At 41.1% G+C, this 221,691-nt stretch overlaps 3 protein-coding genes and 3 long non-coding RNA genes across 12 annotated transcripts; 4 read left to right on the top strand and 2 right to left on the bottom strand.

The window, feature by feature from the left end:
* The first annotated feature begins 7,618 nt into the window (after positions 1–7,618).
* Positions 7,619–31,429, top strand: LOC124140108 (NXPE family member 3-like). 2 transcript variants are annotated; one of them, XM_046507483.2, is made up of 5 exons: positions 7,619–8,041; positions 22,707–22,792; positions 23,498–24,184; positions 28,072–28,133; positions 28,971–31,429. In XM_046507483.2, exons 2-5 carry the CDS (start codon positions 22,713–22,715, stop codon positions 29,774–29,776), a joined length of 1,635 nt encoding a protein of 544 aa, XP_046363439.2. In that variant the 5' UTR covers positions 7,619–8,041; positions 22,707–22,712; the 3' UTR covers positions 29,777–31,429. The 2 variants fall into 2 exon arrangements, with proteins under 2 accessions (XP_046363439.2, XP_046363440.2); XM_046507484.2 differs by lacking the exon at positions 22,707–22,792.
* Positions 31,430–31,698: 269 nt separating this feature from the next.
* Positions 31,699–35,404, top strand: LOC125383236. Its single transcript, XR_007222730.1, has 2 exons — positions 31,699–31,771; positions 33,385–35,404. It is a non-coding gene; the product is annotated as an uncharacterized LOC125383236 (long non-coding RNA).
* A 7,948-nt stretch (positions 35,405–43,352) lies between these two features.
* LOC124140104 (FYVE, RhoGEF and PH domain-containing protein 2-like) lies at positions 43,353–171,492 on the top strand. Of its 6 annotated transcripts, XM_046507477.2 has the most exons (20): positions 43,353–43,444; positions 59,920–60,090; positions 76,692–76,856; positions 122,212–123,311; positions 142,659–142,772; positions 148,710–148,858; positions 152,676–152,832; positions 153,840–153,927; positions 154,180–154,230; positions 155,043–155,101; positions 155,305–155,454; positions 155,697–155,780; positions 156,305–156,387; positions 158,210–158,240; positions 158,576–158,668; positions 159,395–159,523; positions 160,098–160,262; positions 165,805–165,933; positions 166,232–166,386; positions 167,144–171,492. In XM_046507477.2, exons 1-20 carry the CDS (start codon positions 43,372–43,374, stop codon positions 167,454–167,456), a joined length of 3,459 nt encoding a protein of 1,152 aa, XP_046363433.1. In that variant the 5' UTR covers positions 43,353–43,371; the 3' UTR covers positions 167,457–171,492. The 6 variants fall into 6 exon arrangements, with proteins under 6 accessions (XP_046363433.1, XP_046363434.1, XP_046363436.1 ...); XM_046507478.2 differs by lacking the exons at positions 43,353–43,444; positions 59,920–60,090 and adding an exon at positions 71,870–72,719; XM_046507480.2 differs by lacking the exons at positions 43,353–43,444; positions 59,920–60,090; positions 76,692–76,856 and adding an exon at positions 97,434–97,560.
* LOC124140106 lies at positions 99,218–125,902 on the bottom strand. The gene is made up of 3 exons (XR_006861874.2): positions 125,720–125,902; positions 112,887–112,973; positions 99,218–99,990 (listed from the first exon to the last, which is right to left on the bottom strand). It is a non-coding gene; the product is annotated as an uncharacterized LOC124140106 (long non-coding RNA).
* Positions 171,493–187,375: 15,883 nt separating the features above from the next.
* Positions 187,376–190,907, bottom strand: LOC125383254 (adhesive plaque matrix protein-like). The gene is made up of 2 exons (XM_048401577.1): positions 190,890–190,907; positions 187,376–188,095 (listed from the first exon to the last, which is right to left on the bottom strand). The coding sequence occupies exons 1-2, from the start codon at positions 190,905–190,907 to the stop codon at positions 187,376–187,378; spliced, it is 738 nt and encodes a 245-aa protein (XP_048257534.1).
* A 1,807-nt stretch (positions 190,908–192,714) lies between these two features.
* On the top strand, positions 192,715–196,985 carry LOC124140103. Its single transcript, XR_006861872.2, has 2 exons — positions 192,715–192,844; positions 192,992–196,985. It is a non-coding gene; the product is annotated as an uncharacterized LOC124140103 (long non-coding RNA).
* The last annotated feature ends 24,706 nt before the right edge of the window (positions 196,986–221,691 follow it).

The raw sequence follows: 221,691 nt of genomic DNA, 5'->3' as shown, positions 1-221,691 counted from the left end.
TCTTTCATTCTTCATACGACTTGTCAATGACATTTTTAGAATCGGATACACAAATGATTTATTTATATTACAATTTCGATTTTAAGATATCATAAAACTATTCATTGGTGTCACAAATTCGAATTTTAAAAATAAAATTTGTAGACATCTTAATCTTTCTTCTCTACCTCGTAGACAAGCGCACCTGGGTGAATACACTTGCGATTGGTCAGATCTCAACATTAGAATAGGTGGTATATGTATGTTACGTGCAACGAAAGAGGTCACTTTGTGTGCGGCAATCATCACTTCAATATGCCGGTTGCCAGGCAGCGCTAGAAAGTACAGCGACACGTGAGTCAGGAACATGTGTGTAACCACCTTTATTGGACCATCTTGAACATATTAACGTAAATTAACATATTAATCTAAAATGGAATTCACATCATGAAATGTCCACCACTGAAGTCAATGAAAAGTCAATTTCTAACATGAAACTGTCTTTAGTATCGTGCGTGACACCTTCAGCATGATCACATGCCTTTGCATTGATGGCGTCATTTGGGATGTGTTGTCATTCCTGTATCAGATTAGGTTGTTTGTTTAACACCGCACTCAGCACTGTTCCATCTCTAACGACAGGCATGGGTTGTAGAAGACCAGTTCTAACCGGGAATCTTCACGGGGCTTGCTGTCGTTGTGTGGCGGCTGCTGTCTCAATTTGTTTGTTTTTAACGCCGCACTCAGCAATATTCCAGCTATATGACGACAGTCTGTAAATAATCGAGTCTGGGCCAGACAATCCAGTGATTGACATCATGAGAATCGATCCACGCAATTGGGATACGATGACATGCACCAACCTAAACAGTCTGACCACCCGATCCCGTCAGTCGCCTCTTACGACAAGCACATTCGCTTTTTACGCAAACATAGGTTGCTGAAGACCTATTCTACCCCGGATCTGGTCAGTAGAGAAGGGACATAAAAGGGACATAACCCATAATAGACTATAATAGCAACTAGTGGAGCTACGATAAAGCCACGAAATTCTAGCCTAGTTCGGCAGATGGAAACTGGACTTCTCCTTGCCCCGGGAAGATAGCGAAAAGCGGCTTCTATTGCCTGGCGCAAACGGCACCTTATTTCTTTTACCTCGGTACTGGTAAATAAAAAATTAAGCTCACATAGACACTTGCAAACACAAATTATTGTGAAAAGTTAAAATAAGTTTATATTAGAAATTAGGCTCTACTCCAATTTACTCGCCGACTCTGTACATATAAAATTTATTATTTTATTATGAAACTGTGAATAACTGTGGAAGACAAGACAATGGAAAGAAATCAACACAACATAACGTAATAAAGGATTAAATAAAGCAATCGTTATTAAAAATTGAGGTGCCGTTTTCGCCCGACAAATAATAGCCGTTTACGCTCGAGAAATCGGTGACGTTTTGCTGAGGTGCCGTTTTCGCCTGCACCCGAACAACCAAAAAAAAGGTCGCCCGCCCGCACTATATTTTCAAAAGCTATTGCCTGAGAACTAATTCTTTTTTTAAGCTTTAGCTATCATAAAATGATTTATTGATATTACAAATACGATTTTAAAAGATAAAAGTACCTTTTATGTAATAAATTCGTAGGTATTCACTGAAATCTTTGCAGAGCTCAATTGTTTGCAATTTGTCATGATTACCTTGTGGATTTTCCCGTACTGCTGTGAATCCTCCCTCCTGAGGTGTTTGGGCTTCGTTCTGTATCCTGATTTCAGTCTGCACTTTTAATGCTTCCAAGGTTGAATCAATGTCATTGAAATTTTGAAGCGTGAGCGGGTTTGTCCTTAATGATAATGATACTGATGGTTGCAGTCTACGCCTTATAAAAAACACCGGCTACCTTCAATGATGCTTCTGTCTGAGTGACTTAATTTGGACTTTTTCCTATATGGAGGAAGAATCTATAGCGTGTTTACCGCCATGATGGAACTTCTGCTTGCTGTCGGTGCTATGACAGGGCTGGTGGGGAGATATATTAAGCTTAATTAAACATCATAAACTATTTAAACTTATTTTTATCAATTCAGTCCCACCCAAAATAAAATACATACATAATAGTTTGTTCGCATAGATAAGCGTGACAGACATGATTATTGATAAGTAACTTACTTATTTACTGCGGCAGGACCATAAATGAGAACACCTTTTTCAATCAACCCGGAGGGGGCACGGGTGGCCCAGTCGTCTAAGGCGCTGCGATTCGCTGTGCAGAGATGCGTCCCTTGGGCACGCCAGAAACCTATGATTGTGGGTTCGAATCCCAGGTTCGCCCCGATTATGTTTCTAGGTTTGTCAGCACCATACCCGTGCTCGTGGGTTTCACCGAAGTGGTAAACGTCTGAGACCTGCATCACTTCGGGCTTTCCTCCCACATTAAGCTGACACGCCGCGATGTAACTAGAATACTGTTAAAAGCGGCGTTAAACCCAACTCACTCACACTCGCTCACTCATTAACCTGGAAGTGAATTATTGATATCACAAAATAGATTTATATACATAGCGACATGCATGCACGTGCACGTGTTTGTACTAGTCCGGACTGTTGCCGATTTATAGTGCTAGCTCACTGAGATACCATGCCGCAGTTTAACATGAATACTCCACTCAGACACAGTATACTGACCCCGAGCCGACCAGTCCTTGTTTTAGCCCCATTAATGCCTAGCGCCAGACAGGGTAACAACAAGTACCATCTTATAACGGCTTTTGGTATGAAGCGGCCGGGGATCGAACCCCGGACCTTCCGCTCTCCTTGCGGACGCTTTACCATAAGACCACGGAGGCGGTCAACAAGTATTAAGACAAACAGTGAGCAGAACTCACTAATAATCCCGACTTCGACTCCAACATATTTCTAAGTTCAAAACATGAAAACTCACTTATCGAAATCAAACTTTACACTGCACCTCTGCTGTTGGTATAGAAACTGTCCCGCCAGTTGGAAACGAATCCATGAAGTAGTTTCAAGTCACAAGTCGCACAAATGTTGACGTAAAAACTATTATACTATGTTGACAACATCAAAAACATATTTTTTCAGACAATACAAATATAAAAATCAAACTTTGCACTGCACCTCTTCTATTAGTATGGAAGATGTTCCATGAAGTAGTTTTCTAGTCGCACAAATGTTTCAGTAAAAAAAAATCTCTTTTACGAAAAAAATAATTTCTCAGCCCCTAAATATGAAGGGAAAAAATGGTTCTTCCCCCAAAAGCCCTCACCCCTTATATTCTCACTATACCATTACATGATAGTTGAAATGTCAATCAGTCAGAGCCGTGAAGAACCGGTCTTCAGCAACCAATGCTTGACGTAAAACTACGCTTGTCGTAAAAGGCGACTAACGGCATCGGATGGTCGGGCTTGCTGACTTGGTTGATGCAATTGCGTGGATCGGTGATCATGATGTCAATCACTGCATCGTCTGGTCCAGACTCGATTATTTACACACCGCCGTCATATAGCTGGAATATTGCTGAGTGCGGCGTAAAACAAGAAACAAACAAAACACAATGGTCGCCTTCCAGGGGATTGTGGCATAAACAGTTACATGAAAGATTGCAGTTGCTCTTACATGGATATAAATGATGCGCTGAAGCATATCAAGAAAGACAGTTTCATGGCTAAAAGAAGACTTTAAAAAAGCGCTCACTGGTCCGTACAGATTCACCACAGCAGCTACAATTTAACAGGATTGTCATCACTGTTTAAAGGTAACAGCCACAATACTTCCATGTACGATGCCAAGCTACCCTTCGGAGCATCAAAGAGTCTACAAAAAGTCTGTCCCAGTGATGTGTGTCGTATTATGAAGCGACGTTTCGGTATAGTCGTCACAGCTTATTTGGATGATTATTTCTGACGATTGAGGTCAGTCCTGCTCGCAAGCACTAGCAACATTGTGTCCTCCGATGTCTGGGCTTCACTGGTAATTGGAAGAAGGCGGGAGGTCCCAGTCAGCAACGTACTTTCCTTTGTTTTGTGATTGATACTTCACTACGTGTTTTATCTCTTCCCATGGCCAAGCAATCACATCAATTACTCTTAGAGTTTAAAACCAAGAAGCAGGACACTATTTACAGTGAGTGAGTATGGTTTTACGCCGCTTTTAGCAATATTCCAGCAATATGACGGCGGGGGACACCAGAAATGGGCTTCACACATTGTACCCATGTCGGGTCTTCGGCTTGACGAGCGAACGCTTTAACCACTTGGCTACCCGACCGCCCCGGACACTGTTTACAAATGAAAAGGGGGAAGAGCGTATTATCAAGGCGAGTATGTGTACGTGAACTGGCGACTTGATGCCCCTGAGATCGCTGACCATCGCAGACTGCAGAGAAGCAATTGGCATTATTTTTGTGGTGTTATTTTTTGGCCGATAAAGTGATAATTGTCAAGACTGACAATGCCCCTGCAAAGTCTTTAATCAAAAAGCAAATCTACCAAATCTCCCCTCATGAAATATTTTTTCTGGCTACAAGCAACTTACAATTTCGTACTTCGGGCAGAGTATGTTCCAGGACACGCGGACGTGGTAGTTAATGCAATATCCAGATTGCATGAAGAGGGACAGTTACAAAAGTTAAATGGCCTCTTTCCCAGTTTAGATTTGAGAGAATTCTCACGTAAATTACTGTTGTGGCATGTGACATCATCTTTCTTGGAATTCCGATGGGGAGAGAGCTAACAGAAGAAGCTAGGGACAACGGTGCTGAGATTGAAGATGCAAGGTTGGGCGAAGTCAACAAAGTCAACTTATTGCAGTTAATTAATATGTCTCACTAATGTCTGTGACGTAGTGGGCATGTCATTATCTATACACCAAGTCCTGCTGTACATTGCATGGATGAAGGACGTCAAAAACTTGAAGTATTCTACGATGCGCCAGTACATAAGCGATATCTCCAATATCCATAAGGCAGGCGGCTATTCAGGCCCGGCTATTCAGGCCCGGCTATTCATAACTGGTCGGTACAGAATGTGCTTCAGAGTGTGACGAGAGGAGGTCAGGGTTGCACAAACAGCAGCAGCTACATCTATAAACCCTTAATGCTTCATATCATTAAAAGCCAGCTCAGTATGCAGTGTGTGTTTGGGGCATCTGTCCCCTGTGCGTGTTTAATAGGTTTCTATAGGATGCTTCGAGCGGGACATTTTCTGTGCAAAAACACATATCAGAGTAAATGATGTGAGGAATGATGGGGGTTGCTGTTTGGATCTGAGATACACGAACACAGTACAATTAAGAGGAATCATTCAAGAGTTAGTTTGCCGGATTTTCAAGGTCACACACTTACCCAGTGGACACTATAAGCGCTGTTTTGCCTTTACACATAATAGCAGGTAATATTGGCAATGTGTCGCAATAACTTTAAGCCCCTGGTATATATGCTGCCTCTGTGTCGGTGGTGAACTGTCAATCAGGACGGTGTAGAGGGGTGGTGCAAGTTGGGCTTTCAAGCTTGGCTTACCAGGGAAAGTCATACAGGAAAAGTGACGCATATCTGCGTTACCCGAACATTAAACAATCAAAGTGACTTCAACGGCAATGTTTGGACATGCTTTGCCTGTTACTGAAGTAGTTCGCACCCCGCCTTCATAATTTACATAACGAGACAGGTTACTTTCCCCTTCATGTTGTTATTCTAATTGTCTTTCTCTCCGTTTTGGTTGGGACTGGAAGACATTTATTGTTATGTTTAACTGTGAGATTACCGCATGTTAACCAGTTTGCAGTACATAATTCTAATGTATACACTTGTCAAGCTTATGCTTTATGCACATTAAAGTTCACAGACGTTATATTGCTCTTGTTATATGTACGTGTTAGATTAAAGTGTTATTTTGTATGGTACAAAACATATTTTGATATTAATAGTTAATGTACTCATAATAGGCATGAAGGGTTGTGCACCACGAGTTGCCTCCCTTGTTATAAGGTGAAAGGGGCGAGTGGTGACGAATTGTAGCTCTTAACACGAGCTCGCCATCTCTATCCCCTAATATATGCAACCGCACCAAGCCTGCCAGTAGGCCTATTGGCTTGCGGTGGGCTCATATTCCTTTCAGCTTTCGCCTATTTATAGCGTGGTATCAGATATGCATAATTGATTTTCAAAAGGAATTGATCCAACTAAAGAAGCTCGGCGTATTTGTATTCTTTTCAGCTTTCACCTATTCCGCTCTATAGTCCGAGGCCAAATGCAAGTATGCAATGAAAATCTCTTATATGAAATAGAATGAATAGATATGCAACTTATATGAAACATATATTCAAAACACTTAGCGCAGGATAGAACATATAACTAATATGAGTGTACTGTTCATAGACATTTTAAACTTTTTACATGTCATTCAATTTGTGAATATATCCTATACTACCCTTCTTTTGTCTCACTTCGTTTTAAAAGATGTGTTTGTCTTTCTTGATATGCTTCAGCGCATCATTTATATCCATGTAAGAGCAACTGCAATCTTTCATGTAACTGTTTATGCCACAATCCCCTATAAGGCTACCATTGTGTTTTGTTTGTTTGTTGTTTAACGCTGCACTCAGCAATATTCCGGCTATATGACGGCGGTGTGTAAATAATCGAGTCTGGACCAGACGATGCAGTGATTGAGATCATGATGACCGATCCACGCAATTGCCTCAACCAAGTCAGCAAGTTTGACCATCCGATCCCGTGAGTCGCCTCTTACGACAAGCATGTTTGCCTTTTACGTCAAGCATGGGTTGTTGAAGATCTTCACGGGTCCATTGGATGCAGGGATTGGGGTAAAGTCATTCAGACAGCATACAATGCCAACTCAAAAATTATACTCAGTGTCTCCGCAAAGTAATATAGTACGGTACTTAGAGTACAAGAAGAAGAAGAAGAAATGTTTATTTAAGTGTCACATATTGTACATAAAACCCATTTTAGACAAAAGCAAGTTGCCATTAAAAGTACAATATCCAGCCTCTAGGGCTTATGAGACACTCTAAAAGCATTTAAAACATATAACATTATTAAATATAAAACACAAAATAAAAATATTATATACAATGTTAAGACTAGAAGAGATGCACTCTCCTTCTATACATTTTTCTGCACAAAATTTACATATTCTATCATTTAAAGGAATAGGTGGCTTGGAATAGCGGCCTGTTTCGACTAATAGAGGGAGGTTACCACACCTAAACTTAGATAAAACTCTTCGATAATCCCTTCGCTTCACACATCTCACATAGTGGCTCACATTCACATCAAATTTTGAAAAGTCTGAAAGTCCTTAGCTTGTTACCATTTGGTTTGTTCTCATCATCCCACACTTGTTTACACCATGATTCACTATCTTTCTCTTTCAAGATATCCTTCAGTAAGTTCACTTTTTTCTTGTTATTGTCACTGCCTCAATTGCCTCAACCAAGTCAGCAAGCCTGACCATCCGATCCCGTTAGTCGCCTCTTACGACAAGCATGTTTGCCTTTTACGTCAAGCATGGGTTGCTGAAGACCTATTCTACCCCGGATCTTCACGGGTCCGTTTTAAAAGATCAAACAACACGCACTGAGCCACTGTGCTGATCAACTGCATCAATATAAACTTCACGGCCTTATGGCGAGTGGCAGGCACTGGTGCTGACATTGTCCAGCTTTGTAGTGTGGGTGACAAGGCAGGGGCTTTCATATTAGGCATACTTGATTGTGATCACCACATGTTGTCAAGAGGAGCTGCATGGGTATAGAATAGCGTGGTAGCAGGCACTGAATTTCAAAAGGAATTTACCGGGTGCCGTCACAATTGTGAATTGCTGTGCTGTGTTTAGCTGGGCACACTCGTTAAACAGAGACCAGAGTCGTATCATTCACCTCCAGCAGAGGTCGCAAATCAAGGCGACATTACACCTTTCCGAGAATAGACGATCTCAGTGACTTAGAAATATACTGAGGGAGAATTTGACTACATCTAAACATACAAGAATATATGTTCGGATCACATCGTTTCAGGTAGGATATGTTTACTCGTTTTTATGATTAGACATTCCTTGAGTCAGTGGCGTGGTTACTAGGTAGCACAACAAACAAGGACACAAAAATAAAATAAAATATAGTTTAAAACTATTGTTATAGTTACATGTTCCTTGGTTAATTTTACAGGCTGATCCAGCTACTAGTGGGAAAATTGACCTGGTTTAGGTGGTTCGATATTGCTGTGTTTGCTTGTTGTGTTATTGAGCATACCTGGGTTTGATCACAATGATGAAACTGTTCTACACTAATGTGTTATGTCCAGAACGTGGTAGGGACATCCTTGTGATATCTGTTTATTTAAGATATAGTGTACATCAAGTTTTAACGTGTCCACCGACTTGGGCGATACAGGAAACCTCAACACCAAGCTAGACCACGCCCTATGATAGCCAAGTTTATCTATACCGTGGAAAGAGATGTTGTTGGGAGGGAACTATGGCATATGGCATATTCGAGCAGTTCCCAGAGGAGGTGAGCAGCTATAGGAAGGATGTTCTTGTGCCTGTGGCTAGGAGAGAGAACCACAACAGAAGATAAACTGTACATTGAGAACAAATTCCAGAATGTTCCCGTGCCACCCCCATACAGAGTCCCCAGCACCAGGTCTAACACTACATCTAACTCTAGACCATAGGGACACGACGGTAGTCTTGAGGACTTGTGCACTGTAGATGTACATAATGTTGTACATGTAGATGAGGAAGAGAACTCTGAGCTGCCGTTACCAGAGCAGCCCTACTGCTGCTAAGGTAGCTAATGTAAATATTGTAAATAGCATCGATATTAGTAACACTGTCCATGATTCAACCTCGAATATTGTATATAAAAATAGGATTTGTGATGGAAATGCAAATACAGAGACTTTACAATCTCCATAAACAAATCCTACTCATATCAATGATTTGCAAAGTTTAACTACACATGTTGTTAACGATTGTACCTGTTGCTCTGGGACACATAATCAGAACTATAATCTTGATAATACATCTACTGTCATTAACCAATATACTCTACCACGGCATGGCTCTAGCATGACACATGAGGTAATAAACAACACGGAAAAGTCTTATGATCTTTATTCTCCCAATACTGCAAATACACTTAAGGTTATTAGTCCCAATGTGTGTGGACTTAGAAGGAAATTAGAATATCCTGAATTTACCTCTTTAATTGATAAAGCTGATATAATCGGTTTGCAAGAAACAAAAACAGATTCACTTGATGAGCTTGACATTGAAGGTTATCAGCCGTACTTACATCATAGAACCTGTTTCCAAAGGAAGTCTGGTGGCCTCGGTCTAGCAGTAAGAAATATATACTCTGACTATATCTCTCTTGTTGATTACCCTTGTGAATATGTTAAATAGTTCTATATATCCAAGTCATTATTTAATTTTGACAATGACCTGTATCTAGGAATACTGTATCTACCCCCAGAAGGTTCTAAATATTCCAAAGATGACATGTATTTCCCTGTAGAACAATCTATTTTGCACATGCAAACGGAGAGTGATTATATTTTACTTATTGGCGATTTTAATGCAAGGACTAGAACACTGAAAGATGACTGCACTGTAGATAAACCCACCATTGAAAAACTTGATATAGACATTGAAGATATGTATGATATATATGAACCTGATAATGTACTGCACTCCTTATCTTTACCAACTACAAGAAGTAATCAAGATCAGGGAAGAGTCAATATCTCAGGATTTAAGTTAGTAGAATTATATAAGAATACCAATATGTTTATATGTAAGGGCAGGCTAGATAAAGACAAAGGAGTTGGTAAAGTAACTTGGTAAGAGTGCAGTTTAGTTGAGTATGTCCTATCTTCATGTATGTGTTCCATCTTCCAGCTTTTAGTGAATTTGATATTTCTGAATTTTCCCATCTGTACTCATATATACTCATATTCATTGCCTAATTATCTTTTCACTAACTTTAAATAGTAGTAATACAACCATAGTGAGTACTGCAAGTAAGCAAAATATAATTTCAAACATCCCCCTAAAAGATCACGATGCAAAACCAAAACATTATGAAAAGGATAAAGCAAATGCCTTTGTAAATAATACCAACACAGAAGCTATCCTAAAATTGACCCAGTTATTGAAATCAACAAAAGGTCATGGCGAGCCAGCACGTACTATTGATGAATTTGCTGAAGCGATTGCTCACTGATGCAGCACGTGCGACGTTTGGGTAAAGGCGACCAGCCCGCCCAAACCCGAGAAAATTTAAAAATAATAAACCCTGGTTTGGGAGAGAAAGTCGCAATAAACGCATTACGCCGATGCTTTAAAGATAAGTCAGAAAATAATAAACTTTATTATCGACAATGTTCAAAAGAATATAAGAAGTGCCTTAATAAACATAATAAAAAGTACAGAGCTGAATTTAGTACAGTGATAAGAGAAAAAGCTAAATATTCACCAAAAGAGTTCTGGAAAATCCTCAATAAGAGTAATAGAAACCAAAATTCGGAAACACCCGATATCACTGAATTTTTTAAACATTTTAAATACATTAATGGTGAACACCATATTGGTGATTCAGAAATAAATGACGAAAATGAAGTTTTACATTATGTTTTGAACAATACCTTTAATGAAATATCTCAGTCCATTAAGAGTCTTAAACGTAACAAAGCCCCAGGGACAAACCAAATTGAGAATGACTACCTTATTGACTCGTTTGAACTTTTTGGTAATATATTCGTCGATTATTTTAATTTGATATTATCTTCAGGAATATTACCTGAGCCATGGCTCTCTGGCCCTATACGTCCCATCTACAAGGGGAAATGTACCAAATCTGTCTTTAACGCTTACAGACCTACTACAGTACTTGTTTTGGAAATCTTTTCACCACTGTTGTCAATAATAGATTACATAGTTTCCTGGAGATATATAATGTCTTATCCCCAGCACAGGCCGGATTTAGAAAGGACTACTCGACAAATGATAACATCTTTGTACTGGATATGCTCATTCTTATTCTTAAACAAAATATAAAAAAAATGATTCTGCGCTTTTATTGATTTTTCAAAAGCGTCCGATAATGTATGGAGAGTTGGACTATGGTATAAAGTACTAAAATATGGTATTAAGAGTAAATTCTTCCAGTTAGACCAAAATATGTATGCAAATATAAGATCATGTGTGTCTGTAAATGGTGTTGTATCAGATTATTTCCCATGTTATTCGGGCGTGCGGCAAGGAGAAAATTTGTCACCTCTTCTATTTTGTCTCCTTATCAATGATCTTGAAACATTTCTTATGAAAGACGGATGCACGAGTGTGATACTTGGCGATGTGAACGACTTACATGTACATGTATGTATCTGTTTCCTAACCCTTCTGTATGCTGATGACACTGTCCTCTTTGCTGATTCCACAACTGAACTCCAGAATACATTAGACTTAAAATTTATTGCAATATCTAGAAATTAGACGTAAACCTGAAAAAACCTAAAGTTTTGATCTTTGGAAGCGGGCCGTACAAAAAGTAGTAGGTTATCTTTTTATTTGGAGAATACGGAAATTGATGTCGTAGACAATTGTACGTACTTAGGTGTTATGTTAAGTAGAAACAGAAATTTCAAGCCAGCAATAAAATGTTTAGAGGAGAGTGCATCTAAAGCCATGTTCTGTCTTCTAAAAAAGTCAAGAAATTATAACATTCCTCTGGATTGTCTACTTAAGGCTGTTGGTGTAATGATACTACCAATGTTATCATATGGCTGTGGAATCTGGGCACACGAAAATATGAACATAATTGAAAGGACCCATCTAAAATTCCTTAAACTAGTCTGTAGTCTTAGAACTCCAGATTTCATGGTCTATGGAGAACGAGGTAGAATACCTTTATCGATTTATGCAGCTAAACGGGTAGTTAATTTTCGGCATAAACTGTGTAAACCCGGACCTGCACCGAAACTATCGCAAATTATCTATAGGTTTGCACATTTACATTATTTATCTAATAATGAACAAAATGCCTGGATAAGAAATGTGAGGCAAATAAGTGTGGTCTGTCCTATGTATTTTATGACCCACAAAGCGTTTCCAGCCAGTGGCTAACTGCGCAGATAGAATTCTTTTTAAAAGATCAGTTTTGTCAAAATAGGAGATCTGACGTCGAGAGAATTTCAAAAGGGTATTATTATAAATAATTAAAAGATATCTCGTCATTTGAAAACTTTCTTCTCCTATCTAAACAAATTTATTATCCTATTCTAAAACATAGAACCTGTAACCATAATCTACCTGTCGAAGCATAGCTTGATATAGATAGAGAATTTAGGACATGTGAACTGTGTATGTCGCCAGCTGTAGCCGATGAATTCCACAACCTGTTTAAATGTGAAGCGTTCCGTGAATCTAGATCTAAACTTATCTAAAAAAATATACGCAATTCACGAATATAATAAAATACAAAAAATTGTTAAGTACCAGAAATGTAAAAGAAATCAAGAACCTTGCCAAATTCATATGTATAATAGATACGTACCTTTGTGTGTAACTGTGTGTATGTGTGTTTCTGTTTAAATGTTCGTACAAATGTTCAAACAAAATGTTTATCTCAGAATATTTGTACAGTATAACCGACATCTTGTTTAATATGAATTATTATCATGTTAAGAAACCTTTTTCTCCTGTACTACCGTTGGTGTGTATAGATAAATTTGGCGGGTATGTCCGCCACGGCCCTTGTTCTCTTGATTAATATTTTGTTACCAGCTGGCGCAGGTTTTTGACCATCATCTAAAACTGTAATTAAAATAACCTCTTGTTAGGCAATACTGATACTGTTCTATTACCACCAGCATTTGTGAAGTCAACTTTGACAGCCTAGGGCAGATAACATAGACCGAAATTTCAATATCAAAGTAATCGTTTATGTGATACGAGTAGAGCTGTCGGGGTATATAACACCTTGGGTGTTGGGCCACGGCACACTTGCTTGAATAAACCCCAAGGACCTCACAGCTCTCTTCTCTCATTTAAATATTCCTATTTCATGACTAAACTTCTTATTTCATTGTTATTATTATCAAGAAAATGTGAGGGGGCACGGGTGGCCCATCGTTTGAGACGCCGCGATTAGCTGTGCAGAGTTGCGTCCCTTGGGCATCCCGGTTCACCCCGATTACGTTTCTAGGTTTGTCAGCACCATACCCGTGGTCGTGGGTTTCACCGAAGTGGTAAACGTCTGAGACCTGCATCACTTCGGGTTTTCCTCCCACATTAAGCTGTCACGCCGTGATATAACTGGAATACTGTTAAAAGCGGCGTTAAACCCAACTCACCCACTCACTAGAAAATGTGAGAGTTAAGTTGAATCAGTACTGCCGTATTGTAACGCTCAATCTACTGTGTACAAGTTCTAAATGACTGCTCATTATATATTATTTACCGTTTAATACTCAGGCACTATCCAGTAATGTTTTAAGTGTAATGCGCCGTGGGCTCCTCCAGTTTATGTATCATTAATATGCGAAGCCAATATTTCTCTCCTATATTTCGACATCCATGATTATATTCCCCTTCTGTGTCTATCATTATCTGCTCAACATGCCAGATCCATATACAGTATTTATTTCCGTGCAGTAGCGTAGCGTACATGTGGCTTAGTCTCAAAACAATTCCCAGAGTTAACACAACTGTTTCAAGCAAGATTTATTTTAAACGTAGGTCGTTTATTCCATACTTCCCAACCGTCCACCGATCAAAGGTTATATGAGCAGCTTTACCTTCCATGCGCGCTTACAGAATAGGCTATAACAACGCATTCCATATTTCTTAGGTTTTATCCCCATGAAGTAATTATTTGAATATATTGTAAATAGTCCCCTCCCTGGTACAGTTGTATATGGTACAACAAAGCCTATACAGTTATAGCCACCCTTTACACTACATAACAACGTGCGTTCAAACGCGCACCGATTTAGTACTATACAATTACCATATTCACTCCAGTAGCTCTTATCTAGCTCCGTTATATATTTAGGAAATGCGCGTAGTCAATAGCAACATATCCGCCGTGATTCATTACCGTAGTCACCAAAATAATCACTATAAAAACTAATAATTACACTAACTAAAACAGAGCTATATCTTCTACCGCGTACATTCGTATCTTTATTTGGATCAAGTATTTACTTTCCGAATTTACCGAAATTATTATGTTGTGATAATTATTACTGAACCTACACATATTAATGTTTCGCGTCTTTTCATAAGTAAATGTCTTGTTCCTCATCTAAACAGTTTGCGCAATCTACCGAATATGCTCTACAAAAATATTGATACTAATTGTGAAAGAATTCATTTAGAATACAGTAACGGGAATAAATCGTTTAGTTTATTATCAAACTCCATTTACTTCTATACACTGATGATACAGTACGTTTGAGAGAAAGCAGACACTAGCTTCTGAAAACGCTCAATACATTTAATATGTACTGTAATGACTGGAAACAAGATGTTAATATAGACAAAAAAGAAACTAGTCATCTTTGGGTCAGGTCCATCTGACAGGTGTAAAGACAAATTTAATGTCTGTCAGTATTCGATAGATGTTTTTGACAGCTGTAATTATTTAGGTATCTCTTTACACCGAAATAGAAAAATAAATAAATCGGTTAAATATATTGCTGAAATCGGCCTGAAAGCTACATAGAGTCTATTTCCATTACCACTAGATTGCCCTATCAAAACGTTTGATACAAGTGTTGTCGCTATTTTACTTTATGGTTCTGACATATGGGGCTTTCATAACACCGAAATAACCGAAACATTACATCTAACATTCTAAAAACTAGCTGCAGGAAAAAGACGGTCCACGCCAAACTTCATGGCATGTGGCGAACTCGGGCGAGAACCGCTGAGTATAAATATGTTACAAGAATGGAAAGTTCTTGGTGAAAGCTGAGTCAGCCTTCACAACAGAAATAACATCGCGTCTTTTATGTTTATTATATGATAAATCACAATTAAATAAAGTATACCCTCTTTCTATGGTTTAATCATATCAAAAGTATAATTGATAATTGTGGTCTTATCTATATGTTAGATTCCCCCGATGATTATAACAAAGCGTACATTCTATTTCAACTTGACAATACCCTCCGTCTTCAGTTTATCCAGTCCTGGAGAAGTGGTGTCGTCAACTCTTCAAAGGGGAATTACTTCAAGTATCTTAAAGACTACCCATCATTTGAAAATTACTTACTACTGCCTCGAAATATTTCTCAACCTTTACTTCTCCTTCCGTACATGTAACCATAAATTGCTTGTCCGCCAAAATAAATAATACGTTGGCCTTAATTAATTAATTTTTAAAAATGTAAAATGATGATCCACAAGGTTCTTTACTGTTACTGCTTAACATATTTTCTGAAACAATATAACACTATTTGTATCATCTGTAGAGATTAATGTTTATTCGAAAGATTTTCTCCACAATGTTACAGTTTATTAAAAACCGAATGAACTCCATGATTGCGTGTCTGTACTTGTCATCTTGCCGTGTCACGTTATATGTACACTTTAATGAACTGTATTGCGCATGTACCACCGCGGGTGCTCACCCGTGTGGCACTGTATTTATTCAAATAGTTAGTAATGGGATAGCATACATTAAAGTTTTTTTCAATTAGTAAATGTAAGTGAACAGTTTGACAATATAAAGATTAATAGCGGATTGTAGATTCACACTTGGTAATGGGGTAAGATTAATGACATTTTGTCCAATCAAGAACTGTAAGTGAACTAAGTAACTATTAAAATGCGCGAAGTATAGTTGGAATGTGGAGTTTTGCAAGTATAGAGCACTTGTTTGGAATATAGGAAAAGTTTACACAATTCCCCATCAAGTGGACAGCAAGCGAATCGAGATTTTCGTCACCTGGACCACCGCTGTGATGCAGACATTATATATGTGGATGGAACATGTCACACATCGCCACGTTTGCCTGGACAGATACACATTCACGCAAAGAACCAGGGGCACATGTATCCTGTCACAATAAACTGTATATGTCTTTTTGTTTTAATTCTCTTATAACCGTAAAATTGGTTGATGAACATGCGAACTTGTCTAACCAGCAAAGCTACTGTTCCTTGACTATACCTCGGTTCACCAATTGCTACTGTGAACCTGTTTTTAGAAATCAGACGAAGCAGATTGGTTATATACCACTTACACGATGGAGTGTTCTACCTTTTTTAGTTGTGAATACGCATTGAGGTTTATAAAAAATAGGATTTATACAACATTATTCTGGTAATATCCTACACTCCTTTCCTACACTCGAATACATATATCGATATTCATCTCCCTCTGCACCTGTGTCACAAATCGGGCAGAGTCTGTCATTGAAAGGAACATTCTGCCAACGACCCGTTTATAAGGGCAAAATAGTATTTCTTGTACGAAATTGTAATATAAGTTGGGATATTTTACGTGGTAACTATATATAATTTACAAACGAAAAACCATTATTACAAGTATATACCTTTCCTTTTGAAGATAAAGGGTAAAATTGTGATGTCAACTTTGTAAAAAGTGATCTTATAATGTCTGTTCTACGACAGGGAGCAACCATTTTTATTAGGTACAACTTGATTAGTCCAAATATATGCCACATTCATTACGATTATATTTAACAAATGCAATCCAGTGTTGTGTATAATTGTTTGGAATAAAGATTGATATACAATAACCGAAAACATATTTTGGTTTATATTTAAGTTAATATTTTACAACATGATAAAAATCGTTTCTTTATTCCCATACCCAAACTGTAGTGCTAATCTTATAAACTTTTTATGAACCATTTCTAAAGGAGTGATATTGACATTTCCCCACGCTTCGCAACTATATTGCATTATTGGAAGAACGATGTGGTCAAATGCCTTAAAAAAACAATCAAGAGGTGAATATAAATTTCTTGTTTTAGCTAATAACCAATACATAGCTTTTGTTATCCCTCAGTTAACTGCCTGATTATATTTTCTATTTTTGTGAATTTATTTACCTAAGTATTCACATGTATCAACAATTTCTATTGGTGTATCACCATACCTAAAATATAATATCTATTTTTCTGGCTAGGGCAGAGCCAAATATAACTACCTTTCTTATACTAACGTTGAGTTTATATTTCCACAATAATCTTTAAAAACATTCAAAGTGTGCTGCAACTGTTACGGCTGAGTATAAATATTTTTACAAATCGTAAAATAACCTGAACTCTAATCTCTTGACAGGCTAAACTACCAAGATATGACTCAACGTCATTGTCATTGATATATAAAGAGAAAAGAAGAGAGCGATTAATTTTCTCCTTGGCGAACTCCTTTTTCACAATAGAAGAAAGATGATTACTATCCCTGGATCACACACATGACTTAATATTGTCATACATATTATATTTTATTACCTTTAGAAATCTTCTAGACATACCATATGACAATAATGTACGTCATAAACCTACCCACCAAACATTGGCAAATGCCTGTTTGAAGTCAACAAATACACAATATATTTTTTTGTCTTCTGACATAAGAATGACAAACCCCTAAGACAAACATATGATCTGTCGTTGTGTAGCCCTTACGGAAGCCTGCCTGAGCCGACCTAAAAAAGTATTACTTTCTACAAAGATCACATTAAATAATTCATAATATGGATCTAACAACAAATGCTTAGTAGCAATTATATACTCATTTTCTATCTCAGCTATACCAACTTCTTTTTTAGTTTCCAACTTGTCAATACACTGAACGATTTCACAAACGCTCATATCCATATCAAGGGCTTCATGCTTCTTAAATTTCTGCCAAAAAAACAAACTCAAAATTATTATCAGAGTCTTAACTGTCACTAATCATTAAAATACTCATAAAAAACCTTCCAAAGAAACCTTATTTTCCACATTGTGTTTATCCTTAAAAAAATCCATAAAGCACTCGGATCATCAACAATTTTTGAAAATTTTCTTTATGTTTCACTAAATAACTTACCATACTGCTTTTTGACAGTGTTCTTTTTATAAACGTTTAGTATAGTTACATTTTCATATCAGACATTGTGTTTGAATTTCTGTACTTTTAACTTGCTTTTCTATATTTTCTTTTCATTAATAAAAGCTCTTATTATACCATGGACAATGTTTTTTTCTTTTAGTAAGGCCTGTGTTTAACTGTAATTTGTTGTCTGACACCAAATGGTTGTTCAGCTGAATCAAAGTCTATGTTCGGTACTTGGTCTCTTGCTGAATACAAGCAGGCCTGGCTCAAGGGCTTTCGCTCAACTCTCGACTGCCGAGGCTGGGTCAACATGACCCGCTCGGGCTGTATCAACCATGTTAGTAACGGTGGCATCCCGTGATTTATCTGGGTCAAACCTCTTCGGTCTGTTCACAAAGGGATATCGAGATATCAAGCCCATGCACCGTTTCCCAGTCCGCCGCCACCCCCGACAACGTAATACACACTGGACTGTGGACATTACTGTAAACTTCACAATATGGTATAACCTCAAAGTTACAATTAGACACCGAAGCGTTGAAAGACGCCAATACATACACTGCTGTTTCTCCAAGTTAATTCCCCATAAACACGGTCTCTGCCAATTGATGTCGATTTACACAAATCTAATAATAGCTTTCCTATATCATTTGGAGCTAAAATATCTTTCGAAGTCCGGATTTCTGGAAAATCCATATTTATAAAATATTGTTTACTTATTCAAGTCCTCCGTGCCAGAGTCACTCACGCCAACTTGTCTGGTCATAGCAGTGTTGATTTCCACTAAGTGCTTAAAATCAAATATTTCACTTTCTAGTTTGTAAGTATAGTATCTTGATAGTATTTCGATTACTGTGGAGATATGTATACAACTCCGATGTAGACATCCTCATCCGTATGAAATATACATTTGTCTAACTTTATCCACAATCAGTCTGGATCACATTCACAAAATTAGATCAATCTTTTCTGATTAATACACCATTACAACCTGATTTCCTTCAGCTGATTTTCTATTTTTCAGATGAATTGTATACATTTCTATTTCTACACTATCTAGATCGTCTGTTTTAGTTTCTTGTACTCCAACAATACAAACAGGAATTTACTAGTTCAAAATCATATTCATACTGCAGTTTGTTGCACGGACCACACGCACAGATTGAAATAATATTAAGTTCAGATAGGTTGGCACTGTTGACAGAAGTACAGGATAATGACATGGAAAGCATTATCATGATAACACACGGTCATATGCACTTAGGTGTAAACATGTTTAGATTATCAGGATAACACACAGTCATATGCACTTAGGTGTAAACATGTTTAGATTATCAGGATAACACAGTCATATGCACTTAGGTGTAAACATGTTTAGATTATCAGGATAACACAGTCATATGCACTTAGGTGTAAACATGTTTAGATTATCAGGATAACACACAGTCATATGCACTTAGTTGTAAACATGTTTAGATTATCTGGATAACACACAGTCATATGCAGATAACACACAGTCACATGCACTTAGTTGTAAACATCATCCAGAGCTTTCCAATTACATATTTTTGAAGTTTGTTCGAGTAGCTCGAACCCCTCCGTATGGCCAAGTTCGGGCTGCTGGCGGAAGTTGTCACGCCCTACATGAAGTTGTCACGCCCTACATTAAGGTGTCACGCCCTACATTATGGTGTCACGTCCTACATTAAGGTGTCACGTCCTACATTAAGGTGTCACGCCCTACATTAAGGTGTCACGTCCTGCTTTACGGTGTCACGCCCTACATTAAGGTGTCACGTCCTACATTAAGGTGTCACGCCCTACATGAAGTTGCCACGCCCTACATTAAGGTGTCACGCCCTACATTAAGGTGTCACGTCCTACATTAAGTTGTCACGCCCTACGTGAAGTTGTCACGCCCTACATTAAGGTGTCACGCCCAACATGGAATTGTCACGCCCTACATTAAGGTGTCACGTCCTACATTAAGGTGTCACGCCCAACATGAAATTGTCACGCCCTACATTAAGGTGTCACGTCCTACATTAAGGTGTCACGCCCTACATTGATGTGTCACGCCCTACATTAAGGTGTCACGTCCTACATGAAGCTGTCACGCCCTACATTAAGGTGTCACGCGTTATATTAGGGTGTCACGTCCTACATTAAGGTGTCACGCCCTACATTAAGGTGTCTCGTCCTACATGAAGTTGTCATGCCCTACATTAAGGTGTCACGACCTACATTAAGGTGTCACGTCCTACATGAAGCTGTCAAGCCCTACATTAAGGTGTCACGTCCTATATTAAGGTGTCACGTCGAACATTACGGTGTCACGCCCTACATTAGGGTGTCATGCCCTACATTAAGGTGTCACGTCCTACATTAAGGTGTCACGTCGAACATTACGGTGTCACGCCCTACATTAGGGTGTCACGCCCTACATTAGGGTGTCACGCCCTACATTAAGGTGTCACGCCCTACATGAAGTTGTCACGCCCTACTTTAAGGTGTCACACCCTACATGAAATTGTCACGCCCTACATTAAGGTGTCAGATCCTACATGAAGTTGTCACGCCCTACATTAAGGTGTCACGTCCTACATTAAGGTGTCACGCCCTACCTTAAGGTATCACGTCCTACATGAAGCTGTCACGCCCTACATTAAGGTGTCACGTCCTACATTAAAGTGTCACGCCCTACATTAAGGTGTCACGCCCTACATTAAGGTGTCACGTCCTACATTAAGGTGTCACGCCCTACATGAAGTTGTCACGTCCTACATGAAGCTGTCACGACCTACACGAAGGTGTCACGACCTACATTAAGGTGTCGAGCCCTACATGAAGCTGTCACGTCGTACATGAAGCTGTCACGCCCAACATGAAGGTGTCACGTCCTACATGAAGCTGTCACGCCCTACATGAAGGTTTCACCTCCTACATTAAGGTGTCACGTCCTACATTAAGGTGCCACGCCCTACTTTAAGGTGTTACGTCCTACATTAAGGCGTCACGCCCTAAATGAAGCTGTCACGTCCTACATGAAGCTGTCACGCCCTACATGAAGATGTCAAGTCCTACATTAAGGTGTCACGCCCTACATTAAGGTGTCACGCCCTACATTAAGGTGTCACGCCCTACATTAAGGTGTCACGCCCTACATTAAGGTGTCACGTCCTACATTAAGGTGTCACGCCCTACATGAAGGTATCACGTCCTACATGAAGCTGTCAAGCCCTACATGAAGGTGTCACGACCTACATTAAGGTGTCACGTCCTACATTAAGGTGTCACGCCCTACATTAAGGTGTCACGCCCTACATGAAGTTGTCACGCCCTACATTAAGGTGTCACATCCTACATTAAGGTGTCACGCCCTACATTAAGGTGTCACGCCCTACATGAAGGTGTCACGTCCTACATTAAGGTGTCACGTCCTACATTAAGCTGTCACGCCCTACATGAAGGTGTCACGACCTACATTAAGGTGTCACGCCCTACATTAAGGTGTCACGTCCTACATTAAGGTGTCACGCCCTACATGAAGGTATCACGTCCTACATGAAGCTGTCACGCCCTACATTAAGGTGTCACGTCCTACATTAAAGTGTCACGCCCTACATTAAGGTGTCACGCCCTACATTAAGGTGTCACGTCCTACATTAAGGTGTCACGCCCTACATTAAGGTGTCACGTCCTACATTAAGGTATCACGCCCTACATGAAGTTGTCACGTCCTACATGAAGCTGTCACGCCCTACATGAAGGTGTCACGACCTACATTAAGGTGTCACGCCCTACATTAAGGTGTCACGCCCTACATTAAGGTGTCACGCCCTACATGAAGTTGTCACGCCCTACATTAAGGTGTCACATCCTACATTAAGGTGTCACGCCCTACATTAAGGTGTCACACCCTACATGAAGGTGTCACGTCCTACATTAAGGTGTCACGTCCTACATTAAGCTGTCACGCCCTACATGAAGGTGTCACGACCTACATTAAGGTGTCACGCCCTACATTAAGGTGTCACGTCCTACATTAAGGTGTCACGCCCTACATGAAGGTATCACGTCCTACATGAAGCTGTCACGCCCTACATTAAGGTGTCACGTCCTACATTAAAGTGTCACGCCCTACATTAAGGTGTCACGCCCTACATTAAGGTGTCACGTCCTACATTAAGGTGTCACGCCCTACATGAAGTTGTCACGTCCTACACGAAGCTGTCACGACCTACATGAAGGTGTCACGACCTACATTAAGGTGTCACGCCCTACATGAAGGTGTCACGCCCTACATGAAGTTTTCACGCCCTACATTAAGGTGTCACGTCCTACATTAAGGTGTCACGCGTTACATTAAGGTGTCACGCCCTACATGAAGGTGTCACGCCCTACATGAAGGTGTCACGTCCTACATGAAGCTGTCACGCCCTACATGAAGGTGTCACGACCTACATTAAGGTGTCACGCCCTACATTAAGGTGTCACGCCCTACATGGAGGTTACACGCCATGATGTCTTAAATACTTTTTAAAATGACATTAACCCATCTTCATACAATGTTCTGAGCACTTCGGTTCATTCCACAGATTGCTATGGGATCTCGACTAAAGACCTTTTCCCTGCTTCTGGTTCTTCTCATGGTTGCGACTGTTTTCCTTTCGTGGCCAAACAGGTGTGTAGCGTTTAGATATTGAATTGTTTATGTTGCAATTCTATTTCTAAAGAAGTGAAAATTTCAATCTACATACAAATTGCGGGGGTTACTCAGTCAGAATACAATTAACCTAAACATTTCATTGATTGTTTTAATTGTTTAATTGATTGATTTCATTGTTTCATTGATTGCATACGCTCACTTTTTTGCGAACACCTGGTGTCAATATTTGACAGAGCTGCATAAACACAATGCTCATGACAAAGTCAGAATCTAACATTGGACTCGGCCTTTAGTGGAGATATCTTATGAATATGGAAAGAGTTTTGTCGCTTTTTTTTATTTGAAAGAACGACATATTCCTCTAATAGTAAAAAGCAATAACAATTGGGGTTATTTATCGTAGTTTGACTTGCTGTGATCTTTGATCTTCATGGAACCTCGTTTTTCTAGATGTTCTGTATTTTGGACCCGTCATCTGAGTTTATGAAGTTTGTGTGTGTGTGTGTGTGTGTGTGTGTGTGTGTGTGTGTGTGTGTGTGTGTGTGTGTGTGTGTGGACGCAGCAGTGGTGTCTAACATGTGCTCCATGACAGCAACATGAAAAGGTCCTATTTGCCTACTGCCCCTAAAAACAGAATAACTAAACAAAAATATGGCTCTATTTAAATATATTTAAATATATTATTGCCCTACAGATAAATTAAAATGATCTGTGTTTCAGGTTTCAAATCATAGATTCCCTGGGACACCAATTCCAGGCCACAACAAAACATACATCAGAACCTGCGTTAAAGTCTCACATAGAAGAAGAGGACATGGTTAACGACAGCAATGTTAATGACGTGACTACCCACGCTTCTGGGTCTCTCTCGCGCATGTCATTAAGTGATATAAAACATACATATCAGAATAATGAAATGGTCAAAATCAAAATTCTTCTTTTTGATCGTGGGAATAGATCGAAAACACGTGGTGGCGATATGTTAGTGGTGTGGATGAAAGATCCCCAACGTGGCGCTGCCTCAGCCGGAACTGTGACCGACCATGGGAATGGAACATATACTGGAGTTCTGCGCGCCTTATGGACAGGAAGAGCCATAATTCGGGCAGCTATGATTTCGTCCAGAGAGAGAATGACGCACATATATCGTTCATTCCGAAATGGATATTTTGGTAAAAACATTGTCTGTACATTCAGGTCAAATATTACAAAGGAGACCACAAGTGGATATATGGATATGAGATATATGAAAAAACACCCCTTTTGTAATCTGACAGCCGACTATTTTGGAGTCACATTCTACTCTGGGAAACCCCAAACTAAAGGGTTGGGATGTCATGACTGGACTGAAACCTCTTTACCTCACAACTACATGACCTTTGGGGCTGACACGAGATGGTTTGCAGAGTAAGTATTCCCTCTTCTCACTCCTTCACTCACGCACGCACTCACGCACACACGCACACACGCACTATTTCTTAAAGACTGCACCTGATAAGAGCAAGACAATTCGAGGTATTGTACGACTTGAGTTGGGCCTTATGTACTTGCCTGTACGAATACACAGACTTTTCAACCAGCTTCGAACACCATTTCCTGGATTGTAAGAATTAACTTGCCTTTGCATGTGTTTGTGACGGGTGCCACTGGCAGGGCAGGATCCACACCCATTTTGGCGAAAACCTGGTATCGTCATTATTTGGGCGTAAACCATGTGCTCGGGGGTAATAGACCCTAGGGGTTCTCGTGGGTTGCATACAAACGGTGACTTTGACTCCCAAGAATGTTTTGAAAATATTGCCCAATGTCATTTAAGAATCGGATGCAAAATATCTTGTACTTTGTGGTGACTGGAACATGGTTCTAGATCCGGTTATTGATCAATTTAGTTTTAGAAATATGAACAATAAAGGAAAAAAATAAAGTACTGGAAATGAAACAGCATATGATCTTCAGGGTGTATGGCGTGTAAATATCCTGATGAAAGAAGATACACGTGGCTTCGGCCAAGTCCATCTTCCCGAGGCAAGGGGGCTAATTTGATTTTCCACTGGACTTATAGTCAGTTAACCCCCTTACCTCGGGAAGATGGGCAACCACTTTAAAACAATCTTGACTTGATTTCGTCCTTATTTCACATATTCAACTTTTATCTGTAAAAATGAAGTGAAAATAAAGAAGGAAATGTTTTTGGAAATGCAATAATTCTCTGTTACACCACAAGGATTATGTAACCCGTGAAGATCCGTGTTAGAATAGTTTTTCCAGCCACCCGTGTTTGTCTTACGACGCGACTGTGCTTATCGTATGAGGCAACTAACGGGATCGGGTGGTCAAGCTTCCTGAATTGGTTGATGCATGTTATCGTATCCTAGTTGCACAGATCGATGCTCATGATGTCAATCCCTGGAATGTCTGGTCCAGATTCAATTATTTACGCCGGCTGTCATATAGCTGGAATGTTATTGAGTGCGGCGTTAAACAACAAACAAACAAATAAAACATAAAGATTATGTAAATTTCTTCCTGAAATAGGAAGCTGGACGTTTTTAAATTTATCATTTACCGAATTGGAAAGTGGAAATGGGAAGATAATATGTGATATAACTGGAATATTGAATGTGTCCATGTCATCCTACTCAGGTCCAGGGTTCAGTGTATAATTAAATGCATTTCAAAGGACAATAAGCCCCCAAAAGCTTTGAAAATTGGAGACCAATTTCTCTGGTCAATGTTTCGCATAAACTTGCATCAGCGGCTACCGCTCACCGTGTTCAAGCGGTGCTATCTTGTATTGCAAGTGAACAACAGAAAAGGTTATTTACCTGGTAGATTTATTGGAGAGGTTACGAGAAAGTTTTGTGATTTAATGGATTACCCCAAAGGCAACATATCTCAGGTTTTTTTATGTTAATAGACTTTGAAAAGGCTTTGGATTCTATAGATTAGAAATTCATTCAGAATATACTGAAATATTTTAATTTGGGACCGTCACTTCGAAATTGGATACAAATTCTTAATTATAATTCAGAGTCGTGTGTATTAGTTAATGTTTTCTCAACCTCTTTCTTTAAATTAGAAAGGGTTGTCGTCAAGGGGAACCAATATCGCCATATCTGTTCATCATTTGCACTGACATTTGTACAAGATTGTCAAAGAGTAACTATTGGAGAAAGGGTATAAAGATAGGTAGCATTGAACATATGTTAGGCCACATTGCTGATTACACTACACTGACTGTAGAAGGATCAGAATGATTCCTCTGTGAAGTTCTTAATACCCTAACCTTTTTGTGCACGTTTTCAGGACTTGAGGTCAATATAGAAAAGACAAAATTGATATGGATTGGTTTAAGAAACGACGCAGGTTAAAACTGTCTAAGGAATGGAATGTAGAAAGGGTAGAATCATTTAAGTTATTAGGAATTGGTTTGGTGTTAACTTTGAAATTATTATGATGTTCATCATATTGACATGTTTAGAAATATAAAACCAAATGAAACTATGGTATTGTAGAATACTGACTCCACTTGGCCACAATACCATAACTCCGACCAAAATTAGCCCACCTATTCGCTAACACCCGTATATAACAGAACTTTCAGAAAAAAATGTTTTCATTTTATTTGGCATGGAAAACCAGATAAAGTTAAAAGAGACAAAATATATATGGGTCAACGACAATATAAAGAATAACCAAACGTGTATTTATTGTAGACATTGGTATGAAGCGGGAATAAAATGCCTTAGTCATTTACTGGATGAAAGTGAAAGTGTTAAAAAAAAGAATGAAGTTGATTCAGATTTTTTTACTTTCTACAGGTTGAGAAATGCTATTATGGAAAACTGCCCAGACACTGACGGTCTGCCAGAAAAACAAAACAAACTATTTTACTTTTCTTTAATATTTCTCAGTTCCATATCTGTTTATATGGATCAAAGCACATTTACACTATTCTGTTAGATTCTCAGTTCGACAATCAGATGGATGGTTGGCTGTTTAACGCCGCACACAGCAATATTCCAGCTACATGACGACGGTCTGTAAATAATAGGGTGTGGACCAGATATTCCAGTGATTGATATCCTAAGCATCGACCAACGCAATTTTGACGCGATGACATGCATCAACCAGGTCTGCGAGCCTGACCACTCGACCCTGTTAGTCACCTCTTACGACAAGCATGGGTTGCTGAAGACCTATTCTAACCGGGATATTTAATAATTGTCCATGTTTGCGAATCAAGGAATTCAACATATATCATTGCATATTTATTGTAATAGTCGTGTATAAATATGTTATATGTGCATTTTGTAGCGATCTGGTGTTCACCTTCGCGTGGACATCAACTCATAATGCAGTCAACATACAGAAAGTCCTGCCTTGATTGTCTGAGTGATTCTAGTTCATCTTTGAAAAGGGGATTAAAGTGATACATTTTCAGATTTTTATGGAGCTTTGGAATCCCGAACAACAAAGAAATGAATGTATCTTCAGGTTGGAGAATCAAAAAGTCAAAAGTTGTTAGTACTGGTGCGTGTTTCCTCAGTTAACATACTAGCGTCATGGCATTTTATATATGTCCTTTATTCCACGTTCTTTTATCAAATAATTAATGTAGTGGTGCTAACATATAATGGTTATGTTATGTAAAGCCTTTTCAGTGGGAACAACTGCAAACTTTTCATGTATGACAACCAGACTTTGGATGATAGGACAGAATGGGTTTCTGGGATTCTGGGATTCCAATTCAACATTTTCAGTTCGTGCACCATGGACAACATCACGCACGGACTTAACCCACTCATCTTCTCTCTGGGGCCATTTTTAGACATATGACGACAGCATCCATAATGATTTTAATGATGTTATCCTGAATGTTAGGAGGCTGTTCACGATAGTTGGGGTCTTATTTGAATAACTGACGAAGGTTGTTATTATCTACAACAGAGAAGTCACCTGTGATTACCTGACCAACAGGTTGGTAGCAGTATGTTGAGTCTCGGCAGCCACAAGAAGCAGAAGTTACAGCATGAGCTCCCAAGTCCACGTTCTGCAACAATGATTGAACAACTTGATGAAAAGATGTTCGTATAGGAAAATGGAGGTGTTGGCGGTTCCTGAAATTTGAAATGTTGTGGGACATTTAGGTAAACCTATGCTAGTCTGAAAATGTTACTTAAGTTATACACATCAAATCCTTTCTTTGAGCACTTTATACTCAGGAACATAGGGTCTAATTTACTGAAGTCCAGTCTAGATTATTTTGAATTTAACATATGAATATGTTTCAGACGGACGTCTACAGAGTACCTAACGGACTTTATCACTATAAATATATCGTCCAACATACACGGTATGTGTACATTTATCATGTCACAGAAGTGGTACATGGAGATATTATTATTAAACGAGCATGTGTCACACTGATTTTACGAAGCGCGTGTTAGAACTTTTGTATTTCCTGAGCTAGAGGGAGGTTAATACATGGATTCTTACACGGGTTTCGTTAAATCAGTATGGCACACGTGTTGGTGTAATAATGTCTTTATTACCCATTATTTCATAATCCTTTGGAACTCTCACTTTACAAAAATGCACTGATCACGACCACAATTGTCGAATGACATCAACAATCTCCAGCCATGACGCCTTATATAGTGTGACCTCGTTCCGGCCTTAGGTCACAATAAGATTCCAATGAGGTCAACAATGAAGTCCGGATGATGTAAATAATACACTGGTATGGTGTGCGTGAAGTGATATCTGCACAAGTGCACATACGAGTTTTATGAACTCGGTTATTAGTTATCCTATGGGCAATAAAGATATATATCACCTTTTAGGGTCCATTGCGACAGACATTCGATTAGTCCGTCCAGTGTTGTCCCTCGCTAGGGTGGTGTCACCAGTGCCATGATGGCCACTTTGGAAAATAGAATAATTATCCGAAAATTCTACAATGATAGTCTTAAGACGTTTCGATCACAAGATTGTAGTTAACTATGTTATGGGGGCTTTCAGAAACAGTTTAATTAATGAAGATTTTGTATGTTTCTATTTTGTTTTTGTTAAATGGCAAGCTAATAATATCCCATTCAAATACAAATTTTTGTAATTAAAAAATGTTTTTCTACAGACACTCAATTTAGACATGGGTCTTTTGTGCTATGCGTTTTCGTTTTCTTTACAGAGAAAGATCGCACGGTGATTCCCACTACTCCTTGTTCTCAAAGGAACTTCCGGGATACATGGTTGGCAACGCCACCTGTTGGCTTCTCCTACAACAACACGTGGCGTCCTCTATCGTGTTGGAACAGTGTCCCTGTTGACACGTTTAATCAATGTCTGGCTAACAGAACTCTGAGGTTGTTTGGCGACTCTACCGCCAGACAAATGTTTGGGGCGCTTTATTCGATGCTAGGTTTCACTATTACAAAAGGTCCACCGGAAGTTAAAAAAAGCAAGAAAAGAAACTTTTACCAAGGACCAACAGTGTGTGAGGCATACCACACCAAATATAACTATACAGTATACCTGCTTCCCCATGGGTTCCCAATGTGGTTTGCCGAAGCTAACAAAACAATCACCCAGCCAGTGTTTGCACGCTTAGACGACATACCTCCTGGATCTACAGATATCATACTTATTAATCTGTATGCTCATTTCCATTTCACTCCAATCCACATCTACAGAGCTCGTGTCCACAGAACAAAACTTGCCATAGAAAACCTACTAAAACGTTCTCCTGGTATCAAAATTGCCATCAAAAGTCCACATAAATTTTCGGTACCGAAACCGGTAACGCCACTTGGAGGTATGTGGGGACCTGCGTATGAAAACATCCTTAAAAAGGAGTTTGTAAATCTTTATGACCGGGTGTTGTATCTCGACATCTGGGACATGACAGTTGCGTTTGAAAATGAAGAGATTCACCCTAATGGCGCACTGGTGAACATGATGCTCCAAGTGTTCTTAGGCTTTATCTGCGGGAAATAAAAAAAATCTTACCCCAGTGTCTTTTGATATCAATCATATCAACGCGATACTGGTTTAAACCCATGGGGCTGGCCGAGTTATTTATCTTTAATCGACGAGCGTTGTTTATATTTAAGGTTAAGGGTGAGATTATATTTATTATCCCAAATCATTCTTCCACCGTTTTCAGAATGTAAACTGTAATAACCAGTGTCTTGATATTGTAACCGGGTTCAGTACCTCCAAGTTAATAAGACACGCTCATAAAGCAGACTATTAAACACTGGTGCTCCACAGGGTTGCGTGCTATCTCAAGTGCTTTTCACATTGTATAGCAATGACAGCAGGAGTGATGAAGATGGAACGTTTACTATACAATTTTCAGATGACGCAGCCCTTGTTGGACTTATAAGTGACAACGATGATGCCCCGTAATGTACACTGTAGAGCTATTGGCACATTTAGCAATTTGTGTAAAAACTTTTTAATTCTCAATACAAAGAAAACCAAAGAGATGATTATAGACTTTGGAGTAAAATATGGATTTTACAGAAAATATCAATAGAATTTACAAAAATATGTCAACAACGTCTCTACTTTTTATGCAACCTTAGGTCTTTTATAGTCAGCAATTTTAGTCTTTTCTGTTTTACAAATCTTTTATTCTAAGCATTTCTGCGTTTCTGTATGCCTAGTTGGTTAGGATCTCTTTCTCTAAACACCAAAAACAGATTATGATTTTATATTTTTCACAATTTATGCTCAACAAAGGAAATTCTTATATTTGCAAGTCGCTAGACTAGTATATATCTCGTTTATATCGCCACTAGTCAACCGCTGCAGCCGTCCCTTAGCATGTCATTAAATTGCGCAATCCTAGATAAAGACGGCGGGCACGGCCTGCATAGGCAAAGGCATTTCTTCTCTTCTCTCGGTCAAGCACTGATAAATGTTTTTGCTATCAGCTGGCGTATGTTTGACCATCGGCTAAAACTGGAATTAAAATCAACTCTTGTTAGGAAATATTGAGACTATTTTCTTAGCACCTTCTATGTGTAGGAAACTTTGACAGTTCAGGGCGGATAACATAGAAATTGTTGATGTTATACAAGAAGAGCTGTGGGGTATATAGGCCCTTGGGTGTTCGGTCCTCAGCACACTGGCTTGAATAAACCCGGAGGAACTTACAGCTCTTCCCTCTCTTGTTTCAAGGCTAACCCCCAAAAGCTAATTCTCCATATCGAAGGGTTGCTGACAGTAACTTGATCACTTGATCAAAGCTGTCTTATCACCAACAGAGCATAAAATTCATTCTATGCAGCGTTGCTATTTTAAACAAATATTTGCCTACAACATATAATTCATTCTTCCATTATTTTTGATGACAGTCCTAATTTTATTTGTATGCTTGTTCAGTGTTTCATTGTTAGTGTTTCTTTTAATGTCAAATCTTATGTTCTTAATTCTCTTTGTGTATATTTCATGGATATGTATATATATATAGCTTATGCCATCACGGCAATTGATGTATAACAAATTCCCATTCGGGCATATAAAGTTTTATTATTATATAAAAATGCAACAAATAGGGTTTGGGTGATCCTTGCACAGTCAGGCTGGTTAGGCTGATCATCAACTCAGGGCCCTTGCCCCCTCTATAAGCAGCCCAGACAGCGAATCCGACTTCTCCCAGGAAGCGCTGCCTAGTCAAACCCACCCAGACTTTTTCGGAGAATGTGAAGACTCCCGACACTGAAGCCTTCTGCATTACCCAGATTCTCAGAAGGGCCGTAGCAAACCCGGGTACTCTCCCAATGTCAGTCAACAGATTGGGAGGTACCAAACCTAAGGCACCGAGAACAATGGGGAGTCGCACAACTTGGTACTTGGGACGCAAGCGTGACATTTCGAAAGCGAGGTCCGCATATTTGCCATGTTTTTCCTCAATCTTCAATGATATAAATGAAATCATTGGTTTTTTTGCAAAAGGACAAGATCAGGTTTTATATAACAAAGGTACCAACATGTTTTATTTGAATCTCCTCTCCAGTACAAAAGGATCTCGGATTTTTGTTTGATAAATTCATCAGTTCAGCAAATTTGATAAAATTCTTGAGAAGTGGGAAAATATATCATCTAAATACAATGAAATTTAGTATTTACCCAATTTAGAAAATCAATTAAAGATGTGAAATTGTTAGAGTTTCAGTATAAATTGATATACAAAGTTATTTACACCAAAAAAAGAAGTACTTAAGATGAAATTGATGATAAAGATGTATGCTCCTTTTGCAACTGTAATAGCAAAGATCTTTTACATGTATATTGTGATTTTGAATGTGGTCGTGCCTCTTGGGTGCAAGTTCAGTCATTTATAAAGAGAAGCCTTAAACTTGACATCACTTTCGAAAGATATAGTATTGTCTTTTTTACTGATAACAGTGTTGTGAACTCTATTCTCCTAGCAGGTAAATATTTATTTATGTCTCAAGCACCAAGCAGCAGAAGTTATCCTTTGAGAACTTTTTAAAGATTGACACGGACATTTGGTAAACAGAAAACTATATTGCTTATAACAATAACACTCAATATATATTTCACAAAAAATGGAATTATTTAGTGAACATACTCTCTTGTTTGATCAAGAATCATTTAATTTCGGTTTGAAAGAATTAATTCTTTTATCTTTCTCAGTGCATCATTTTCACATTTGTAAAACGGGAATATGACAAAATTTGGTGCTTTATTCCCGGCACATTGATCAGTGTGTTGACTGAGTGGGACACACCGGCTATAGAGGGGTTCCTTGTTTGTTGTCGGTGGACTCTCACCCTCTGTCCAATGTATTCGGCTTTGCATCCAGCACACTGTATGACATAAATCAAGTTTTTGGAAGTACAATTCATATTTTCACGGACATAGAAAGTGTTTCTTTGAAAGTACAAGAACAACATTGTAAAACATGAGGGCAAGTACCGCAATTGGGTCTGTTACACTTTTGTACTGTTTTACCTTCTCGTTTTCCTTTTGAGAAAGAATCCCTAGCAAGAATCTGTTTGACATTAAGGATTGTATTAAATTTTAATTAGTTTATAAGTGACATTTTTTGTGTAGTTCTTAACAAAAGGGAGAAGACTCCCACTAGGTTTATCTTTTGGTGTGTGTGTGTGTGTGTGTGTGTGTACATTTCATGAAGATTATATTAAACATACTGCGTTTCATCCTTTTTATATGTATAACGTTGCTTGTGTAGAGATTGCCACTGATTAACACTGACCAATTACACACCTTCACATTTTCTGTATTTAATCCCTGGTACGCCAAGTAAAGGCTGATATTATGTAATTGTAGCTTGTCTATTTGTCTCTTCGAGCTAGATCAAGACAAAGTGGCCATCTGCCAGCTCGGGATTGGTAGTGAAATGCATGGGGCTTGCATAAAAGTCAATTTTTGCATGGAATGCATGCTTTTCTGTAGCAGTTGCGTTTTTGTGACTTGATTCCAATCATGTACTTCGATATTGAAAACCAGACTTTACTTGTTTGAAAAAAACACTAAAATATTGGTGTCACAGGAACTTTTGTTGTTGAGTATAATTAAAGATCAAGTTTATATTTGATATAACAAAGGTACCAACATGTTTTATTTGAATCTCCTCTCCAGTACAAAAGGATCTCGGATTTTTGTTTGATAAATTCATCAGTTCAGCAAATTTGATAAAATTCTTGAGAAGTGGGAAAATATATCATCTAAATACAATGAAATTTAGTATTTACCCAATTTAGAAAATCAATTAAAGATGTGAAATTGTTAGAGTTTCAGTATAAATTGATATACAAAGTTATTTACACCAAAAAAAGAAGTACTTAAGATGAAATTGATGATAAAGATGTATGCTCCTTTTGCAACTGTAATAGCAAAGATCTTTTACTTGTATATTGTGATTTTGAATGTGGTCGTGCCTCTTGGGTGCAAGTTCAGTCATTTATAAAGAGAAGCCTTAAACTTGACATCACTTTCGAAAGATATAGTGTTGTCTTTTTTACTGATAACAGTGTTGTGAACTCTATTCTCCTAGCAGGTAAATATTTATTTATGTCTCAAGCACCAAGCAGCAGAAGTTATCCTTTGAGAACTTTTTAAAGATTGACACGGACATTTGGTAAACAGAAAACTATATTGCTTATAACAATAACACTCAATATATATATCACAAAAAATGGAATTATTTAGTGAACATACTCTCTTGTTTGATCAAGAATCATTTAATTTCGGTTTGAAAGAATTAATTCTTTTATCTTTCTCAGTGCATCATTTTCACATTTGTAAAACGGGAATATGACAAAATTTGGTGCTTTATTCCCGGCACATTGATCAGTGTGTTGACTGAGTGGGACACACCGGCTATAGAGGGGTTCCTTGTTTGTTGTCGGTGGACTCTCACCCTCTGTCCAATGTATTCGGCTTTGCATCCAGCACACTGTATGACATAAATCAAGTTTTTGGAAGTACAATTCATATTTTCACGGACATAGAAAGTGTTTCTTTGAAAGTACAAGAACAACATTGTAAAACATGAGGGCAAGTACCGCAATTGGGTCTGTTACACTTTTGTACTGTTTTACCTTCTCGTTTTCCTTTTGAGAAAGAATCCCTAGCAAGAATCTGTTTGACATTAAGGATTGTATTAAATTTTAATTAGTTTATAAGTGACATTTTTTGTGTAGTTCTTAACAAAAGGGAGAAGACTCCCACTAGGTTTATCTTTTGGTGTGTGTGTGTGTGTGTGTGTGTGTGTGTGTGTGTGTACATTTCATGAAGATTATATTAAACATACTGCGTTTCATCCTTTTTATATGTATAACGTTGCTTGTGTAGAGATTGCCACTGATTAACACTGACCAATTACACACCTTCACATTTTCTGTATTTAATCCCTGGTACGCCAAGTAAAGGCTGATATTATGTAATTGTAGCTTGTCTATTTGTCTCTTCGAGCTAGATCAAGACAAAGTGGCCATCTGCCAGCTCGGGATTGGTAGTGAAATGCATGGGGCTTGCATAAAAGTCAATTTTTGCATGGAATGCATGCTTTTCTGTAGCAGTTGCGTTTTTGTGACTTGATTCCAATCATGTACTTCGATATTGAAAACCAGACTTTACTTGTTTGAAAAAAACACTAAAATATTGGTGTCACAGGAACTTTTGTTGTTGAGTATAATTAAAGATCAAGTTTATATTTTATATAACAAAGGTACCAACATGTTTTATTTGAATCTCCTCTCCAGTACAAAAGGATCTCGGATTTTTGTTTGATAAATTCATCAGTTCAGCAAATTTGATAAAATTCTTGAGAAGTGGGAAAATATATCATCTAAATACAATGAAATTTAGTATTTACCCAATTTAGAAAATCAATTAAAGATGTGAAATTGTTAGAGTTTCAGTATAAATTGATATACAAAGTTATTTACACCAAAAAAAGAAGTACTTAAGATGAAATTGATGATAAAGATGTATGCTCCTTTTGCAACTGTAATAGCAAAGATCTTTTACATGTATATTGTGATTTTGAATGTGGTCGTGCCTCTTGGGTGCAAGTTCAGTCATTTATAAAGAGAAGCCTTAAACTTGACATCACTTTCGAAAGATATAGTATTGTCTTTTTTACTGATAACAGTGTTGTGAACTCTATTCTCCTAGCAGGTAAATATTTATTTATGTCTCAAGCACCAAGCAGCAGAAGTTATCCTTTGAGAACTTTTTAAAGATTGACACGGACATTTGGTAAACAGAAAACTATATTGCTTATAACAATAACACTCAATATATATTTCACAAAAAATGGAATTATTTAGTGAACATACTCTCTTGTTTGATCAAGAATCACTTCATATTTGATTTTTTAAAGATTTAAATCCTACCCATTGTTTATTAATGTAACAACTAATTTCGTAACCATAGCAAACAATTTAAACTATTTTGATTATGTTTTTATGTCTTCAAGTCAAGTTCCTGACACCACTGATCGACTGAATCACTCATAAAATATAATGTTATTACAATTCTGAACACATTATACACTTGTTTATACACAGATATCGACTGTTTGAGAGTAATGCCTCCCACAATGTACAATTTAATTAATATCACATGCTGTTATGCCATACTTTCCTTAACATATTTTCTGTATACTATTGAAATGGAATAAAAATTGTTTGAAAAAAATCAATAAAAAATAACAGTAATCAAACTGATGGAGCCTAATTATGCAAACGGGTTTATGCGAGCAAGACAGTTACGAAAACGACGTAAATATGGTTGCTGCATCCCTGGGATAGAGTAACAATAACAACGTAATCTGAAATTTAAATCCTTTGAATACTCTTGAATACTCTGCAAATACAACTCCTCAAATCAAGTTGTAGTTTATCGACTTCTGTCACTGTATTTCTTCACCAGAAAAAATAAGATAGACATTGAATTGTTCACACTACTAATTGACTGAATATTGAATTACGCTGCTGTACTGTAGCGGCCTGAACATAATTGCATCAGGATGATACTGCTGGTTGACCAAAGCCGTTGAATAACTATTCGCGCCGTCGGGGTACAAGTACACACAATCAACCATGTCACACAATGTGGCCACACGACGCTCATTTAGACCACCGTGGGTCAATCTCATTCAAATCAGGTCTTAGTTCTTGCTACAGCTAAACAAAGGTCTGTGCACATCCCATAACAGGTCACGTCAGAATGACCTTTCTCGAACTTTGACCGACATATGACTAAGAAGAAATCGACAGTAGACAATCGAAAAACAGCTTTCTGTCACGTATGTCTGACTGATTGTGGTAAGCGAGGCTCTGAATTGTCGGGTGAAAGTTCGTTCTGACGTGACCCGTAATGGGATGTCCTCAGATCTTTGTTTAGCGGAAGCGAGAACTAAGATCTGTTTTGACCGTACCTGATGCTTATTGTAAGAGCTCGTCGTCGGTGCGGGTGGCCAGGCTGCGTGCCTAAGAATCCCGATGCTGTGGATGGTGGTTCATGCACATGAGTGTTGCAGCTACCGGACACCGTTATGTCGCTCGAACATAGCTGACCGCACTCCCTCGATTTGTTCAGCTCTTGGGGCAGAGATGGCTTACGTGGGCCTATTCCGGAATCCGCACAGGTGCTACAAAGTAATGTGTCTCTGCTATACATGCTATCCGTGTATTGTGAAATGATTTTATTCATAGACTTAAGCCCACCATCCCATAGAACAAAACATAACAAGTACAAATGTATATGTACAATATGTATGTATAGAAATTTCAAATATTATAATAGATGGCATGACATGGCACATACATTTAGAGAGCTGGCTAATGATACGTTTAGGGATTGAAGTCATTAGATTCACATCCGTGTTATCCATGTCAGATGTCCTTGTACAGGGTGTTAATATTATTAATTCTAGCCTTGTTTTGTTTTAAGAATTGACGAGGGTATGAGAAAACATGAGTTAATTGGCGTGTTTGGAGAGCATAATGATAACATAGTTACACAAGCATTTAAAGAGGAATGATATATTGCCCAATATTAATGTTTTAACTGTCCATATCTGTGCCATGCATGGTAACAGTCAGAAAACTTCATCATGAAACAGTTTAGATTCCTACAAGGCCACCAGTATTGTATCTATGTCAATGTTTCCCACCTCCGATCGGTTATAAATTACCGTCTTGCTCGCAAAAAGAATAGGATTTATTGTGCTATGACAAGACTTACATGCTCAAACTTATAATGCGACTATTAGGCCAGCAGAACTACTATTATTCACCTGATGATCAGCAAACGAGATACGTCGTGGAGACCACATCATTGATCAACAAATGAGATACGTCGTGGAGGCCACATCATTGATCAGCAAACGAGATACGTCGTGGAGACCACATCATTGATCAGCAAACGAGATACGTCGTGGAGGCCACATAATTGATCAGCAAACGAGATTCGTCGTGGAGGCCACATCATTGATCAGATAAAGAGATACGTCGTGGAGACCACATAATTGATCAGCAAACGAGAAACGTCGTGGAGACCACATCATTGATCAGCAAACGAGATACATCGTGGAGGCCACATCATTGATCAGCAAACGAGAAACGTCGTGGAGACCACATCATTGATCAGCAAACGAGAAACGTCGTGGAGACCACATCAGTTGATCAGCAAACGAGATTCGTCGTGGAGACCACGTTTGTAATTACCCGAAAGTGTCCTCATGCAAGAAGCTTAAGGCAATCGGCTTTCTCGTGTATCCTGTACTACAGGCTGTGATTTTGGTTACACTTTCAAACAGCTACTTATGTATATGTTTACAAAATGTGAAAAAGGATTTATATAAGTTATAAGCGTAAAGAAATATAAGTTAACAGTACAATCATCAAAGAAAAACCTTATTGTCTACCACAACTGGCGCACTGACGTCATACAATAGATATAAAATTGTTATAGGGTCACAGGTTTTCCTGTCCGTCCTTTGTGACGGTGTCCATCATTTATCATGAAGGATTGCTGATTGACGCCCTAAGCGACATGCCACTTGTGATGCATGGCCAATCTTAGCTTCATTATAGATTATAAAGGCATAACTTTAAAAGTTAAATTCAATGAATTCATGTTCATGGCATGAAATTGTATTATTTAAGAATTGACTTTCACGTTGTGTGAGTTCATTGGAGTATGGACCTTCATAGAGTGAGGGCCAAACTGTATGAACGTCGGAGCTTGCGACGTTCTTCGGTTACTTCGCTTAATTACCATATATAAAACTGTATGCTTCTACTTGTACAATGTATTGAACTTGGCAGTCACTTCATGGACTGGGCCATGGTCCTGGGACCCCCAGTCACACTCTTGATCGATGTCTACAAGTGTCCACTAAATAAAGGCTCTACTTACAGTAGGAAGTGTGGCATAGTTGTGATCCCCAATGGTCAATTTGTTACGCTACTACAGCCATAACTAAACTTTGGGTAAGTACTTGGCGAAGTCACAACTGGTGGAGAATCCGGGCAACACCAGTGGGCAGCCAGAGAGTCTCCTCCTCACCTTGGCATTAATGTCGCTTTCGCTCATTAGATACGTGTTAATTAGATGAAGGTATTTCATTAGATACATTTTAATTAGATGAAGGTATTTCATCAGATGCATTTTAATTAGATGAAGGTATTTCATTAGATGCATTTTAATTAGATGAAGGTATTTCATTAGAAACGTTTTGATCAGGTGTCTCATCAGATATATTTTAATTAGAACGAGTGAGTGAGTTGGGTTTAACGCCGCTTTTAACAGTATTCCAGTTATATCACGGGATGTCAGCTTAATGTGGGAGGAAAGCCCGAAGAGATGCAGGTCTCAGACGTTTACTATTTTAATTAGATGAAGGTATTTCATCAGATACGCTTTGATCAGTTGTCTCATTAGATACATTTGATCAGGATCAAGGTATTTCATCAGGTGAGCTTTGATCAAGTGCCCCATTAGTTATATTTTAATTAGATGAAAGTATTTAATTAGATACGTTTTGATCAGGTGCCTCATTAGATATATTTTTATTAGAGTGAGTGAGTGAGTTGGGTTTAACGCCGCTTTTAACAGTATTCCAGTTATATCAAGGGAGGTCAGCTTAATGTGGGAGGAAAGCCCATAGAGATGCAGGTCTCAGACGTTTACTATTTTAATTAGATGAAGATATTTCATCAGATACATTTTGATCAGTTGTCTCATTAGATACATTTGATCAGGATCAAGGTATTTCATAAGATGAGCTTTGATCAAGTGTCTCATTAGATATATTTTAATGAGATAAAGATATTTCATTAGATACGTTTTGATCAGTTGTCTCATTAGATACATTTGATCAGGATCAAGGTATTTCATCTGATGAGCTTTGATCAAGTGTCTCATTAGATGTATTTTAAATTAGATGAAGGTATTTTATTAGATACGTTTTGATTAGATGTCTCATTAGATATATTTTAATTAGATGTAGGTATTTCATCAGATGAGCTTTGATCAAGTGTCTCATTAGATGTATTTTCATGAGATAAAGGCATTTCATTAGATACGTTTTGATTAGATGTCTCATTAGATACATTTTAATCAGATGAAGGTATTTAATAAGATACGCTTTGACTAGGTATATCATAGATACATTTTAATTGGCTGAAGTTATTTAATTAGATACGCTTTGGCTAGGTATATCATAGATATATTTAAATTAGATGAAGGTATTTAATTAGATACGCTTTAACTAGGTATATCATAGATATATTTTAACTAGCTGAAGGTATTTCATTAGATACGCTTTGGCTAGGTATATCATAGATAAATTTTAATAAGATGAAGGTATTTCATTGGATACGCTTTGACTAGGTATATCATAGATACATTTTATTAGATGAAGTTATTTAATTAGATACGCTTTGGTTAGATGACGTAATTTAATTAGATACGCTTTGACTAGGGATATCATAGATATATTTCAATTAGATGAAGGTATTTCATTAGATACGCTTTGGCTAAGTATATCATAGATTTATTTTAATTAGATGAAGTTATTTCATTAGATACGCTTTGGCTAGGTATATCATAGATATATTTTAATAAGATGAAGGTATTTAATTAGATACGCTTTGACTAGGTATATCATAGATATATTTTAACTAGCTGAAGGTATTTCATTAGATACGCTTTGGCTAGGTATATCATAGATATATTTTAATTAGATGAAGGTATTTAATTAGATACGCTTTGGCTAGGTATATCATAGACATATTTTAATAAGATGACGGTATTCAATTAGATACGCTTTAACTAGGTATATCATAGATATATTTTAATTAGATGAAGTTATTTCATTAGATACGCTTTGGCTAGGTATATCATAGATTTATTTTAATTAGATGAAGTTATTTCATTAGATACGCTTTGGCTAGGTATATCATAGATATATTTTAATAAGATGAAGGTATTTAATTAGATACGCTTTGACTAGGTATATCAAAGATATATTTTAATTAGATGAAGGTATTTCATTAGATTCGCTTTGGCTAGGTATATCATAGATATATTTTAATTAGATGAAGGTATTTCATTAGATTCGCTTTGGCTAGGTATATCATAGATATATTTTAATTAGATGAAGTTATTTAATTAGATACGCTTTAACTAGGTATATCATAGATATGTTTTAATAAGATGAAGGTATTTTATTTGATACGCTTTAACTAGCTATATCATAGATATATTTTAATTAGATGAAGGTATTTAATTAGATACGCTTTGACTAGGTATATCATAGATACATTTTAATTAGATGAAGATATTTAATTAGATACGCTTTGGCTAGGTATATCATAGATATATTTTAATAAGATGTAGTTATTTAATTAGATACGCTTTAACTAGCTATATCATAGATATCTTTTAATAAGATGACGGTATTTAATTAGATACACTTTGCCTAGGGATATCATAGATATATTTTAATTAGATGAAGGTATTTCATTAGATTCGCTTTGGCTAGGTATATCATAGATATATTTTAATTAGATGAAGGTATTTCATTAGATTCGCTTTGGCTAGGTATATCATAGATATATTTTAATTAGATGAAGTTATTTAATTAGATACGCTTTGGCTAGGTATATCATAGATATGTTTTAATAAGATGAAGGTATTTTATTTGATACGCTTTAACTAGCTATATAATAGATATATTTTAATTAGATGAAGGTATTTAATTAGATACGCTTTGACTAGGTATATCATAGATACATTTTAATTAGATGAAGATATTTATTTAGATACGCTTTAACTAGGTATATCATAGATATGTTTTAATAAGATTACGGTATTTAATTAGATACACTTTGCCTAGGGATATCATAGATATATTTTAATTAGATGAATGTATTTCATTAGATACGCTTTGGCTAGGTATATCATAGATATATATTAATTTGATGAAGGAATTTAATTAGATACGCTTTGACTACGTATCGGATTCGTTAAGTAATATATCAAAAAGATCTTCTTTTTGAGTTGTCTTAAAATTATTTTTGAGACTTAGTCCTTTGGAATGACATTGATCCATGTCTTGAGTAAGAAGATAGAAATACCGGTACATGAATATAATGTTCCCATGGTTATTGCCGCTGCCTGATGTATTTCATCACAACCAGCGTCTTGCAAATAACCTGACAATAATTTAAACCATAATAAACTTGTCTTATATAAGTATATATAATATCCAATTAGTTAGACCATACAGGCACTAAAGGTCTAAATTACTGAAAACACAACAACCTTGAATCCACCTTGACCCATGCCGTATTATACCCGTGAAGATCCCGGGTAGAATAGGTCTTCAGCAACCCATGCTTGCCGTAAAAGGCGACTAACGGGATCGGGTGGTCAGGCTCGCTGACTTGGGTGATGCATGTCATCGATCCCAATTGCGTAGATCGATGCTCATGATAGTAATCACTGGATTGTCTGGTCCAGACTCTATTATTTACAGACCGCCGTCATATAGCTGGAATATTGCTGAGTGCGGCATTAAACAACAAACAAACAACCAATTATGGCGTATAAATAATAAACAATCCCTTGGCCTGCTTTAAAAGATGATAGTGGATACATGTGTTTAAATTGATCCAAACCAATCTAGATAATGAAGTTGCAAACTCTGTGTTACACGGGAAATCAGCATCAGAAAATATCAGAGGAAAGAAATGTTTTGTGAACTGATAGTCAAGCGGCGGGCGTGTGTGATAAAGACCCGAGAAGGGACTGCTAAGACTTCCATTTGGCCCGAACTCAGTCTGTGTTTGAAGCACGTGTTTCTCCACGGACTGCTGAATAACCGCGGAAACGTATCTCGAAAAACACCGAGCAAGCTCGGACAAATGAGGAGAAACCCACTAGTTTCGTATTCAGTTTTTCTCTCGGGAAGGCGGTAATACACGCCACACGCCATCCCACTTTTTTAACTTCCTAATTTTGTAATTTTCAAAGAAATATTGACAACAAATAACACCACGCTACAAATACTCTGAGGGTTTCTATGAAGCGATCTCTCCTTGTTTACAGTCCTGTGTCAGATAAACAATAACAACCACAATATGACTGTTGTTTGACGAATGAAGAATTAACTAATCTCAATTGAATGATATTACATTAACCTAGAAAATACTGCATTTGCGGGACTCAAAATGGGTTATTTCAATCAATTCTCTTCTATGCTATTTTCACATAATATGAATAATTAATATTAATCAAATGAAAAAATTGCCTGGTGATATTTTAGCGATTTTACGGTATGTTCTGATAAGAAAACAAACGTAAATTATGCTATCAAGAAGTAAATATTTCCTTAAGTTGAACACGACTTCTTTCATTAGGTGAATGTTAGTTTTGAGCGACACACTGAGAAAGCTCCGTGTGTCTTAGCTTCACCGAATAGTGGATATTACGGATGTGAATCGCGTAGTGGCGACCATTTGTGAAGTGTGGGTGAGGATACGGGTGTGACGGGATTCTGTCCCCGGATCAACATGCAGGTGATACCCCGGAACAGGTGTGTACAGAGGCCCGTCCCCCCACCACGGCGACGCAAGCCGGCGCCTTGTGAGTAACAACAAGTTTATATCACCTAGATTTTCATAGAAATTGTCGCAAAGGTAATTGTCAGTCCAGAGTATTCACGAAACGAACTGATGATATATAAATCACACATAGACAACACATTACTTCATCGTTGAATTTCTGGATAAGAGGGAATACGAACGTACGTCTGTCTTTGTCAATACGCTTACGCCGCCTATATACATGGTATCATTCAATGTATTTTTGTACGGGTTAACTTGTCATGGTCCTCATGTTGATTTGATTGTGAAGCCAACACACACAGACTCATCTTTGTTTACATCAGTATGTACACTCGCTCTTCCCCGTCTTTCTATTGACGGACACACTCAGTGGTAACTGACCACAGCTGAACAAGGGCGGTCCAGGTGTATATGCAACTTCTCATATGTGCACAATTGAAACTTCCTTTGATGTCGCCCATGTATCTATGCATTCAGTTTCAACACTGAATGTATCAAGCAAGATCAGTTTCCGTCTATGTATGAGGATATTGAAAATAACATCGAAACACGGTCGATTGCAGTCTACATGTGCAGTTAACATAGCTGGTGGGTTTCACACTGACGCTTGAACAAAGACCGCCTTCACTTGACTCAAGCCCTAAATTTTCACGAGTGTTCTACCACACTTAATAATCTGATCTAGAGAAATCTCCGCCATACACATGCTCAGCTGTTGGATAATGTTACAAATAGGAGATACTATATAGGTGTGCTATATGAAGTTCAGCTTTACCTTACCTTCGTACTCACAGTAAGTGAGACCCAGACCCAAGAGAAAAAAATAAAAAGGAGTCCAACTCAAGTCTAGAATGATTTGGCAAGTCTAGATTGTCTCAGTTCCTGATATTAAGGATTGTTCTGGGCTCAATTTGGATTTTATTGTCTATCTTTGTAGACATATATTTTGAAATAAGCTACCTTTGTTCTGGGACTAAATGTCAGTCTAACTCATAGTAGGTTGTGTATAACTAATTGTGCATAACCTGCTGTCTGTTAATTTGACAAATTTAGTCTCACGCTTATATAAGTTTGAACCAATCAGTATGTTTTGAATATCGAACAAATAACTATATAGGTATTTTGGGGCAACTCTGAAAAGATGAAACTCGAAATTTACAATGTGAATCCCCCGTGACAGACTTGACGTCGTGACGACAGTGCGACGACATCGTGGAACTGTTTCATGTATTACAAACAAAGAAACTGTCACACTGTTACGTTGATATTAGAAATAACAGGGCGGCCACTGACACGCAGTTGATGCAACAACCATGGTTGAATAAGTACACGGCTAACTGAATATCGTTTTAGCAACGTTGTCATCGTAAATATCAGGACAAGCTAGGGGTTGATAGCATGAACATCGATCAACGCCATCGAGGATCGGGTTGGTGGGGCTGGGATTTCATATATTTTTTACTTGAAAGCATCAATGTAATTTTGAGGTAGACATTTTTTTCAATAGTCTGGGTAATAATAATTTTTTCAAGAATGTTCGATACAATTATGTCACAAAATAGCACAGCCGGTCATGATGGGTTTTTTTCTTCTTAAGATTGTTGCTGATGTTTGTGTTTTATTTTAGATTTTTCTGGTTGCTGTGTTCAACCGATTATTACATAACCGTCTCACGTCCGTTCTGGTTAAAGTTGCCCTTCCTGTTTCTGTCAGCCAGGAAGCAGGAAAAATTCGGTTCCAATCAAAACAGTTCAAGCAGTTTTATAATTTCTTCTACCCTTAAGTTTCTGTTTCTTCTCGAATTTCAAAACTTTTTGTCTGTGTTAATAAAAGAAGAACGCGCGTGAGAATTAGGGGAGTCATGCTTGCATGCAGGGTAATCATTTTCGCGTGCGCGGTGAGTAGGCGGGAGACCTGGGGCCGGAGTGGGGGTGGGGGTGGAGTTCATACTAGAGTTTATTCCAGACCATAACGCAAGATGGTATGGTAGTATAAATTAGCATACTGTGTGTCTGTGTCTCTGTTCCTGTGCGGGTCGGGGGTGCTTTGATCATTGCTCCACGCCAGTAGCGTTACCTGGCTCAACGGGTCGCACACATGGAAATACTTAATGTTTATCCCATTTCAGAACTCTTGGTAGTCATGGAAACCGTTTCTTAAACATTGATTGACAGTTGAAGTAGCGTCCCATCTGAACCGCAGCAACCCCCTAGAACTTACCCATCTGGCAGATTGAGTCCCCCCTCCCCATCCAGTTCCCCTCCCCTTCATAAATCTGACCCTAACAACTGGTTGCGCGTTTCGTTCAGCGGGTCCCTCCCTGGGGTATCGGGTTCCCGTAGCTTCAGCGAGTGCAGAGTTGTGTGGGCTGGCATTGTCACCGAGTCACTGGAATACCTTGAGGTTCTTCTCACATTGAGTGTACAGTGTCAATGAAAGTGCAGGTGGATACACACACGTTACATAAGAAGATAACTGGGCCTCCGTATTCACGAGAATGTGTTTTAGTGTTGGAGTTGAAAGGTAGAGGCTATCTGGCTGTTGTGTTTCTGTGACTGTTACGATGGGACAGGAGTTTTCCGCGGAGGATCTGCGAAACTTTCAAGGGCTTGATTTCAATCAGCTGAAGAACGGCATTGACAAATGTAAGTGGTAGTGGGAAGATGGTGGGCACGCACACCCTGGTGTTATCCTGAGCTTACATTTATGGAAAGCTTAAGTACCAGTCTTTTCCGTTTTTGCTGTATTTTTTATGAATTCAACTCGCCGTGGAAATGTTGGTAGACGTCATAGATATCTATTAGAAAATAAAGTCTAACGAGATCAAATGTTTTTTTCGCAATTCATATATATTTCCTCGAAATCACTTGCACATCTTGTTAGATGCCCGAACATATTTCTGTTAACAACACCACTTTTCTTTTAAAATCTTTGATCTGTAATTATGTTTTCTTTCTAAACAGCCCTGAGGTTTGAAAACAGACGGGTCGTTGTTGCATCTATCATCTGCTCTGGTCTCCTACCCTGTGTTTACTTGTTGAGAGTTGTTTATGTTTGTAAGAAGTTTTGCCACATGTATTTGATTGGCACGCTCTGTACAGGTGTTATAGAAAAATATATTTTGGCAATGACTTCAGAAGTAAGAATAATTTAAGCGAGATATAAAAGAAAGAAAATGTCTTCATTTTTCAACGAACTCAATTGAACTTAGACTTGTCAAACTATTATGGACCTACATTTGATTTGATATTTTTTTCAAAATATCTGTTTCTGTATGACAGACTACCATGCAACGTCTAGCCGCTTTAGATATGAAGATAGGGATGTTTACGTCAATTACTATTTATCAACGAAAGCTTGTCGACATTTCGAAGTATATGCACACGTGCAGCTGTGAGTGCACGCCGGGTCTCTGACTGTCTAATTCTGCATAAACCCATCTGCCTGCCTCTAATGAAATCCATTGAAATCCACATAAAGACAGATGTGTGGATTCTACACGTGTTTTAAAGCATGTATGACATCTTAATGGGTATGTGGTCTTTCATGTACAATGTGGACGAGACCGCGGTCTCACCGATGTGTTTAATGTAGTCCAGACAGTTGACCACAGGCGCCCGTGCTGACCATGGTCACCTGGCGTTCACATCACTTTGGACATGTCCAGACCTTCGTTATGGACAGGGGTCAGTTTCACCCTTGACCTTTGGCCATGGGATGCCGGAACGCTGGCATGAGAAGTCAGATATGTGTTTATAAACCTACACCCGATGGCGCACAGGTGAAAGGTGTTCGTCAAAATACGGAATGCACTTCCATGGCAAACGTCAAAAGATTGTTTTACTTGTTTGGTATCCACTGGCGGCCTTGACACCTGAAAGAATATATTTATATTTTAGGTTTCTTTAAATGTCCGTCTCACCTGTTCAAATGTTATGTCATTAGTAGGATACTCAGACTGGTATTCCAGGCTCACAGCGTACGCTGTCTCATATTCATACATAGGCGTATGTCACATTTTATGTAAAAAATAAACTTTTAACAATAAATTTACAATAACGGTATTTTGTCAAGTGGTATGTTTGAATTTAATCGAAAAAAATAAATGGTCCCCGAATATTCTTTCGTTTTTTTAATGCTTCAGACTGTTAAAGAAAAAAAGCTGCCTGCCTCAATAAATAAATTCTTGCAAGGTGTTTTTTTTTTCTTTTTGTAAATTTAAAATACTTTAACACTATAACTGGTTTTGTATCTGTAGATAAAAACAAAATCTAATCTTGAAATAAAATCCCTACATGGATGCAATGTGTGAAGCCCATTCCTGGTGCTCCCTTCCTTCATATTGCTGGAATATTGCTAAAAACGGCGTAAAACGGTCCATATTTTCAAAAATGTCGTTCATTCTGTTATTAGATGTATTTGGATGAAAAAGGAAGGAACAGTTCACACTATTTTTATTTATTTCTCCGCTTTTCATGTAAATACAACGTCATTGGCTTGAAAATATGCAGTTTTTTGCAATATCTATTATTTTCGAGGGCCCTATGCGTGTGTATGAAGGCATGTGTGACTTGCCTGTTGGAACGTTTATGTGTAGCATCTGATAAGCTGGCAATCTGTTTCCGTGATCACGTGACGAGCTGTTCAGCCATCTGTACTGTGCAAGGGAGGCTAACACATGCTTTTTCTTTAAACTTTTCCTTCAGAAGTTCCCATCTGTTCTGTTGATAGGAAAATGTGAATGTTTGTTTCCCGTACCAAAACAAACAACACTGTGCATTATGATCCTGATTTAATGTTAAACCTGGGTACTACGAACTTCCGCACAACGGACACCTCTTACCTCGGACAGTAATACACGTGCTGGCATCATGTACTACTGTATAAATCTGCCATGTCGTGTTTGGAATAACCGTTAAAAATGATACATTTCCACACACAAAAACTTTATCCGGTTTCAAAAGGATTCTTTTAGGGTATATAGAGAGGCCAGTTTGACACCAATGGGATACGTCTTGGGGTACTCCCGGGCGAATGGACCAGCGCCAGTGTGTGGACGCCATCACGGATGCCATGAGGCACGAAGTTTGCCAGACAAGGAATTGTGACCCCGATGGTCACCCATCTTTAGGTCTTGTACCATCTTTTAAAGTATGTAATAGCTACGTTTACAAAAATGCAACTCTAATTTACATACGTTTACGACAAAACTTATAAGACGACTGACCCGTGAAGATCTGGGCAGAGAATAGGTCTTCCCAACCCATGCTTGTCATAAGAGGCGACTATACTTGACGTGAGAGGTGACTAATGGGATTGGGTGATCAGATGGACGACTAGCATCTGTACACTAAAGCCCTGTGTGTTGGGGTTGAAGTGTAGATATATGTATCGCCAGTGAATGGTTGAAGCTGCCACTGTACAACTGGATCGCTCGTTGTAAGAGGAAGTGACATGATGAATGTCATCCACATTTTCGTTGTTATTCAATAAGAGGAACAGAGACTGCAGCTGCGAATTATTCCAAGACGTAAATAAGATCATGACACCATCAATTTGCTTCTAACACATGTTTGAGTTATATTGTCGGCCTCAGAAATTAATTTTTACAAAGCAGTAAAGGAAAAGAACGAACCTGCATATCAAAACAATCTAACCGTGATGATGCTGAGCTGAAAATAATATATAGATTTTAATATGTGATTGAAAGGAGCTTAGAGAATCTCTTCATTTTTAGACTGAAACTATCTAGACTTACTAAAGAATTGTAGACTTACTAGGACGATTTCTGTTATTTTGTTTCTAGGATATGTTTGAGAGACAAGTCGCTCCGTAGCTGAAGCACATACTAATGCGACGTATACTATCTTACCTCAGTCACTCGAACGAATCACCATATTTTAAATTTTATAAAATATTATGATGAAACAACACTTTTCAATCCTTGTTAAAAGTGCAGAAAAAATGTTATACATAGACAGACAGTGAAACAAGTTAGAGATGGTGAACTTTCTCTCAAGTAGCTGATATTTCCACTGACAGCTGTTTCACCGATTACCCTGTGCAAACACGTCGAATTCGGACCGTGTCGTGTGTCGTGTGCCTATTAGCTCCCGACGCTGGAGTAACTTTCCTCTGCGACAAAAATAAACAAGACAAAGCGTATTAAAGCTGACTTAAACTGTCAAAGACTCCCGAAGAACCGAGTCAGCTGTTGTGAACGTTTTAGAAAAAGACAACAACATCTGAACATTCTCTGACAAAACCGGCATTGCTCAATAGAAAGCTTTAACTCCCTTTTTAGACGCCACTCATGCCAGTATGTCATACATATACCCAACCCCAGTACAGGCAAATACATCGTTAACGTCATGATTGTATGTTATGCTTAACGACGATATGAACTGGAGGATTAACAATGTCGACGGCTTTTGATAGGACGAACTAGTCATGTGTTATGTCACTTCCGCTGTAGCCGCATTCGTGACCAACGATTAGCGACTCGTGTCCCTCTCTCGTGGCCATTTTTGCGACTTGGTTCCGTCTAAGTGCAAACGGGCACAGCTAAAAGAAATGTTAACTCGTTACGTAATGATTCACGTATATTTCCCCTATATATCATCTAATCTTCAAAAATGAAACGCACAGGTAGTATGTAGTTCACAAAAAATCCGGTATATAAATTGAATATGTTATTGGAAAATATTGGTGGCCTGATATTCGACAAACGGTGCGTCAAAACGCAGCCATTTTCGATTTGTAATGTATAAAAGGCATTGTTTTCACATTTGTTAAAAAATTTCATGGAGGGAAACAGTAAAGCAAAATACACGTGCAAGTTATTGCATTCGTAACTCGTGGTATAAAAAGGCAAGCATAAGCCAATAATTTGTCATTCAATTGTCAACATTTTTCAAGTTCGAAAATGCCGAGACTCAGCGCTGCCGATCGGAACATCGCCATAGGACGTATCCAAAGAAAGGAATCGCAGTCCTTTGTTGCACGCCACTTCAACGTCCACCACAGCACCATTTGTGACCGATACACACAGTTCAATTCCACCGCAGACCGTCCGAGAACCGGCCGACCAAGAGTTATCACCCCTGCACAGGATCGCTCCGTCGACTGTTCCACCTACGTCATCGCAATGCCACAGCTACGGAGACTGCAGGGCGCATCCCTGGTTTGAGGAGGATATGGGACCAGACTGTCAGGAACCATCTTCGCGAGGCTGGAATCCGACCCAGAAGACCAGTTATCGACCCAGTTTTGCAAAAGATCCATCGACAGCGACGCTTACGTTGGTGCCATATCTTACAGCCTTGGAATTTGAGAAACTGGAGACGAGTGTGGTTTTACGATGAATCACGATTTCTTCTTCACCGGCGAAGACGTTTTGCCCCACATTGTGTACGTGAATTCGATAATTTCTGTGGCGGTAGTGTCATGGTGTGGAGGGCAATATCCTACACCACGAGATCTGACTTGGTTGTGGTTCATGGAAATTTGACAGCAAATCGCCACATGAATCAAATTGTTCAACCTCACCTTCTTCCAATCATTGGCCGCCAGAAGGAGCTGTTTCAACAGGACAACGCTCCACCGCACACAGCTCGTGTCACGGTAGACTACCTTCATAATGCCAACATCAACGGCGTGCCCTGACCGTCGAGATCTCCAGAACTCAAGCCAATCGAACACCTCTGGGAAGGGCTCGATCGACGTGTACGTCAACGCCAGAACACGCCGCAGACATTCCCACAACTAGCCAACGCGTTACAAGCAGAATGCCGCAGAATTCCGCAGGACAGAATTCGTACACTTATCCAGTCAGTGCCGAGGAGATACAGAGACGTGATTGGGGCCCGGGGCGGTCACACGAGATACTGAGTTCAGCGGCACCTTATGGCCTTATGTGACATGACAATGAACTGTTTTCAATGCCTTTGTACAACGACAACGTGTGACTATCGAGCTCCAAAATTTCATATTTGTATCCATGGTATTAAATTAAATATATCGACTTTTTAAGGTACAATAAATTTACTAAAAATCTACCTGTGCGTTTCTTTTTTTGAAGAGTGTATATATTCTGGATGATATTAAAAATACATCGGGACTTACGGTATTATATAGTATTATCGAACGGAAAGGGGCGAGTGGTGACAAATGCCGCAGCCGGCGATATGCCAGTCTGGTTTTCTGGGTAGGCTGCGCATGCGTTTGCGCAGCGCAACCACGGAACACGTCTGGCGATATTCCATCTATATGACGGCGGCCGGTACTTAATCCTGGGTCAAACCCAGTTTATAGTGTTAGGAACGACCGACGGGGCCCGGTGTCCCATGTTGTTCCCAGCTGACTCTGTCACTGGGCGGCTGTTAGTCGACAGGCAGAAGGCACTGGGCACCCCGGAATCGCCCCGTCATTTCATTTGACATTTCGCCATGACAGATCTTGGATATTTCCTTTGAATCTCATCAATGTTAATCCAATAATTCCCGATCACTGTACGTTTCATCGTGGTTACAGGGCGTAGGGCGCTTTGATGTAAACAATAAATAATATTCTTAAGTAGCTCTACATATACGTGTCAAAAATGAACACCTTTTTTTCGGTTTCATATTCATACGCACGAACAACTGATACTCTTCAAAAAATAAAACGCAGTACGGATACTTTTTGGCCATAAAAGCAAAATTAGCGGACAAAGAGGTGCAACATGAAGCGGTTTAATGTGTTATAGTGTCAGCGACATATTTCCCGGATCAAAATGATCACAACAAGGACATGCAAACCATAAGTCGGGAAACACGTACGATTCGGAAAAACGCACCCAATGCATCAACAAAAGGGCCATGAAGCTGCACGCACTACACATGCAGCAGCACCATGAACGGTATCAAAAAGCAGGGTTATTTGATTGCCTGGTACCTACGTCAATCGAACAGTGACAGTTCAACATAGCCAAGATTAACAGAAGTGCAAAGAAACAACGTCATTGGCCGCTTGCAGGCAGGGGAATCCCGATCAGCTGTAGCCAAGGTTTTCAAGCGCCCAGCAAGGATATGGGATCGGTTTCAACAGCATGGGTCAATACGTGATCGGCCAAGGTCGGGACGACGACTAAGAGTAAATACCCCCGCCCAAGATCGCTACAAGAACTGCACCACCTACGTGAAAGGACGACCACAGCCACCTCAACCGCATCCGAAATACCCGGACTACGCAGAATCACCGACCAGACCGTACGAAACCGTTTAAGAGCAGCAGGTCTACGAGCAAGACGCCCTGTTCGACGCGTCATATTGAGTCGACAACATCGTCAACAACGACTGCAATGGTGTCGTCGACACAGGGTATACCCTCAACTGCGATCGAGAGATGTCTGGTTCAGCGACTAATCAAGATTTCTCCTCCGTCGAGCACGGGTCTACAGACGTCGGGGAGAACGTTACGCCGGAAACTGCGTACAGGAAGTTGACAGGTTTGGTTTGGGGTAGCGTTATGATATGGGCGGTTGCATCATGGTGGGTAAGGTTTGGTCCATATCCAGGACAATCTTACGGCTCAACCATACATCAACGAAATTCTCCTACCACACGTCCCCCCAATTGCAGCTAACTGCAACGGTGTATTCCAGCAGGACAACGCTCGACCGCATACAGCACGGATCACAAGAGCCTGTCTACACAACAACAACGTTGATGTTCTCAACCCGATAGAGCATCTGTGGGATGAATTGGATAGACAGTTACGTCGACGTTACCCACAACTCCAGACGTTGCAGGGGTTGGCGTTTGCGTTGCAGGCCAAGTGGGCTACCTTTCCCCAGGATGTGCTTCGCATACTCGTCTCTTCCATGGGCAGGAGATGTCAGGCCGCTATCGATTCCAACGGGGGACATACGCGTTATTGGTGGTAGCTGACCTTCATCTTGGACTTTTTCCTATGTACCGATACCTGAGATGACTACAATCACCAAGTGTTATCTCCACAACATTTTGGCTCAATACCTTGTACGGTTCCTCGTATAAATGTATTTTCCTACCTCACACAAATCTGGCTTTGCGTTTCTTTTTTTTTAAGAGTATATTTTCCTTCTTCTCGACGTAGTGGAGTACCTTCATTGCTTCCCCCTGACCGCTCCATCACTCCTTCCTCCCCGCTTCCTCTTCAAATCGAGGACGATCAGAACATGATGCTCCATTACCTGATTTCAACGTAGATAGCAGATTGCCTCCACGTGGCTGGATGTGGTGCGTGACCAATGTTATCGTGGGTGGTGAGTGGCCACAGAAAGTCCCGTGGCCGTAGACAACTAGACTAACGCTTAGTCTCTGAACGTATGCAATTTTGTTGGAAGCAAATAACTCCATTTAAATTGAAAATGGGCCCCAGTGAGATGGGAGATTGGAACCTGAGGATAATCTAGATTTGCTTTATTTAGTGTTTTACATTACAGAAAAGGCTTGGACTATAGACAACATATGTTCCCTTGTTAAGTAAAGTTATCTGTAAGGTCAGATTTATAGAATTCCACAAGGGAACCATCATGTCTTTTCATATCAAAGCTGCTGGAGCAGGGGATGGAATGGAACGGGTCCAGTGATTGACATCATGAGTATCGATCCACGCCACTGGGATACGATGACATGCATTAACCAAGTCAGCGAACCTTACCACCCGATCCCGTTAGTCGCCTTTTACGGCCTATTCTACCCCGGATCTTCACGGGTAACTTATCCAATTGATCTATCGTGTTGTCATCGTTAAGTTGATTTTAATGTCTTTCCTTAATCGTTAATACATATAAGCATATTATCCCCAATAAAAGCAACTTAACCTTTTGTTTTAACAGACGGTGCAATCACTAGGACAAATTATTAAGTAATAACTCGCATTTTCTTATTCAAGATTTAAATTGTCCATGAACAGGTACTCTTAATCCTGGCATTTAAGCTATACGTGTAGACCCCAACCTTATTTATGTATGGATCTTTAGATGATTGTTTAATATTATGAATATTTGGTAAATAAAACTATTGAGAGCATATTACTACCCAACACTTGGTGCATCGATTGTTTTCCTTGTCTGACACCCTGACCCAAGAGAATATATAGAAGTGAATCCAGCTTACGTCTAGAGTGATTTGGCAATCATTGTTCAGGGCTCCTCGTGAATTTTATTTTGTATTTTGTTGATATATATGCTTGGACAAGATAAAAACTCTTGAACTAAATCTTAGTCTATTGATTTCCGTGAAGGCACCAGTGACGTATTTGAATTACAAGAACGAAAGTTTCCTGAAAATGGCTCATGTATATCCTTAGGTTACCAGACACGAACCAATACAGACTTGCGTGTCTGTCACGTGTGTCGTACCTGAGGAATCCGTGCGCGTGTCAATTTCCCTTTCTGATTGACAGCTGAGGCTGCCAGTGTGTCAGCCGATAACATGTGGTCCTTCGGTGTTTTTCTTTTCCACACATTTGTTTCGTTTCTTTGTTGTTTAACGCCGCAGTCAGATGTATTCCAGCGATATGACGGCGGTCTGTAAATATTCGAGTTTGGATCAGATAATCCAATGATTGACATCATTGGGAAACGATGACGTGCATCAACCAAGTCAAAGAGCCTGACCACCCGATCCCGTCACAAGCATAGTCGCCTGTTACGGCAAGCATGGGTTGCTGACGACCTATTCTACCCCGGATCTTCACGCGGCGGGGTTTAGTAAGGCTAGGTATGAAGAGGGGCTATTACGTTACGCATGTAGATAAGATATAGCCATATTACACCACACTCGTCACACACGTAGCCACAATGTCCAATGGAAGCATTCACGACTTAGCATCGTCATGAAGTCGTCATGGGACGAGGTTTTCGGTCTCTTGACCGACAGTACTTGGAGACTGATACCAATATGTACCCGGTAGCTTAATGCGGGATGTGCCACTTGATATAGTGTGTATGTTGATATCAATGCTACGTTTCAAGAACTTGTTCACACGTGGTGTTGTGTGTTTTAATGGCATGTTGAAGTTAACGTTGATCTAATCAGAATCTAGACCTGGCCATGTAGTATTATATCTGCCTGTCTCATATCAATACCAGTGAAACCTACACGAGTGAACGTTCACACTTTAAAATGTCGTCATGGATCAGGCCATATCTTATTGTATCTGCCAATCTCATGATATCAGTGATACCAGCACTGCTGTCTGTAGTTAACGTTCACCTTTTATAATGTCGTCATGGACCTGGCCATATCTTATTGTATCGATACCGTGTCAGCTTCAGAAGTGACTAAATCAGAGGTTCAGCTTCCTGACTGATCGCCACCACGTCTATATATCTGTGTAGTGTGTGGGTGGTTTTGGTATGGATGTGTTTTGGTGACTGTCGGTGTCGGCACACTATTGAGCTGCTGGTAGGGAGCGTCGGTGTCGGCACACTATTGAGCTGCTGGTAGGGAGCGTCGGTGTCGGCACACTATTGAGCTGCTGGTAGGGAGCGTCGGTGTCGGCACACTGTTGAGCTGCTGGTAGGGAGCGTCGGTGTCGGCACACTATTGAGCTGCTGGTAAGGAGCGTCGGTGTCGGCACACTGTTGAGCTGCTGGTAGGGAGCGTCGGTGTCGGCACACTATTGAGCTGCTGGTAAGGAGCGTCGGTGTCGGCACACTATTGAGTTGCTGGTAGGTGCTGTCGGTGTCGGATTAAGGCATTGTCGACAACTGCTTGTTGAACTTTCCAGAATAGTTTGCACCAGAATTATTAGAGTTATCTGCCCTTGTTGTGTACATGGATATGGCAGACTTGATAGTTCTAGAAGTTTCTGGATCAAACAGTTGCAAGAAGGCTGGCTGTACCCATATACGAGCGACAGGGCGATCCGATGCCTTGTTGACCCGACTTGTTTCTAGTCTACTTGCTAAGTGCGGTTCGGATACCAATTCTGAACAAAATTCCAGGAGTACTCTACTTTCAAGACATTAAAACAGCGACAATATTCTGGATATTCTCACATTACTTGCAGGGCCTGTTTCTTATTGCTGCTGCCACTATACTCATTGTTTTGCGCTATAAACCTAAAGCTGTCTGTTTAAATATAATTGATTATTCATTGATCTTGTGTGGTCATTCACTGACTTCACAATTTAAGTCCGCGCGAATTGATTTCAGGGTGAACCTCAAATACTATTTGGAAATCACCTTGCAGCATCTTTCAGTGATGGCTGAAACAAAACCCTATATATTTCAGCCTGCACTGGAATCACGAGGACCACTGGTCCCTGTTGGCATTGCGCAATACGTCTGTGGCAGCGAGTTCCTATGCAGGTGACGCTTTGATCGCCTGAGTGCCGCTCTCCCCAGTCGCATGTTCAGAAACACCGCCGTAAAGGTCGCTGGTACAAAGGTCACCAGCGAGCGACACTTGCTTTGATTGAACCAAGCTTGTACAGGTCAAACGAGAATTTACTGCCAGCAGATCTACAAGGTTGACATTTAATCTGAGCAGTGTAACTGTGACTGCACGACGGCGGGGTGCGGACGATGTGTACAACCACCACCGTTATGTGATGGCAACCGTTTTTCATTGTTTTCAAGTTGCGATATTTCACAGCTTATTTTGGGTTGCGTCCTATTCCTCATAAAATCAAAGCAGATTCTGGTAAAATCTTATGAAAATATCTTGACGTGTTTGGCTTGAAAATAAACATGTCAAGTTATTTGCGTATGAATTTACTCCCTAAAACAACTTAACACATAAATAGGTAAAATGTTTAATATATTATAAGGAGGCTTAAGATTTTTTTAACAGAAGCTGATTTGGTTTCATAACGAAACGAACGCGACCAAAGATCAGCACCCTATCCGTTCTCGTTGGTTTCACCAAACTGGTAAACGTCTTTGACAGGCCTAAGTTTTCTCCCACGTAAGGCTGACACACCTGGATTATAACGGCGTCCTATGCATAGTCGAACCTCGGTCAGGTAAAAATGAGGATGATTAGCATTCAACATAGTTAACCCGGCGTGTCCGTGTCCGGGGGTATATTTGAGTGTCTAAAGCAATCCATATCTACTGAGTGAGTACATCATTTATTTTACTGAAGTGGTAACACAGAAGATATTACTAATAAAAAATGTAAATAAAAAAGGCGACTAACGTGATCGGGTGGTCGGGTTCGCTGACTTGGTTGATGCAAGCCATGTCATCGATCCCAATTGCGTGGATCGATGCTCGTGATATTAATCACTGGATTGTCTGGTCCAGACTCGATTATTTACAGACCGACGTCATATTGCCGAGTGCGGCGTTAAACAACCAACCAACCAACCAAATGTAAATTAAAAAAAAAACTTCCTTAAAAAATATACATTAAGCGTTTCCAAATATGAAACCGACATAGCTAAAAATAGTACACATTAAACAAACAAAACGCCCCTTAGCTGAGACATTCCGCTCATGGTCAGTTTTCATTTCCACTTCTTAGGGAACAGGTGTCTATATCATCCGGGTATTGGTCATAAACGGACGATCCAGGATACCCGGATGATGACTGTACGAAACGAGACCAGTGACGTGAGGCGCTCACCATTAGCTTGGTGACGATGCTCAAAGCCAATGGTGTCGTGGCGCGGTCTGCGAATCAGATTTTACGTCGCTTTCAGCAATGAATATTGTTTTCTCATGGACTTGGGGAACCTTACGCTTACATTCGATGACAAGGATTAGGACATACATATTTGGGTCGTGGACCTTTACTTTCAACGGGTGAAATATATAACGGATATATTATGTCTCACACGCAGAACTGCATGCCATCGCGTTCATTGCGGTAGGGTTTTGGGCAACTATACGGGGATAAACTAGGAAATGCGCCTTGGCAATTATTTAGCACACCTGACTGGGAGCCATATTGAACATGTCGGAGAATGTTTGACCTTGTCCCTCATGTACCTTCATGCATCCAAATACAGCTGCATATTCTTCTCTGAAGCAAGTGTGTGTTCGAAGCTGAACTTGTGTCCATGATACAACAAGTGACATTCTACCTATCACACAAACGTACTTCTGTGATACGCGACGCCACCATGGCGTCAAAATTCACAACGATATGTTTGCATTATGCTTGGCTATCTGTTATTTTTGGTTGTCTGATTTGGTGAGACTGATATCTATCCTCTGAAATGAACATATATTTTACAGAAAAAAACAGTTGTTAAATCAATTTTAAAAATTAATAAAACGGAGCCTAGAGACTGTCTTCGTTTTCAGAAACTGTCGTAATCTGGACTTGACAAATATTATATATGACTGACTATGACTTGGTAAACAATCTATGTACATGTCAGCATTAATATGGCTATAGTTTACATCTTGTTTGCACCGAACCAATCCGTCTATTGATAAATCATAATATTTTATGACGTTTTTTCATAGCACCTGAAAAGATAAGGAAAACAGATATGTGGTCGGAGATGTGGTCGTGTATCGGAGGTGTGGTCATGTATCGGAGGTGTGGTCATGTATCGTAGGTGTGGTCGTGTATCGGAGGTGTGGTCATGTATCGTAGGTGTGGTCGTGTATCGGAGATGTGGTCGTGTATCGGAGATGTGGTCGTGTATCGGAGATGTGGTCGTGTATCGGGGGTGTGGTCATGTATCGGGGGTGTGGTTTGTATCGGGGGTGTGGTCATGTATCGGAGGTGTGGTCATGTATCGGAGGTGTGGTCGTGTATCGGAGGTGTGGTCGTGTATCGGAGGTGTGGTCGTGTATCGGGGGTGTGGTCGTGTATCGGAGGCGTTGTCGTGTATCGGGGGTGTGGTCGTGTATCGGAGGTGTGGTCGTGTATCGGGGGTGTGGTCGTGTATCGGGGGTGTGTTCGTGTATCAGGGGTGTGGTTGTGTATCGGGGGTGTGGTCGTGTATCGGGGATGTATTTGTGTATCGGAGATGTGGTCATGTATCGGGTGTGTGGTCGTGTATCTACGGTGTGGGTGAGCGTCGGAAGTGTGGTCTTGTGGAGAGGTGGATGGGTGACCGAGTGTTATATGGCGAGTTGGACAGAGGAGGTCGTATGTATGAGTACAGCAGATGAAATCAGTGAAGGTGCGCATTCTGTGTCAGCAGGGGACCAGGAAACACACAACTGGCCATCAGGTCACACTGATTGGCATTGAAGTAGCTCATGTGGAGCTATATAAACATTTGAAAGTTCATCTAGCGGATGCAGCCATAATTAGCTTAGTGCACCAAACAATGACATCGGAGGGGCCGTTGTGCAAGCGTTGACTTCCAGCTGATATATGGATTACGTAAAGGACATCTCTGACAGAGGTATTGATCCTAACCTTGGTGTCCCTGATGTCTTGGCATCAGTGGTTTACTGCCAGTTCGTATGCGTAACCCACTTTACCAGACACATCGGGGTGGTGGGTGCGCTGATTATATGTAATCATCAACTCGATTTGCTTGTGTTACAGTTGATGCCCAGCTTGAACAGTTGCTTGGCAACGTGACCCGGAAATTATCCCGGAGTCAGAGCGTGCGTGAACATGATCCGCCAGACGTACGCAGAGCCAACCGCAGGCGAAGGTCAAGGACGACTGACGGTGCACCGTTCTATACCACCGAAGACGTCAGCAGCTATGACAGTAAGTCATTGGAAAGTTGCACAGCATGACATATGATGTTCGTGTTTACATGTTTACATTTCAGAAAGGATGTCATCATCTCGTTCAAGGCTATGTGGATGAACGTCACAAGATCAGTAAAAATATTCACTATTCTAAGCTTACTAATGGTAATTAACTCTCGCGTCTTCAGTTATGACATTTGTTTTTGCAATTTCTACGTTTATTTCTAAATGTCTACCACGTTGTTTTCATTAATACAATCACTCCAGACATCAGACACATGTACAAGGCATACATCTACAAAGAGACAGTCTATTCAGCATAGAGCCCATATGCCCATAATATATCCAGAAGAGGAGGACAAGCTTTGTCTTCAGAGCAGTGTTCGAAATAAGCGCCGGCTCGTAGGACCGTGACAGGTAGAGCTCAAGTCGGGCCTGAAGTTGCAAATGTGTATGGGTCTTCATGACGTGCAGTAATTTTATCACAATAAGCTGCAGTTGTTTTTAATGAGGGCCTGCAGTCAGGGCAAGCAACTTCTAAACGTTTGGGGGTCCTGCTTGAAGTCAATTTCAAATTTCAAACACTACTTAAGGGGTGAAAATGTCTGGAAAAGATATGGTAGAATTTGACTTCAGAACTTCCTAAGTTTATTTATTATTTTGTTCACATCCAAATAGGACATTTACGCCACCATTAAAACGTATTTCCTCCTGGGATACAATATAATATCAGCTCAAAGTACAGTATCTTCCAACATCTACAACTACTCTGAATTAACTGTATTCTAACCTGCCTCATACCACTCCTAAAAATACTGCAATTGATGAAAGATGAAATGTTTGGAGTAAAAAGAGTCTGATGAAGCATTAAACTATAGCTAACCGCATCACATTGGCTGGAAATTATATATTAATTCTTGTTTAAATGTATCGATAAATAAAGGACAACAACATCATGATATCTGATATCAGTAAACACATGTAAAAAATGATCATTCTAATCTTAACACTCGTATGTCTGTCGTTGTAGGAAAGCATTCAGATGCTGTGATCATGTAACCAGGGAGTCTATATATACTCAGCAACAAAAGTTCCTGTGACACCAATATTTTAGTGTATTTTTCAAACAAGTAAAGTTTTGTTTTCAATATTGTAGTACATGTATGGAATCAAGTCACAAAAACGCAATTGCTACAGAAAAGCATGCATTCCATGCAAAAGTTGACTTTTATGCAAACCCCATGCATTTCACTACCCAAGAATGGGTATAAAAACATGTGAGTTAACGGGATTCCATATGCATTGTTTAGCATCGTGCTGACAACAACCGCTCAGAAAAAACGCCTGTCCGAAAATGAGCGTCTGCGAGCCACTGGTATGCTTGAAGCAGGGTCGAGTCAACGTGATGTTGCAAGACAATTTAACTTCCACAGAAACACCATTTGGTGTTTATGGCAACGTTGGCAACAGACGAATGCAGTCAGAGACCATCCTCGGAGTGACAGGCCATGCGTAACCAAGCATCCCTGGCCTTCGACGAATATCTTCGCAAAACGTACGTCGTCGCCTCAGATGTGCAGGGATTGTCGCCAGAAGACCCACCAGACGTCCCATTTTGACAGGTAACCACCGTCAAGCACGTCTACAGTGGTGCAGACAGCGTCTACGCTGGACGGCCATGCAGTGGGGACAAGTTGTAGTCACTGACGAGTCTCGTTTTCACCTCAGCCACAGCGATGGACGGATTCGAGTGAACCGACGTCGAGGCGAACGTTACGTCAATCATTGTGTCATGGAAGAAGATCGGTTCTGGGGCGGCAGCGTTATGGTATGGGGTAGGATTACAGCAAGACAGAGGACCCGTTTGGTAGTGGTAGAGGGAAATCGCAATGGACAGCGCTACCGCGACGAGATCATCGGCCCTGTTGTTCTACCATTTTTGCGTCGTCATGGCCCAGGCATTACCTTTCAACATGACAACGCCCGGCCTCATATTGCTCGACTTGTTCAGGTTTCTCTTCAACAAAACAACGTGAATGTCATCCCCTGGCCAGCTCGCTCCCCTGATCTCTCACCAATCGAGCACATGTGGGATGAGATGGATCGGCGACTTCGACGTCAACCACGTGTTCCACAGACACTCTAGGAACTTCGAAACATGCTCCAGCAGATATAGACAGATATCCAACAGGACTTTGTGCGACGCCTGGTCCATTCCATGAGACGAAGATGTGTTGCTTGCATCGCAACCAGAGGTGGACACACACGCTATTGATTTGTAAATTGACATTTTGGCATGTTCATGTTTTTTTTTTATGAAATCACACATTTTCTGAAGTCAGTATGGCAAATTAAACCATTTGAACACTTACAGGAGTCTTTTATCTGTTGCAAACCGAAATTGTTTCAGATCTGGTAAAAAACATAACTTTGCATTAAATCTTATTCAATGTCACATGAACTTTTGTTGTTCAGTATAGATCTTTGTATTGTCTCCATGATTTAACAGATACGCGATGTTGCACTACAGAGTGGACGCGTCCTTACTGAGCAAACATCAATCAATAAAAAAAACCCCTTTTAAAGACCAGCGCGATTAAGACTACGCAATGTTCAGGCTAAATGTTTCCATCTATACATAATATGGGTTAATGGCAATAAAAAAAACCGTTAACGTTACTCGCAGTAATGTAAACCTCGTGCTTAATGGAATTACGTCATGGCTATAGATTTGTGTTTACACGGAACTGTCCAGACTCGACAGCCAGTGTGAGTAGTCAACAAGGAGCAGGGTTGTTTGATAAACTCGGGTAATTTACACCAGGAATACTCTGGTAAAACGATCGAAAGAGTGTGGAGTTTTTAATCACAGCAGCCGCCGTCGTGTATTTATGTAGCGGCCATAACATTTCCGAGTCCCGTGATGGGATTCGAACCACGGCCCTTCTGATCAGAGGTCGGACGCCTTGTCCACATGACCAAAGAAGTTAACCCCGACAGCAAGCTGACAAAGTAAGGATGTCATTTGTGGGATGACTTCACGACCTACATTTATACGTGAGACCTGCATCACTTCGGGCTTTCCTCCCATATTGGAGGACACGGCGCGATGTAACTGGAATACAGTTAAAAGCGGCGTTGAACCCAACTCACTCACTCACTCACTTATACATGTGTATACTACATGAAACCGTGTTTTCTTAATGATATATTGAAATAACGACAAATAGGAACTTATTTTGTAAAAAGTGAGTTGTGGCTATTCAAGAATGTGGAATTATAGAACTTATGTAACGTCATGATGTCGATAATCCAATACAGGTTAACATAAAACTGAATACAGGTTAAGATATCAACAGAAATTCCTGAATATTTAAATAGTAGGCCAAAGACAAAGTATATTTATATTTATATTAGCGGTTCCCTGCATCTCAAATATATGTCGAGTGATGAGTCGCGTCCCGCGGCCTTGAAGTAATTGCCATGCAGTATGTTTCCGCCTTGGTCTAAGCCCCAACTCAGTAAATGCCCGACGTTACGTTGTCCCAGGCCAGGCGGCCGGCGCGGGTTGGTTGCCTACTTACTGTTACTTACGGCACTTATTTTGACAAATTGGCCGTAAACCTTCCAAGGACAAGAACCGAAATGAAGAAAACCATAAACATCTACAACATGTACAAGCAAATGTCATCTTCGTGACCAAAAGCTATACGTTTGGGGAAGTGTGTCTTCAAAGATAACTTATATTCTTGCGTTTATGTACAGTAACGCATCAAATAGAAGTTAAAATGTGGAAACATACAGTTTGATTGTCTATGCCGAACTGTGAATATTTTTAGAAACATGGTCTTCGTGCTGCAGGGCGCGTCAATATTTACCGAAGTGAAGAAACAATTAATGTTGCTTCAAAGCGGAAAATGTATTTCCTGTTAGTAATTTTAGACAAAAATACTTTATTTAACTTAAATCAGGTGAGGTCAAGTGTGCTTTGAAAGTGGAAGTTAAAAATACGAAGTTCGCAGGGTCGAATGTTGAATTGGTACTTGCATAAATTAGAAGCAAAAAAAGTTCCTTTGGCGTCAAATATAATTACTGGTTCTCCCTTCTGTCACCCCAAGCACCCAAGCACTCCCCCCACCCTATCTATCTCTGTCTAATCCTGTTACCGCCGTGGCAGTCGACCACTATCACTTTGAGCGAGAATCACGCATTTTCCTGTAAACTGTTGTATGAGGCGGTGCAGGAACTGGGTCTACATTCAGGCCGTGATAGTAGGTTACTGGCCACTCAGGTCTTAAATGTTGGTTGAAGACAAGCCATACAATACCAGAGAGAGTAAGAAGAATATAGTCAATGAGCGCACATTAATCAAGTTTGTTTCTTCTCGATATTTTTGGGCTGATTTTATACGCAGTTACGTAAAATCGTACAGAAAGTGGAAATTATGTTGATAGGACGTGTTCGGAGAACATTACTGAACCCCTATGTAACCATATCCCGAAGCAAGCGTATCTACTAGCCTATACCAAAGTGCTTGGATCGATGCTCATGATATCAATCACTGGATTGTCTAGATCTGGTCCAGACTCTATTATTTACGGACCGCCGTCATATCGCTGGAATATTGCTGAGTACTGCGTTGAACGACAAACAAACAAAGCCTAATCCATTCGTTTGATTAAACAAATTTAAATATTTGGAATAATATGCACCGTTTAACAAGACAACCTGAGACATGTTATGTTAGTTATCGTTGAGTTAACATATTTATACACATCGTTGTCAAACCGCGGCCGTCCTGCAGACTGATTTGAGATGCCTAATACTGTGTATATTAAAACGCACTTAGTATTAAAAGCAAATTGCTTGAGACATATTTACTCCTGGTAACATACTTCAACAATAATCACTTCTGAACACACAAGACCCTGAAATGGGGAATCCGTCGACCACACAGGAAGTCTCTCTAATATTGGTGCTATCTCCCCAAATTGTATGAGCAGCCCACACGCTAGTCTATTATATGTTAGTTTAGTCTTTGACACGCCCCCATTTCCCCATCTAATCTACCAGCACGTGACAAAATAAGTCACATGCACATGTACCTGGCCATTAGGTGTGTTTTTCCACCTGCCTTTCATTACCTGTCTAATGGAACAGCCATAAATCGCTCCCGCGTCTATCGTCGAAATAACACATGGTCAGTCTCTTGTAGCTACCGGTAGATCATATTTCGTTTTAACAAACAATCTAAATAAGCAAACGGTCTTCGACCTTTTCATTTTCAACTTTAAGGATGTGTCTCCACTGTATGTAGGTCGATTTAACCAGATAACGATGATATAAATAATCAACGCCATCACGAGAGCATGTCGGCAGCAAATGGCATTCGGATGTTGAACAAAAGTCTTCATCGGAATAACCAAAAGTGCTATCCAGAAAGTCTAACATCTGATGGAAAACGCACCAGGAACAACGTGTCTCTTGAAGATCTAGCTCTGTTTGAAGTTGATTCAGAAAGGTTCTTACAACGATTTTTTTAATCCTGAAAGTGGTAGAGCGTCCACCCGGGGAGCGGAAGGTCGGGGGTTCGATCTCCAGCCGGGTCATACTAAAAGACGTTAAAAGATGGTACTTGTTGTTACCCTGCCTGGTGCTCTGCATTAAAGGACTTAAACCAGGACTGGTCGGCTCGGAGTCAGTATACTGTGTCTAAGTGGGGTATTCGTGTTAAACTGCAGCATAGTATCTCAGTGGGCTAGCACTATAAAGTCCAGACTAGTACAACCACACACACACACACACACACACACACACACACACACACACACGTGCATGCACGTCGCTATGTAAGTGCAATAATCATGGACGAGACGTTACACGCAATTTCACCACATCTTCATGGAACGATTTGTGTCAATATTGATGAAAGCTGGGTTCAACAATTCCAAACAACTAAAAAAACAAAACAGTGGAAACATTTGACATCATCACCACTAAGGATGACAGGGAATGTCCCATCAGCTGCAATGGTGACGCTCGTGTCCTGGGGTGTCCAAAGGCCAGACAGACAATAAACGAAGCATGTCTTTCAGCACCCACCTTATTCTCCTGATCTGACTTTGTCAGACTTCCATCTGTCCCCAAACATAATGAAAGATCTAGCCGATTGAATGATGTCGTAGTACCTGTAGAGAACGTTTTCAACAGCCAAGAGAAGGACTTAGGATACTGGGATAAACTTCCTCAAATAACGTTGGCTAACGTGTATCAATATGGTTATGTTGAAAAATAGATAATTATGATGCATTGAGGTCACGTCTTTCTAGGTGAGAATCAGCACAGATCAATCCCCCTCGTTGAAATCTAGGGATGTATAGACATATATGTCCGACTTCACGAGTGGGTGTCCAATTACAACACCAGTCGGTGGCAGTCGTGACTTGTAACAAGACGACTCAGAATCAGCCGTGGTCGAGTGTCTGCTCGTTATTCCGTGGCCGGTGATCTGTCGGTCTCGATGTCTCACATCCCGCATGTGGTAGTATAGAACAGTTTTACATTAGTGTAGTACCATATTTGGGAACACCTCTGAAATGAAATTTAAACTTCCACAATTGTTATTTGAATAAGAGGAAGTGGAACCTGCGGGGAGCTGTAATATGATAGAAGCAAATAAGAAAGAGCATGTGTGTTATTCTTGTACTTCCAAAGAATTATCCCTACTGTCTCCGTCAGGAATTACAGTAAAACAAATTTGAAATTATCCTGCAAGGTGTAGGCTGGGGACGCTTACTGGGTCCTTCATTTAAAACTTAAACTGACATATATAGAGCATCAGAGTAATACAGCTAGAACACTCTGGCAGGTACATGTGATATATGGCGTGGACGCATCTGTCAAGATTGCCAGAGCCGCCATAAAATCATAATTTGCTTCGACACTAAATGAAATATTTCACTCTGAATCCATTCAATGAGGAATATTTACTTTTTGCTTCCTGTTATCACAACCTCTGAAGTGGATCTAACACTTCGACTCCCGCCAGTGCTTGTCGTAAGACCCGACTAATGTGGATTGGTTGCTTACAATGTGAGATCTAACTGCTAGACGGTGATCATACTGTCACCCACTGGTCTGTGTATATAAAAGCCTTCAATAATAATAATAATAATCATCATCATCATCATCATAATCATAATAGTAATGCTTTATTTATATTGTTGTTATTATTTTTACCGTATTCGACGAAACAAGCGCCCAGGGCCCTCTAGAAATTAGAAATAGGGGGCTCTTATTAGAATAGTATTTAGGTGGGGGAAAAAAGAGTTGAAAGATAAATTTCGTGGTTTATGCTGACAGCCTGAAATGTTTATATACGACGAGTGCGTATTATAAAAGGAAAAAATGCTTGTCTTGTGTACATTGATCAATCGGAAGGGGTGCTAATTGGGATTGTTCACTAGCCAATATACAAACAATATACAAATGTATTGCCAAATACCGCCGTGGGCGCTTATTAGAGCGGGGCGCTTATTACCTTGTTTTTTTTTTATAAATGCTGTAGTCAAACGGCACATGAAGATAACTAGTGTAGTAAAGTAGCATTGCATAAAGTGGGACCCGTGAAGGTCCGGGTTAGTATAAGTCTACAGCAACCCATGTTTGCCGTGAAAGGCGACTAAGCCTGCGTAAGAGGCGACCAACGGGATCGGGTGATCCTGCACGCTGACTTGGTTGATGCATGTCACCGATGCCAATTGCGTGGATCGATACACATGATATTAATCACTGGATTGTCTGGTCCAGACTTGATTATTTACAGACAACCGTCATATAGCTGGAATATTGCTAAGTGCGGCGTTAAACAACAAACCAAACCAAAAGCATAAAGTGGGGAAATACATCCCCTGTATTGTCGTACTTCCAACCGTACGATATTAGCTTGATGTGGAAGGAAAGCCCCACGTGATGCAGGTTTTAGACGTTTTCCACATTGTGGAAACTCATCAGCTTGATTTTTGGTGTTGACAAACCTAGAAACATAATCAGGACGAACTTGAAACTTGAAATTGGCTTGATGTTAGTTAACGGTGCGTGTCACAGATTACAGATCTCCAATACATCATACGGGCGGAGGAACAGCGTTCCTCACACAGGGCTGCACATGGCTACCACTTCATTCTACGTCTCTATAATCTAGCCTCTTGTTACCCACTCTCAACTGTAACAGACTAACAAGCCTATAGTTCACAATTTCTTGTTACCGATACATTCTTGAGCGCAAGCGGAGATTGGCGAACGTAAGTACAGGGTTAAAGGTGAACCACGGGGAGTGTTAGTGCTGTATGGATTAGCCACGGGCAGACAACCGTGTAATACACAGCCGGGCTTTCACTCTAAAGTTTAACTGAAGTGCGTTTCTACTTACCTGATTGTCGAATTACCTGTTTGTAAAGAGAAGATGATTGATTTACAACTCCTGGTGCGTTAACTACCCTTTAGCATCCCGGCGATAAGAAGTGTAAGTGTAATTATTTCGCTAAAGGTTGTGTATGTTTGTATTAAGTCAGAATATACGTAGAAATGAAAAGTAAACATTTCTTGACTTCTTCACAGTAATTCGAGTTTAACAGTCGAATGATTCCATCCAGCTGTGTTGTAACGGGCTATCATGGGGAGATGCATTAACAAAGTTTAGCAGCATTATAGTAATCGTAAACATAATTGAAATAAAAGATCAGATACAATGCCAGTTAGCTATGGATTGGTCTCTACCATAGTCCTAGCATAACTGAAGTCCAAAGAGGAAGTTTTTACAGTTTTCGCCACGTTAACAATAATCCGCTCGTTGTATAGAGCAAACACTAAAAACAGCAGCAACTATGTCAAGTGTATAGAGAGTCGAACATACGTGTTTGACGTAACGCGTGATCGAATTAAACCAATGCCCACCAACTGGACACACCAAATCCATAAAGTATTTACAAAAGCATCCAACGACCTGAAAATTATTTTTTTTAAATTTCATCTTCATGACCGACGTACACTGTGTCAAAAGTTCTCATTTGGATTATTCAATTTGAATTCAAACATTCAAATCCACGAAGATGAGAGAAAGTCTACCTTTCACCCCACAGTTTAATGACAGGCGTACAGCGGGGTGTCACGCAGACGACACCTCTCATTAATTACGACCCTGAACTGTCCCGAGATGAGGTAGACATATTTGTGGTCCGGAGACGATGAGCACTGCGCCATCCATCTGAACCGTGCGTCAAGCAGCCAGACCGGATCGGGGGAGCTGGTGGATGGAGGAGGTGTCGGTAGACTTTCCGAGTCCTTCATCTTCAGGATTACTGATTCCATTGGGTAATGACCAAGCGTGATAGCGTGGAGACAGTGGTCGGTGCTGCTGTCGGAACTGTAGGAACGTTGTGCAACAGGAGTAATTTGGTCCTATTTTCTGATATTCCGATGTTTCTGTGCTGACAGGTATAAACCCAGAGGTTTGATGACCATACGGAATTCAGACATACACGGATAAAGCTGGACTGATGAAACGGGTTTCTTTGATATAGTTCTAATACTGTACAATACAACGCATGTGTGCTATTTAAATAATTGCGATGTAGGTATCCCAGTTTGCAGTGACCTTGGCGTGAGCTAGTACTGCTGACCAGTCAACACAGATGTCTCCTAAATCAACAGGGAGGAAACAGTACACCTGTGTCTGACGGCTCTCAACACGGGTATGTGGAGGAGGTGAGGGATCCCGGACAGGGGCAGGCCGGAAGGTAGCAACATCTACAGATGAGAATGTCAGACATGTTCAGATAAAGTGATTTGGTGTCAGAGAAATATATTGTCATGACGCCAGTGCAGACATTTACAGTACCGGCCACTGGTCAGACAAATGCTGATGGACAGGCGCGACAGAGTGACCATGCAGCGATGATACAAAAGTTAAAGTGTGACTATTTTTGCCATCCGGCATCGAGTAAGTATACCGCCATTCTAATAATTCCGGCCTTTTTTTCAAGAAGGCAGACGTCATGAACAACATTCCACATGATAGATCAGGAACTAGCTTACATTTGCTTATTCAGGCCACGGCTGGCACAGTGGTATAAGACGTCGTCATAGCAGAGTTGTCTCGCTTAGTCGTACCTGGATCCCCTTGTTGTTGGTTGGAATCTCCGATTCGCCCTGATTATGAACCTTGGTTTGTGATAAGTGGTGCGTCACGTGATATCACTGAAATGCGGTTCAAAGCAGGTAAAACCTCACTCACCCACTCGCTTCATTTACTACTGGACGTTAGTAGCTTCTTGTGTGAGGCTATATCTCTCATCACTATGCAGACATCTTCACTACCTTTCTGAAAACAATGCGCAATTATGTATTAATGTTTTTGGCAAACCATAGACAACTCATTAGTAGGCATTTCCGAAAGTCTTTGCGAAAAGACTGTCTTGAAACTGACCTTAATAGAAGACAAACTTAAAATGATATTGAAATATAAATCCGTACCTCGAGAGAATCATCAAATTAACTGAAAAATATAATATATAAACTCGTTGAGGCTACAATCTCTAAACTCATTGATATAACTATCTCTAAACTCACTGATATTACTATCTCTAAACTCAGTGATATTACTATCTCTAAACTCATTGATATAACAATCTCTAAACTCATTGATTCTACTATCTCTAAACTCATTGATATTACAATCTCTAAACTCATTGATATTACTATCTCTAAACTCATTAATACCACAACATCAAAACTAATTATTACTACAATCTTTAAAACTGAACACATTTAAAAATTAAATATCGTATTTGAGTTATGTGGCTTTTATATTTAGTGGACATTAAATTTATACACACAAATAAACAAACAAACACGCACAACCAACTCAACCCAAACTACATCCTCTCAATCAAACTTCGTTATATTAAGCCCTTCAACTACAACTGCAACTTTAAAGACACACCTGGGACACAGTTCGTAATTTCGTTAGGTCTCAGAAGCCAGCCAGACAAAAACTTAAAAACAAAACAAAACAGTTAAGCAAACGTGCCATTAACATATGATGTGTTACAGTAACCTTGCTTATAGGGCAATAAAGCAAGTTGAGACGGGGGTACGGGCGCTGGTACCACCATCCTGCCAGCCCTGGGCATACATGTAGACTTGACTGTTACAACGAATATAGGTGTTTTGGACGTAAACCGTCTATTAATGTTTAGGGTCGTGGTTAAGGAATGGGTTAATCATTAGTTAGGCTCAATGACAACCTTTATGGCAATGGCATGAAATTAAATACTAGCGAGTGGTGAAAAGTTAGTTACAAGGTTACTTGTGCTTTTCATGGAATTAAACACTTCTGTGTCGGTTAAACCGTGAGATCTATACCATGAGGGTATGGTTGTATGGGTGTTATCCACACCAGCTGTATAATTTTCATTAACCGTGTTGTGATATCCACACTATCATGTCATGGAGTAATTTGGGCGGGGTCATGCGTGTGGTGAAAACGACATCTCACATGATACTGCTGAAGGATTTATATTAACAAAACAGGCCAATAGCTTGTCGGGAATACCCATGTTTGTAAACTCTAGAAAACTCGTCAAGGAACAATTGGGCAACGACCAATATAAGGGAAGTTTGCTCCTGGAGTCAAAACGAGTCTTTTAGGAGATAAGACTGAAGCAGGATGGGAAATATATGGGTGTTATTCTGACAATCGGTGATCGATGAATCAACGACGAGCAGGACATGTTACGAGTGCACTGTGTGTTTAACTCGGGATTGCACAACCTCGGAAAACCTTTCTCAGGAAGTAGGAAGATTGTATATTAATTCAATCAAACGCTATTATACACCCGAAAACGTTTGTTTTCTAACGTAGACCCGGACTGATAAAACTCACACGTAAGACCCAGCGCCAAACTCAGAGACGATTTATATGTCGGTGTCAGAAGCATAAACATGGCGGGTATTTTGTAAATCGGGACACCATACGCAATGTGGCCAATCTGTTCTTCTGGATACTTAACTTACGAATTAGAGGATGAAGAATGTTTATGTCTGCTTCTTCCTCGGAAATGGTGGTTGAAGTCAGTTTATTATGTATGAGTCTGAAGCCAGAGACTGTTGACTAGGCAAACATATTCTTCCTAGTGGACTGGGGTGATCTGCACTGCTGAAAGTCCTGCCACCTGTAGCCACACGGACGGGATCACATTGGAGAATGGCTACCAGAGCTCATATAAACTGCCAATCCTAAACTTTGGAGTAGAATTTGTATATATCGACCTTCACAACTGGTTGAAGGTGTTACCTGTGCTTGTGTAGGCGTTGCTTGGAAATCTTTGCGGAAACGAAAGCAAATATGACAGAACACGTTTGGATATTTAATTGATAATAATACAATAGTTTATATCAGTTGTATGTGATCGTATCTACTACCTGTTGAAGTCTATGTAGAAAGCCTGCTCGTATGCTGACACTGGAAGTGTGGGTTCGTCAACCCAAATAATTGAGACGTCTGGTTGTCACCATACACTATGTGTTTCCGACTGAGGCGAGCGAAATCTCAAGGGAAGTTTGCACCAAACGCCACTGAGGATGGTTTGTAGACCTTTTTAATATTTATTAAATAAATGCTAAAATAACTATTTTAACATATTTAACATCCTATTTTCTTGACTGAAATTATGTTTTGTAAATGTTCACATTCCGTGTTTACTGCTAATTGTCAGCTGGTTTACAGGGGCTGGGAGCGCATATTACTTTAACTTCAGTCAGTATTTAAGATTGTCGTAAAATTCCAAAATTTGGGAAAAGGGCGGACAATTTACAGATGAACGAATAACATATTACAGTCGGATGGGAGCAAAGTGTCCTCAAGAGGTACAGCAGTATAATATACAATAGATGCTCTTTTCGATGTTTTTCGCATTCCAGTTTTTCAAATTACTGTAACTTGAGATAACGAGGCGAACAGTGTCGTGTTTCGTTATTAATACAACAGAGTATCCTTTCAAAATGTCTTCCTGTTGCTGCTTCTTCCTCGACAGTCAGGTGTTATTTTCAAGGGACATAACTCCGTCTATCCACATTTCCCGACGTTCATATGACTTGTGGTGTAACGGCTTGCTGAGGTAGTCAGATGATTCAGTACATGTTTATAACAACATTAGCTAGAAGGCGTTGCGTATCTGTATCGTACTATGATTTTGTCTCTCCATTTGTGGGTTGTTTTCCTAAACAATGAGTTATTTGTCATTGAGGAGGGAAAGACAGCCTTGTGGATAAGGCTTTAAATCGTCAAGCCGAAGATCCGTTTTTGATTTCCGAAAAGATTGTGTGGAGCCCATTTCTGGTATACCTCGCCGTGATAAAGCTGGAATATTGCGTAATAAAGGCGTAAAACCATACTTTATCATTGATAAGACAATTTGTTACAAAAACGTCTTACTCCTGGTTTTCTCCTGTGTGGAGATGTATCATGATAACCATAATATTAAACACTGTTACTTAAGTAGGCATAACTCTCACTTTGTCACATCTGAAACATTTACCGTAAATCCTTCAGTTGTCGTCATATCATTTACCATGTAGCTATTCAAGTCCTCCTTATATAGGGAAGTTGTTGTTTTAAGCCATTATTAAACTGACCGGCAATTGACCAAAGTTAATCGTTTTCTATTAACTTACAAGCTACAGGCGATCTTTGTAGAAGCCCATTTCACGCGACTTGTTGTCAATGCAGGCGCTATTGTATTCGCGCGGCTCTCGGAACCGGCCTTTACTCAAGACAGAGATCATATATCGGTATACGGTCTTGGCACTAGACAAGTGTTTGTTGAATTGGTGCATGTAAGTGTACGCCATACCGGTAATAAAGATTTCGCTTGGTGACCTCATCTTAACAGCCAATATTTTCAAATCCACGAGGTTAGTTAGACAGGACTATTCTGACAAGACGAATTTCCTAATGTACAAATGATGAAATGTGGTGCACCATCCGAACTGCCAGAAGAGTTTTACACAATCCCGTCTCCCCCATCAGCGCCGAGTGACCACAGGTCTGGGTCGAGATGAGCTGTAACAGATGCAGGTACTGCTGTCATTCTGGCCGTCTGAGCAGTCGGCAATCTCCACGTGGAGGTTGTGCCGAGCAGACGACCGCTGTAATCAATAAACTCCATAAACTGCCCAGCACCAACAACAGGGCGGTAGGAGCAAAGATCGTCTGGCTATTGTGATAAAATAACGCTTGTTAGATTTGTCAGCAAATGTTTGAAGTCTCTAATTACAAGTAGTATCATAACGAGAGCTCCTGTTTTACATATAGGACCAGAGGTCCGTTTGTTTGAGGGAAATACTATCGACATCTTCATCTGTGAAATCTAAAAAAACCCGGTTGTAGTATTTATAGAACACATATTGATTAGGTTGTCTGTTCGCTCATTCATTCAACTAAGATCCGCTGTCCTTATTGGTTCAAAACGTTAAGTATAATATTATGAATATTTCGTTCCCTTCTTTCATTCCTTTGCCAAATTGTTACACGTCGGGGCCCGCGGGACTGAGTAATCCCTGTATTTACTGGATCGGGTCTTCTGCCCGAGGCCTGCACATTGTGAGGGAATTACCTGGAACTAATACCTACGTCAAACCTTGACATTGCGTGAAAGAACAAAAGAGACTGTCGGGTATTATACTTAAGAAGAAGTCTGATTCGTAATTATCTTTTTGTGGTTCAAAGGTTATTACAAAACGTAAACTTTGTTACCCACACTGGAGTCCACAGTTCCAATCTGTGTGTACGTGCGTCTCATGTATGTGACGTTTTATGACCAGACTGTGACGTGCTTACATCGATGTCTATAGAGGGACATATACGGCCTGCTATGTTTACTAATGACAATATGAAATGGATGATCACTTTATTCTGACAATTGTAGAGAAGTTTCGGTGTATCCAAAAAGTTAAGTGCAAGGTCTTGTATGAGGTTGTCGGTGGCAGTAGTCTGCATCTTGCATCCATATATATTACTGTAGCTTTTGTTATTCGTCCTTCACTGATAACACACAAGCACCGCGGCCTACTACAGTGCGAAATATCGCTTCTTTAATCAACATTATAACTGGCTTAAACACGCCATGAAACCATTATATATAGACATAAGCCACTTTTAGTATGTTCTTTTAATTGCAGACATCATAGACACGACTTCCGTTTTCAAAGGTATAAAATTAGGAGATAAACCTACTGTGTTTTGAAATTTGATGTAGTCCCACTGTAGAGTAGATGCCTCTTATTTTAATTTGGAATAAAGCATTCATCAATATCATTTGTTAAAGGCTTGTTACCAAGTTTTAGTACTGGTTTCAGAGACTCCTTTCCTCATTTCGTGGCTTCGCAACAACACCTACAAAGAGGGAAGAGCTTTCTTGTTCCATTTTTCTGATAACTAAATACAAATTGTAGTTTTACGCCCGCCCACTTCCTTTAGCTCTCAAATAAACATTGTCCGTAATTTACCCAATCCTGTTCGGCATGCTTCAGCTGCAAATGTTAACTGTGCAACCCCGTTACGCCATGCTGTAGAGGTTGTGAAATACCAAAGCGTATTAGTGGGTAATCCGAGGTCGCGTCTGGCCATGTCACAAAGTCTCACGTTTGTGCCCCCAGGACCAGGTCTGGCATCTTACGCGGCCATTCATTCAATAGTGGCGAGAGCAGGTACTCCACGGCGGGGCGGACGACCGTATGTTGTGAATGTGGGGGTGTCACATTTTAATGTTCATTGATGAACTTTGTGGATACACACGGTGTACTTTTGGAAACAGTTGGCCCTTTTTAGAACAGACAGTGTCCAGGTGAAGTCTCTGATCGCCACGCTTGCAGGCTGCGTGTTGCCATGGCGTGTACAACGCTGCCGTGTCCGAGGTGTTGGTAGGTGATTTGGATGAGTTGTCTTGTGAGAAGTATGACATTGCCAGGTTCAAGATAACGTAATAGGAGCTATCACGAATACGAAAATGCAAAGTCTTCGCAACATTCTATTGTTGTACTCAATGGTTACGTTACTTCGCTGATCGATATGTGTTCTTTGATCAATGTATAAATTGCAGTAAAGAGCTATATAGTGCTATACGTATAGTTGAACGTATAGTTGTACGTTCAGATTCATATAAATAGCTTATACATATAGCTTTAAACTTAGTCAGTCGTCAGTGTTGAGTGGAGTTCGTTTGGTTTCACATCCACATGCTGAAGCGTTAACAGCTGAAATATTGCAGACGTAAATTTGAACTCACTCACTCAAGAGTAGAGCGTGTGGGGAATTCCCAGACTAAGACAAACCCAAACGTTGAATGCAGTCCGTCAACATAAACAATGTCATACAGATATGATCAGACATAAATCGTGTCAAGTTATGATGCCTCGTATGGTGGTATCAGATTCACGGGCGTTCGGTGGTCACCCTTGGGATTGTTCTGAAAAGAGTGCAATATTCGAGCTACATCACCGGCTCCGAGGAGTTCAACTGTAAACATGACATAGTCAAAGAATACCCGTGTATTTCAGGGGACACTGATGGGTTTCCACTACCGGCGTCTCCTAAGGACCTGCAGAAGTTTGATGAAGCTTACTTCGGAAAGTCTTTATCCTCAAGTTCAAAGGACAAGCGCAACCACGGTCAGAGGTCAAGGTCAATTCCCGAACTGTTATCGCTGAGCTCGAAATTACGATGTAAGTACATGTGTAAACATATTCTCTTTAGATTCTAATGTAATATTGTAGTCTTGGAAAAGCAGATGACAACTACCCATGCGTCAACACACAACACATAAATGCATTTAGAGACCCATTTAATAATTCGTTGAGGTTTGGCTGTGTGGGGTGGGGAGTGATGGGTGTGTGAGTTGCGTTTGCTGGGTTGGGATGGCACAGGAGGGTGACCAAATGACAGGTTCGTTGTACGTGGGGAGGATTAGTATACACTAATTTGGGCGGGGGGGGGGGGGGGGGGGGGTATAATGAAATGGGTCGTCATTTTGCTGTTAAAATGTTACTAATTTGTGATTTTCGTGATTCAAGTTATCGTGTCTTGGCATCTGGACAAATGGTGGTCATAGCAAGTTTAGTTTAAGTCTTTGAATCCCCACAGTATGTGGCTGCTGGCTCCCATGTTACCATGTATACCGGGCTATCTGTCAATGACGACCCTCACAACAGAGAGACGATGTCTCTGTTGTACACGGGGCACTATAAATACTGAGGCATATTCTTTCCAAGACTCGCGGAAACAATGGAAAAGAATTTGAAGAGGCCAGCAAATAATCACATGTATCCATATAACTCTGCCCCTCAGATCTTAAAACATCACTCTGTAGTCATTGTAGTTTCTCTATGTTCCTTCAATGTTTGACTGATCCCTGTGTGGATTCCTTCAATGCTTGACTGATCCCTGTGGAGATGTCTTCAATGTTTGACTGATCCCTGTGGAGACTCTTCAATGTTTGACTGTTCCCCGTGTGGGAATTCCTTCAATGTTTGACTGATCCCCATGTGGATTCCTTTAATGTTTGACTGACCCCTGTGGAGATGCCTTCAATGTTTGACTGATGCCTGTGGAGACTCTTCAATGTTTGACTGAGCACCATGTGGATTCCTTCAATGTTTGACTGATCCCTGTGGAGATTCCTTCAATGTTTGACTGATCCCTGCAGAAATTCCTTCAATGTTTGACTGATCCCTGGGGGATTCCATCAATGTTTGATTTATTTCTGTGCAGGTTCCATCAATGTTTGACTGATCCCTGGGGGGATTCCATCAATGTTTGATTTATTTCGGTGCAGGTTCCTTCAATGTTTGACCAACCCCATGTGTATTCCTTCAATGTTTGACTGATCCCTGTGGAAATTCCTTCAATGTTTGACTGATCCCTGTGGTGATGCCTTCAATGATTCACTGATCGCCATGTGAATTCCTTCAATGTTTGACTGATCCCTGCAGAGATTCCTTTAATGTTTCATTGATCTCTGTGCGGACTCCATCAATGTTTGATTTATTCTGTGCTGGTTCCTTCAATGTTTGACTGATCCCTGTGGAGATTCCTTCAATGTTTGACTGATCCCTGTGGAGATTCTTTCAATTTTTGTCTAATCCCTGTGGAGATTCCTTCAATGTTTGACTGATCCCTGTGGGGATTCCTTTAATGTTTGACTGATCCCTGTGGAGATTCCTTCAATGTTTGACTGATCCCTGTGGAAATTCCTTCAACGTTTGACTGATCCCTGTTGAGATTCTTTCAATGTTTGACTGATCACCATTTGGAAATTCCTTCATTGTTTGACTGATCCCTGTGGTGATTCCTTCAATGTTTGACTGATCACCATGTGGATTCCTTCAATGTTTGACTGATCCCTGCAGAAATTCCTTCAATGTTTGACTGGTCCCTGGGGGGATTCCATCAATGTTTGATTTATTTCTGTGCAGATTCCTTCAATGTTTGACAAACCCCATGTGTATTCCTTCAATGTTTGACTGATCCCTGTAGAAATTCCTTCAATGTTTGACTGATCCCTGTGGTGATGCCTTCAATGATTCACTGATCACCATGTGGATTCCTTCAATGTTTGACTGATCCCTGCAGAGATTCCTTTAATGTTTCACTGATCTCTGTGGGGATTCCACCAATGTTTGATTTATTCTGTGCTGGTTCCTTCAATGTTTGACTGATCCCTGTGGAGATTCCTTCAATGTTTGACTGATCCCTCGGAGATTCTTTCAATTTTTGTCTATTCCCTGTGGAGATTCCTTCAATGTTTGACTGATCCCTGTGGGGATTCCTTTAATGTTTGACTGATCCCTGTGGAGATTCCTTCAATGTTTGACTGATCCCTGTGGAAATTCCTTCAATGTTTGACTGATCCCTGTTGAGATTCTTTCAATGTTTGACTGATCACCATTTGGAAATTCCTTCATTGTTTGACTGATCCCTGTGGAGATTCCTTCAATGTTTGACTGATCACCATGTGGATTCCTTCAATGTTTGACTGATCCCTGCAGAAATTCCTTCAATGTTTGACTGATCCCTGGGGGGATTCCATCAATGTTTGATTTATTTCTGTGCAGGTTCCTTCAATGTTTGACAAACCCCATGTGTATTCCTTCAATGTTTGACTGATCCCTGTGGAAATTCCTTCAATGTTTGACTGATCCCTGTGGAGATTCCTTCAATGTTTGACTGATCCCTGTGGGGATTCCTTTAATGTTTGACTGATCCCTGTGGAGATTCCTTCAATGTTTGACTGATCCCTGTGGGGATTCCTTTAATGTTTGACTGATCCCTGTGGGGGTCCCTTCAATGTTGGACTAAATGGTTTGGGTGGTCATGCTCAGCGTCATCTTATCCTGGTGGTGTGGTCGTTGTTCTCAATATCAATCACTGGATTGTCTGCTTCAGACTGGATTATTTACAGACAGCCATCATATAGCTTGAATATAGTGCAGCATTAAACAGCAAAAGACCTAAAAAACCATTTACCTCACACACTGTCTAAACTACAATGTGATCAGTGGAAATATTTTTATTCTTTTATCATATAATGGGTATTTTTCTCGGCAGGATAAAGCCAACGGATAAAAACGATATCCGTTGGGGTCATATGCGGATAGAGATGCAAATATCAAAGGGACTACTTTCACTGTTTATAAACAAACATGGCGTCGCCCTCGTCATTGGGCGATCGAGTCAGAATTAACCATCGGGAATCTGGATAAACTACTGGGATAATTGCTATTGTTATCAAAAGAACAGTCTAATATACTGAAAATCAGTGTCTAACTGTGATGAAGATAAGGCATTTTATAAGTTTTAGCAATTTTGGAGATAGAAATTTCGAAACAATTTTGCGAGGGCACTAGGCCTAGCCAAGCGGGATCAGTAGCCATATCTGTGCTTGTATATTTATGCTTGTAATATGTTTAAATTGTTACCTTGTTTGGTTTTGTCGCTGTGTGTACATCTGACTGCACTTCTTAACGTTATGACAGAACAGGCCGACTGTTAACATCTGAACGTGGCCGTGACGACTAGGGTTAGAGTAGCTTCCCTTTGACAAAGGGCAGCTACTCTAGTGGACAGACCGATGGATTGCCGCGAAAAGCAAGTAAAAGGAAATGTTGCTTTGCGTATATGTTGCTTCGCCACTGTATAAGAAACAGATTTCAATTGGAACTATATTGGCTACTGTGACTGTCCGACTGACACATCACTTGCCCTGTGACGTCATAAATATTAAGGCGCGTATTCCAGGAAAACTCGCAATGTTTCAGTAATGTTTGTGAGAGAGGGAAAGCGATTTTCAAGCACAGAATTAAAGAATGACATTATATGATAAAGAGGTTATCATGCTTGTGTTTTGGGGGGATGGTAAATATTCTGAATTAGGAATAAACACTATGAATTTAGCTCACCAAGGCTCGCTAAATACAATGTTTATTCCTAATGCAGGATATTTACAATCCCCAAACACACTCCCGTGATAACTTCTATTTATCATGCATTGCAGGTCAAATAGTGTCATCAGCTGTTTCATGTTCCCCTCTCACAGCTATGTAGTTCTCGTGCTAGGAAGGAAGTACCACTTATCAGTTATGTTCATATCACCATTGTTATACAGGGATCTGCTCTGACACGGGACAATGTGTTATCTGGACATGCTGTTGACAAGCTCTATTGCATACAAGATTTATCTGATGGCGTAAGCTTGCCTAACATTCAGCAATCAATCCTCTGTTGGGGTAAAAATCCTAGTTTGACGCTCAGCTAAATTTATTCCTATGAAATAGTTATCTGTATTACAGAGTTTGCGATTTAAATGCCAGTTACTGTGTACCGTACATTGCAGAAACCAGGCATAAGTAGGTAGGAAACCTTATCATTGCTTCACACTCATTCATGAAGAGGTCCTGATGGCTGTCTGAGCATCAATATTTAACTAAGGCCTATTTTCTGTACACACATGATTATGAGCTCATGTAGGTTACATAAGGTCACAATGTGAGATCTTTGACCAGAGTGGGTGAGTGGGTGTGTGGGTGAGTGGGTGACGGGTGTGTGGGTGTGTTGGTGTGTGTGTGTGGGTGAGTGTGTGTGTGGGTGAGTGGGTGTGTGGGTGAGTGGGTGTGTGGGTGAGTGGGTGTGTGGGTGAGTGGTGGGTGGGTGAGTGATGGGTGTGTGGGTGTTCAGATGTGTGGGTGAGTGGGTGAGTGGGTGTGTGGGTGAGTGGGTGTGTGGGTGTTCAGATGTGTGGGTGAGTGGGTGTGTGGGTGAGTGGGTGTGTGGGTGAGTGGTGGGTGGGTGAGTGATGGGTGTGTGGGTGTTCAGATGTGTGGGTGAGTGGGTGTGTGGGTGTTCAGATGTGTGGGTGTGTGGGTGTGTGGTGGGTGGGTGTGTGGGTGAGTGGGTGAGTGGGTGTGTGGGTGAGTGGTGGGTGGGTGAGTGATGGGTGTGTGGGTGTTCAGATGTGTGGGTGAGTGGGTGAGTGGGTGTGTGGGTGAGTGGGTGAGTGGGTGTGTGGGTGTTCAGATGTGTGGGTGAGTGGGTGTGTGGGTGTTCAGATGTGTGGGTGTGTGGGTGTGTGGGTGAGTGGGTGTGTGGGTGAGTGTGGGTGTGTGGGTGTGTGGGTGAGTGGGTGTGTGGGTGAGTGGGTGTGTGGGTGTGTGGGTGAGTGGGTGTGTGGGTGAGTGGTGGGTGGGTGAGTGATGGGTGTGTGGGTGTGTGGGTGAGTGGGTGTGTGGGTGAGTGGTGGGTGGGTGAGTGATGGGTGTGTGGGTGTGTGGGTGTGTTGGTGAGTGGGTGTGTGGGTGTTCAGATGTGTGGGTGTGTGGGTGTGTGGGTGTGTAGGTTAGTGGGTGTGTGGGTGTGTGGGTGAGAGGGTGAGTGGGTGAGTGGGTGTGTATGTGTGTGTGTGTGTGTGGGTGTGTGGGTGTGTGGGTGAGTGGGTGTGTGGGTGTGTGGGTGAGTGGGTGTGTGGGTGAGTGGGTGAGTGGGTGTGTGGGTGAGTGGGTGTGTGGGTGAGTGGGTGTGTGGGTGAGTGGGTGTGTGGGTGTGTGGGTGAGTGGTGGGTGGGTGAGTGATGGGTGTGTGGGTGAGTGGTGGGTGGGTGAGTGATGGGTGTGTGGGTGTGTGGGTGAGTGGGTGTGTGGGTGTGTGGGTGTGTCGGTGTGTGGGTGAGTGGGTGTGTGGGTGAGTGGGTGTGTGGGTGTGTGGGTGAGTGGGTGTGTGGGTGTGTGGGTGAGTGGTGGGTGGGTGAGTGATTGGTGTGTGGGTGTTCAGATGTGTGGGTGAGTGGGTGTGTGGGTGTTCAGATGTGTGGGTGTGTGGGTGTGTGGGTGAGTGGGTGTTCAGATGTGTGGGTGTGTGGGTGTGTGGGTGAGTGGGTGTGTGGGTGAGTGGTGTGGGTGAGTGGGTGTGTGGGTGTTCAGATGTGTGGGTGAGTGGGTGTGTGGGTGAGTGATGGGTGTGTGGGTGTTCAGATGTGTGGGTGAGTGGGTGTGTGGGTGAGTGGGTGTGTGGGTGAGTGGTGGGTGGGTGAGTGATGGGTGTGTGGGTGTTCAGATGTGTGGGTGAGTGGGTGTGTGGGTGAGTGGGTGTGTGGGTGTTCAGATGTGTGGGTGAGTGGGTGTGTGGGTGAGTGATGGGTGTGTGGGTGTTCAGATGTGTGGGTGAGTGGGTGTGTGGGTGAGTGGGTGTGTGGATGAGTGTGTGTGTGGGTGTTCAGATGGGTGGGTGAGTGGGTGTGTGGGTGAGTGGGTGTGTGGGTGTTCAGATGTGTGGGTGAGTGGGTGTGTGGGTGAGTGGCTGTTATTTCAATCAAACTTTGAGAGGCTCAATGATTATTTGTTTGGTGAGCATAAGAGTTCGTGTAATGTATTTCAAAGATGAATTAAACACAATATCATGTATAAAAATACCCTGATTGAATACCTGATATATTACCGCTCATGTCCAAATATCAAGGTATTCAAAACTTTTTCTTTTTATTAGGTTATACTGTTGATGAAAATGTTTAGGGTCTTTTTCATTACCTTTCATGTGTGACGGAACTGGCAGCTGTATGGACACAGGCCCAACATCTATGGTCACGATATGGCTCAAATACTGCCGATGTGACGTTAAATCTTAACTCACTCACTCACTCACTCACTCACTCACCCAACATCTATGTAGCAGAGCTCATGAAATGCTCCTCATGAATACAAACTCCAGCCTTGTTGAGATGGCCCCTGCTGTAGGTGCAGGCAGACATTGAGGGACCAAGTAAATTGCTGTCACCAGAACTAGGCTCAACAAGTCAAGGTCATCAATCTCTCACCATCTCTCTCCACTTCACATGGGACATCCCCCATGTTTGTCCATCTGCCCACTGACCTGAGTTGTTTGATGGAGGCACAGCACAGTGTTCACTACTGTCTCTGATCGTCCTGCAGTTGGTGTCAGCAACACTGGATATGTGGTCCTGGGTCCTGCACTTGAAGGTTGGACAGTTGTAGTCAATATAGTCATCTGTTATTATTCAATTCATTCCTGTGGGCACAGTTTGGCTGACATTTTGTGATTCGTCAGTATCGGTGGTGGACATTACTTTTCATTTCCTCATTCACAAGTGGCCAGGATGATGTTCCAGTGAAGCAGACCCTGTACACTGATCACATCATTTCATATCACTCACATTTCCCACTGAAGAGTTGCATACAGGTACGTGAACATAGGCGGTTTCATCTCTGCAATATGTTTTTGTAAAAATCTAGATGGAATTGAAGAGGTGCCAATTTTATAAATGTTAAGAAATTCTAAGAATCCCCTCAGTCAGGTGCTATAATTTCCATGCACGATCTTGCTGTTTCCTTGGAGATAATACTTGCATGCTAAGAGTTAACCTATCAATATATTCCCAAGTGTGCAGCAACTGACATACTGATGTTGTTTTCGGGAGGTAGATACATCCTCCTGGCTCTTCATGATTGGAGAGAGCCTTCGGGGCAATCAACTTACAGTGTATTTCAGTTGAGTTTAGTCTGCAGACTTTGCACCTCATTAATACAGCTGTTAAATCTATGTAAAAGGTAGGTATGTAATCAAGAAGTGTTTTTACAGACTTTTTGTGGAGATGAAAACAGTTTGTCCCTCTTGTGAGAGAAGTGTGTTGTCAGTCACTACTTTGTTTCCAGTTACTCCATGGGTTATATTCAAGACTCTCACTGGCTTACCAGTATTGAAATATTTCCCTCAAGCCACTTTTGTTCACATCTGTCACATGTCCACATGTGTATCAACATTAGTTTACTCTTTTTGTACAACCACTTGTTCTTTTAATTCAAATTACACAAAAATAACATATATGAGAAGACATGAGAAAGATTGGATTGCAAAATACTTCAATATCACTGAACTTTTTTAGCTCTATTGTTATGGCTATGCATCAGACATCTGTAAATACTACAGACACACATACTCAAAGTGGGTTGCTGTGTGTATTTGAGCATCTTTTCCACATCCACTGCAGGGATTAACTAGAGCTGCTTGAATAGTCAGAGTCGCATCCCCTCTGTGTTCATATAGTTAAACTTATAGAAATCAGAGTTGTTACGTCTTGAATTGCATGCCAGCATTTAGGAAACTTAGCCAGTTCAGTTAATTTTGTTCCAAAGTTGCACTGCAATGTCATGTCAACTTACACAGAAATAAGATCCCTGACTTCGCACTCATGATGACTAATAATGTAGATTAGTGTATTTCCTTGGCACTGGTATCCTTAACCATGTAGTGTTGTCATATCAGTGTTTCACTATCGAGGAAGGTTAGCTGTTCTGCGTAGACCAAGATAAAACATGGGCCGTCGGATTATCTCCCCATTCGTATTGCTCCCTCAGGAGATCAAATATTCCACAGTACAATTCCCCTGAGATTTGGTTCCGAAGTGGACAAACAACTTCTGTGGAAGCATATCATGTCTGTGTGTGGAACCCTCTAGGAACCCTGAGACTGCCTAAGGTTATCATTATCAATTGAATATGAAAAGTATCTTTATTCTGATATTGCACGGACTTGGTGACAGTTTTACAAGATTTATCTCTTTTCCTTAAATCCATTCATCTATCATTTGATAAAGTCCTTTTTATTTTAGGAAGTGATGAAATTGGGATATCTGTTAAATCTCCTGTTACTTACACTATCACAAATCTCTGTTGCTTTGTAGTCGAAAACTGAATTAAGGATGCTGAAATTGATATAATTGATAAATCATCTAACCTGGTATCAAAGCACCATTGTACAGTATGCTGTAGAAAGATACATGAGAACATCACTGAAGTTTGTGTTTAACATGAACGTGAAGATAATGTGGAATTCCAACTTAGTGGGAAGTTGAAAGTGCTATTAAATTGTAAAATGATGTATTAACTTGAACTATAGTTTCCTGTACCGTGTTGATCTTTGTCTCCTCTACAATTAGATATTCAAAACCATCTCCTGGGTTTTGTAGAGCATAATGACTGTCCCCTTCTCTTCTGGAGCAAGGCATTTACCGCCACCAACCCACATACATGAAACATTTCCACTTGCCAGGCAGGAGACAGGTGTTGAGGTCACCGAGGCATGAGGCATGAGGTTGTGTTGGACTAGCAGGGTCACTATTTGAAGCAGAAATACTATAGCATCAAGTTTTAGGATTATGGAGATTTCTTCATATTTGGTCTTAAAATTGGCTCACATTGGCATTATATTGCTTCAAAGATTAATGGGACCACCTCCGTGGTCTCTTGGTAGAGGGTGTGCCCAGAGAGGGGAAGGCAAGGGTTCAATCCTCGACTGCGTCATACCAAAAGACAGTTAAAGATGGTACTTGTTGTTACCCCTTGGCATTAAGGGGCTAAAACAAGGACTGGTCGGCTCGGAGTCAGTATCCTGTGTCTGAGTGGGGGTGTTTATATTAAAACTGTAGCAAGGCATCTGCGTGAGCTAACACTATGAACTTGGCATAAGCCTGGACTGATACAAGCAGCAGTTACATCCATACACCCATGCAGGCACGCACGCATTGCTCGATAAGTGCAGTAACCTTGAACACAATGTTAAATGCCATTTCACCTCAAAGATTAATGACCCAACTGAAGTTACGTGACATATCACCTGCAGCAGATCATCAATAATCCTATATTAATTCTATATTAATCCTTTATTAATCCTTCAATCCACTCTTGTCCGTGTACTAGGGACCTATTCTTCCCTGGAATACACTCTGAGTTCGTTACTAAGAAGTGAGGCTGCCAAGCCACTATGGTATGCAGGATTTGGGGGCTCTTTTTAGAAGATATTCAGAACTCAGCAGTTTGGTACGTGGGACATAAATAAAATTGTAGTTTGGTACGCAGATTCAACAATTAAAACTAGTAATGGTGCATTTGAAAAAGTAGGAACCTGTTCTGTCGGTTTAGGTTTGTGCTATTGAGATATATTTGTGTTAAGTATTAGTTTGGATACAGGGGTGAAATCAGATGGTATCCAGGATTCAGGGGAGGGGAGGGTTGGCACCCTCACCCTGTTTGGTGTTGAAACAGTGAAATATCAGCTAACATGTTAACAATAAAGTTGATTGGCTTTTGGACAAAGTTCTTTCTGAAACACATGAAACACATAAAGCTGTTTATGTACGCTGTGAGAGATTGTCAATATGGGGTGGTCTAAGGTGTGAGAAGTACAATTTGTGATTTGACAGGGGGATAGTTTTTCAGGGTCTAGTCAAATGAAGGACATCTTTTGAGGTCAGTTCCTCAAAATAAATCTCAAGGTCTTTGCTTAATGTTTGTTAATTTTATACCGGTAATGTAATGCATTTTATATGACAGTGTTCAGACTCGGAGTCCAGACACTCTTGATTGAATTACCGGTAGTGCTGGCTGTAACCCGTTGCTGTCTCTTTTTAATTGGGTTAAACCAGTTGTTACTAGATTGGACATGATTTTCAATCTAGGATTGTCCTACACTGATATCAGACAGAGATTGATATGCTTTGGATTGTGTTGTATTTGAGGGAACAGTTTTACTGATTCGAACTCGGATATTAATCAGCACATCACAAACATATCAATGCAAAAGATGAATATCCAAAGTCGGTCAGATAGCCATGTTCCCGAGGCAAAGGAGTTAACTGACTAAAAGTCCAGTTTCCATGCTTGCTGAACTGGGCTGGAATTATGGAGTTACATTTTAGCTGGAATAACAAGTCTATGCGTAGCCCAATCATAATCGTGTAACGAAATTGACATCCGGTTTGTAAACTGCTGTGCAGATTTCAGTTGATTGCAGGATTTGCAAAGCATGTGTACCGACAACATGCCGTCAACAGAAATGGTTCAAATCTTTTCATGTTTTAATCAAGGTGCTCACGTGATTTGATGCATTTCACAAAGTAAGACCCGTTTTATTACAATATAGATCTTGATTATCGATCAGCTAGTCTTCACTGGGCACCACCATCTTGTTTGAAGCAAATGTAGTTGATATGAGATGTGGAATCTGATTGGTCAATAGGAGGGACATAGAGGGGACATAACTCATACAGCCACTGGTGGTGCTACGATTGAGCCCAGAAATTCCAACCTAGTTCGGCAAGGGTGGAAAGTGGACTTTTACAGTCAGTTAACTCCCTTGCCTCGGGCAGTTGACAGATAATATTAAGGAGTATTTTGATCGTAATATTTGAAGTCAGATACAGATAATTGAAATGAATCTTGAAAAAAGAACTTGATGAATGGTTAACGGCATTGAACAGACTCAAACTGAGGTGGAGTAAAGTAGCTGATGCTGCTTGATGGAGGTGACTGAAGGGTGGCTCACATGATCTGCCTCATATTTACCTGGGCCAAGGTTGGGCACTGGAGATGTAGACCAATAGCTGACAACTGCAGGTGTGTTGCATGGTACAATCAGAGAGAGGCCAATCAGGACTGATATTTTATCAGCGAGATATTTCTCTTCTCTTGTTGCAAACAAGGAAGTCATTTACCGATACTATATCTACCGTATTTATCATTGTTGAAGGGTGCCATTGATGCATGTTTACACTGTGTACCTGTGATCCATAAGTTAGAACTTGTCAGCTGATGCATTGAAGAGTTCTACTACTAAAGTGCTTGTCAGGGGCTAGTAGCTTCACTGTGAGCCTCACTTGAAATATGGGCACTTAATACCACCAGTGTTATATTCTGAACACCTGGAAAAAGTGAGTTGTAATTTTATTTTGTTTCATAATATTGTTTCAATTGTTTTGTTATTTTCCATCGTTTTACTTCTTTCCAATTCTATATTTCAGAGTAAATCAACTAGAGTTGTGGATTTAGCACCAACATTAATCAGTTGGCTTGTTTTTCAGTCTCCTTTACATGGGAGCAGTGGTCCTTCAATTGATAACAGCCATTAACATAAAGCCTCTTGATAACACAGTCTTCTTCTCGTTCAGAAATGTTATGCAAGTTATCCTGACAGCTTCCGGCACGTAACTCATGGCAGGATTACTTTCAATATTATGGTGATACAAGACCCTGGTTAGTCTGGACCTTGATAATTCTGGACACACAACCTATTGCAGAAAGTAGGCAATTAGCAGGGCTGGTGACCACATGATTCCCACTATATCACCCCAAACTGGCTTCCACAGGAGATCTGTGAGGTCTTAGTTTTACTTTTAGTGGGGTAACCTTACCATTTCAGCATATCTTTGATGGTATCTTTCAGTATGTTATTCCTTGCATTCTTAGATTGGAATCTGAGGCTATTGACCGTTTTCATGGAAACCAAAGCATTATCAGATCCATTTTCAAAACAAAACTAAGGTGGAAAAAGGTGTTTTCACTGGTCATCGTTCATGCTTTTGACCTGTGAATATCTGTTGTGTTTTCTTACTCTTACAATTCAACATACCAAACATTAAAAAAGATCCACAGCAAATATTCTTTTTTATAAACACACAGGGTCATTTTCTGACACAACGAAAGATAAATATGTGCAGAAAAGTTTAAAGAGTCACAGGTTAAACAAAAACCAACACAGATGATCACTAATGCACACAAGCCGCGTGTAACAGCCTGGGGCCGTGAGGTGTCAGAGTGGCCCCTACTGTCCCTTGCACTGTCATCTATATAGAGAGGGGACCCGTTGTAGTTTATTTGGAGGTGAGACATTTAACATCCTTCATGTCTCAGTGTGGAGACAACTGTCTCGGGTCTCCTGCTGCTGTAGCCCCAGTCCACTCACTTGAGTTGGAGGAGTGCATTTCACACACATGCACAGTGACACTGGAGAGATAATTGATGCTGTAAGTCTGGACTACACGTGTCAACCAAGCCCTGTTTGCAGGGCTGCTATAATTATCTTATTTAATAGTAGAACTTTTCCTCCTCCCACTAACGCAGTGTTCATGAGTTGAGGGGAATGTTACAACTCAAAGCTTCATCGTTAGATTTTATCTCATCGGGAGGACTAATGTGTGAAACAGGGATATCATTGAAGAGCGCAGTGCATGGACAGTTCCTTTGAATGTGATCTCTAAAGGTAGGCCTTTTAATCTTTTAAAAGTTGTGGTAGAAACAGAATCATTTGTGTAAATGAGCTGATAATCTGGGCTCTTTCTGCACGACAAAGGGTGCTTGAAACTTTTATATTTTAAGACATGACTGTGTACTTTTTAAAACATAAATAGTTATATATGAGGTGCAAAACTGTATAATTTGGGTGTAACATTTGTTGCAACAAAATCTAACAGACTTAAAGTGAAATGTCTTGTAATAGAACCTACTTTATTGGATTTGTATCATTAGAACATCTAGTTCCTTGGTGGACTTGAATAAGGCAGTGACTATACAGGGTGTGAACCTCACATTATAACAATACACCAAATGAACTGTACTTTCTTCAGCGAGCCAACTATAGTTAGGATACATTTTGTACAAGTTTGTCAAAACAAGTTTCTCATTCATGTTTCTGTTTCATGTTTTTGTGAGTCACTACCAACTGGTAATTTATAAATATTTATAAACATATTTCCACAAATTTGCTATATTTTACCTTCTAAAAAGTATAGTGTGTCATCTGTAACATAGCATGTCATCTATATGCAAACTATATATATTGTTTGTACACTCCAGACGAGTTTGTTTAGCCTTAAAAAGGTGTGTCTATTTTCTCTTAAGTTTGTCCGAACTATTTCTTGGTGTGCTGCTTTGATGTGCTCAGTGTTATACAGAGTCAGCATGTAGACATGGATGTGTACTGATTGACACATTTCAAAAGTTACCCCCAAGAATATGGGGTTCACAAATGACTTACTCTTTGATGACTTGTCATTCTGAATAATGCATAAACTGGAGGTCAGCCACAGGTCAAACCTGCAAGTTCTCCATCCTTGATAATTCAGTGTATTACATAGAGGATATTATATGAGTATCTAAATACTGTAATTTAGGCACAAGTGTCATAAACATAGCATGACAGGAACACGAATATAATGTTCTATTTATTACTGAAGAATATGTCTACATACAGAGACAAATTTTAGTGTTTACCTATAAGGACAGTAAGTCGCAACAGCAGCGGATCCACAATTTGTCGAATGACATCAACAATCTTCAGCTATGACATCGTTTCTAGTGTGACGTCATTCCGACCTCACATCACAGTAAGATTCAAATGATGTCAACAATGCCGTCCGGATGACGGAAACAATACACTATTGTCTCTTGATGTGATATAACCCTTATAAGGGCACATACGATTTTTATGAACCCCGATGGGTTCGTGCTCATTGGAAATAAATATCAATTCTGTCATTATAAATAACTTTTTGCCAGTTTGCCACCAGAGTTTTGTTTTGAGTCCTAGTTTTGGAATTAGATCCATGTTGAATTACCTGGTTCAAAACGTCATTGATTGTTGATTTATGTGACAAAAAGTCTGCTTTGTTGGCAATAAAGAGTGTGGAGGTGATGACTGCACTTCTGAAATAAAGCCATGGTGGCACTAAGCCAATTGTAAGGTTCAGGGTATTAATCAGAATACAACTGAGATATAATAGACCATATATATATGTGGTCATTGATGGTATTGTAAATCTGTGAAACAAGAAAACACCTGGTTATCACACAGAAGTCAGAAAAGGTTTCATGTCATGATTTTAAGGAAAAGCATTGAACTCAAGGTTATAAATATATTTTCATTAACCATGTGTATTCAAAGAATTAGGCTTCTAGGTTAATTTCTTTCAAGACATTTTGTTCTACTGTTGGGCAACATCCAATATTGTAGTCAATGTTTATTTCAGCAAACTTAAAATGGGTAGTTTGGAAATTGTGTGCTTGAATCAATGTGTGAAGCTTAGATCATGAAATACCAGCCACATTTTCTGTGATTTATGACAAATATATCTCACTGATAAATTACAGTTCTTGGATTATGTCATTCAAGGTTGCAAATACCATCATGTTTGAGTTATACATCTCAGTCCACAGAATAAACAGTATATAAGAATAGCCAGCGATATAAACCCAACACAGTTTCAGACTGACATAATGATCTGACTGGGATAATTACCATATTTCACGTGTTAAGTGCCCCAAGCACTTATAAAGTTTGAAAGGGAGGTGGTATTAGAGATTTGAAATGTTGCTATAATGCAGGACCAATTCCTTGTTTTATATATACCCCGAGAGGACGCAAAGTAAAAATAAACAAAATAGAGATGATTGAAGGCTAATTTCCGTAAAGTATTAATTCATGAAAATGTTTAAAAAACAATAAAAACAAAAATGTGTTTAAAAACAAACATGGTGTTCTTTCCTCAACCCATGTTCCCAGGCAAGGGAGTTAACTGACTATATTACTCCAGTTTCCACCCTGGCCTGGCCTAACTTATAAGGTTGGAATTCCGGAGTTCCTTTTTGTCTGGACTAATGAGTTTATGTACAGTCCAATCAAAATAGTGTAACAAAGAGACATCTGGTTCATAAACAACGTGGATTTCAACGTGCAGGATTTGCAAAGCGTGTGTGGAAGCAAAGTGATATGAGATGTGGAATCTGATTGGTCAATAGAAGGGACAATAATCGCAATAGCCACCAGTGGCGCTACGATTGATCCAGAAAATTCAAGCCTAGTTCGGCAAGTGTGGAAACAGGACTTTTATTGTCAGTTAACACCCTTGCCACGGGAAGATGTCCTCTGCCCAAATTTTGGGTTGATACATTGTTAGATTTTCGCCCCCAGTCTCATATGTTTGTTGTAAGCGACAGTGACTTGACTATGTGTCTCTGTGCCACTTTGGCATGGATCCGTGCACATGCTTCAGTCATTGGTTTGTCTGGTCTCAAATATGTACAGACCGCTGTGATAGGGCGAGGATATATAGCTGACTGTGGCCCTTGTGGTGTTCTATGTGTTCAGCTTATACAGCCAGTCGTGTGATGGTCACGTGAAACCTGGTTTCTCCAACACATAGGGATCTGATTTGAGTGGGGTGCTTAACTTGTGGCATTATACGTGGAATGACCGGCCCATTCAGTGGGCAGATGGTAATGTGTGCAGTGTGTTATTCTGTTGATAACCAGCAGTAAATTGTTATTCAGATAAATTGCCTGTAATTAAATTGTAACGCTGTATGTGAAATCAATACTGTGTGATGAAGTGACCCTAGAATGAGTAATATGATACAAATGACCCTGATAATTCTGATACGATCATTGTCCCAGTTAAGTTGTGTTCATAATCCTGTTTGCCTGTCGGTGTAGGAGGCAGTGATTCTGTGACACCAGACTGATTGAAGGTGCAGTTAGTGTGTAGGTAGATACTGTGTGGACTACACCAGCAAACTGAGAGTCCCAGGGCACAAAAAAAATTCATTTGTTTTATATAGGCTGTGGTTTTGAATTTCAATGTCCTGAAAAATATGGAAATATTCCTATTCCATAAAACCATGTTTTCCCTTGAATTTACAAATTGTGCATGTCACTTCTTGCTGTGAGGGTTGATAAATGCAAGAAATTCTCATTTAACAGGGAGTAATGTCAAAGAAAGAAATTTACATATGTATATTGTTTCAGGAATCTTAGATCTCTTTCCAAAAATGTTAGTGTATCAACAAGATTGATGTGTTCTGTCCTGTACTGCTGTCTCACACAGCCATCATGAAGTGTTCCAGCGATGAAGATGGGATATTTACTGATGGGGACGAATAAGGGAACAATGAGAAATAAAGGGAAATAGGCTCTACTGTCAGTACGTTTGAAATAGCGTACATACAAATTCAACACATGTCAGAATCCAATGTTGAGATATATTTGTGTGCATTGTTTCCACCGTGTATTTGGTATTTTGGCGTAACATTGTGCTGTGTCTGAAACTAAGCGTTCCCTTATTTATTTCCAGCAGTATATGTTGGCTATCACATGTGGTAGGGAGGGTTGCCATGGGTGTCTTTTAGAACATGAGAAACAGTTGAGCACACTCACTCTGACATCGACTTATGTTTAATTGAATACATAAAACTCACCACTCTATGTATCAGTTATAACATCACAGCTACATCTTCTTCACATCAAACATGTCACCTTACAACACAGCAATAGGTAGAGACGAATTCTGCTTCAAAGTTTTCATATACCCCAGTAATTCTAATGTTAGCTGAGGCGGTCGGGTAGCCTAGTGGTTAAACCATTCGCTCGTCACGCCCAAGACCCAGGTTCAATTCCCGACATGGGTACAATGCGTGAAGCCCATTTGTGGTGTCCCCTGCCGTGATATTGCTGGAATATTGCTAAGAGCGGCGTAAATCCTCACTCACTAATGTTAGCTGATACCTGTTTAAGGAGAACCATTTTGTTTTTGATATATCCAAACAGTCTATTGTCAAACTGAATGAGTAAACATCTTTCATTTTGATTTTACCTAATATGTAAACAGACAGTCTGTGACTGGTCAACTCTGGATTATGCCTACTGTCATGTGTAATCAATCCTTGCCTGCTGCAGCATAACACGTCCATCAGCTAGGGTATTAATTACATGTGATTTAACACTGACAGCCTTATATTGATACTGGTATTTGCAATTCATCAAATCTCGGTCAGAGAGTGACTTACATGGACACTTGTAGACTGAGATGCCACTTGCGGCATGAATAAGGCATGCGACAGTGTTCTACACACAAGTGGAAGGTTAATCTCCCGTGCAAGTATGCTGTTTCACATTGACTGATAATCACTTGTGTGATCAGGGACCAGAGTCGTTTGTTTCGGTTCACTGCTGAATAACATCAGAGAAACTGTGAGCAATTCCTTGGAATTTACCAGATGGTGTGATTGTGGACAGAAAGAGTTTATCAGGTAAAGAATTATCCAGCTCCAGCAAAATGGACGTCTACTTTCTTACGTTTTACAGATTCTGTTAAACAGTTCAATTTATTAAGCCTGTTTTAACTATATGCTCTTTGGATTAGTAATTTGTTGGTTGCAATTTTCTGATCAGGAACAAATTTCATTAATAAATTCATCTAATAAATGAAATACTTTGCCTCAAGAAGGTTTGCAAACATCGCAAGAACATTTGCTATAAGAAAGCATTACATAAAAACATGGACATTCCGTCAGAGGATGAGATAATAAAATCTGCCAGAGTAAATATCCAAATCTTTTACAATAGTTTTAGGGCATATGACCACAGGGGTCTAAGACACTGTGCAGAGTAGTTACCCTTTGCTACCAGGATCTGCTAATTATTGATTGAATCCAAGAGTCAAACTGATTATGATCCCTGGACTGTCCATACGATACCCATGCTTGCACAGGTTTCATCAATGTGGCAAACCTCAGCACTTACTGAGCTAAAATGAGTGTGTGATTGAGTACGGTCGACGTCTCAAACTTGACCGTAAGAATCGCACTGGTCCCTTTTGTGTTATACCTAATATTGAATCAGAACTACATTTTTGTCTCGAATGTCCATTTTATCAGGACTTAAGAGAAAGTTTTATTCTAGAATTTTATTATAAATTCCCATCGAACAATAAGCTTATTTTATTATTCACATCACGGAAAATCATGGTCATAAATAATTTGGCTAAATTTATGTTTTTAGCTTTAAAGAAACGTAGTAAATATTTTGCATAATATAGATGTCCATCATTTAATATTTGCATAAACAGAAACTGTAATAATATTATATGGCACTTCAGCGCTTATTATGTCAAGTTTCATGTATAATGGGCCGGTGGCCCCTTTACCGTAATAAACACACTCTACTCTACTCTACTCTACTAGACTCATTGAAAAAAATGTAAATGCAGAATGAAAGTCTTCCTCCTTCTCGATTATCCAGTGCATTATATCGCGATAATGATAAAAACTGGTCCCTTTACAATTATAGCTTCATTTCACACGGGATGTCACAGCTCAATCTCTCCAACCAACTTTGCAAATGTCTTTTCCTTATGAGCTTGAAATCAGTAACCAATCAAAATGTTCCTTCCTAAAGCGAGTTCAGCATAGATTTACATAAAAAAATTGTGGTGTCATATGAGCAAGCCATCGAGTTAGTTAAGGAATCACAACATACTTATAAATGATATGTGAGATGGAAAAGATGTTTTCCTGAGTACTAAGACAGTGGGAGGGAAGTCGTAAGGCAACAAGAACGTCCAGTTGTATTTGTGACAGCATGCCGAGACTATTCCTGCGCTATGACTTTGGAATTTATATATATATATACATATTTTTTACTAAAAGCCTAGGCAAGTCTAGATCAAACTAAACCAAGTCTAGTTTCCTTGATTATGAAAACAGCAGAAGAGGAAAGGTTCTTTTGAAGAAAAAAAAATTATTATAAGAAATGTTTTCATTGACTAAGTGTTAGTCTAGCAGAGATGAGTTCTGTGACATCACTGCTTGTTTATATCATTACAGAACAGGGTATTATGATTAAATGGCTGTTCTTATCGCCATGTCAGTCAAACCAGCCTCCAAACAAAGTGGTCCCAATAGAGATTTGATGCACTTGATAATCAAGATGTCTCCTTCACGATATGTAGAAGAAGACCGCCTCTGTGGTCTAGTGGTAGAGCGTCTGCTTTGCGAGCTTAAGGTCCAGGGTTCAATCCCCGGCAAGCATCATACCAAAAGACTTTTAAAGAAGGTACTTGTTGTTGCCCTGTCTGCTGCTCGGCATTAAGGAATGAAACAAGTATTGGGGTATTCATGTTAAACTGCCGCATGGTATCTCAGTGGCCTTGCACCATAAAATGGGCATTTGTTCAGACTAGTACAAGCAGCCACACACACGCACACGCACACGCACACACGTCGCTATGTAAGTGCATTAATGTTGAAGTACGTAACATGACATTAAACCCCATTTCACTTACCTGAAGTTGAAGAACAAGGAAGGATGCATAATTAATCCTGACTGGCCTGAATGTTTTTTTATTTCATATACTTTGCATTATTTTGCATGTTATTCATGGACTGTTTGTTTACTTAACATTATGAGGACAAAACAAACTTAACAACCCTTGCATCCCTGCATCCAATCATTTAAGCTAGTATAGCCATATTTCACTGAAATTCATATTCAACAATTTAAAGTCATATACATTAATTTCTGTTGATTGGACAATTAAAACTTGAAGTGTTTTGTGATTACACTTTACCATAAAAAATGTGTTCCATTCTCAATCGATTCACACAATGTTAGTATTACAATGTTAAGTCATATACTCTCCAGCCATGCGTGAACATACCCTTGAAGTTATTATTTTAACAACTACGATTGTAACAATGGACCACTCCACACTCTTTGAAGAGGGGAATTTTATGCATGAAACTCTACAGGAGATTTGACCCCTGTCTTTTGATCCAGTGACCCTAATATTGAACCAATGTGACCTTTTGAATGAGATGCTGGAATAGACTATAATGGAACAGCCTGTCTCAAGTTTGAATAGATTATGCTGCAGCGCCTAGGCATCATTATCGCTATGGAAACCACCCACTGACTGGATGCCGGGGATCAATAATTCTGCTGAGGCTCCAAGCAAATGAGTAATCAATAATTTCAAATCCCTACACCCAGCTGCCAAAATATTCAATATTATTGGTGAAATTTATCATTGATAAAATGACCGATTCTTGAATTAAGCAAGGCACATGTTTATGTTTTTTCTATCCTTCCATGGAATATTTTATGTGAATTTGGAGCTTAGTCATCGAGCGTCCTTCACCTTGATGTGACAAAGACCCGCACTGCCGTGTGTGTGAGGGGACGATGTCGTGTGTACTGTTTTGCACGTGCGGCGGTGGCACATCTCGTCGTCCGGGTTCAGCGTCTGCAGCAATGTGCTTGTGGGGTAAGGCACTCGCTTGCACGCACATGCTCAATCAATAGGGATAATAGTAACACTGTAAGGACGTCACATTCCAGCCATGTGGGATGGAGGTAGCCCTATGCTAGGATGGTACTAGGGGTATTTTCACATCAGCACATTTAGGATGAAAATAATCATGAGTGGTTGGTATTCCCATTTTGTATTCTTTTGTTGTGTGATTATTGTGGTCTTGCAGTGTTTTTTGTATGTTATTTTGCTGATAGCGATGTGCATCTTTCCACGGCAGCAGTTGGCACCGGGTCTCCGCGCTCTGGCAGAAGACATGTGGGAGTCGGTGCCTTGGGCACCTCAGCACTTACAGCTTCACTTTGTCAAATGAAACATTTGCAACTGTATTACATAAGATACTATTAACATAGTTACCTAAGTCCTACATTCTATGAAATGTGGATGTATTTTCATGTATGAGTATTTTTGTTTCCTTGGTTGTGTTTATATTGTGCATGGTACTCTGCTGTGTAGACAGAGAGGTATTGATTTTGTGCTGGAAAGTTTAACACATTTAGGTATTTAGAAAGTGACTGTTTATTCAAAGTTAACATATTTGAAGAGAACTTTTCTCCTTACATGTAGAAGGACGTTGTAGTTTTGGGGTTGAGCATCCTGGATGAAGACTGCAGGGTTTCACCTTGTCTTACAAAAGTAATTTTAAGGGTCCTTGCAGGCAATATGAGGGTCCTGTAAAGTGATGAAATGTGTACTGCATGTCTTGATAATTGCTATAGAGCCTGAAAGGAATCAATGATCATGTGGACAGTGGTCATGATTGATGGATGAAATGACAGACACCCATACCTGCTCTTGACGCACTGTAGGTAAAATGAGTATTCTTGTGCATTCCCACGGGATGCAGTATATGTGCAGTATTTTCTGCATTTCTCTGCATTTCTCTGCATTCTCTACATTCTCTACATTTGTGCATCACATAAAGCCCTGAGACAGTGTTGTAACTCTGTGTTGTTATCATCAAGTCATGACTCTGTGTTCAACGCACTCTCATGCTAAACCTGGTACAATGTAGGACATGAAACATTGAAATATTTGACATGTCAGATATTGATGAGTCACTATTGGCAGCTGGTAATGAGCCATTGTATATATAATAAATTTATGGAGAGTTTCATTAGCATACCAATAAAAGTGAAATATCTAAAATACAAGGACAAGCTTTTGTGTGGTGTGATAAACAGTCGAAAAGCCATGTTTAAGTGCTATGAAAGTATTGAGTCAGTATAGAAATGGCACCATGTATAATTCTACTACCGGTATATATACATTGGTATGTTTCCTTGAGCTCAAAGGTCCTTAAAGAAAACTTAGAAAATCAATTTGTATTATTAGATTTGCTTGTGGTAAGAGGTGGCTTACGGGATTGGGTGGTCAGGCTCGCTGACTTGGTTGATGCATGTCATCGTATCCCAATTCCGTAGATCAATGCTCATGATGTCAATCACTGGACAGTCTGGTCCATACTCGATAATTTACAGACAACCATTATATGGCTGGCACATTAAACAACAAACAAACTTATCTACCAAATTGTGCTTATATTAGTAAAATGATATCTACTATCCAGAAATAATGTCTTTACACTTTTTTATTATAATAAAACAGGGAAGTGAGGTGCTGAACATTGGTCAAACTTTGATGGAAGCCAGGCTGCAATAAGTCATCATAAACAAGATCCTGCTGTTGAATATTTTGTAAACGTTTTCCTCTCTTTTGTTTATCCTCGTCAAGCTCTCATAGGCAACATCCTGCGTAATCATAAACACGTTCTTCCTCCTTCCATCAAACGTCACTAATTAAGAAGTTTTATGCATGATGTCAGATTTTCGCAGGGCCTCCCGTGTAATATTAATCACCTATTATCATGGTGGCATGGGCTAGAAGAAAAGGCTTTCCTCAGTGGCTATGATGTAATGGACTGGTGCTTGATCTTGTGGAGTCCTTTTGGAAATGTTTGCACCACCTTGGTGGGACTTTAGATTGGGCAGTCAATGTGGCTAGAATTGGTAATGAGTTGCCATGGAAATGAGGGGTTTATAATTGATTAACAAGGCTTGTTAAAGTTGTCATATCAGCTTATTCATTACAAATCCATATTGTTGAAGACAGATGAAGTTAATGGAACGTTGAGAGGAAATGAAGTTTGTTATAATACACAATGATGTAAACACAACATTGTCTGTTTATTGGCCTTGTTTAATCTAGCATATTGTTTGGAGCATAAGGATATACAATATTTTCTAAGAAAGGAGTACATTTTTTCAAGCACCATGGTAAAACAACTCCTCCTTTAACTGATAACCCAGTCTTCCAAATGCAGTGTGCATATCAGGCCGTAGCTTATCCATGGCTTTCACACACCAATAGGCTGTTATACAGACCCTGAAACAAATATATCAAATACAGCCCATGCAAGTCTATAATAGAAAGTATAGATTACTGCAATCTTAGAAAGAGAGTCTCTGGGATCCTTTTTATTATATTTTAGTTACGTGATTTAACAAAAAGAATTTTCTTAAAATATGTTGATTTCAGAACATAGTCTATCAAACCAGTGATGTAATCTTGAACCTTGTTACCACTAACATGTGAATAGATGTTTCAAGTCAAGTCCAGAGGTCACTAGATGCCTCCTGAGATTGGTAAGATCCATTCATCTTCATTTATACAAGTAACATTCAAAACACATGAGTATGTTTACAAACTACTTGCTTCACTGCCAAGTCGGACCAGGGAGTAATCTCGGCTGACACCATTCAACTGGATAAGACATTGTTGTGCATGGTTACTGGGACAATGTGAACTAAATTAAAGTATTTTTGTAAAAGTAAATTTGATACACATCCCCTCAAGATTTGAGATGATCCTGAATGTTGAGAATATGTTTATGGTAGCAGTGGGTTGTGAAGGGTGTGGGGTGTCCTACTCCCTTGTTACAGAACTGCCTGTCAACAGTATGTTTGTTTCAAGAACACAACTGTCATCACGCAAATCAGGGAGAGAGTGCATTGTTATTTTCTTGAACATGATGAAGCTGTACAGAAACTAATTGTAAACTGAACATCATGTGAATCATTAAGAAATTGTGTGTACAAATGGCAGATAGGCTGGGTAAGCCTCTAACAGAAATCTCAAAATAGATCTTAGCGCTAAGTAAAGTGTAACTCCCATACTTTAACAGACACTGATGATAGTGGAATAGGACCCTGTAGGGTTGCAATGATGATGATGATTTACATCGTTCTTCTCCACTTTACATTTATGGAATGGTGTGTGTTTAATGACAGATAAGGGCAAATACTGAGTGGCCTCCAGAGATTGTATGAGGATATTTCAGAATTCTGGTAATCCTCTTTCAGATAAAGTCCCACCCATTGTTCCAGCATGCAGTACAGACTGTGTAACTACACAAGGTATTAGTGTCAGCCTGCTCATACACTCATCAGGAAGTAGGACTTTTCCAAAGGGTGGATTACGTATAATCTCCCTGATGAATGGATCAGGTTCTCAGGCTGTATGTCCTGGTCATGATTGTAAACCTGCAATTATCTGAACATTTATCACACACCTTGACCCATAAGTAAGCAAATTATGAAGGCTTATGAAGATAATCAGACTGACTCACAAGATATCCCGAAGAGATTAGATATTAAAATCAATAAAATCTGCCAGAACTGGACACCAAGGAAACCTGTCACTCATAGGAAATACAGTATTTGAGGCGTCCAGATAAATAAGAAAATACATTATCAGCTATCTTTGATAACTATGTTTCATATAAACAGCGTAATGAAGGATGTGCACTACACATTGTAATGAATAGTCAGTTATAGTACAAATCTCTCCAAGATCCTAGAGAATGAATTAAAAAAAGGAATCCAACTCAAGTCTGGAATGATTTGGTAAGTCTATATAAAGAAATTAAGGATTGTTCTGTTATTGTTTTTATTTTGTAGATATATATATTTTTAAATAAGAAAACTTTATATTCTGTTACTAAATGTCAGTCTTGTACAAATCCAGTGCTGAATTGCATAGGGAAGTTGTGTATGTTAGGTATAGTACAAAACAACACAGTTTGGTTGAATAGCTATGATTCCATGTCAGGTTGATAAGAAACATTTCTGAGACCAAAAATTCTGCCTTGATAATGCCAGCTTTTAGCCAAGCATGAAAACCATTTGAGACAGATCCTCTCAGTGCTGTACAGAAACAGCAACCCTGAGTCTCCCACAGTGATGGGTATGATCAGTGCTACTTTAGCCAGTGAAACCCTGACTCTGATGTGTGGACCTGTCTGTGTGGTGTGTGGACCTGACTGTGTGATGTGTGGACCTGTCTGTGTGATGTGTGGACCTGTCTGTGTGATGTGTGGACCTGTCTGTGTTATGTGTGGACCTGGCTGTGTGATGTGTGGACCTGGCTGTGTGATGTGTGGACCTGGCTGTGTGATGTGTGGACCTGGCTGTGGGATGTGTGGACCTGGCTGTGTTATGTGTGGACCTGTCTGTGTGGTGTGTGGACCTGTCTGTGTGATGTGTGGACCTGGCTGTGTGATGTGTGGACCTGTCTGTGTGGTGTGTGGATCTGGCTGTGTGATGTGTGGACCTGGCTGTGTGATGTGTGGACCTGGCTGTGTGATGTCTGGACCTGGCTGTGTGATGTGTGGACCTGGCTGTGTTATGTGTGGACCTGTCTGTGTGGTGTGTGGACCTGTCTGTGTTATGTGTGGACCTGGCTGTGTGATGTGTGGACCTGGCTGTGTGATGTGTGGACCTGTCTGTGTGATGTGTGGACCTGGCTGTGTGATGTGTGGACCTGGCTGTGTTATGTGTGGACCTGTCTGTGTGGTGTGTGGACCTGTCTGTGTGATGTGTGGATCTGTCTGTGTGATGTGTGGACCTGGCTGTGTTATGTGTGGATCTGGCTGTGTGATGTGTGGACCTGGCTGTGTAATGTGTGGACCTGGCTGTGTGGTGTGTGGACCTGTCTGTGTGATGTGTGGACCTGGCTGTGTTATGTGTGGACCTGTCTGTGTGGTGTGTGGACCTGTCTGTGTGATGTGTGGACCTGGCTGTCTGATGTGTGGACCTGGCTGTGTGATGTGTGGACCTGTCTGTGTGATGTGTGGACCTGTCTGTGTGATGTGTGGACCTGTCTGTGTGATGTGTGGACCTGGCTGTGTGATGTGTGGACCTGGCTGTGTTATGTGTGGATCTGTCTGTGTTATGTGTGGACCTGTCTGTGTTATATGTGGATCTGGCTGTGTGATGTGTGGACCTGGCTGTGTAATGTGTGGACCTGGCTGTGTGATGTGTGGACCTGGCTGTGTGATGTGTGGACCTGGCTGTGTGATGTGTGGACCTGGCTGTGTGATGTGTGGACCTGGCTGTGTGATGTGTGGACCTGGCTGTGTGATGTGTGGACCTGGCTGTGTGATGTGTGGATCTGGCTGTGTTATGTGTGGACCTGTCTGTGTGATGTGTGGACCTGGCTGTGTGATGTGTGGACCTGTCTGTGTGATGTGTGGACCTGTCTGTGTGATGTGTGGACCTGGCTGTGGGATGTGTGGACCTGGCTGTGTGATGTGTGGACCTGGCTGTGTGATGTGTGGACCTGGCTGTGTGATGTGTGGACCTGGCTGTGTGATGTGTGGACCTGGCTGTGGGATGTGTGGACAGTCAGTGAAACCCCGACACTGGACCTGGCTGTGTGATGTGTGGATCTGTCTGTGTGATGTGTGGACCTGGCTGTGTGATGTGTGGACCTGGCTGTGTTATGTGTGGACCTGTCTGTGTGATGTGTGGACCTGGCTGTGTTATGTGTGGATCTGTCTGTGTGATGTGTGGACCTGTCTGTGTGATGTGTGGACCTGGCTGTGTGATGTGTGGACCTGGCTGTGTGATGTGTGGACCTGGCTGTGTGATGTGTGGATCTGTCTGTGTTATGTGTGGACCTGGCTGTGTGATGTGTGGACCTGTCTGTGTGATGTGTGGACCTGGCTGTGTGATTTGTGGACCTGGCTGTGTGATGTGTGGACCTGGCTGTGTTATGTGTGGATCTGTCTGTGTGATGTGTGGACCTGGCTGTGTGATGTGTGGACCTGGCTGTGTGATGTGTGGATCTGTCTGTGTGATGTGTGGACCTGGCTGTGTTATGTGTGGACCTGTCTGTGTGATGTGTGGATCTGTCTGTGTTTTGTGTGGATCTGTCTGTGTGATGTGTGGACCTGTCTGTGTGATGTGTGGACCTGGCTGTGTGATGTGTGGACCTGGCTGTGTGATGTGTGGACAGTCAGTGAATTGTGACCCTTGCAGGATCCAGGTCCCACTGACGAGGTACCAGTTGATACCAGTCAGAGAATCCAAGGAGAAATTGTTTATGCTAGTATTCAGCACAGTAACAAACAACTTTCACCATGTTTTTGAGTACCTTCCCCAGATTAGCTGATACTTATTATTGCACTATTTACCCATGATTCAGAAAATGAGAAGACTTAAGATGATCTTAACCTATAATTGTGCATCACCTGTGTTACAGTGAAGGGGCACCAGGCATAACTGTACCATAATAAGGCCACTGAATTAGCTGCCATGAAGTCACCGAGTACAAGAAAGTAACAAAGAAACTTAAAAAAGACAACCTAATATTATCTGCTACAATTCCTCCAGGGCAACACATGTTATATAAAATAATAACTCAAACAAGACCATGTTATCACACATGACATAGCCTTTGTCTGTGAATCCCTAAACCAACTGACATCACACTGATGTTGATGTTGATGCTGATGCTGTGTATGGGAACACAGTACCTGCTGGGCTAACCCCCTGCCTCAGTTATTTTGATAGAGAATACTTGTGTTGACACAATGTGATATATGTTGTAGGAGACTGTGCAAGGCTACAACAACGCGGTAACTTGATCATCTTCCCGAGGCAAGGGAGTTAACTGACTGTAAAAGTCCAGTTTCCACCCTTGCCAAACTAGGCCTGAATCATGGAGTTATATTTTGGCTGCATTAACGAGCCTATGCAAAATCCAATCAAAATTGCGTAATGACATCAACATTTGGTTCATAAACAACAAGGCAGATTTCGGTCGATTGCAGGATTTGCAAAGCATGTGTACTGTCAACTGCGCATTGACAGATGTTTTCCAAATCTTTTCATGTTTTTAATCAAATTGCTCAAGTGATTTGATGTAAGACTTATTTTATTACAATAAAAATCTTGATTAATCGATCAGATCAACTTGAATGGCCGCCACCATTTTGTTTAAAGCAAAATGCATGTGATATAAGAGGTGGAATCTGATTGGTCAATAGGAGGGACATAGAAAGGAGATAACTCATAATCTCCACTGGTGGTGCTATGATCGATCCACGAAATTTCAACCTAGTTCAGCGAGAAGGAAACTGGACTATAACAGTCAGTTAACTCCTTTACCTCAGGAAGATGGCTTACTTCATACATATGTTTTGATAAGCTTGACCCAAGTGTGCACTTAAATCACCCGATAGCTTTTTATGATTCAATATTAAAATAGTTTTACATCCAGACATGACACTCTCCTTGTTGAAAAGTTGTAAACACAGTGTTTGATATGAAGCACCACAATGAAGGTTTCCAGGGAGAGAGACCTGGCTCCAGTAGCCCTTGGTTACTGGGAGTAAACTGGGGATTGGTTGGTCTCAATGGAGGTTGAATATAACGAGAAGGCCATGGATAGTTGATAGTGTGTCACCACACATCCTGGATAGTTGATAGTGTATGTGTCACCACAACGACATGGATAGTTGATAGTGTACGTGTCATCACAACATCATGGATAGTTGATAGTGTGTCACCACAACATCATGGATAGTTGATAGTGTGTCACCACAACATCATGGATAGTTGATAGTGTGTCACCACAATGTCATGGATAGTTGATAGTGTACGTGTACGCTCCTGCATAATGGACAGGTCACAGGTATTCACATGAAACCATTGTGACCTACTATCCAATTTCTCAGGAAAGTAAGAGGATGTGAAACTGACCTGTGTCGTCCAACCTCATCAGTATCAGCCGAGTATGCTGATTTATCCTGATGATCCATCAATACAGACATTACTACAAATATAACATATGTAAACATGATTTACAGTTGGGTACATAATCAGGGTCCAAAGTCTCTGGTTATAGGTAGAACTACCACCCACCACCTCGGAACCCCAACCCCTGGGAGGGGGTAATTATCCTTCCTTTTCAGTTGGTGTGAGACCTCCTGATTGTGGAGAGACAATGTCCTGACATCTTCAGGGTGACTCACCTGATGGTAGCAAAAATAAATAGTTGTCCAAAATCATAAAGAAAATGTTTCATGAATTAGTCGTACATCTGTTGGAAACAAATTATGAGATGGTTATATAATGTTTGTGTGAGTCAGGGCTGTATTGTCAAGAATTTTAAAACGTTTGTGTTAGATATTGATTTGTTTTGAGTGAGTCTCTATTTATTCTAACACTTCTTTGAAAGTATTATTTTTCATTATTTCATCATCAGTCAAATAATGTTGGAAATGAAGTAAAAAAAGTATTTTGTGAAAGAATCCTTAGTTTACTTGTCCATCCCAAGTTTGATTAAAGGATTTTTTTTTTTATCAAAAGCCATTTACAAAGAAGCCCTTTAGATTTTTGTCTGAAATATAAAGTGAAAGTGGCAAGTTTTTCTCCAGTAACTGTTCTGAGATCACGTTTGTTGGTTTGCCCTACGATCCATTTGGGCTGACCACAATACAGCAGATGTTGACATTCACTGTCTGCGTTTTCTGCAAAAACACCTTTGTTTTCATAGAGGACACTTTAACATTTGTCTGGTTTGACCTCTGTGTAACCGAGAAGTCTCCATTGAGATCTGTAGTTTCAATCAGAATAGCTGTTGCTGAAAATTCAATTAGAAGTCTTGTGATTGGCCTCGATCCATTTGCCTGTGGCAACAGTCTCAGACTGTGCTGTAGATAATTTCTACACGATTCATAATTTAGTACACTTGTTTCATGAAATCATGATTATATGTTTTTCCAAAAATATACATTGTCTCAGGATTTCAGCCCCCAGCCTTCATCAGACACAGTTGTCTAGTTTACCACAGCATTATTCAAGATGTTTTTTCAGCAGTTGTCATGCGTATTGTGTTGTGCCAAAGGATTGTGTCTGAGTATTGTTTCATCCATAGAGAGAATTTCAGCTCAGCAGATATAAACATTGATAACTCATCAGAAAATACAGTCGGATCAAACTTGTATTGTTCATTGAACTGTTTTCAGATGGTATTGCTTTAAAACCTTTAATTACCAAAGACAGGGTTTCTCTGTTTCAATAGTTCTGCTATTCACAGTTGCTGACCTTTTGAAGTAAGAAGTGATGTTAATTTGGGTAAGAAAAAATCAAATGGCCAAAGTTGTGCTGGTATTGACACTTTATCAGAGACATAAAATTCAGGTGATCTTGTGGGCAATATGTGGACTCTTGCTTAATGAAAACCATGTCTGGCTCTGACGTCAAGTGTCTCCACGGTAATTGAAAAGTCCCTCAATACTGTCATCTCAAACCACTGTGGAACCAGAGATTTTTGCTGAAAATAGCAGCCCCAATTCTTTATTCACAAGATCATGGAGGATTTTCTGATTGTGTCTAACAATTAAACCAAATAGTCCCTAGTTAAGGCTCAAATTTGATTTTCAGCAGCTGGCTATTCTGGAGGTGTTTCATGTGAAATATCAAAGTTCTTTTCCACCACAGTTTTGTGTCCGTCTTTGAATTTATTGACGTTACTGTGATGTATCCTTTTAGGTTGGACCGATTAGAAGTTTTCAGAGATGGCAGACAGTTCCCCAGAACCTCAATCACACTCAAAGCACAAAACAATAGTATCAGTATTGAATTTCACTTCACATGTAACTCTCTCGGTGTTTGTTCCCAAGTGTAAGAACATACTTATTGATTTTGTTCTGAAGATTTTGAGAAATTCAACTCAACAGTTTGGAATTCACCAAAACTCTAACTCTGGCACTTAACCACAGACTTTGTGCCAATTCTTGAGTTCAGATAATATATTTTGTTGATGATAGTTCCATCTTTGTCATATGTGGGTCATAATTAATATAATCTTTCACCTCAAACAGTGAAAACAAAGAGCTTTAATTTGCTTATTGAAAACGTGTGCACAGTTCTCAATCAATGAACAAAATGGCTTCTTTAAATCTTTTAACTGAAGCAACTATTTGAGCATTTGAAACTTTTCTCTTATTTGAAGCAAAATATTATCCCGAGTTTTGGGGTGGTAGGTGGTGTGATCGGCATGAGGAAGTTGTTTTATGCCAATATGTTAACACTGAAAGTCTAAGTTCATGTAGTATATGTGACCATCAGTGGTGTGATTGTGTTATAAGGAATATGAAATGTAGAGAATTGAGATACACTTCAACACGGAAATTATTTAATTGTCAGTGGTGACATCCAGTTCTGCCCTATATATAGCTTGCAGTTTCCTGATGCTGGACTGTGAGCTGAAACAATACACTGTCCAATGTTTTGTGATGGTATCTTCATCTCTGCGAAAAAAAATATTTTGGAACCAGCTTGAAGGAATTTATTATTATTTTCATTAAGGCACGCTTTAACAGAATGACATCTTATCGTCCTCCGGGTAAGTCCATATGATCAAAGTAGTTTTACAAAAATCCATTGATATTGAAATTTTAAAGAACAAGTATACTGGGGACCACAGAGTCTGCATGATATTAGAAATGTGTCAAATGTAACTTGTAGAAATTCTTATGAAAGGTATCAGATGTGTTCATATGAGGGAGAAGTCTAGACTTGATGTAACATTTAGGACAACACAAAGTATATGCGTGCACCTAAAACGTGTCAAAGAGGATATTGGAGGTTTTCAGGAAACATTTTTCCCATATCTGATCACGGACAAGTATTGTACCTAAAGGAAATATTGATAAAATCCAAACATACATTGAAGAATTTATCTTGGGTCACAGACATGCGACTCATACAGTTTTTACTGAACTGGCCTTTCTTAGTCTCCCAGTCACTCAGCTTTCCTAAGTATGCAAGTGCAGGACAGAAGAATGGCTAGCTGTCAGCCACTTGAACATGTCAGAGGAGTTTCAGGCCAATAAGTCCATGTTCTCTGTCTCTCAAATCTTCTTTTGGAGTCACAAAAATGGCCCTTACCCCTCCTTCGCCATCTTTTGAATAAAGATCAAGAATGAATTCAAGTTTTTTAATAACAGAAATAATGTTCTCTTTGCCTATTATTTGTTCATTGGCCTATCTCAACATGATGAAATCTTAATCCAGTGAACAAAATAATTCAAATGTTCTACATTACTATATTTACGATAAAACGAAGCATGAGAATGTCAGTGTGAGAGAGCTTATAATGTACCCCCATGACAGTTCCTAGTGGTCGCTGTAATGCTCCCTCTCCAGTAAGTTATGAAGTAAGTCTGCTAAACTTACCAAGGTGAAGAAGTAATACTATGTGACGTTCATGAGGTACTGACATCACATTGGCTTAATGTCAAGTATGTGTGATGGTGTGACACACTTAGGGCTTGATGGAAGACCAACCTGTCACTCCTGCAGCAGTTTACATTATCTGCTAAGTGGATATATTTCAAGTGAAGCTGGTTGCCAGTCTGTGTGTAATCGCTGATGTAATTCCCAGGTGAAGATGGTTATCTTGTAACATGGTGTATGAGAGAGGTGGTGGCATTTTGTGGGACGGCACTATATTATTAAAGGAGATTTACAGTAAGCTATAAATAAGGCATATTAAAACAAGTGTCTTGGAGGAAAAGATTCTAAAGACAAAATTTTGAAAAATCCCCGTTAAAATGTATTCTGGAAACTACCGAGAGTTGACGAGCAGAGTTGTCATCACGTGACCTGACGTCAAAGTGGACAGTTGACTTGGAGACGATCACTGTTTCTGTATAGTGTTTGGTGAATTACTAGCATTCGCCATAGCATCACCTGACCGAAAACATGTTTATCCATATTGATATGAGCCAGTTTTTAGTAAAAATAGAATTGACAGCAGCAAGGAAGATCTACCCAGTGAAGTCTGATGTCAACACGAAAGACTAGGGAACACAATCTGGTGTTTAAAAGCTATCCTGATATTTCTAAACAAAATGGATGTTTATTAAATACAAAATAATTTGTGAGACAGTTAATCTTGTGTAAAATGTGCCAGGTTTAGATTGACGCTATAATTGTCAAAACATTGTTTATTGTGTTATCTTATACCAAACAATTGGCATAGGGCTATTTAAGCTAAGTTTGTTTTCTATACAAATGAATGTTATGTGTTACAATTGTATAGTCTAGTGATGGTTGGTTCAGTTAATACTGCTGTGTAAAGTTATAATAATATGTACTTCACTGATCAATAGAGGGATATTTAGCTTACTACATGCACAGTGACTCTCCTCGTCTTGTGAAAAACATATCTATCATTATAACTTATGGACTACCATATATAAGAGAGAGACACAAACAAAGAATAAAATTATTTATTTAACAACAAATAAATGAACTAAAACTGACAATATCACACTAAATATACCTGTTACATTATAATTTCTGTACAAATTTTCACCAAATTTACACTCATCTGACCTAAAACTGTTTTTTGTCAAACAATCACTTATCCTAGATTTAGACAGAAAATGACTGATATAAATCATCCATGGTGGATCCAGAGGTGGGATTTAGGGGGTTAAACCACCCAACCACCCCCTCCCTTCCAAATCCACAACCAGTAAAACTTCCCTCCCCACCGAGGGTGAAAACAAAAAATCTGGATCCGCCTCTGAGTATTAATAGTCGATATAAACATACATGTATTTCCAATAAAAAATGACACACAAATACTTTTTTCACATTGACATTTATAGTTAAGTTATTCCTGAAATAAATACATGTACTTGATATTTTTTATTTTTCATTTGTCATGACCAAGACATCTTCATTTATGCCATCTATCCTGTTTTCATATTTAAAAAGGGGTGTTTATAAAGGCCGTGGTGGTAAGCATAATGTGTTTGTATTCTTTTTTAAAATGAGGACTCAATTTCAGGACTTGCAGATACTGTGCATAAATTTATTTTTGTAAGAAATGGAAGAAACACAAAACAGCATGTCCAGTTGGTTTCCATTTCCCTCCACGCTGACATTGCTTTATCCAAACTTTCCTCCTTGATAAATCTGCCTTTTCAATGTTTTTTTCAATAGATATCCTATAATGTACTGTTCTTTAGGGTTTGGGTAAAATTGAGATAAGCCTATCCATAACCCAACCCTATTCCTGAACACAACCCTAAGCCTAACCCTATTAACCCTAATCCCCACCCTGTCCCTAACCCAGAGCCTAACTCTATTCCTGATACCCAGGCTTAAACCCTAACCTTAATCCTGAATCCAACCCAACCATTTACCCTAGCCCTAGCCCTAGCCCTAGCCCTAGCTCTAACCCTAGTCCTAGCCCTAGCCCTAACCTAGCCCTAACGTAGCCCTAGCCCTAGCCCTAACCCTAACCCTAACCCTAGCCCTAACCCTAGCCCTAACCCTAACCCTAACCCTAACCCTAGCCCTAGCCCAAACCAAGCCCTAGCCCTAGCCCTAACCCTAACCCTAACCCTAACCCTAACCTAGCCCTAACCTAGCCCTAACCCTAACCCTAACCTAGCCCTAACCCTAACCTAGCCCTAACCTAGCCCTAACCCTAACCTAGCCCTAACCCAAACCTAGCCCTAACCTAACCTAACCTAACCTAACCTAACCTAACCTAACCTAACCTAACCTAACCTAACCTAACCTAACCCAACCCTAACCTAGCCCTAACCTAGCCCTAGCCCTAACAAAAACCTAGCCCTAGTCCTAACCCTAACCTAACCTAACCTAACCTAACCCTAACCCTAACCCTAACCCAAACCTAGCCCTAACCCTAACCCTAACCCTAGTCCTAGACCTAGCCCTAGCCCTAGCCCTAGCCCTAACCCAAACCTTGCCCTAGCCCTAACCCTAACCTAACCCTAACCCTAACCCTAACCCTAACCCTAACCTAGCCCTAACCCTTACCCAAACCTAGCCCTAGCCCTAACCCTAACCTAACCCTAACCCTAACCCTAACCCTAACCCTAACCCTAACCTAGCCCTAACCTAGCCCTAACCCTAACCCAAACCTAGCCCTAGCCCGAACCATAACCTAGCCCTAACCTAGCTTATTTTATAGCTGTAAGTTTACTGCATCATGCGCCAGCATGGGGTATTTGACAGCAGTCAGTATAACTTGGCATACAACCTTATTGAAAACAGGTGGATGATTTGAGAAACTTTGGAATTGTATTAGATGAAGCCAATAAAGATAATGTGTTTTTAGTGCACCGACCAATAATTTCACTTATGGCACATGTGTAAATCACTTAGTAGATGTCAGGATATCTACTGGCAGTCTCACCTGTAAATTTCCATTTGACTGCAAAATGTTACTTCCCAACCCACATCTCCATCTTTGTCAGGGGATTTGATGTAATTTTTGTTTTATATATTTTGAGTGTTAATCTTATATTGCTTTCTACAAAGTAAACATCACATTCTCAAGGGGTCATCGGTGGCCCTGTTGTCTAAGGCCCTGCAATTCACTGGGCAGAGTTGCAGCCCTTGGGCCTGCCAGAAACCTATGATTTTGGGTTCAAAACCTGGTTTGCCCTGATCATGTTTCTTTGTTTGTAAGCACCATAACCGTGCTCATGGGTTTCACTAAAGTGGTAAACGTCTGGGACCTGCATCACTTCGGGCTTTCCTCCCACATGAAGCTGACTTGCTGTGATATAACTGGAATCCTGTCAAACTCGGTGTTAAACTCAACTGCTCATATTCTTCAACCCTAGTCGTAAATTGTGTTTGAGTAAAAACATACATAATTTCTTACATTCTGGGCATCATGGAGTTCCCACCTGTGTGGAACAGACATCAGTATTAGGTAATGCTCCCAGCTCACATCAAGACGTTTCAACCTGATGCTAATGAAGCTTGATTGAAGAGGTAACACTAACGAACTCCTATACTATATGGTACGACACTAATGACTTCAATCCATACTCTGCACATGGTGTTCTGAAATGAGTGCTGCTGATTCTAGGGTATTAAACACAGTCTTCATCATGTTTATAATGACACGCTTCATCCTCATCAATGACGTCTTACCTCACAATCAGGAGATGCCGAGTTTATGGCAGCAGTGGACATACATCTTGTCTGGCTCAGCTTGGTGGGGATGTCATTTGTAGGAGGCTGGTTGTAACAGTATGTAGACAATATTAAGCATTTATGGCATTTTGAATCAAATTATTAGAAATTAGAAATCATGAAAATAACATGAAACAAGAAATCATCAATGGATACAGTGTTCTCAATGCTGGAGATCATTGGAGTAATCATTATTTGTAGTGCAACAAATGTGCTGCACATGGAGTGATCATTATTTGTACTGCAACAAATGTGCTGCACATGGAGTGATCATTATTTGTACTGCAACAAATGTGCTGCACATGGAATGATCATTATTTGTACTGCAACAAATGTGCTGCAAATGGAATAATCATTATTTGTACTGCAACAAATGTGCTGCACATGAAGGTGTTATATCGCAGTACAATATTGTGACAATAGATGATCACAAATCTTTTGATAGATTACCAGCTATAAGGAAAACTACCCAGAGTGATATGCATATATGCCCATGTCAGGACCTCATAAAGCATAACTACATTTAGATTACATCACAACAGCAAATCAGACTGTTGTCATGCCGGCCCTTGATAAGCCTTTATGTCCAACATTGTGATGAGAAGCAGGTAATGGCCCCAACTTATCTGTCAGTACATCAATCATTTTCATTTAGGGTACACAAAGATAGGGACTTGCAAAGTACTTTCCAAATTCCCTATGATGAAATATATATTTAATAAAGTTGATGAAATGTGCACGTCAGTGGATGATATTTACGACCTGGGGAACAGAGTGTGGAGCATGTTTTTTCTTGTGTTGTGTGGCTCTTCTTGAAGGTACTCGTATATATAACTCCATTATACATCTTTTTATGACACGCAGGTACAGATGGGGTGTACAGCATCTTGCCAAAGATGAATGCTGATGTGTTATGCAAAGTCAGCTGCAATAAAAACTCATACATTGCAATCATAGGTGAAGCATTTGACTGATCCGTCATACGGGTATCCTAGACGAGCAGTGGCATGACATACAGATATATTATGGACCAGGATCTTGGTAGCAGGATGTATTCATGAGAGATAATGTATTGTGACGTGTGACGTCCGTGGGGGATTTTCCCACATGCACAAAACATATTCATTTAACAAGGAGAAGGATGATGCATGTACATTCATGTACAACTGGTTAATGATGATATGATGTCACAACTTATTCATTATTTGTATGCCATGGAGAACAACTTTTTTAAAAGTCATTGCTTTAGTAATACCTATATTTTGATATTTTCACTTGTTAATTCGAAAAAACTACTAATATTCCAATGATTACATGTAACAGCCAATAAATATGGTAAGTTGGTCATGGTCATAGAGTCACAACCAGGGTAATTTCTTCTCTTTTTTGAGGAAAAAGGATAATTAGAGTTTGTTGTTGCCTTAGTAACTTGTCTGATCCGTTGACCAGCACCTCTGTGCAGCTTGATGCTGGGGCTCCGGAAGCTTCGTCCCCCTGGTCCATGTATTACAATGAAATCAGGCATGTATTATACACATGTACTCAAAACTGTGAAATATTCATGATGAATTTTTAAATTTTTCTCATGGCCTGGAAATAGTTTTGCATGAAGTCAGTATCCTGGTGCATTGATTCGAATTGAATACGATTTATTACTGCATTTCTGATGCATATCAAGCTGGTTTTACAGGGACCTGCCCACACCCACTGGGTACAATCTCACACCAGGCTAGCCAGGCCTGTTTCAAGGAAGCCTGGTATAGATCATGTGTCGTGAACTTGAGAGTTATACAACAGTTCACAGTGGGGTGCTTTTAGTTGGAAGAACAATGAGGTATCTCTGTCATAACTTACTCTGGTCGTAAACCTGTTAACTGACAGCATGTCATATATTAGAGACAGCAAGATTATAATTAAATACAGCCGGCCTCCAACCATCTCTTGTTGCAGCCCATACTGTCACAGGTCTCACAGGGAGAAAGATGTTTTCCGTTAACACTGGTCATTCTTGCTCATATATATTTATACACATTATACAAGGTTAGAGATCCTTCACAATGCATTGCTTGACAATGTAATTATCAGTCCTGAAGGTTTCGTTGTTCTATATTGATTTTGTATTAGTGATGGATAACGTTTCACAACTGCCAATCTGTACCATCCCTTCACAATACATCAGGCCATCTGGGTTTAGGTATATTGATGAAAGCCAGGTTGTTCAAAAAGACATGGCTGAGTTTTGTAACATGTCAGTCTGCTGATGTTTTAAATGCTTTTTATGTCTTAATGTCATCTGGTTACATTTCTAAATACAGTCGAACCTCATTGTGTCGAACTCGTGGGGACCTTGGAAAGTTCTGTTTATTTTTTTTTAATAGATAGACATGAGGGGAATTTAATGGGTTATTTTATATACTTGAGACTTTCAAATGAATTTGAGACAACCCACGAATTCGACACATCCAAGTTTGACACAACGAGGTTCCACTATATCCAACTATGCAAATTGGCAGTGTAGACGACTGACTGACTGACTGCAGACTGACTGACTACAGTGTCTGTCTGATTGACTGTCTGTCTGTCTCTATGTCTGACTGTCTGTCTGAAGTGTCTGTATGTCTGTCTGTCTGCAGTGTGTCTGTCTGTCTGTGTGGGATAACTGCATCATGTGGTGATGCAGGGAAAGCAGATCACGCCATTGATTAACTTGAACTGAAGCAAGCCACAATGACTAATCAAGCACTAGGGACATCAGAAGTGTGTGTGTTGGTTATAAAACTAGCATTGGTAGTCACAAAATAGTCATTGATACTACTTGGCTTCATTAGTCATCATTAGTGACTCAGGACTGTGTAGTCAGCTTGTAAAACCAAGTTTGTATCCTGTAGGTCTGAAGTAAATCTAGTTCCTCATCTCAAGTAAATCTAGTTCCTCATCTCAAGTAAATCTATTTCCTCATCTCAAGTAAATCTAGTTCCTCATCTCAAGTAAATCTAGTTCCTCATCTCAAGTAAGTCTAGTTCCTCATCTGGAGTAAATCTATTTCCTCATCTCAAGTAAATCTAGTTCCTCATCTCAAGTAAATCTATTTCCTCATCTCAAGTAAATCTAGTTCCTCATCTCAAGTAAGTCTAGTTCCTCATCTCAAGTAAATCTATTTCCTCATCTCAAGTAAATCTAGTTCCTCATCTGGAGTAAATCTATTTCCTCATCTCAAGTAAGTCTAGTTCCTCATCTGGAGTAAATCTATTTCCTCATCTCAAGTAAATCTAGTTCCTCATCTCAAGTAAATCTATTTCCTCATCTCAAGTAAGTCTAGTTCCTCATCTCAAGTAAATCTAGTTCCTCATCTCAAGTAAATCTATTTCCTCATCTCAAGTAAATCTATTTCCTCATCTCAAGTAAATCTAGTTCCTCATCTCAAGTAAGTCTATTTCCTTATCTCAAGTAAATCTAGTTCCTCATCTCAAGTAAATCTAGTTCCTCATCTCAAGTAAATCTAGTTCCTCATCTCAAGTAAATCTAGTTCCTCATCTCAAGTAAATCTAGTTCCTCATCTCAAGTAAATCTAGTTCCTCATCTCAAGTAAATCTAGTTCCTCATCTCAAGTAAATCTAGTTCCTCATCTCAAGTAAGTCTAGTTCCTCATCTGGAGTAAATCTATTTCCTCATCTCAAGTAAATCTAGTTCCTCATCTCAAGGAAATCTATTTCTTCATCTCAAGTAAATCTATTTCCTCATCTCAAGTAAATCTAGTTCCTCATCTCAAGTAAGTCTATTTCCTCATCTCAAGTAAATCTAGTTCCTCATCTCAAGTAAATCTAGTTCCTCATCTCAAGTAAATCTAGTTCCTCATCTCAAGTAAATCTAGTTCCTCATCTCAAGTAAATCTATTTCCTCATCTCAAGTAAATCTAGTTCCTCATCTCAAGTAAATCTATTTCCTCATCTCAAGTAAATCTAGTTCCTCATCTCAAGTAAATCTAGTTCCTCATCTCAAGTAAGTCTAGTTCCTCATCTCAAGTAAGTCTAGTTCCTCATCTGGAGTAAAAATCTATTTCCTCATCTCAAGTAAGTCTAGTTTCTCATCTCAAGTAAGTCTAGTTCCTCATCTCAAGTAAATCTAGTTCCTCATCTCAAGTAAATCTAGTTAGTCTGAACTAAATGTAACTAGTATGAAGTAAATCTATTAGTCTGAACTAAATTTAACTAACCTGAACTAAATCTAGTTCGTCATAATCTTGCACAGTTCTAGTGAAAATATTTCTACAGACAAGAACATAAAAATTAATGGTTGAGGCCAATCCTTCAAATTATTGTCTAGGATGAAGAATTAACTAGGTACATTTTTATCATGATTTTTGACCATGGTATACCCCGTCACATTAAATATTCTTGCCGAAATACTTCCTTGTTTGTTTAAAGTAAAGGATATGGATGTACATGCTATTTGATTGCATTGTTCCTACATTTAGTATGGTTAGTTATCAGCTAAACGTTTTTCCTTGTCGTGACAAATACTGATATATAACTTTCCCGAATCAGATAACGTCAAGATTGGCATGAGGGGCAGTGGGGTAGCCTAGTGGTTAAAGCTTTCACTCGTCACGACGAAGCCCCTGGGTTTGATTCCCCATGGGTACAATGTGTGAAGCCCATTTCTTGTGTCCCCTGCCTTGATATTGCTGAAATATTGCTAAAAACGGGGTAAAACCCAACTCACTCATTTTTTTCACTCATTTTTTTTGCGTGGAATAACAGTCTGGCTAAAGGTTCTGAAATGTCCCAAGCCCGACTGGCTACTGAAATTTTAATGATGACTTTTGTATGCACACCTCTTAGTTTATCAAAATATAATTTTTTTTTCTGTTACTGTGGATCAACACGACCATAAAAGTTATAAATCCATAACAAATCAAGATTCTGCAGTTACTCCACTTCATAATATTTGAATCATGTTTCGCAATGAGGTTTTACTTTATTGAAACCTTCACCGAATCAAATTTCTGGGAAAAATATACTGTCACATATTAATGCTAGTGAAATTTGAAATTGGCTAGTAACTATTTAGGCTAGGTAGCACACCTGTGCAGCAATATTATGAGACTTTTTCACATGATGCCTATAGCTTGAATATTAAGGAGTGTGACATTATTCAACAAACAAACAATACAAACATGGTTGGTATTTAATTTCTAGCTCCAATACCAGTAAATAACCTGATGAGATCAGTCACAAATAGTTTACAGTGAGTCACAGCACTTTGTTAGTGAGAGAAGTATTCAGGGAAACAGCACATATTTTAACAAAAGCATGTATGATTCATATGTGGAATTATTGATTCATAACGGCATTGTTGAATGACAATAAATGTTTAAGGAAAATAGTACATAAAAATACATTCCTGTTCTTTAAAACATTATTTTTGTTGAATATGGTCCAGTCAATCTCAATCTGATGTTTTGTATGTGCCGTAGAATGTAGCAGGCTGCTTCCACTGATGACCTTTTCCTGATTATCAATAACATTTTGTGGAAGACTTTAATACAAAGTTCTTTTTATTTGAATATCAATATTTATCAATATTACTTCATGATTATATAGCTGGTTAGAACATTATTCATAAAGCTACTTTCCTCAAATGTACTGAGAATTTTTCTACTTAGTAAGTAAGGACTCAGTAAGTGTATGTAACTGATAAAGTCCACTCTAACAAGAGATGACAGAAGGCCGGAATATAATTGAACAAACCTTTCATAAAACAATAGTGAAATCTTGGTACAAGTATCATACAAACATGTAATACCATTGACGCTGAACTTCAATGAGAGTACATCTCATTTTGACAGCTTTATGCATCCAAAGTAAAAACTCAGATATCACATTCAATTGAGGAAGTTTTCCTTGTTGAGGTACTCAGAATGTGTAACAATCTCTTCATTCTGCTGAGTATATTGAACACAGAACACACAACACGGCCAAATCCACATTTAAAGGCTGACTTTCAGATGCTGCAGTCAGTGGCATAAACCCAACATTTAAAAATCTATTCACCCCTGGCATACTGCCTTTTCTCGATTGATTCTCAAATGAAAATAGGGTTATTACAATCTTTCTGTTATTTGTCTGTATTGTGTGTAATGGCATACTTCCCTGGTGTGTTCCATGTGAAGGTGGCAAGCTTGTGGTAGGAGGTGATATGATTGTACCCCAGGAGCTTGTCAAAAATGTAGTGTATAGAACGTTTCTGTTTAATCCATAAATTTCATACCGACAGCAATCTCTGTTTTTCTAGAGCCCATTGCTTGAATCAGTGAAGTTGTCAGTTAAAGGTAGACATACTTGGCTGTTGATCACATGGAATTTCAATAGTGAAAGCTCTCCCCTCTATGTCATTGATCCTTATGTCAACTGCTCCACAGTATCAACGGGAAAGAGGTTAATTTTCAGGAACCATCAATGGGAATTAATTGCTTATTGTAATCACTGTGTTGTGATGTTGTGTGTGTCATGGTCAGCCGACTGGTCAGCGTGGCCGCTGGAGATCTGCCAGTGTACTCTGGGTCTGTGTGATATAGGTGAAATAGGGCACATTCCTAGGTAGACACCATATGGTATAGCAGTCAATACTGTGTAAACATATACACTGCAATATAGTGCTTGACTGGGCCTACGCAATCAGGTACACATGCAGTGGACATTGAACTTCCTGGATAGAGTATATATCTGTCGGACATCACCTGGCACTTCCCAGTAAGTAATCTTATCATTCAGTATCACATGTGGGTTTGTTGTTCTAATTTCACATCGTAAATAAACGTAGCATGTAGATGGATTGTCAAATCTGTGACCTATTTCTTATCACTAGTAAATCTTGCTATGGCAAATCCAAAAAGATGATGAATAATGAAGAAATTTGATTTCGTAATTCTGTGACTACCTGACAAGGATTGTTCAGGGGATAATGCAAACAGGAGATGGAAGCAGGCAGTATCCCTTGGTCACTGACTGTAGTGGGCTCACAGTGGGAGGGAGGGCATATACTGGACAGAATGAGGCAGTCAGCCACAGGCCTCACAGTGGGAGGGAGGGCATATACTGGACAGAATGAGGCAGTCGGCCACAGGTCTCACAGTGGGAGGGAGGGCATATACTGGACAGAATGAGGCAGTCGGCCACAGGCCTCACAGTGGGAGGGAGGGCATATACTGGACAGAATGAGGCAGTCGGCCACAGGCCTCACAGTGGGAGGGAGGGCATATACTGGACAGAATGAGGCAGTCGGCCACAGGCCTCACAGTGGGAGGGAGGGCATATACTGGACAGAATGAGGCAGTCGGCCACAGGTCTCACAGTGGGAGGGAGGGCATATACTGGACAGAATGAGGCAGTCGGCCACAGGCCTCACAGTGGGAGGGAGGGCATATACTGGACAGAATGAGGCAGTCGGCCACAGGTCTCACAGTGGGAGGGAGGGCATATACTGGACAGGGGTGCATAACAAGTAACATATTCCACAATGAAACATGTCAATTGTTGTAAAGGCATTATGAAAACAGTGCACAGCTTCATGTAGAATTGACCATGTGTATTCCTGCACCCTTTGCCCTTCATTTTATAAGGATAGCTCATGGAAAATTACATAAAAATCCGTTGTCAATCCTAAATATAGTTACAAGTAAGTGTTGGGCTGATCTCTAAGTTATCAGTAATGTCCATTGAGTGCTCATATCACATCCTTGCTCCTTCACATCAAGGATGTGCATGGAGAGTTTGAGGTTGTTGAAAAATGAATTCTCGGAAAGAGAAAATAGTTGATAATGTGTATTGAAGTGTAGACGCCATGAATTGAATGTCACGGATAGTGTTGGCAGGATGCAGGGAATTCATGTCATCCACTGAACCTGGCTGACACCAAACAGGAAGATAATAAAGTACAATGTTATGTCAGAGATGAGTGTGGCAAGCAGGTCCAGGGGCACAGAGCTAGTGTACTCAAGCATGTTCAGAGTTGACAGATACATGGGGGTGAAGGGGGAAACATGATAGACTTGTTCACTGTTTGTACGACATAGATAAGGTAAGTGTTTGTCGGCCACATTATGCTATGGGCATGTTATTATTTAGTGGAAGGAGGATCTCGATTGCCCAGATGTAGAAGCCAACGTGTCTATCAACAAGGATCTATATTCTGGAGTGAAAGGACTGTTTGTTACAGTGAGTAGTGGTGGATATTGACATGTAGCTCCTGCCACTTCAGGATCCTAAATAATACTTGTATAAATATACAATGGACAATATATTTTTTACATTATATGTTTGTTTTGAGTGAAGGAGGAACTATAGTTGTTCCTATTGTGTGTGCACTGTTTGTTTGTGAATACACATGTCGAGTTCTGAATTTGGCCAAATTAATTCTTTTTCCCCCCTTAAAGTGTAAGAAACAGTGTTGAGGAATTGTACAATGTTAAAAAAATATAATTGATTCATTATAGGAAGTTTGTATCTGCAGGGTGTAGAAAGGATGTTTCGTTGTCTCAGACTGGTACAGGACATGTTGTAGGTTCCTGGGATTGCTTAGTACGTAGTAACTATAAATCATTCATGTCTGTTTCATTGTCATGATAATAAGTAATTACTCATCAATATGTTATTAATCATGTCACTTTTGTTCACTCATGTCAGTGGTGACTATGTGTTGTTTTTATGAGAAAGACATCTGATGTAATTACAACTGAACAACATTGTAGAATATTTAAGTAGGTCTATGACCCAAAATTGAATATCCCATAGAACAACCACTGGTTTTCCTATGAATCACAGCCTATTTCCGACTGATGCCACTTGCCCCACAACTAACACAATACAGACGCTATTATCTCCGCCTCTCAGTGCCTCCTCTAAGAGAGGAGCTTCACAATCAGACGCTCACTTTGTGCATGTGCATGTCAGAGAAAGAAAAGGGTCACGCAAATGCATGTGCTGTGTGTTTTGAGTTAGCTGACACAGATTGGATGTGTTTCGATGGATACTATTTCCCTGTGAACTAAACAGGTATGTCCATTAGTCGAGGAAGAGAATTCAAGTAATCCTTTGATGTTGTGATTATCCGACCCGGCCCATCAGGTAAGCTGATCGTTTCAGTAAACGTGATAAGTGTGTCACAGACGTGTGCTGGGATGAGAGATACTTTACAATGTGTTCATCATGGATGCGAAGGAAATTTTTTGATAAATATTGTCATTTTAATAGTAATAATGATGAGGTCATACTTCTTTTTCCAGTTCCTTCAAAGCCGAAATTTTTGGAGCGGATAATTACCAGTGCGAAGAAGTCCGGGGTAAAGTCTGGAACTAACGGGTTGATACAGGGGGACTGTGCTGCAGGGGATACTGTCAATGAGGTTGCAGCAGACGACACATGTGCACGAGCCGTCTGCTCAGCTGAAGACCATACTGACTCAGATTTTCCCGAGTCGTTGGATGGAGAGACTGACTGCTCAGAGGGTTCCATTACCCCAACAAATTCATCAATAACTAGCTCCCCACCCTGTCACCCCCGAGGAACATGGTCCACGCCCAGCTCTCCTCTCCGGTCAGGAATTGTGCAAAAAAGGTGTGAAAATTTTCAGCGACTTTACAATGTAGTACATGATAGTCCCCCTCTGCAACGTAAGTCATCATTGTGTCATATTCAGAAGGGCCACCAGTCAACCCCGACATCACCAAGCATTGAATGTAAACCTATTTGTGGTCCTCATGATCAGGTAGATAAGTTTGACAGACTGATTAAAAGTTACTATAGTATTTCAAGGGATGAAAAGTTTGCCAAAACAGTGATGTCACGAGGATACGTACGTGCGTTAGTGGAGCGGATTAATAGTACCCACGGCACGTTAGAACATGAAGGGTCTGACGTCGAAGATGAGGACACATGTACCGATAAAGATAATGTTGATCTATCTGAACAGACCTGTGAAACCCCTCTGCCCAAAGAAAAACCACCAGTGAAGTCGCCCAAACCTCACTTAGAAAAGTCACCCTGTGAAAATGGAAAATCCAAACCAAAGTTAAAATTACCCAATTCAGAGAAGGGGGATAATGCCTGTCTGTGTAGAATTGGACCCCGATCCTCGAATAAATCACCAGTGTCGAAATCATCGAAAAAAATCTCTCCATGTGACAATGTGAAAAAGCCTGTTGTGAATGGCAGTTGTGAGTGTGGAGAGGAGGATTCAGGATTCAATGTGGAAGGAGGATGTGGGCAACCTATGAGTCCGGCGGAGTTGTTTGACTCAAGTTGGTCTGAGTCGGATATGAGTTTTGAAGATTTCAGTGAGGAAAGTGATACTGAGGACAAAATTTTTGAGACTTTTGAAAAGAAGGTAAGTACTTTGTCTAGATATATCAGAGAGAGAGAGAGAGAGAGAGAGAGACTGTCAATTCCGTCCCAAATGAAGGCTTCATAAGGTCAGTATGCCGGATTTGCAAGTATATACATAATATGTATATTTTATTGGACTTTGTTCAAATGTAGGAGATTCATGCTGTGTTAACTGTGGGACATTGAACCTGGTACAGTACATGTGGGTTGAGGTCAAACAGTCCAAGATGGCCGTGTCCAGTTCTAGTTGACAGACACTGATGAAGGCAGTCACAGAGAGGAATACAGAAACTATGTATAACTGGTTAAGCTAGATGAAAATAGGGAAGATGTTTTGTATTCCTTGAAGATTATGTTAGAATCAGCACCATGCCTATGACATTTCAGTATGATCATTAGAGATAAAGATAGATGGTGACATATCACGATCTGTCCATGTAATTACAGACTGCAGGTAAACACCCACAACTTGATGTTTGTGTCAGTTCAGGTTATAGTCCACATTTCTTTTGATGGAAGAAATAATGTTGTGTTTGCTTAAAAAATAAGTGGAAATAGTTGTAAAATGATAATTTGATGAGATGGTGATTGACACAAAGATTAGGAAAGCTGCATGTGTAACTCCCTGTACCTGTGATCCATGAGGTTCTCATGGTCGCGCTTTTCATTTCTTCTTGGCAAATAATTTCTTAAGACAGAGAATTTATGGATATCGACTTCTTTGTTATGAGGACCACAACATTTCGGAGAATATGCTTACTCCTGCATCTTATGTGTGTCACTTCTAACTGCCATTCAGAAACCTCAGTAACTTCTTGTATTTTCCTGGATACATGTGGGACTTCGATGATAAAACAGTGATATACACCAGATGTAATGATACATTTGAAATAGTTGCCCCTACCCTGTATCAATATACACGTAACACATGCTGTACCCAATAGACACAACAACACTAATACACCCTGTCCCTATCAGCTTCATCCCACTGCCTGGAATTTCAGTTAAAAGAATTTTTTAGAAACAAAACAAACTATTAATATACTTTAAAATTGATATTGTTCCCTCTCAGCGACACACTGAACTTGTCTCAAATCAGACCATAAGTAGTTTGGGTTCAGTATCAGAACATTTTCCCCCAATGTTCTTATTTCGCATGTAGGGCCCCGATTTGATGGTGTTTGTTTCTACACTCAGCCAGTATTATGTCAGTGGAAAACTCTGACCAAGTGTGCCACTCGGCATCTGGGGGAAGTAATTAGCACTACACCACCTGGTGGTGAGATGGGGAGTGTATGAGCAGGGGGATTACTCAGATTACAGGGAAGGGGCAGAGTCTGTCTGGAATGTACTTAATTACAAAATACTTTGTATGTAAATAGATATTGCTAGTGCACATAAGTCACATTTAATCTTGTCAAAAAAAGGGTTTATTATGTGAGAAGTTCATCAGTTGATTGGCAGCTTCTGAAATAAGATTGTAATTGCTCACTGGATATGATGTTGTAAAATAAATCTATAACTGTTTGTACTCCTTTTAGAGAACAGAATTGTATATCTTGAAGCATTGACAGAAATTAATGGATGCAGATCAGAACATGAAACTTTAATTTCTCATCAGAGAGGGTCCTTTAATTATAGAAGATCCATTAAGTATCTCATAAGAGATTTATTTAATTTTGCAAATAAAAACAATTCCCCCAAACCCTGTGTCAATACGGAAAAACAAACAAGGATTTGATTTATGATGGAAAAACCAAAATATAACTGGCTGTAAAATGTACTGGTATATCCAGAATCTCTATATAAATACATACAAACAAACAATAGATCCAAACATTGTCAGTTAAGCTGTATAATCATGGGCCAGGAGATAATCACTTTAACACGATATCTGATATTGTCCTCATGCAGAATCAGACGTCAATGCTCCAAGAACCTTTGACATTTAGCGAGCATCTGTATGACCCTTTATAGACACCTTAAACATGAAGCCTGTTATCAAATTTTCACCTACCATAAACCTGGGAAATATGGTAACAAAGTTATTAATAGATTTTTTTCTATTTTTAAGTTGCAGCCCTCGTTGAGCTGTCTGGGCTTACAACATGTGATATAACAGGCTTGAGTGGCTACATCTGTGAATGAATTATTTCTTGTTTGCCATCAACACGAGGGAATCAGTAGGGATATAGTCTGCCTTGTATTACTAACTTATATATTGATATATATCAAAGAGAAGTCCCACATCCCCTCAAACAACCAGTGTCTGCATGGGCAAGTTTTGAAATAGATTCCCTAAAATAAGCCAGCATATGCTAATGTGGTTATGAAGTAGGATAGGTTAGCGGAACATGTTCGTGTTTCACACTTGACCTGACAGTGCAAAGGAAACGGAAGATATCTTACACATGCCGTCAGCTTGTTCATCCAGTGTGAGGATTGTCTCCTGCTAAGATTGGGGATTACAAACCATCAGTTTCCATGTCTAATGTAGTGGATGGACACCTGGTGTGAGACTCATGTCCAGTTCAGTGACCAGCTGTGTGTCAGGACAATCCTGGACACGCTTGGGCTGCGAGTGAGGTGGACAGACACTATCTCCCAGCTGCCTGTGGATGCCGTGTTCCATGCATGGTGTGTATATAAGGAGGGGGGAAATGGGGGAAATGGCAGTCTTGATGTGTAGAAGAAATGACACAAACTTTTACATGTGTACAGTGTTCTTCATCAGTTTGCAAAGCTTCCATCTCCCTTTTAACTTTTGACTATTTTCTTTAACATTGTAGTTATTGGTAGAATTTAACAGAATCGACTCTCCTGCTCATTTATATATAGTGATGCAGTGATGTAACATACTGATACTCTACAATGGACTCATTAGTTAAGTAAACTCTTATTGACACTTAGTCACCATTTAGAGGCACAGGAATTCGTTTTTAATTTAGTCTACAAATACTAGCTGTGAGGTACTATGTATTATACAGCTTGAGGTAATATGTATCATACAGCTGTGAGGTAATATGTATCATACAGCTGTGAGGTAATATGTATTATACAGCTTGAGGTAATATGTATCATACAGCTGTGAGGTAATATGTATCATACAGCTTTGAGGTTATATGTATCATACAGCTGTGGGGTAATAAGTATCATACAGCTTTGAGGTTATATGTATCATACAGCTGTGGGGTAATATGTATCATACAGCCGTGAGGTAATATGTATCATACAGCTGTGAGGTAATATGTATCATACAGCTTTGAGGTTATATGTATCATACAGCTGTGGGGTAATATGTATCATACAGCTTTGAGGTAATATGTATCATACAGCTGTGAGGTAATATGTATCATACAGCCGTGAGGTTATATGTATCATACAGCTGTGGGGTAATATGTATCATACAGCCGTGAGGTAATATGTATCATACAGCTGTGAGGTAATATGTATCATACAGCTTTGAGGTTATATGTATCATACAGCTGTGGGGTAATATGTATCATACAGCTTTGAGGTAATATGTATCATACAGCTTTGAGGTTATATGTATCATACAGCTGTGGGGTAATATGTATCATACAGCTGTGAGGTAATATGTATCATACAGCTTTGAGGTTATATGTATCATACAGCTGTGGGGTAATATGTATCATACAGCCTTGAGGTAATATGTATCATACAGCTGTGAGGTAATATGTATCATACAGCTGTGAGGTAATATGTATCATACAGCTTTGAGGTTATATGTATCATACAGCTGTGGGGTAATATGTATCATACAGCTTTGAGGTAATATGTATCATACAGCTGTGAGGTAATATGTATCATACAGCTTTGAGGTTATATGTATCATACAGCTGTGGGGTAATATGTATCATACAGCCGTGAGGTAATATGTATCATACAGCTGTGAGGTAATATGAATCATATAGCTGTGAGGTAATATGTATCACTCACTCACTCACTCACTCACTCACTCACTCACTCACTCACTCACTCACTCACTCACAAAAGAGAATGAAGTAGTAGAGTTATTGCATGAGAAAGCTAACCCATCCCAAGCAATCAGACATGCAGTGGTAGCATGAAGTGTTGATTGAGATGCCGATGTGAAACAGTTGCAAAGCAAGCAGCTCTGTTGATTGTAGGGTGTGTTGGTCAACTGTCAGATGCTTTAGTCGTGTGATTTCTAAATAATACTGAATGTCAGATCGGTGAAAATTGGAATACTTTAATGAAAAAATTTCAAGCATTTCACACTGTGGCTTTTATTCTGCTTGAGTCCCCTAGGTGAATGGACAAGCATGTAAGACATGAAGAGATAGGTGGTATATATATATGTAGGAGGAGCTAGAGGGAGGGGTCACAACCTTCCTGCGACACCCAGCTGTAGGGCAACTGATACCTATCTCTAGATAGGTCTTAAATATGTAGTGGAGGACGTAGAGGGAGAGGCCATGACCACGAGCTTGTAGGTTCTATATGATTGAAGGGATAAAAATGTCTCTGTCTGTTGTTTGGTTTGAAGAAATGTGATTCTATGATATTTTTCATTTTCCTCTTTGCATAAATGCAAAGTTACATGCCCTTGGTGTGTGAAGATTTTAGGGAAAAATTAGTTGGAACAAAACAATAAAGTAAAATATCTTCTCCCCCATCTTCCCGAGGCAAGGGAGTTAACTGACTATAAAAGTCCAGTTTCCACCCTTGCCGAACTAGACTGGTATTATGGAGTTACAATTTGGCTGGACTAACGAGTCAATGCATAGTCCAATTTGATGCATTTCACGATGTAAGACCCGTTTTATCACAATATAGATCTTGATTATCGAGCAGATCGTCCTCACGTGGCACCGCCACTTTGTTTGAAGCAAATGCAAGTGATACGAGAGGTGGAATCTGATTGGTCCATAGGAGAGGCTTAGAAGGGACATAACTGGTAATAGCCACTGGTGGCGCTATGATCGAGCCCAGTAATTCCAGCCTAGTTCGGCAAGGGTGGAAACTGGACTTTTAAAGTCAGTTAACTCTCTTGCCTCGGGAAGATGCTTCTCCCCTACCACACCCTTACCGTAGGTTTTCACTGAATCTTCATGGAACAGATTCTCTTCATGGGATCTCTTTCCTTTACAATAATCGATTCTGATGGATACTTTGTGTATGATATTCAAGGAAATAGTTTGGTACAAATGCTTTCATCAATGCTTCTAACTAGTGGAAAATCCTTCAGCCCTCTAGGCATGTTACATTTCAGCAGTTCCATCTGAACCCCACGTTGAATGGGATCGTGTTTGTTATGATGTCTCACCCTTGTAACATACACCAGGTTAGGAGCTGGTAGGAGTGGGTCATCCACCACACGTGGACAACACACATGCACAACACACATGGACAACACACATGCACAACACACATGGACAACAAACATGCACAACACACGTGGATAACACACATGCACAACACACATGGACAACACATGTAGACAACACACATGGACAACACACATGGACAACACACATGCACAACACACATGGATAACACACATGGATAACACACATGCACAACACACATGGACAACACATGTAGACAACACACATGGACAACACATGTAGACAACACACATGCACAACACACATGGACAACACACATGCACAACACACATGGACAACAAACATGCACAACACACGTGGATAACACACATGGACAACACATGTGCACAACACACATGCACAACACACATGGACAACACACATGGACAATACACATGGACAACACACATGGACAACACACATGGACAATACACATGGACAACACACATGGACAACACACATGGACAACACACATGGACAATACACATGGACAACACACATGGACAATACACATGCACAACACACATGGACAACACACATGGACAATACACATGGACAACACACATGGACAACACACATGCACAATACACATGGACAACACACATGGACAACACACATGGACAACACACATGGACAATACACATGGACAACACACATGGACAATACACATGCACAACACACATGGACAACACACATGGACAATACACATGGACAACACACATGGACAACACACATGCACAATACACATGGACAACACACATGGACAACACACATGGACAACACACATGGACAATACACATGGACAACACACATGGACAACACACATGGACAACACACATGGACAACACACATGGACAATACACATGGACAACACACATGGACAATACACATGCACAACACACATGGACAACACACATGGACAATACACATGGACAACACACATGGACAACACACATGGACAACACACATGGACAATACACATGGACAACACACATGGACAACACACATGCTTAACACACATGCACAACACACATGCACAACACACATGGACAACACACATGGAGAACACAAGTGGACAACACACATGGACAACACACATGCTTAACACACATGGACAACACACATGCACAACACACATGGACAATACATGTGCACAACACACATGCACAACACACATGCTAAACACACATGGACAACACACATGCTAAACACACATGGACAACACACATGGACAACACACATGGACAACAAACATGCACAACACACATGCGAAACACACATGCACAGCACACATGGACAACACATGTGCACAACACACATGCACAGCACACATGTAGACAACACACATGGACAACACAAGTGGACAACACACATGGACAACACACATGCTTAACACACATGGACAACACACATGGACAACACACATGGACAACACACATGGACAACACATGTGCACAACACACATGCACAACACACATGGACAACACACATGGACAATACACGTGCTTAACACACATGCACAACACACATGCACAACACACATGGACAACACACATGGACAACACATGTGCACAACACACATGCACAACACACATGGACAACACACATGGACAACACACATGGACAACACACATGGACAACACACATGCTTAACACACATGGACAACACACATGCACAACACACATGGACAATACATGTGCACAACACACATGCACAACACACATGGACAACACACATGCTAAACACACATGGACAACACACATGCTAAACACACATGCACAACACACATGGACAACACACATGCACAACACACATGGACAACACACATGCTAAACACACATGGACAACACACATGGACAACACACATGGACAACACACATGGACAACACACATGCACAACACACATGCACAACACACATGCACAACACACATGGACAACACACATGGACAACACACATGGACAACACACATGAACAACACACATGAACAACACACATGGACAACACACATGCACAACACACATGGACAACACACATGCACAACACACATGGACAACACACATGCACAACACACATGCACAGCACACATGGACAACACACATGCACAGCACACATGGACAACACACATGGACAACACACATGCACAACACACATGGACAACACACATGCACAACACACATGGACAACACACATGCTTAACACACATGTAGACAACACACATGCACAACACACATGGACAACACACATGGACAACACACATGGACAACACACATGGACAACACACATGGACAATACACATGTAGACAACACACATGGACAACACACATGGACAACACACATGGACAACACACATGCACAACAAACGTGGACAACACACATGCTTAACACACATGTAGACAACACACATGGACAACACACATGGACAATACACATGGACAACACAAGTGGACAACACACATGCACAACACACATGGACAACACACATGCTTAACACACATGGACAACACACGTGCTTAACACACATGTAGACAACACACATGGACAACACACATGGACAACACACATGGACAACACACGTGCTTAACACACATGGACAACACACGTGCTTAACACACATGTAGACAACACACATGGACAACACACATGGACAACACACATGGACAACACACATGGACAACACACATGCTTAACACACATGGACAACACACGTGCTTAACACACATGTAGACAACACACATGGACAACACACGTGCACAACACACATGGACAACACACGTGCTTAACACACATGCACAACACACATGGACAACACACGTGCACAACACACATGGACAACACACGTGCTTAACACACATGCACAGCACACATGCTTAACACACATGTAGACAATACACATGGACAACACACATGGACAACACACATGGACAACACACGTGCACAACAAACGTGGACAACACACATGGACAACACACATGGACAACACATGTGCACAACACACATGGACAACACACATGCACAACACACATGCACAACACACATGGACAACACACATGCTTAACACACATGTAGACAACACACATGGACAACACACATGGACAACACACATGCACAACACACATGGACAACACACGTGCTTAACACACATGTAGACAACACACATGGACAACACACATGGACAACACACATGGACAACACACATGCACAACAAACGTGGACAACACACATGCTTAACACACATGTAGACAACACACATGGACAACACACATGGACAATACACATGGACAACACAAGTGGACAACACACATGGACAACACACATGGACAACACACATGGACAATACATGTGCACAACACACATGGACAACACACATGCACAACACACATGCACAACACACATGCACAACACACATGGACAACACACATGCTTAACACACATGTAGACAACACACATGGACAACACACATGCTTAACACACATGTAGACAACACACATGGACAACACACATGCACAACACACATGCACAACACACATGCACAACACACATGGACAACACACATGCACAACACACATGGACAACACACATGGACAACACACATGCACAACACACATGCACAACACACATGGACAACACACATGCTTAACACACATGCACAACACACATGGACAACACACATGGACAACACACATGGACAACACACATGGACAACACACATGGACAACACACGTGCACAACAAACGTGGACAACACACATGGACAACACACATGGACAACACACATGGACAACACAAGTGGACAACACACATGCACAACACACATGGACAACACACATGGACAATACATGTGCACAACACACATGGACAACACACATGCACAACACACATGCACAACACACATGCACAACACACATGGACAACACACATGCTTAACACACATGTAGACAACACACATGGACAACACACATGCTTAACACACATGTAGACAACACACATGGACAACACACATGCACAACACACATGCACAACACACATGCACAACACACATGGACAACACACATGCACAACACACATGGACAACACACATGGACAACACACATGCACAACACACATGCACAACACACATGGACAACACACATGCTTAACACACATGCACAACACACATGGACAACACACATGGACAACACACATGGACAACACACATGGACAACACACATGGACAACACACGTGCACAACAAACGTGGACAACACACATGGACAACACACATGGACAACACACATGGACAACACAAGTGGACAACACACATGCACAACACACATAGACAACACACATGGACAACACACATGCACAACACACATGCACAACACACATGGACAACACACATGCTTAACACACATGGACAACACACATGGACAACACACGTGCACAACAAACGTGGACAACACACATGGACAACACACATGGACAACACACATGGACAACACAAGTGGACAACACACATGCACAAAACACATGGACAACACACATGGACAATACATGTGCAGAACACACATGGACAACACACATGGACAACACACGTGCACAACAAACGTGGACAACACACATGGACAACACACATGGACAACACACATGGACAACACAAGTGGACAACACACATGCACAACACACATGGACAACACACATGGACAATACATGTGCAGAACACACATGGACAACACACATGTAGACAACACATGTGCACAACAAACGTGGACAACACACATGCACAACACACATGGACAACACACATGCACAACACACATGCACAACACACATGCATATGCAGCACTGTTCAATTGTCATCTTAGCTTGCAATTAAACTTCACAGTGACTGGGCTGCTTCTGTGTGTCATCCTGTTTTTTGCCCAGGAAGATGACCAGGGGTATTGTATCTGCTCATTGTTGTGGAAAGTGTTGATGTCCTGCAGTAGTTGAGAGTTCCACCGGCAGTCTATCACTGCTCATCGTTGTGGAAAGTGTTGATGTCCTGCAGTAGTTGAGAGTTCCACCGTCAGTCTATCACTGCTCATCATACTTCAGACAGTCATAGTTTTCCATGACCTCCAAGATAACATCTTTCTGATAAGATCTCCTCTCATTTTTTGTGTCCAGATATTGCTTAGGTGCTTACAGTCCCATCTTCTTTCTCTGCATCTTGTGTGTAGCTGTGCTTGAATCCATCATTACATGCCCCTCCTGACCCTGTGCTGGTGACACTGATCACTTCAACATGGTGTAACAAGGCGTGCATGCTGCTTGAAACGGGGGACAAGTTTTATCCGAAACTACTGAAGTGACATGAGTTTGCAAAGTTTGCAAAGTTTGCATGCTTATCTGAGAAACACTTGTCAAGACTGAGTTAAAAAATTGGAGCCTTTGATACATGAAACGTTACTTAGTTTATAGTGTCTGAAAAGTTTTATCAGAAACTACTTGTGTCACATGAATGAAACTTTGAAAGCTTATCTAAGTGATACTTATTCAGACCCTGTTCGAATATTGGTGCCATAAAAAGATTTTACCCTCCCTTTCTCAAGGCTGTAGATTTTGTGCATTGTTTTTGCAGTGCATACTTTTTGACAATCAGCATTGAGTGAGTGAGTGAGTGAGTGAGTGAGTGAGTGAGTTTGATTTTACGCCGCTTTTAGCAATATTCCAGCAATATCACGGCGGGGGACACCAGAAATGGGCTTCACACATTGTACCCATGTCGGGAATCGAACCCGGGTCTTCGGCGTGACGAGCGAACGCTTTAACCACTAGGCTACCCGACCGCCCCAATCAGCATTGAGGTAAACACCTCAAATTCTAATGTGCCCCATGGTGGGGAATATGATAATGCTGTTTCCTTGTTTGCCTTTATTTCAAACTATCACAAAGACCGGTCACATGGAATCAGTTTGTTCATATAGCCTAGCTAGCCTTTTAAAATTGTATTTTCCTATCACATATTTACCAATGAGTAATTTTTTTTAACCAAATGTTATTTATGTCACTGTCAAGAAATATGACACACACCAAATATATATATGCTGACCTCACATTGCCCAGGTATCACCTCCAACCTCTGAATCAGCATCAGTAGATGAGTCCTTGTTCATTTGAATGTATTAGTAACAACACTGCCCTATTTAGTACAACATGTGTTATCTAATCATGGTATGAAATGTATTTCATGATCTGCCAAGTGTGGCTTCTTACACCAAATGCTGATCGACTATTTACCTCCTCAATTTCAAACAGACAATTTTTTAGGGCAGGGATGATACTCATGACTTGCCCTCCTAATGACATACCATCCAGATCATGGTCAAACCCATCTGCAAGAATTAGGGCCCACCCACTATTTCAGCAAATTGAGGAAATTGGTCACCATGTTAATCCCAGCTCCCAAATGAGTAAGAGGGTGGTTTTATGCTGCTTTTAGCAATATTCCAGCAATATCACGGCGGGGGTCACCAGAAATAGGCTTCACACATTGTACCCATGTCGGAAATCGAACCCGGGTCTTCAGCGTGACGAGTGAACGCTTCAACCACTAGGCTACCCGACTGCCCTTCTGCTCCCAAGAGTGCCATGAGTGGGTACAATGACAAATGACATGACACTAATGCTAAGTGACATGTTATATATATCTCTACATGGATACCATTAGAGTGTCTCACAGTCCCTGCACATTTTAGTTTTCCTTCCGTCCAGCCCTTACTGTAATGCTACAGCCCTAAATGAAGCAAGTCTAGATTTTCCCCAGGTTCAGGAATCTCACTGGGGCTCCTTTAAATTTATGAGTAGTTGTATGCTTCTAACAAAATTATATATTTTCAGAAACTAAGTGTTAGTCTAGGCTATCATGTACTGAATCCCCTGGGTATGACCTGAAGGGAACGCCTCATTAACACCAATCTCTCCTTCTTTCATCACTGCATTAATTACTCCTAGGATCGTGAAGCACTTGTTGAAAAATGCCTCATCCAAAATTCATAATCTTCACAAGTTAACTTCCTCAACACAATAAGGGTAACTGATGTTTCTTTGTGAACATGCAGTACCACAGACCTAATTAATAATATTTAGGTCCATGGCGGTACAAATGGCTGATGAATCTGCTGCAGTCACACAGTGAGTGTCTGTTTCAGCACCCATGGATACAATGCAGTGACTTCATGACTGTGTCCACCTGTCATCTCATCACCGGTCACGTGACCTTCAGATCTCACTCACCATCACGCTACTGTGTGTGGGCTGAGATCACCAGCGACACATGTTGAGTGTAGAATGCTAAATCGGGCAGTTTATATTGAGTTAGGATGTACGTCATCTCACGGAATGTACTCTTTAATACTGCAGATGTCATAAGTGTGATTGTGTTGATTCATACTTATGAACATAAATGTTAATTTTTCAGCTATTTGTTAAAATTATTTCTCAGTCTAATAATGTTGATATATTCCAGTTTATGTTTTTGACAGTAATTAAACTCCAATTATTAACAAGCTTCAATACAATATGGGTGCAATGACTGAATCCCAGAAGCATATCTGGCAAATTACTGAAAAAGATGTCAAGATAAATTGTTGGTTATTCTTGTAATCTCAACTAAGCCTGCAGCACCATGAATCAGACCATTACAAACTATGTCTGTATACCCACCTCCATGTGATCCCCACTTACAACCAGTTTATTACTGTCTGGGGGCTGGGTTTCAGGGGGGCTTGGGTTGGGTGCCAGCTGGGGGGCTAGGGCCTGGGGGCTGGGGGCTGGGGGCTGGGGGCTGGGGGCTGGAGACTAGGGCCTGGGGGCTGGGGGCTGGAGACTGGAGACTGGAGACTAGGGCCTGGGGGCTGGGGGCTGGAGACTGGAGACTAGGGCCTGGGGGCTGGGGGCTGGGGGCTGGAGACTGGAGACTGGAGACTAGGGCCTTGGGGCTGGAGACTGGAGACTAGGGCCTGGGGGCTGGGGGCTGGGGGCTGGGGGCTGGAGACTGGAGACTAGGGCCTGGGGGCTGGGGGCTGGGGGCTGGAGACTGGAGACTAGGGCCTGGGGGCTGGGGGCTGGGGGCTGGAGACTGGAGACTGGAGACTAGGGCCTTGGGGCTGGGGGCTGGAGACTGGAGACTAGGGCCTGGGGGCTGGGGGCTGGAGACTGGAGACTGGAGACTAGGGCCTGGGGGCTGGGGGCTGGAGACTGGAGACTGGAGACTAGGGCCTTGGGGCTGGGGGCTGGGGGCTGGGGGCTGGAGACTGGAGACTAGGGCCTGGGGGCTGGGGGCTGGAGACTGGAGACTGGAGACTGGAGACTGGGGGCTGGGGGCTGGAGACTGGAGACTAGGGGCTGGGGGCTGGGGGCTGGAGACTGGAGACTAGGGCCTGGGGGCTGGGATGAGAGACGGTGTTTTAGTCATCTGGAAGCCAGATAATTGTTTAGGACTAACATGGTTTTTTTCCTCAAGACATCCAGCATGTCCAGTTAACAAGTATTTTTTATGTAAAACCTGACACCAAATTATTTTCTTCCAATATTCTTTTACGCAATTTATTTTCTTTAAATAAATCCCAGCCAAATGTTTCATCCCCATGCGGTGTCAGTTTCCAACAGTTAGGTGCCAGATATTCTATCTTCAACATAGTTCAGGAAGATCTGCACTCAGAGATTGAATGTATCTGCCATGACTCATGTAACAAGTGCTTGGTAAGATCTCCTAAGACTGAAACACAGAGTTTTACATTAAATACCTCGGAGCGTCCTGTTGTCTCAGCAAATCTGCCAAAAGTCTGAGACTTTGTTTCTGTTAAAGTACTTGTTGCATATCAATAACGCATCCATCTGCATCCTCCTCCATCCTACTGATGCCAGTCAGCTATACTAGCTGGAAGTAGAAACATGATCTGAGAAGTAGCAAGGTGGTTGAACCCAGACCTGCACCCTGCATACAGGACACTATTCTTTGGCAGTGTGCGTGTTTTGAAGATGTGGATTATTTGTACCATAGCAGGAGGTTGAGAGAGGTGATGAGAGTTTTATGGTTTTACCTCATAGCCAGGTAATGCTGGGAATCCACATGACCTTTCTCCTGCTTCATACTGGCACTTGTTGATGCTGGTGTAGAACATGGTGAAGGTAGACTGGCTATGAAGACAACCGTACAGGTGGGTAGAGGTAGAGACAGGTGGGTGGAGGTCGAGACAGGTGGGTGGAGGTCGAGACAGGTGGGTGGAGGTAGAGATAGGTGGGTGGAGGTCAAGACAGGTGGGTAGAGGTAGAGACAGGTGGGTGGAGGTGGAGACAGGTGGGTGGGTAGAGGTAGAGACAGGTGGGTGGAGGTCGAGATAGGTGGGTGGAGGTAGAGACAGGTGGGTGGAGGTAGAGATAGGTGGGTGGAGGTCGAGACAGGTGGGTAGAGGTAGAGACAGGTGGGTGGAGGTCGAGACAGGTGGGTGGAGGTAGAGACAGGTGGGTGGAGGTCGAGACAGGTGGGTGGAGGTAGAGACAGGTGGGTGGAGGTCGAGACAGGTGTGTAGAGGTCGAGACAGGTGGGTGGAGGTCGAGACAGGTGGGTGGAGGTCGAGACAGGTGGGTGGAGGTCGAGACAGGTGGGTGGAGGTAGAGACAGGTGGGTAGAGGTAGAGACAGGTGGGTAGAGGTAGAGACAGGTGGGTAGAGGTCGAGATAGGTGGGTGGAGGTCGAGACAGGTGGGTAGAGGTAGAGATAGGTGGGTAGAGGTCGAGACAGCTAGGTGGGTAGAGGTAGAGACAGGTGGGTAGAGGTCGAGATAGGTGGTTGGAGGTCGAGACAGGTGGGTAGAGGTAGAGACAGGTGGGTAGAGGTAGAGACAGCTAGGTGGGTAGAGGTAGAGACAGGTGGGTGGAGGTCGAGACAGGTGGGTTGAGTTAGAGACAGGTGGGTGGAGGTAGAGACAGGTGGGTAGAGGTCGAGACAGGTGGGTGGAGGTCGAGACAGGTGGGTGGAGGTAGAGACAGGTGGGTGGAGGTCGAGACAGGTGTGTAGAGGTAGAGACAGGTGGGTGGAGGTCGAGACAGGTGGGTGGAGGTCGAGACAGGTGGGTGGAGGTCGAGACAGGTGGGTGGAGGTAGAGACAGGTTGATGGAGGTCGAGATAGGTGGGTGGAGGTCGAGACAGGTGGGTAGAGGTAGATACAGGTGGGTGGAGGTAGAGACAGGTGGGTAGAGGTAGAGACAGCTGGGTAGAGGTCGAGATAGGTGGGTGGAGGTCGAGACAGGTGGGTAGAGGTAGAGACAGGTGGGTAGAGGTCGAGACAGTTAGGTGGGTAGAGGTAGAGACAGGCGGGTAGAGGTCAAGATAGGTGGTTGGAGGTCGAGACAGGTGGGTAGAGGTAGAGACAGGTGGGTAGAGGTAGAGACAGCTAGGTGGGTAGAGGTAGAGACAGGTGGGTGGAGGTTGAGACAGGTGGGTGGAGGTCGAGACAGGTGGGTGGAGGTAGAGACAGGTGGGTAGAGGTCGAGACAGGTGGGTAGAGGTCGAGACAGGTGGGTAGAGGTTGAGACAGGTGGGTGGAGGTAGAGACAGGTGGGTGGAGGTCGAGACAGGTGGGTAGAGGTAAGGACCGGTGGGTGGAGGTAGAGACAGGTGGGTAGAGGTAGAGACAGGTGGGTGGAGGTAGAGACAGGTGGGTAGAGGTAGAGACAGGTGGGTGGAGGTCGAGACAGGTGGGTGGAGGTCGAGACAGGTGGGTAGAGGTCAAAACAGGTGGGTGGAGGTAGAGATAGATGGGTGGAGGTCGAGACAGGTGGGTAGAGGTAGAGACAGGTGGGTAGAGGTCGAGACAGGTGGGTGGAGGTAGAGACAGGTGGGTGGAGGTCGAGACAGGTGGGTAGAGGTAAGGACCGGTGGGTGGAGGTAGAGACAGGTGGGTAGAGGTAGAGACAGGTGGGTGGAGGTAGAGACAGATGGGTAGAGGTAGAGACAGGTGGGTGGAGGTCGAGACAGGTGGGTGGAGGTAGAGACAGGTGGGTAGAGGTCGAAACAGGTGGGTGGAGGTAGAGACAGGTGGGTGGAGGTCGAGACAGGTGGGTAGAGGTAGAGACAGGTGGGTTGAGGTAGAGACAGGTGGGTAGAGGTAGAGACAGGTGGGTGGAGGTAGAGACAGGTGGGTAGACAACTGTACAAGTTGGTAGTAGTAGAGACAGAAACAGGTTGGTAGAGACAGAGACAGGTGGGTAGAGATAGAGACAGGTGGGTAGATAAAACAAAAGTGATGAAGACAATGATGATATATTACAGACTTTCATTCTGTGACTTGATAATGCTACATGTTAATGTCTGTTATGTTTCTAGATCATCCATGATGTGTGTTTCGGGAAGGGTCTCCCGGCATCTATTCCCATTCAGATTGTAAATTCCATGAATACTATAGCAATGTAAAGCCAACATTCCCCCATACATATTCCTGTGGCTGTGGCCTGACTAGATGACATTGCTTCAATCATAAAGCAATCAAATTTGACGTTTCAAAGATTTATTTCTATATGTAGGCCCCTAGATATGTCTGTGTAAATCTCCAGACTACCCTGTCCTTTGAATGCATCAACTGGGAGATGTGCTTGCTTCAGAAGGCTGGAAGCAACAGCTTGTGTAAGAATTGATTTGACAAAGGACTAGTCATGCATTAATATTGGCTGGAATTCCAGACAGCTGTTTCTTAGCATCTATCCATTCGGAAATTCTTCACTGAAGTGAGAATTTAGATAACATAGCAAAAATATAACCAGAACTTATTATATAAATATTCATTACATGAAATACTTTAATGCTTATGGGAATTCAAGAAATGCCTAGGGACTAGTATAAGATTAAATTATTAAAATCTGTTTGGTATTGTATGGTAACCTTTACTATTCACATGTCTAGATAATATCAACAAATGTTGTGCTCCTATAACTTTGTGACCATCACAGTCGCCAAGTGGTTAATGTGTTTGCTGCATATTGAAGACCTGAGTTTGGTTTTCCACAAGGATTGATGCATGAAGTCCGTCTTTGTGTCTTTCACTCCAAAATTGCTTGAATAATGTCAAAAGTAGCGGAAAACATACACTCCCTTACTCATGCCTTTGTGGAATGGGACCACTACAGTGGTCTATAGTGGTAGAGCGTCTGTCGGGGGTTCGATCCCTGGCCGCATCATGCCAAAAGATGTTAAAAGATGTTACTTGTTGTTACCCTGCCTGGCGCTCGGCATTAAGAAGGTAAAACAAGGGCTGTTGGCTCGGAGTCAGTATACTGTGTCTGAGTGAGGTATTCATGTTAAACTGTGGCATGGTATCTCAGTGGGTTAACACTATAAAATCAGCATTAGTCCAGACTAGTACAAGCAGCCACACACACAATCACACACGTGCATGCATGTCACAATAATCCCGAATGTGATGTTAAACCCCATTTCACCTCACCTTACCTTTGTAGAAAGGGAACCTCGAAGGCATGTGATGTAATGAAAGAGTTTACTTAACAAATATTTATTGACAATATCATATTTTCCAGAAACCTACTTATTTTGATGATTCTGAAACAAAACAAACAAATAAACATGCTTTCTTGTGATAAAAAAGAAGAACTTTTGCCACACGTCATTCATAAATCAAATACCTAACACCCATCCAAACATATGTCAATAAACAGGCGATGATGGAGAAGTTTGCAGGCTGCGTAGGGCTCAGTGCTGATACAGTTGTGTTGATGTGTAAGAAACATGGAGTAAATCTTTGCTTAACCTCAGCATCATACCCCTCACAGCATCTGCCTGAAGTGATATGTTCCACATGGTTTTACCATTCACACCATCCATTCACTGTATCTGGGAGAAGCCCTGTCACAACGCTAGATGAGCTTCAGAATGGAGGAGACTGAGCAAGACAGTGTTGTGTTGGATGATGTGGCATAGCAGGCAGTGGGCCTCGGGGTTTTATAAAGCTTGCATGACATCCTGTGATTTGTGTGTGACGAACAGCTGGGAAGGCTGATGTGTTGTTGATGTGTGTGGTAATGTTTCTTGTGCAGGATAATTGGTAGGGATGTCATGATACACTTTCCCTACGATACATATTGGGATACTTAATTCGTGGCAATTTTGTGTCATATTATATATTTCAAAGGGCATAAACACTATTAATAAGGCTTGAAACTTCCTGAATATCTGGTCTCATATTTGAAATCAAAATGTCTCATTTTAATCAATAAGTTATTTCAGATAAAACTGGAGTGGCAACATAAGTATTTTCTATTTTTAAATACAATAACAAATCCCCTGTTCGCGAAACAAAATTAAAAAATCAAATATAAATGAAAAGGACCATGTGTGAAACGACACAGGATTAAAATGTGAATCGATACAGATAAGCGTGTATTGTGTATCGTATCGTTTGAGAATATTATCGATGTATTAGTGAATAGGGACATCCCTAATATTCTGTGACATTTATTATCACCTTCACAGACTAGGTTGCAGAGTAAGATTTATTTCTGTGCATATCAAATATCTTTGGTGCATATCAGTTGCTTCTGATTTTCTAATTATATTCAGACACTGGGCTTTGTCTTGACCCACCTAGCACACTCGATACCGGTAACTGAGACCAGACACAAGGAACTTACTGATTTGCATCCTGCAGGTCTAGGAGGAGTAGTCACAACAATACTGACAAAGAAACACTATCTCGCCTGCTGTCACCTATGTTGGCATATGATGTTATGACATGGCATTGTATGGTGTTGCCCAGTTATAGGAATGAAAGCAGTAGATGAGAGAAAAGGAGAAAAAAACACTACATTATCTCAACACTTGGTGACAGTAGGAAGCTGATCAGAGTATGTAGAACAACTAATGGTAGGAACAGGACTTTATAGTCATCTTTGCTGATTGTATAGTGTGTATGTGTGATGGTGAAGGGTATTTTCATGTTCACAGTTGGAGCAAACTGAGATTGAGGATGGGCCACCACGAGACAAGTTGTACCGGATAGCGGACGAACTGCTGAAGACCGAGCGGGTGTATGTGGAGAGACTGCATCTCCTGCATCAGGTAAGTTTGCAACATCGAAGACTGAAAGGTGTTACGTACCTGTACACCGTCATGCATACCTTCAACAATGCGTATTGCAATATGACCTAGATCGGTTGGTATATTGTGAAACTTGGTACATTAGTGTATTTCTTTAGGTTTTATCAATAATGACATTAATAGATATTTTCCTGGTACAGCTAATCTCGGATGGATACAACTTGTCACTGTGCCTGGATTAAGTGTTGCTATGGTTACAAATACAATTGAGCCTCACGACTTTGAGATCAGTCCCAAAGAAAGAGAAGAAGCTGCTGTATAGGGCAGTTCAAACTGGAAGCAAATGCAGTAATGTGTTGAAGGCATTATACAGCAGAACGTATACACAGTAAAAACTGAAGTATCTCAGCAATAGACTGCAATACACAATACCAGGCTACACTGACCTAGCAACATCATCTACTTCACACGACTCCCACATGTCCACTACAAACATCCTGCATTGCAACATTGTCTACTACAAATATACTGCATTGCAACATTGTCTACTACACACATCCACTTCATGTACAACATTGTCAACTACAAACATACATTTCATGTGCATCATTGTCTACTACAAACATACTGCATTGCAACATTGTCTACTACAAACATCCACTTCATGTGCAACATTGTCAACTACAAACATACATTTCATGTGCACGATTGTCTACTACGAACATCCACTTCATGTGCATCATTGTCTACTACAAACATCCACTTGATGTGCATCATTGTCTACTACAAACATCCCCTTGATGTGCATCATTGTCTACTACAAACATCCACTTCATGTGCATCATTGTCTACTACAAACATCCACTTCATGTGCACGATTGTCTACTACAAACATCCACTTCATGTGCACGATTGTCCACTACACATCAAGTGAATGACGACAAATACACAAGTGTAGGGTTATATAAGAAAACGTGGATGACAACAAGGGAGTAGTAATCGTATTATCGACGCAAGCCGAAATCCGAAAATGCTTTCACTGCATGGATACTGTTTTTAGTATTAAACTATAACCATCTGGGGTATTTCCAAATGACGACGTCCGATGAGCTCCCTTGTTCTTTTTGTCTGTTTGTTTAGGCTGAAGAAATGAATTAACATGCGCCCTTTGTCGAAATCTTTATAGATCACAGTTAACCAATCAGTGTTCAAAAATGCGTAAAACAAATATTGCCTCCAGCCTCCAAGTTTATTTAGCTGTCCTTCCAGACGGTACCCCAGTCTCTGGTCACGCTCAGTTGCGTTGCGTATCATCCGGGTACTCACGGGGGAAAAACAATAACAAAGGCAACAACCAGTCCGTTAGATCAGTGCCCCTTTAATGCAAGGATCGGCAAAAGTTGTATCTGAAACTATTTTTTTTATCAGGAATAATATTTTCCAATATCTTGTTAATTTAGATGCAGCTTTTACTAAACATATTTAAAATAATAATAACCCAAAGCGAAGCAGCTGATCGCTATTGCCGGGTATTTTTTTTTACATGGAACCAGTCTGACCAGTAACCGTCAAGGCTCCCGTGCACGTGATCGCGAGAATTACGTGTTGACATAGAATCGTCCAACAAAAACAAATATGACTTTTAACGAATCAAAGTATGGCATTTATGATATATGTATCCATTCTCTGTCAACTAAAGTTTGTTTCAAGGCGTCAATAGCGGTAATCTGACCGTGGTTGCTGTTAATAACGGTGAGTTGTGCGATCTTCCGATGCAACGTGCAACATTTTCTACTACACACAATTACTACATGTGCAACATGGTCTACTGGACACTGCACATACAACATCATCAACAAGACAACATCTACAATGTGTGCACCATCTACAGTGTGAAACATCTGAGAGAGTTAAAAATATAGTTGAACCTGTTTTCTGTGGTTAAGAAAATGTTTGGTGAGGTGGGTGAAACAAGAGACATGTGTCTGAATGAACCGTCAGCTATGAGTGTAGAGAGGTGGTCGGCAGTGTAGGATAGACCCATGTAGAGAAAGACAAATGTGAAAATTGAGTTCAGTTATTTTCGGAAAGTGGATGAACTTCTCGATGAAGGTGTTGTGGACATACTCTCGAAGGAATCTGAAGACAGTCACAACCTACTTGAGTGAAATGGGGGCAGGCTTAGCCTTATGTTAGTGGACTTTCCCGACAGATTACACACTCAGGCCAATGGATGTACCTACAGCCAACAGGTTACATCCCCACACATGCCTTCTGCATAGTCGAGATCTGTGGCTCAAATCACTGACAAATCCAGACGAGGGAGGGGTATTGGGATGGGGGTGGGGAGGTGTAACAGGTGCTCACGGTGCCTCACCCACCTTTGTTTCAGATACCATGCAGTCAGCCGCCCATTAGACTAAAATCTAGTCTCTGAAATGAACATATCGTACATAAAAAAAACAGTTGTTCAGTTATCTTAATAAAAATATAATAAAAAGGAGCCCAATGACTCGCAGTGATCTAGACTTGCCAAACATTATAGACTTGCATGGGCTGTATTTGATATATATTTGTATCAGGGTCTGTAAGACAGACTAGCCGCCCATGTGTGTTTCTTACTTCATCACTGTTGTAGCACACACGACATTTTTCAAAATCCTGGAACTGCCCCTTCAGCCCACAACTCCCAAACAGTCAGTAATCAAGTTTCACTTTCATAGAATAGGTCTACAGCAACCAATACTGGCCTTGAAAGGCAACTATGCTTGTCGTAAGAGGCGACTGATGGGTGGTCAGGATCGCTCTCTGGTTATAGAGAATAAAAGAAAAAAATAATCCAACTCAAGTCTAGAATGATTTGGCAAGTCTGAATTGCCTCAGCTCTAGGCTGAAGTTAAGGATTGTTCTGGGCTCTGTTCAAAGTTTCTGTTTTATGTTGAAGATATACATATGTTGAAATAAGGTAACTTTATTTCTTGACTACATGTCAGTCTCCTACCTTCATAGCCCCCCCCCCCCCAAGCGAGGCAGCTAATCAGAGATGTTTCACCAGCCTCCATTCCAGGAAGTGTATTAGTATGAATACCATTAGCAGGTCAGATGGAATCTAGATTGACTCCTCTCGCCCTGGAGGCCAGGCCACCTACTTAGACAGATTAACCTCACTCTCAGGTGGAAGTTTGGCTCGTTTCCTAATGATAGAGAACAGTTACTTGGGAATACTCAAATTGTGTTGATGACTTAAGTATATTTACATTTTGAGAATTGTTTTTACAAAGAAGTGCTCTGGAACAGTCGTTTGAAGTAAATGTAGGTCAGCATATAGGAAAACAAGAGTTTACTATGAGGATTCCTTCAGTAGTGAGTAAACTGAATAAAGCATCATAAAGCTCCCAACTTACATACACAACATGCAATGTCTCTGTTAGGTTGTCGGTTATCTCATCAAGTTTAGAAAAAAAGCAATAATTAGAAACGTAACAAAGGTTTATGAAGTTAATGAAATGAATATTTTTGAATGTTTGCGTAAATTAATGGCATAGATGAAAAAAATAATAATTATTTGAAAAGTCTATATCAGTTGTCCAAATCTTTATAAATTATGCTGCAGAAATGTGTTCATTATTTCTAAATTGCATATGCTGTATATATGGTATAGTACATCGTAGACAGTTATTGTTTTTACATGGAAACCAGTTCTAAGGAAAGTTGTGTATTATACTCATTTCCCTTACATTAACTGTTCAATGTATTGTGTTATCTTCACAACTAATAGTCACCCTGTCCCCCATTGTGATATTGCTAAAATATTGCTAAAAGCGGCGTAAAACTACACTCGCTCCCTCACTTTAGTCTCCCACATATTTAAAGTATGACTCAAACGTTTTATTGACCTATGATAGGTGCATATACAAATATATATGTTGAATTATGTGCAATTTTAATAGGGTCGTGTTAGTTTGATTTCATCTCAGCCAGTGTTCAACATCTCCCTTCCAGTTAGGATACCAACCTAATCTTTATTGCTCTCTTAATAGCCATGAATGCCTGCAAGTTTATATGTAACCACCTGACAGCATGCCAGGCGAGATAGGAGCCTTATTGAAAATACTGGCTCAGCTTGAACGATCTTATCAGAATGGAGGTAACAACATTGTCCATATCTGGCTTATCTGTCTGAAGTGTTGTAGCAGAGTGGGGATGTCAACACTGACATCACAGGTGGGGACGCGAAGATGGGCCAGATATTTCATGTAGCCTTGACAAGGGCAGCAACAGAAGTGCACCTCTTGTGTCACAGCAGTCTCTCTAATATCAGATCTCAGTTCTCGCTACCGCTCTGAGGACATCCCATTGTGGGTCACGTCAGAACCACTTTGGCATCTTGCGGTGATTGGTAGACGATTGAGTTTATTTGGAAATTAATTTGTTTACATTTTGGGTATTAAATTTGCTATTATAGAACTTTTGCCATGAATGGTTTTAGTTATTAATATTCATCAATATCCTGTTTTAATGAATGAAAGATTTCAAGGACAAATTCAATGAATATATCTTCGGTATGTTGAATCCCAAGTCTTAAAACTCAGTATTCTGACGGAACATTTTAGGAAAAAAAGTATTTTACATATGTATGTTAAAAAGTAATCAATACATTTGCTTGGAAACTGAATTAAATCCTATCATTACAGTATGCCACTCAGTTGTTCCAGTGTTTTCTTCTATTTGATATCGTGAAGGAGTAAGACATTAACCAACAGGGAGGCCATGTATACAACAGACTGTGATGTTTAAACTGAGAGTGGGAGTGAGGGAAGCCTGTGTATGTGGTGAAGGAAGAGATTAACCCGGGGCAAGACAGGAAGCTGTCCCTACCAGGCAGTAACTGTAGGTAGTTCTAGGGAACTAGTACACACCTCACTGGGGGCTCCATTTGGTGTTTATCAATAGTAGTGTTTGGGGAAACATCATTTAACGCACAGTAGGAAATATGTCTGCCATTCAAACAGTTTCCTTGTTTGGGAAGTTGAGAGGTGTTATTTCAGAGCTGATATTACAAACAGCGTGAACAACAAATGCCTTTTTGATCAAGAAATATTGAAACAGTCATGTAAATTACAAGGTTGTTTAAAAAGGTCTCTGGAATATTCTTTCATTATCCATTTATTGTTATAGAAACACGTCTGGAATGTAACTAGGTTAATCGTATTCTATATTTCAATGACTTTGTTAATTTCATATTTCCATTTGTCCCATTTCCTATCGTCAGCGATTCTTGTGATAGATGTGACTCCATGCATTAAGTTTGTTTGTCAATCAGTGGGGCAGCCTAGTGGTGTAAGCGTTTGCTCTTCACTCTGGGAACCCAAGTTTAATTCCCTACATTGTTACCATGTGTGAAGCCTATTTCTGGTGTCCCCTGACTTGATATTGCTGGAATATTGCTAAAACAATACTCACTCACTCTCTCACTTACTCTTTCAATCCAAAATGTATCTTATCAAGGCTGCTTTTCAGCCATTTTGAGCATTTCTCCTGCAATAAGTGCTAGTCCTGTGTCATGACTGGGAAATGAAATAATAATAATAATAATAATGTAGGGTACTTAATATTGTTGTGCTAGCCTCCTCCATACACTGATATATATATTTTTTTTGCTAAAAGCCTAGGCAAGTCTAGATCAAACTAAACCAAGTCTAGTTTCCTTGAACAGCAGAAGAGGAAATGACTTTTGAAAAAAAAAAAAAAAAATTATTTTAAAGAAATGTTTTCATAGTCTAAGTGTTAGTGATACATCCATCCGTCCAGTCACCCACTCATCCATACAGCCTGTACCAATCTTGCCCCTGTCTCTGCAGCAATATCCAGTGTCGGCATCGGCTTCTCACTGTGTCAGTGCACCTCCCTGTATCACCATCTATCACATGACTACCCTTCTCTCTCATCTGTCCACAGGTGTTCCACTTTCGCATCACGATGCAGAACCGGACGCAGAACATGCTTCCGCCAGAGGCCATCACACAGATGTTCTCAAACATCGAAAGCATCTTCCAGTTCCATCACGACTTTCTTCTTCCACAGTTGGAGGACCGCATGAGCAAGTGGTAGGTGCCGCTGCCTGGCTCCACACATCTCACACCAGACATGTGCAGCACACAAGCTGCCTGGCTCCACACATCTCACACCAGACATGTACCTTTTGATTTCCACCCGTGAAGATCCGGGTTAGAATAGGTCTTCAGCAACCCATGCTTGCCATAAAAGGCGACAATGCTTGCATAAGAGGTGACTAACGGGATCGGGTGGTCAGGTTCCCTGACTTGGTTGATTGATGTCATCGTATCCAAATTGTGTTGATCGATGCTCATGACATAAATCAATGGATTGTCTGGCCCAGACTTTATTTATTTACAGATCGCCGTCACATAGCTGGAATATTGCTAACTGCGGTGTTAAACAACAAACAAACAACCACCTCTGCAAAATAAGAACATGGTTATGCTCTGTCACCATCAGTAATACAGCAATGTCACAGTAGCCTCTATGTGATCTGTAGCAGACAAACCAGTGGTTGATAACATGAGCATCTGAGCTGTCAGGGTACAATTAGCCAGACATTAGTGACATTATGTTACAGCTTGTAATTCACAAGTGGGACAAATCTCTGAACTTCTGAAACATCAGAAGACGTAGATCCACATTTTCAACATAATCACAATATTACATGGTAAATATCAGAACAAAATTGCTTCATTGCTGTTTATTTTTTCTTTGACTATATTATCAATCATCATGATACTGAATCAGAGTCCCTTGTTGGTGAGAGGCCAGCTGCTACCCAATGTACAGGCTCCTCTACTGTGATGGTCTCGACCCACATATGTAGCCAGACTACTTGGTGTAGCATTCATTTAGACAATACTGACACTCACTTTTCAAATATTAATCCAGGGATGCAAATATTGATTATTACAGGTGGCCATCGTCAGACTGATATGAAATTCTGTGTGTGTTTCTCAGACAAATGAAAGGTTTGCTGTTGCAATAGCACCAGTAAGTTGTATGACGAGACACACAATGAGAGATGGATGTGTCATTCTTCCCCACAAAATTGTATAATGGAATTTTATCTTTAATTTCTATATTTCACAACTGCAAATACTCAGTATAGTTTTGTAGATCCCTCAGTTCTTGTATGTCATACGAACAATTGCCACTCCATGCAATTGTCTAGGCTTAATGATAACCTCTTGAAACAATCAACTTGTTTTAAGAAATTTGAAAATGTGTAATTGACTACAAAAATAGCACCTTGTAACAAGCATGTTTTTATATTGTGCCGATCGATCTTTAAAACTAGTTACATTGTAGATCATCAGCTACATAAGCTTGTTGACGTTTCTGGTGGATGCTAGACATGACTTGAATATTTTTCATATGTCTGAAATTCCTTACAGTTTTGAAACTCTGCATTCATTTAAATGAAGCTTGAATACCACTTTCTGCTTCATGTAGTATGGTGCAAGTACAAACAAAGCTTTGTGCTTCCTTTCATCTTCATTCAATGTTTCTCATCACTGAAGATGTGTCCAGTAGCACCATGTGATTGTCTATAGTAATGAGACTTCAGTGACAAATGCAGACTCTGTTGAGATGGTCACAAGAGCCCTTAAGGAGTGCTGCTGTCTTTAACACATGGGTCAAGTGATCTGTGAGGGCACTGGTGATTGTAGGGACTGTTTAGGGCTGACATAGGGAGGGCTAGTCTGTCTCCAAGACCTTAGAGAATAAATTAAAAAGTCCAACTCAAGGCTCAAGAATGATTGGGTAAGTCTAGATTGCCTCAGCTCTATGTTCCTGAAATTAAGCCTTGTTCTGGGCTCCATTTGGATTGTATTTTTTATAAATTGTAGGTACTCAATTTAAATGACACAGACGACTGTCAGTGGAGGGCTAGGGGCAGGTCAGACGACTGTCAGTGGAGGGGTAGGGGCTGGTCAGACGACTGTCAGTAGAGGGGTAGGGGCTGGTCAGACGACTGTCAGTGGAGGGGTAGGGGCAGGTCAGACGACTGTCAGTGGAGGTCTAGGGGCTGGTCAGACGACTGTCAGTAGAGGGGTAGGGGCTGGTCAGACGACTGTCAGTGGAGGGCTAGGGGCAGGTCAGACGACTGTCAGTGGAGGGCTAGGGGAAGGTCGGACGACTGTCAGTGGAGGGCTAGGGGCAGGTCAGACGACTGTCAGTGGAGGTCTAGGGGCAGGTCGGACGACTGTCAGTGGAGGGCTAGGGGCAGGTCAGACGACTGTCAGTGGAGGGCTAGGGGCAGGTCAGACGACTGTCAGTAGAGGGCTAGGGGCTGGTCAGACGACTGTCAGTGGAGGGCTAGGGGCAGGTCAGACGACTGTCAGTAGAGGGCTAGGGGCTGGTCAGACGACTGTCAGTAGAGGGCTAGGGGCTGGTCAGACGACTGTCAGTGGAGGGCTAGGGGCTGGTCAGACGACTGTCAGTGGAGGGCTAGGGGCTGGTCAGACGACTGTCAGTAGAGGGGTAGGGGCAGGTCAGACGACTGTCAGTAGAGGGCTAGGGGCTGGTCAGACGACTGTCAGTGGAGGGGTAGGGGCTGGTCAGACGACTGTCAGTGGAGGGCTAGGGGCAGGTCAGACGACTGTCAGTAGAGGGGTAGGGGCAGGTCAGACGACTGTCAGTGGAGGGCTAGGGGCTGGTCAGACGACTGTCAGTGGAGGGCTAGGGGCTGGTCAGACGACTGTCAGTAGAGGGCTAGGGGCAGGTCAGACGACTGTCAGTAGAGGGCTAGGGGCAGGTCAGACGACTGTCAGTGGAGGGCTAGGGGCTGGTCAGATGACTGTCAGTGGAGGGCTAGGGGCTGGTCAGACGACTGTCAGTGGAGGGCTAGGGGCAGGTCAGACGACTGTCAGTGGAGGGCTAGGGGCAGGTCAGACGACTGTCAGTGGAGGGCTAGGGGCTGGTCAGACGACTGTCAGTGGAGGTCTAGGGGCTGGTCAGACGACTGTCAGTAGAGGGCTAGGGGCAGGTCTGACGACTGTCAGTGGAGGGCTAGGGGCTGGTCAGACGACTGTCAGTAGAGGGCTAGGGGCTGGTCAGACGACTGTCAGTGGAGGGCTAGGGGCTGGTCAGACGACTGTCAGTGGAGGGCTAGGGGCTGGTCAGACGACTGTCAGTAGAGGGCTAGGGGCAGGTCAGACGACTGTCAGTAGAGGGCTAGGGGCTGGTCAGACGACTGTCAGTAGAGGGGTAGGGGCTGGTCAGACGACTGTCAGTGGAGGGGTAGGGGCAGGTCAGACGACTGTCAGTAGAGGGGTAGGGGCTGGTCAGACGACTGTCAGTAGAGGGGTAGGGGCAGGTCAGACGACTGTCAGTAGAGGGGTAGGGGCTGGTCAGACGACTGTCAGTGGAGGGCTAGGGGCTGGTCAGACGACTGTCAGTGGAGGGCTAGGGGCTGGTCAGACGACTGTCAGTAGAGGGGTAGGGGCAGGTCAGACGACTGTCAGTAGAGGGGTAGGGGCAGGTCAGACGACTGTCAGTAGAGGGGTAGAGGCTGGTCAGACGACTGTCAGTAGAGGGGTAGGGGCTGGTCAGACGACTGTCAGTGGAGGTCTAGGGGCTGGTCAGACGACTGTCAGTGGAGGGCTAGGGGCAGGTCAGACGACTGTCAGTGGAGGGCTAGGGGCAGGTCAGACGACTGTCAGTGGAGGGCTAGGGGCAGGTCAGACGAGAATGTTTGATGGGTTTCACACTGATGGGGTCTGTATATACTGTCTGCCAGTTATGTTACAGAGTATGGTGAGAAGTGAGGATTAACTACTGATGACATGATGGCTGTGATGATGATGATGATGATGATGATGATGATGATGATGAATAATCTATGTTGACTCCCAGGGACCAGAGTCCGAAGATTGGGGACCTGATGAAGAAGAATGCGCCGTTCCTGAAGCTGTACACAGACTACGTGAAGAACTTCGACAACGCCATGAATCTTATCAACACTTGGCAGGAGAAATCAGTCAAGTTTGCCACCCTCATTCAGGAAATACAGGTAATGATGGAGATGTGTTTGTACAGGTGGTTTAGTGATCGATGGTCAGACAAGCAACAGAACTCAGGTGAACCTCATTTAACTACTTCACGTTCTATTTTTAGATCCTCTTATTTCTTTAAATAAATATAAGATTAACCCTTCTTGTGGTAAAGTTACTTCATTAAGCAATATTCACTTACTCCCTCACTACAATGATCCCACATTAAGCTGACACACCACAACATACATTATGTACTATCCAATGAGATGTCCACTCCAACCATCCCTCTGATCCCTCTCACGGCAGCTGAGTTCTTTGCTTGTTTGTTTGTTGTTTAATGCCGCACTCAGCTGTATTCAAGCTACATGACTGCAATTAATAATTGATTCTGGACCAGACAATCCAGTGATTGACATCATGAGCATTGATCTACGCAATTGGGATACGGTGACATGCATCAACCACGTCAGCGAGCCTGACTACACAATCCCCTTAGTCGCCTCTTATGGCAAGCATGGGTTGCTGAAGACCAATTCTCTACCCAGATCTTCCCACTGAGTGGTGGCCAGGTAACGTGGTGCTTCAATTCTGAGTTTCATTGGTTCAGTTGGTTCGTCCCATTCTCCACTTGGGTACAAAGCCAATTTCTGGTTTTCCCTGTCATGATATTGCTGAAACATTACTAAAAGCAGTGTTATAGCATCCTTACTCACTCACTAGAGTTGTTTCCCTTAGTTGCTGGTGAGGGTTGGTTGGGGTCGAAGCCCAGATCATCCTCATGATGTTGGTCTCAAGCAGTGATCATCCGTGCATGGGTTGACATGTGCTCCTCTGACATCAAGAACAGTTGACTGAAATACAATGTATTTATGAAAGCAGCTGTAAAGCCCACATGCCTCTCCTCTAGACTATGTATTGCTTCAGCGTACCAGCCTCATATTCTATACAGAGTTACTCCCCCTGAACATAGCCACCACACAGGTGATAGTGTGCCGAGTGTTATTTTGTGTAATGGTGATTTCAGCGAATGCCTGAGTGTGGGTCCCTGTCCTTACAACACCACATGCTGGAACCTATACAGAGAGTTCCACGGTACGAGATGCTGCTCAAAGGTAGGCCTTGATGATGATGATGATGATGATGATGATGATGATGATGATATTTTTTAGCAAAGTTGTATCACTTGAATTTCAATAAAGAAAAGAAACATAATAAATATTACTTACTGATAGTTTTGCAGTTGTTTTAATTAAACATGAAAATGACATTGTCTGGTACGTAAATTCTCTTTAGCGATTAAAACACTTAATGAAGCTATGACAATGTTGTACCTTGTACCCTGATGTGAACCACTGCATTTACAGACTACATCAAGAAGTTGCCATCGGAGTCCCCCGACCACCATGATGCTCAAGGTGAGATGCCGTCATGTCTTGGTGTACGACTTCTTGTATTAAATAAAGTTAAAATTGAAGATGTAAAGAATGGTCACATGGCAAAATAATAATATGTAGATGTGAATACACAGTGCCTTTTAGAAAGTGGTCAAATGTAACAAATGTTATGTTTGGGATAACACTTTCTGAGTAAAGTACAAATTCAGGTACTATTTTTGGTTGAGCCCCATCCGAGAGTCGAACACACACTCTCAGAGTGAGGCACCTATAGGTCAGGATTGTCCCCATACACACTGGAGACGGTCTCCATGGTCTAGTGGTAGAGCGGAAATTTGGAGGTTCAATCCCCAGCTATGTCATACCAAGAGACGTGAATAGATGGTACATGTTGATACCCTGCCTGGCGCTAAGCATGGGGGGCTAATACAAGGACTGGTCAGCTCGGGAGTCAGTATACTGTGTCTGAGTGAGGTATTCATGTTAAACTGCGGCATGGTATCTCAGTAGGTTAACACTATAAAATCAGCATTAGTCCAGACTAGTACAAGCAGCCATACACACAATCACACACGTGCATGCATGTCGCAATAATCCCGAATGTGATGTTAAATCCAATTTCACCTCACCTTATCTTTGTAGAAAGGGAACCTCTGCACTGCCTCGAAGGCATGTGATGTGATGAAAGAGTTTACTTAACAAATAGAGCAGAGATACACACATGTCACTATATATGACCTCACCTCACCTAATACACATTGAATATCTGGGGTGGTCTCTGTTGTTGCCTGACAGTACTGATAACTATATTTGTGTTGTATTTCTTTCTCCAGCTGCCCTCAATCTTGTTACAACTGCTGCCAAACATTCCAATGAAGCCATGAAGAAAATTGTAAGTTGATGATCAACTCCTTAATTTTCAATGTAGCTGTCATTGTATCAGCAGTATGTGATTTCAAATCAGTCTGTTTCATCCAACACTGTCTCATGTGATGTGTATTTAGGAAGCAGTAAGCATAACAGTCTCTCATAACAGACAGTGCTGTGTGTAGTAACAGTTGAAGTCCTAACAACATGGCATCCATCTGGTTGTAGGAGAAGTTCCGAAAGTTGCTGGAGATCCACCAGTCACTCCGTGGAATCAACGTGGACTTCATTAGTCCGACACGCGAGTTGATCAGAGAGGGATCTGTCACCAAGATCTCAGCTCGAAGTGGAGAGAAACAATTGAGATATATATTTTTGGTAATTTACACTTTTATATGAATTATTGTGACTGTTGATTTATGATACCACACGTTTTATTTTCACACATTAAAATGATTTTATGCCCTAAAGTCACAATCAAGTAATAATTAGATTTACATCGCTACCCGCCTTACTAATTGTACATATGTGTCAGGAATGGATCATATAGATTTTGATTTGACCTGAGTAAGTGTCAGTGCTGAGAGTACAGTGTCTCACGTACATGTCCTCTGTTTCAGTTCAATGACATGATGTTGATATGCAGTGAGCCACTACTGGGTACATTCCGTGTCCGTGCACAGCTCGATGTGGACGGGATGCAGGTTAGTTACACATGTCTGTTCCTGTAACAGCATGGCATTATTTAGTATGTATAGGGTTGCAGAATTCTCTGTTCCGCCAATGTCAAATTTCCGGATATTTGTTTTACTCAAATAAGTTGAAGTCAATGCGGTTATTATTAGTTCCTTTACAAAGTTATTTTTGGGGTCCAAATGATGATTTTACATGTTATGACATCATGGGTTAAGAACTTTGCCTCGTCTCATGGTTGATGTAAATTTGCCTGTAACATGTACGAAGATCATCTTGTGAGTGACTGTATACCTGGTTCATGCTCTGTCAACAGGCCTCCCAGCAGTAATGTGTTGAGTCTGTGACTCTGCCGTGCTGTACCTTTAAAAAATACATAGGACACAAAATGAGCACTTTCATTTGGGTTTTAAAAGATTCAATTAAGAAGCTGCCTACTGCGGGGCATTGCGCTATTACCATTACAGGTGTGATAATTGTGTGGACAGTCTGCATGGATACAGGTGACATAAAGGTTTGATGATTGTGTTGACAGGTGAAGGATGGAGATAATCTCAGCATCGCCCACACCTTCTGTGTGATGAGCAGACAGAAGACTATCGAGTTGCTGGACCATGAGTGAGTAGGAACAGTTGTATGTCATCTGTAGGCAACATGCCACATCTCCTTTATGTCATCTGTAGGGAACATACCATATCATCTCTCTGTCATCTGTAGGCGACATACCCTATCTTCTCTCTGTCATCTGTAGGGAACATACCCTATCTTCTCTCTGACATCTGAAGGGAACATACCGTATCATCTCTCTGTCACCTGTAGGGAACATACCGTATCATCTCTCTGTCATCTGTAGGGAACATACCATATCTTCTGTCATCTGTAGGCAACATACCGTATCATCTCTCTGTCACCTGTAGGGAACATACCGTATCATCTCTCTGTCATCTGTAGGCAACATACCGTATCATCTCTCTGTCATCTGTAGGCAACATACCGTATCATCTCTCTGTCATCTGTAGGGAACATACCATATCTTCTGTCATTTGTAGGGAACATACCGTATCATCTCTCTGCCATCTGTAGGCAACATACCGTATCATCTCTCTGTCATCTGTAGGCAACATACCGTATCATCTCTCTGTCATCTGTAGGCAACATACCGTATCATCTCTCTGTCATCTGTAGGCAACATACCGTATCATCTCTCTGTCATCTGTAGGCAACATACCGTATCATCTCTCTGCCATCTGTAGGCAACATACTGTATCATCTCTCTGTCATCTGTAGGGAACATACCATATCTTCTGTCATTTGTAGGCAACATACCGTATCATCTCTCTGTCATCTGTAGGCAACATACCGTATCATCTCTCTGTCATCTGTAGGCAACATACCGTATCTTCTGTCATTTGTAGGGAACATACCGTATCATCTCTCTGCCATCTGTAGGCAACATACCGTATCATCTCTCTGTCATCTGTAGGCAACATACCGTATCATCTCTCTGCCATCTGTAGGCAACATACCGTATCATCTCTCTGTCATCTGTAGGCAACATACCGTATCATCTCTCTGTCATTTGTAGGGAACATACCGTATCATCTCTCTGCCATCTGTAGGCAGCATACCGTATCATCTCTCTGTCATCTGTAGGGAACATACCGTATCTTCTCTCTGTCATCTCTAGGCAACATACCGTATCATCTCTCTGTCACCTGTAGGCAACATACCGTATCATCTCTCTGTCACCTGTAGGCAACATATCCTATCTTCTGTCATCTGTAGACAACATACCCTATCTTCTCTCTGTCATCTGTAGGCAACATACCCTATCTTCTCTCTGTCACCTGTAGGCAACATACCGTATCATCTCTCTGTCATGTGTAGGCAACATACCATATCTTCTCTCTGTCATGTGTATGCAACATACCGTATCATCTCTCTGTCATGTGTAGGCAACATACCCTATCATCTCTCTGTCACCTGTAGGCAACAAACCGTATCATCTCTCAGTCACCTGTAGGCAACATATCCTATCTTCTGTCATCTGTAGGCAACATACCCTATCTTCTCTCTGTCATCTGTAGGCAACATACCCTATCTTCTCTCTGTCACCTGTAGGCAACATACCCTATCTTCTCTCTGTCATCTGTAGGCAACATACCCTATCTTCTCTCTGTCACCTGTAGGCAACATACCGTATCATCTCTCTGTCATGTGTAGGCAACATACCATATCTTCTCTCTGTCACCTGTAGGCAACATACCATATCTTCTCTCTGTCATCTGTAGGGAACATACTGTATCTTCTCTCTGTCATCTGTAGGCAACATACTGTATCATCTCTCTGTCATCTGTAGGCAACATACCGTATCATCTCTCTGTCATCTGTAGGGAACAAAGAATGGACATATATTACCTATCAATATGTATTGTTTCAGAACTGTTGGAGATGGGGCCACCTGGTACGATGTGAGTTTCCCTTTATTGACTTTTGTTTTGTCTCATTCCCTTCATTGACTCCTGTCTCAAAAGGACAGTAGATATGTTTTGCTTTAAATAATATATAATAATAACAACAACAACAACAACAACAACAACAATAATACCTCTGTCATTAGAGTAAAATGATCCATATCAACACTGTGTAATCTTCAGGCCCTCTTTTGTAAATTAACCAAATTTATGCCATTACATAGGCTTTGTAGAACTCTAGAAATGTTCAGATGTGAATAGTTGAATTTTGTTGGTAACACATTTTTGGTGCTTCATCGGTGCTGTTTTTCATACAATGTGTTATGTTGCAGACAATTGAGAAAGTTGTTGATGATTTTTGCCATAAGAAGAAGTTACGAGTCAGCAAGCCCGATGACACCCTGGAATCATTTCAGGAAACCATGGTAATGTTTGTTTAATAGTTGTAAATTCAAATCAGATGTTATCATAATGATTGAATAACAGATTTATATCTTATCTAAATGGGGCTGTTAAGGAACTAACAGATTTATTATGTCAGACGGATTACTTTCTATATTGGCAGGTGGTTAATGAATCTATCAGTCTCCTGTACATATCACCTGGGTTGGCTACCTAAGGGACTGATCATTTAATATTCTGAGGGTGGGGGGTCTGGGTTGGCTACAAGGGGACCGATCATTTGATATTCTGAGGGTGGGGGGTCTGGGTTGGCTACAAGGGGACCGATCATTTGATATTCTGTGGGTGGGGGGTCTGGGTTGGCTACAAGGGGACCGATCATTTGATATTCTGGGGGTGGGGGGACTGGGATTTTGTATCCAGATAAGATATTTTTCAGGTAAAGCTACAAAACCAGATATTTTTTTTCATTTAAAACAATGAGCCTGAAATTCTTTTAAGAAAAACACCTTGCAACAACAAATAATTAATTTTTTCAGGGACAGTTTATTTTTTTCAATAAAATCCAACGACCAGAATATAAAGTGGTTGGTCCCTAGCTTATGAGTGATATCCTATTTCTGTAATGTATTGCTGCAATTTTGATATAAGCAGATTATAACGGTATTCCCACACACTATAATTGGTGATAATCTGTGATAGGGTGTTTCTTCTCTGCCTTTACTCTTGCATGTTGAATCTATGACCAGCTTCCAGACAGTATCCTGGGGCGCCGAGCACCACGCTGGATCCCAGACGATGCTGCCACCATGTGCATGAGATGCCAAGCAGGGTTTTCGGCCTTCCGGCGGAGACATCATTGTCGAGCCTGCGGATGGGTAAGTCTGGAATGTTTAGATTCAGTGATGTGTCTACCAGAACGTTTTTTCTGAAGTAATGTGAAATATCATGATTGAAAATATTATCTGTTCACATATTTGTACCGTTTCATTCTTTATAAAAATCTGTACAAGGAAGAGGAAAACATTTGTAATATTGATTTCTGTATTCATATGAATATACCTCTTCCTTGAGATTGTGTGTAGGGCCCCAGTGCCTTAAGTTTGGTATAGGAGCTGATCAGAGAAGGCTCAGTCGGAGTCAGGGACAGATTGCATATCTGATTGATGGTGTGGCCTGATTGATGGTTTGGTGATATTCAAGCTATATGACGGCAGTCTGTAAATAATCAAGTCTGGACCAGTCAATCCAGTGATTGATATCATGAGCATCGATTCACGCAATTGGGATCGATGACATGCATCAACCAAGTCAGAGAGCCTGACCACCCGATTACGTTAGTCGCCTTTTACGGCAAGCATGGGTTGCTGAAGACCTATTCTACCTATTCTATTCACGGGTCCAAACTTTAATGTCATACTGATCATAATAATGTTGTTTCCTGTTTTGTAGGTTGTATGTGGCAAGTGCTGCAGGAAGGCACCCCTCGCATACATGCAAAACAAAATAGAGCGAGTGTGCGACAAGTGCTATGATGTGATCGTTCACCCAAAGCCTGGCAATGCATCGTCACCCGACAGCGAAAGGGGTTCGCCGCGGAGAAGGGGTGTTCTACAGGTTAGCATTCTTCAAGACAATGTCACGTGATTTGTTGTGGTGTCACTTCATCCATCAAGTAGCGAGCTGATAAACACAAGGAGGACCCACTCATGTTCAAGTGCAAACAATATCACTTGTCACACATGTATCAGAACCTAGATAATATATAATATGGCACCAGAGATCTTAAGATAAAAAAACCAAAGGAATGGTTAGGATTTATCAAGATACTGATGTTATGTGTGGATTGTACTAATCCAAGGGTAGTTCATCTATCTCATGTTGATATGTAAATGTCTCAGGTACAAGCCCAGTTTCTTCTCCATCACATGTTTTCCTTGTATTGATGACTGAAGTTTATAATCTTGTATTGATGAAGTTTATGAGTGCGATACTTGCATCGACTGGGAGCCCCATTCTTACAGTGCTTAATTCTACCTGAGATATTTTGGAGCCTATCTCTCAGTATCAACGTGCATGATCTCTAACACAAAGTTCATCCTCTGCTGCTACAGTTAACAACCCTGCCACTCTCTATATGTCGTCAGCTGTATCACGACCCCTAGTCCTCGATACACGTGAGGGGGTTATTTCATGTGGGTGATTGAGGGGGTGGGTGAGCTGGTGGGCAAGAGGAGTTAGCTACAGCTTGTAGCAGGGTTGACACAAAACACCTCAGTAGACATCTTTATAATAATTCTATGATGTTTGAGGCAAATGAATACAAGCCTCCCGTGTATTATCATCACATGTCTTCAGATGTTGCAGATCCTGCATCATCCCGAGGCAAGAGCCTTAACTGACTATAAAAGTCCAGTTTCCACCCTTGCCGAGCTAGGATGTAATTTCATCGTTCGATCATAGTGCCATCAGCTGCTAGTATGAGTTATGTCCCATCTATGCCCCTCCTACTGACCAATCAGATTCCACCTATCATATCAATATCTTTAAAAAAGATGGCGACTCACTGTCAAGATGATCTGATCAATAATCAAGATCTATATTGCAATAAAACGGGTCTTACCTCACGAAGTGCATCAAATCGCTTGAGCACCATGATTAGATCATGAAAATCTGTGGAAAATGTCTGTTAATGCCCAGTTGACGGTTCTCATGCTCTGTAAATCCTGCAGTCGACCGAAATCTGCACGTTGAAATCCATGTTGTTTACAAACTGGATGTCTAGTTCATTACACAATATTCATTGGACTCTGCATAGACCTGTTTGTCCAGCCAAAATACAACTCCGGACTTCGGAAATGGTTCGGAAATGATAGTAAATTGGACTTTTATGGTCAATTAATTCCCTTGACTCGGGAAGAAGCGCTTTCTGTGAGTATTGATGGAAGTGAAGTAACTTGCTTGCTTTATGCAAGGCTAAACAATTAAACTGTGTGTGAAGATTAAAGAAATATAAATGTGTAATTCTTTCTGCCTGCACATGAAACTAAACTAAATCATCAATTTCATACACATTCATACAGTGTCATTCACTGTGATACATCCATTGAAATACAGAGATGATTGTCGTACACTTATTTTCACTGGCATACATTGTCACACATTGTCACACATTGCCGTGCATGTAGGCATTGTGAGTAGTGGTTCATACTTCTTAGTGTTGTCCTGGAATGTATGTCAAATGCTGTATTTCCTCTAATAACCACACAGCCTCTTGTTGAACCTAGAAGCAACACTCATATGAGATCTACACTATAAGTCTTATCTTTAAATGACACTTTTTTTCTGCATTCATTTTGAGTAGAAATGAGCTTTGGGATAAAAATATTGTGCATAAATTCAAATTTCAATAAATCTGTTCGTCAATAAAATAATAATAATAGTGTGAAGCTCTTTATTAGATTTATACTTTATAACAGACAAAGCTGTTAGGTTGAGATAATTAAGTGTGAGGAGTGTTTATTGAGGAACTACGGTATACAGAGACATTGGTACTGCAGCAGCTCATCATCGTCTTGCTGCAAAGATCAAGCATCTGTTTCTTGTTGTTTTTTTCTTCTTTTTCGTTACCTTTGTTTTACAATATTCATTTAACGGATGATTCTACAATAAAACTTGTTTCATTGTTTTTCTCTGCTTTGTGTTGGTTTCCTGCATGTAACAAATTTATTGCTCACAATAAAGCGGTCTCAAATATCATGGGCCACAAGAAGCTGATCTTTGCTCATCGCATGTCCCCTACTATTTTGTTAATGTATTTTTAGTTTTGTGATGATCAAGAGAAAGTTACTGTTGTAGGCTACCCAGAACGTAATTTCCTACCTTGCCTAAATATTGCTTGCCTAATTAATGTGAAGGTCCAAATATACCCTTAGCCAAGGCAAGGTTAGAGGAAATCTATAATTGATATAAATAATTTGTAATTTTAATATTCCATCTGTTATTAACACCTGCCAAGAAGAAATATCCAAACCTTTTGATCGTAAAAATAAGTTTAGGTAGTTCCACGAGGTATTCATGTGGACGTCTGTTGAACAAGGCCATTCCTGTACACATGTCACATGACAACTATATTTCTCCCTGGGATTTGGATTATTATCAGATGTAAATTGAGCTAAGTGGGTTTTATGTTAAATATTTCAGTCATGTTCTGCATACAGTCACTTCCTCCAAGATATCATGTAGCCAGGGAAACACTGTGTAGTCACACTGTGTATAAACGTGATCCAGCAGTGCTCCAGGTCGTCTGTCTCCCAGGCCCTTGAGAAAAAAGTTAAAAAAGGAGTCCAGCTCAAGTCTAGAATAATTTAGCAAGTCTAGATTAAGAAATTAACGATTGTTCTGGGCTTCATTTGGATTTGTCATCTTTTTATTTTGTAGATATATATTTTTGAATAAGATAACTTTATTTCTAGGACTAAATGTCAGTAAGCTCTAGGCCACAACAGTCATTATTTGTTCTACAGGTAGTTACTAATCTTTTATAGGTTCAAACGTTTTAAGTTTTTGAAGAATGAAAAGATTGTTTCCCAAAGCAGACTGCCAGCTGAAGAAACATAATTTTGAGGGTTTTTTTCTGATTTTTTTTTGACAGGGAGGTATATTATTCTAGACTTTACAAACTATTTTAGGTGATGACACACAAAATGTCTCGTGGTCGTGTGTTGATGTGAGGGAAGTACTGTTTCTAATGTTACAGAAGTGGAGAAAGCACATGAATGTATACTGTCAGAGTTTTTATTCACAGGAATATGTGGATTAGATACAGCCACTATGAGTGTTTTGTTACATACATGTCGAGGGTGGACAGCCTGCTAGAAACTATTTCCCCAGTAGTGGGAGCTCTAGTTCCTACGCCTACATGGAACACTTTCCAGTACTGTTTACACAGCACCTAGATCCTACACTTAGCCCCACCCCTATCATTGTCACCCCCACTGTACTTAGCCCCACCATGTCCTGCCATGCCCCCCCCCCCCCACACACACACACATTACCTGCCCCACCCCTATCATTGTCACCCCCACTGTACTTAGCCCCACCATGTCCTGCCATGCCCCCCCCCCCCCCACACACACACACACACATTACCTGCCCCACCCCTATCATTGTCACCCCCACTGTATCTAGCCCCACCGTGTCCTGCCATGCCCCCCCCCCCACATTACCTGCCCCACCCCTATCATTGTCACCCCCACTGTATTGTATCTAGCCCCACCCCTAGCCATGTCCCCTCCCACATTACCTAGCTCACCCCTATCACTGTCACCCCCACTGTACTTAGCCCCACCCCTTGCCATGTCCCCTCCCACATTACCAAGCTCACCCCTATCATTGTCACACCCACTGTACTTAGCCCCACCCCTTGCCATGTCCCCTCCCACATTACCTAGCCCAACCCCTATCACTGTCACACCCACTGTACTTAGCCCCACCCCTTGCCATGTCCCCTCCCACATTACCTAGCCCAACCCCTATCACTGTCACCCCCACTGTTCTTAGCCCCACCCCTTGACATGTCCCCTCCCACATTACCTAGCCCAACTTTATCACTGTCACCCCCACTGTACTTAGCCCCACCCCTTGCCATGTCCCCTCCCACATTACCTAGCACAACCCCTATCACTGTCACCCCCACTGTACTTAGCCCCACCCCTAGCCATGTCCCCTCCCACACTACCTAGCCCAACCCCTATCACCCCCACTGTACTTAGCCCCACCCCTTGACATGTCCCCTCCCACATTACCTAGCCCCACCCCTAGCCCTATACCCCTGACTGTACTTATAAACCTCTGATGACATCACATTACAGTAACGGAAGGTTGATAAATTTCCAAAGCAGGCAATATCAACAATGCCTGGGGTGATCCGATGGAACCTTTTTCCCCATACTTAAACCTCTCACTCTGTGCCCCCTGTAAACCCTCTCATACCTGTGTCATCCCCTTCCTTTATCTCTTTACCCTATTGCAAGCCTATATTTACCAGCCGCACACTCACTCCATCCTTGTCTTCCAAAATGCAATAAATGTCAATCCCATGTAAATCTTGTTTTACCAAACTAGCTTCTGAGTAACAACAGTCTACAGCTATATTGCTTAGTAACACCATCTTACAACATAATGAATCAATACAAAACACTAGGACTGTTATAGATCAGTATGTGCCACAATGATCCGGCTCTTGCCGCTACGCCCTGGTCTTCCCTGCCCTGTGCTACAATGATCCGGCTCTTGCCGCGACGCCCTGGTCTTCCCTGCCCTGTGCCACAATGATCCAGCTCTTGTCGCTACGCCCTGGTCTTCCCTGCCCTGTGCCACAATGATCCAGCTCTTGTCGCTACGCCCTGGTCTTCCCTGCCCTGTGCCACAATGATCCAGCTCTTGTCGCTACGCCCTGGTCTTCCCTGCCCTGTGCCACAATGATCCAGCTCTTGTCGCTACGCCCTGGTCTTCCCTGCCCTGTGCCACAATGATCCAGCTCTTGTCGCTACGCCCTGGTCTTCCCTGCTCTGTGCCACAATGATCCAGCTCTTGTCGCTACGCCCTGGTCTTCCCTGCCCTGTGCCACAATGATCCAGCCTGGCCTGGCCTCGGCTGTTTGGCTAACTGTCCTTTTATACATGTCACACAGGAAACAGATCCTTAACAACAGGAAGTGATTAATTCTGGTTTCATAGTGAGACTCATTACCATCGCTAAGTCATCAGGAAAATAGTTTCTCTTATCTCTTAATCACATCTGTTATCATGTTTTTGCAGAGATTTGGAATTTGTACATGAATCACCATAATTGAATTTGATAAGGTCACATATGTTACAAATTTGTAGTATTTTGTTGATTCACTTATGGCTCCTATGTAGGATACTATGAAACTATACAATCAGCCTTTCCCTCACTCTCTCTACCCTGACTTAACAAAATGAACAGTCTCTCTAATGATATCAGCCGCTGGGATAATTTATACAAATTTGTTTTAGGATAGATATATGATCGAACATGGCAGCTCTTTCCTGTACACCTGGGGTTAAACATCCTGATTGATCTCTGCTGGTTTCTAGTTTCTGTCCAACCTTCACCTTTCTCTGGTGTTTTGCAGGTGAAGGCCAGCGACCCAGCCGTCTTGTCTGGCTACCTGTACATGAGTTCAGACAAGGGGAAGTCTTGGGTCAGGAGGTGGTTTGCCGTCCATGACGACTTCGTCATGTATGCATTCAGAGCACACCAGGTACACAATTATCACAATAGTTTGTTTCAAGTAATGAAGGCAATTTGCACATATTAAAGTAAGAGATATTTACAATAGTTTATTACTTCACTGAGAAGAACTTTAGATATTATTGACGTCGTACTGAAGCTGCGAAATGAATTTATTTCAACTCATATATTTGCTGTTTTGTTTTAATTTGTGAATATTGAAGTTGGAATTATTTCTGAGACCATCAATTATTGCCTTTTCCTGTCGCAAAAAGTATGATACTGTTACTATTCACTATTCACATAGTGTAACCATTTCTTGATTGCAGGATGTTTCGGCGCTGACATCTATGCCTCTCCCAGGGTACATTGCGGAACCTGTGTCGGCGGGAGACAACGTGGACAGGCCGAACACTTTCAAAGTTCATCATAAGCACAAGAAAATCTACTTCTTCCAAACTGACCATGAGAAACACTTGAGGAAGTGAGTGTAATGGTGCAACTTTCCCTGTAGCAGGTGCCGGGTGTGATGTACCCGTTTCATGTTCACAGCAAAGGACATATCATGTTGTGTTTATGGCTGGCTCTTAGATGGCATTTGTGGTTAGGACTATGTCGACATCACATGTTGTAGAGTCGAGTCACTGTAATGGCATAACCTCCCAGTACACTGTAGACACTATCTACAGGGAAGGAAAGCAATTCCCCTGTCCCAAACCACAAGAAGGTTCTGAATTGTTGTGGGTTTGCATCCTGGTTCGCCCCGATTATGTTTCTAGGTTTGTCAGCACCATACCCGTGCTTGTGGGTTTCACTAAAGTGGTAAACATGTGAGACCTGTATCACTTCCTCCCACATTAAGCTGACACAGCGTGATATAACTGGAATACTGTTAAAAGCGGCGTTAACCCCCAACTCACTCACTCACTCACTCACTTCTGAATTGTTGACAGTGCCATGTAAAAACACAAAGTGCATTTGTCGGATATATATTGCTCTTTATTTGCAAGGCATTAGATTTACATGGACATTTTGTAAGCATATTTCTGATTGTCCATAAAATAAGATTTTTAGCTGTCAAAATGTTAAATGGAAGCTGATTAGCTTTATTACAATCTGAATGTGCCTTCTTGTAAAATGTGATGTGATGTTGTGAGCTAATCTGGCAGTGGTGTGAGATCGTGTCTGCTGTCTGATGCTCGGGACAACTAATGACCCTAATCTGGTCCTTCTCTTCACAGGTGGATCAATGTCTTGGAGAAGATGGTGAGGCTGGAGCTCCCTGACGATTCACAACGTCTCTCTTCTCAGTCCAGCGTCAGTAACGTCAGCAACATCAGCAGCAACAGTGGAAGTGGTGATATGTCAGAGAGTAACGCCGCTGCGAGTGACATCAGTAGCACCCATAGCAACCCCAGTGATTGTAGTAAAACCAGTGATGAAAACGGAATCGGTGGCAAAGACAATGACAGCGGTATTGCCAACAGCAATGAAAACTGTAGCACGAGTAATACTGACAACTCTGAATACTTTAAGGACTCAACTAAGTCATGATACAGGGGACATCACTCACACCAAGGGGAAACAACTCACATCTGAGTCACAACAAAGGATGGGGGTGCAAGTGGGCCTCTTGGCCCAAGTTCACCCCAAATCCTAATACTACCACAACAAAGTAATGGGTGCACATACTACTACAAAGGGATGTAACTCTGAATGCAGTTGATAAAGGGGGATCACTCCTACATTTTTTTTGTGATGTTAGAATGGATATGTGTGGACATTGAGTTGTTTGAAAGGAGCTGACAGAGGAAATTACGATATTTTAAAAAGATCTTCCTGAATAACCAACCCAAGTCAGATTATCATTGGTGCAGTTATGGATTGTCAACAATATACCAGCCCTGGTGAAGACGTCACCTGGGGATACAAGTGCTACAAAGTGTGTTTTGCCATAATGTATTTCCATCACAGAGATTTATTGACTACAGTATTACCCAGAAGTCAAGTGTTCCACAATGTCACCAGCTTCTTTCAGTATTCTGTGTGAACAGCTGTGTCTGTGGATGAAGAGTGTTGAAAGGGAAGTAATTCTGAGCTGCCAAAAATGGCAACTTTCTGTTGCGTCTCTCCCTTTCTTAATACCAGATGTGAAACTGAAAGATTGATGACAAATATTCTTAATATAATCTAACTTAAAGTAATATATTCCTTATATGAAAATAGAAATGATGTATGTATTTACATTTTACCATTTAGTATGTATATATGATATTGAGAATTATCAGGAATTTTAGGCCATTTACAATATGATGCTGAGGTAATAAAATCAAAATCAAGTATGAATTATATAATATATATGAACAAAATATTTGAAATCTGGAATTTGTTAAGTCTCTTGCTCACCAGTTTTAAGTTTGTGAAAATATTTGCCTTAATGTCTGTAAATATTTAAACTGTTTTTTAATCTCACGATGTTAATATTTACAAACTATTATTTTAAATCACAATGCAATTGTAAATCTTTCATAAAGAAAGTTAGTTAGAACATAGTTATGCAGGTATAACTATTATTAAATAAGTTTTTTAAATATTTTTTTGGGTTGATGAAGGATAAGAAATTCTCCTTCTAGTTTTGGCAAAAACAGACTAATCCTGATACAACTATGTCTCTTCCAATATATTTCATGAAAAGATTCCAACTTTAGCAAATTACATTGCAGTTCTATTACGGATTCTATACAATTTGATTGATGTCCCTAATATATTTGTACATTTTAACAGTCAGATGTATATTTTGTTTTGAATATGTAAATTTGTTGTTATAGTAACCATGGTTACCTTCGATTGCAAGGATTAACATATACTGAGAATATTTCTCAAGTCAGCATATTTCATATTGTTGATCATCGTACATCCGGTTCATCGGGTAGCAGGGATACAGCTATGTAGCATCTCCAGCTCTCATGGAGCAATGAAAGGAAGTCATCCACGCAGCTTGTATTTCAGTAATCACATTTCGGAGCTGAACCATGTGTCTCCCAGTGTACCTGTCAAACTCGGACCAAGGTGTTGTTACAAATGTTGAGTTACAAATGTGGATGAGATAATGCCTGGCCGTGTACTGCAATGTTAATAAAGCAACATTTAAATAAGTTCTAATACAGTTATGCATCATTAGGTTCATTACATAATCATCAGCATCAACTACACGCTTCATTTTTGTCAGTCTATATATTAAGATACAGTTGTTTTCTCTCAGTATTTTAGATCGAATCTCGTTTTTCAGCTTTTAATGTAAATTTTCCTGTTTTAATTAATAACCATAGTGGTTCTATCATGAAGTGCTGCTGCTTCATTGTTGGATTTGTATATACACATTGATACAGTAGGGGGATTTAATATTAATGTCCTAATTATTAAGATGTTGGAGCTCATTTTCAACACTTTTGTGAAGAGTTTTTAATTTTAATACACTATTATAGATTTAAAAAACAATGCTTTGTACAATAATTTATGGTATGCTTTGAATGTACTAATTATTGTACTTAACTATGGTGCTTAATTCCGACACAGCAAGTAAAATCACTACTGCTTTGTATGTATGGAGAAAACAATTTGTAATTTGTATTTATTTTTATGACATTTACATTTTTGCAAAAAATAGTTTTAAATGTATTGAGTATTACTTCCCTATGCTTACATTTCCTGCTATTAGACAATCAGTCTAGCAACATGAGGGACGTCACGTAGACACCAGCATCATCCGCGTTGTAGCTACATCATTGTTGGTTTTATCCTGCGAAGTTGATGACCTGCGAAACATCTTACATCACTTTTGTAATAATTGTTACTGGGTTTGTATTTTTATTGTAAACTATTTTGTATAAAATTATCAGATCAAAATTGTAAATAGAGGTGAATGTACATCAGAACTTAACATTGGAAATTGTAAACCATTTCTTGATGTGTATGTTGTCAGAGAGAGCAAGACTAGGGAGTGTCCATTATCATGTTGTCACACGACTGTAGTAAAACCTTAGTGTTCCCAGGGGCCATGTTATACTGCCTGTGTCTGTAGACAAGTGTATATATGCCCATTCATTCCATGCAACATATAATCTAACCTAACTCTGTTCAATAAAGTAGAACCACTTTCTCATGGCCTTACCCTTAATTTGAGGTAGAAAAGTGAGCTAAGCCTTCTTTGTGGCATCTTCAGATCTGTCACATGTAATCTTCCTTAAGGCTCTGGTTCAATGTTTGATGTTGATGAATCTAATAATCTGGAGTCTTACTGAGATGTATTTTTAATCCTTTTGGTAACACTTTTTTAATTTTATGTTTCACAGACTTATTCCAGTTTTTCCACATAAGGTCGGTTGAAATAAGAAGAAATTTTTTTTTTTTTATTTATTTATTTATTTATTTAAGTCATTCTGCCATTAAAGAGTTAAAAGTGATGTAGACATGAAATTTATTTATATCATTTTTTATTGTATAAGAGGGTCTCTATTACGAGCGAGCGGGAGACATAGTTAAAAAAATTAAAACAATTATGTTTAATTTATTTCTTAGACCGGCTGCTTTTCAGTTGGGGCAGGGTGTCTGTAAAACGAAAAATAAAAAAATGTGTGACCTTAATGTAATTTAACAAAGTGTTGCATTGCAAATTCATGAGTATGGTTTTACGCCACTTTTAGCAATATTCCAATATTCCTTTACTCACAATACTTATTGTCTTATCTCTCCCTCTTCTGGATGAGATCGGACAATGTCCGACATTTCGTTTATCTTCATACCCCAGCTACATCTATGGGTGACAAGTCACTAGACATTTCCCTCTTAAAAATAAACGTGGTCCAGTACATGACGTCATCAAGTTGCGAGTGCATGTTGGAATCTCCAGAAATGACAGACAGACAGTTTATTCAGTAATTTAGGCATCAAGGCCCATAGCACAATGCAAGTTGGATATTAACATTTGTCCCGTGATGTACATTGATTAGATTTTAAATCACGTTACACATTCCTCATTATAAATACATGTTTTAAGAAAACAGAAACAGCATGGATCCTATCAGGATTTTCAGAGTTTAGCAGATTTATCATTAACTGACGGTCTTTTAATTTTAAATGGGAATACGTTTCACATATAAGTAAGACATGGTATTCATCCTCTACTTCCCCGGATGAACAGTTTGTACAAAGATAGTTCACAATATCACCGTCTTTGGACCTTCGACATACATTTACATTAAAATTGTGCTATGAAATTCTAAGTTTACAATAAGTTCTGATTAACTTTTATCATTTAATGAAATGACGTCATGACAGAACACTGTTTTATCGGGAAATATACCACGCTTCGTTTTTTAATTGTTCTTTGGGATTTATCCCGTGGCTATCTTTTATCATGTGACAAAGCTGTTTGTGCCGTCGTGTGACACCATGATGAGGGCTGTATACCTATTACTCTGAGATGTAATATAACATGACAACATGTATTGTATTTTATACTTTTGTTGATCTCTGTTTTGATACCTGATGTATGAGTGGAAGATCTGATTAAATACAGTATGGAAGATAACAGCACGGTCTCTTGTATCATTTGCTGTCATATGGATGATAATACAAACTGTCCTTGTTGTTTCAATTGAGTATCACAGTGGAGAAGTCAATTCCATTAGTCTCTTGGACCGCCTCCGTGGTCTAGTGGTAGAGCGTCCGCCCGGAGAGCGGAAGGTCCGGGGTTCGATCCCCGGCCGTGTCATACCAAAAATACATTGAAGGATGGCACTTGTTACCCTCCAGGGCGCTCGGCATTATGGGGCTAAAACAAGGACTGCTCGGCTCAGGGTCAGTATACTGTATTTGAGTGGGGTATTCATATTAAAGCTACGGCATGATATCCCAGTGGGCTAGCACTTAAAAATTGGTATTAGTCAGGATTAGTACAAGCACACACACACACACACACACACACACACACACACGTGCATGTAGATAATATATAAAATACAATAATCTTGGAGGCGGCGTTGACCTCCATTTCACCTCACATCACAGTCTCTTAATTGTTTCAGTCATTCACAGTATGATGACAATACAACATGTTATTAAAAGCTTGTTTCAATCATTCATGGCAGGGAAGATAACACCAAAAGCTCAAACATTAATATATTGAACAACAAAAGTTCCTGGGACATTTAATGCAAAGTTATGTTTTTTCCCAAATCTGAAACAATTTCGGTTTGCAACAGATAAAAGACTCCAGTCAGTGTTCAAATAGTTTAATTTGCCATACTGACTTCAGAAAATGTGTGATTTTATAAAAAAAACCCATGAACATGCCAAACTGTCAATTGACAAATCAATGGTGTGTGTGTCCACCTCTGGTTGCGATGCAAGCAACACCTCTTCGTCTCATGGAATGGAACAGGCGTCTCACAAAGTCCTGTTGGATATCTGTCTATATCTGCTGGAGCATGTTTCGAAGTTCCTGGAGTGTCTGTGGAACACGTGGTTGACGTCGTAGGCGCCGATCCATCTCATCCCACATGTGCTCGATTGGTGAGAGATCAGGGGAGCGAGCCGGCCAGGGGATGACATTCACGTTGTTTTGTTGAAGTGAATCCTGAACAAGTCGAGCAATATGAGGCCGGGCATTGTCATGTTGAAAGCTAATGCCTGGGCCATGACGACGCAAAAACGGTAGAACAACAGGGCTGATGATCTCGTCGCGGTAGCGCTGTCCATTGAGATTTCCCTCTACCACTATCAAACGGATCCTCGATGACTTTTTGAACAAATTGAAAAAACGGAACATTGAGGCGCTCCCACTAAAAGTTACTCCCTTTCATCTACACACTGCTGCTATTGTTTATCCGTGGGCGAGGGAGGAGATTTCATTATCAGTTGGCACAGCAGATTTACAGGGTTGGGCACTGTGGATGACCAAAACCATGATTCTCTGCATTGTGCTCCTTGACACCAAACCAAGATTTGAAGATGATTTTACATATTAGACATAGACTGTCGCATGGGGTCTCATAATATTAGATATTAAAAGTCAATTTAACCCCAAAATTATTTAAACAATGGATTCATTTCAGAGACTTAATGTTAGTCTAGAATGCCACTACAATATCTGAAACCTGTTCATCCTATATTATACTGATGTGACACTCAGCAAATAGCCTTGACAGGTGTACCCAGCAATACCCCTCCGACAGGTCTGGCCCTGACAGGTGAACCCGAGATACCCTTCTAGCTGGTGTCAAAGGGTATTACTTCATAATTTTATTATTCCTTTGGACTTTTTTCTCTAGGAACAGTTTTTACTAGGAATTATTTTTCACACCGGGATTTTGTTCTCTGTCATTCTCTAAGTGTTGTTTATCTCGAATGAGTGAGGTGAAGTTTTAGTGTGATATAGAGAGCAAATGAAATGCCATTATATTTGACATTACTCTGATAAATCCATCTATGGAATGCTACTTTACAGTTGATACAATTGTTTCAAACATTTTTGGATTTTGGGAGAGGTTTTGTGTTTTTTGTTGTAATGGAACCCTGGCCTGACAAACTACTGTATTTCCTGTAATAACACTGGCCTCTAATACATAAACACTCCTTGATTATCTAGTGTATTGTATCTACATCCATTCTAATACATACACCTAAAACACTCCTTGATTATCTAGTGTATTGTATCTACATCCATTCTAATACATACACCTAAAACACTCCTTGATTATCTAGTGTATTGTATCTACATCCATTCTAATACATACACCTAAAACACTCCTTGATTATCTAGTGTATTGTATCTACATCCATTCTAATACATACACCTAAAACACTCCTTGGTTATCTAGTGTATTGTATCTACATTCCATTCTGTTACATACACCTAAAACACTCCTTGGTTATCTAGTGTATTGTATCTACATTCCATTCTAATACATACACCTAAAACACTCCTTGGTTATCTAGTGTATTGTATCTACATTCCATTCTAATACATACACCTAAAACACTCCTTATTATCTACTGTATTGTATCTACATTCCATTCTAATACATACACCTAAAACACTCCTTGGTTATCTAGTGTATTGTATCTACATCCATTCTAATACATACACCTAAAACACTCCTTGGTTATCTAGTGTATTGTATCTTCATCCATTCTGAAACATACACCTAAAACACTCCTTGATTATCTAGTGTATTGTATCTACATCCATTCTGATAGATACACCTAAAACACTCCTTGATTATCTAGTGTATTGTATCTACATCCATTCTGATACATACACCTAAAACACTCCTTGATTATCTAGTGTATTGTATCTACATTCCATTCTAATACATACACCTAAAACACTCCTTGGTTATCTAGTGTATTGTATCTACATTCCATTCTGATACATACACCTAAAACACTCCTTGATTATCTAGTGTATTGTATCTACATTCCATTCTGATACATACACCTAAAACACTCCTTGGTTATCTAGTGTATTGTATCTACATTCCATTCTGATACATACACCTAAAACACTCCTTGGTTATCTAGTGTATTGTATCTACATTCCATTCTGATACATACACCTAAAACACTCCTTGGTTATCTAGTGTATTGTATCTACATTCCATTCTGATACATACACCTAAAACACTCCTTGATTATCTAGTGTATTGTATCTACATCCATTCTGATAGATACTCTGGGCAAATTCACCACATAGCTTGGTTTCAAGTACATCGACGGTGGATTGTCAAGGATGGGTCAAAACCAAACTCGGAGAATAGTACAGGCCGGGTTTCTGTCATGGCGGTCCAGTACAACATACTGAAGGTGCTGGTAGTATCAAGACTACGGACTGTCCATGGAGTGTGGGGAAACTGAGGTCGCCATCTCCAGTATGTCTGAAACAACATGCCAGGTAGTGGTTGATAGCATGAACACACCAACAGCCAGATTCCACTTACATTAACCTTCAGGAGATTGGTTCTGGAGCACCCAACCCGTTGGGGTTACTTGTAAGTTGTAGACTGCCGAAGACATGGCTTTCGTGGGTTCAGTAGCGTTTACCATTGTTTTGTTGTCTTAAACATAGATCTAAGTCCGTTGGAAGTGTACCTAAATGTGAGAACCTATCTAATACTGACCAAGCACCGTTCTGTTTCGCAGATTGCGCTCATATATAATCGGAACAGAAGCATACAAAATCAGTCATGTCTTGACAGCGGCCCTGCCTCAAGTAGGAATGTCTATCTTTTTAATAATTAATGTTCATACGCCTCCGTGTCACAATCACGATGTCCTGGGTTATTTGTGTTGAATTCCGACACAGAAAGAAGCCGAACATACGGAATAAATCCAATGCTGTAAAATCCATGCCGGTGATATGGGCGATAACTCCTGTTGACTTAGTTTCTAATTTCCTCACACAAGAAGATCACGTTCAGGTCAAGCGGATCCCAGGTGTGGAGGGTGGCTTCCCACCTTGTCTACACACCTTGTTAACTGCTCGGGTAGTATGTGCACTCCTCCTCCCCCTCCCTCCCCCATGCAGTGTTGCCAAGAAGTAAAGTATTGATAACTGTTCACCGTTTCAATTGTTTCATTCATTCTAAATGATGGATTATTGGTCCTTAATTGAAACAAAGCGTGTGGAAGACTGAATTATTGATACGTTAATTAGGAGTTCGCAGACGAAAAGTAGGAAAACATCATCTTTTTGTAAATCAATCCAAATAAGTTATTTTGGAAAAGAAATGAAGGTGTTTTTATGATTTCTAACAGGTAGGTCATGGCTGTTCTTGGCATTGTTAGTTTCCATGTGGAGTAGAAAAACCTATAGCAGGTAGGAACCTTAATGAATAAACCAGCATCCTTTTACACCTAATGGCATGCGTGCAATTTAAATTAAATACAATTAAGTGCGGCCAACTTTATGTCTGGGCAGATAGATCAACCAACAGTACACTGAGACGGGATTAACTTAATTTGAACTTCATAGGTGCTAACAGATAGGTTTCCCCAATAGGTACGAACATATAGGTTTCCCCAATATGTACTTACATATAGGTTTCCCCAATAGGTACTAACAGATAGGTTTCCCCAATAGGTACTCACAGATAGGTTTCCCCAATAGGTACTAACATATAGGTTTCCCCAATAGGTACTAACAGAAAGGTTTCCCCAATAGGTATTAACATATATGTTTCCCCAATAGGCACGAACACATAGGTTTCCCCAATAGGTACTAACAGATAGGTTTCCCCAATAGGTACTAACAGATAGGTTTCCCCAATAGGTACTCACAGATAGGTTTCCCCAATAGGTACTAACATATAGGTTTCCCCAATAGGTACTAACAGAAAGGTTTCCCCAATAGGTATTAACATATATGTTTCCCCAATAGGCACGAACACATAGGTTTCCCCAATAGGTACTAACAGATAGGTTTCCCCAATAGGTACTAACAGATAGGTTTCCCCAATAGGTACTAACAGATAGGTTTCCCCAATAGGTACTAACAGATAGGTTTCCCCAATAGGTACTAACAGATAGGTTTCCCCAATAGGTACTAACATATAGGTTTCCCCAAAGGGTACTAACATATGTACCTATACGTCGCATTGAAAGAATAAGGGAACTTGTAATCCCATAATAACGTGCATACAAATTCAACACATCAGAATCCAATGTTGAGATGTGTTTCTGTGCATTGTTTCCATCATGTATTTGGTAGACCAGGCTAGAAACCCATGATGACATTTCGTTGTACTGTGTCTAAAACTAAGTGTATTCACTTCGAAGAAATATAGAAGACCCGGAAAGGCCGGGTTCGTAACGGATGGTCGAATAGAAAAAGAGACGGGGTCTTCTGTTTTAAGATCTACGACATACCGTCTCCATGTGCTAGTTGAAGTGCTTCACAGGACTTCAAGGATCAAGACGATCTACAGAACCACACTCTGTTGATAGCGTCTGTTACACTGCTACATCATCTTCTACACAACTACATCATCTTCCACACCACTACATCATCTACTCCACCACTACATCATCTACTACACCACTACATCCTCTAAACTACACCATCTACTACACCACTACATCATCTACTACACCACTACATCATCTTCTACACCACTACACCATCTACTACACCACTACACCATCTACTACACCACTACACCATCTACTACACCACTACATCATCTACTACACCACTACATCATCTTCTACACCACTACACCATCTACTACACCACTACACCATCTACTACACCACTACACCATCTACTACACCACTACATCATCTACTACACCACTACATCATCTACTACACCACTACATCATCTTCTACACCACTACACCATCTACTACACCACTACACCATCTACTACACCACTACACCATCTACTACACCACTACATCATCTACTACACCACTACATCATCTTCTACACCACTACATCATCTACTACACCACTACGTCATCTACAACACCACTACATCATCAACTACACCACTACGCCATCTACTACACCACTACATCATCTACTACACCACTACATCATCTTCTAAACCACAACATCATCTACTACACAACTACATCATCTACTACACCACTACATCATCAACTACACCACTACGCCATCTACTACACCACTACATCATCTACTACACCACTACATCATCTTCTAAACCACAACATCATCTACTACACAACTACATCATCTACTACACCACTACATCATCAACTACACCACTACGCCATCTACTACACCACTACATCATCTACTACACCACTACATCATCTTCTAAACCACAACATCATCTACTACACAACTACATCATCTACTACACCACTACATCATCAACTACACCACTACGCCATCTACTACACCACTACATCATCTACTACACCACTACATCATCTTCTAAACCACAACATCATCTACTACACAACTACATCATCTACTACACCACTACATCATCAACTACACCACTACGCCATCTACTACACCACTACATCATCTACTACACCACTACATCATCTTCTACACCACAACATCATCTACTACACAACTACATCATCTACTACACCACTACGCCATCTACTACACCACTACATCTTCTACTACACAACTACATCATCTTCTACACCACAACATCATCTACTACACAACTACATCATCTACTACACCACTACATCATCTACTACACCACTACATCATCTACTACACCACTACGCCATCTACTACACCACTACGCCATCTACTACACCACTACATCATCTACTACACCACTACATCATCTTCTACACCACAACATCATCTACTACACAACTACATCATCTACTACACCACTACGCCATCTACTACACCACTACATCTTCTACTACACAACTACATCATCTTCTACACCACAACATCATCTACTACACCACTACATCATCTACTACACCACTACATCATCAACTACACCACTACGCCATCTACTACACAACTACATCATCTACTACACCACTACATCATCTACTACACCACTACGCCATCTACTACACCACTACATCTTCTACTACACAACTACATCATCTTCTACACCACAACATCATCTACTACACAACTACATCATCTACTACACCACTACATCATCTACTACACCACTACATCATCAACTACACCACTACATCATCTTCTACACCACAACATCATCTACTACACCACTACATCATCAACTACACCACTACATCATCTTCTACACCACAACATCATCTACTACACCACTACGTCATCTACTACACTACTACATCATCTTCTACACCACTACATCATCTACTACACCACTACATCATCTACTAAACGACTACATCGTCTACTACACCACTACATCATCTTCTACACCACTACATCATCTACTACACCACTACGTCATCTACTACACTACTACATCATCTAAACTACATCATCTGCTACATTACTACATCATTTAATACACCACAACATCATCTACTACACTACTTCATCATCTCCTACACCATTGCACCATCTACCAACGACTGAAGATACTTAATAACAAGTGTAGCAACTATCAACATCTGTTCAAGTGACCTTAGTAAAACTGTGCTATCTACCACCAACGACTGAAGTGATCTCAATAACAGTGGGAAATATACCATCAAAGACTGAAACGACCTTAATTACAGTATGACAACTATCCATAACGACTGAAGCGTCGTACAGTGTGGCATCTATCAACACCGATTGACGTGACCAAATGTTCTAGTGACTCCATGCCGCAGTTTAATGTGGAAACCCGACCCAGAAACAGTATTATGACTCCGAGCCGACCAGTCCTTGCTTTATATCCTACCGGGCAGCAGCCCGTACACTTGATGCTTCCACACACACCCCTGTACACACAGCAGCCCGTACACTTGATGCTTCCACACACACCCCTGTACACACATCAACGCGTACACTTGATGCTTCCACATACACCCCTGTACACACATCAACGCGTACACTTGATGCTTCCACACACACCCCTGTACACACAGCAACGCGTACACTTGATGCTTCGACATACACCCCTGTACACACAGCAACCCGTACACTTGATGCTTCCACACACACCACTGTACACACAGCAACGCCTACACTTGATGCTTCCACACACACCCCTGTACACACTGCAACCCGTACACTTGATGCTTCCATACACAGCTCTGTACACACAGCAACGCCTACACTTGATGCTTCCACACACAGCTCTGTACACAGAGCAACGCCTACACTTGATGTTTCCACACACACCCCTGTACACACAGCAACCCGTACACTTGATGCTTCCATACACAGCTCTGTACACACAGCAACGCCTACACTTGATGCTTCCACACACAGCTCTGTACACAGAGCAACGCCTACACTTGATGCTTCCACACACACCCCTGTACACACAGTAACCCAAACAATTGCGGCCTCCACACACAGCTCTGTACACACAGCAACGCCTACACTTGATGCTTCCACACACACCCCTGTACACACAGCAACCCGTACACTTGATGCTTCCACATACACCCCTGTACACACAGCAACCCGTACACTTGATGCTTCCACACACAGCTCTGTACACACTGCAACCCATACACTTGCGGCCTCCACACACAGCTCTGTACACACTGCAACCCATACACTGGCGGCCTCCACACACAGCTCTGTACACACTGCAACCCATACACTTCCGGCCTCGACACAGCTTCACACTCGGTCCTGTACACACAACAGCCCGTATTCTTGCGGCCTCTCCCGCTGCTTGGCTGTGCCTATAATGTTTTCTGAATGATTTTGGCAACATATTCGAGCCTATCCCGAGGCATAACAAGTTATTCATTCAAGAGTAAAAGGGGATCCAAAAATAGCCAATAAATAATTCATGTATTCTGACCACAACGCAATCTTTAATCTCATATGAAGTCTAATTTCACGTGTCGTCATTTTCTCATCTGGGCTACGATTTTCTTCATGGCTCTCATTACCAACGAATGCTATTATTCATTATGATTTTATCCAAGTTATTGTATTGGTTCCATCACAATGATTGAAACCGAAACTGAAATTGCACTCTTCCGGCACATAAAGCTCGTGAAATACCCTCTTCCCCGTCACCATCCATCACTGTACGTGACTCAGTCACCCCGTCCCGTGACTAAGTGTTGCCCCGTCGTTCCGTCGTCCTTATGTCGGCCCTTGATACACATTGTGGCACACTCATGAGAGAGAGAGAGAGAGAGAGAGAGAGAGAGAGAGAGAGAGAGAGAGAGAGCATTGGGCATATAATTTAAAAGTAACGTCCAGCCGTAAGGCTAATGCAACTCAATAAGACGCTAAAACACAGAACATAAAACATAGGAAAGGTAATGTTCGTACCCTGAACAAAACAATAATAACCATGGTAATATACACAATGCTTTCTGATGAATATGCTAACAATCGTATATAAGAAAAGTTAAAAATTAAAACCTTTTTTCCCCGTTTCAGTTTTACTGCTGAAATTTTGGGAGTGCCAGACTTGCATGGGGAGATGAGCTACGTTTGGGTTGATCGTGGAGGAAAGGTCCCCATAATCTACTTCCTTGTCTTGAGACGGCGAATTGGGGACATTCGGACATTTAAAAATAGTGTTGATTACCAACACAGTGTTGATGAATATTATCATGACAATCATTTTCATCACTGTAATTGTTTTTTTATAATATGTCGTAGGAATATCAGAATGTCGTCATGAATAATGGAAAGGAATGCCATTGCGTATTCAAAACTCCTACCAGAGACCCTGTAGAATCACGCAGTACTGGTTGCCATAGGATACATGTTCGCGTACCTCCAGTATGAGTTACATTTTCTTCTAATGTGTATGTCTTTCTACGACTCGTAGTGTTATTCTGTGTCACAATACATTCGCTGTCCGTCATCCATGTGTCACTTAATGAAACCAGAGAGAAGTTACACACACTGCCCCGTGGACGCGTCTAGTTGACTGACATTTAGTCCCAGAAATACAGTTATCTCATTTGAAGATATATATCTACTAAATAAAAATAATATAATCCAAAAGGAGACCAGAACAGAAAGAGCCGAGGCAATCATTCTAGACTTGAGTTCGACTCCTTGTTTAATTTATTCTCTGAGGTCATGGAGACAGACTAATCGTCCAGCTGTATGCGCGTGTAAAGTCAGACTGGGTCAAAGGCTTTTAAGGAAAGAACCAAACTTGCATACTTTTCAAGTTCTACTTATTTCAATCAAATGGCCACCGAGTTCATTCACTATGATAAATGACACGACCTTTTGCAATGAAGAGCCACGCTGACCTTTGCTCGAACGAGACATGTATGAAATATATATGTAGATGTGAGCCCTCGCATCCCCCGGATATCGTTAGAAGCAAAAATTCAAGCGTGGTTGAACAGAAATGTCGATCTCTGAAGAAGATCAAAGTTTAGCAGCACTTCCCCCTCGCCAAATGTCGCTGTCAGTAAATGACAAGGGCAGGTTGTCTGATGCACCCTGCACCGCCATGCTGTCATATAGACAGTCTGCTGACGGACGGCGTTGACTAACGCAACTGTCAAGTTCCCGAACAACGTCATATATCACGTCCTCCCAATCTCACGTTCGGCTTCATCCGGAAGCTGAAGTTTATACTGTATACCTTATACTCGTTACTACCCGTAGGACCCGTGAAGATCCGGGGTAGAATAGGTCTTCAGCAACCCATGCTTGCTGTAAAAGGCGATTATTCTTGTCGTAAGAGGCGACTAACGGGATCGGGTGGTCAGGCACACTGACTGGGTTGATGTATGTCATAGTATCCCAAATGCATAGATGTCACGGTGTCAATCACTAGTTTGCCTGGTCCAGACTCGATTATCGACTGCCGACATATAGTAAGAGAGTGAGTATTGTTTTACGCCACTTTTAGCAATATCCCAGCAATATCACGGCGGGAGACGGGAGAATATAATTCACACATTGTACCCATGTCGGGAATCGAACCCGAGTCGAGCGAACGCTTTAACCACAAGACTACCCGACCGCCCCCGCCGTCATATAGTTGTAATATTGTTTAGTGCGGCGTTAAACAACAGACAGACAAACAAACAAACAAACAAACAGACAATATACTCATGGCACAACACTTATACTATACATGCCTTATACTCATGGTTGTTTGTTTGTTTGTTTGTTGTTTAACGCCGCACTTATACTCATGGGACCCTAGGTTTTTTAGGTAGTCATGTTTTGTTTTGTTTTTCATTTTTAGGGGCTGAGATTTTGTTTCCTTCTGAAAAGAGAGCTGAGATTTGTTTACGGCACATTTCATATTCAACTTATAGAAAGAATGTTACAATTTTCTCACTATTCACTAAAACATAATAACTGTATAGATAAAGGTGATTTTGAAACAGAACAATGAACATAGCAGAATAATAAAGCATTTTATCAAATAATAAATAAAAGACCATTTGTTACCTCACCTTGTGTAGCAAAACCCAGTCAGCTTGACATGTTGGTACTCACACCTACTGGAGGAATGTACCTTTCAACTACTAAGATTGTGAATGATGGACATAAGTAGCATAGCTTTTGATGTATATGACGAAAAAAAGAAACGCTACCAACTGAAAGTTGGACACGTTGGGTCCAAACCCCGAATAGTGTTACAAAATGGTTGAGAATCATTCGCCCAAACACAACCACAACAGTTTGCTTAGGAATGCACCTGCTACATTACCCCGGTCCGTGGAACTTGAGTCATGCAAGCCTACACAGATATGGATATAATAGTCACAAATAACTTGCTGAGAGTAATGGTACTGAAAAAACACGCCATTGGTCTGATACATCAAGAAGCAACGCATGACCGCGTTGCAAGGAGTGTTGGCTACAGCCGAATGACAGCCACCAGGTTGATGGTCCGTTATAGGCACACTGGGTGGACGGGAGAAAAGCGATACTTCATCGTCGACGTCGTTGTTGAGGAGGCGGCCTTGGCCGACGTCATGACTAGCCATACATCATAACAATACCCCTAAACGTCGTGGAGCCTTTTTCCCGAAAAGCATTTGAAAAATATTGAAAGTCCAAGTACACAGTAAAATGCATTTCTCTAATCATAAAGACAAGTTTTTGCCTCAGATTGGTCAGATGCCATCTGACTATCACACTATATCAAGACAAACCTAGCCGAAACATCGATCTAACGTTGACGTGTCCATCAACACCACCGTTGCTGCCATCACGTACATAACCCAGCTGCTCCAGACAGCGCTTTCTCATACCCTTTGAATGTCAAAATCGATGTACACCAAAAGAACGGTACATTTCCAAGAACATTCGGCATAACCTTAAGTTTGACCTTAACGAGTGTATTCAACACTGTTTGTTTGTTGTTGAACTCCGCCCCACTCGGCAATAGTCCAGCTATATGACGGCGCTGTGTAAATAATCGAGTCTGGACCAGGAAATCCAGTGATTGAGCATCGAGCCACGCAATTGGGATACGATGACATGCATCAACCAAGTCAGCGAGCCTGACAAATCGATCCCGTTAGTCGCCTGTTACGACAAGCATAGTCGCCTTTTAATGCAAGCATGGGTTGCTGAAGACCTATTCTAACCCGGATCTTCAAGGGTGGTGTATCCCCCATGACTGTTTTATCGCGAATTGTTTGAGCTGTATTACAGCTGTATAATCTACAACTACCATATCTCAATCTGTCCGGCGATATGTAAATAGCATTAAGCCTGACACTTTAGGCCTGTTGATATACTGGACGGAATGATCCACTTCAACATATTTCGAAGACGTTTATGCAGAAAGTGATAGATGAGGGGTTATATCTTCGCAACTAATTAAGATGGTGATAGATTTAACGTTTTCATCATGGAGATTATTTCAAGCCGGGTAAGAGCAGAGACTTTTATGGATGTTGATTAATAACGTTTCGGTGAAGCAGCACCTAATTAATTAGCAGCATTACACTGGTCAGATTACCATGACACCAACCTCCCACATTGGGGAGACCACATACGGGTCTTTACAGACCTATTGGACAGAGGAAATTGTATTCATCCCCTGGGATGCTGCTTGGGAGGGTTATCGATTGTTGACCGCCCTTATATCCCCGGACATGTACTCACGTAAATTAAAAAGGCTACCTTCACTGTCATACACACGGCTAGAACATGGCTCGGCCAATCTACTCTTCTGTTTGACGATGGGCTGGCGGACGGCTTTGGGTCATTTGGATGTCCGGGCAGCGATATGGGAACCCTGTCCTGTTTCCTTGCTGTCAGTGACAATATATTGTTGCAAGCGGGAACTGCTGCTCGGGCTGGGTACTCCAGGGGTTCCCCGACATACATTGTTGGCCTCCGCAGCCTGATTCAATGGCCTGGTCTTGTATCGACGAACAGTAGCTGTGGGTTTATTACTAGGTCGCCATTGATGTGTCGTAAGATGAAGGAAGGTGAGCGTGCCATCAATAAAGTTGCAGAGCTTCGAGCTGGTCTGTTTCATTACTTGTTAATGGCAGTTCTGTCGGTAGTGTAGGGTTACTGGCCTCAGCGTGTACCACCTCAACTATTGGTAAATGGCTGTGGGTTACTGGCCTCAGCGTGTACCACCTCAACTGTTGGTAAATGGCTGTGGGTTACTGGCCTCAGCGTGTACCTCCTCAACTGTTGGTAAATGACTGTGATTTACTGGTCTCAGCGTGTACCACCTCAACCTTTGGTAAATGACTGTGATTTACTGGTCTCAGCGTGTACCACCTCAACTGTTGGTAAATGACTGTGATTTACTGGTCTCAGCGTGTACCACCTCAACTGTTGGTAAATGACTGTGATTTACTGGTCTCAGCGTGTACCACCTCAACTGTTGGTAAATGACTGTGATTTACTGGTCTCAGCGTGTACCACCTCAACTATTGGTGAGTGGGTGTGGGTTACTGGCCTCAGCGTGTACCACCTCAACTATTGGTGAGTGGGTGTGTGTACTGGCTTCAGCGTGTACCACCTCAACTATTGGTGAGTGGGTGTGTGTACTGGCTTCAGCGTGTACCACCTCATCTATTGGTGAGTACCTGTGGGTTACTGGTCTCAATTTAAAACAAAAGACAAATATAGAAGTGGAAAAAAAGTTTTCGCGTTTTAGGATATTTTCTCAATATAAGTAAATAGTTTTACGAGGTGTGTTTATCTAAATGTGTAGACTAGATGAAACACATATATAACTCTTTGAATGGACAGTGTAAGATGTGACGAATCAGCAGTTTAAGAGTGTACACTATCCACTGTGTTCAACACAGGCATCTCTTTCAACATATTGTTGAAGGAAAGAGTTCATGCCGTGACAGTGCAAAGCTTGACATGCCTTGCTTTTGCTTGGCTGGCACACTGTCTTTGTGTGTTTCAACACAGGAGTTCTTTCAAAAAATCAGTGACAGGATCTTAACGTCTTGTGACTGAGGTCGCCCGGAATTGTTTTGCCCATACAAAGTTCAGTTGAAATGATGTTCAATGTAACTACATCCCACCTTGAGGTGAGAAGTGAGTACCACCCCAGGGACGCAGGATTTGACTTTACGCGCTGTGTTTGTTTGTTTGATGTTTAACGCTGCACTCAGCAATATTCCAGCGATGTAACGGTGGCCTGTTAACAAACGAGTCTGGACCAGACAATCCGGTGATTGAAACCATGAGCATGGATCCACGCAAATGGGAAACGATGACATGTATCAATAGCGAGCCTGACCACCCAATCCCGTTAGTCACCTCTTACGGCAAGGATGGGTTGCTGAAGACCTATTCTATCATCATGGGTTTACACGCTGTGTCTATGTTTGGTATCGAGCTCGGGTCGGGGAGTGACGAGGAAACACACAAGAGTTGCCTGAGATGTCAGGTATTGTCACAGTGTCACCCACGCCTTGGTGTAGAGACACGGAGGTACTGTGCATCGAGGCAGGAACTAGCTGTAGGGGGTAATGGAACCACATTGGCACTTTCACATCCATTAGGACTATATTACCACAAGGAATGGTTTCCCAACCGCCCTAACGTACTAAACCCGCATCTTTAATTCCGGAGGGCACAGGGCACAACTCTTTATTCTAATCACATTGCTCAATATGCATCCTATACTCGCAAAGGAGTTTCTTTGTAGGTTAGTCGGTCGAATTCGTTTTCATGTTTTTGTCTCATCAAGGCAACTAGTGAGAATGGAGAATGGTCCTGGCGGCGATACGTTGTTTACAATGACAACTCTCCACAAATAAAGGCGCACTGGTACTGAAGTTTCGCACTGTGGGACCATGCAAATAGCAGGTTTTCAATCAAGGGAGATTGATTTTCGAGCGGTATATTTGCATGTGCGTCGTGAGGCGGATGGCTGGATGATAGAGCAACAAGTCGGGTTGCACAGCCCCGGGGCCCTTCAGCCTACACTTCGTGTCTTCAGTCTGATGTGCACAAACACTATATTAAAACTAGGGAGAGAGTTTCGCACGTTTTGCTCGCCATGGAGTTTTGGTAACGGAAAAAACGGTTTCCTCTATATCTTATTGATGATGACGCTGACAGGACCAGTGTAATAACTGCAGCAAGGATTAATGTTCGAATAAATGTATATCATTACTGATTCTAAATGTGGTGCTGGTTCCATTCTCATATGCAAGGTCAATTTGCTGCAGGAGTTGCTTATATTATCAAGGACCTTTCCATGGAGTTATTAAGAGTTATGCAATTATTTTAATTACTAAATTTGTAGTCATCACCAAACATGTGCGCGACATAAGTAGCCTTTCTATTAAAATAACCTGAACAACTCACTGAAACATATGATTGATTGACTTCGTGTGAAACGTCTGGTAGTCTCAGGGGAAAGGGGCGGTAGGGTAGTCTGGTGGATTAGTCTGGTGAGGGAGTTTGGTGGAGTAGTCTGTTGGGGTAGTCTTGTGGGTAGTTTGGTGGAGTAGTCTGTTGGGTAGTCTGGAGGGTAGTCTGGTGGTGTAGTCTGGTGGGTAGTCTGGTGGTGTAGTCTGGTGGGATAGTCTGGTGGTGTAGTCTGGTGGGTAGTTTGGTGGAGTAGTCTGTTGGGGTAGTCTGTTGGGGTAGTCTGGTGGGTAGTCTGGTGGGTAGTCTGTTGGGGTAGTCTGGTGGGTAGTCTGGTGGGTAGTCTGGTGGAGTAGTCTGTTGGGGTAGTCTGGTGAGGTAGTCTGGTGGAGTAGTCTGTTGGGGTAGTCTGGTGGGTAGTCTGGTGGAGTAGTCTGTTGGGGTAGTCTGGTGAGTAGTCTGGTGGGTAGTCTGGTGGGGTAGTCTGGTGGTGTAGTCTGGTGGGTAGTCTGGTGGTGTAGTCTGGTGGAGTAGTCTGTTGGGGTAGTCTGGTGGGTAGTCTGGTGGGTAGTCTGGTGGGGTAGTCTGGTGGTGTAGTCTGGTGGGTAGTCTGGTGGGTAGTCTGGTGGGTAGTTTGGTGGATTAGTCTGTTGGGGTAGTCTGTTGGGTAGTCTGGTGGTGTAGTCTGGTGGTGTAGTCTGGTGGAGTAGTCTGTTGGGGTAGTCTGGTGGGTAGTCTGGTGGGTAGTCTGGTGGGGTAGTCTGTTGGTGTAGTCTGGTGGGTAGTCTGTTGGGGTAGTCTGTTGGGGTAGTCTGGTGGTGTAGTCTGGTGGTGTAGTCTGGTGGGGTAGTCTGGTGGTGTTGTCTGGTGGGGTAGTCTGTTGGGTAGTCTGGTGGGGTAGTCTGGTGAGGTAGTCTGATGGGTAGTCTGGTGGGTAGTCTGTTGGGGTAGTCTGGTGGTGTAGTCTGGTGGTGTAGTCTGGTGGTGTAGTCTGGTGGTGTAGTCTGGTGGGGTAGTCTGGTGGTGTTGTCTGGTGGGGTAGTCTGTTGGGTAGTCTGTTGGGGTAGTCTGGTGGGGTAGTCTGGTGGGTAGTCTGGTGGGTAGTCTGTTGGGGTAGTCTGGTGGTGTAGTCTGGTTGGGTAGTCTGGTGGGGTAGTCTTGTGGTGTAGTATGATGGGTAGTCTGGTGAGGTAGTCTGATTGGTAGTCTGGTGGTGTAGTCTGGTGGGTTGTCTGGTGGGTAGTCTGTTGGGGTAGTTTGGTGGGGTAGCCTGATGGGTAGTCTGGTGGGGTAGTTTGGTGGGGTAGCCTGTTGGGGTAGTGTGGTGGGTAGCCTGTTAGGTAGTCTGGTGGGATAGTCTGGTGGGGTAGCCTGGTGGGTAGTCTGGTGGTGTAGTCTGTTGGGGTAGTCTGGTGGGTAGTCTGGTGGGTAGTCTGGTGGGGTAGTCTGGTGGTGTAGTCTGGTGGGTAGTCTGGTGGGTAGTCTGGTGGTGTAGTCTGGTGGGGTAGTCTGGTGGTGTAGTCTGGTGGGGTAGTATGATGGGTAGTCTGGTGAGGTAGTCTGATGGGTAGTCTGGTGGTGTAGTCTGGTGGGTTGTCTGGTGGGTAGTCTGGTGGGGTAGTTTGGTGGGGTAGCCTGATGGGGTAGTCTGGTGGGGTAGTTTGGTGGGGTAGCCTGTTGGGGTAGTGTGGTGGGTAGCCTGTTAGGTAGTCTGGTGGGGAAGTCTGGTGGGGTAGTCTGGTTGGGTAGTGTGGTGTGTAGCCTGGTGGGTAGTTTGGTGGGTAGCTTGGTGGGGTAATCTGGTGGGGTAGTCTGATGGGTAGCCTGGTGGGGTAGTCTGGTGGGGAAGTCTGGTGGGGTAGTCTGGTGGGGTAGTCTGATGGGTAGCCTGGTGGGGTAGTCTGGTGGGGTAGTCTGGTGGGGTAGTATGATGGGTAGTCTGGTGAGGTAGTCTGATGGGTAGTCTGGTGGGGTAGTCTGTTGGTGTAGTCTGGTGGGTAGTCTGTTGGGGTAGTCTGTTGGGGTAGTCTGGTGGAGTAGTCTGGTGGGGTAGTCTGGTGGGGTAGTCTGGTGGGGTAGCCTGGTGGGGTAGCCTGGTTGGGTAGTCTGGTGGAGTAGTCTGGTGGGGAAGTCTGGTGGGGAAGTCTGGTGGGGTAGTCTGGTGGAGTAGTCTGGTGGGGTAGTCTGGTGGGGTAGTCTGGTGGGGAAGTCTGGTGGGGTAGTCTGTTGGGTAGTCTGGTGGGGAAGTCTGGTGGGGTAGTCTGGTGGGGTAGTCTGGTGGGGTAGTCTGGTGGAGTAGTCTGGTGGGGTAGTCTGGTGGGGTAGTCTGGTGGGGTAGTCTGGTGGAGTAGTCTGGTGGGGTAGTCTGGTGGAGTAGTCTGGTGGGGTAGTCTGGTGGGGAAGTCTGGTGGGGTAGTCTGGTGGAGTAGTCTGGTGGGGTAGTCTGGTGGAGTAGTCTGGTGGGGTAGTCTGGTGGGGTAGTCTGGTGGAGTAGTCTGGTGGGGTAGTCTGGTGGAGTAGTCTGGTGGGGTAGTCTGGTGGGGAAGTCTGGTGGGGTAGTCTGGTGGAGTAGTCTGGTGGGGTAGTTTGGTTGAGAAGTTTGGTGGGGTAGCCTGGTGGGGTAGTTTATTTCACTGTGACAACTTTTCCACTGTTCGCCACATGATAATGTTCATGAATCAGACAGTCATGTTCTTGAGTGAGCAGTGGATATAGAGATATTTCAACTTACTAGAAACTGTCATTTCAGAGCTAAATATTGCTATTTGGTGGTTATATTGGATTTATGCAAATGATTGAGCATTCTACACGCAGCCTTTAGTCTGTTTACCCCACTGTAGAAGTTGAAATCACTCAAATAGGTCATCAGAGACCATCAGTGTATTGATATTCCATGTCTATCATCAATCTCTTGGTGACAATCGTGGATTTTAAGTCGAGCAGGGGGTTCTGGTGACGGGGTTCAAATCTAAACGTTTTCACTATACTTCAGTGAGTTAGTGTGACAAGCTTATAAGCATATAAGTCCACTGTTTAGAGTTAAAGTATTCCGCAATCTGAACACATATTTAGGAAACATGTCGGCCATCATGAAATTGGCGGCCATCTTAACTTTTTGTAGATATGTCAGCAGTTCAAAACGTTCAGTAGCTCTGTGAATATCTTTTTCAGAAACATAGTATGGCTATTTTGCAAAACAACACATGCATTTTTCATAAATAGATTGGACCTCATCTAAAATATGGAAAATATATTGATAAAAGGGGGTCATATTGGTTTATACAAATTAGACATATTTCTCAAAGTGTGGTTGCTCGGGACTTTTTTAGCTTGCTGTTTTGGGGATCTTGTAGAAATGCATTGTTGTGAAATAAATTATGTTGTAATTTGTTCCTAGTAAAACCTTATTTTGCTTGGACAAAAAGGGATATATAGAATCACAAGATAAGTCAGTGGTACATTCTTCGTGCTCTATGATTATTTAAACGGTAATTTGTTTCTTTAACTAGCGAGCAGACGACATCTTGCATCACATCCGCCATCTTTTGTGCCTACCGTGGTCTTCTGCTGCATGATTACCACGAGATAGTATCTACAAATGAGAGGACGAGGAGTGTGCCGAGTTCGATGTTGCGTGAGGGCTGATAATCAGAGTCGTCTGCTGTCAGTCACGTGACCCTGGACGCTCGGACCCGCACTTCATACAACACTTATCTCTGACCACTGCTGACACGTTCGGATCATAACAGTGATTCCCAGGCGAGATGCGGGTCGGGGGGAATTCCATGAGAATCGATGTCGGCTTTTCTTGTCAAGCAGCTGATTACTTGGCAATTTATTGCACCAACAGATGTCGAAGAAACAAGTTGGAAGCAGTATGGCTGTGATTGGAGTTGAAAGTATGCTAATATTAAAATGTCTAGATCCCGAGAGTGATCTCAGCTTCACGAATTTTGTAACTTTCCCATTTCATCTAAAATGCCTTTGTGAGCTCCCACAATGCACCGGTATCCGTTATCTGGTTATAGTGTTGTGTGTATCAGTTAGCTTGGGTTATGTTTAGGCTGGTGTAAATAAATGTTTTTAGGGTCTTTTGGAAATCCAGTATATTTTAACGTGTTTAAGATAATGTTATAAAAAATACGACTTTTTTGTTATCCCTAGGGCGGTCGGGTAGCCCAGTGGTTGAAGCCTTCGCACGTCACGCCGAAGACCCGGGTTCGATCCCCGACATGGGTACAATGTGTGAAGCCCATTTCAGGTGCCCCCCGACGTGATATTGCTGGAATATTGCTAAATGCGGCGTAAAATCAAACTCACTCACTCCCTGTTATCCTTATTTTTTGCTATCTACTTTTTGCGTATATTTAGGGTTGGATTGAAAATGTCATTTTGTCTTTGGTGAAGGGCTTCCTTGTCGGATTACATTCCTAGTGCATCCATCTGATGCACCATCCTACAACATACAATTATGTAAGTGCATATGATAAACTATTGGTAAAAATGTTCACTCGTCATGCGGAAGACCGGGTTCGAATCTAAAAATGAAAACCAATGTGTGAAATATGTTGTACTCAGTCGTCACTCACTCACTTACCCTTCCACCCACTCACTCACTCACTCACTCATATATGGTAACTCTAGCCCAAAATAGTTCCGACTGTCCTTATGTATTGATATACATGTAGTTTCACAAATCGTTTGATCCAAATGTATATTCAAGTATGTAACTCTCGACAGTCACAGCGCTTTGGTATCTTGTTTTAAACGGAACCCATGTAGATAAGCATTGGCCTAAAATACTTACAGTGGAATCTGCCCAAAACGGAATCCGGTTAATCCGGAGCCTTTTCAATACCGAACCAAATGTACTGTACTGAATTTACTTATTCATTTCCATGGTAAAGTTCGCTGTGTATAGTTTGAGTTAATAAACACTGCTGCACTTTACACATCCAGTATTGCCATGCGTCAGAGGACACTGAGGACTTTGTTATTCTATTTCAGCATGTATTTGTATGATAGGACGGAAAAAAATATATATGATCGATAACTCAATGTAGCTCTCAGATGATTGTTTATCTTTCAAGTGAAGTACGTGCGCGTGGTTAATTGGATGGAATGGCAACGCTTATACACATATTATGCATATTCATTGAAACTATATGATGTACGTGCGGAAACAATAACAAGGTAGTCTCGCTATATATGTTAATCGGACAGGGACTTCCATTGTGCGATAAGACTATAAAATGACGCACTAGCATCCCCTATCACTTATGTACAGAGCGATATGAAGATCAATATATAGACTGCTGTTACAAAATGAAAAAAGGGAAATATTATTCTATGCCTACGCATACATTATTGAACGATGCTGTGAACATATAGAGCAAATGTGGTATTATCCAACAAGTGTTTAATTGAAATACATCGATGCAGCGTGAAAGGGTGATCTTGTTGCAAGATTTTAATATCGCCCCTGACTCACCCTACCGAAACGTACAATGGTAAGATTCAATTTCATTTCCTCTCGCAAATCCCTTTGAAGTTGCGCCTGGTTAATCTTTCTCTGTGATGTCACTGTGCTGTTGTTTTATTTCCGTTTTAATTCCTGATAGTCTTTTGTATTTGATCTTTTATATTCTCCCGCTCAGACAAACACGGTCTTTGTCCCGAGAAGACACTGGAAGTTGGAAATGTCAGCACGGCACGGAAAGTGTGTGTGGGTGCAGTGGAGAGATTTACACCGTCCTGGGCCAATGTGAGGAGCTTGTCGTCACGCCGAAAACACTCCACAATGCAACAGTGCAATGGCGAGGGAGCTCACAGATCAATCTGACCTTGTTCTGTAGAGAGGACGCCGTTATTTGGTTGTCAGAATACAAATGTCTTAAACAATCGTAAGGATTTTCATAATTAAAAATGTATATCCGCTCAAAGATTTGATTATAAACAATCATCACAGTATCCGGTCCCCCGTGAAGAACCGTTAGCAGAAATTCTGTGAATCTTACTTGCAATTGGATCTACCACAGTATCAGAATTAGTTGTTTTTTTGGTTTTTTTCTCCTTTGATGACACCCACGAGCACGGGTATAGTGCTGCGCTTTCGGAGACTTTAATCGGGGATATTCTTGGGTTCGAAACCAGAAACAGCGGATTCTGGCATTTAAACATACATGAACATGTGTTGTGAGTTGCAGCGACGAATAGACCAGTGGGCTACTCCACCACCGACATGAGGCACCCATCACTGGGTTCATAAACATCCTTTTTGTCAAACTTTATAACTATAACGTTCTTTGTGTCTTCTGCACTGGTCAAACAAGTTGTAACTTGATTTTTGCGAAGTTTGTTTTCTCATTATTGAGCTAATGATCAGTCGTACAAAGGTCATTATTTCAGAATAAAGTGCCACTGCCTTGTTCATCCAAATTCAAGACGCCCGTAGATGTAGATGGACTGTCGTCTCTGCTGCCGCTAATTTGATCCATGGAGAATCGTTGTGGTAACGTTTACACAAAGGACCGATCTGACCATTGTTTAGCGACGAGATGGCTTGTGGACTTGTCAATGTTCCGTTCAGAAAGTCGTGTGCTCCAGCCAAGCTGCACGTGATCTCGCGAGAACTGCCCCTGTCGTCTGCCCCGTGCACGTGCACGTCAACGGTAGCGAAGAGAATCTGACAAACTCTGTGGCTAGATGTTCGGTGAAATGTCAGCTGTTCACGCAAGAATTAATACATTTGCACTTAAAGCGGTGGATTCAATAAACGCGATAATTGAACATCGGGTATCCTAAACTCTATCCACAATGCTCCACATTGAGATTGATAATCTAATGGTCGATAAGTACAAGATGGCTTTACCCACACAGCCCACAAACAAATCTGTTTCTCTGAATGAACCTAATATTCAAGTATTCATCAGAAATCGGATAATAGATAACATAGAAATACATGACGCAATATGGTTCCCCATGACACAAATACCCATAAGGCCATATCACAAAGTCGACTTGATTGCAACTGCTGGGGGCCTATAGATTCAGCCCCAAATGAAGCCCAGAAAATACCCCGTAATTACCATTGCTCTGCACGGTCACATGCTAATATTTCAGAAAAATGTAATTGGAGATCCAGAGCTGCACGTTCCAAGTCATCAAATACAAATACCCTCAAAGTATCGTTTTGAAGCATACAGATCATCTTGGTCAATGCATTCTCTTAGTGGCAGCTGTCATAAAGTGAGGGATGCCGAGATTGATGGTAGGATGTTTTATTTCGCCTCGCTGATCAAATCATAGCCCACTCATTATCAATCAGAACATATTTCTCAATACTTCCCTCTACACTGCTCAAGCTAATTTATTAGATCATAAGCACATGACAAAAGGCAGTCCTGGCACCCTCGCGCAGTGTGGAGTTTCACCAATAATCTGTATGGCTAGTACCCTTGAATAATGCTAGATCTAAAACATTAGATAATCCTTAGAGAATAAATCATTAATTATTAAATTGTCATCTCCATCCGCCTCACTTCCGCTAGAACATCCTGGCATCACTTTATTGTCTCCTACAGATGGCGACAGTCGCTTTGTGGGCCCCTGGTTACTTCACGTGATGAAATACACCATTCAGGTGGTCCTACCAAAGAATCATGTTTCATGTAAATCACATTTGCCTTGAACAGTTCGTTATTTTGAAAAAAAGAACTCTTTTTAAAAATTAAAAAAAGTTGCAGAAAAATCTAGTAAATCTACATCTACATCTGAATCTACCGGGAAGACTGGACATGCTAACCCTTGGCGACTACCTGCTGTCATCACTGATTTTCAGTGATCCATTCATATTACTTTCACCGCTATTTTGCCTTTTACGCCCAATGGATTATGTTTCGGAGACTGATTATTCTCTGGCGTTGACGTTTAATTATTACAGTGGCCATATCGATGTCTCACTTACATATGCCCGCCGTTGTCTCACAAGATTCGTATGGCTGCCAGCCCGTGGCTTGCTGGACTCTTGTATACAAATCTCAGGCAAGACTCTTATTGTTGTGGAAGTCCAGATTTCTTCCGTCTGAAAATTACAACATTGGTGGGTTCTTTTGATCATACATTACAAGACAATGAATAATTTTCGTTCTAAGACGATACCTAAATCTTGTGAGACTTGCGAAACAAAACGGATCGTTGTTAGGTTCGTCTATCCCTTAATATCAGCCCGTTCCCAGCCTTTAAAGATTACATGGGGTGAGATGTTCGTTTAAATATTATTGGCATGTGACATTCTTTGTATTTGTGGGATGATATGGACTTACTTCTACTTGGGATATCTGGTGGTATTCAAAGTGAAAATAACAGAAACTGGTCAAAGCACATCTAATAACGACTCGTCACGATATGGCTGAAATATTGCTGATGTGACGTTAAACTTACCTCACTCACTCTGATAACGAAGGTATGAGATACAATAATGTGGCGATTCCATGGTATAATCTATGTTGTTTTACCTATCAATTTTCTTTTCGAATTCTACATCTGCATATACACATGTTTCAATTTCAATTAATTTAAAACCAAAATAATTACTCTCCCGGTATCCTGTGATCATCTCCTACAGTTTCAGTGTCAAGTCCTCTACCAACATCATCTTTATCTAAATCTAATTCTTTCAGAAATATACAATGTAAACACCAGAGAACAACCAGTCTCGGCCGGATTATTATCTGCCGGAACCGATTCCACTCGGCGTAAAAGACAAAATAGCGGTGAAAACTTTACGAATGGGTTACTGAAAATATCTCTTTATGAATCAGATATAGTTAATCTCGATTTTCTCATCATCATCATCATCATCATCATCATCATCATCACCTCCCCCACCACCATTACCATCCTCCTCCTCCTCCTCCTCCTCATCATCATCATCATCATCGTCATGAACAACATCAATATCAGCAACTTCATCACCATCACCAGAATCATCAGCATTGTCATTATCAGTTGTATTTAAGTACATGTAAACCCACACGTTACCGTCTCTCCTGTGACACTATTGAATACACAATTAATGTGAAACTCTAGTGATAGGTCATCCCTGTAAACAGTTTTGTTCACCAGTTCCATCTGCGATATCATTGTATTCGGAAAAAATGCTTGCATGTTATGATGTTGCCAAGACGCACAATTTCTGGTAACCATCCGTATCTGTAATAATACAAATGGAATTCACGTCTATACCATGTGTTAAGTTGTCACTGCAAACACGTTTTGTTTGTTTACAAGCTCAATCTGAGAAATCTTCAAAAATAAAAGTAGTGTGTACATTAGCTGCTGGTAGAGAGATATTCATGTTTACCTCTTTTGATAGGGGTGGGCTAGCCCAGTGGTTAAAGTGTTCGCTCTTCACACCGAAGACCCGGGTTCGATTACCCACATGGGTAAAATGTGTGAAGCCCATTTCTGGTGTCCCCTGTCGTGATATTGCTGGAATATTGTTATATGCGGCGTAAAACCATACTCACTCACTCAGTACATCTTTTGATAAGCTATCATTAGTGTTTTCTGGTTAAGTGAGGTGGAGGTCAGCCCCCTTTCATGACGTATTGTTTGGACAAATGCCAAATAAAGCATCACACCACTGTGTATCTGTTTATATTTATTTAATAAACATGTCTTCAAATTGGATTATTTAGTTCTAATGATATTATATTTTGAAAACTACATAAGAAAACATTATTTAACACTAGAAGTTAGTTGCATACGTGTGATGACAAATGTAGTTAATGTTTGTGTTATTTTGCAAATCAAGAAATCAAAAATTGGTTTTTAAAGGGAACCTTTCTGGCCCAAATTGGAGTTTTTTTTATAAAGAAACAAACCATTTCACCTTCAATAAAAACATGTTGGATTTTGTAAACGCCCTTAACCGCGACCAGCCACAAGCGCGAGGAGTTTCTTGACAAATGGACGAAAGACTGTTTCGGCAGTTACCCGAGACTAGATGTTGTATGGCGTTCACGTTTTATCTTTCCAGAATTACCCCCACGTTCAGTTCTAACTCCCCTGAATGTTCATGATGCAATACTGAAGTCTGAATACTGAATAACTACTGTCAACGTCGGGTATATCTCCTGATTCTGTTGAAGAAATGCAAACACTATGTCATTTAAATCTGAAAGCTGCTGTCGCTATTAAGTAGCAACAACAACTACTACTACTACTACTACTACTGATCGCCTCCGTGGTCTAGTGATAGAGTGTCCTCTCGGATAGCGCAAGGTCCGGAGTTTTCATTCCCGGCCGCATCAAATCAAAAGACGTTAAAAGATATGTGTTGTTACCCTGCCTGGCTCTCGGCGCTAAGGGGCTAAAACAAGGACTGGTCGGTTCGGAGTCAGTATACTGTGTCTGAGAGGGGTATTCATGTTAAACTGTGGCGTGATATCTCAGTGGGCTAGCACTGTAACATCAGTATTAGTCCGGACTAGTACACACACACACACACACACACACACACACACACACACACACACATGCATGCGCATCGCTATATAAGTGCAATAATCTACCACACCTACTACTACAACAAGTACTACACCATCCACACCTACTACTACTGTTGTTGCTGCTACTACTACTTCTACTTCTTCTACAGACCCGTGAAGATCTGGGGTAGAATAGGTCTTCAGCAACCCATGCTTGCCGAAAAAGGCGACTATGCTTGTCGTAAAAGGCGACTAACGGGATCGTGTGGTCAGGCTCGCTGTCTTGGTTGATGAATGTCATCGATTTCAATTGCGCGGATCGATGCTCATGATATTAACCACTGGATTGTCTACTCCAGACACGATTATTAACAGACCGCCGTCATATGGCTGGAATATTGCTGAGTGCGACGTTAAAAAAACAAACAAACTTCTACCACAAACAAAACAAGTCGGGGTCGTCTGCTACATTAACTACTAACTTTCTTGTCGTTTATTTTATATACATTTCAAAACTTCCACAACAACCATTGACGCAACGGTGATCCCGTTATCACTGAGACGGTATTGACGTCACGCTGGCTTGTTGTGAACAATCTGTGGATTCCACAGGGAAAACGCTTACGTTGAAAAAGGCCGCCATACACAGGGTGCTGGTGATATTGAGTGAATAGGGGTTAGAAATAGAAGCGATTCAAATTCAGCAGTGACATGACCTTGCTATCGAACCTCGTGGGTTGACGATTCCAGTGAACACGATCTCTAGAAGGAAGACATTTGGTCTGTGTTCGGTTGTCTTGTTATTGCATCGTCTTAGGTCAAATGGTAACACAGACATTTACTACACATAATCTCTTACGAGAGTCCAACTGGCTAACATCATACATGCATCAAAACGGTTGTCAAAGTTTTATAGAATGCACATGCTATACTCCTTTCTATCCATGAGCGAACTCATCACTGTTACCCCCAATAAATAAATAAATAAATAAATAAATAAATAAATAAATAAATAAATAAATAAATAAATAAATAAATAAATAAATAAATAAATAAATAAATAAATAAATAAATAAATAAATAAATAAATAAATAAATAAATAAATAAATAAATAAATGTGTTACATTTCACCAGTTAAATGGCATTGTGTTCAAATTGTTGTTTGTTGACCCCTCCAAAATACCATTGTTCTTTTGTAATTTTCTATTTTTTTTATGAAACCGTCTTTGTTTGCAATATTAAAACATTGAAATGACAAATCATCTTTCAACGGTACACCTTTTTTTTCAAATATGAAAACAAACAAGCTGGTTGTTTGACAATTTCGTTTTAATTAGTTCGAATAATGAAAGAACAATATCCTTCAGTGCACACCACTGTAATAATCTCACTACCAAGTCCACCAGTAACACATATTAATACATGATTCGTTTTAACAAATAAAATTGTCCCTATTGACAGAGAAATGCTTAACTTATTACTATGACAAGCCTTTGGGGCATGGGCGTTCCAAGAAAATATCGGATAATTGCAATATCCGACTGGGGCGAATAATTGTGCGATATGTTATTGATTCTTGAATGAAATCAGGCGTATGGTAACATTATATTGGGATTGTGTATCATAACCATAACACTACAGAGTCCATCAATCGCTGCTTCCATCATGCCTCGGCGGGGTTCTGACATGCGCAGAAAGCAATTTAGCAGCTCATGAAGATTTTTTTCACCCTTCACCATTTATTCCACAATCCGACTTAGGAGTTTAGCGGTGACTTGATGAACCTGGCAATGCAGGAACATATCGAGCAGGGCTGTGTAGGTTTTGTTGGTTGAGTGAAGCTGCCATGACTCAGTGATTGATTTGTGACTCAGTCGTATCCGACGCTAAATCCTAGCTCGGGTAAAGAACGACTAATCAATTGAAGCAATTCACTGTTCAGTCCACGTTTCTGTTTGTAACAGTGGTTGTCCAGCTGCCGGCGGATTTAGTCGCTGCTTTCGTCAAATTAAGGGATGTTGTACGGGGCAGTGGGGGGACAGGCAGTCCTCATAAAAGTCTCCGGGAGACCTCATGTTGGCGGACACCCATCCTGGAATACGAGAATAGATATTACATCTTCCTGAGGCAAGGGCGTTAACTGACTATAAAAGTCCAGTTTCCCCCCCTTGCCGATAAAAGTCCAGTTTCCTCCCTTGCCGAACTAGGCTGGAATTTCCTGCCTCGATCGTAGCTCCACCAGTGGCTATTACAAGTTAAGTCTCTTCCATGTCCCTCCTACTGACCAATCAGATTCCACCTCTCGTATCACTTGCATTGCGTCAAACAAACTGGCGGCGCACAGTCAAGGCGATCTGATCGATAATCAAGATCTATATTGTAATAAGACGGGTGCATGAAATTTAGCACCTCGAACACCTTGATTAAAAACATGAAAGATTGGGAAAGTAACTGTCGACGCCCAGTTGATGGTACACCTGCTTTGCAAATCTTGCAGTCGACCGAAATCTGCAAGTTGAAATCCATGTTGTTTACGAACCGGATGTCTAGTTCGGTTGGCGATTTTGAATGGAAAATAAATAGACTCGTTAGTACAGCCAAGATATAACTCCAGAATCCCTGCCTCGGGAAGATGGAACGTACCAGAAGAGGTAAGAGTTGTTTCTGTATAGCCAGAATATGAGCAAGTTTAGGGTAAGAAGGAAAATAATCTGATCAAAATTTACTGTGGTGAGGAAGTATATTTACGGCATGCCCAGAGATGAGAATTTTCACATGATGGGTTTCACCAGTTGTCAGTCAATGATGGAAAACTCAAGGCACAGAGCATGTTCGAATCCCCAGAAACGACGTCATGATAGAACAATGATTTATCGCGAAATAAACCACGCTTCGTTCTTCATTGCTCTTTGCAATGTATCGCGTAGACATCTTATATAGTCAGTTAACGCCTTTGTCTCGGGAAGATGTAGGTATTATATCGCATGTGATAGTTCGTAAACAGGTACCATCACAAACTGATATCGAATTCAGTTGGCTGATATGCGAACTTTGACCTTTCTGGCACTACTTTCGATTCATTCACTCATCACGAGTTTGACTACAAACGTAAACAAGAATAGATACCCTATAATGGGGGTTAGTTAACTGAAACTATTGTCTGACGGACAATATGGTCGAACACAGGTAGTTTTCCCTTGAAAATCTAAAATATTTGTAAAAGTAAGCTGACGGTAACCAGAGACCATATACCGATAAATGATCTCTGGGGTAACTTACCAAAGCAGACGAGGTTGTGATATCAGCTGTTTATATGTTGTCCATCATGTGTGATATCAGCTGTTTATATGTTGTCCATCATGTGTGATATCAGCTGTTTATATGTTGTCCATCATGTGTGATATCAGCTGTTTATATGTTGTCCATCATGTGTGATTTCAGCTGTTTATATGTTGTCCATCATGTGTGATTTCCAGACAGATGAGTCGGCAGACCTGACAATTGAATCTCACAATTTCGTGTGCATCGACTAAGACCAATCCGGCGATAACCATTCGCAATCATGGCCTTTTCATAAATTTGCTTTGTATGTTAATTCCTAGTTATGAGGGGCAGGGTAGCCCAGTCGTCTAAGGCGCCGCAATTCGCTGTGCAGAGTAGCGTCCCTTGCCAGAAACCTATGATTGTTGGTTCGAATCCCGGTTCGCCCCGATGATGTTTCTTGGTTTCACAGCACCATACCCGTGCTCGTTGGTTTCACCAAAGTGGTAAACGTCTGAGACCTGCATCACTTTGGGCTTTCCTCCCACATTTAGCTGACACGCCGCAATAGAAATAGAATAATGTTCAATGCGGCGTAAAAACCCAACTCACTGACTCACTCACTCCTTCTGACATTCCAACACAATCTTGACGTGGGCCTGACCCACCAGAAGGACTGTAGCAGCTTGCCGAGCTGCGTGCAGTCGCGACGGCAAAACAATTTTTTTCAATCATTTCAACGTAAAACGTGTTGTTTCATCGATGTGAGATATGTACATTTAAAAAAAAGAAGATTAAAGGCAATCATGTTGGGACAAGTGTTTGATATTAGTTTGGATCGAACCAAAATCCAGCGAAACTCTTATGTCAGGAGAATTTATATTTAAATTTGACTTTGTAAGCTAAGTAGCTAAGTAACCGTATTTATCTGAACACTGCACTGGAGAATCCGTGTTTAGGTTTACCTATGATAGACTTGTTTAGCTCTAAAGGTTTGAGGATTTGTTAATCCTAAACAGAATCTATCTAAGCACGGACAGGATCAAATTACATGAAAGGGACTGAGACGTCATTCCCACGACATCCCATACTAGAGGCCTAAACATGTTAATATTTAAATATGGATCTGAACATATTCTGCAAGAAAAAGTGTGAAACATACGGAACAGTGGCATTTAGTAGTTACCCCCCTTTCTCGAGTCAGGAACTGCGTCTTGAAGTGACCAATCACATTATCATAGTAAACAAATATTAAGCGGTCCATATATGTCTATACATAGAATACTGGATGCACTCAATGTTGTTGATTTTTGTTACGCTTTGACAAGTACAGCAGCATGCAAGAGTTGGAAGCCCTTGTATTGGTGTTGATGCTGCCATTGTTACACTCCTAGTGGCCACTTGACTTCTACGCCATAGCAATGTATACACCGGACAGTGGCTGCATGTTGCTGTAAGACAGACACTGTATTCACCGGACAGTGGCTGCATGTTGCTGTAAGACGGACACTGTATTCACCGGACAGTGGCTGCATGTTGCTGTAAGACAGATACGGTATTCACCGGACAGTGGCTACATGCTGCTATAAGACACACACTGTATTCACCGGACAGTGGCTGCATGCTGCTATAAGACACACACTGTATTCCCCGGACAGTGGCTGCATGCTGCTATAAGACACACACTGTATTCACCGGACAGTGGCTGCATGCTGCTTTAAGACACACACTGTATTCACCGGACAGTGGCTGCATGTTGCTTTAAGACACACACTGTATTCACCGGACGATGACTGCATGTTGCTATAAGACACACTGTATTCACCGGACAGTGGCTGCATGTTGCTGTAAGACAGACACTGTATTCACCGGACAGTGGCTGCATGTTGCTGTAAGACACACACTGTATTCACCGGATAGTGGCTGCATCTTGCTGTAAGACAGACACTGTATTCACCGGACAGTGGCTGCATGTTCCTGTAAGACACACACTGTATTCACCGGATAGTGGCTGCATGTTGCTGTAAGACACAGACTGTATTCACCGGATAGTGGCTGCATGTTGCTGTAAGACAGACACTGTATTCACCGGAGAGTGGCTGCATGCTGCTGTAAGACACACACTGTATACACCGGACAGTGGCTGCATACTGTTATTAGACACACACTGTATTCTCCGGGCAGTGGCTGTTTGCTGCTTTAAGACACACACTGTATTCACCGGACAGTGGCTGCATGCTCCTATAGGACACACACTGTATTCACCGGACAGTGGCTGAATGTTGCTTTAAGGCAGACACTGCATTCACCGGACATCGGCTGCATGTTGCTGTAAGACAGACACTGTATTCACCGGACAGTGGCTGCATGTTGCTATAAGACAGACACTGTATTCACCGGACAGTGGCTGCATGTTGCTGTAAGACACACACTGTATACACCGGACAGTGGCTGCATGTTGCTGTAGGACACACTGTATTCACCGGACAGTGGCTGCATGTTGCTGTAAGACATACACTGTATACACCGGACAGTGGCTGCATGTTGCTATAAGACACACACTGTATTCACCGGACAGTGGCTGCATGCTGCTTTAAGACACACACTGTATTCACCGGACAGTTGCTGCATGCTGCTATAAGACACACACTGTATTCACCAGACAGTGGCTGCATGCTGCTATAAGACACACACTGTATTCACCAGACAGTGGCTGCATGCTGCTATAAGACACACACTGTATTCACCGGACAGTTGCTGCATGCTGCTATAAGACACACACTGTATTCACCGGACAGTGGCTGCACGCTGCTTTAAGACACACACTGTATTCACCGGACAGTGGCTGCATGTTGCTTTAAGACACACACTGTATTCACCGGACGATGACTGCATGTTGCTATAAGACACACTGTATTCACCGGACAGTGGCTGCATGTTGCTGTAAGACAGACACAGTATTCACCGGACAGTGGCTGCATGTTGCTGTAAGACACACACTGTATACACCGGACAGTGGCTGCATGTTGCTGTAAGACACACACTGTATTCACCGGCCAGTGGCTGCATGCTGCTATAAGACACACACTGTATTCACCGGACAGTCGCTGCATGTTGCTGTAAGACAGACACTGTATTCACCGAACAGTGGCTGCATGTTGCTGTAAGACATACACTGTATTCACCGGACAGTGGCTGCATGTTGCTATAAGACACACACTGTATACACCGGACAGTGGCTGCATGTTGCTGTAAGACACACACTGTATACACCGGACAGTGGCTGCATGCTGTTATAAGACACACACTGTATACACCGGACAGTGGCTGCATGTTGCTGTAAGACACACACTGTATACACCGGACAGTGGCTGCATGCTGTTATAAGACACACACTGTATTCACCGGGCAGTGGCTGCATGCTGCTTTAAAACACACACTGTATACACCGGACAGTGGCTGCATGCTGTTATAAGACACACACTGTATTCACCGGGCAGTGGCTGCATGCTGCTTTAAGACACACACTGTATACACCGGACAGTGGCTGCATGCTGTTTTTAGACACACACTGTATTCACCGGACAGTGGCTGCATGTTGCTATAAGACACACTGAATTCACCGGACAGTGGCTGCATGCTGCTCTAAGACACACACTGTATTCACCGGACAGTGGCTGCATGTTGCTATAAGACACACACTGTATACACCGGACAGTGGCTGCATGTTGCTGTAAGACACACACTGTATACACCGGACAGTGGCTGCATGCTGTTATAAGACACACACTGTGTTCACCGGGCAGTGGCTGCATGTTGCTTTAAAACACACACTGTATTCACCGGACAGTGGCTGCATGCTGCTATAAGACACACACTGTATACACCGGACAGTGGCTGCATGCTGTTATTAGACACACACTGTATTCTCCGGGCAGTGGCTGCATGCTGCTTTAAGACACACACTGTATTCACCGGACAGTGGCTGCATGTTGCTTTAAGACACACACTGTATTCACCGGACAGTGGCTGCATGTTGCTATAAGACACACTGAATTCACCGGACAGTGGCTGCATGCTGCTCTAAGACACACACTGTATTCACCGGACAGTGGCTGCATGCTGCTATAAGACACACACTGTATTCACCGGACAGTGGCTGTATTTGACACACTCTCCATCTTGAGTGACTGCAGTTAAATTGCAACAGGACAAATTTGAAGTTCACACTGAGGAGATTCGATGACCTAATAGTAATGTAGAGATTTTGATTATTTTAAAAATGAGATCTACCATCCCCATGGGAACAACGAATATTTGGATTTAGAAATCTGAATGCCAATAGTGGAAAGTTATTTGAGAACCATTATTTGTTTTACGCGTCATTTAGTGTTAGAGAGAAGCTATTAGCCAGCTTAATTACAATCTGGCTGGGGAATGGCGATGTTGTGGAGATAAATGGCAAGCTGGGACCGACAACAGACACCGGGGACCACGCAATATATTTCTAACCGTATCATAATTGGTTTAAATCACACGCCTGGACGACGGTATAACGCCTGCTGAAAATATTGCCTCTAAAAACGATTATCGATAGCACTAAATATATAAAGATTGCAATGGTGTCTGACGTTATTGAGTTTATAATGATTCTAAACATTAGTATGTTTGTGACAAGATTATACACATTAAGGTAGACTTGAATGTTTAGTGGAGTATATAGGGCTAGATGCATTATTAATAATAGACAGTTTTCGAAGCTTAACCTATTTAATTTGTATCATTTAGACATGTCAATCGCAGTCATTGTGGACACCCGATAGCTATTTCCGTCGCCTCTTTAGACAAGTATGAAGAACTATTAACCTATTTTGTCCAGATATCCCCGCGAGGAGTGATTGGGTGAACGTTGCTTGACAATGCCGTCAGATCAACGTTCAGTCACAGTGGTCAAGCCCCGCCAGACAGATGCTGTGTCACTGAGTCCAGGCTTTCAGTAATGCATTAGGAACTATCAGTGAATGGTACTACAACACATCAATGGTTTTCATAAACTTTTTTGGAAACAGGGACTGCACGCAGTCAAAAGGAGCCTCATCTACCTGGGAATCGAGAAATACAGAACACAGCGGAAAGGACGACGCAGTCTCAACTTCACATTGGCGTGGTATTATCACACATGCAGTTGAGAATGACTATTAACAAGTTTCTTTGTTTGTTAGTTTGTTTAACGCCACACTCAGTACTATTCCAGCTATATGACGGCGGTCTGTAAATAATCGAGTCTGGATTAGACAATCCAGTGGTTGATATCATGAGCATCGATCCATGCAATTTGGAATCGATGACATTCATCAACCAAGTCAGCGAGCCTGATCATCCTGTTGTCGTCTCTTACCACAAGCATAGTCGCCTCTGATTCTAAACTAGAAGTAGAAGCAGCACTCCCATAAACATGGCTTTATTCCATAAATAACCACTCACAGTTGTGCATGGACATTAATGCAAGAAAGTCATTTAGTTAACAGAGGACGCTCGCATGAGTTTGAGAGTACACACTAAATGTTTTTTTAAGTATACAGGAGACAAATCTGATGAGGTTTCTTAACACTGAGACTTTAGGCGCACAAGTTGTTGAAGTTTATGTTAATTAGGTTTGACATAATAGTACTTTTTAAGATAGCACTGACGATCAGTTTCAAAATGTGTACACTCAAATAAGTAGTGAAACTCGTCACCGACAGTAGTATTACAAAGTGGACAGATCCTTCCAACAGGGTAAATCTAGCCATCGCCCCTTCTCTCAGGTAGAGAGTGAATGCTGGTTCTAGACTTAGTTATTGGTAACAAGGGGGCACGGGTGGTCCAGTCGTCTAAGGCGCCGCGATTAGCTGTGCAGAGTTGCTTCCCTTGGGCACGCCAGAAACCTATGATTGTGGGTTCGAATCCCAGGTTCGCCCCGATTATGTTTTAAGGTTTGTCAGCACCATACCCGTGCTCGTGGGTTTCACCGAAGTGGTAAATGTCAGAGACCTGCATCACTTCGGGCTTTCCTCCCACATTAAGCTGACACGCCGTGATATAACTATATATTAAAAGCGGCGTTAAACCCATCTCACTCACTCACTAATGGTAACAAGTTTATATTATTTTCATAAGTGTAGGGTTCAAGACCAAATTCTGATTTGAAACAAGAGTAAAAGTGTTTGGTTTCCCGACTGCGCATTGGCGTACGTGTACAGCTTGGGTCGTCGCAGACACTTTTGGCTTGCGGTTTTATTGGTCGCAGACACTTTTTGCTTGTGGTTTTATTGGTTGCAGACACGTTTGGCTTGTAGAATTATTGGTTGCAGAGACTTTTGGCTCATGATAATATTGGTCACTGACACATTTGGCTTTGGTATCATTGGTCGAGGTTCGCATTGCTTCGTGACGTGATAATGCTCAGTATAAACCCCTTCATCCATATATACCGCATATCTGCTGCTCGGAGTGTTAATGTGCTGAATATTGTTAAAGAAATGAAGCGCGTTCCTCGGATAAATGTCACCAGCCACTTGAATCAATGACAGATTCAGCATTTCAATACAATTTCCTAAAAACAGACAGTTCCAGCTGCCACGCTTCTCTGTAAATTGATAGTTGAAAAACTGGCTTCAAAGAGTTAGTTATTTAGTCTCGTCTTGCACTTGTTGCTGGGCCGGAGATTTGGCGTGCTTCTGTCCAAGTGTTAGATTGACTTCCGTGGAGTCCAACACTAAGGTGGCAGATGATGGAATACATGTGATCCTAGCTCATCGATCTCCAACACAGAACGAAAATTGAATGATGATGCCTAAACAATTCATGTTGTTTTTAAAAATATGATTTCTTATATCGTCAAAATTTCGGAATCCCAGATTACCTCAAAGAACACAACCTACCGAGACTGCGCGTTTTTAAGCACTGGTCTGATTTTGCCTATATTAATTGAGTACCTTTTTATCCAATTTTAAGCCCAGGGCTCAAAAACGAAGGACAAAAGCATCATAGGAAGAATAAATATCCTAAGTTCAGTGAAACAATACTCACAAATGGAATGAGAGAGCAATACTTTAACATACCAACTTGAATAACTTTAAAAGAGAGATGATACATTACTGATGCAACTTCTTGAAATAGCATTGTTTAATGGTTCGTCATATTCAAATTTAACGAAGGTGGGAATTGTAGACAAATCACATCCTCCCGCACTGTCCTTTCGTTAACAAGAGCATTGTGCAGCAACGGGGATAGTTCTGCCCCTTGGTGTTCACATTCCTGGTTGACGGATTAAAACCTCGTCACTGTATCAACAACGCTTAACCTTCAATCCTTACAACTCCTGGAGACCGTGCACCGTCCTTGGCCCATGGTGTAAGGTAATCTAAATGCTAACAACTTAAGAAAACCTTCAAGACCAATCAAATAATCTGAGTGATTCAGAAGGCAAAGAAACCTGCCATCATAAATGCTTTAATTTGCTGGAGACAATCACATAAGCTCGTGTTCAATGGCGCTCCACGAGCTGCACGGGCTTCCGCTGCGCTTATAGGTCACATGACACGCGCGCACGGCGTGACCGTGCATAATTACAGCGCGACACTTTGAGATCCGAGTCCGGACATCGTCCCCGTTGTATTGTGGGTCGACATACGAAGCACCGATCGTACAATAAGGACAATTTGTCGGAACAAACAGGAAATTGACCGGCGAGTGCTCAGTCGTCTATGGCTTCGAGGCATCGCCGTGGCAGCACGTCAGTCCTAAGCCTGCGATGTCTTTGTTACGCTGCATTCGTTGATAGCAGCTGGACATCGCCAAGATGTAACACCGTAACATTGGAGGAACAACTCCCGCTTCCCGTGACGGCATCATCCAATTAGAGTTTATATAATACCTACGAAGAACACGAAAACTCGACGTGGCCGTTCCCTGTAAATTGTGACTTCAAAGTTTCCCGTTTCATACACAAATCTGCGGTTTATTTTGTCTTAAGGATAATCAAAGGAATTAAGGGATTCTTACTATGGCATCCGTGTGGATCCGTGTCGAATTGGTCTTCGGCAGCCATTGCTTGTCGTAAGAGGTGGCTGACAGGATCGGGTGGTCAGACTGTCTAACTTGGTTTGATGCTTGTCATCGTATCCCAATTGCGTAGATCGATGCTCATGATGTCAATCATTGGATTGTCTGGTCCAGACTCGATTATTTACAGACCGCCGTCATATAGCTGGAATATTGCTGAATGCGTTGTTAAACAACAATCAATCAAAACAATTCTGACCACGTCTTTCTTTTTGGTGGTCTTATGAAGCCCTCTGTATTTCCTCGAATTAAAGCCCTCAACACCGATACAGCAACCGCTGCACGTCGAATGTATCACAATTACAGTCAAGTAGGGAACTGTGTTTTTGACGTACCCTATATAACAGACACCCTGTCAGTTGTATTCTCATCCAAAACCAGTTGTTTTAGTTTTATAGTTTCTTCCACCTATCCTTTGAGCTGTGAGATGACATATCCTGACAAAACTAATAAAGCCAAAGGTGACACAAAAGTACGCTTGGATGAATTAATAATGTCGTCTTCACGCTGAAAAGCACCGAGTTATTGCGCCAAATGACATGAAAAGTAAAGAAAAAAATAATGGATAGGTTGCTTGATGGGTCCCCTAGTTTTTAGGAAAGACATGTTGAATAGCGGATAATAAACTACAGGCTACTGGCAGCAGGAGCACAAGAGACCTTGTTGTCCTGGCCTGGCAGCACTAGTATGTCATCTGACCCGCGTGATGTGTATCTGTCATCCACTCCTGGCTTGGCGACCCGTGAAGATTCCGGGGTAGAATAGGTCTTCAGCAACCCATGCCGTAAATGGTGACTATGCTTGTCGTAAGACTCCACTAACGGGATCGGGTGGTCAGGGTCGCTGACTCGGTTGATGCATGTCATCGATCCCAATTGCTTGGATTGATCCTCATGATATCAATCTCTGGATTGTCTTGTCCAGGCTCAATTATTTACAGACCGCCGTCATATAGCTGGAATGTTGCTGGGTGCGGCGTCAAACAACAAACCTACCAACAACCAACCTGGCTGTACCAGTGTGTCATCGGACCCATGTGATGTGTAGCTGTCATTCACTCCTGGCCTAGCTGCACTTGTGTGTCATCGGGCCCTATGTGATGTGTAGCTGTCATTCACTCCTGGCCTGGCCTGGCCTGGCCTGGCTGTACTAGTGTGTCATCGGACCCATGTGATGTGTAGCTGTCATTCACTCCTGGCCTAGCTGCACTAGTGTGTCATCGGGCCCTATGTGATGTGTAGCTGTCATTCACTCCTGGCCTGGCCTGGCCTGGCCTGGCTGTACTAGTGTGTCATCGGTACCGATGTGATGTCTAGCTGTCATCCGCTCCTGGCCTAGCTGCACCAGTGTGTCATCAGACTCATGTGATGTGTAGCTGTCATTCACTCCTGGCCTAGCTGCACTAGTGTGTCATCGGGCCCTATGTGATGTCTAGCTGTCATCCGCTCCTGGCCTGGCTGTACTAGTGTGTCATCGGACCCGTGTGATGTGTAGCTGTCATCCGCTCCTGTCCTGGCTGCACTGGTATGTCATCGGACCCGTGTGATGTGTAGCTGTCATCCACTCCTGGCCTGACTGCACTGGTATGTCATCGGACCCGTGTGATGTGTAGCTGTCATCCGCTCCTAGCCTGGCTGCACTGGTATGTCATCGGACCCATGTGATGTTTAGCTGTCATCCGCTTCTTGACGTGCACATTCAGTCCTGTTGCTCCGCCAGGAGACCCGGCTGGAATATGTCCCAAAGCGGCGTCAACCCATACTCACTCAAATCTGTGCGATGACTTTGGTTGCTGGTGTCTCCGCCATGATATTGCTGCCATACTGAAAGACCGACGGTACGTCATCCTCACTTGGTAACGTTCGGTAGGTTTTACGACATTTCTTCTCAACATTACAGCAATATCGGGCGGAAGATACCAGAAATGGGCTCCACACATTGTACCCATGTGGAGAATCATTCACGGGCCTCAGGCGCGAACGCTGTGACAACTAAGCTGCACCTGCTCTCTGGTGCCTATCTGAAAATGATTCTAAAGAGTTATATACCGATTTTATTAAACACTGTATTTGTTTAGAAAAATCAGTGTTTAAAATATGTTACTTTTCTGACTTGCAATGGCGTATTGCCTTATATACACATGCACAAAAGTTAAGCGCCACCCACCATATTTGTTACTTTTGGCACTTAATGATGACTATTATAACGAGATGTACGATTGTTATAAGCCGTATATGTAAACCTCATGTTTACGTGAGTAACGTGTGTATGATCCACGGACATTGGCCATAGCTTCAACCCTACGCCTCATACTCATTACAAGTCGTTGAATGCTTCTCTGAGGCAAACGGATCCATTCTTCATGAAGTGCGGCTTCAAGTCCAGCGAGATTTTGAAATGGGGGATCACGATGTCTGATTTTCCGGCCAAGAATGTCCGAGATGATCAATCGGATTAAGATCCGGACTACAGGCCGGCCAAGGAAGAGTGGCAATAGCTTCTTGACGCAAATAAGCCAAAACTGGCCGAGATCTGTGTGGTCTAGCATTGTCGTCCATGTAAACAGGTCTTGTCTGAAGATGATGGTTGTCAAAATGAGGGACTACCACTGGACGAAGAACGGCATCTTGGTATTGTTGGTCATTCATGATCAGGTTTCCACGAATTGTCACCAGCGGAAGTTTTCAGCCGAAGGAAACACAAACCCATATCATGACCCCCGCCACATGCTAAGGTCTTCTGGGTGTTCCTTGGTGCAAAACAAGTGTTACGTTGCCTCCAAACACGTATTCGACCATCAACAGTTCGTAGCAGCATTTGGCACTCGTCAGACCAATGGATCCTTCTCCAGTTGGCCAAGTTCCATCGACTACGGGCACGACACCATATCAGACGATTCCGCATGTGCCTCTCAGTCAGTTGAGGACGTTGTACTGGTCTTCTGGCGTTATAACCAGCCGCTCTGAGGCGACGCCTTACGGTCATCGTCGAGCGTCTCTGATGGGTAATCCACTGCAGTCTTAAATCTGTTGAAGTGTCAAATGGAGTTCGTCTGACTATCCTGAAAAGACGTCTATCCTCTCTGTTAGAGGTCTTTCTTGGCCTACCAGACCTATACCTGTCATTGTCATCATTGGTTTGACCATGTTTGACAATAAAACGAGTGATAACACTGTGATGATGACCCATTTGTCTTGCAATGGCCCTGCATGACATGCCAGCATTTTTCATGCCTATCACTTGCCATCTTTCAGCGTTCGTAAACTTTCTCCTCACCATGGCTGATTTTTAACCTCTATTGGAAGGGGAATCTCACACAGGAGCAAAATGCAACCACGTGACTGAAACTTGAATTTCACTATTTATAGGGTAGGGGAACTGCAGCAACAAGTAAAGCACGCTTTCCTTGTGGTACCCAAATTTGGGTTCATGAAACTATGGAAGCCTCATTCAGTCATACATCATCATATTTCGTATTTCTGATTCCCACACGTGAAATTAAGAGACTATGAATATGGTGGCGCTTAACTTTTGTGCATGTGTATATTATATCGAAGTATATATGAGCAGCAACAGACGTCTCAAATGTCACAGCATTTCCTTCATGAAATCGTACATCACCAAACGTAATACCAGCTTGGCTGGCGACACGCCTGCCAGAACCGCGTGGCGCGTTCGACGTTTCAATTGATTGCTTTATTTATTGTAATGTGCCTTAAACATGTATCGCCCGTAAATCAGCACACCAGACACTGAAAACAGCCACTAGTGTTATCGTTGTATGCACATATTATATTCATCACCTTGACGGCAAATGTCAAATCTATTCCCCTGAGGTCACCCTCCTTCGTATTGCGTAACCAGTGTCTGTTTACAGCCTGGAGACGGATGCGTCTGTAGTTGATGGTTGAAGTCGGATGCGTCTGTAGTTGATGGTTGAAGTCGGATGCGTATGTAGTTGATGGTTGAAGTCGGATGCGTCTGCAGTTGTTGGTTGGAGTCGGATGCGTCTGTGGTTGATGGTTGGGGTCGGATGCGTCTGTAGTTGATGGTTGGAGTCTGGTGCGTCTGTAGTTGTTGGTTGGTGTCGGATGCGTCTGTAGTTGATGGTTGGAGTCGGATGCGTCTGTAGTTGATGGTTGGAGTCGGGTGCGTCTGTAGTTGTTGGTTGGTGTCGGATGCGTCTGCAGTTGTTGGTTGGAGTCGGATGCGTCTGTAGTTGATGGTTGGGGTCGGATGCGTCTGTAGTTGATGGTTGGAGTCTGGTGCGTCTGTAGTTGTTGGTTGGTGTCGGATGCGTCTGTAGTTGATGTTTAGAGTCGTTGCTGTGAACGACAGCCAGTTGGAACAAAAGCTCGTCTAGTCCAACTACGTTTAATATGCATATTTGGTATATTGAAACTGAATATGTTTAATATGTATATTTGGTATATTAAAACTGGATATGTGTAATATGTATATTTGGTATATTAAAACTGAATATGTTTAATATGTATATTTGGTAAATTGAAACTGGATATGTGTAATATGTATATTTGGTATATTAAAACTGAATATGTTTAATATGTATATTTGGTATATTGAAACTGGATATGTGTAATATGTATATTTGGTATATTGAAACTGGATATGTGTAATATGTATATTTGGTATATTGAAACTGGATGTTTAATATGCATATTTGGTATATTGAAACTGGATATGTTTAATATGTATATTTGGTAAATTGAAACTGGATATGTGTAATATGTATATTTGGTATATTGAAACTGAATATGTTTAATATGTATATTTGGTAAATTGAAACTGGATATGTGTAATATGTATATTTGGTATATTAAAACTGGATATGTTCAATGTATATACTTTGTGTATTGAAACTGGATATGTTTAATATGCATATTTGGTATATTGAAACTGGGTATGTTTAATATGTATGCTTGGTATATTGAAACTGGATATGTGTAATATGTATATTTGGTATATTGAAACTGGATATGTGTAATATGTATATTTGGTATATTGAAACTGGATGTTTAATATGCATATTTGGTATATTGAAACTGGATATGTTTAATATGTATATTTGGTAAATTTAAACTGGATATGTGTAATATGTATATTTGGTATATTGAAACTGAATATGTTTAATATGTATATTTGGTAAATTGAAACTGGATATGTGTAATATGTATATTTGGTATATTAAAACTGGATATGTTCAATGTATATACTTTGTGTATTGAAACTGGATATGTTTAATATGTATATTTGGTAAATTGAAACTGGATATGTGTAATATGTATATTTGGTATATTGAAACTGGATATGTGTAATATGTATATTTGGAATATTGAAACTGAATATGTTTAATATGTATATTTGGTATATTAAAACTGGATATGTTCAATGTATATACTTTGTGTATTGAAACTGGATATGTTTAATATGCATATTTGGTATATTGAAACTGGGTATGTTTAATATGTATGCTTGGTATATTGAAACTGGATATGTGTAATATGTATATTTGGTATATTGAAACTGGATATGTGTAATATGTATATTTGGTATATTGAAACTGGATGTTTAATATGCATATTTGGTATATTGAAACTGGATATGTTTAATATGTATATTTGGTAAATTGAAACTGGATATGTGTAATATGTATATTTGGTATATTGAAACTGAATATGTTTAATATGTATATTTGGTATAATAAAACTGGATACATTTAATATGAATATTTGGTATATTGAAACTGGATATGTGTAATATGTATATTTGGTATATTGAAACTGGATATGTGTAATATGCATATTTGGTATATTGAAACTGGATATGTTTAATATGTATGCTTGGTATATTGAAACTGGATATGTGTAATATGTATATTTGGTATATTGAAACTGGATATGTGTAATATGCATATTTGGTATATTGAAACTGGATATGTTTAATATGTATGCTTAGTATATTGAAACTGGATATGTGTAATATGTATATTTGGTATATTGAAACTGAATATGTTTAATATGTATATTTGGTATATTAAAACTGGATATGTTCAATGTATATACTTTGTGTATTGAAACTGGATGTTTAATATGTATATTTGGTATATTGAAACTGGATATGTGTAATATGTATATTTGGTATATTGAAACTGGATATGTGTAATATGTATATTTGGTATATTGACACTGGATATGTGTAAAATGTATATTTGGTATATTGAAACTGGATATGTGTAATATGTATATTTGGTATATTGAAACTGGATATGTTTAATATGTATATTTGGTATATTGAAATTGGATATGTTTCATATGTGAGCTTGGTATATTGACACTGGATATGTTAAATATGTATGCTTGGTTTATTGAAACCAGATATGTTTCATATGTGAGCTTGGTATATTGACACTGGACATGTTTAATATGTATACTTGGTATTCTACTTGACACTGGCTATGCCTAATGGAACAGCGATCGATCGTCATATAATGCCATGAATGAATGTTCGGGGATAACGTTTCAATATCCAGTATCACAGTTGGTTTATCGATTGTGAGAATGTTTGTTGCTTGTTGGGGGATGTGTACTTTGATATTTGATTTTGATAGATTTTCTATATGTGTCTTCAGTATTGCTTGCATTTCGTCTGGCTATTGCAGACCACGATGCGTTGCTCGGCTTCGAATGTCGGACATTCACTGGCCGTCAGCTACCAATGTATATCATCCTGCAGTTATTTTACAATGGAGTTCACATAGAAGATTATTACTGTGTCGATGCTCTTGTGTTTCTTGGCACTGTTTACGTAGCAAGTACTGGTGATCTACCTGTCCATGGAGCAAGTATTGCTGATCTACCTGTTCATGTAGCAAGTACTGGTGATCTACCTGTCCATGTAGCAAGTATCGGTGATCTACCTGTCCATGTAGCAAGTATTGCTGATCTACCTGTCCATGTGGCAAGTATTGGTGATCTACCCATGTAGCAAGTATTGGTGATCTACCTGTCCATGTAGCAAGTATTGGTGATCTACCTGTCTATGTAACCAATAAGGACTATAGATGAACACCCGTTAGCGAAATGATCTGCCTCAAGGTCTGTAACAATGTTATACTACTTTCGAGCGGGAACAGGGTGCGAAAATGACGATGTTTATTAAGACTAAACTAGCAACTCGGATTCAGTTCTCAGTTAAGAAATCCACATGGCGCTAAGGTTTGCTAAAAGATGATGGATGATGGCAGGATTCAGCTTTGTCGAAGACATCAGCAGTTAGACCATGGATCTAGGTTAGCTCATAGTTAGCTAACCTTACCTCTGCTCCGATCTGAAGTAAGACCATGTAGAGCATTGATATGTTGCGGTAAGGTGAGCTTGGACGAATCACTAGTTTTTTTATCAAGCTAAAAGTTTGCTCTAGATTCCCCCTGCTTTCTCTAATGAAGATGTTATTTAATATTGCGTGTTCAGTCAATAAAACCTTGTAGACGTGCGCCTAGTTCAATGTAAGTGGGGATGAAAACAAACATAACGTTTACACTTTGCTTCTGACATCTTTTACTTGAAGGCGCAGCTTGCGTTATATATGTAATGGACATTGACCCCTCCCTTTAACGAGGACGAGCAGATAATGGATGGCGCGGGTGATGGCGAGAACTGAGGTTTGACCTTGCAGTACATAACCTGCGACTGGCAGTGCCTAAATCAGCCTGATATTATATCTTACTTGCGACAAGGTAGGGAAATTTAATAAAGCCGCGATTCGCATTGGTTTAAACATAAAATATAGACCCTAACGATGTAATACGCCATTACATCGATTTTAGCTGGCGGGTTTCTGTGATGGGAGTGGTGTCAGAATGTCCCAGTTTTGTTTCCAGCTTGTTGGGAACGCCCTTACTATGATTGTGTAAACATGTCCCATTATCACATAGAGATCTGTAGATGACAGCCAACCGTCATATTGCCATAAACCTGAGTTTAACATTAATACCCCACTCATACAGTATACTGACTCCGAGCCGACCAGTCCTTATCCCCTTAATGAGGAGCGCCTGGCAGGGTAACAACAAGTATCATCTTTTGGTTTGACGCGGCCAGGGATCGAGCCCCCGACCTTCCGCTCTCCGGAAAAGATGTTCTACAATTAGATGTAGACCACGGAGGTGGTCTATGAGACTGAAGATTATGTCACATGGTAGGACGTGTGTACAGAGAGGTGAGTGGTCAGACTGTCATTGTGGTTGGCCCCCACTCTGTAATTTGGGTGATTACTGCCATTGTTCTGGGAATGGAGTCACGATGTCGTGACGCCAGGCAGTAAAGTGCCAGTAGACCATTCTACCTGACAACAGAATTAGCTTGAAGTTAGAAATGCCGTTGCTAGGGCAATAACACCACGGGTCCACTTGACCATTACCATCTCATAAGGCCTGGCTTTCCTCACAGTGACATCAGAGTCTTGTTAAAATGGTCTTATAGTTCAACGATATGATTAAAAAAACATTAAACTTATAGTTGACGTGAAAAATATGACTTGGAACACGCTTTATGCCTATATACACTACATATGTTATGTGGCACACCATGCCGCCGTACATCTTCCCGAGGCAAGCGTGTTAACTGACTATAAAAGTCCAGTTTCCAGCCTTGTCGAACTAGGCTGGAATTATGGAGTTATATTTTGGCTGGACTGACGAATCTATGCATAGTCCAATCAAAATCGTGTAACGAAATCGACATCCGGTTCGTAAACTGCGGGGCATCAAGATGCTCACGTGATTTGATGCCCTTCGCGAAATAAGATCCGTTTTATTACAATAAAGATTTTGATTATCGATCAGATCGTCTTGAGCGGGCAAATACAAGTGATATGAGAGGTGGAATCTGATTGGTCAATAGGAGAGACATAGAAGGGACGTAACTCTTAATATCCACTGGTGGTGCCACGATCGAGCCCAGAAATTCAAGCCTAGTTCGGCAAGGGTAGAAAGTGGACTTTTACAGTCAGTTAACTCTCTTGCGTCGGGAAGATGGCTGCCGTACTGCTTGTTGTTCAGTCAGGTCCTAAACCAATGTAGCATATACACCACTCAACATGTGATAGGGATACAGTAACGATATTGAAATGTATACTGAAAGTATGAATCTGAGAATCAGTGAGTTATCTAGCGGCATGCATACTACTGGTGTCACAACCTCCAGGAAAACGGGCAGTGGGGTAGCCTTGTGGTAAAAGCGTTCGCTGGTCACGCCAAAGACCCGGGTTCGATTCCCGACATGGGTACAATGTGTGAAACCCATTTCTGGTGTCCCCCGCCGTGATATTGCTTGAATATTGCTAAAAGCGGCGTAAAAGCATACTTACTCCAGGAAAACAAGCAAACTAGTCACTAGCTGGAATAACAGCAATGTTCGGACGTTAAGTGTTATGTCAAGTAGTTCAGTGAGGGTCAGCGAAGACAACAACACTACACTCCTGTAACGACCACTGTTCAGTGGGGACGTAGAGGGCGATCCTGCTTAAAATCACTCCCGATTAACTGTAATGTTATGTGTTAGGTATGACACGGTCTATTGATTGAGGTCGTTTTCCTTCTTTCCATTCATAGCAGAGCTTTTAGGATTTCCTTCCAGACAGTGTTGGGTAAGACATGTAAATAAGTAGGCAAATATACCGTTTCTATTAACTAATGACTACAAAGTTTCCAACATTTGCCCAAAAGAGGGAAGCTATATTCTAAAGAACAGTTGAGTCCTGTGGTCCCGTGAAGACCTTTAATGGTTATAGGAGCTTTGTTCAGAAATAGGTAACCAAGGGAAACAAGTTTGAAAGGGGGTGGAGTTCCCAATAAAATCACAATACCGAGTTAATTATAACCCGTGAAATTTAGGGCTATGCATATTTTAAGCTGATGGTCATATAACAGTTTCCATTGATGAAGGCCCCGCCTTTGATGTAACGCCGTGTAAGGGTCTAGTCCACATCATGAAGGGTCCCGCCGAGATGCTATTGTAGGCCTATATTGTCACTAACGACCCTCGTGGGCTTCTTCCGGGTCTTTATGTCTAATAACGTGTCTCTGACACCCAGCCGGACAAGCAATAATATTTTATTGCTTTCATTTATGTTGCGCACGCGCCAAGTGCCCTCTAGGCACGCCTGTGTTTGCACACATAGTAGGAAGGAATATTGTCGTACCACACTCTATCAAGTTTGATATAGCCACCTCTATATAGCCAGGTAGAAGACGTTCATGTATGTAGGACACTGTACCATATTTTGTCAAAATCAACACTCAGAAAATAGATACAAACAGTTCATATTGTGTTAATTTGCCACATACCCGCTAAGATCCGTGTTAGAATAGGTATTCAGCAGCCCATGTTTGTCCTAAGAGGCGACTAACGGGATCGCGTGGTCAGGGTCGCTGACTTGGTTGATGCATGACATCATATCCCAGTTGCGTGGATCGATGCTCATGCTATTAATCATTGGATTGTCTGGTTCAGACTCGATTATTAAGGGACCCCCGTCATATACCTTTAATATTACTGAGTGCGGCGTTAAACAACAAACAAACAAACAAATAAGTTGCCACGTCACTCTATCATTGGTGGATTGTGAATTGAAAAGATACAAGTATAACATCACACATTGTCAAAGAAACGAATAACTCACAGAGAAACAATATTGTGCGATTCATCTTCGTGATTATTCAAGCATGAAACTATAACTGTTTTTAAATATTTGGGCAATTTACATCTGAAATAAGGGTCTCTTGGCCGACTGTGTGTGATATTGTGTTAATGAAGGATATTCAGAAGAAAATTGCGGTTGAGGTAGCTTGGTGGGTAAAGTGCTAGATCGTCGATACCTCACAGGGTTACAATGTGTGAAACCAATTTTCTTGCTAAAAGTGGCGTAAAATCATATTACTCATTCAATATTCAGAAAAAATAAGTTGACCCTGTAATAAATCAGTGTTGATCAATTTTGTTTTGTTGAATGAATTCTTGTAATAAAAAACCCCACCTACTCTAAGTTTGCAAACAAATGCTTCAGCTGGAACCAGAGTGTCCGTACATTATATAGTCATTATATAACATCACACCGACAAATAAACAGGCAGTAATTGGGACTAATATCCCCAAACAAATACTCCACACAAACTCCAAATGAAGTTCTTTATTAGAAGTCTATTCTTTCACAATATTGTCTACCATTAGCGACCATAATTGAATCTGTCCGTCGTCAGGTCAGGAACATATGCAAGACACACTGAAAACCTGATCGTGTTCGGGCGATCAACAGCAGCAAACCGCAAAAGCACGACGTTACTCGAAAATTGAGTTGATATGTTTTTAAGTAGACCAAAAGCTACTTATTAAAGCTTCATTTGAGGACATGAATCGAGAACCACAGGGGGTGGTGTGCGTGAATCCCAAAGGAGATTTCGCGCGGGAAAAAGCAGACGACATTTAATTCTAATGGCTGTTATTAGGGACGGTCTGCACACATGGCAATCATTGCTGGGATGTTTGACGTCATGTTTATCAAGGATGTTAGTAAATCTCGGGCAACAATGTCATATATCTTTTTCTAAATAGGCTCGTGCAAGGCAGACGACACTCGCCAATCCAAGAAGGAAATATCAAACGTCAAAGGTCGCTATATCTTAACCTTGACTGTTGATGACGTAACACGATCCCTGCAACTTGAAGATTATACCCATAAAAGGGCAGATTTGTCACGCATGTAGGATAATAATATCACAGAAATGGAGGAAATGTACCGTCAAGTCGTGTGTTATTATTACTCTGGTTACAAAGTAGAGACAAAATATTTTGGCGAGCTTGCGTGCAACAGTGAGATGATGATAGCATTTATATTGGCGCTCATCTCGTGTGTTTATTTCACAAGATTGATGGATCCAATTATTGTCCATTTCTGAATAATTCGTAAATGGTTAACACACGTAGTGGATTATGTGGGACGCCCATGAAACATCCTCATTTCTGATTATGTGACGGCATTTCAAGCATATCTGGGTCCTGCGCGGTCTATCGTCGTCGTCTGTTAACAATTTGTGTCTTCGATTTCTCAAGAAGCACTAAGTGGAATCAGCTGATGTCTAATGTAGGTACTCATGATCATAAGGTGATTGTCATTTGTCCAGAGCATCCATAAAATGTGTTGTTTTGTTTAAAAGAAATGTTTAAAGGTGACCTTGAAAGAATATACTGGAGGGGGGGGGGGGGGGGGGGGGGGGGGGAGAGAGCGGGATTCGAGCCCACAAATATAGGCTTCTGGCGTGCGCAAGGGACGCAACTCTGCACGGCTAATCGCGGCGCCTTAGACGACTGGGCCACCCGTGCCCCCCGATGCTAAAATGTACGGCTGTAGGCAGTACCATTATTTCAAACATACACCATTGTTCAAAGGGCCGGAGAAGAGGAGTAAGGAATTAGCAAAT

This window comes from Haliotis rufescens, unplaced genomic scaffold (assembly GCF_023055435.1).
Source record: "Haliotis rufescens isolate VD_foot unplaced genomic scaffold, xgHalRufe1.0.p SCAF_22, whole genome shotgun sequence".
In the NCBI taxonomy this organism is placed as follows: domain Eukaryota; kingdom Metazoa; phylum Mollusca; class Gastropoda; order Lepetellida; family Haliotidae; genus Haliotis; species Haliotis rufescens.
The sequence above is the reverse complement of the archived record's forward strand: the minus strand, read 5'-3'. Positions and strand labels throughout refer to the sequence as shown.

Bases quoted from the DNA above. Each gene is read 5' to 3' on its own strand.
- LOC124140108 (XM_046507483.2), top strand. From the start codon at position 22,713: ATGGGATCTCGACTAAAGACCTTTTCCCTGCTTCTGGTTCTTCTCATG. The intron at 22,793-23,497 runs GTGTGTAGCGTT...TCTGTGTTTCAG, and splicing joins TTCCTTTCGTGGCCAAACAG to GTTTCAAATCATAGATTCCC. The intron at 24,185-28,071 runs GTAAGTATTCCC...AATATGTTTCAG, and splicing joins GACACGAGATGGTTTGCAGA to ACGGACGTCTACAGAGTACC.
- LOC124140104 (XM_046507477.2), top strand. From the start codon at position 43,372: ATGCAGGTGATACCCCGGAACAGGTGTGTACAGAGGCCCGTCCCCCCA. The intron at 160,263-165,804 runs GTTAGCATTCTT...GGTGTTTTGCAG, and splicing joins GGAGAAGGGGTGTTCTACAG to GTGAAGGCCAGCGACCCAGC. The intron at 166,387-167,143 runs GTGAGTGTAATG...TTCTCTTCACAG, and splicing joins CATGAGAAACACTTGAGGAA to GTGGATCAATGTCTTGGAGA.